Here is a 288,358-nt window from a genome sequence, read left to right as displayed (position 1 = left end):
TATTCAGTGTTTGGGGCCAGACACCCTTTCAGCTCTGGGGTTATGAAGATAAAAAGAGCATGGTCTTACATTCTCAGGGCAGGGGCTGTCAGTAAAATAAATAAGCCAACAAAAAAGCTAACTACAACCAAAAGCAACGAGTGCTATGAAAGAGACAAATATGAGCTGAGGTTTAGAAAAACCAAGGGACACCTCCTCTAGGAAGGCAGCCAGGGAGGAATGCTCCAGAGAGGTGATGCTTCAGCTGAGATCATCCCCGGAACACACGGGGGAGCCAAGCTTGGGATCGTGGGAGGAAGGACAAACCAAGGAGAGAGCGCACACAGCCTCCAAGGGCTCTGAGGACAGATAAGACTTGGTATATCTGAAGAATAGAAAGAAGACAAGCACGGCAGAGCGTGCTGATGTAGGAGGAGAAAAAGATGAGGCTGAAGACTCAGGGGCAGGGGCTCCTACACAAGATCTTGTGAGCCATAAATCGGGATTTTTTTTTCAGGGTGTGATAGTGATAAAGTAATAATGCTTTACTAAAGGTCCTGTACCAGAAGTTAAATAAACTCACAAGTCGGTGAATTGTTTTACTTTAATAATAATGATATGAGAGGGTTTATTTTAATGACAACTCAGGAAGATGACAGTATCATGTAGCCAAATCTAATGAGAAAAAAATGGGTCAGGCTAGGGTGATCGCACGTACCAGTTTGCTCAGAAGAGTCCCAGGTTGCATCTATATTCTCAGCATTACTTTGGTGTAGCATTTGTCTCAAGTACTTCATTTTTCAGTGAAGTGTTTTTATTAGTAGTTGCATTAAAATGAGCCAGAATGGGTTGGGCAGACGGCCACTTTATACATCCAGCTTCTGCCACAGTCTCAGTGAGTAGCATATGAGATGCTTGGGTGATGTTGAATTTTCACTCTAATGTATGGGAAGATCTGAAAACAATCAGCAATGACCCATTTCTCTTTTCCCAGCTCTTCCCAGAAGCAAGGGAGCTGATGTTTCCTTGTCAGGGCCACCGTGCAGGGCTCCCGCTGATAAAATGAAGTGTAGCAGTCATGAGTTGCTAGGGACAAATAATCCCTTCCAGTCTCAGGTGGTGGTGGGAGAAATGTATCAGCTTGTGACATTCTGTGTAGATGTACAAAGTCACCAAGTCATCGACTCACCAGATTAATGGGAAACATGTCAAATTATGGGTTAGGTATGTACAGATTACGTCCAGGAAACAGAACATGAGCAGTCCTGCTTAGAACTCATTGTGTAATGTGAATGCTGTGGTGCCTTGGCCAATTCCTGAATGGTGTAAAGCCACGGCTGCTTATTTTATTGTTTGACAATGCTTTTTTATTTTTCAATAGATGCTTTCAATAGCAATGACCTCAAGGAAATGAGTTGAATGGAAACCTAAGTACAAAATTTCCATTGCACAAGAAAGTTAGTTAAGAAATTAAATCTTGCACAAAATGTAAACATCTACCATCACTTATGGGACCATAGTGATATCGCTAACCACTTGAAAGTACGGAGATATAAATCTCCTGGAGAATCATCAGATTCGACCTCAAATGTTAATAATTTAAGAAGATTGGAATTGACAACAATAGTTGAGCATGTGGAGCTTCAGTAGGTCTATCTACACAACCCCTTTTGAAGCATGTCTTTGGATTTAGAGCAAATGATCACTGTCCTATTTTAATTTTGTTCTTCTTTAGTTCCAAGTTTGCTCATGTACATACACTTGTAAAGTGAGAGCTGAAAATTACTCCATTAGTATACAAGGAATTTGCCAAACTATGAAATGATGCCAATTTTATATCAATGTCATCAGGTGATTGGCTTAAAAATACAGCTAACTCTAATAGTTGAACGTTTTCATTCAATTTTTCCTGTGATCAAAGTGAAACTTTTAGCATTTTATTTTGTTGAAAGTAAAACATCCTTCAGAATGGCTAACATTAACAACTCAGGCAACAACAGATGTTGACAAGGATGCAGAGAAAGAGAATCTCTTTTGCACTGCTGGTGGGAATGCAAGCTGGTGTAGCCACTCTGGAAAACAGTATGGAGGTTCCTCAAAAAATTAAAAATAGAACTACCCTATGACCCAACAATTGCACTACTGGGTATTTATCCGTGGGATACAGGTGTGCTGTTTCGAATGGACACATGCACCCCAATGTTTATAGCAGCACTATCATCAATAGCCAAAGTATGGAAAGAGCCCAAATGTCCATCGATGGATGAATGGATAAAGAAGATGTGGTATATATATATACACATATATATATATATATACACATATATATATACACATATATATATATACACATATATATATATATACACATATATATATACACACACACACACACACACACACACACACACACACACACAATGGAGTATTATGCGGCAGTCAAAAAGAACGAAATCTTGCCCTTTGCAACTACGTGGATGGAACTGGAGGGTACTATGCTAAGTGAAATTAGTCAGACAGAGAAGGACAAATAGCATATGACTTCACTCATATGAGGACTTAAAGACACAAAACAGATGAACATAAGGGAAGGGAAACAAGAATAATATAAAAACAGGGAAGGGGACAAAACATAAGAGACTCTTAAATATGGAGAAGAAACAGGGTTACTGGAGGGGTTGTGGGAGGGGGGCATGGGCTAAGTGGATAAGGGGCATTAAGGAATCTACTCCTGAAATTGTTGTTGCACTATATGCTAACTTAGATGTAAATGAAAAAAAGAAAAGAAAGTAAAACATCCTCAATTATTGTGAATGCTCTTATAAATTCAGTTCCAGAGTTCAACACGAAGGATTATATTATTGCTTTTTGCATCCACAATATGCTTACAAATTTTGGTGGTATATAGACTTGTGGGAAAAAAACAATGCACTTAGTAAATTGAAACTATGAGGCAGAAATGTCCTGAAATTGATTGCCATGCACATGATTCATAAATGCATTCAAACAAGCTGTGATATTCTACCGATTGTATCAGAAACTGTATTATCAACATTTACAAATATTTTTACAAATACACAGATAAAATTACTGAACTACATAATTTTCATGAAGACACGGATGTAGAAGCAAGAAAATACTTTAGTCTGGCAGTCCGTGAATTTACTCTTTGTGTCTGATATTAATTAGATTTTAGAAACAGTGGAGTCTAAAAGTGCCCTATGATAGCATTGAGCATTTTTTGTAAGTGTATCCTTTAAATTTTGGTTGCATTTTGTTCAAAATCAGTTGCAAATCTCTAATGAAAGTGATGAATGGAGCACTCCCAAACTTCAGCTTTTCCTTTCTAGCAAATTGCAATCATTGAAAATAAAGCTTGCAAACAGGAAGATAATGAAAATAAGCCATACAAAAACAAGGGAAGAACTGAACAAAATAAAGAAGGAAACTTTAAATGGTTTACAAGATTTAATTTTAAAATTCCATAGCTATACTTTGGACTATTTGACTTAACATGAAGAAATATTTGATGGACCTTTTATTTTTAATTGCCTGAATTTGTATTCTGTACCACAATAGAATGAAATGGAAAATGTCCATATTTCTGCAGCACCTATATTCGTTAAACCACTTCTGAATAAAACTACCTTATAAGTTCAATATTATAATAAAACTAATTTGCAACTCAAAAAATTTTTAAACTGTATAGCTTTAATTATTTTTAACAATCTCTTTTATTCTTTTTTGCTCTCCTCATTCATTCTTAAAAATGTCCCAGACTGGAGTGCCTAGGTGGCTCAGTAGGTTAAGGGTCTGACTTCAGCTTAGGTCATGATCTCCCTGTTTGTGGGTTCAAGCCCCTTGTCAGATTCTCTGCACTGAAAGCATGGAGCCTGCTTCAGATCCTGTCTCTCTCTCTGCCCCCCTCCCCGCTTGCATTCTCTCTCTCTTTCTCTTTCTCTCTCTCTCCATCTCTCTCAAAAATAAATTTAAAAAAAAATGTCCCAGGGCGCCTGGGTAGCTTAGTTGGTTAAGCATCCAACTTCGGCTCAGGTCATGATCTTGAGGTTAGTGAGTTCGAGCCCCGCATCAGGCTCTGTGCTGACAGCTCAGACCCTGGAGCCTGCTTCAGATTCTGTGTCTCTGTCCCTCTCTGCTTCTCCCCCTCTCATGTTCTGTCTCTCTGTCTCTCTCAAGAATAAATACACATTAAAAAAAACATTTTTTTTTAATGTCCCAGTCTGTATGATAAATAAGATAATCACCCTAGTCAGGGCAGTGTCTCCTGGCAGGAATGAGTCTAAAGTGCAGGGACTGAAATTTCTGGGTTACCAAGCCAGCTGGGAGCCCCTCCATGGAAGTCAGGCCTGAGGAGCACAAATGCTCAGCTCCTACCTGGTCTCAGGCTTTCTTCATTTAAAGCATCCTTCTACTAAAGCTTCCCTTGGTGCATGGCTCTATCACAAAGAGGAGGTCAAGAAATACTGGTCAACCTTTGTCTCTGCAAGGCTGGACTGTAAATCTACAGTAGATACAGGTCACATACCTTTGAGTCTCATTAATTAAAGAGCAGGTGGTAGGCAGAGCTGTGTTCCAGTATCAGATCTCCATGCAAGTAAAGAGAATGAAAGAAAGTATGCCAATGAAAAGCACGTAGGAATCCCATGAAAACCCAATTTTGAAAACATGAGCAAAAAAGGATTTTGAAAAAAGGCCAACTATAAGAAAAAAAATTAATCACGGGAGCGCATTGCTGATCCTTGCTGAGAGCTTCTGACCTGAGTTTGGAAGCAATTAAGGACAGTGAGGAAAACATAATTTCCCTTTTAAGCCATTTCATTTATTCAGAATGTCTCGCCCCACAAATCACACATGAGTCCAACGTTTTCTCCACTCCAAGAAGGCAGAAAGTCTTCCACGGAGTGGAATCGTACGTCCTGCTCTGCCCTGAAATAGTAGAGTTCAAAGGTTCTTTCCGCTTCGCATTTCTCACGGTTTCTGTCTCTCAGATAGATGAGTCATGATTCTTATGAAGGAAAACAGAAATTAGCTAAAGTAAAATATTCAGGGAAGTCAGATAAATCACATCTAAATCCTATTTTTAAAGAAAAGGAAAGATCCAATACACCCTTAATCAAGTCATGTCTACAAAAATTATTCCAACTTCCTTTAAAATATGACTTCAGAGACATTATTTTTCCACACTTTCCATAACATGGTCCAAACAATTTCTGCACCTTTGTGTCCTCCTCTTGTGTGTATGTGTGTGTGTGTGTGTGTGTGTGTGTGTGTGTGTTTATGTTTGAGAGAGAGAGAGAGAGAGAGAGAGAGAGAGAGAGAGAGATTGTGTGTGTGTGTTTATTTATGTTTGAGAGAGAGAGAGAGAGAGAGAGAGAGAGAGAGAGAGAGAGAGAGATTGTGTGTGTGTGTGTTTATTTATGTTTGAGAGAGAGAGAGAGAGCGCACCATGAAGAGGGGCAGAGAGCAAGAGAGGGGGAATGAGAAGATCCCAAGCAGGCTCCATGCTGACAGCAGAGAGATGGACACGGGGCTCAAATTCATGAACTGTGAGATCATGACCTGAGATGAAGTCGCCGAAGTGGGATCTGAACCGACTGAGTCACCCAGGCACCCCGTGTCCTCCTAACTCTTAATCATGAACTTTCACTGTTGCCATCTGGCCTCCTCACGGTTTGTCCTCACTTAGGCCATACTTCTCTCTCCCTGACTGGAAGCCCGGCTCCTGACAATTTCGATTCCACCTCAATACTACCCTTTCTGCAAGTATCAACTCCGATCTTTTCCACCACAAAGTCTTCTCAGCCTACTCCTGCTCAGAGGGATTTTTCATTTTGGGAAATGTATGCCACTTTTTAACTTCACTTCTGGTGAAGTCTGGCAGTCCTATTTCCTTACACCATCTACGTCATTTCTTAGGGTGGTTTGTGAAGACAGAATAAGATGACACAGACACCCATGACAGGCCATGGTAATTATCAGTGTTTGCCTTTGCGCTGGGGAGAGACCGATACCGTGGAGGTACAGAGTAATATTGTGGAGAGAGTTTTTTCAGTCTGTCAGCATTGGATTCTAATATCATTTTACCTCCTGAACTTGTAAAATAGAGATAGTAATTCCTGTCTCCTACAGTTGTGTGAAGACCAATGAAGAGAATGGGGGCAGAACTCCTGCGGGCCCTCATTCATTCAGGTGGTTCTTCCCCCTTACTGCCTCAGTGGTTATTCATTCATCCACTCATTCCCTAAGTATTTGTTGAGGGCTTGGGATGCAACTGTGAATGAGGCATAAACAGTTTCCTCTCCCTTGACCTGACAGTGGCAGCGCTATAAAGAAGATGCTTGTGATGCCCTTAGGAAGGGCATCTGATCCAGACTTGGGAGGTCAGAAAAGCCACGAGCTGAGGGAGGAAAGGAAAGCTGTGTGTCCCAGGTAGAGGCACTTTTATATTATTTAATTTTTATACTTGCATTGTTTATCTTCTGCAAGTTTAACAATCAGCTCTTGTGAGCCTGTACAAGTCAGCTCTCGGATGCTGCTGCTTCTATGGGAAGAGGTCACCTGAGGCTGATAGAACATCCCAGAATATTCCCTATAGAGGTATGTTAAGCATGTTACTGATTTCCAATAAAAGGCTATCAGCATTTAGCTAACAAACAAGCACTTGCTGACTTTGCTCTGAATAAAGAAAAACGGCTAATTCTTGTTGACCACAGTTCAAATCTCAACACCAAAAAGTTTTTAAAATGAGAGAGAGGTGTCCTAATGACCCGGTCAGCTCAAACATTCTAACAATTTATGATGCTGTGCTCCAACTCCTGTGTATGCATCTTGGCCTCTCTGAGTCTCCATTCCATCATCTATAAAATGGGGAGAAAGAATGACTTATGAGATGGTTCTGAGGAAATAAAATTACAGTGGTGGTTTGTCAGAAACAACCCAGTGTCCATCAGCAGATGAAGGGATAGACAAATCCTAGCTTATGATATCATGGCACATACAGTGACAAAAAAATGAACTCTTGGGGCGCCTGGGTGGCTCAGTCGGTTAAGCGTCCAACTTCAGCTCAGGTCATGATCTCGCAGCTAGGGAGTTTGAGCCCCGTGCTGGGCTCTCAGAGCCTGGAGCCGGCCTCAGATCCTATGTCTCTCTCTCTCTCTCTCTCTCTCTCTCTCTCTCTGCCCCTCCCCCACTCACACACTGTCTCTCTCTCTCAAAAATAAACATTAAAAAATTAAAAAAAAAAAGAAATGAACTCTTGATATATGCAACATGGAGAAACCTCAAAATCATTATACTGAGCTAAGGAAGCCAGATTAAAAAGCGCCTATACCATGTGAAACATTTTTACAAAATTCTAGAAAATGCAAACTAATTAACAGAACGCAGATTCCTGGTGAGGGATGTAGGAGAAGGATTACAAAGGAACAAGGAGATCTGTTTGGAAATGGAAATGTTTGTTGTCTCAGTTGTGGTAGTGGTTCCGTGGATGTATACATGTGTCAAGACTTATCAGATTGCCCTTAAAATACAGGTAGCTTATGATATGTGGGTTATATACCAATGTGCTATTAAAAATAGACCAGATCAAGAAGCAGTGTTTGGCTCCATGATTCTGAATCATAGTGAATCCCAACATTTAAGAGGATGCTAACAGTTATGAATCAGTCTTCCTTAGCCATGCTTTCCCACTGTGAAGGGAATGCACAGTTTTCAAACAGCACAGGCCCTTGTCACGTCTCATGAGATCAATTCTCATGATGGGGGATCATAAGCTATTATGTGTCAAATACTCAGATACTGTGAGAAGCTTGTAGTAGGTGTTCATCGTCTTAATTTCATGGCTAAACATCCTGCGAACCCTTCCCTTCTCATGGCTCTCCCCACCTTTTACACAAGTTGAGCAGATACTTGTGCAATCCGCTGGTTTCTAAAGTCACAGACCTAGTTTCCGGGAAAGTAAAACAAAAAACCATACATGACTAAGCTAAGTGACAGAATTGGCAGCGGTCGGTGTTTCTAATGATCCATGCCACTCAATTATCTATATGCATATATTATATATTAATTATGGTTGTCTGAACAGGCAGGCAGCCCCATGGGAGCAGAGCAGAACCTGGGGGCAATTACACACTTGGAAGTCAGTGGGCCTGAGAAGTCCACACATCCATCCTGACTTTATAGGACTCCTGCCAGTTGTGGAGTTCAGGGGCTGGGGCCAAGCTCAGAAAGGCAGAGTTGGAATAGTTAAGTCAGGGACCCAACCAACTGGGCCCGAGGGCTGAGTTTCAGAGTGGTGCTTGCTCCTGAGGAGGACGGCTGTGGTGAGCCTCTCATCAGAGTGAGAGAGAGAGACTCTCTGATGACCACTTCCAATGACACTCAGTGGCACATCGACTATGGATAAGATTAAGCCTAGACCAGCTGTCGGGCTGGAGATGAATTAAGGCCTGAAGTATGATAGTCGTGGCAGGGATGGAGAGAATATCTGTAGGGAATATTGATACGAAATGGGGAAGGAGAGGGAGGAGCGTAAAGAAATTTCCCCTTCTCTGCTGAGAAGCAAATGGGGAGGTTGATAGACATACGAACTTCCCAGCCACACCCCCGGAGATTCTGATGTAGTAAGTCTGGAGTGGGACCCAGGAATCTGTGTATGTCATTCTTACTACAGGAAGATGACTTCTAAGTCTTTGGCTTGGGGTATTGGATAGAAGGAGTGTAATTCAGTTTTAGCTGATAAGGTTGAAATGCCTTTGGAACAATACAGTAACGGTGACTGAATCTTCTGAGCCTTTACACCAGTGCTTTATAGGTACCGTTTAATTTAATCCACACGACATCCTCATGAGGGAATTACTATTATCAGGCCCATTTTGTAAATGAGTAAACTGAGTTATAGAGACATTAAATCATTTGCCATTATTTACACAGATACTAAAGGATAGATCTGGGTTTTAAACCCAGGCACACCTAACTCCAAAGCCTTTGTTCTTTGCTCTAGTGGCTGCTGAGTCCATTTATACCCAAGCAGTAAGTAGCGCCTGAGCTGAATCACAGGTCGGGCTGGAGACAATGATTTGAAATGAAAATTTGTTTTAGATTGCCCAAGGAGGGCCTGCGGAGACAGGAGAGTATTTGGCCAAAGATGGAGCTGTGTTCCTGTTTTCAGAGATGGGCAGTGGATGAAAAGGCCTTGAGAACCAGAGATGTTCACGGAGAACCTGGAGAGATGGGAGTTTTAGACACTAAGCAAGTTGAGTTGCCAGAGAAGTAAATTTAAACACAGCAGAGAGCTCCAGTAGACAAGTTATCCACTGAACACGGCCAAAGAGGGGTAATTTTTGACCCTGCCTAGGACGGTGGGGGAGAGGCTCCGGCCATGTCTCTGCAGATTGAGGACCAAGAAAGAGATGAGGAAGTGGAGACAGCGAAGGAAGGCCAGTTTTCCAAGAGGCTCGGCTATGACGAAAAACCCTGGACAGATCTGCACAAGATGTTACTTGTGTCCATCTCTGAGTAGCAGGATTATAGGTAACTTTCATTTTCTGACTTCATTTTTTTTTTTCTTTCTCAGGCTGCACCGTTTTAACTGAGAGGAGCAGGGCTCCGGGAGGGACAAGTTGCAGGGAACAGGTTTGCCTGGATGCGAGGAGAAAAACGTCGGCCCCGCCCTTACCCAGGAACAGACAAACCACAGGAACTTTCTGAAAAGAACATGCAGCATTTAAAAAAAAAAAAAAAAAATCGGGGCACGCCTGGGTGGCTCAGTCTGTTGAGCTACCGACTTCAGCTCAGGTCATGATCTTATGGTCTGTGATTTCGAGCCCCACGTCGGGCTCTGTGCTAACAGCTCAGTGCAGAGCCTGCTTCAGATTCTGTGTCTCCCTTACTCTCTTCCCCTTGCCCATTCATGCTGTCTCTATCTCTCATAAATAAATAAATAAATAAATAAATAAATAAATAAATAAAACTTAAAACTTAAAACTTAAAAAAAATCTTTTTTAATTTCAACTTTAAAGATTCATCATGTATTGACTACACATCTTCAATAGGAAAATTATTTAAGGAGAAAAATAAGGACGTTTGGGGTTCAAGAGCAGAAAGGACACACAGTCATGGCTAGAGGGGCCTGCAAGAGTCTTTCAAGTGGGGGGTACTGGTGCCTGTTTACAGCCCCAGGGAAAGGAGCCTGGGAATGGAAAGATCCTGGTTGGATCCGGCTATCTTAGATGTGATAAGGCTGAGAAAACTGGGGCCCGGCGAGAGAGGAAGCCAGACTCCAGGGAACAAGAGCATCTCCTTGTCACCCATCACTTGTGGACAGGCCATCACATTTTCAGCTTCTGCTTCCAGTCTGGTTTCCACATGTTTATATAAAGTGTTTTCGGTACAAAACGGATCTTTTTGCAATGCGATATCTTTCACTTAATATTGTAGCATTTTAGTACGTCATTAAATATTGTTTTAAAATAATATGTTAACACCTAATAATCCCTTATGTAGATGGTACGTTTTGGGGCTAATGAAACATGTATTCCGAATGCTTTCTAGAAAAATTATATCAATTCCTTCCCCTTCAGGAATAGATCAGTCCCACTTCACCGTATTTTTAGAACCTGTGGTGTTATCAATTTTTTCATCCTTGCCAATTTGATAGGGAAAATAGGATGCAGAGTTATTGATTTTAATTTGCATTTCTTTGGTTATCTTCAAGGTTAGCCGTTTTTATGGGTTTATTAGTCATGTATATTTCCACTCTGAAATAGTCAGGTCCTTTTTTTCTTTTGTTTGTTTTGATCATCTGTTTTTATTAACTTGAAACACATTTTAAAATATTAAATATGTTAATATTTACCTGCCATCTGGATCCTATGTTTTTAATTTAAAAAATTTTTAAATAAAATACAAAAATAAACACAAAATAAGTAATTTTTTTCTGGAAACGGCCAAACCTCTATAGTTATTATGATATTATATCTGCATGTTGCAGTGATGAATGACAATACCTGTAAGTATTTATATATGTTCTTCTTTGTTGAGGACATGTTTTAAATTTTTTTTTCAATGTTTTTTATTTATTTTTGGGACAGAGAGAGACAGAGCATGAACGGGGGAGGGGCAGAGAGAGAGGGAGACACAGAATCGGAAACAGGCTCCAGGCTCTGAGCCATCAGCCCAGAGCCCGACTCGGGGCTCGAACTCACGGACCGCGAGATCGTGACCTGGCTGAAGTCGGACGCTTAACCGACTGCGCCACCCAGGCGCCCCTGTTGAGGACATGTTTTAAATGCCAGCAGGCAGCAGCAGCAGCATCATTATTTCATGCTTCAGTATTTACCCCAGGTATTCTTTTCCTTATTTCTCACTGGCATTGAAGATTTTCTACCATTATTATTGTATGGCATTTCACTAATGCCACTAGAAAGTCGCTTTCTTCATGGAATGCCAAGGGTTGAGAGGTGAGCAGCAGATGAACTGTGTGGTTTGTCTATGAAACGTCTAATTCTTTCAGTGAATTAAAACGGGAAGAAAAGCAGCATTTCAGAGTGATTAAGAAGGGCTACGAGCTTTGGAGTCAGAAAGCCCACGGTCCCTGGTTACTAGCTGGCAGGGCATCTGCGGACCACGGCAACTCTCTGAATTTCAGTTTCTTTCTCTGTGAAACGGGAATGCTCGGTCTTACAGGTTTTCGTGGGAGTTCAATGAAAGGATGCACGTGCAGTGTTCAGTCCCAGGCCTGATACACAGCAAGCACCCCATAAATGGCTCCGTTCTTGGGATCATCTAATGCGATGTCAGAGCAGAGTGTCTTCCTGTGTTAGGCTACACTGTGATTCTACTTTTCCAGCATCTTTATCAAATCCTTACAACCATGAGCCCTCTTTTTATTTATTTTTTAACGTTCATTTATTTTTGAGACAGAGAGAGACAGAGCACGAGCGGGGGAGGGGCAGAGAGAGAGGGAGACACAGAATCTGAAGCAGGTTCCAAGCTCTGAGCTGTCAGCACAGAACCCGACACGGGACTCGAACCCATGAACCACGAGATCATGACATGAGCTGAAGTCAGAAGCTTAACCAACTGAGCCACCCAGGAGCCCCACAACCATGAGCCCTCTTAAATTCTGCTCTCTGTAGACTTAACTTTGATCTTTTTATGGAACTGTGATAAAATATTACAAAGAGAACCAGAAAGCGATTATTATTGTCTGGTCATAGCCTAGTGACAGTTTTTCTGATAAAGGACCTAGATGAAGTGATTAGCTACCCACTTAACAATGGAAGCAAAAAAAAAAAAAAAAGGTATTACTGTGATCAAATAAATTAGTGTTTGCATGATGAACTTCCAAATATTCAAAGCTACCAAGGAACTTAGCTATAGATGGGTATGGGGAAGTCAATACAAAACGGCACAGATGCTTTTATCTGTCCATGAGGTGGAGAAGAAATGTCTGGGATGGATCCCCATAGCAATGGCTGATGGATGGAGAAGTACTTGTTCCCGCATAAAAATCCAACATTAGATGTCTCACGGCATATTGTGGTTGCTTCAAATACAGGAATGAGCAACCAGATTTTGATCAGTGAGCTTGATTTGAATTCTTTCAATGAATTGAAATGGTACTAAAATTGGAGTTCAAAACAAAATTCATTCTCCCCTTTCTCGACTTCTCAAATTGCTAAAGTATAAGAGAAAACTTCCTGGCCGGCTTGCTTTCAGAATCTAGAAAATGGAAGTAGGAGGCAAACTCGGGATCTTCTTGCAGAAACAAAAGCCATCTCTCAATTGTACTGCAGTCCTGGTCGTTCACAAGCAAATGCTGCTCATTCTCACCCTTTAATCCAACTCGCATCTTGCCTCCATGGTCTTGCCTCGGAGGCCTCCCCCTTTGGTTCTCAGTAGCTCCTTGTCCCCCACTTTCTGCTTGGTTCTCATATTTAAACATTCAAAATTGCTTATTTGTGTCACACCCCTGCATCATCTGTCCCTTTTCTAGGAACGGAAGTCCCATGAGGGCAGGAGCACACGCCTTAGCACCATTTACCCCAGCACCCAGCTCGGGGTCCAGCCCAACGCAGGCTCAGTGTACCTCCTGCAGGCACACTTGTGGACTAAGACACCTTCCAAGGGAAGCTAACAGTTCAAATCAATGATCTCCAGGTTGACTCTCCTCTTCTCATGCTGGCTCCCCTTTGTATTTGATGAGGACACATACTTGAAGTTTCTCCAGACATGCTCAGTTCAGGCCTTTATCAGTTCTCCATCAGTCTACTAACTCTCTCATGGGGTCTCTGGGAGGGTAAATGGAACGCTAGGCAGTAATGTGGTTACCTCTTCTCTCCTTACTCCATACTAGAATTTTCTCCGAAAGTGAGTAAATACATAGCTATACTAGGGTATCTTCATGCCTTCATTTGCTCAATAAAGGTAAAGCTAAAGATAATAGCTCACTGACAAATAAAAATAAAAATTTAAGTGGCATCTTTGTGATATTCACCTGAACTAGAGCCTGAGGATATGTCTGTCTGTCTGTCTGTCTCTCTCTCTCTCTCTCTCTCTCTCTCTCTCTCTATATATATATATATATATATATATATATACTTCCTTATCTCTCCAATTCCACAGGACCTCCAGAGAAAGCCTTTGCTTCAAAGCTTGCCTTTCTTCCCCCCACCCCCATAAATACCAGGGCTTTCCTTTAATCTACACCATTCAGCCTCAGGCCAGCATGCTTGGGCTTTGGGAGCTCACCGGGGGCAAAGCTTTATTGTTTTTTAGGTAACAAAACTAATACAAGTTCATGGCTACACAGAAACATGGTAGCACAGGAAAAACACAGGAAAATGCCAATCAGGTAAATACGAATGCTGAAAGAACTGCCTTTTCATGAGAAAAGCTAACAAGCACCAACATTCTTCCAGGAGCTTTTTTTCCCCTATGGACTTATTTATCTAAGTACAGAAATAGCAATGACTCATTTCAAAGGGAAACATCTTTAATCTGTCACAAACATTTACTTTTTTTAAAAGAGGCAACATTTTTGTTAGAGTAGGAGGAGAAAGAGGATTTCGTGGTTCAGGTCATTAGCTATAACCCAGCAATTAGGACAGGCTTGGTTCAATAATTATTTGTTTGAATGAATGAATGAAAGCAAATAACATCACTCTGAAAAACAAGATAATTGCTCTATATTGAGAATGTCCATTTGGCCACGTATCTTCTGCCTTTGTCTAAGATTTCCCTCTGTGCAACATACGGGCAATTCTTCCGAAGTATTGACTCCCTGTTGGGGGAAGTTTTGAAAAGTGCTTTGGGGTCTTTACGGTGAGTATGTCCAGGGTCTCCAGCCAAAGTTTATGGTGTTTAATGGAAAAAGCTAAGCCAGAGATGAGCCCAGATCTTTGTTTATTCAGAAATAAACAAAATCTTTGAGTTTGTGGCCTGATCAGAATATAAAAGAATAAAAAGCTGTCCATTTGAATTCCCAAAGGCTTAGCCTTCCGGTTATGTGAGTGTTGTCTATTTTTAAAGCGTGTGTGCAGTGGGGTGGGAGACTGAAAGAACACCATGTGTCTCCTGCCATCATCCATATAGAATTTCTACCAAGAGGTATTTCATCTGAGTCTAATCGTGGGAAACAATCAGACAGATTCAGATCGAGGGGCATTCTGGCCTGGACTCTTAAAACATAAGCGAGCACGTATATGCAAACCACCAGGAATTGCAGGAGAATTTAGAGATGCCATTTTTTTCTATTGCCTCCTGATTTCCACTGTCTAGATTATGAAAGTGAGCTAGCCAGGAAGTAGACTCTTTTGCTCTGGAAATTAAATTAATTTAATATAGATCATGGCAAAGTCCTACTCATTACCTAATTAAGAGGAACATCTCTCCTTGAGTAAAATTGGTTGACCTCATTATCTTAGACCAGAAGCCCTAAGAGAATGCAGCTGCCCCTAGAACATATATTCCTGAGCTAATGAAATAAAAGCCAGAGTCACACTGTGCAATTTGAAGTTTTCTCTTTTTTACTCCCAATCATCTCACCTCTCTCAGGCATGTATTACCTGATAAGGTACTGACATTTTGAAGTTTTTCTCTACTCTGTCAAGCACTGCTGTGCAAAGTGGTCCTATGAATGAAGGCGATTTTGGTTTGGGGGACATTTGAGATGTGGTCTTCTCATAAGGCAAAGGAGGCAGCCACCAGTTCTAAGATATATTCACCGTCAGAAGTCTAGAGAAGAGCAGGAGGCACCTTTCTTAAATTAAGCCTCTCATCCTACCATTGCCTTTGGAAAACCTGCCGTTCCATTTTAACACTCAGAAATATAAGCAAGGAGTCAAAGCTAATCACAGAGTTTGGTTGGCTGGATTGGGTTTATATTATACATTTTGTGAGTCAATTGATTCAGTCTGTCCTTATTGAGTCCTTGCTATATTTGGGAATTCTAGAAGACACAGTAAGAGGGTAGAGGTCACTGATGGGGGGCTGGGAGGTCATTAAGCAGCTAGTATCTAATTATCTAATTAGCTACTTAATTTGAATTGAAAGGAGGGCTAAAAAGGAGGAATATATTGTGCTGTGAGAGCACAGGACAGAGGGTCTAACCCCTTCTGCGGAACGCAGCAATGCATCCCCGAAGAAGCAGTATTGACCGGGGTTCTGAACTAGGAGTAGGAGTTGACCTAAAGGAGGGTGATGGGCAGGGGAGGGTATTTCCTGAGAGAAGCTAAGTGGTGGGTCCCAGGGTGCTTTGGGGCACCTGGCAAGTGGAGGTAAGTAGAGATCAGAGGCTCCAAACCTTGCAAGTAGGTTCAAGTTCTGCCAGGTTTTAATCCTGACAGCAATGGGATGCCACGGAATGGTTTACACAGATGAGAGATGCTGCACAATAGGAGCCTGGGAACGTTTAGAAAACATTTAGTTCCCTGCATAAAACTGTACGCCATTCAGATTACTTCCTTGGGATATATTCCTAAATGGAAAATTATTTAGGTCGGAGAGAAGGTGAAGTGGTTTTATTGTTGTTGCTTTTACTTTCATTGTGGAAATTTTTACACACATTAAAAAAATGGAGAAAATAGCAAAACGAATCCCCATGTAACCATTTCCCAGCTTCAACAGTGATGGGTATATAACCAGTCATTTTTCATCCACACTCCTATGCAAACACACCCAATCTCCAACGGGTAATTTTGAAACAAATTCTAGACATTATTTCATCTGTAAATACTTCAAAATGTATTCTAAAATACAAAAAAGACTTTTTTGTTTTTAGCCTTCACTATAACACCATAATTACATCTAATAATAATAATTCTTTAATATGGCCAAATATTCATATAGAGTGGCATCAAGATTTTAAATGCTTTGGATGCACATTATTAATCTGCTTCTTGGAAAGTCTAAAATTCTATTTTCACCAATCATGTTGAGACTGCTCACTGTACTTCCATCAAAATTGTATGTTATTTTTCTTACCTTCACCAATTTAATAAATGAAAAATGGTATCTTGTGAATAGTGAAATTTTCATTTCTTTTATTACCAGTGGGGCTGAACATTTTTTTAAAAGCGTATGAATTATTTATGCCTCGTCTTTTGCACACTGTCCACTCCTGGCCTTTGAGCATTCAGCAACTGGAATCTTAATGTTTTACTGAGACATTTGCATGAACTTTTGTTAGAAATGTGGTGAGTCTTTTTCCCATGTGCTGCTTGGTAGAAACTTAGCGCTGTCAGGAAACTTAGAATGTCATTGAAGGAAAAAAGAAAGAAATCTGAAATTTAAAACCCTCCCAGAGTCATCCAGTCCCACATCCACCCTCTCCTTCAATAGTTTGCCTGAACCACTCCTGCCACTTCTCTGGCAAGATGCTAATCTGGCTTCTGTTTAAGCATTTCTAGTAATGGAAATTGTCGATGTTTCGGGAGCATTAGCCCTGAATAAGGGCTGTAATTATTGGAAAATGCCTTTTATTGACCTAACATCTTTACATTGAACTTCGTAACTTCTACCTAGTTCCATCAGGCGCAACTACCCAAAATGTCTTTCCCAGCAGATGACATCCCTTTAAATCTTTGAAGAAAAGCATCGTTCCCTAAATTCTCCAAGCCCACATTCCAGTTGCTTCAAGCACTCATTTACTATAATTTCTAAGCTCCTCGTTATTTTAACGATTCTCTCCTAAACACACCCAAACCTAATGTTCCTAATGAAATGTCTCTCTCTAGCTCCTTATTTCCCTACCTACAGAATGGCTTGCAGTACACAAGAGACAATACTCTAATTCTTGTGCTGCTGCTCTATAAAACTGATCATAATTTAGTATATTTTTTTAAGTTTATTTATTTTGAAAGAGAGAGAGCACACGCATGCACACACCAGCGAGGAGCAGAGAGAGGGGGATAGAATCCCAGTGCAGGGCTTGAACTCAAGAACTGTGAAATCATGACCTGAGCCGAAATCAGGAGTCAAGCGCTTAACCGACTGAGGCCCCCGGGTGCCCCTATAATTTAGTATTTTTACAAATTCTTAAAATAGTCTCTGATGTAAATCAAACTTACGCGGAATGAAGCTTTTAGAATTAGAAAGAGACCATTATAAGTCATCTTATTTTCTCATATATATTATTCTGATATTTTCTATCAAATTAAAGTAGCACACGTTACAAAGTTGTTCAGGTTCCATACAAACCCAAAATTTATACTGCGTGTGTGTTTTTGTGGTAGGGTACTGTGGTCAGTATATATTTTCCTAACCTTTGAGGATCCTGCAAAAATTAGATTGTGAGATACCTTATATAGGGCCTAATGCTTTTTTGTTTTTTAAGTTTTATTTAAATTCCAGTGTAGTTAACATACTGGAACTACTGTAGTTAACGTTCCCCGTCAAAGATATTACAGGTGGTGGAATCTGCTAAAATAACTCAGATTAGACAACAGGGATAGGGCTCATAAAAAACGTCGCTTTGGGCTGTTACTAACGAATCGAGGCAGGACTTTGTGGCAGACCGTGTTTTCCAAAAGAACCATAACAATAAATCCTCAGGGAATTCTTAACCCAGTAACTCCACAGATCCGTGAGGAACAATAAACTATTGTTTTAAGCCCTGAAAATTTGGGTGGCTGAATACAAAGCAACAGATAACTGGAACTGTCTTTCCAAACCAAATTTTTATTTGTCCTCTTTATAAACGATGGATATGATTCATTAACAGAAATGCTAATGAGAGGCACTGAAAAGTATTCTTGATTCCTTAATCCTCATTTGTAAAGCCACTGGCCTTCGTTCCTAATATTCCAGTTCCTTCAACTGTATATTTGGCTTATATGTTATATTGCCAGAACCCTTGAAGCAAGACTCTATCTATAATTCCCACTTCACAGATGAAGTGCTCTCGACTCAAAGCTAAGAAATGCTCCCAGCGAGTAATAGAGTGAGATTCAGACCCCTGGCTCTCTAACTAATTCTGGAGTTCTTTTCATGTTCAAAGTTGGTGAAAAGGGCGAGATACTTGGTGTGGGGGAAGCCCTGGCTTTCGTTGGGCGTTAAAGAATTCGAGGCAAGTAGTGTCACGTCTGTGACAGGTCTGTTTAGTGCAAACTAAACAAGAGAACGCATGTAAAGCATCAAACCCAGTGCATGCCTTTGGTAGACAGTCTCCAAATAATTCCTCCCATCTCTGTACACACAAGCCGCTCCTTGCCCCAAGCAGCACAGTCTGTTTCTCCTCCCCTTGAATCGTGGGCTGGCTTGCTGTTTTTCTAGTATCTAAAGTTTGCATGAAGGCTTTTTTAAAAACGCTGGCGGGATGAAAGTGGCATGTTTAGTTATTGCTGTGAAAACCCTTAATTTGGCTGACACACGTATTAAGGATACTTCTGAAATATCACCATAATTATTGAACTCAAAGTACTTTCTCCCCTATTAAGAATAACAAGACAAATATTGACCCACGCATCTGTAGATAGTGAATCTACTGAAATCTAAATACAGAGACGGCCTTTAGCAAGCCTGGCAATCAACTGAAACTTTAAGTGTGACTTGCTTATGACGGGCACACTGCCGTGAAAATGACATCCTGGGGCTCCTAAGCCAGTTGCCGTAAGAGGACAGGCAGTTTCTACGCCTTTGCTGTTAAAAGGATTCCCCTTGGGCTGTCACGCCAGGAGGAAGCCCAAGTTAGCCACACAGAGAACTGCAGTCAGCCAGCTGAATGCAACCACATGGGAAATTCTAGGCAGGACCAGCAAAATGAGTGTCCATCCAATAGTCAAATGGTAAGAAATAATAATTCATGTTGTTTTAAGCCACCACATTTGAGGTGGCTCAATCAGCAGAAGATAACTGAAATGCTGTCACATATAAATGTTCAATAAAGATAACCTTTCAGTATTACTATTATTCAGAAGTTGGTATGGTATTTATTCAGACAAAATTGGCAAAAAAAAAAAAAAAAGTTTGCTACATGCGAGATGGGAACAGGGTAGGATGGTAAAGAAAATTCTCTTGAATCCTTCATGGATTTTCATTTCTTTTTTTTAATGTTTATTTATTTTTGAGACAGAGAGCACACACCCATGACCAGGGGAAGGGCAGAGAGGGAGACTCAGGATCCAAAGCGGCCTGGTGCCGATGGCAGAGAGCACACCACAGGGCTCAACCCAGGAACCCTGAAGCCATGACCTGAACCCAAGTCAGAGGCTCAACAAACTGAGCCACCCAGGCACCCCTGGATTTTCATTTTTTATATGTAATTAAGGGGCGCCCGGGTGGCTCAGTCGGCTAAGTGTCCGACTTCAGCTCAGGTCATGATCTCGCGGTTTGTGGGTTCGAGCCCCAGGTCGGGCTCTGTGCTGACAGCTCCAGCCTGGAGCCTGCTTCGGATTCTGTGCCTCCGTCTCTCTTTGCCCCTCCCCTGCTTGTGCTCTGTCTCTCTCTGTCTATCAAAAATAAATAAAAAATGTAAAAAAAAAAAAAAAGATTAAAAAAATTAAAAAATAAAATTAAATGTAAAATAAGAGGGGCGCCTGGGGGGCTCAGTTGGTTGAGCGTTTGACTTCAGCTCAGGTCACGATCTCGTAGTCTGTGAGTTCAAGCCCCGCATCAGGCTCTGAGCTGTCAGCACAGAGCCTGGAGCCTGTTTCAGATTCTGTGTCTCCCTCTCTCTCTCTCTCTCTCTGTACCTCCCCTGCTCGTGCTCTGTCTCTCTCTCTCTCTCTCTCTCAAAAATAAACATTAAAAAAATTTTAACTAAATAAAAAATAAATAAAAATAAAATAAAATGTAAACTAAGAGCTCAGTTCACTCCACCCTGGAGAATCCTTGTTGCTATGATTGCTGAACTCTCCAAGATGGAATCTGAGACCCTCAATCATTAATTTCTTATTTGACCTGGAATCTTGCCTCCATCAAATAGTTTATAAATACATGGCTTGTAACATTCTTGCTTTTCTTCCTGACTCCCATCTTTCTGTAATTGCTGTCTAAACAGACACTGCAGCACTCATTTATCAGATTTACAGGTCTGAACCTCCTTCCTGGGTGATATGGCATCTTCTGTAGGCAAAAATATGAATATTCCACTCTCCCCGCTTCCGGCCACCCACACACATCTGGAGTTTTAACTTCCTTCATCTATTTTAAATAAAGTAAAGATGTTAGTGGAGACATGTCTCCACTAAAAATGATTTGCTTTTCTTCCTCCAACCAGTGCTGAGCCCCATGGGAGAAATTTTAATTTGTTTTCTCAACAAGGGCATCTTGTTGCTTTAAGGAAATACTGAGGGGGAAAAGCAGGGCTTATGCTTGCAAATAGGAATTTTTTGAATCCAAAACTGGCGGGGGGGGGGGCAATTTTTTTTATTTCCCTTCTTTTTCATTTTGCATTTTTTTCAATTTTTTTTTTAATTTTTTTTTTCAACGTTTATTTATTTTTGGGACAGAGAGAGACAGAGCATGAACGGGGGAGGGGCAGAGAGAGAGGGAGACACAGAATCGGAAACAGGCTCCAGGCTCCGAACCATCAGCCCAGAGCCCGACGCGGGGCTCGAACTCACGGACCGCGAGATCGTGACCTGGCTGAAGTCGGACGCTTAACCGACTGCGCCACCCAGGCGCCCCTTTTTCAAATTTTTTATTTAATTTCTAATTAGTTAAAAAGGAATTTTTAAAGTCCAGCCTTTCAGGAAGGGGTGCCTGGGTGGCTAAGTCAGTCAAGTGTCCAACTCTTGATTTTGGCTCAGGTCATGATCTCACGATGCGTGAGTTCAAGTCCCACATTGGGCCCTGCGCTGACAGCATGGAGCCTGCTTGGGATTCTTTCTCTTCCTCTCTCTCTCTCTCTGCCCTTCCCCAGGTCTCTCTCTCTAAATAAATAAACATTAAAGAAATTTAAAAAATAAAATAAAATAAAATCTAGACTTTCAGGCAAAATGGCAAATGGACACAGCTGATCTCACCCCTCCTAAATTCTCACGTACACAGCAGTAAAGGTTTTTGGTTTTTTAAGATATATGCCCACAAAGATGTGGAGAATAGGAAAGGTAACTGCAACAAAAGCAGGAAAGCTCTAAAGCAGGACGAGTGGCAGAGAGAAAACTGAACCTGGAGGGTCTTCACTTTCTAGGGCTGCTGTAACAAAGTGCCAGAAGGTGAATGGCTTAAATAACAGAAATTTATTTCACACAGTTCTGGAGGCCCAAAGTCCGACATCAGAGCTTGGGCAGGGTGGGTTCCTTCTGAGGGCTGTACAGGAGAATCTATTCCATGCCTCTCCCCCAACTTCTGGTGGTTTTCTGGCAATCTTTGAGTTCCTTGGCTTGTGGAAGCATCACCCAGTCTCTGCCTTCATCTTCATATGGCATTTTCCCTGTGTCCACGTCCCTAAGTACAAATACCTCCTTTCTAGAAAGACACCAGCCATACTGGAATAGGGCCCACCCTAATGACCTCATCTTTTTTTTTTTTTAATGTTTATTTATTTATTTTGAGAGAGAGAGAGAGAAGTGGGGGGGGGGGGAGGGGCGGGCAGAGAGAGAGGGAGAAAGAGAGACTCCCAAACAGGCTCTGAGTTGTCTGCACAGAGCCCAGTGTGGGGCTCAATCTCATGAACTGTGAGATCATGACCTGAGCCAAAATCAAGAGTTGGATGCTTAACCAACTGAGCCACCCAGGCATCCCCCCTAATGACCTCATCTTAACTAATTATAGCTACAAAGACCCTATTTCCAAATAAAGTCGCATTCTGAGATACAAGAAGAAGGACTTGAACATAAAAACTTTGGGAGGACACAATTCCACCTGTGATAATGAGCCTGCCATAGGAAATCTGAGAACCAAGGCAATTTACACCATGGAATCTTGCAAATTCCCACAAATACATGTCACGAGTTGTCTCTGGAGGTGGGGTAAAGAGGCAAGACTGAAATAAGTAAGATGGGATCAAAGCTGTGCAAACACCTCAGAAATTGAATTTATCCCACTTCCGCCGGAGGCTAATTCTCTGGAGCTGAGCTGTCCAGTGGGGTAGCCACTAGCCACAAGTGGCTAATTAAGTTTAAAGTTTAACTAAAATGATATCGAATTAAATACAATTAAACATCCTCAGTGCCACCAGCCACACTCAGGTGCTCAAAAGCCTCATGTGGCTAGTGACTCTCTTATTAGACAGTACAGAAACAGAGCGTTCCCATCACTGTAGAACACGAAATTAGACACGCTGCCCTGGAGAAAATACAACAGGTTGTCTGGACTAGAGAAATGGCAGATGGGGTTGAACACAAAGACAGCCATTAAAAAGAAGGGGATAGAGTGAAATCTGTGCTGCTGGATGCTAGGAAATCCGCAATCACACAGCCCTCTTCATACTTTGATGTATTATTTTAAAATTCCAAACTATATCTGACCATTAGGAGCTCCAGCACAAGCCTATGTGCTCTACAAGAGATGCCCCAATAGTGATGAGGATCTGATATTTTCTTTCCATTACAGATGGCTGGGAATTGGGGTGGGCCCCACTGTAGACATGACTGGCCGCTACTGTGGTGCAAATGCCTGGACCACTAATAGTGACAACAGTGCAGAGATATCCCTGTTGGCTCCAAGAGCCCTAAGAGTGGCCCTCAATGACCAGGTTTATCCTTAATGACAAGAGTTAGCTAGCTGTAAAACTTCGCTGTAGCAGACTTTATAGAGCCGAATGTATAAAGAACGTTTCAAGTTCTCTGGCACATTTATTTCTAAGTGGATGTGAATTTGTTTGGCACGGTCGTTGGTATTGTGATTTCTATATCATTAACTCTTGCAGGCATCGGTTTCTATATCAAGAAATTAAATGATCGCTAATGAAACATTCAGAAATGCTATTTAGGGGGAAAGATTGTTTCCTGATTTCTTCCTAGAGCAGGATGTGGCTTCTAGAAAATTTGATTTTCTTTCACTGAAATATATCTTTCTTTATTGAAATTTTCCTTGAGATAAGTGTAGATTCATATACAGTTGTAAGAAATAACAGAGAGATCCTGTGCATCCTTCATTCACTTTGGAATATCTATTTAAGTGGTTTGGGATTGGTGTTCTTTCAAATTATGTAATGAAATTATTTTCTTCTGACATGTACTATTGATTTTCTATGTGTGCATAAATAATGCAGACAACTAAGTCAATTACACTCTCTAACCCTCATTTTCTAATGTTTAAAAGGAAGAACTAGGGTGCCTGGGTGCTTTAGTCAGTTAAATGACTCTTGATTTTGGCTCAGGTCATGATCTCACAGTTGTGAGATTAAGTCCTGAGTCAGGCATTGTGCTGACAGTGTGGAGTCTGCTTGGGATTCATTCTCTCTCTCTCTCTCTCTCTCTCTCTCTCTCTCTGCCCCTCCTGTGCTTATGCACACATGTATGCACTTGTGTAAGTGCTCTCTCTCTCTCACGAAATAAATAAATAAGCTTAAAAAAAGGGAAGAAGTTGTACTCATTCATTCGTAAGGGTTCACCCAGTTCTGATGTTCTAGTAGAATCTTCTGAGATCAAGATCTGTGGCAAACCACAGCCATCATTTCCATAACAGCCCACAAGCTAAGAATGGTTTCTACATTTTTAAATGGTTAAAAAAAATCAAAAGAACATAACTTTTTGTGACATGTGAAAATTACACAAAGTTCAAATGTCAGTGTTCATAATAAAGTTTTATTGGAACACAGCCATGCTCATTTATTTACATATTACCTACGGTTGTTTTCATGTCACGATAGCTATGACAGAGAGTCCTGCAAAGCCTAAAATACTTATTGGTTCTTTGCAGAAGAAGTTTGCTGACTACTTCTTTAAACCATTCATGCCTTTTCTAGAAACTTATCCTGAGGAAAAAGCAGAGATGTCTAACACTAAGGGATTTATTACATAAAATGTTACCTGCGCCTGATGGAGAAGTATGCAGTCATTAAAGACAACATCTCATAAGATAACTTAATGGAATGGAAAGGGGCGCCTGGATGGCTCAGTGGGTTAAGCATCTGACTTTGGCTCAGGTCATGAACTCACGGTTTGTGAGTTCGAGCCCCACGTCGGGCTCTGTGCTGGCAGCCTGGAGCCTGCTTTGGATTCTGTGTCTCCCTCTCTCTCTACCCCTTCCCTGCTCACACTCTGTCTGTCTCTCTCTCACACACACAAATAAACATAAATAAAAAATTTGTTTTAAGATAATGAAATTGGAAATGCTCACAGTACAATCACTGTTCAATTGAAAATACAGATTTAAGGTGGGGGGGGGAATGGGTTTAATGGATGATGGGCCTTAAGAAGGGCACTTTTTGGGATGAGTACTGAGAGTTATATGTAAGAGATGAATCACTGGGTTCTACTCCTGAAGTCAAGACTATACTGTATGGTAATTAACTTGAATTTAAATTTAAAAAAAAAGAAAAGAAAAAAAGGAAATACAGATTTAAAAAGAACATGCTCATGATACAAGTTTTGTGAGAAAAAAAAATAACCTTTCCATGCATTTATATGGCTAGGAAAAACAAAACAAAACAAAACAAAACAGAACCTGATAAATGCTCTCAGTGCTTATCTTGGATGGAGGGTTATAAGCGGTTGCCATTCTCCTCTTCATTGCATTCTGCATCTTCTAATGTTTGGACAAGTAACATATTTTACTTTTTTCCACTTGAAAATTTTTGAGTTCTATCCGGCATTGTTGACTACTACTTCTAGCTGAATAGTCATTTACAGATGTTCTTAGCAGAGAATTAAATGTCTCCTTATAGTTTGTCAAAAATCATCAGAATGCAAAGCATGGGAAAATCTGAGCAAAAGGGAATTGAAATTCTAACTTCTTACCTCATAATACTTTGTAAATATAATAGTGTTAGTTCTGTGGTGGTTTTATATTCACTTGAAAATGTAGTTAGGCTCTGAGATACCATTTTCTATCCATTGGATTGACAAAATCTTGAAAATATGAGTAACGCTGGGTAAACAAGAATTTTCATATACTTATGATGAGAGCATAAATTAGATCAGCCACTTTGGATAACAAGTTGCCAATTAAAAAAAATTCTTTAATGTTTATTTTTGAGAGAGAGACAGAGCACAAGTCGGGGAGCATAGAGAGAGAGGGACACACCGATCTTGAAGCAGGCTCCAGGCTCTGAGCTGTCAGCACAGAGCCTGATGCAGGGCTTGAACTCATGAGCCGCGAGGTCATGACCTGACCCAGAGTCAGATGTTTAACCAACTGAGCCACTCAGCATCCCTGCCAATTTTTAACAAGATCGAAATTGCACATATCTTATTCCCTGGCCTACCCATTTCTAATTATATACTCTAGAAAGTTCCCTCATTTGTGCAAAAGGATAAAGAACTCAGGGCAAAACTGTTTATAAATACAATTTTTAAAAAAGAAATTAGATGCATTCTATATTTCCATGGTTAAGGAAATGCATTAATAAAATGTGTTTTATTCATGTGGCAATCTCATACAGCAATTAAAATGAATGAACTCTATATTATCATAATGATATCTTAAAAAGTAATATTGAATGGGGCACTTGTGTGGCTCCGTTGTTTAAGCATCTGACTCTTGATTTCGTCTCAAGTCATGATCTCATGGTTTGTGAGTTCAAGCCCCACATTGGGCTCTACACTGATGGTGCAGAGCCTGCTTGGGATTTTGTCTCTCCCTCTCTCTCCACCCCTCACTTGCTTGTGCTCTCTCTCTCCCTCTCAAAATAAATTTAAAAAAAAGCAATATTGAATAAAAAAAGGAAGGTGCAAAAATAGATGTATAACATATTTATGTAAAGTGTTAAAAATCAGAAGATTGTATATGTTATTCATTATTACATATAAAAACAGAAAAATAGTTGAAAGCACAGACCTAAAAGATACCTACCATATTTGTGATAGCAGTCACTCTGGAAAACGAAAAAGAGAATTAGGAGTGCAGAAAAAGTTAAAGGGGATGCAACTGCATTCATGAAATTTTATTTCATTCCCAAAACAAGAAAGTTAAATATATATGACATAATGTGAATTTCTGGTTTTGTTGGATACCTGCTTGTATTTTATATGCTTTGTGTTTTCTCGCCTTACTATTGCTTTAACAGCTCAAGGACGTCAAGATGGATAAAATTCACAGACTACTATAGTAGGAAAGTGAAAAGGATTTCTAAAAGTAGAGAGTACTGAGTAATCTCACAATTTATTATGACTATTTTGAATTTCTATCTATAAGGATGGTCTTCTGAGGTCTTATCTCTAAACCTTATTATCCCAGGAAGTCATGTGATGTGCCTACTGTGGTTTTACATTAATGTCAGAGTCATCTCCACCCAGTCCGTAACACTTCCATGTTCTATGACATTTACACTGATAGACATTGCCACCCTTTAACATAACTATAGAAGAGGGTAGGATATTTTGTTTCAAAACACAAAGACTATGTCTCACAAGTAAAACAAGAATCACAAAGGTTATGGGGGGGGAAAAAAAGAGAAAAAAATAGGTAATTGTTGGTTATTCAAAAGATAATTCACAGATTCTTTCCTCACAGCAATTATTAATTAATATCAGCTTTCAGAACAGTCATCTACACTTCATCTACATTTTATCAAATTCTGTTTGTAAAATTTTCAATGGCTTTCTATATGTACTTAAAAAAAAATCATATAGGGGCACCTGGGTGGCTCAGTTGGTTAAGTGTCCATCCTTGGCTCAGGTCATGATCTTGGGGTTTAGGAGTCTGGGCCCCATACCGGGCTCTATGCTGACAGCTCAGAGCCTGAAGCCTGCTTCAGAGTCTCTGTCTCCCCCTCTCTCTCTGTCCCTCCCCAGCTCACGCTCTGTCTCTCTCTCAAAAATAAATAAACATTTAAAAAAATCACATATAGCTGAGTGGTTAAGAGTACAAGTATTAGATTTAGAATACCTGTGTTTGGGTTTTTTTTTTAGTTTTTTTTAATGTTTATTTATTTTTGAAGGAGAGACAGAGTGTGAGTGGGGGAGGGGCAGAGAGAGAGGGAGACACAGAATCGGAAGCAGGCTCCGGGCTCTGAGCTGTCAGCACAGAGCCAGATGCGGGGCTCAAACCCACAAACTGTGAGATCATGACCTGAGCTGAAGTCGGACGCTCAACCAACTGAGCCACCCAGGCGCCCCTAGAATATCTGTGTTTGAATCCAGATTATGCCATTTACTATTCATGTGAGTTTAGGGAAGTAATTTAGTAATTTAGTTATTTAGCCTTTCTAGTTTTTTAATCCATAAAATGGGAATAATGATAGTACCTATTGCACAAGGTAATTGCAATTATTAACTGGGTTAATACATATGAAATAAAAAACATAAAGAAAAATGCTCAGTAAATGTTGGCATTTTATATATTCCTTTAATATATTCATTTAATGGATGGCTAAATGACAGTATGACATTCCCCAAATGCTATGCACTTAGTAGGTATTCAGTAATACTGATGGCAATGAACATGAAACAGCCCAAACTTAGACATGAAATCCATTAAGCCACTGCAAAATCATTATTCAAGCCAGTAGATTGCTTTACATCTATTCTTGCATATTAAGGCCCCCATCATTCTTGGCACTTGATGTCACAATACAACACAGCTGTAATAATCTGCTTCTATAAGGCCCCAGAGCAAGATGGTAGTTTCCTTGAACCATGGCTTTCAGGAGGCACACAGTTGTGCAAAAACAAAGTGACTATCCCAGTACAGACAACAACAAAATGATAGAGCCTTCATAACATTTTACTTCCTATTTAGCCTTCTCATCTTTGAGCCTAACCATCTCAACTCTTTATCTTTTCTTATATATGTTGTCAACTCATTTAATTTTTCCACTGGTTCTTTCCCTAGTCCCTCATGTGTACTTCACATGAGGAGTGGAACAGACTTCCACGCTGGATAGGAGAGCCAGCTACTTTCCGTGCACGAATCACACTTAGTTTTATCATTATAGATCAAATCAAGGCACTTCCAAAATAAGAATGCTGCAGTGTCACAAGGGTTCAGCCTCTGGTACAGAGTTTTAGCTCTAGAAATTATGACTTCATATTGGGTGGCATGCAAGTATATGACTAACTCACAGTAAGTAGCCTTATGCTACATATAATTGAAATCTGCCACATACAATAAATTTCCTGAAGATACTGAAAATATACGGTAGTAATTCTGTATGCTAGTTTTGATGTGTAGAACCATAGTTTCTCTACATTTGTAATGTCCTATGGATGTTTCTTTGGAAGGAACACAGAATATATGTGACAGGAAGATTCTACTATTAAACAATAGAAGCCCCCGCCCCCCCCCCCAAAAAAATCCTTGCATCTTAAAGTTTTAGTATGTCTACTTTGATTCTGTTCAATAGCACAAACTTCTCAACCAGGAGTAATAAGATCAAAGATAATTTAGAATTTTATTAAAAATAGTACCACCTCTCCCAACCCCCCAAAATAAAGACTTTAGCTTTTATAACTACATTCAAATCACTCAAGAATAAGCTAAAGTCTTAGCTTACGCTTTGGGATCTGCAGGCCGCCAATTTTGTGTCTCCGTGTTTTCGACACACTTTTCTCTCAGATCTTAATTAGAAAGATTTTTCCATTCAAACCATCTTGTTTCACGTGGCACATTCTGCCAGCCAAGCCCCGTGACATTTTAAAATCCAACCTTCTGTAGTAAGTGAAGGCTACAAATAAGCAATTAAAGAGAAGGAAGTAATTAGCTTTTCTTAGAAAACATTGAGGTGATTCAACTCCCTGCTTCCTAGTTATCTTGAGGTGTGGCTTGCTCTAGTTATTTTTAGCAGCAGTAAAACATATGTGTCTTCCTACACTGTGACTGACTCTGCGTTCCTAGGTCTAACTGGAATCTAAAGTATCTTCCACCGTGGAGATTTGTATAGGGAAAGAGCAGAAAAGCAGCCTGAGGATTTTTAGGGCTTATGGGGAAAATCGCGGTTTCTTCATTTGTTTGTCCTTCCAGAAGGCAATGTGATGGGAAAGTAAGATTGTAGTCTTTGAGGAAGTTGGCTTCCCCAACTGTCTCCTCTGGTTCTGGGTCCGGTCCTAACTATGCAAATAACAAGCACTGACCTGTGTTGCAGTCTGTCTCTCTCTCCTTGCCTCTTGCTGAGCCCATATAAAATGAGTACTCGTGCTCTGAATTCTGTGACTACAATGATTCTAAACTTCCGCTTAAGGTCACTAATCTCTCACTTCAAACTTCAAGCACAGGTAGAAAACACTGTTCCATTTTAACTTTCTCTTTTGAGTACTTAAAATTTGTTTCCTGGGAGGGATGCCTGGGTGGCTCAGTCAATTAAGCGTCTGACTTCAGCTCAGGTCATGATCTCAGGGTTTGTGAGTTTGAGCCCCATGTCAGGCTCTGTGCTGACAGCGTGGAGCCTGCTTTGGGTTCTCTCTTCCTCTTTCTCTCTGCCCCTCCCCCTCTTGTGCATGCTCGCTCTCTCTCTCTCTCTCTCTAAAATGAAAATAAGTGAACTTAAAAAAATAATTGTTTCCTGTGGATTAAGTTCTTATTTGATGGCATCATCACAAGCTCTTTAAAAAAATAAAAAGTAAAAGGACGCCTGGGTGCCTCAGTCAGTTGGGCGTCCAACTTCAGCTCAGGTCATGATCTCACAGTTCATTAGTTCAAGCCCCACGTCAGGTTCTGTGCTGACAGTTCAGAGCCTGGAGACTGCTTCAGATTCTGTCTATCTCTCTCTCCCTGCCCCTCCCCAACTCACAGTCTCTCTCAAAAATAAATAAACATCAAAAAAATTTTTTAAATAAAAAAATAAAAAAGTAAAAAGTAAAAACTTTGCTTACAGATAGGTCAAACCTATGCCACTAAAGCAAATAAGTACCTCTACAGAAATGCAATGCTTTGCACCATGGGAGCACATTCTAATTGGAGGGGAGCCAGCATGGGAGTGAGAGACTAGCATTCATCCTCATTCATGGCATGAGGCCATATCCTTTGGAGATGAGCAATAGGGATGCAAAGAAATGCTGAGGCACCAGTGGGGCGCTGGAGGGGTGGGGCACAGTAGGGTTTTTTGAAGGACAGAGTGGCATCATTAGAATGAGAGACTTGAAGGAGAGAAGAGCTGTACGTGAGCCTGGGGAAGAGATTTGAGGACAGAAAAACAGGTGGGAGAACAGGTAGATCTTAGGACACCCATCCTTTAAAGACCTTTAAAAGTCCTTAGGGGGGACCTGGGTGTCTTAGTCTGTTGAGCGTCCATCTGACTCTTGATTTTGGCTCAGGTCATGATCTCAGGGTCGTGGGATCAAGCCTTGCTTCTTCTCTCTCTCTCTCTCTCCCTCTGACCCTCACCCCACTCATGCACTCTCTCTCTCTCTAAAAATAAAATAAATATATGTTTAGAAAAGTAAAATAAAAACCCCTAGGAGAGCTTATTTTTTTAATAAGGCACAAAACTCTCTCAGTCTGCAAGCATTTTAATGTTTGTTTTCCTGTTCTGAAATACCCATTTGCTATCTACCCACCCCTTTAATAAATAACTTTGAAACAGTGGGGTAGGGCATGGGGGAAGGACATCATAAAGATGGATGGGGATGACAGATGGGGAGGGGCAGACTGATTTCTAAAGTCATCACGTTAGATGAAAGTTGCATATATTGAAAATTCATCTTGAAAATTACCTACATCTCCCATAACACAAAGAATACGAGGTTTCTTACAACTAAAGCAGTCCAACTCCTTGTCCAAAGTCATTTGCATATTTTCTCCCTGGACTTTTCCCAAGCGCATGGACTGTGTTGGGCTTGATCACATCCTTTGTCTGCTTACCATAATCGAGGTTATCAGCAGTTTAAAGGGCTTCCAATCCACCATGTATAGGAAAATTCCCTTTGATACAAGGCACTGATGCTGAGACTTCACTATGCACGCATTCTAAAGTGTGTGCGTATGTGGGTGTGTCCTGCTGGAGGGCAGCTGGGATAGGACTAGTGTGATCTCCACCGTTAATTTCAGGGCTTGATGAGGAAAGGCTTGAAATAGTCTAGTGTTTATTTGTTCTTTTTGTATGGAATCACCTTTGGTTATCAGCAAGACGAGAGAGGGACAGAGAGATGGAGAGACAGAGAGACAGAGAACAGACCTGGGAGGGGCCAGTGAAGACACTTGGGCACGAGAGATCATAAAACCAGAAGTGTGATCGCCTCCCACTTTGATAGGTGAGGGAAGCTCACTACTCCGAGCTGGAAAAGAGAGTCACCCTGCCACATTGGTTACATTTTGTTCATCTTCTAATACTTCTTAAGAACGTATTACTGTCCGTTTGTGGGACTACATGGGCTCTTAACTTCCTCAAGGACATATTGATTGCCTGACCACGAATAAATATTTCTACTTCGTGATAGTTTTAATTTACTTTCCCTTTAACACTCCACAATTCCTGACATGATCACTTTCCTGGTGGATAAGACAAATTGAAGAAGAAGGAATTTTCCTTGTTGTAGAAAGAAGGCCATTTTTGTTCTAACAATTCTTTTTATAGAGATGGAGATTACTGTTTAAAAGTTACAGCTTTTCTACTCTTTGCTCCCTCTCTCACAGGAGAGACTACTACTTGAGCCCCATGGCCAAAGAAAGTATTTTCAAGGTGACTTTCTTACAAACATGGGACAGAGAGTGGGTCTTTTCTATATGAGCATAGTTTTGTTTAAACCTGACTCTGATTAAATAAATCAACACTCAACTATTGATTCTCAGCTAGGAGTTAGAAAAAAAATGCTTCTATCTCAGCACTTTCAGATGGCTCCATTGAAATAAAACTGCTGTTGACATCTGAACTCTGGGTCTAATTGCTAAGTTGGAAACTGAGCCAGAGATGTGATGTGTGAAATACAAACTCTGTGGAAGACTCACAAATCACGGTGCTTGGAACTGGAACGATCTTTTCAACCAGGAGGACATGTTTTTGTTTCTCCATTCCATTTTTAAAAATAAAATTTAGATGCATAGCTTCTATAATTTTATTTCAAATGAAAGCAAACATTTATAATGCTTTATAGTTTACAAAGGCTACACACTTTTCATATATTACCTTACTTAATCTTCACAACAAACTTCTAAAGTGGGTATAAATTTGGGGCGCCTGGGTGGCTCAGTCGGTTAAGCGTCCGACTTCGGCTCAGGTCATGATCTCGCGGTCCATGGGTTCAAGCCCCGTGTCGGGCTCTGTGCTGACAGCTCAGAGCCTGGAGCCTGTTTCAGATTCTGTGTCTCCCTCTTTCTCTGACCCTCCCCTGTTCATGCTCTCTCTCTGTCTCAAAAATAAATAAATGTTAAAAAAAATTTTTTTTAAATAAAGTGGGTATAAATATTAGTCCTCTTTGACAGATGAGAAAAGTGAGGCTCAACCAGCCTAAATTCCTCATCTCAGGGCTCTAAGCAGCTAAGTTTCATGAGTGCGACATTAAGCCAAATTTCACTCCAAGTTCTAGCTTGGAGTTCTTTCCACTACACTTGGCTCTCCTCACGTCAGTCATTCTCCTGCATGTTTCATTTGCAAATCTTTTCCTGAAATTGTGGCCCAATCACTGAAACATAAAAATATACAATGGTTACAAATGGCCTGCCTTCTTTTCCACAAATTCTCATTTAATTTAATTCCACAGATATTTACATAACTCAGTGTTGATGACATAGGGGCTTGCCCTGTATTGGGAAGGCAGGTTATCAGAGCAGACTAAAGACTGGAATCAGACTGGCTGGGCTTGAATCCCAGACTCCCACCTCCTCAAAGTGTGACCCTGGGCAAGTTTTTGCACATTTTTCCTCTTGTGCATAATGGGTATAATGATATCATCTCCCCCATAGGCCTGTTGTGGTAACTAAATGTGGTAATTCATACTGAGCACTTAGAACAATGACTGAGACTTAACCACTAAGCCCTGGTTAATATTCTTTGGAAGGACAGAGATTTGTGGTGACCATACTAGATACATAACTATTTGAAGTGCACAAATAACTCTGGCAAGCTGGAGGAAGCTGACAAGTACCATAGAATAGGTATTAACCAGGTATTATTAAGATTCCAACTAGGGAGGCAGGAGCCAAAGGAGAAGGCTGTTGGAGAAGGCCCGTGTGTAGGGAGAGGATTATAAAAGATAGGACAGAGACAGGTTTTCAGACAGAAAACATGGTGACTGAAATTATTATTTAACAGTTGTTTAGAGCAGTGCAACCACTGGGGCCAAACTTCAGGCGTGGGACACAGGAAACGGAGGGCTTCCAGACTTCCCCAGCTCCCATCCCTAGGAAGCATCTGACCTGAATGGCCGAACTTCTCAGTCAGCTACTATGTGGTGATGCCACCAGGCTTTGGGAAGACAAGTGCAGTATTCCCGCCAAGGAGACTAAAACTCCCAGGGTACAGCTTGCCTTCCCCTTCAATTCTGACTTACTCGGTGACTCACCTAAGTCACGTAGCTCCCTGGGGACCCCTCCTCACTTCTTGCCCCTTCCCCCTTCTGCCTCCTCCTTCCCTTCCATGTGATTCTATCGAATGATGTTTTCGCGTGTGTGTGAAGGATGACTAAGACGTGAAATCATTCTGTAAAATTAAAAAATACCCCGTGGTGAAACGATGATTAAACAAGACATAAAAATCAAACCAGCAAAGCAGAAATATCTTCTAATCTTCACGCGTACTAGCTTACTCACTCGCAAAATGAATTTAATTGTGCCTCAGACCCTCAGGCTTGACACTGCTGTTTTATAGAGGAGTCGACTGTGACACACAAGCAACGTGCCCAATAGAAGCCCACGAGTCAGGAGTAGAGCCAGCGAGAGGCCTGAAGGACTTGACCCCTGGCTGAACTAGCAGCCCAAAGGGGACCTCCAATTTACTTTCTGCCACATGCTCTGGTGGCTCAGAGGGCTGTCCTCAGGGCTATTAAGGTAAGTTGCAGAAAAAGTCCTATAACCGTATGTTAATCTGAGGAGGTCCATCTCCTCCATCTTAACTTCGTCCTTTAAATTTCCCAGAATGGGGGCGGCTGGGTGGCTCAGTCAGTTAAGCATCTGACTCTTGATTTTGACTCATCATGACCCCCAAGGTGGTGGGATCGAGCTCTGTGTCAGGCCCCAGCTCAGCCTGGGATTCTCTCTCTCTCTGTCTCTCTCTGTCTCTGTCTCTGTCTCTCTCTCTCACTCTGCCCCTCCCTGCCCAAAATAAAATAAATAAAAACTGAAGAAAACATTAATTAAAAAGCAAAGACACCTGAATGGAAAACAGGCAAAAGATGTGAATAGATCTTTCATAAAAGACGATATATACAATTAGCCAATAAACACATAAAAAGATGCTCAACATCATTAATCATCAGGGAAACGCAGGTGAAAAGAACAAAAATATACCACTTATCCATTCCAGTGGCCAAAATCAGAAAGACTCACGGTACGAGGTGTGGTTAAGCTTAGCAGCTGGGACCCTCATACGCTGCTGGTGGGAGTGTAATATGACACAGCCACCAGAGAAAATTATCTGACAATTTCTTACAAGGTGTCCACGTGAGCCTGCGATTCCATTTCTAGGTACTTAACCAAGAGAAAAGAAAACATGTGCACACAAAGACTTGTACATATATGTTCCTAGCAGTCGTATTCTGCGGAAGGCAGCCTCTAACAGGGATCCCGATGATCTTCGCTTCCTAGAATTTAGGAAGGTTCCTTTGTGTGACACCCTCCACTTCAGAGGGGGCTGAAGCTAGTGACTTAGCTCTCAAAAGAGATTATGGCAAAAGTGACCAGAGGTCACTTCTGAGATTGGGTTACAAAAGACTGGTTTTCATATGTTTGCTCTCTCTTATTCTCACCCTCACTCACTCTGACGAAGCCACTGGGGCATATTACAAGCTTCTCTTTGAAGAGGACCGTATGACAAGTATTTGAGGGAGGCCCCTGACTAACAGCCAGGGAGGAACTGAGGCACTCGGTCCAACAGCTCTCAAGAAACTGAATCCTGCCGAACACCATGAAGATGAGAGCAAGGAGCCTGGGCAACATCTGGATTATAGCTTTGGGAGAGACCCTGAGGCAGAAGCACCCAGCTAAGCGAGACCCAAACTCTTGACCTATAGAAACTAGGATATAATAATATTTCCTTTTTAAATCACTACGTTTTGTGGTAATGTATTATGTGGCGATAACTAACACACATTCATAGAAGTCAACAACTGAAAACAACAGGACAATAAACGTTGCAGTATATTCATTCAGTGGAACACCACATGGCAATAAAAAGAAACTTCGGGGACGTCTGGGTAGCTCAGTCAGTTAAGCGTCTGACTCTTGATTTCAGCTCAGGTGAGTTCCAGCCCTGCACCAGGCTCTATGCTGACAGTGCAGAGCCTGCTTGGGATTCTCTCTCTGCCCCTCCCCCACTAACAGGCATGTGCACACACGTTTTCTCTCTCTCTCTGTCTCCCAAAATAAATAAATAAACGTTAAAAAGAAAAAAAAATTTTTTAACGTTTATTTATTTTTGAGACAGAGCATGAACAGGGGAGGGTCAGAGAGAGGGAGACACAGAATCTGAAACAGGCTCCAGGCTCTGAGCTGTCAGCACACAGCCCGATGCAGGGCTTGAACTCACGGACCGCGAGATCATGACCTGAGCCGAAGTCGGCCGCTTAACCGACTGAGCCACCCAGGCACCCCAAAAAATAAACTTAAAAAAAAAACTGATACATGCAAAAACATGGATGGATCTAAAACCATTAAACTCGTTAAAATGAACACACTGCAAACAAAAGAGGACATGTAGTATAATCCCATTTATATGAAAGTCTAGAAAAGACAAAATCTATTCAAAGTGACAGGGCACAGATCAGTGGTTGCCCTGGGCCAGGAGGTGGGGGTTGACTGCAAAGAAGCAAAAGAAATTTCTGGGGTTATGGAAAAGTTCTACGTCTTGAATGTGCCAATATACACACATGGGTGCCTATCTTTGTCATAACTCATTGGATTAAATACTTAAAATAGATATATAGGCATATTTTACCATATGCAAATTATGCTGCAACTAAATTGATTTGCAAAGTTAAAAAAAATCCCAGAGCAAATACAAGGTGTGATTCTATGGCAGCAATTTTTAAATATCTGTAGGAAATGAATAGTTTCCTAGCAAATGTAAATAACCAAAATTGGCCCAAAAAGAAATGGAAAACCAGAATATACAGTGACCACATATAATAGATTGAAAAGACGACTAAAGAACTACCAAAAGCTACTTAGAAATTATTGAACTTCTTGATCCCTAGTTTGTTACTCTGTAAAATGGAAATTAATACTTAACTCACAGAATATTTTAAGAATTGAGCTAACATGCTTAGTATAATACTTGGGATGTAGTAAGTGCTTAGTACTAGTTTCCCTGGTGTGCAGTGGTGTTTTAAGCCCTTTTATTTTTTTTTTTAATTTTTTTTCATGTTTATTTTTGAGAGAGACAGAGACAAAGTGCAAGTGGGGGAGGGCAGAGAGAGGAGATACAGAATCCAAAGCAGGCTCCAGGCTCTGAGCTGTCAGCACAGAGCCCAGTGCAGGGCTTGGACTCAAGAACTGTTAGATCATGACCTGAACCGAAGTTGCAAGCTTAACCGGCTGAGCCACCCAGGTGCCCCAAGCTCTTGAAATGATAACTTCACTTCTCTTTCCAGATGAACAACACATTACTTAATTCAGCCAACAAACATTGGACTCCTCCTTTTGAGGCTCCTCCCAAGGAGAGTCCCAACTCCACAGGAAGGAACAGAGTCTCTCTGTGTTTTTCTTTCCTAAACCTAATTGTGGAGAGAAAAGAGAAAAGACGACTACAAGCAGGAGGAAGGAGGGTAAACCCTCAGAAAAGAAAAAAACTGCGGGCGGAGGAAGGAGACATCTTAAGAATATCTGAAGCATATTCAACGCACATTTGTCAACAAGCCGGGAGCAGGATGCAACACCAGTTGTGTACTGAAGAGTAGTGAGGTTTCAGACGTCTAAGCCACAGGGAGGCCAAGCTAAATCTCAGCATCTGAAGCCAAGGCGAAGATCGCTGGAAGCAGAGCTTTTCACGTGGGTGCCTTCACCTCCCTCCCGGTCTCAGGGAAGCGTCTGGGCCGAGGGTGGAGGCTGCACTATCTGGGAGGTTTAGGAGTGGTGTTGGAGGAATGAGCGTCCTGCCCGGGTGGAGGTCTGAAGGAATGTGGCAGATCATTTTTTTGCTGGCCTCCCCACACCCTCCCACCGCCCCCCCCCCCCCCGGCGCCATACTGCATGACTGTTTCTCTTGGCCCCCTCCACGATCTGGGAATGTTCTAGCTTTCAGATAAGTGCGGGAGCTTTCTGGAGCTCTGACCTGGGTGATACTGAATGCCGGGGAGCACATCTGTGGATAGCAAGGAGGAGACTTGGCTGCTTTCCCAGGGAGCATGGGTGAACTCCAATACAGCCATTACCATATCCCCTCCACCTTCAAATACACCTTTCCCCACACTCACACAAAGGGTAAACATCAGAGAAGCAGGTCAGGCTCCAAGGGACAAAGAATCTGCGACTGCATCATAGGAACTCTTCAGTAACTTCCATAGGTGACTTACAATGAATTCCCTCCAGACTAAAGTGCACATTTTAGGCAAGGGAACTGGCATTGCAATCAAACAGATCCACTGGGCTCTGCCATTCAGCAACTTTGTGGTCTCAGTTTTTTCATCTCTAAAATGGGGATGATTATATCACTTCCTTTGAATGGTTGTTTTGAGAATAATGAGATAACATGTGTTGAGTGCTGCCCCCGGCTCATAACAGAGACTCAGTAAATACTAGTATTGCCTTGACCACTGTCATTTCACACATGTCCCCTAGGACTGTGTGCAAGACAATTCACCCCATTCTGCTAATTTTCCCCAGTGCCACTTACTAAAAGCTGCAAAGAGGGGTGCCTGGGTTGCTCAGTCAGTTAAGAGTCTGGCTCTGGGTTTCTAACCTTGGGGTGTCATGAGTTCGAGCCCCAAGTCGGACTCTGTACTGACAGCGGAGAGCCTGCTTGGGATTCTCTGTCTCCCTCTCTCTCTGCCCCTCCCCACTCACGCTGTCTCTGTCTCTCTCAAAATAAATAAACATTTTTTCAAAGCTGCGGAGAAATTTAGACAGATCTGGTATACTCTACAAAAGACAGTTTAACTCAAATTTGGCTTAACAAGCATTTGTGGAGCACAAGCTCTGCTCCTTGCACGTACTGGTCATTAAAGGTGATTTCTGGGGGCGCCTGGGTGGCGCAGTCAGTTGAGCGTCCGACTTCGGCCGGGTCACGATCTCGCGGTCCGTGAGTTCGAGCCCCATGTCAGGCTCTGGGCTGATGGCTCAGAGCCTGGAGCCTGTTTCCGATTCTGTGCCTCCCTCTCTCTCTGCCCCTCCCCTGTTCATGCTCTCTCTCTGTCCCAAAAGTGGATAAACGTTGAAAAAATAAATTAATTAATTAAAAAAAAAAAAAAAAAAGGTGATTTCTGGTTACCTATTACCAAAACCACCCCAAAACAGAGTGTCGTAAAACAATGTATTATTAACTGTCATGGTTTTGCGGGTTGAGTCAACCTAGCTGGCTTGTTTTTGTACAGTAACAGTAAGCGAGGAGCTGAGTTATCTACAGGCTTGCCTGGTTTGGGCATCCAAGGTGGCTTCTTCACTCCCTTTTCTGGTATCTCAGTGACCCCTCCACATGACAACTTTCTCTCATAGAGCAATCTAGACTTCTTATGTGATGGCTCAAGGTTCCAGGAAAAAGAAAGCAGAAACTGTCAGTGATCTTAAAGCCTACGGGGCGCCTGGGTGGCGCAGTCGGTTGAGCGTCCGACTTCAGCCAGGTCACGATCTCGCGGTCCGTGAGTTCGAGCCCCGCGTCAGGCTCTGGGCTGATGGCTCGGAGCCTGGAGCCTGTTTCCGATTCTGTGTCTCCTTCTCTCTCTCTCTGCCCCTCCCCCGTTCATGCTCTGTCTCTCTCTGTCCCAAAAATAAATAAAAAACATTGAAAAAAAAAATTTAAAGCCTAGACGTCCAGAGCCTCTTCTGCCATTTTCTGATGACAAAGCAACTACAGACCAGCCCAGATTTAAGGAAGAGGAACAGAGTCTACCTTTGAATGGGGGAGTAGCAATGTGTACCCAAAGGCAAGGAAGTGATTGAGGCCAAACATCTTTGGAGATAAACTACCAATGGATACAATACATGAGTTCCATGCGGATAAAAAACACAAGATATATACTCGTACGATTTTACTGTTTTTAGCTGATAGCTCTTCATCCAAATATGTGATAACAATCACTCACCACATGCCTCAGGCTTCTGAGTTCCTACCACTGAAATTGATTCCTCAATGAAGGGAAAATTCAGTGAATGCATCAGATCATGACATTTTTTCTGTTAGCCAAGATGGCTTTGTCACTTTAGAACTCTTTTTACCCACAAATTTCATCCCCAGCTGAGCATGTCACTTGGCGCTCATTGTCTTATCTTCAGAGTAAAAACCAAGGCTTTTGACCAGTCAGACCAACAGTCTGCTCTTGTCCTATTCCATGACGCTGCCTTATCCTTCCATTTCCCCAATAATCCCAGATTCCAAAGAGTTCTACTTACACAGGCAATTCTTCCAACCGGAATAAATCATATGCTTTAATAATTCCTTGTACTCTTCAAAACACTTAGCTTAATTTGTATCTTTATACTTGAGAGATTGTTGGACTAATTTCTCCCTTCCTCACTAGACCCTAAGCTCAGGTGCCATTTATCTCCAGCATGTAGGCCTGTGCCTAGTATATACCAGGTAGTCAATACTGTTCTTTGAATTAATAAATATTTCTTCTTTCCAGAACTATTTAAAGGTGAAAGAAGGTAAACCCATTAATATGGAGAGAAATTTTAAAAATTCATTTTCAAAAACATAATGTTTGATTTTTAACTGTTAGACCTTAGAGATCTTGGTATCCAACTTAAGAAAAGTAAAATTGGGGTGCCTGGGTGGCTCAATCGGTTAAGCGTCCAACTTCAGCTCAGGTCATGATCTCATGGTTCGTCGGTTCGAGCCCCGTGTTGGGCTCTGTGCTGACAGCTCAGAGCCTGGAGCCTGCTTCCGATTCTGTGTCTCCCTCTCTCTCTCTCTCTGACCCTCCCCGACTCATACTCTGTCTCTTTTTCTCTCTCTCAAAAATAAACATTAAAAAAGAAAGAAAAGTGAAATTATTGGAGTCTGGAATCAAGCAGTACAAACAAAGTAAGCTTTCAGAATGCCTTCCACAGCAGTAGATATGACCTGAAGCACTCTAGGTGGTCTCTACTAAAGGGCTATTTCTAGGTTTGAACTCTTACTTACCATTCCAATTGCTGTTTCTCCATCTCACATTCCTTCTCACTTGCCTCATACCCAGCTACCCACCCCTGTCTGATGGATGTTGCAGTGTAGTTGGCTTAAAATCTCCCTAAAAATCCAAACCCCTTTGGACAACATCTTTCAAAAGTCTGTCCTTGCCTCACCTCCACACCCACCTATAACTCCGGAATCCTCTACTAAATTCCAATACCCTGATTCTCAGCATATTCAGACACAGCCTCATTTAGCCTTGGGGCTCCCCAAACTGGAAACGCACATGAGCAAGGAGTCCAGGAATCTTCTTATTCTTACTTTTTATTAAGGAAAATTTTAAAGGCAAAGAAAATACCATAATAAACTGTTATACTCATCACACAGCTTTAATTATTATCAGCTCATGACCAGTCTTTTTCCATTCACACCTCCACCCACTCATTTCCCCTCTCCCCTGGATGGATTTCAGTAACTATCTCCAAACGATAAGTACTTGAAACACATGCACACAAGTAAAACACATTATCACACCTAAAAATACTCCGGGCACTCTTAATTTTCATAACTACTGATTTCAGTCTGAAAAATACTGACACAATAAAGCACCACAAAGTTAGCCCATCTTTACCACTGCCCTTCCCAAATATGCCACAAAAGTGCAAATATGCACTCTTTAAAGAGCCAAAAGACATGCATTTCTGATGGCACTGTTATTGTCTCATATAAGAAATGGTACTAACAGATAATTGGCTTTGCTTTTATCAGTGTTCTCCAGATGAAGATCACCAGGAAAACCTGTAGTTGAACTAGTTGAGCTTTTGCAGGTTGCTGTGAAGGGAACACACACATGGAGGAACCTGGAGCATCTCAGTAAGAGGGTGTCAGAAAGAAGCTAGTAAATAATTTGAGCTTCAGTTGGGTAATTCAGGGCAGAGTCTTAGGAAGCAGGGACTTACTCTGGATTGTCAGAAAGTGGAGGCAGTTTTTTTTTTTTTAAGTTTATTTATTTTTGAGAGAGGGAGACAGAGAGCACAGGGGAGGGAGGGAGGGAGGGAGGGAGGGAGAGAGAGAGAGAGAATATCCCAAGGAGGCTCTGCACTGTCAGCACAAAGCCCAACATGGGGCTCAAATCCACAAACCATGAGATCGTGACCTGAGCCGAAATCAAGAGTTGAATGCTTAACCAACTGAGCCATCCAGGCACCCCTGGAGGGAGTTCTATGATTGGACATCCCAACAGGTCTTCTCGTGGGGAGAAGAGACTAGAGAGTGACACTCAGTCAGTGAGCAAGGGGAATGTTTTGTGTTGCACAGTGACCTCGTTTTTGTCTCAATCATGGTCTGAGAGTGACCTCTTTTGATATAGATATTTGTAAGACTGTTTCTGTTCAGGGGCACCTGACTCAGTCTGTTAAGTGTCTGACTCTTGATTTTGGCTTAGGTCTTGATCTCATAGTTGGTGAGACTGAGCCCTGTGTCGGGTCTGTACTAATAGCAGAGCCTGCCTGGGATATTCTCTCTCTCTCTCTCTCTCTCTCTCTCTCTCTCTCTCTCTCTCTCTCTCAAAATAAATAAACATTTTATAAAAATTGTCTCTGTCCAACAAAATGACATCATGAGTGTCAGGCCAGCTTGTAATAGTATTGACATCTAACTGTGAAAGTCAAATCCATTCTGGATGTTGTGGGCAACTTTTTTTTTCTTATTATCCTACCACTTTCTAGGGTATATGAATTTGTTGATGACTACTATCTTTAGTCCTGATTCTATTTGAGTTTCTGAACCCACTTTTCCTTTTAGATCATTTTGATCCCTCATTATTTATTAGGGTGTGTGTGTGTGTGTGTGTGTGTGTATTATATTATATTATATTCAAGTGTTAATAAACTTCCTTAAATCTTTTTCTGGAGAAGATAAATGAATTCATGCATTCCTCTTGAGATCCAAGGGAATATAATTGTTTAAAAATAGCTTCCAAAATTTTAATGATTATAAAATTATGATATATGAGACAGGAAAGATTAAAGAATACAGTATAACGTGACCCATGTGAAACACTGGCATGGAATTCAAAGGCTTCTGTTAAGTGCTGAGTGTGTGGCCATGATTTAGTCACTATCTCACCAGACCTCCCTTACATCATCTACAATATAACTACTTTGGGCTAAATTATTTTCTACTTCTATCAGTCTCTGATTCTAGAGCATAAAATAGTCTTAGCTATGTTATATGTACATATACCTCCTTCCTTCCTTCTAACTCTTTATCATGGAAAACTTCAAATATGGATAAAAATAGAACAGTAAAGCAAATCCCAAATAACCATCACCAACTTCCCAGCTACCAAATTCCCAGCCCTGGCCAATGTTGTTGTGTTTCTACACCCACCCACGCCGGTGGCTATTTTGAAGTAAATCCCCAGATATCGTCTCGTTTCATTTGGTTTTCATTACTGGAAAAAAAATTTTTTTAAGAAAAAGGACGATTTTAAAATGTGGAGCCCTATAATATCGCATTTGCTCATATATAGAAATTTAAGGAGAGTCTTCATTTAATAGTGTGACTGCAAATGAACAGCAGTTTTATCAGAAGGGGTCTTAAGATGCATCATGGTCAGTTTTACAGGGGGAAAAAAAAAGTAAAGACTTTTTTTTCAGAGTATTCTTTGCATTTAAAAATAGTTTTCTGAGGTGCCTGGGTGGCTCAGTGGGTTAAGCGACCGACTCTTGGTTTCGGCTCAGGTCATGATCTCATGGTTCCTGAAATCGAGCCCCGCTGTCAGTGGGAAGCCTACTTGGGATTCTCTCTCTCCTTCTCTCCCTGCCCCTCCCTTCCTCGTGTGTACACATGACCTCTCTGTCTCTCTCTCTCTCTCCCTCTCTCTCTCCCAATAACAAATAAATAAACTTAAAAATATAGTTTTCTGCAGCCATTTGTCAGGTCTAGTTGAAACAATCATATAAATGGGACCGAGGCTCGGAGCTCGTGAGCCACAGCAGGAAGAAAGCTCAGTTCCAGCTGCAGTCAGCCATAATCTGTTTTTCTGCCTGAGCCTCAGCTTTGGGTAAGCTGAATACCTGGGTCCACAGTTACACTTGGGGCCTCCCCAGTGTTGTAGGAAATCAATGAATATGATAGCGCAGATTCCACAGAGATTCATATTACAGGTAGGATTGCCAGAGAGCAAATAAAAATACAGAATGGCCAGTGAAAGTCAAATTTTGCATAAACAACAAGTAACAACAAGTATAATGCAAGTTATGCAAATTTTGCATAAACAACAAGTATGAGTACATCCCAGAAACTGCATGGGATGTACTAAAAAAAATTCACTGTTTATCTGAAACTTAAATGTAATTGGGGATCCTATATTTTATCTGGCAACCCTAATTACAAGGCATATGCTATGGTTACTCTGGCTGCATAATAAAACTTAGTGGTTTAAAGCAGTAATAATTATATATCATATCTCCTATTTTCTATGGGTCAGGAATTCAGACAGAGCACAGGAGACTAGCTTCTGGTGTTTCTGCCTCACGATGCCTGGGGCTTCAGCAGGAAGACAGGCCCAGAATCATCAAAAGCTGATTCATCCAATGTATCTGGCAGTAGATGCTGGTTGTGAGCACAGCACATAGCTGTTAGCCAGAATGTTCACGTGGGGGCTTCCTTACAACATACTAGATGGGTTCCCAGGGCAAGAGTCCCTAGAGAGAGAACCAGGCAGAAGTTGCATTACCTTTTATGACCTAGCCTCAGTGTCATTTCTACCCAGTTTCTTTGTTGTTGTTATCGTTTTTAAAATTTTTTTAATGTTTATTTTTGAGAGAGAAACAGAGTGTGAGCGGGGGAGGGGCAGAAAGAGAGGGAGAGAATCCTAAACAGGCTCCAGGCTCTGAGCTGTCAGCACAGAGCCTGACGTGGGGCTTAAAACCAGGAGCTGTGAGATCATGACCTGAGCCAAAGCGGACGCTCAACCAACTGAGCCACCCAGGGGTGCCTTGTTTCTGTTTTTAAATGTCTATTTATTTACTTTTGAGAGAAAGAGAGAGAGCACGAGGAGAAGAGGGGCAGAGAGAGAGAGGGAGGGAGAGAATCCCAAACAGGCTGGGATTGTCAGATGGAGTCTGAAGTGGGGCTCGAACCCACGAACCATGAGATCATGACCTGAGCCAAAGTCAAACGTTTAACTAACTGAGCCACCCAGGTGCCCCAACTTCCACCCAGTTTCAAAGGGAAGGAACATAGATCTGGCTTCTCTTTCTCACGTTGTAAGAACAGTATGGAGGGTGGAATATATATATATTGGTACAGTCATCTTTAGAAATACAGGCTGCTACAGCTTGTCACGTCATTTAGATATCTTATATCTGAATATCCACCTGTAAAGATAGGTAACCATCCCAGCTATAACTTAGAATGGAGAGTCTCCCCACATGCTATTTTCATTAACGTTCTGTTGGACAGCTAAAGTGTAAATGTATATACATTTACAATTGTAAGGGTAAAATGCCAAAATAATCATGATTGTGAAAGTTGTTTATTTTATATACAAAAGCAATTGTTAAGAACTACTACTAAATAGATCAATAGGGACATCAATCGACAGTTTATGCAATAATCCTGACCTTTGTTGGGGTGTCTGAGTGGCTCAGTCAGTTAAGCTTCAGACTTCAGCTCATGTCATGATCTCGCAGTTCGTGGTCTGAGCCTCATATCGGGCTCTGTGCTGACAGCTCAGAGCCTGGAGCCTGCTTCACATTCTGTGTCTCCCTCTCTCTCTCTGCCCTTCCCCCACTCACGCTCTGTCTCTCTCTTTCTCAAAAATAAATAAACATTAAAAACATTTTTTTAATAAAAATAAAATAATGCTGACCTTGGTGGAATTGCATTTCATTCATGGTTATTTAAATTCCATTTAAGCCATATCTTTCAAGGAAAAGTCATATTGGAAATTCTTTACATATGAGGAGGATATATTAAAAGCATAAAGATAACTTTACCACTTAAAATGTCACAGGCAGGAGAAACTCCAAAATCACACAATGACATCTGTGATAAATCATCCTTGATCCAGACAAGGTAACGCTATGATTCCATATCTTGTGAATATATATACAATGAAATATTATTCAGCCTTAAAAAAGAAAAAGATCTTGTCATTTACAACAAGGATGAATCTGGAGGACATTGTGCTTTTGAAATAAGCCAGACACAGAATGAAAAAACTGCATGATCTCACCTATACATAGAATCTACATATCAAATACGTAGAAGGAAAGGTAGCATGGTGGTTACCAGGGGCCGGGGAGGTGGAAGAAATGGAGAGATATTGGCCAAGGGTGCAAAGTTGCAGTATGTAGAATGAACGGAAACCTACTGTACAACATGATGACTATAGTTAATAATACTGTATTGAATCCTGGAAATTTTGTGAAGAGAGTGTATGTCAGTGTTCTCATGACAAAAACCAAGGCAATTATGTGAAAAGATATGTTAATTTGCTTGACTATGGTAGTCATTTCACTATGTATATGTACATCAAATCATCATTTGCACACCTTAAATATATATAATTTTTATTTAAAAAAAAACCTGGTATGAAGAAAACAGGAAGTATTAGATAAAAGTGAGGTGTCCCCAAATACCCTGTTTTTCCACCAGCTTCAGTTAAATGAACAGCTATTTAGTATCATAAACATGCAGGATATTGGCTTCAGCAGCAGAAATCCAGAGGTAGACAGTGTTGAGTAATTACTGATCTGAGGCTAGTCAGACTTATAAATTTAGTCTACTAAGGGGTGCCTGGGTGGTTCAGTCAGTTAAGCATGTGACTTCAGCTCAGGTCATGATCTGAGTTCGAGCCCTGTGTCAGGCTCTGTGCTGACAGCTCAGAGCCTGGAGCCTGCTTCACATTCTGTGTCTCCCTCTCTCTCTGCCCCTCCTGTGCATGCTCTGTCTCTCCCTCAAAAAACAAACATTTTTTTACAATTTAATTTTGTCTACTAAAAGTTCAAATAATAAAATTGCAATGATAATTAGGCATGTTGGTAAAGTTTCAGATTAATTCTCATATAGCTCATGTTTATTCTATGAAGCTGATCTTTGGCTTTGGCCTCAATTTTGTATGAATATTGATTTTAACATTTGTTTGTTTAACATTTGGCCAAAATAAGTACAATGTCCACAGTGACCAGGGAAAATGTAGCATATGTAATCAATAGTTCTAAGCTTTCTACACAAGTTCTGTTTCCCTGCACATTGTTTTTGAAAAAGCGCAGGTGAGGGAATTAACTTTCTGACAAGAAAAAACAGAGAAATGAATGAAAATAAAGATAAAATTTGGGTTGAAGAGGGAGTGTTGGCATAAAAATATTGTAAGTCTAAAAGGAAGATGGATGGAGGAAATTGGGCCTCCATAACCACAACATGGGAGGAGAGATTACAGGATGCAAAGGAGAGGGGTTGGGGGAAGAAGGGAAAGCTCGAAGAATGTGAGAGAAGGTTGGAATAACAGTGTCATGGAACGCAGTAGGGAATACATGAGTAAGGCAGGAAGACTGCTGAACAGTAGGGCCCTTCCCACTGGACCTCAGCATGAATTTTTAATGGGCTCACGTTTTGAGAACTACTGCCTTCAAACATGCAGAAAACAGGGCAAGCCAGAGTGATGAGAAGTTGTCTTCCAATCCCAGAATCTTCTGAAATCCCCAAGTTGCCCATGACTGTCTCAAGAACGGAAATTTACTAGAGCAAGTAGCAACTGTCTGAAATACCCCACAAAGGGCAGAGCCAGGGGGAAGTCAAAGGGAGGGTATCTTTCTGGCCCCAAATAAATATACTAATAACTGTGTACAACTTTACTGTGATCCTAGGGCCATATGTATTTCCTAGGACAAAACCACCAGCATCGCCTAGAAACTTGTTAGAGGGGCAATATCTCGGGCCCCATCCCAGACCTTCTAGATCAGCATCTGCATTTTAGCAAGATAGCAGATGATTCACATGCACATTAAAGTTTGAGAAGCCCTGGTCTATAACTTTGCTAGAAGCTTCAGTATACATATGGGTAGTCACAGTAATGCTAATCTCAATAGAAATATATTGGGCCTCTGCAACGTGTCTCATATGATAGCGGGTACTATGAAGACCATCAAAGATCTCTGGGACGTATTTTCTACCCTCTAGGTTTAAAGACCGTAATTAGGTAGGAAGGTTTTTTATTTTATTTTTGTTATTAATTTTTTATTTTTTTTTTTTGCAATTATAGTTCAGTCTTCAAAGTCTATGAAAGGAAAACAGTGTATTTCACTTTGGCTTCCTGTGGTTTGGAGCTGGTCATTCAATTTCAAGTGAGGGAAGTATATCCTCGAACTCAGACTTCTGGACCGCACCACTGACAGAGGAAGGGTCACACCAGCTGCCTACACCTTTAAGAGATCTGCCCAAATATCGATCGGTCCTAGATACCATTCTTGTGCCTGATACATAAGGGCTTAATAAATATGCCAAAAAATAAACGTGTGAAAGTTAAAACTGACCTTTCAAAGTTCAAAGCTCATTGATATGATCAGCACTTTAAGTTCTGTCTTTAGAACTTGGTTTTAATGTTTTCGCTGCCTCAGAATGTGGTCTTAACCATACTTTTTGCTCTCTTTGCTCATCCTTTTATAGTTTGGCATCAGTCCTTAAAGTCAATCAATGTGAGCATCTTCGGGCAGTGGGACAGCATGAGCCCTCCAGCACTACCTTTTCCTTTCATTAAGACAAGCAGTGTGTAGTTTTGGATTCAAGGGCTGATGTGATGCTTTCTAGCTGCTTGGGTTTCAGCAAGCCCCAGACCCCTCTGAGCCTGTTTCCTCTGGTATAAGAAAGAGGCAGTTACTGTAACCACCTCAGAGGGACGTGGTAGAGATAAAATGAGTTAAAGATGAAAAGCATCAAAGTCATACATAGCATGTAACAAGTGTACAAGAAATATTGACTACATAACTTTATTGAAACTTATTCCTAACAACGAACAAACTTTCAAAGAAGCATTTTTACCTTCTCAGAGGAGCCTTTCCTGCCTCACCTGAATCCCCCTGCCACTATATACGCTTCCATGGCTTCTTCTATGCCATGGCACAGGTCACAGCTGGCTATTATATGTTTCTGAGACTATGTGATTAACAAGAAGCAGCATAGCATGGGGGGCTAAGAGCACAGACTTTTGTTTGTTTTAGCACAGGTTGCATGGAATCAAATCCTAGCTCTTGCTACTAATTATAAGGTCTTGGGCAAGTTACTCTCTGTCTCTCAGTTTTCTCATCAGTAAAATGCACATTAATAATAGAACCTACTTTACAGGCACGTGAGTGGCTCCGTCCAGTAAGCGCTGGACTTTTGATTTCAGCTCAGGTCATGATCTCATGGTCATGAAATCGAGCCCTGCATTGAGGCATTCAATGCAAAGCCCCCTTGGGATTCTCTCTCTCTCTGCCCTTCCCCTGCTTGCATATGCTCTTTCTCTCTCTCAAAATAAATAAATAAGCTTTTAAAAAATAAAAAATAATAGAACCTATTTTATACAGTTGCTATGAGAAATATATTGCTTGGCATGTAATAAGTACTAGGCATGTTTTCTATTGTTAACATTATCAGTATTTATCATCCTTTCCTTATCAGCTCTATTTAACATTTCTCCAGTGCCTAGTTCAGTGCCTGATACATAAGGGCTCAATAAATATGCTAAAAGAATAAATGAATGAAAGCTAAAATTGACATGATTTTAGCTCATTGACATGATAAATGCTTTCACCCAGTTGTTTTCAATACTATTTTCCAAATTTCAATTGTCTTCTTTCTGTTTTTGTTTTTCCTTTCTAATCTGTATGTGAATTTTTTAAAGCAAATATGACCAGGGAAAAATAGTATCAAAAATAATTGGGGAAATACCTACCCAAAGGTACAGACCAAGAGAATAATGTATAATCTTACAAAGTCAGAGGTGTAAATATAAAAGAACAAATGTGTTAAAATTTCCCTGCCTTTTAAAAACCTTAACATGGATTTCTAAACTTGGTCCCTCTTGCAGCCCATGAGTAGATTTCATTTTAAAAAGAGGATGAGAACCCTCAGTTAGTGATGTTACACTTTATGGAGAGTGGGTGGAGGCTGAGTTCCTGTTGAAAGTTAATTTTCTACCTATAACCATAGTGACATGAAACAATGCTAAAACCAGTCGATATTTGGGCAGCTCTCTTGGACAGATTTATTAGCCAGGGCTCATGCTTCTCTGAGAGGTCAAGCTGTGCCCTTTTGTACAGAGAGGGCCACACAACACCCATTGGGGTCATAAGGCAGCACATGCGTGCATTTGCTCTTTCTGGTTGTGAAAACAGCTAGAAATACTGACTTTTACTTGTTAATGGCACCTGCAAGATCCCCAAGCCCAAATATTAACTCAGGCTGTGTCTACTCATATGAATAGAAGGAATTACTTAGATTATTCAGCCTATAACTAAGAAAGCCCTTAATCTGATACTAAATCCACACAGGCAGCCTTCCTTGTGATAATGTAAGAGTAGATGCCAGTTTGGGTTACCGAGATTTTACACTGTGGTAGTTAAGAGCACAGTCTCTGGAGCCAGACTTCCTGGGTTCAAATCCTACCTCGACCATTGTGACAATTTAAAGTATCAAAGACTTTGTGGCCATCTTTCCTGGAGAGATGAGGTCTGTGCCCCTTCCACTGAATCTGAGATGACTCTGACAATTCTGACCAAGGGGATATAATAAAAGGAGCCCTGTCCCAGTTTCTGGCCCAGGCCTTAAGAAACTGGCACCTTCCACTTTCTTGTCTCTTGGATCCTTAAGCCACCATGAAAAATCTGACTACACTGCTACAGAGACCACAAGAAGAATCCTAAAACTAAAGGGGGAGGTGAGGGCCCCATTGAGCCCAGTCTTACAGCCCTTCCCATCAAAGCACCTGGCAGGTGAGTGAAGCCTTCATGGGCCCTACAGACCAATGCAATGCAGTCTTCAGCTGAATAAAAGCAAATAACCCCAGTCAACACTACCTGGGACAGAAGAATCACCCAGTTGATTCCTCACCTACAAAATCATGATATGTATAATAAAACGGTTGCTATTCCAAATACAAAGCTCTAACGTGCCTTATGATACCTTGATAGATAACTAGAACAACACTTACTAGTTGTTTTGGTTTCCTCACCTTTAAAGTAGGGACAATAATTACAATACCTACCTTAGCGGGTTGCTCTGAAGATTAAACAAGTAGTAACGCAAAGCCCTTAGACTAGTGCCCAACACATAGCAATTGCTCTGCAAAATTTGTCTCCTGTTAAGCTTGGATGACAACTCTTATTAGCTTTCTGAGACAGAGAAGTCTGAGAGTGGGCCCCATGTCATCTAGTCTCCAGGCCATCTGGACCTTTTATAGTCTCATCTCAACCAGGACACGGGCCCCTTTTAGAGCACACACGTTGAAATGACCCCAAGTATGAAGGACTAGAGTTTACCATTCCACCTAAGATTAGCTACTGCCTTCCTGCAGGCCAGCTATCTCCCATCCCTCAGGACAGTGGAGGCTGAACTGGTTCCCAGTCCTGATCCCAACTCACGCCCCTCTGCATGATCCAGCTCCCCCAAACCACGCTTCATCCCATCTTCAACTTTCACTTGCTACCCTTTCTTTCCCTCAAATGACCCCTCACCTTCTCCCCGCTAACACAGATTCCTTCACAAACACTTGGGAAATGAACAAGCTCCAAGTTTCCCAAGGATGTTCTGGGTAACCTAGTCCTTCAGGATGTGCCAAAACAGAAGAGTGCTGTGCATGGTGAAGTTTTGGAAACACTGGACACTACATTTCTTAACTTTCCTTCGATAATTACAAGTGCATTTGCCAATTACAAGCCCTAAAAAGTTATGCCATTCAGAAGTCTATTTAACTTTGTATTATCTAGATTTTTACAAACATACCTTGACTGTGAAACACTTTTCTGGTACAACAAGACTTCTTGGAAGGAGGGACCACTGAACTAAGTCCTAGAGATGTGGAAGAGGGAAGCAGGTGAAGGGAGCAGAGAAGAAAGCAAGAAGATGATTGACTTGATTTGGCAGGAAGGCAAATTAGAGAGGGATGGGTTTAAGGTATGAGAGTCATGGGAGGCTCCTGAGGGTTTTAGGCAAGAGCATATTAGATCAGATTAGCATTGGCTCTTAAAATGTTTTTGACCCTTATTATTATTTTTAATGTTTATTTATTTTTGAGACAGCACAAGCAGGGGAAGGGCAGAGAGAGGGAGACAGAGGATCTAAAGCAGGCTCTGAGCTGACAGTAGTAAGCACGATGTGGGGCTCAAATTCTCCAACTGTAAGATCATGACCTGACCTGAAGTCAAATGCTCAACCGACTGAGCCACCCAAGCATCCCTTTTGGAGATCTATAAGTAAATTAAACATGTTGCATTATTACCCATTATCTACACGCACATTATAAAATTTTCATAAAATGGCTGTAATTCTTGTTATATGCAATGCCCACTAATATTTTCTGTCATTTCTTTCTCCTTTTGGAAATCACATTTCAGGAGCTGTTTCAATTAATGTAGGCAAGCAAAGATGGGGAGCTAAACTGTTAACACCTGAATATGAGTGTGTCGGCCCCTCATATTCTCCCTGATGTGCTAGATGAATAAATAAATGAGAGTGATCTCCTTTCCGAGAAGCAGAAGAGTCTATTCTAGTTCTTCTGCTAAGGAGCAGTTAATTCTTATACTCTCTGTGCACGATTTCCATTGTCTCTTGTCTCAAGTAAGAGGTTGTAATACCATCGAGGACAGAAAGTAAGTCAGATTTTTATTGTTGTTGTTCATCAGGACAGCACTTGGCATATTGGTGGACACATTGTGGACACTTCAAACACACTGGTTGCATTCCACTGAATTGATGATTCTTCATCCATTGCAAGGCAAAGAAGTTTAGCAGGCTGAGAAACAGTAGTACGCTTCGCCTAAGTATTGTGCACACCCCAGCAGGTGATCAGTCACCTGGAAAATATCTCCTACTCCTGTGCTCATTGTCTCATCACAGAGAGGAACCCCTGGACTTCCTGCTGCTTAATCTCCAGCAGTCAAACCTCCCAGAGGGTGAAGTCCAAGACTGCCACTGAAGGATGTTTGCATCCTTGTATTCTTTCTGCAAAGATCTCTACTGTCTTTATGTCCCTCCCAGAGCTGCCATCTGCTTTCACTTCTGAGGTCTTTTTACAGGACTGGATCCAAAATGGGGTGCAGTCTCAACTCCCCCGCTCTTTATGATCTCTGAAAAAGAGGTCTTGAGCCTTTTTGGCTTAAGGGCTTCACTGCTCAACAGAGAGCAAGCGACAAACCATTAAGCTTGGGTGTCACAAGAACAACTGCCAGAACCTCACAACATTTTTTTTCTAGTGCCTAGAGCAGTCTGTTGGTGACCCCCATCCCTTCCTGGGGGTAAATTTCTGCCTCCCTCCCCCCACTTTTCTCCAGATTAGGTGTTCCACTTCCTGCTTGCAGGTCTGAAGGCACAATTAATAGCTGAACAATAAATGAGTTAGTCATCCTCCAAGTGTTGAAGTGTCAATGGCCAGAGCATTCCAGAGAAGTGACCATCAGCGTTTCCTCTTCTCCACACAGGAAATAAACGACCTCAGCCCTCTCCCTCACAGTTACTCATGTGCCACAACTTCTCAAAAATTGTGGAAGGAGGGGCGCCTGGGTGGTGCAGTCGGTTAAGCGTCCGACTTCAGCCAGGTCACGATCTCCCGGTCCGGGAGTTCGAGCCCCGCGTCAGGCTCTGGGCTGATGGCTCAGAGCCTGGAGCCTGTTTCCGATTCTGTGTCTCCCTCTCTCTCTGCCCCTACCCTGTTCATGCTCTGTCTCTCTCTGTCCCAAAAATAAATAAAAACGTTGAAAAAAAAATAAAAAAAAAATTGTGGAAGGACTGTCTGGGCTCAGACCTAGTTTGTGGCGACATGGCTAAACATACCAAGAAGGTCAGTAATTATGGGATCCGTTATGGTGCCTCCCTCAGGAAATGGTGAAGAAGACTGAAGTAAGCCAGCAGGCCAAGCACGCTTGCCCTTTCTGTGGCAAAACCAAGATGAAAAGACAAGCTGTGGGGACCTGGCATTGCAGTTTGTGCATGAAAACGATAGGCAGTGGTCCCTGGACATACAAAACCACTTCTGCGGTCACAGTCAAGTCAGCCATCAGACAACTGAAGAAGGTGGAAGACCAGTAGAAATTCTACCATTTGACACATTGTTAGCTAGCCTGTAATAAACGGGAAATTCACATAACAAAATTACTTTGGCTTGTTGTTAAATTTATTAACTAGATGTTCCAATTTTTGTTGCATTAATCTTGCTTTCTCCAAAGACTTGGAAATTAAAAATCCTTCTAATTTTTATTGGAAAGAAAACTGTGGAAGGAAGCTGAGGTGTGGTGCACAGCACCCTTTACTAGCATCTATTCTCTCAGCGTAGACCGGCAATTCCGGTTGCTAGTCTGAAAAGTCTAGGATGTCAAGGTTGTGTTGACTAGTGTTATTCAAATGCCATGATGGGAAATTCTAGGGACCAAAGGTCCTGGCAAAAGAAAGAAGGTTTCCAGGACCCAGGGGGTGGGGGGTGAGGGGGCTGCCTAGCTTCAAGGTGGCATCAATGATGATTAATTCAAGGCTTACATTTCTAGAACCTTGTCTTCTTCTGTGGGATTACTCTCAAGACTCCCTGTCAAAAACTGGAGGGTTATAAATAAAGCGCATCTGCACCTGCTTGGAGTGTTGGAAAACAACTTCCAGAAAAGTGGTAACAGTCCTTATCTGTTGGTGGTGGGAGCACAGTTGGTTCTCCTTTTCATCCTTCTGTTTGTCTGTATATCTGACTTTTTAACCTAAATAAATGAATACTTATAGGGTTTGTAATAAGGGGACAAAATCAAAATTATTGTTCAGAAGGAAGTATGTCCCACTGTTTCCATATACTTTGCACATAGTGACATTCTATTGTTTATATTGAAAAGATAATCTTTTTTTTTTTTTTTTAATTTCTGAGAAGGAACATCTATTAGGGAGACCATAGCCCAGGTTTCGGCAACATAGCATCTTGATTTATAATCTTAGCTCCTTGCCTTATTACGCTGGAATGACCTTGCAAAATGTACTTTACTTGTCTGAGCCCGAGTGTCTTCACCTATAGAGGGGCATGATATCCTCTTCACGGAAGATGAGGAGCATTTAAAGTGCTCTTTGCAGGGCGCCTGGGTGGCTCAGTCGGTTAAACGTCTGACTTTGGCTCAGGTCATGATCTCACGGTTTGTGGGTTTAAGCCCTGTATCGGGCTCTGTGCTATGTGCAGCCTGCTTGGGATTGTCTCTCTCCCTCCCTCTCTGCCTCTACCCCCACTTGTGTGCTACAAATAAATAAATAAACAAACTTGAAAAAAATAATAATCATCCTGATTTTATCCTTTAAAAAATTTTTGTAGGTCCGGGCCCAGTGATACCCAATGAGGCCATCAAATTGTTATTTTCGTATTGAGGAAAACAGAAGCTCTTTTGGATAATTCTTTTGCATTCCAGGCTTTCAGTGGAAACAAAAAGACATACACTGTAGACCATTAAGTTCTTGTGAGACATGATTTTAGGATGCAACTCAATTATACAGTGATTACGAAGAGGCTGGGGGAAATATTTCCTTATCTGGGTAGTGACATTGACAGATTAAAGGTGCACAAATTCTAAATGCTGTTTGTTCCAGCCCTGTGTTCGATTGCAACAATGTGAGTGTCTTGCCTGTGTTGGTGGATTATTAACAGAGGTTATTGGTCTCCATGGCAAAATTATTGCTCTGCGCATAATCTCATTTATGGAGTGCAGGAAAAAAAAAAGGACTTCAGGTCAGGGAGAATGTATAAATGTCCATCGTCATCAGGGGTGTGCTACATCTGAGAAGCAGAAGCAACTCCAAGGACACAGCTCACAGGCTGATTTGGCTCTCAGCTCCAAAATACGGATTGAACTGGGGACATTTACAAGGACGCTCTGGCTGATAACTCTGAAGAGACCCCGTGAAGGAGGCGCTGAAGAGCCTTGTATCGCAGACCTGTATTGTGCTTCCCCAATATGTGCACGGGGGGCTGCGCCAAGTGCCTAGGGGGCACCCTCATCCCCCTCGCCTTGTTTGGCTTCCTGGCTAACATCCTGTTATTCTTCCCTGGAGGAAAAGTGATAGACAATAACGACCACCTTTCTGAAGAGGTCTGGTTTTTCGGAGGAATATTAGGAAGCGGGGTCTTGGTGAGTAGGGAAGCCTTAAAATCCCCCCCGAGAGTTCTGTCGAATCCTTTTAAAATTGGGTACTTTTGTACAAGAAGATATTTCATTGCTAACAAAAGCCCAAGCATTGCATGATGAAAAGTCAGTGTCTTAATGATTTCCCTTCTCCATTAGGACCTGATGAGAGCGTGTCCACTAAATTTAATAAGTAATGAATTCCCAAGATTGGGCTGGCAGTTCTCATGGGTCAATCGAATTCCACGAACCAGACTGAGGGCTGCCAAATTTCTGTATTTAAAAAAAATTTTTTTTCAATGTTTATTTAGTTTTGAGAGACAGAAACAGAGCACGAGTGGGGGAGGGGCAGAGAGAGAGGGAGACACAGAATCCGAAGCAGGCTCCAGACTCTGAGCTGTCAGCACAGAGCCAGGCTCAGGGCTCAAACTCACGAACCGAACCGCGAGATCATGACCTGAGCCGCCCAGGCGCCCCCTGATTTCTATATGCTAACAAGATAGTGCTGGGGGTTGTAGACACACACTTTCTGGCAAACTGATTGACTGAAAACCACCAAAAAGAAGCAGGTGTTGGTGGATTCCTCTTCCACTCATTCACTAATGATACATTTACCCCTTGTTTCCAGTAGAGGATGGGAACCTCCAATTTAGAGAGAGAGAGAGAGAGAGAGACTAGACTCACTTTTCAAAACGATTGCAGACAAGTTTCTTATCGCTCTCCTAACCTACCACGTAAATGGAAACTCAGGGTGTCAGGTCCTGAAGTCTTGCCTCACTGAAGCTGCAATTAGGCCTCATGGAAACTAGACGCTCAGTGATACTCAGTTAATCCTCCATCTACTGCACCAGCCATGCTCTGTAAGTTCTCGCCATACCCTTTTAGCCCCTGAGTCCCGCATCACGGACATAGCTCCACTCACAGCCAGGCAGGCACAGGCTGCCATTTCTCATGTCAGACCTGGTCTGAGGTGCTTCTCTTGCTGACAGATGATTTTCCCTGCACTGGTGTTCCTGGGCCTGAAGAACAATGACTGCTGTGGATGCTGCGGCAACGAGAGCTGTGGGAAGCGCTTCGCGGTAAGTTAACCCAGAAGGCAGCTGCCAGAATGAGTCCAGGGTGCACTGTCTTCTTGTGCTTGGCATGGTGGGGATGGGGATGCATCACCAGCCCCAGGCAGGACTCTGGAGGCAGCTGGCACATACCTAAATATGGATTTCTTGCTGGTGCAAAATAACAATAATAATGCAATTTTAAACACTAAAAAGCCCCGACACTTATAGGATATGAGTATCATTTTAGATTTTGTAAAGAGGCAGGGATGTCACAGCTAGATAACTGGAGTGGGGCCATGTAAAGAATGCAGGTGCCTGGGTGGCTCAGTCAGTTAGGTATCTGACTCTTGGTTTCGGCTCAGGTCATGACCTCACAGTTCATGGGATCAAGCCCTGAGACAGGCTCCATGCTGACAACGTGGAGAGTGCTTGGGATTCTTTCTCTCCCTCTCTCTGCACCCCCCCCCAAATAAATGAATAGACTTATATAAAAAAAAAAAAGAATGGCAGGCATGGAAGGCAGGAATGGGGGCCGTAAGTCTCCCCTCTGCCACTGAGAGGCCTGAGACCGTGGGCGAGTCTTTTCCCTTCTCTGGCCTGCATTGTCTCACCTGTAAAGGGAGTTAGGGCAGCATAAGGGCTGATAACAGCCCCTCCCCAACAGCGCTCTAAATTCCCCATCTACACCGCTGCCAGTTTCACTGCCTCCGTGCCCAGTACTTCCCCACTTTCACCCAGACGTTGTTGACTCAGGACTTCTGTTTCCTTTCTTGTTTCGTGCAGTCAAGTAGGTGAGCTAGAGAGATTAGGCATCACCACTCCAGCCTGGGAAGTGGGGTTGGGTCCCATCCCTGCACCTGGACGAGTCACTGTGCTGCCCTCTGCCTCCCTCTGCTCATCTGTACAATGAAGATGTTGAGCTAGATCAGAGTTTCCCAAGTATGGGACAGGCTCTGCTGGCAGTCAGGTGGGCTGTATCTTTCAATAGCATAGAAAGTTATTCCCTTGTCAATTCTCCTTCAGTCCTGTTGATTTTATCAAGAGAATATTCAGTTTTGATTGGAGAGAGGTCTTTGCCATCCCAAACCCTCATAATCCCCCTTTTTAACAAAGGGAGAACAAACGGGCGCCTGGGTGGCTCAGTCAGTTAAGCATCTGACTCTTGACTTCGGCTCAGGTCATGATCTCACAGTTCGTGATATCTTTCCCCACATCAGGCTCTGCACTGACAGTGCAGAGCCTGCTTGAGATCCTCTCTCTCTGCCCCTCCCCCTCCCTCTCTCATGCACACTTCCTCTTTCTCTCAAGATAAACAAATAAACTTTAAAAAACAAAAAACAAAGGGGGAATAAGTTTCAGGCTCCAGGAACACAAGCAACAAGAACTAAAAGTTCAAAACTACTGCACTGTCTTTGCTAATGATTCTAGCTCTTCACTCTGAGTGGTGATATAAATAAACGCAACAGAGAGTTGTCTTAAAGAAAAATATTAAGAGCACGGGTACACTGATATGGCAAAAACAAAGAAGGTCAACTGGAATTACTGGCTGGCTGATGAGTCAGGATGGTTCCTGCCCTCATTGTCCCCCTGAAGTTCAACTGTCTAACAGGCTCATGAACCCCAAATGATGAATTACTCAAGCTTAACTTAACTTCTTAAAGGAAAAGGTATAGCTATCTGTTCCCAAATAGAATCTTTTCTAACATTTCTTCCCCATTATTATTTGCTCTTTTATTTAATCAAAAAATATTCACTGAGCACATATGAAGGGCTGAGGCTGGTATACTGTGCGTACAATATGGTTTTCTGCATGCAAAGATCATTCAAAGAGAATGTTCTTACCTTCTAAACACCATCATGAGTCCCAAGTAAGCACTGATCATTTTTTTTGGCATTGATTATTATAACATTTAGGGGCGCCTGGGTGGCGCAGTCGGTTAAGCGTCCGACTTCAGCCAGGTCACGATCTCGCGGTCTGTGAGTTCGAGCCCCGCGTCGGGCTCTGGGCTGATGGCTCGGAGCCTGGAGCCTGCTTCCGATTCTGTGTCTCCCTCTCTCTCTGCCCCTCCCCCGTTCATGATCTGTCTCTCTCTGTCCCAAAAATAAATAAAAACGTTGAAAAAAAATTTTTAAATCATCATTTACAAAGAGATGTAAACATTAACCATGATTTATTTGATATAGTTGTATAACATGTGTTTTACACATGTATATTTTTATATAATTAATTATAAGGGAAATGAAGAATCATGTAACTCATTTGCCCCTTGAATGTAATCCTGTTATATCTTGTGGATTTTTGGAGAATAAGCTGAAGATGAGAATTTGAAAAAGAACGGGCAATTAAGAAACTGGATGAAAATTAAAAAAGAGTCATTGCTTAGAAACCTAACAGCTCATTCTCTGGTACTGAGTAGAAGGCTGAAGATTACCCAGTAGCAAAACAAGGGTTTTGTTTGTTTACTTTTTGTTTTTAGGTTTATATATAACCACAGTGAAAAGTGAAATAATATTCAAAGTATTGTGCGAACGTTGTTTTTCAACTAGACTTAAACGAAGTCCAAAAGAAAGGGAGAAAAGTCATATTTTTACAAGCACAGTTGCATTAATAAAACCTGAAACATTTGGTCTGCCCAATTCAGGCTGTCTGTCTGAGCTCCCCAACCGACTCCCCCACCCACGAAGGATCTGCCCTTGGTGTGGGTTGAGGATGACTCCTCCAAATGACTGGCCGATAGTCCACAAGGGCAGCGCCCAGCAAAGGACCAGCTCTGCCAGACTGTCAGCCAAGACAACCAGCCACGGCCACCCTGGGCCAGGGATGCAGGGACAGCCACCCTCTAGGTGGCCAGCAAAATTTCTTTCCTTTTCTTTTTTTTTTTTTTTTTCTTTTGTTTTAGTTCTTAATCAGTTGCCAGCTTTTGAAAATAGAGATATTACGGAAGTATTTAGATATCCTACTTCTTTTTCAAAAAATAAAAAGATGAATGAACCTGATACTTGTGGGCCTGCATTTTGACACAATGATGGCCTACAGTGGGCATGGCAGAGTGTTTCCTATAGGGTCCTCCAAGGGTTCTTGAGTTCATGCCTCTGTTTCAGAGCTCTGTTTCCTTCATGTTCTCAGGCTCTGGAGCACCAAGCAATAATCATTTTTAAAGAAAGGAATCTAAAACATTTTGTCAGACAAAAAGGAAAAGACTGCAGCATACTTTGATTAGTACTATAATGCTGAAGATACAAAGTATTTTTCCAAAGGCTCACAGCATTCCCCTCCAGATGTTTCAGGGACACTAGGCTTCTGCAGAACACTGTTTAAGAAATCCAACTAGGTACAAAGTCCTATGAGATGGAAACAAATTAGGCCAAGGGCTATGGGGCTAAATCCTGTCGCTGTTTCCACAGTCTTGCTCTCATTTGTTTCCTGGCCTCTCTGTCCTCTCTTCCTTGCTAAAGTCTTTCTGGAATACTTTTCAGAAGTCACTGCATCATTCTCTTCCCCTTCCCTGGCTGTAAAACCAGGATAATCAATAGATAGTAGAAGCAGGATATGGTGGTTGTACAGATAAAGCAAGACAATGAGCTGGAAAAAATCTTGAGATCACCTAACCACTATTTCATGGTGAAACCAGAAAATGGAGGCCAGCTCTCCTCTGAGGCCAAGCAAACTTGAAGCCCAGACTTGGGGGCTGCACTCTTTTAAATAAATTAAGCTGTGGCTTAATTCAATCGGTGAAGCCTCTGACTTTGGCTCGGGTCATGATCTCACAGTTTGTGAGTTCAAGCTCCTTTTTGGGCTCTGTGCTGACAGCTCAGAGCCTGGAGCCTGCTTCGGATTCTGTGTCTCCCTCTCTCTCTACCCCTCCTCCCCCCACTTGCACTCTGTATCTTTGTCTTTCAAGAATAAATATTAAAAAAAATTTTTTTTTAATAAATTAAGTTGAGAAAAGTGAGCCCTAGGGCAAAAACTATGAGAGGAAGGTGGCTTCTGAGGTGGGCTCTGAAAACCCAGATGGGGGATTTATTTTTGGGTCTCCACCCCCTTCCTCCCCTATAAGAGGTTCTCAGTCGCCTCCCAGCACTTTATCTGTGGCTGGTCAGGGTCTCCGGCACACTAATCCTTTAAAAAAAAAAAAAGATCTCTCAGAGTCCCTAGGATCTCTTTTAATTTCATCCACTCATTCATGTTAAGTCTGTGCTTTAATAACAGCTTTTTGGGGACGCCTGGGTGGCTCAGTCGGTTAAGCGTCCAACTTCGGCTCAGGTCACGATCTCGCGGTCGGTGAGTTCGAGCCCCGCGTCGGGCTCTGTGCTGACAGCTCAGAGCCTGGAGCCTGTTTCAGATTCTGTGTCTCCCTCTCTCTCTGACCCTCCCCCGTTCATGCTATGTCTCTCTCTGTCTCAAAAATAAATAAACGTTAAAAAAAAAATAACAGGTCTTTTGAAGACCTTGGCCTGGGGTGCCTGGGTGGCTCAGTCGGTTAAGCGTCCAACTTCAGCTCAGGTCACGATCTCACGGTCGGTGGGTTCGAGCCCCACGTCGGGCTCTGTGCTGATGGCTCAGAGCCTGGAGCCTGCTTCGGATTCTGTGTCTCCCTCTCTCTCTGCCCCTCCCCTGCTCATGCTCTGTCTCTCTCTGTCTCAAAAATAAACATTAAAAAAACCTGATATTTGAAGACTTTGGCCTTGACTCAAAGGAGTATCTAATAATGGGACTGAAGGGTAGATTGATAAAGGAGATATTAGGGGCAGGCCAACATTTCAGCATCCTCAACTCGTATCAGGTAGATAAAGGCCCACCCCACCCACAGGCAGGGCCAGATGGTTGACTGACGTTTCTCCAGGGAGGATCTTGATCACTTCTGCAATCAGTGGATTCAACGTGGAGTCAGCACTTCTGCAGTGCCTGGCTCACCAGTGCCCCCTAGGGACACCTCCTGTGTGAGCACTTCTGAAGGGAACATTTCCTGAGGCCAAAAGCACTGACTCTTACCTCTGCATTCTTTGGTGTGACAGCCAGTGTGAGGGGAATTTAAGAAAGACAGTTCTTTTGGGGCGCCTGGGTGGCTCAGTCCGTTGAGCGGCCAACTTCGGCTCAGGTCATGATTTCACAGCTCATGGGATCGAACCCCGCGTCGGGCTCTGTGCTGACAGGTCAGAGCCTGGAGCCTGCTTCTGATTCTGTGTCTCCCTCTCTCTCTGCCCCTTCCCCACTCACGCTCTGTCTCTCTCTCTCTCTCTCTCTCTCAAAAATAAATAAACATTTAAAAAATTGTAAAAAAAAGACAGTTCTTTTGAAATAATAGATTATCTTGAAAGAAGAAATAAAATATGAAGAATATCTTGAAAGAAGAAATAAAAAACTAAATGTTTTTTATGCTTCAAAATCCTCTGCTGTGAAATGGATAATGCACACATGCTTTGTAAGGACACTATAAGGATGGGGGAAGATGTTGCAAGCATCCGTGTGCCCAGGAGGGGAGAGGAGCAGCAGGTGGCTGGGTAGTGAGGACACAAATGGTTGCTGAATGAGTGAAGCAAATGAATGCTCAGGAGGGATTTCAGGTGATTTCTATACTTTATCAGGCTCAATTCTCACACTAACTCTTTGAGTTAGGCATTAAACCCCCCGTTTTATAACTAAGGAAACAGAGGTGCGTTCAAGGTAAGTTTCTGCTCACCACACTCCACCCCGCCAGCCCTCCCCCACTTCTCAAGTGTGGCGAAGCAGAAAACACAGAACGTTAACATCCTAAAGGGGAAAAAATGCATCAGGTCATCTCTATATATCTCAGAATAATTGTTAAGGAGGAACCTTCACGCCCATCAGAGATGTTTCCGCAACACAAGTCTCTAAACGCTATGTCCCCAAGCCACCCATTTTCCTCTTCCCTTCCCAGGCCCCAGTGGTTCCTCCATCGGGTTCAGCCAACCTAGGTACACAGCTGGCCAAGAACACACCATGGGCAGCGGCAGAGCTGGGGTCCAATCCCATGTCCTCTGCCTCCAGAGCCTGCCGGAGAGGAAGGTTTTAAAGCTGACAGATGGTGAATTGGAGGGCATTTCATTATAGGGCATGTTTATCTTCTTTTTCAAGGGAAGTGTTTACAGCATATACTTAAACACATTTCTTTAACAATGTGAACAGAACGTGTGTTCTGAGAGTTGGCCTGTTATTTTTCTGCCGAGCGTGATGCTCTCGGTATTTGTGGAAAGTAAAGTGTGCCAGGATATGATAATAAAAACATTACAATATAATAATGACATTTATCAAGTGCTTATTAATGTCATAGGAAATAATCCAAAACTCAGCAGTAGGCAAAAGAGGGGCGCCTGGGTGGCTCAGTCGATTGACCATCCAACTTCGGCTCAGGTCATGATCTCACGGTTCCTGAATTCGAGCCCCGTGTCAGGCTATGTGCTGACAGCTCAGAGCCTGGAGCCTGCTTCGGATTCTGTGTCTCCCTCTCTCTCTGTGCCGCTCCCACACTTATGCTCCCACATGCTCTCTCGCTCTCTCTCTCTCCCCCCACCCCCCGTCAAAAAATAAATAAATAAACTTTAAAAAAAAAGAAGTAGGACAAAAAAGATTTCTAGGTATCCTATCAGTGAAGTACTGGGCATTATCTAATACCCTACCCCACTTGGAGGTTATCTGATCCTGTGGAGATGTGTACTTTTGATTTCCTATTTACTATCAATTAGCCTATCTTTCATAATGATCTCCCTGAGCAGGTACTTATTTTTGAGGCTTATCTTATGGAAGAGGAAATGGAGGTCTTAGAAAGACTAACTTCCCAAGGTCATAAAGGAGAGAACCAAGACTCAGACCCAAATCAATATGTCTGTAACCCACGCCCTTGACCACTGCACATGGTGCCTCTCTTTACTATTTATTCATTTTGACTAGGGAAAGCATTGCCATAGTACAAAACCTACAAAGGGAACCTCACATTCCTGACTGAAAAGCCTGGCAACTCCTCTCTCTAGAGGTTACCTCTGTTCCCAATTTTGTGTCTCCTTACATAGATTTTTCCAGGCCTTTTGCCCATTTTTTTTAATGTTTATTTATTTATTTTGAGTGAAAGAGAGAGACCACACATGCGTGAGCAGGTGGGGGCAAGAGAGGGAGAGAGAGAATCCCAGGCAGGCTCCACACTTAGCACAGAGCCAAACACAGGGCTGGGCTAGATCTTGCGACCATGAGATCATGACCTGAGCTCAGATCAAAGATCAAGAGTCCAACCAACATTTAACCAACTGAGCCACCCAAGTACCCCCACCGTGCCTGTTTACTTTAACAACAATTTAGAATGTCTACCCTCGTGTATTCAACTTGAGCTCAACAACTTTTCTTTTAATATGAAAAATTTTTTTACCATGAAACCCATGATATAGTTATCTTTAACATAACTAAAAGTTAGTGGTTTTAAGACTGATAATATCTCTGAGTAGTGAGTTTGATAATTTTTTAAAGACTTCTGAATGCGAAATTACTTAAAGCAAAGGGACATAAAGTATACCCTGCTTTCGGGCACCTGGGTGGCTAAGTCAGTTAAGCATCCGACTCCCGATTTCAGCTCAGGTCATGATCTCACAGTTCGTGAGTTCAAGCCTCGGATTGGTCCGTGTTGATGGTGCAGGAGCCTGCTTGGAATTCTCTCTCTCCCTCTCTGCTCCTCCCCCACTCATGCTCGCTCTCTGTCTCTCCCTCTCCCTCAAAATAAACAGACTTCAAAATTTTTTTTATTTTTTTTTTTTAAGTTAAAAAAAAAAGTATACCTTGCTTCATATGGTTCATCCATTTTGGAAAAGTGATGAAAAATCAGTTTGGGTCGTTTCTTTATTTTAACGGGAAGTGTTTCAAATTTGGATACAAAATCAGACCATGCCACCAGTAGATTTCTGAGGTTGTAACCTGATGCTGCATTTTCTTCAGATAGTTTTATCAAGAAGTAAAATATTATTGATTCAGTTGGGAGTCACTGTGCTCCTCTCTTCTATCATATTTCCCTCCTCCCTAAGAGTACCCATAATCATAAATTCAGTGCACACTATATCCATACGTCTTTTAAACTTTTGCTACCAAAGATCAATTTTTCAAATATTCTAGACTATACTGTCCAATATAGGGCAGCCATTGTTCACATGGGGTTATTGAGCAGTGGAATGTGGCTGATCTAAATTAAGGTGTAGCATACGTATAAAATATACACCAGATTCCACAGAATTACTACAAAAACTGTAAAGTATCTCATTAGTAATTTTCATATTGATTATATGTTGAAATAATAGTTTTTGAATATGTTGAGTTAAAGAGAACATATTATTAACATTATTCTCACTGGTGGTTTTTTTGTTTCTCTTGGTTTGTTTTTGTTTTTAGTTTTTAAATGGTAGTTACTGGAAAGTGTTAAATTACATACGTGGCTCTCATTACAATTCACTGGACAGTACTGGTACAGAGGTGCTTACAATGAAGACTGCTTGCAAAGAGAAATACCATCTAACTGATATTTTTTACTAACCTGGTTTTTCATTTACGCAGACTTGCCTAACATGAAGAACGTGTGCATTTGTACTCACTTTCTGCATCTTTAAATATTTGCCTGCTAAAATGTTCCAGGAGTGCTAATCTAAAATCCTTTACTCAGCTCACACAGCAGGAATAGCGAGTCAGACTTCTCCTCTCACTACTCATCAGCAGATGTTGAAACCCTGGGTTGTTTTAGTTCAACCCTGGATTAAATGAGATAAGGCATCTAAGGTTCTTACTGAATGGAGCTATTTTTATTAGCTAAAAGGCGAGATGATTGCATTAAATGGTTTTGGGGATCTTTTGTACAAAAATTAAGTATAAGCGTATTTAACCATTGATTTAGTGGGAATCCTGGCTTTTGAAGACTTTTAACCAGTTTTCAGATACCTTTAAGAGACCTTTTCTTCACAGAATCTGCTTTTCACTGAGACAACCCAATCCATCACAAAGAACTGCACTGTCAACAAATGTTTTCAGACCATTCAGAGCCTCACTCTGAAATGAAAAAAGGTAACATGAGAAGAAACTGCCCTGAGCATAAGTTTTTAATTGCTGTACTAGAATGTTCTGGCCATTCCTAGAGTTACATCAGCTGTGTCTAACTGACCAGCAATTTTGTTGGAACATGGAGGTGGCCCAGAGACAGAGAACTAGGCAGATAAACTGTCACTAAGCATTGAAGAAGCATTTTCCAAAAGGTGTTCTTGTAAGAACTCACGGAAAAAAAGTTATAGGTTCCAATGAGACCAGGAAACTCTGCAAATCACCATATACACCCAAATATAAGGCTAAACTGAATATCAAACCATCTTTTATTTTTCCATAAAGAAGTTTCTTAAAAAGCTCTTTGAGGGGCGCCTGGGTGGCTCAGTTGGTTGAGTATCTGACTTCAGCTCAGATCATGATCACACAGTTCGTGGGTTCAAGCCCTGCTGACAGCTCAGAGCCTGGAGCCTGCTTCAGATTCTGTGTCCCCCTCTCTCTCTGTTCCTCTCCTGCTCAGGCTCTCTCTTTCTCTCTCTCTCTAAGTAAATAAACATTAAAAAAAATTGTTTAAGCTCTTCGACTGACATTAATATACAAACTTTGAATGAATGGGCACACATTTTAATCACATTCTATAAAAATTTAATACATTGATTTTGAAAGAAGTCTTTCCCCCACTCATTTATTTTTAAACGTATTATTGCTTTTTTGACACCAGGTCTTTGCTACTACTAAAGATACCTTTTGAGCCAACAATAGTTTCCCACAGCACATCTTCCCTTCCATTTAAGTTTGGATACAACATTTTTGTAGCCATGTATGATGCTGTCAGGGGAAATTTCACTCAGTCACCAATAGCAATTCACGTCAAAGACAGTATTTGAACACCTCTCTTTCAGGTGTATGTTAACCATCCCCACAACTGTCAACACTACGTATGCTCATTTAGAATGCCCTTTAAAAGGTTTGTTAGCTGTAACATTCAGAACTAGAAATTGTGAGGCCAACTTTCCTAGAATAATTAATACATCAGTGTTCAGGAAAAAAAAATTGTTTTTCTCTCCCCCAGAAAAACATTTTTATACAATTCTCTCAGCTAACATTACTTGGGTTGTTTCTGACCGATGTCTTCCCCCATGCGGTACTTGGTTGTTCAAAATAAAGTATTTGAGAAAGTGCCCTATTGTCTGATAGACAAAATAAGGACTCAACTCTGAGGCAATTTCCTCACTTATCAGTGATAACTTGGGAGCTAATAATTTTGCTTATATTCCAGCATACATAGTATATCCCCTTCTTGGAGGTTCACTGACTTCAGCGTATCACAAAGATTTTTAGAAGTAAAACAGGAGTGAAGCCTATTTAACTTCATATAATCCAGAAATCTCCAAAATTGGAGATATCCTTTGGATATCCTTTGGAAAAGAGATGGCCTGTTCTAACTTGATAAATTGAACAAAATTTTCATTTACTTCTTACCTAGATTATGTTCAGTAATGTTACTAATGGTGAGAATGGATTTTGGCTACCCTAGACACAAAACTCAAAGGGAAAATGTCAAATAATGAGTAACATGAAACCATAGTCTTCGAAAACATCCAACAAGTAGTTATTTGGTGCCTTTGAAAAGGTGGGAAGAAGAAAAACCAAATACATGATGGCCAGGGTAAAGCAATGTCCTACCTATCTTCAAATAACTCATTGTCCATGATGGCAAGAAGCTTATGTTCCGGTTGGGGAAGACGGACATAAAAAGCTATGCATAAATGTCTTGTGGGCACTGTGCCATGACAGAAGTTTATATAGTCCAGGGTACTGGGGTAAGAGATGAAAGAGAGGATGGTTAGTTTGACATAGGAAGTCAGATAAGACTTTATAAGGTACATGGGGCAGAGGTCAGTCTTGGAAAGTTGCACCAAAAATACGTTCACATATGATATGAAAACAAATACTCCATTATTTGTTAAAGTGGAACTCCATTATTACATAGCTAAAGTGGAACTCCATTATTACATAGATTCCAATTGTCCAGGCACTATCAGGTCCTCTCCACCCCCAAACCCATCCCTGCCCCGCCCCCTGCCCAAATATATTCTGTGATAAGATTGTTAGTAATACACGGAAGGGAGAAGGGGAGCCCCTGACATTTAACTTAAGTTGTCATGTCTACCTTTCACAACAGACCTTGTAGGCAGGCCTTATCATGCCCATTTCATGCCAACTAGGCACCCCAGACCAGAAGACTTTTAAGATCATTTCCAATTCTAAGATTCTTTGATTCTGTAATAGACAGCCTTTCATATTAGTCCTGAGAAAGAGAGAGATCAGGAGGAGATTCTATTCTTAACGAGGTTAAAAACCATGGTTCAAAGGTATCAACCATAACTAGCACTTCAATCATCAATGAATAGGTAAAGAAAGATATGGGAATGGGGGAGAAGAAGGGGAAAAAATATACCAAAATTCATTCTAGGAGACACCACAGGTCCCACCTACTGTGAAGACTGGCTCTTACCCCGTAATTTCCCTGGAGACACTATGCTCAACGACAGACTGGTTGGTTAGGTGTGCTGAGGGTAACCTCTGGAACACCTTAAGAACCCACCTGTCTCTCTCCTTCTCTTTCAGATGTTCACCTCCACTATATTTGCTGTGATTGGATTCTTGGGTGCTGGATACTCATTTGTCATCTCAGCCATCTCCATCAACAGGGGTCCTAAATGTCTCATGGACAATAGCACGTGGGGCTACCCCTTCCACGATGGGTAAGGTGCACCCTGTGATGTCCACGTGTCCCCACAAGGCAGGTAAATGGCCCAAGGGAGACCCTGCATCGGTCCTGTCACCTTCATTTGACTAGTGTCAGGCATGTTGCTCCTCTGAAGCAGAGCCGGAGAGGGGGTGGAGTGAAGTTGCCCAAGATCTCACTCTAATTGCTCTTTCTTTTTTTTTTTAATGTTTATTTGTTTTTGAGAGAAAGAGAGAGACAGAGAGGGACAGAGTGTGAGAAGGGAAGAGGCAAAGAGAGAGACACAGAATCAGAAGCAGGCTCTAGGCTCTGAGCTGTTAGCACAGAGCCCGATGCAGGGCTCGAACCCACGAACCATGAGATCATGACCTGAGCCAAAGTTGGACGCTTAACCAGTTGAGCCAACCAGGGGCCCTTTTAATTGCTCTTTTGACAGACACCAGGAGAAATAACCAAGATGGGGTGCTTCAGCTGGCCCGAGTGTCATTACTGACACCCCGACATTTATGAGCAGCGACATGAGGCAACTAATAATATTAATTAACAGAAAGTGGTGGCTTCCATTGAAAATCTTGTAACAGAAAACGAGAATGATTACTCACTAACAGGGCTCAAAGGCTCCCTAGATCGTCTATGAGTAGACTATCTTTTAAGGTGCAAATTTATGGAAAATGACATTGAGAATATTGTAGATTCTTCACGAGACTTAGTATTAATAGAACTGGTTAAAACAACACTGCGTGTTGTCATGGAACTCTGTAGCTGATAAAGAACTCCCCCCCCCCCCAACAAATTTATAATTTAATCCCCACAACAACCGCAAACAGTAGTTATACCCTGCCAAGGCAGGCTTAATAATTTTGGCTTGCTCAAAGTCGCACAGCTGGTTAAGGGCAGAGGCAGGGCTCAAACTCCTATCTTCCAACTTTTGAGTTCTAGTATCTTTAAAAAAAAAAAAATTTCTTTAAAGTTTGTTTATTTTTGAGGAAGACAGAACGTGATCTGGAGAGGGGCAAACACAGAATCTAAAGCTGGTTCCAGGCTCCACAGAGCCCAATGTGGGCTCGAACTCACGAATCGTGAGATCATGACCTGAGCTGAAGTCAGACACTTAACCGGCTAAGCCACCCAGGCACCCTTGAGTTCTAGTGTCTTTAGACCACACACCCTTCTGCCCATAGACTATACCGTGCACCACAGTAGACAGTAGCCATATGTAGCTGTTCAAACTTAAATTCATTCAAACGAAATAAAGTTAAAATTCCTCAATCACACTATCAGTATTTCAAGTATCAGCAGCCACATGTGTCTAGTTGCAACTGCATTGACCCTTACCGATAAAGGACATTACCACTGTCACAGACAGTCTATGAGACAGTGCTGCACCAGCCTCTGACCTCCAGGAGGGCTTGGACCATTTCTGCTTTGTTCATTACCACCTGGCCAGGTGGTCAGGAAATGTGGTTGTGAGGTGCCCCTACACTGGACGATGGGACCGTGCCTAAAGAAATCCGTAGGACACCAATTTATTAACTCTACATGTTCATTTACAACGAGAGTCTAAAGAACTTCAAAAGCAGGCTTTAGATGAGGAGACAGAGGGTACTGATTCTGTTATGATACAGCTCACAAGAGTTTCGTGTAAAGTATCATCCCTCCTTCTAAAGTTAAACAGGAGGGGGCGCCTGGGTGGCTCAGTCGGTTAAGCGTCCGACTTCGGCTCAGGTCGTGATCTGACTTCGGCTCAGGTCGTGATCTCACGGTCCGTGGGTTTGAGCCCCGCGTCGGGCTCTGTGCTGACAGCTCAGAGCCTGGAGCCTGCTTCAGATTCTGTGTCTCCCTCTCTCCCTGACCCTCTCCCATTCATGCTCTGTCTCTCTCTGTCTCAAAAATAAATAAACATTAAAAAAAAAATTTTTTTTTTAAAGTTAAACAGGAGTACAGGCCCCTAGTATCCCCATCACATGCAATGATTCCCAAAGGCAATGGTTGTACTGTGTCCCCTTACCTTGCAGAGGACTGCTGGGGCCCCGCTGCCGTGGGGTTAGCCTACATGAGCATAGAAATCAGACACCAGATCCATTTCCTGAGGTTCTTCCCCTGAGAGTTTATGAAACTACAGATTATGTCTCCTTCTAAGGACCCTTCTCCTATTATTTCCATCAACAACAGAAGCGCAGTATTAAACATGCTTTTGTATTTACTGTTATGTGAATGATACTACCCTTGATGAACTCAAAATCAATTAGAACGAATCTATGTCCAAAACAAAGGACGGAGAAAGGAAACACAACACTTGCCCAGTAACGCCCGAAGGCAGTACAATAGCGTTAGACCCTAACACCCTCCCTGGCACACCCGCTCCCGGCTTGGGATGGAATGGGATCCATGCCCAAGGTCAGGAGAGTGACAGCTGGTCTGTGGGCCACTACAGGAAATGCCAGCGTGGGGGAAGGACAGGAAACAACTTTTCAAAGTCCTCTGTCCTTCTGGTGAAGCAAGTTTTCATGCACATCATAGCCCTTTACTGCACATTACTCCATGATAGATGCTTTCACACGTGGCATCGGGTCTTCTCACAACAACTAACCCATTCATTAACTCGTATCAGATCAGAGAGCTTTAATAGTACAAACAGAACAGAATAAACTTTGCAGGCAAGCAGGCACATTTCAGAATTCTCCACCCTCCTCTGTTCATGGTAAGGCTTTGGTAATTCTTTGACAGGAGAGAGGTTTGAGTGCCGCCATGCCTGCATAGTGGCTTCAAACTATCATGGGATCAAATATCGCTGTGTAGGGGTTTATTACAAAACCATGTAGCCTACGCTTTCCAGGTGACCGATAGGCTATTTAAGAGTGATTTTGACTATTTCTGGTTTTGTTTTGTTTTTTTTCTCCTCACGCCCTGACTTTGGAATTTAATCCCACAGAAGGTGCAAGTCCTCTCTCTGTACAAGGCGCAAAATATGCCAAGATTGGCACAGGATAAGGCTCTCAGGAGGGGGGGATCTAGGTGGAATGTGTCACATGGCATCCTCTCTGCCACCTGGCAGGCTCCTGTCAGCATTCCATTGTCTCCTACATCCTGTGTCCTATCTTCTCAGGCAAGAACTCACATTCCTTTATGACCTTATCTCCCACAGCAGCTCCAACCCTTCCCTCGGACTGCAGGGGCTCAGCTTGAATTTTTATAACAGTAATCGAACCTCGGTTGCTTGGTGTTTTTCCGTTAACAAAGTGCTTTCACCCACATGTTTCATTTGATCCTGACGGAAAACTTGTGGGATTATTAACTCTCCTTCAGAGGGAAGATAGCTGAGGCCCAGAGAGGACAAGTGACTTGCCCAAAGAAATGGTCTTTCGTATTCTTTCTTTTTCTTTCTTTCTTTCTTTCTTTCTTTCTTTCTTTCTTTCTTTCTTTCTTTCTTTCTTTCTTTCTTTCTTTCTTTCTTTCTTTCTTTCTTTCTTTCTCTTTTCTTTCTTTTCTTTCTTTCTTTCTTTCTTTCTTTCTTTCTCTTTTCTTTCTTTTCTTTCTTTCTTTCTTTCTTTGCTTTTCTTTCTTTCTCTTTCTTTCTTTCTTTCTTTTTCTTTCTTTCTTTCTTTCTTTGCTTTTCTTTCTTTCTCTTTCTTTCTCTTTCTTTTCTTTTTCTTTCTTTTCTTTCTTTTCCTTCCTTCCTTCCTTCCTTCCTTCCTTCCTTCCTTCCTTCCTTCCTTCCGTTTATTTATTTTGAGAGAGAGAGAACCAGCAGGGGAGGGGCAGAGAGAGAGGGGGGACAGAGGATCCAAAGTGGGCTCTGTGCTGACAGCCGAGAACCCACTGTGGGGCTCAAACTCACAAACTGAGAGATCATGACCTGGGCCAAAGATGGACACTCAACCGACTGAGCCACGCAGGCACCCCATAAATGCTGTTTCCTAATGACTGAAGCTCAGATCCAATTTTTCAGAGTCTAAGTCACAGTGGCTTTTCTAGAACATAAGTGATACTGATTTGCACTCTCTACTTTTTGTGTCGATTATAGACTCCGTGTAGCCTAGCTCAGGGTCTCTGCTTCCATGGACTCTTCTTATCCATGGGATCCCAGTGCATAAACACTGACGTGGTTGTCATAGCTACAAATCTAACACATGCACAGTTACTAGTGAGGCGCAAGTATTAATCACTTGTATGAGCCTGAAGACAAGGACCTAGGACAGTTGTCACTCTTTCCTTATTACCAAATGGCAGTGGCAGCCACTACCACTGCTTCTTTTCTCTTTTTCTCTTTTCTTTTCTTTTCTTTTCTTTTCTTTTCTTTTCTTTTCTTTCTCCCTTCCTTTCTCTCTTTCTTTCTTTCTTTCTTTCTTTCTTTCTTTCTTTCTTTCTTTCTTTCTTTCTCATTCCTTCTTTTTTATTTCTTTCCTTTCTTTCCCCCCTCCCCCCGCCTCTCTCTTTCTCTTTCTTTTCCCTTTCTTCCTCCTACTATTCCTCCTCCTCCTTCTCCTTCTCAGTGTTTAGGAGCTAAATGTTTTTGCACACATTATCTCACTTAATCTTCTTAATAAAACTGAGAATTCTTATCCCTGCAGTAGAAAAATGAAATTCAGAAAGATTAATTTGCCCAGGGCTCCACAGCTAGTAATTAGCAGAAGGAGCATTTGAAAAAGCAAACACACACTTGGCCAGTACCCTACTTTGTGCTGAAGCCTGTCCCAAACGTGGAGCAGACAAGGATGGATGTGGCCCCTGCCCCAGCGAGCGCGGGGCTAGTTAGAGTGACAACACAGGTCACACCCTCATAATGCAGAAAGGGACGAAATGGAGGAGTGCAAGGGAAACTTCTCTGAGGAGGTGACATGGGCTGGTTTGGGGACATGGGCAAAGGTGTGCCTTCCAGATAGGGAAGAGAAGCATATTTCAGGCAGAGAGAAGAGGAGGACTTGAGACAACCATGAAAAGGCCCAACACGCTCAGAGAATGTCTGTTCACTGCAAGCCTGAAGCTCGGGGTGAATGTGGGGGAGAGGAACAGAAGGGGACACCACCTGGGGATGTGGTTGACAGGTAGGCCAGAACTTTGGGACCTCAGGGACCAGCAGAGGACTTCAAGTAGGACATGCCACCACCACCTGGGATTTCTAGGACGATTGTGATGTCAGTGATGTGGAGGATGAAGACATGCTCAGTAAGAAGAGACAAAAGTCGGAGATTGGAGTAATAATCCTGATAAGGTTATCACCAGCGAGGCAGTGGAACTGGGCTCCAAAGGACACAGATTTCAGAGATCTGAGATGGAATCATCAGGATTAGGTGTGAGGAAATAGGGGGCAGGTTATTGAGTTGGACTCCAAGATTTCCAGCTTGGGGCACAAAATTCAGGGCTCCTCAATGCCATAGGACATAGCCTGGGTTGGGTTTGTTTGTTTGTTTGTTTGTTTTTCCCTCAGAAATGTTTGTTGGCAATCTTGTTAAAAGAGCAAAGACAGTTAACTTTCTCTGTCATGAGAACCATACTAAAGAGGCCTCCTAGGGGCGCCTGGGTGCCGCAGTCGGTTAAGCGTCTGACTTCAGCCAGGTCACGATCTCACGGTCTGTGAGTTCGAGCCCCGCGTCAGGCTCTGGGCTGATGGCTCAGAGCCTGGAGCCTGCTTCCAATTCTGTGTCTCCTTCTCTCTCTGCCCCTCCCCCATTCATGCTCTGTCTCTGTCTCAAAAATAAATAAATGTTAAAAAAAAAAAAAAAGAGGCCTCCTAGAAGGAAAAAGAAACCTAGGACATTTTGAGATACACCCTCTTGCCTTCCTTTGAAGTAGGACCTCCTCCCATCCAAGGTCTTCCTTTCTAAGACAATTGGCTACCTCTACCTTGACCCTGAGCTGCTGAAAGGGAAGCAGCTGGCACAAGGCATAGGGACAGCCACAGAAGGGAGAACCAGAGGAAAGGCCAAGGACGATAGCAGTGGGGGAGGGACAAGGGACACGGCCAAGCACAGCACTCCCCCATCTGGCTGTAACCCTGCCTGCTCCCTGGGGAAGGTGAGGTGTGGCGAGCTCTTTCACACCAAAACACAGAAGTGAGTACAATAAATGTTCTGCCTGGACTTTTGGTTTAGACCATCTGCATTTGTACTTCAGAGATTGCTCATCAGCAAGGAACCCCGTAAGCTGCTCTTGAACACATTCCCTAGAGCTGAAAGCCACACTGACCGGGGGATGCGGGCTTACCCCCCGGGGTTTCCAGCTTTCAGGAAGCACGAAACACTCATGGATGTCAAGCAGCTTCGCTCTTCGCCTGACTGGACTTAGGGACCAGTCACACCCCTGCCACATACCAGTGGGGTCATCGTGGGCAGTGCATTGACCTCTCAGCTCTTCCTCTGTCAGATGGGGTAACAGCATGCTCTGCGTCACAGATTCAGGCAAGAATGAAAGAACGCGATGCACAGAAAGCCTTTGGCACAATTACTGCCACATGCTGTTTGCTAAACATTCAGCCTTATTATTCATTTTTGTGAATATAACTCATTACTGTGAACAGATGACGCATTAGAGCTTCCTGAAACGTTATGCGTCCATAATGATTTTTGTGATTTAATTCCTGTCTTTTCATCCAGTCACATGAAGGCTCAAAGAGACTATTCCCTTTATCATGGTACAGGTAAACCTTAATTGACAAGCTATTATAAATATGTTGTATACATCAAATGTAATAAATAAGTCATATTTCAAATATACCGAAGGGATAGAATCACTCAACATAGGGAGTTCGTGTAATGATTAAGAACATTAGGGGCGCCTGGGTGGCGCAGTCGGTTAAGCGTCCGACTTCAGCCAGGTCACGATCTCGCGGTCCGTGAGTTCAAGCCCCGCGTCGGGCTCTGGGCTGATGGTTCGGAGCCTGGAGCCTGTTTCCGATTCTGTGTCTCCCTCTCTCTCTGCCCCTCCCCCGTTCATGCTCTGTCTCTCTCTGTCCCAAAAATAAATAAACGTTGAAAAAAAAATTTTTTTAAATAAAAAAAATTAAAAAAAAAGAACATTAGCTGCGGAGTCAGACAGACCGAAGACCAAATCCAGGCACTTTCGTTCACTCGCCTCAACCTCTTAATCTGTGTATATGTTCGTTCGTTCCGTGAGCGTTTTGTGGAGGCTATACTCTGTGCAAGGCCTCGTTCAAGTGAAAGAACACCTCCTTGTGGGATTCAGAAAGATGTTGTAAAGCACGTGGGCAGGACCGGTACGTGACAGTTGCCGTTATTTATCGGTCACTCCCTGTGCTGGAACTGGGGACCGTGCCAGGAGACACGGTCTCTGTCCACATGGGCATACAGCCCTGAAAAGAAAAACAGGAAAATGGACAGACGGTGATAGCACAGGGTCCTAGGTGCTCTTCCAGAGGAAACACAGAAAGCTGGGAGGCACAGAAGGGCTACCCACGTCAGCTGAGGGCAGGAGGAGGATCGGGGAGTTTGTCCCAGGGGATGTGACCCCAGAACAAGCCAGGCAGAGTGGGCCAGGCAAAGCATTCGGGAGCCCCTCTTCTTTCCGTCAGCTGTCTCTGTTGCTTTCAAGAGGTGAGCCTCATGAAACCCATGGCTTTCTATGTGGATGTGGCGGGATTACTACAGCTCAGATGGAAATACCCTTCACAATAATGGGATGCTTTAAAACTCCAGTCAAGTGGATTTAAACTGCCTCAGCTCTCCTTGCTTCGCAGAATGTGGAAACATGATTTTCTCCACAAAAAATTAGGGCCCACTGTCTCGTGGGGTTGGGGAGTTGGCCACAACAATCATTGCCAACATCTTGGGGAGCCTCAGGGCCTGAGAATCTGGGAGGAGAGAAGAAGGGTCTGGAATGCGTATTTATGGTGGTTTGTGGGGGATGAGGTGGGTGGAACTGAGAGGATTTCTTTCTCCAGGTGCCCAAACTCCACCCTTACTTCCAAGGCTCCCCCGTGAGCATTGCACCAATTTTGCCACCAGGAGGTGCTGTCGTCCCATCTCTGCACAAACTCTTGCAGAGGGAAAAAAACTCAGGATTGCCAATTGCTTCATCTTAGAATCCTTTCTTTATAAAATGTGCCCGGAAAATATTGTGTCTTCACGACTTTCTATAGTCAAGTTTGAAAACTGTAAAGATAGACAGGACTACATCGAAAAATGCGGAACAGAAAGTTGAGTGTTTACAAGTAATTACAATAAAAGGAAGTTTTCCACAACGGTGCATAACATACAGTACATGATCTTTGTGAATCTTCACAATTGTGAGGTTGTTCTCAGCCCATTTTATAGATGAAGAACTGATGCTATGGGGGTGGGGGGAAGTAACTTGTATGAGGACTACACAGAGAGTAAGATGAATGCTTGGATTCAAACCCAGGTTCAACTCAATCCAAAATACCAGGCTCTTTCCTTTAGACCACATTGCTCAGGTTAAGTAAAATAATAAAAATACTAGCGTTTACTGAGCACTTACTATATGTTAGGCACCGTCCTAAGCACGTCGCTAGTGTTAGTTCAGGTAATTGTCACAACAACCCTACAAATTAATGATATTATTCCCACTTTACAGATAAGTACACAAGTCACACAGTTAATGAGCAGCTATGGAAAAGTGAATCAATGCTCCAAACAATGCAGTGTTTTACTTTTAAATCAAGAGCAAAATGATCCTTCTTTCTTTTATTCCTTGTGCTCTATTAAACTCCAGGGTATCTGCCGTCATTCCAAAGATTTTTGAAAATCTTAATATGGAATGTATTTAAAATGAGCACTGATGCACTGGAGAATTTGTCAGAAACAGGAGGTAGATGTTAATTTAGTAGCCAGAAGGAGTTTCCCATGGAGTCCTTGAAAGGATAGAGGATACATAAAGGCAGAGGTAGAGACCAATTTGTGGCTCTAAGAATGTGAGAAAAAATTATAGTAATCCACAGCATTTATCCACTTTTACTCTTGTTTTTGTCTGAAAGACAATAGGTTTCCCATTTCTCCTTCAAGACACAATGCCCTTTATATTGTAGTAAACTCCTAATATATATATATATTTTTTATAAAATATTGCAGTTTCTCCTGTTTCAAAATTTTATAAACTATGTATTAAGGCAGCAGAGTATTTCTTCCTTTTAATTAATTAAATCTTTTTGCATGCGGAATCCCTACATGTTACCAAAAATACAGTTGAGCAAAATTCGCAATTTGGCTAGAATTAGGCCTTCAAACATTAAGCTCTTCCCTTTAAGTGTCCCTTTGACATGACTGTACTTTACAAGGCCACTAGACTTGACAGATAATTTTGTCAAAAGCCCAAATGGTCCCTAACAACAACTGGCAGGATAATGGCCATGAACATTTGGAAGAGTCTGCTCCCAGGGTATCTTCATTTTCCCAGTCCCCTCATAGATACTGGATTTACCCATCCTTTTGGTCCCCTCACAAAAACCACTCTGTCACTTAGTACCTATGCAACCTAGGGGTAAGCCACTTAACCTCTCTGTGCCTCAATGCCCTTATTTGTGAAATGGAAGGTTCCTCATTAGGTTTCTATGAGAAGGGTCTCATAAGGCTTCTATGCGGAAAAAAAGTGAGTTGATATGTGTACAACATTTAGAGCAGAGTCTGGCACATAGTATATATTTAATAAAAATGTTAGGTGTTGTTTTTAAAATTATTATGGGATAGGTTTCCTTTTTTTAATTTTTTCTCTTTTTAAATTTAATAGAGATAGAGTGTGTGTGTGAATGGGGGAGAAGGGCAGAGGGAGAGAGAGAATCATAAGCAGGCTCCACGCTCAGCTCAGAGCCCAAGTGGGGCTTGATCCAATGACCCCGGGATCATGACTTGAGCCAAATCAAGAATCAGATGCTCAACCAACTGAGCCACCCAGGTGCTCCCTTATGGGACATTTTTCTTACAGACCTTATGTTTGGGATGGAAAGTATTGCAAAAGAAAAATCATTATGGTGTCTTTGTAGCCCAGCATATTGCATATGTTTTACAAATGTCTCCTTTCTCCTCTATATTTTGGACAGGGATTACCTCAATGATGAGGCGTTATGGAGCAAGTGCCGGCAGCCTGCCGATGTGGTTCCCTGGCATCTGACCCTCTTCTCCATCCTGCTGGTCATAGGCGGAGTCCAGATGCTTCTCTGTGCCATCCAGGTGGTCAACGGCCTCCTGGGGACCCTGTGCGGAGACTGCCAGTGTTGCAGCTGTTGTGGGGTGAGTTGAGGTCCTGGTCCTTTCTCTTTGGCATGCTCAGGAGGCCAGGGTAGGCCACCAGCACTAACAGGGAGAGGGTGGAGACAGCAGTAGCTGCAAAAAACCAGGCTGGAAAGGCCAGGCAGCCCTCTCTACCAGCTCAGGGGAATGGTAACACTGTGTGGCTGACCCAGGCTGACGTGGACTAAAATTCTCAGTCTCAGACCCAGTTGACCACAATCCTGGAGGCAGAGGACTCTAAATACATGTAGAAGTTTACAATAATGTTTATTATTATTTATACGAAGACCCCCAGGAATTGGGCATTTGTCATACACATGTATTGTCAATAACAAGTCATGGTCTGGCCCAAAACGTTCTCACTATTCCCTAAATAGATCTAGACAGTGGATGGAAGTTGCCAAGAAATACATGGAACACATGTCAGGGCATTTTCTTTTCCCCGGAAAAGAACAGAACATACCAATGCAAAACCTAACACTGGATGAGATTTCTGATATAGAAGAGAGAAGTGGTTCTCATGCAGGGCGGGGAAAAAAAGGAAATCACTGAGGATTTAGTCTCCAAGTATGATTATAAATTATCAACGATATAAAAAGTAAAAATAAACGTATGGCCTGCAAGACTGTGATTATTTCAACTAGTGACCAAACCAGATCAGGCAATTGTTCAGACACACACAGATTTAAAAACACAAACTGACATATGAGGAAAAATTAAACAGAACTTGAGAGTCCCATAATTGAGGAACTATGTAAATAAATATATACTGTGACCTATCTATTTAATACAATATTATGTCCAAATTTTATTTTATCCTTTTTTTTTTTTAGTTTATTTATTTATTTCAAGAGAGAGACAGAACATGCATGTGGGGGAGGGGCAAAGAGAGAGGGAGAAGGAGAATCCCAAGCCAGCTCCACACTGTCAGCACAGAGCCCCGTGCGGGGCTCAAACTCACAGACTGAGATCACGACCTGAACCGAAAACAAGAGTCAGACGCTTAACTGACTAAGCCAGCCAGGCGCCCCAGTTATGCCCAAATTTTAAATGTTTCCAATAATTTTCTTTAAATTTCTAACAAGCATTATATGTACACAGGTCAAAAATTAAGTCTGTGTGTCAGAAACATACAGCGGTATTCAATTGGAAAGCCTGCCCTGTCTTCTACCTACCCAGTTCCTCTAGGTCTCTACCTGATTTCTTCTATATCCTCTCAGAGTTTCTTCGTCATTGTTTTTATTCACCCTCCCTGAAAAAGATTTTTAAAACTGTAATAATACTGAAAATGCTTATGAGATAGTGTTATTTAAAAAGAGCAAGATACAGAGGTGCCTGGCTGGTTTGGAAGGGCATGTGACTCTTGATCTTAAAGAATTGTGGGTTAGGGGCGCCTGGGTGGCGCAGTGGGTTAAGCGTCCAACTTCAGCCAGGTCACGATCTCGCGGTCTGTGAGTTCGAGCCCCGCGTCAGGCTCTGGGCTGATGGCTCAGAGCCTGGACCCTGTTTCCGATTCTGTGTCTCCCTCTCTCTCTGCCCCTCCCCCGTTCATGCTCTATCTCTCTCTGTCCCAAAAATAAATAAACGTTGAAAAAAAAATTTTTTTTAAAGAAAAAAAAAAAGAATTGTGGGTTCAAGCCCCACACTGGGTATAGAGATTACCTAAAACTAAAATCTTTAAAAAAAATAAAAATAAAAAAAGCTAGATAAAAAAAGTATACAAATAAACAACCATGTAAATAAGAAAAAAACACTATGAATTGAAAAGAAACCGAGAGGAAATCCAACCCAAATATTAAATGATGGGTAAGAAGGAAATGACTTATTTCCTTCCTTGTAGCTTATATTATTCAAAAAAAGGTTTAACAATCATAAATTTTAAAATATACAAAATATAAATAAAAAGGTCCCCAAAATTAACTGTAAAATGCATGCATTACAAATAAATTTCACTGAGTATTGGGTCTTTTGTTCTGTAAATTTTCAGTTCTATCATGTTGTATTTAAATTTTTTGGTCTTTAAACACAAATGAGAAGAAAAGAAAACTACCAGTGAGGAATCCATCAAAATGATTTTTATGATAGAAGTTAAGACTATTGAACATCTAAATCTTATGGGTCATCCAAAATGAATTCATGCTTGCTAAATCATCTCATTTCAAACACTTTCATTATTTCCTTTTCTGACACAGAAGAGAATCATATATTTAATTAGGAAGCAAATTTTCATTGCAAGATTTATTAGAAATATAGCTGCCCTTTACACAGAAAATAGTTTATTAAATTTGAGGATTATCTATAAATTTAAAAAATATGTCCATAGGTGCCAGTACATTGACTTTTTTCAGTGAGTGTCATCTGTACAAACACTATATTTTAACAATTTTAACAAGTAAATCACTTGATAGTCAAAAGACAGTAGATGGACTCCATAGCTGTCAGTGCATGTGAATCGGAGAATCAGAAGGTGAATATACACCTCCTGAATACCCCCTCCCTCCCTTCCTTCCTTCTCCCTTCCTTCCTTCCTTCCTTCCTTCCTTCCTTCCTTCCTTCTCTCTTCCTTCCTTCTTTCCTTCCTTCTTTCCTTCCTTCCTTCCTCCCTCCCTCCCTCCTTCCCTCTATTCCTTCTTCCTTCCTTCCTTCTTTCCTTCCTTCCTTCCTTGCTTCATCCCTCCCTCCCTTCCTCTATTCCTTCTTCCTTCCTTCCTTCTTTCTTTCTCTCTTCCTTCCTTCTTTCCTTCCTTCCTTCCTTCTTCCTTCCTTCCTGCTTTCCTTCCTTCCTTCCTTCCTTCCTTCCTTCCTTCCTTCCTTCCTTCCTTCCCTTCCTTTCCCTTCCTTCTTCTCCAACTTTTTATTTGAAAAACTTCAACTGTACATAAAATTTAAAGGAACAGTAAAATGAACACCTGTATAATTTCACCTAGATCCACAAACTGTTCATATTTGCTTGCTCGCTCTTTCTGGACCACTGAAAGCCATTTGCAGGCACGAAGAACCTTCACTACCAGATACTTCAGTGCACACGAGAGCTGCATTTTTTAACGATCAGTCTGCTGAGGATTCCTTTCTTGCTGGCAGCTTGCCTCTCGTACAGCTGGTCAGCATCCCCTGCAGCGTCCCGCTGTGGGGGGACTTGGGCTCACGGCCTAGTTCCACAACCTCCTAGCTGAGTGACCCCAGCAAGCTTCCTAACTTCTCAAGTCTTAGTTACCCCAACTGCCTCTTGCTGAGCTTTTACGGAAAGCGTGCAGATCCATCCGTTCAAGCAGAAAGTATTTATTGAGAGATTTCTGAGCCTGGCACAGTCCTTAAATGAGGTAATAGATGGAAACGTGCCTTAAATACAAGCTATGAGATCGGGGTTGAGTGCCAGCTGCGCAGTCTTGGCAAAGTCAGCTGCACGCAACTCTTTCTTTGTCTGCAAAATGCGGTTTTTAAACCTATTTCCTAAGGTTGCTGAGTCTAACACAGGGTGATAAATATGCATCGACATCACCGGCCAGAAGGCTCAGGCCATTGTACTGATTGTTCTTTACTAAGGTATAAAAATTGGTGAGGCAGTGCAGCTTCAAGGAAAGGGGCACAGTCTCTGGGATCAACCCGCCTGGGTTCAAATCCAGGCTCCTCTACTTCTTTGTTGTGGCTTTGGATACTCACTGAAGCTCTCTGCACCTCTTATCAAAAAAATTTTGGGGGGTGCCTGGGTGGCTCAGTTGGTTGAGCGGCCGACTTCGGCTCAGGTCACGATCTCGCAGTCCGTGAGTTCGAGCCCCGCGTCGGGCTCTGTGCTGACAGCTCGGAGCCTGGAGCCTGTTTCGGATTCTGTGTCTCCCTCTCTCTGACCCTCCCCCGTTCATGCTCTGTCTCTCTCTGTCTCAAAAATAAATAAACATTTAAAAAAAAATTAAAAAAAAAATTTTTTAATAATAAACAATGCAGGGGAGCCTGGGTGGTTCAGTCAGTTGAGCGTCCAACTTTGGCTCAGGTCATGATCTCACGGTTCATGGGTTCGAGCCCCGCGTCGGGCTCTGTGCTGACAGCTCGGAGCCTGGAGCCTGCTTCAGATTCTGTGTCTCCCTCTCTCTCTGCCCCTCCCCCGCTCATGCTCTCTCTCTCTCTCTCTCTCTCTCTCCCTCTCTCTCTGTCTCAAAAATAAACATTTTCAAAAATAATAATAAATGGTACAAAATAAATTGAAGCCTCACCTCTTATAACCTAAAAACAGGTAAGTGACAGATTAAAGCTCTGAAACAGAAAAGTATTGAAAATATTCAATAGGTAACTAATACCGGGTAGGAATAATCAGGACGAAGGTGGGGGGGGGTGGGGAGGGGAGGAGAGAAGAAAGCAAAAACAAAACAAAAAAAGAATGATGTCATAATTAACTTTTCTACCTTCTAGGGAGATGGACCAGTTTAAATCTCCTTGGTGAGCTGTTCTAACTCGACGGCAGTTGGGACGTTACACTAAACTCATTCTTCTTTCTGGGGATGGCACTCCCCATCTGCTTCCCTGACAAAGTTTAGGGACAGCGGAACTATCCTTTCCACTTTCCAAGACAGCTTAGCTCACGGCTTAGCTCAACTTAGATGTTTATGCTATTTTCAAATAAAAAATTGTTTGGCCACTTCAGTGAGGTTTCCAAATCTTTCAAATTAGCTTCCTTTTAGAATTGAAGAACAGGTTCAAAGCAAATGTTTCATGATTTTTCTTTTCTAGTGAAAGATATGTAAAGTCACATGTACTGCCACACTGCTTCTTTGTATATAGAGCTGTTTATATCTCTGGAAGTTTTACATAATTCATAGGAGAGGAGCCCATTAAAAATGAGAAACTAAGACCAGTTTTTGTTTTCAAGATTTATGAGGAAAACAGAATGACTGATGTATTCTAAATAATTTTATTTAGTGTCTTTTTGGCTAACATATTTGAATCACCTGTGTCTAGTCTTTGATGTTTCTTATGTATATTAAATTAAATCATAATTCAGAGGTAATATAATAAAGATTGTGTGTGTTTGGGAAGGAGGGGGAAAGACTGAATGAATACTATACCTTCTTCATCTTTTCTGCAAATGGCTTCTTATGATCCAACAAAAAACAATGTTTTAGAAAAGTTGACTTGGGTAATAATTTTGTCAGCATATGACCAGGATGAAGGTAATAGGTATTATTAATTCTATGTGTTATATTACGAGATTAACTTTGGTTTTATGAATCAGGCACCATCAGTCAAACCCATTCTGTTGATTTGATCTCCACCACACCAGCTTGGGAATCCTGGAAAGTTATTTCTTAAGTCTCAGTTTCCCCAGCTGCAAAAGCACTGCTGAAAGGCAACCAACCATCCAAGAAATTTGGAAGCTCCCCCAGGGTGAAACAAGGAGGCCTGTGGGATTGTCAACATGACTGATGTACAGTAAAAAGCGTCTCAGAAGAAGTACAAGCCAGAGTCTCACTTCTGTACCTGCCAGGCTCTTAGGCTACACTATGTAGGGTAGGCACACTGAACCTAGGTTTGCCACAGTCATCAGTAAAGCAATTAACAATTTCCCACTCAGCGTTGCCCATAGGGCACTGGAGACATGGAGTTTACACACTCTGATTTTGCCCTCGCTACAGTGAGAACTCTGAGATCAGAGACCACATCTTGTACTATTTATAGGCAGAAGGAAGAAAGGCGAGCAGATAGGCACTTAAGATCCTATACCGAGGGTGCCTGGGTGGCTCAGCTGGGTAAGCGTCTGACTCTTGATTTCAGCTCAGGTCATGATCTCACGGTTTGTGAGTTCGAGTCCCACATCAGGCTCTGCGCTGACAGTGTGGAGTCTGCTTGGGTTTCTCTCTCTCTCCCTCTCTCTTTGCCCCCGACGTATGCATTCTCTCTAAGTAAATAAGCTTTAAGATCACACACACACACAGTTTCAAGTCGGCGTAGAACACTGGTTCTCAAATTTGATTGTCAGAATCACTTAAAAAATGTCCTGAAATTACAATTCCTAAGCCCCAGCCTATACCTACTGCATCTGAAAATCTAGGCATACAGCATAAAAGCCTATATTTTGTCTATTACTGAGTGTTAAAAGCCTTTCAGGTGATGCTAAAAACCAGCCAGTTTGAGCAACCGTTGACTTAGACAGACTACAGACTGACAGACACCAAGGATGAAAATGAGTCAGACCCTATTACCACCCACCGGGAACTCACCCTCTAATGATTAATGTTAATACAGTGTAGTACGTACTAAATCCTATAAAGGGTGACATAGGTAATTATGGTCCAGAGGTTCAGAGACATCAGGCCATTAGGACTGATTCCCCTACCCAAGCTATTTGATGAGGGAATAAGAATGTAAAGGGGCACCTTAGGGGGTTCAGTTGCTTAAGCATCTGACTCCTGATTTTGGCTCATATCATGATTATCATGGTCCTGGGATCCAGCCTCTCTTGTGTTGTTGGGCTCTGTGCTGAGTGGGGGGCCTGCCTGAGATTTTCTCTCCCTCTTCCTCTGCCCCTCCCCTGCTCAAGCTTGCTTGTGGGGGAGCATGCATGTGCACACTTTCTCTCAAAAAAAAATGTAGGGGCGCCTGGGTGACTCAGTCGGTTAAGCATCCAACTTCAGCTCAGGTCATGATCTCATGGTTTGTGAGTGTGAGCCCTGAATCAGGCTCTGCACTGAGAGTGCAGAGCCTGCCTGGGATTCTCTCTCCCTCTCTCTCTCTGCCTCTCCCTCACTCGTGCTCACTCTCTCTCAAAATGAATAGACTTAAAAAAAATGTAGGGGCACCTGGGTGGCTCAGTGGGTTAAGCGTCCGACTTCAGCTGAGGTCATGATCTCACAGGTCTTGAGTTCAAGCCCCGCATCAGGTTCTGTGCTGATAGCTCAGAGCTTGGAGCCTGCTTTGGATTCTCTTTCTCTCTCTTTCTCTCTCAAAAATAAAACATTAAAACAAATTTTTAAATATAGATAAGAGCAATCGATCCCTTATTTAGTGGTTTTCACTGATTCACAACTTTAAAAATGAAGAAATTGTAGTCATCATCAAATCTGATCTCATTACTATATAGGTGAAGAGCTAAAACAATTCTTTGACAAATTTTCACACAAAAGGCCATTCTTTGACTCCAATTACCATAAAATTTAAAAAAATAGCTTACCATGGATTAGAGGGCTTATAGGAAGAGACAGGAAACAAAGGGTAAAGATGTATGGGCCCCTCCTTGGTGGATCCTCCTACACACACACACACACACACACACACACACACACACACACACACACACACATTTGGTCATAAGACTGTCTAAAAGCTTCTCTTCAGCGAGTTGCCAACTTTGTGTTGATTTCACAAATATATGACTTAATTCTTTATTCTTTGGACTACAGATTCTTTGAGGCAAGGACAGTGTCTGATTCAAGTCTGCACCTCCAGTGCCTAGTACGCAATCAATAAATTTGTTGTGTCAGTGGAGCGATATACATATATGCAGCCATACACACACACACACACACACACACACACAAGAACTTGCTCTTGGTAATTGTGGGAGCTAGCTAGCAGTCTCTGAAAACATGTTGCCTTCACGTCTGAGGCTGGAGCTGAGGTCCACAGGGCAGGCCGGCAGGAAGAAGAGATGAATGCAGAACGTGAGACAGTGAGAATGAGCTGAAACCCACATGAGCTAAAGCCAAGAAGGACAGACAAAACCCATGTCAGTTCTCGTTGCCTCTGGCTTTGGTGGTAAGGGCGTCCTGCGGAAGCCAGGGCCCTTTGTCACAGAGCTAAATACCCCCCCCCCCACCTGGCCCAGGGGTCTGTGAAGCTGCAAGGGATCCTGGGGGAGCCTGTAGGGCTGCCGTAGGGCCCAGTTGCTGCTCTGTGTCAGTGAGAGGGGGCAGTGGACTGGCAATGGTGTGGATGAGCTACAAAACGGTGCTGCCTCCCCTCTGCCCTCCAAAGCTTGCCCGAGTTGTTCTCGGGGTGTCCTCTAACAGGAAGCATAGACAAAGGCAGTTTGGGGAATGGAGTTTGGCTTAGCCAAGTTGACATGTTACAAAGCCACCGTCACCAGTTTAGAGAGAGGAATGGTTCTTTCGTTTTCTTGTGTGTGTACATATACTATCTCTTAGCGTGGATCAAAGTTTCTCAGGCTCTACCCAATTGACATTTGGCACCAGATGATTATCAAGGTGGGGAGAGCAGTCCTGAGCACCATACGATGTTAACAGCTTCCTTGACCCCTCCCTAGGGGATCTAATAGCAACCTCTTCTCCTCAGTTTGACAAGCAACAATACCTCCAGATATCACCAGATACCCCTTTGGGGCACACACTATCCACAGTTGAGAATCACTGGTCTAGATCGTGTGCTGCTTGAGGAGAAGAACCATTAGTTCTTTTTCCTGGAAACCAACGCGGTGTTTTACCCGCGGAAAGTGCTCAGTAATTAGTAGTTGAAGGCACCCGTATGTGCATAAAGAAATATTTGCCTATCACCAAGTGACACACATACATTTAAAAGAAGGTGCTCAGGGGCGCCTGGGTGGCGCAGTCAGTTAAGCGTCCGACTTCAGCCAGGTCACGATCTCGCGGTCTGGGAGTTCGAGCCCCGCGTGAGGCTCTGGGCTGATGGCTCAGAGCCTGGAGCCTGTTTCCGATTCTTTGTCTCCCTTTCTCTCTGCCCCTTCCCCGTTCATGCTCTGTCTCTCTCTGTCCCAAAAATAAATAAACGTTGAAAAAAATTAAAAAAAAAATAAAAGAAGGTGCTCAGCTCCTTAAATGTTTGAGTTCTGACTTCAGAGCACTGCTTTTCTTGGTCTAAATACTCTCCCAGATGATCTTCGCTGCTGTGGTGTTTTTTTTTTTTTTTAATGTTTATTTATTTTTGAGAGACAGAGTGCAAGCAGGGGAGGGGTAGAGAGAGAGGGAGACACAGAATCCGAAGCAGGCTCCACGCTCCGAGCTGTCAGCACAGAGCCTGATGCAGGGCTTGGTCTCATGAACCACGAGACCATGACCTCAGCCAAAGTCAGACACTTAACCAACTGAGCCACCCAGGCGCCCTTCACTGCTGTGGTTTTAATGACTACGTTCATGACTCCTGTATCTTTATCTCCAGCCCAGACCCCTGCCCTGCCTGCTAAATATCTGTCCTTGAGCATTTCATTCGCATCTCAAAGCAACAATTCTGGGCTGAACTCTTCCAGTCCTCCATGCATGGCTCTCTTGAAACCCTGGTGTCAGAGAGTGCCACCATCTGCATCAAGCAGACACAGAACTACAGAAAGGACGCTCGAGGACTGTCCTAACTGCAGCCCCTACTACGCCCCTGCCCTTTCAGTGGCTTTCATCACACAGCTCCCACTGGCCTCACCAGACCCAGTATCGCTGTGCCCAGGATCTGGGAATCCTTGTCCTTGGCCCCACACACTCTTTCAAACCCTGTTCTTGAGTATGCTGTCCCATGTGCGTGGGAATGTTCTTTCCCTCCTGTTCATCAGGGTAAAAGCTTCTTCTCCTTCCAGACACCATTCAGGGCTCATGTTGTCCAGGTTCTTCATTCCTGATAGTCCCCCCAGTTCATCGACAGCCCCCTCACACTCTCCCATAGCATCCTGTATGCGTCAGAATGGCTGCCCTTCCCCACATAACATTTCCTTCTTTCCCTCTGGACTGAGAACCCCTTGAGCTCAGAAACTTCATCTCATCCATGTTTGGACCTCTCCCCAGCCCTGGGCCCGGAACCTAGGAAATGTGCACTGGATGGATGCTATCATTGTCGTGACGGTGTGGCTGAATTATTCTGCTCAGGGCAAAGAAAAAGCTCCCCCCAACCATTTGAGAATCAAGCATCTGGAATAATAATAATAATAATAATAATAATAATAATAAAATAACCCCAGCATTTCTTGGTAACACCCAGAGTAATATACATGCATAATTTCACTGAGTCCACAAAACAACTGACCAAGTACTCACAACTGTGCATGCCTCACATGAATGCTGCTTTGTCTTCCCCCGGCTTTAGAGAGGCTCCTCTCCTCCCTGAAGGCCCCTGAACTCTGCTTGCCCCCACGCCTGAGCAAGCACGAAAGTGTCCCTTTATTAGTTTATCCAGGGAACCGGCTGACCACAGGGAGACACATTTCCTGTCAGACCCCAGTGAGCATGCCATGAGCTTGCCCAACTTCCCATCGCTGCCAAGGTCTGCTTACCCCGACCTGTGTGTAAAAAAAAAAAAAAAAAAAAGCCTTTTCTGTTTGTTTTTGAGACGCCCGCAGATTCCCGAGATTGGAGATTTTCGTGTTGCAATAGTCCTTTGGAATAAAGTTTTTCCTTATCTAAGTCTGTTTTTTTTTTTCCATCTGACACAACCCTGTGATATAGAAACTATGATTAGCTCATTGCGCATAAGAGGAAAATAAGGCTTAGAAAAAATAAACTTTTCCAGGGCCCTGTAAACAGCAAATGAAAAGTCCAGGATCTAAACCCAGAGAGTCTAACTATTGGAAGGTAAGAGTCCCACTCTCAGGCACTGTGCTGCAAACCTCACTGACTCTCCTCACAGCATCCAGGGAGAGATGGTTCCTTCTGCTAAATTAAATTCCTATATAGAACTGAAAGCACTAGCCTTTTGTCATTTTTATGTCATCACTTATACTGTTCATGCTAGCCTGTAGAGTGCAATCAATTAAATAGCATGAAATACAATTCATGCTAACCTGAATTAGTGCAATCAATGAAAATATCAGAATCCAAATCAGCATTTTTATATAAACTTTCAGAGCACCTATATAAAAGGCAACCACACACGGTCATCCCCTGCCCCTGTCCCTTGCTCACTCCTATGCTTTTTATGTCCCAATTATTTCTACTCCACGGTGTTATCCCCTCTGTATAGAAGAATCATGCGGAGGCGGGTTTGTTTCAAAATGGAGAGGAAAGAAGAGGCAGGCTCCTAAGCTCTCTCGGCCTCCCATGCAGCAGCAAGGAGGCTTAGCCGGTCACTTTGCTGCCGCCCATGGCGAGCTTACACTTGCAGAGCATGCCGCCTGATGTGGAAATCAGTCCCGACATGCGTCAAACCCCTTCAGCAGTCACAACCCATGGGGGTAGTTGTGCTATTATTATCGCCCTTACTGAGAAGTGAAGAAACTGAAGCATGAAGAGCCTGAGCAAGAAGCCCAGGGTCATAGAGTGAGTCAGTAACAGAGCTGGCATTAAACCCAGGACTCCTGGCTCCAGGGCCTGGGCTTCCTCCTCCCCCAAGCAGGCTCTCCTACCCCATCTCCCACCTCTCTTCTCATAGGTCCCAGTCTCATCGGAAAGGCTGTCCCACGGCCCCACTTGAGCTCTGCTTCTTTCCACCGGCCAGACCAAGGTTAAGCTTCTTCTGATGAAAGCTTACTGAACTGAGTTCAATGAACAGCAGAGTTAAGCCAAAGAGGAAAAACCACTGGAAGCTGATGTCAATGATCTGTAGCTGAAAATGCCCCGGTCTAGGCTACTTTTAAATACGTGTGTCTTTGCTGGCCAGGCTTCTTCAGAAGTGTTTGGGGTTCACTATGGCAGTGTGTGGCACTTCCTGGAACAGGGGAAGAGGGAGAACTGGCTGCCTAGACGTTCAGTAACCGTGCAGCCTTGGAAAAGCTTCTCAGTGTGTAAGTGAAAGTGATGAGTCAGGCTGTGGCGAAGTTCTTCTCTAGTGCTTTTAGGCTCTAGTTGGGGGATCGTCAGAAGTAGCCTGGGTTATTAATACCTTGGTCCACAGAGCTTAGCTCCTTTGGAGAGCTTTTAAAAATCCCTATGTTCAGGATCCACCTCCAGAGATGCTGATTTAATTAAAGGAGATTGGAGCCCAGGCATCAGTCCTTTAAAAAAAAAAAAAAAGCACCAGGTGATTCTAACAAGGAGGCCAGTTTGAGAACTTCGGCTCTGGAGTGTTCTCAAACTTGAGTATTCATCAAAAATACCTGCAGGGCTTATTCCCACCCCAAAGTTTCTGATTCAGTAGGTTTGGGCGTGGGGCAGCTCAAGTAAGTTCCCAGGAAATGTTGATGTTGCTGGCTCAGACTCCACACGTCAAGAACTCCCAAAGTGTTCACGCCCTCTGAAATGGTACATGTAGTGGGATGAGTATTTTTTTCCCCTGACCTGGAGAGAAAGCTCATAGATGTCATCAGATTCTCAAAGAGACCCATGACCCCAGAGAGCTTAAGAGCCAGATTTAGAGTCAAATCATTAACTTTAAAACTTTTTGTAGGCAGGGTTTCCTAGGAGACAATTTTGCAGCCTTTCCAGTCTGAAAGCAGCCTCAGGAGTGTGTGTATGTGTGTTTATGTATTACCTGGGCATTGCCGGGCTGTATACCAACACACTGACCAGTCTACACTTGGTTTCCCACCTAGAATTTGCACTCGGGACATCAGGTTGGGGAGGAGGCTAACTATGACAACTTTCTTGAGCACCAAGTGTGAATTTTGTGGGGAAGCAGAGCGAGAATGCCCAGTGGTACTACTGAAACAGAAATAAAACCTCTACAGAAAATCATGCTGTCTCATGCCCATTGACGTTGGAGTCATAAACTTGAGAGAATGAGTGTTATGCCATAACAATCACCCTGAGGATCAGTTAAATAACATTTCACCTGCATGAATTACCCTCACCGTCTCATCCAAAACGTGGCGTGGGAAGCTCATACATAAACTTTAATGTGCATGATTTCTCATCCTTTCAAATTTTCTACTTTTGTGAACGCTTTATAATATACACAACACATTAGAACCATCATCTATGCATTACTAACTTATAAGTAAAGAAATGAACACGTAAAATGCATATACTGGTGCTTCATGATAAAAAGTCTGGAGACTACTCACCAGGTGTGGTGGTCATCAAACGTGAGAGTGAGCCAGAATCACCTGGAAGCTTGTTAAATAAGTGCAGATTCCCAGCCCTCACCCTCCTTCAGATTCAGGAAGTCAGAGAAATTCACATTTAACACTAACATCTGAGGATATTCTGAGGCAGGTGATCCACTGAGTCCACTATAAATCTTGTTCTGAGACTGCCTTAATTTTTTTCCCTTTTTTTTTTTTAGCTCTGTTCTTAAAAAAACAAAACAAAACAAAACAAAAAACCCACACAACTTTTCTCACCCAAAAGCCACAGACCTTGGCAAAGGGATATATAGGTGAGTGCAAAGAGGGTAACAAAAACATCAGCCTCCGCCGCCCGCCGGAACTTTCTACTTCCCCCTCCCTGAGACCCCACCCCTTACCCAGTCTGCAAGGTGAGGGGCCCAGGGGGCTGGTCGCCACACCCTGGCAGAGCCAGCTGCTGCCCTCTAGTGGCGGCTCAGCATACTGGCTCACTCAGCAGGTAGTTTCTCAGCAGACAGGTTTGGCCATCTTTCTAAATATCTCCCCGTAAAGAATTCTTTTCCCAAAGCCTTATCAGTTGAAGACCTGGACGTGTGAACAGAAAAGCCAATCAAAGATGGCACTGTGCAAAGGAAGGGTTGCAATGTGAAAGACAATATTCTCACAAATTCATCCATTCAACAAATATTTTGAAAATAGTTTTGAACCGTCTACCAGGCATTGTTCAAGGTGCCAGACATAAAACAAACAAAAATCCCTGTTCTCATGGCACATGGGGAAGTGAATTATCTCTTACTGTTATATGGTGATAAGTGCTCTGGAGAAAAATATGGCCTGGGAAGAAGAGAGGGAAAAGCTCACAAAAAAGAAGGAAATGAACACCCGTGAATGGGTGTTCTATGTAAGTCACTTTTCTTAATCTTCACCTCTCTCTCACCGTACCCCCCTCTTTTTATTACAATAGCCAATTTTACATGTAAAGAAACTGAAGTTTCAAAACTGTAAGAGACTTGGCTAAGGCTATGGTGTTAATTAATAGCTGCATGGCATTGAACTTAACTGGTTGGAGGAATGAAGCCCATGGCAAATTTGTAAAGGGGACTGCTCACACATGCCCTTTCTTAATGCTCACACACCCACCTTCTCCAGGACTTGCAATGCTGCATGGAATGTGCTAGACCTCAATTTTCCCTATTAGTGTTTCCCTCTTCTCATTCTCTGAGACTCTTATTTTACTCCATGCTAATTCCATAAATGGATTCTCTTCCTAGAGTGTAAGAGATTACTGACTGTTGATCATTTGCTAATCCTGTAAACTCGTTTTCTCCACTTACAGCCCAATTAGTCACATCATCAATACCCAAGCGAGAGAGTTGAGTTGGGACCTTTTTCTGAAACAGTCCTAAATCTCAGTGATAGAAATGTCAGGGCCTCAGTTGGACAGTGATGAACATGCTTGCTGAAATTATGTCACTTTTGCGTATTAGAGTCATAGTTAAAATATCAGTTTCTCAACCTCCAGTCTAACAACTGGAGTCTCAAGAAAAAAAAATGCTGTAAGAAAAGAGTGTGTGTTTGTGTATGTGACAAATCCATCTACCTCTCAATGTGGAATATCTGTTCATACACTAAGGAAGATTCTAGAATGGGAGGGTTTAGTGCCATGAGGAAGCAAGCATTTTATGGATAAGGAGACTAAGAAATGATACGCAGAAAGGTTAAGTGGATTTCCAGAGATTATAATTACAGTTGATCCTAGAACAGTACAAGTTCAAACTACATGGGTCCACTTATATGTGGGTTTTCTTAGATAAATACAGTACAGTATTGCAAATGTATTTTCTCCTCCTTATGGTTTTCTTAATAATGTTTTCTTTTCTCTAGCTTACTTTATTGTAAGAATGCAGCACATAATACATATAACATACAAAATATGTGTTACTTGACTGTTTTTGCTATCAGTAAGGCTTCTGGTCAACAGTAGGCAAGTTTTGAGGAGTCAAAAGTTTTATGCAGATTTTTAACTGCACTGTGGGTCACCCCTAATCCCATGTGTTGTTCAAGGGTCAACTGCATATATCTGTCATTTCTGATAGAGCAGACAGGCCCTAATGCCTGATTTCCAAGACTGAGGTTTTAGGGGAGTCTATTTCTTTGGATTTGTCTACCCATCTTCAACTCTCATTCTTTGAGGATGTGAAGAAAACAGATTGAATTGAATAGAAAGACTTAATATTAAAAAGATGTCAATTCAGCCTAAATGACTCTAAAAGTATAATGGTACTACTGTAAACACATACATACACACACAGAGGAACTAATGATGTCTAGTTCCTGGCACACAGTAGGTTGTCAAAATATACATTGTTTTCCTTCCATTTGTGCTTCCATGCCTCTGTTTACCAGCTCCATATCCCCAGGATGCTCTGCCTCATCCTACCAGCAAGCCCCAAGTGATCTCTCTCTCTCTCTCTCTCTCTCTCTCTCTCTCTCTCTCCTGAACTATGTTGGCATGCACTTGGTGCTAAATACATGGCAGTATATTATCTTCTTGGAGGCAGAGACCATGATCTCAATTTCTTTCTATCCTCACAGTGCCAAATAGGCCCTTGTCCTTGGAGAGGGCCACCAACTTCTCTCTATTCCAGTTCATCTTCACTTTTCTGCATGTTTTCCTTAAATCACTCTACTATTGGAAACCTGCCCATGGCTTCCATTGTTCAGGCTAAACTGTAACTCTGGAACAAAGCTTTGGAGCCCCTTCAAGGATTATCTCCATCTATTTTGTTTCTTTACTTACCTCCTGCCTCACTGCCTTCCTATACTGTCCCTCGAGGGCCATGGGCCTTCTCACCATCGTGCTTTCAAAATTCTGGGCTTTCATATATGCTGTTTCCTCTTCCTGAAATGCCTGAGAATCTCCTAGAAGCTAAGGTTCACACTCCGTGTCCTATTTGAGGTTGTTCACTCCTTTTCTTCCTTCCCTATTCGGAGCTCCCATTACTCTTTGTCCTGTAATATGTGGCCCTGACTAAATATATGGCTCATCTAGAGAGAGAGTTAAGTTTTCTTCATCTTTGTATGTTTCTGATGCTTATTTAGTGCCTTCAGGATGGCAGGGGCTTAGCAAGTACAGAGTGGGTTCAATATATAGTTGCTGGTCATCTGATATTAGTGGCCCTGAGAATACTGGGAGATATCAAAGAAGATCCTGAGAGTCTTACATTCTTTGGCATCCTTAGGAGAAACCAAATCTGGCTTAGGACCAAGGGCCTCAGACCCACCTTAACTCTCTCCTACTGCTGGAAACACAACTGACTATGTGGAAGATTTGGTGAAAGGTTATTTCAGAAGAAAATGTTGAGAATTCCCCGCCTTAATTCTTGTAATTATGTCTTTCTTTCTGTTCTTTTCTTTTCTTTTTTACGCCAGCCTCTTCTTTCTTTTTCTTACACAGAGATATACTAGCACAGGAAATCCTTTGATCGGCAGGATTACAGTGAACAGGGCTGGCTTCAGGATGTTTACTCTTCAATTACAGAGGGCCCCACCCTCATAGGAGCTCTACAGTTTAATGCTCTAATGTCAATTCTTAATACATTTGAGCAAGGGCCCCATATTTTCATTCTGCACTGAGTCCCACAAATTATGTAGCCAGTCCTGCCAGTGAGTACAAGATGCATCTTTCCCAACTCTCTCAATTTGCTGGGATTTTCCCAATTTTAATACTGAGAGTCCTGAGTCTTGGGAAACCCTTTCTTCCCAGGCCAACCAGGACACTTGGTCACCCTACTTCTGGTCCTCAAACTGCAAACATATGAGGCATGTGTCACTTTGTTCAATTATTAATATGACCTAATGACTTACAAGCAGGAGAGTCCATTTAGGACCCACAAAACTTTATGGTAAACTCTGTGACCCCTGCAAAGTATTACTTCCAAACACAACTTATATATCTCTGTGAACCACAGTTAAGGCTTTATCATCTCACTTTTAAGTTACTACAAGGGACCTATTTCAACAGACAGCCTGCAGGAAAGAACTGCAAAATCTAAGGTCAGTGGAAGGGTTTCAGTGAGTCTATGAGCCATCTGGAACTAAGTGCAAAATGTGTGTGTGAGCATCTTACTGTGAACACCTAAAGCTTTGATCAGTTTCTCAAAGCCTTCAGAGACAGGGAAAAAATAAAATGCATTGGCTAATTGTTTTTGTGAATCTTGAAATTTGGGAGCATTCCAGAGAAAGTTCTAAGGAGTTCTGCTGTGAGGACCTGAATGTACCTTCTGAGGCATGCCTGGAATGAATCTATTCTGTTTTAGGGCCAGAATTCACAGACCCATCTCACTCCAGTGACTAGATATTCATCCAAAAAAGTCTAACATGACATAATATGTCTGATCTTAATTCTAAATTCATTTTAATCCATTATATATATATTTAACTATTCTGGGCAGCAAGACAGATATCATAAATTTTCTAGATTTTAACCTTACATGTACAATACCTTCATATGTGCTCTCAATGGAAGATAAGTAAATTATATACCTAGGAGCTTTGATATCCACACAATATTAATCATAATTTTTAAAAATCAGTGTCCAAAGGGAAAAAAAATCTTAAGTTTGGCAGCTACAATTTTTTTAATTGGAAATACAAATACATGAATTTTTAACATTGCAATCCTAAAAGAAAAAAAAATGGAAACTTGGATATACTATAAACATATGAGTCCCAGTTCTGAGCTAGTGTGGCTGCAATGCCTGTCACCCCATCAATTGGTGACAGATTTGTTTACTCAACTAAATCATCTAGAAAGTCCCTTCCCTCCTATTTTGCAACCCATCTTCCCCACGTGTCACCTCTGAAACTATTCACTTACTTGGGGAATACAATGTGCCAAAAAATTAACTCACTCAACAAATTTACTGGGCATCCACTATGATGTGGGCATCGCCCTAGGGACTGGAGATATAGTGGTTGTTCAGTAAAACAGACCAAGTGACCAGCCTCATGCCTTTATCAATTTACATTGCCACCAACAGTGCACTAAGTGTCCCCATTTCCCCAAATCCTAGCTGATGCTTCATGTTACCAGTCTTCAATTTTGCAATTTGCTAGAAATGAAATGGTACAACATTACTATCTAATTTCCATTTTCCTGATTAGTAATGAAGTTGGCAAGTTATTTAGCACCCAGTTTCCCATCCTATACACTTTCAATTCATATCTTTGGCCCATGTTTCTATTAGACTATTTTTCTCATTTGACATGCAAGAACTTGTTGTATATTCTAGATAGTATCTTAGGTCGCATTCTCTGAAGCAAACCCTGATACAAGGCCTCATGGACAAGTGACTTGCTAAAGAAGCATTACTCAAGACAGAATTTTTCAAGGGAGTGGGTATTTACAGGGGAAACTGGTAAGAGAGTGGGGAAACAGGACAGGAAAGGGAAGGAGACAAACAAGAGTGTGCTCTCAGGCCAAGTCCTAGAGAAGGCAGTCTCTGCCTGATCCCACAGGGCACTTTGAAATAGAAGTTACATAGCCTCCTATCATTGGCTAAAGGTCTTGTTGTAAAATATAAATTCGTATGCATCTAGCTCGCTGCATGTGTGGGGGCAAAGTGACTGCAATCCTTTTAAAAAGAGCCACAGATGTTAGCTGTTGGAAGCAAAAACGCACCAGGGTGGGGATAGGAGGCATAAAACAGTAAAAGGAGTCTACGGTGATCTGGGTGAAGAGCTGACATCACATGATATGAAAATATCATGCAATTACACTATTAATTCAAGAAATACAAACTCCGGGTGTGGGGGGGGGGGGGGAGAGATACAAATTGTAACAGTAAGATGTTTTCTACCTACGGTATTTGCAGATTTAAGAGTTAGTAAAAAGTTCTCACCACAAAAAAAGAAATTGTAAGTATGCGAAATGACACATGTATTAACTAACCTTACTGTGGTAATCATTTTCCAACATATACATACATAAAATCACTACATTGTCCACCTTAAACTTACATAATATGTCAAATATATCTCAGTAAAGTTGGAAGAAAACCAGAAAAAAGACTACTTTGTATTATACTTACTGATAAAAATAGAAAATACATTTTTCATTCAATGTTTGAACTCTATATATTCTACATATCTTCCCAAATATTTTATGGAATGTATAGTGGGAAAGAAACCAGAAAATGTTAATATTTTAATCAAATTTGATTATTTTTTATTTTTTAAATTTTATTTATTTAAAATTTATTCTTTATTTTGAGAGAGAGAGAGACAGCGTGAGTGAGAGGGGCAGGGAAAGAGGGAGAGAGAGAATCCCAAGCAGGTCTGTGCTGTCAGCACAGAGCCCAATGTGGGGCTCGATCCTACGAACTTTGAGATCATGACATGAGCCAAAATCAAGAGCTGGATGCTTAACCAACTGAGCCACCCAGGCACCCCTGATAATTTTTATTTTTGAAACTGCATGTTTGTAAGAAGACTTCTCAATCTTGAAAACAAACAAACAAACAAACAAGGCAACATTCAGCTCCAGATTGGCAAGGGTGAGACAGGCCTTTGTGTCTGTTGTTACTGGAAGTATAAATTGGTACAGTCCTTTTTTTCAAAAGTATTTGACAGAACCTATAAAGTTTAAGATCACATGATGTAATCATTCCTTTCCTATTAATTTATCCTTCAGCCATACTCACACGAGAACAGGCTGTTTACTGCAGCACTATCTTGTAAACGCAAAAACTAAAAAGAATCAACTGGCTAGCAGTAGGGGACACCCATACAAAATATTAGTTGTTGTTAAAAATAATCCAGTATATTGAGGCGCCTGGGTGGTTCAGTTGGTTACGCGTCTACTGATTTCTGCTTAGGCCATGATCTCATGGTTCGTCAGTTGGAGCCCTGCATCTAGCCCTGTATTGGGCTCTGTGCTGACAGTATGGAGCCTGCTTGGGATTCTCTCTCTCTCTCTCTCCCTCTCTCTTGCCACCCCCCCCCCAAAATAAATAAATAAACTTAAAAAAACAGTCCAGTATACAACTATGTGTACTGGTATGGAAAAATACCCTTGAAGCATTGGGTGTATTTATTCTTACTGTATAGCCCTATGCAAATGACTTAACCTCTCTAAACCTCAACTTCTTCATCCATAAAATGAGGATAATATTAACGAAATGATAGGGTCACCATGCAGATTACATTAGGTAATATACATCACGTGTTTTCCATAGCGCTTGGTGCATAGTAAATGCTCAATAACTATTAGTCATATCATTATTATTGTTAAGAGAAAAAAAATGAAAGATTGAAAACAGCATGTATAATTGTTTCTCTTTTGGGAAAAAAATACAACCTACATTATAGGAAAATATCTTACATAATTTTTAAAGTGTGGGACTTGGGGGATAGAGAAATTTCACTTTTTTACTTTATACGTGTTGGTACTTGTAACATTTTCAAATTGAGCACGTTACCTTAGAAGTGATGAAATACCGGTTTTTAAAAAAAAATTTTTTTTTAACGTTTATTTATTTTTGAGACAGAGAGAGACAGAGCATGAATGGGGGAGGGTCACAGAGAGGGAGACACAGAATCCGAAACAGGCTCCAGGCTCTGAGCTGTCAGCACAGAGCCCGACGCGGGGCTCGAACTCACGGGCTGTGAGATCATGACCTGAGCCAAAGTCGGCCGCTTAACCGACTGAGCCACCCAGGTGCCCCTGAAATAACATTTTTGAAAAGAATACATGAGGGGCACCTGGGTGGCTCGGTTGGTTAAGCATCCAACTTCAGCTCAGGTCATGATATCACAGTTCATGGGTTCAAGCCCCACATTGGGCTCTGTGCTGACAGCTCAGAGCCTGGAGCCTGCCTCGGATTCTGTGTCTCCCTCTCTCTGCCGTTCCCCCACTCATTCTCTCTCTCTCTCTCTCTCTCTCAAAAATAAACTTTACAAAATTTTAAAAAGAATACATGAAACTACATCAAAATAAAAAAGACCTGCACAGTAAAGAAAACAACCAGCAAAAGTCAAGACAACCTTCTGATGGGAGAAGATACTGGCAGATGATACATCTGACAAAGGCTTAGTATCCAAAATAAAGAACTTATACAACTCACACCAAAAAAATGAACAATCCAACTAAAATGAGCAGAAGATGGGGCGCCTGGGTGGCTCAGTCAGCTAAGCATCAAACTCTTTGTTTCAGCTTGGTAGTGATCTTGCAGTTTTGTGAGATCAAGCCCCATTTACAGCTCTGTGCTGATAGTGTGGAGCCTGCTTGGGATTCTCTCCTTCTCTCTCTCTGCCCCTCCTCTGGTTGTGCTTGCTCTCTCTCTCTCTCTCTCTCTCTCTCTCTCTCTCAAAATAAATAAATAAACTTTAAAAAAAAGTTTATAAAAAAATTTTTTTAAATGAGCATAACACATGAACAGACATTTCTCCAAAGAAGACATCCAGATGGCCAAAAACACATGAAAAAATGTTCAACATCAATAGTTGTCAATGAAATGCAAATCAGAACCACATGAAGTATCATCTCACACCTGTTAGAATGGCTAAAATAACACAGAAGTGTTGGTGACGATGTGGAGAAAAGGAACCTTCGTGTATTGCTGGTGGGAATGCAAACTGGTGCAGCCACTGTGGAAAACACTATGGAGGTTCCTCAAAAAATTAAAAATAGAACTACCTTATGATCCAGTAGTTCCACTACTGGGTATTTACCCAAAGAATATGAAAACACTAATGTGAAAAGATACTTGCACCCCTATGTTTATTGCAGCATTATTTACAATAGCCAAGATATGGAAGCCCAAGTGTCCATCCATAGATGAATGGATGAAGAAAAGGTGATACACACACACACACATACACACACACACACACACACACACACACACACACACACACACACACACAAATTGGAATATTACTCAGCCATAAAAAAGAATGAAATCTTGCCATTTTAAGTGACATAAGTCAGAAAAAGACAAACACAGTATGATTTCACTTATATGTGGAAATTAATACACCAAAAAAGAGACAAACCAAAAAACAGACTCTTAACTATTAGAGAACAAACTGATGGTCACCAGAGGGGAGGTGGGTGGGGGGATGGGTGAAATGGGTGAAGGGGATTAACAGTATACTTACCGTGGGGCGCCTGGGTGGCTCAGTAGGTTGAGTGTCAGACTTCAGCTCAGGTCATGATCTCACAGTTCAGGGGTTCAAGCCTCGTGTCAGGGTCTGTGCTGACAGCTCAGAGCCTGGATCCTGCTTTGGATTCTGTGTCTCCTTCTCTCTCTCTCTGCCCCTCCCCTATCATGCTCTGTCTCTCTCTTTCAAAAATAAATAAACATAAAAAAATTTTAGAAAACTAAAAGTATACTTACTGTGATGAACACTGAGTAATGTATAAAACTATTGAATCACTACATTGTACACCTGAAACTAATACAGCACCATATATTAATTGTCCTGGAATTAAAAAAAAATTTTTTTTTAATTTTTAAAAAAAGAATGTATGAGACTTAAGACTCTGGAGTGTTGGTAAGCTGTTTCCACCACCATCTCTCCTTTCTGCTGGTTAGTTTCTGCTTGAAAATATTTTTCTGCTGAGAGTGCTGTCCCCTAATGTTTCTGTGGAGTGGACAAAGTTATTACAATAGTGAGAATCAAGGGACTCAATGGAGAGAGAAAATACACTGTCACAAGCCCACACTCAGATAAGCTGTTTTTAGTTTTGAAACAAGAAGCCACACTATATTGTTAACAACACAGGAAAGACTGAGAATCTTATAGTTCTTTTTTTTTTTCTCCCTCTTCCTGAAATATCCACCCCTACTCGCTCCACGAGGACAACTTTTTGTTTTATGTTTATTTATTCGTTTTGAGAGAGAGAGAGAGAGAGAGAGAGAGAGAGAGAGAGAGAACACCCACGTGTGCAAGCAGGGGAGGGGCAGAGAGAGAAAGGGAGAGAGAAAGAATCCCAAGAAAACTCTGTGCTGCCAGGGCAGAGCCCGAGGTGGGGCTCAGTCTCCCAAACTGTGAGATCGAGACCTGAGCCGAAACCGAGGGTCAGACACCTAACTGACTGAGCCACCCAGGCTACCTGAGCATCTTATAGTTCTGACATCTCAATCAAATCGGTGAGGGTGTTAGAAGGGCAGTGTACTTTTTTAAAAATTATGTATTTATGTATATATAAATTGTACATATAACATATAAATTACATACACACTAAAAAATCTCAGTGGATTGCTTCACATAAAGTGGGAACCAGAATTCCGTGGATATTTAGAATATCGAAGACCAGACATCTGAGCCAAAACAATGTTGGCCCACAAAATTTTCTTTTCTTTCATTGTCTGCCAGGAGGGTTACATAAGCTTTTCTTCAGTACCACTCAAAGCCTTGAGTAAAAGGAACGCACACAAATAATGAAAAGACAAAGGCTCCAAGTGGAAATTGAGTTGTATTTATTTTTCTTATACAGAATCAGAGAAGTAAAAACCAGTACCAAACTCCAGGTAAAATGGTTTGATATGATTGATTTGGCTGCATACCTTCTGTACGCACCACATTCTAAATTAAAAATAAACACACATATGTCGTATTACAAAATGTAGAAGTAAATTTTCTTAAAAAAAAAGAAATTAAAAGTACTAGCACATAAATGATGTAGTGTTTTAGGGAAACGGTCTCTGTCAATCGCCTATTTTCCCAGTGAAATTAATCCACAATTTCCTTTTTTAACAGCTTATTTTTTTTTCTTCAGAAAAGTTGTACTTTCAGAAGTTACTGTCTAACGATGTCATGAGAACACAACTTATAATCAGCAACACTTCTCTCACCTTCTACAGAGAGCTTTTCTACCACGCTGGGGTCAACAGCACACACCCCACACACTGAATGTCCCACTCCGTTTAACCTGCCTCCCTGATGTGGCAATCAGTGAAAGAAATGGCCTTTCACATCCTGAATACTATGGGGAAACGCTAGCAATTAGTTAGATTTAGCAGAATTGCAAATAGGTTTTGACAATGTATTTACCTCAAGAAAACGTGTTTTATCAGGAAAAAAAAAAAATACCTGGGAAGAAAGATCTCTGAAATTATTTTTCCATTTCAATTGTTAATATGCCTTTTCTGTGGCACAGGTATTGGATGAAATGTTGAAATTTGCTGATTTAGGACTAAAAAGACTAGACATCCTGGCATTCTTTTATAATAAGAAATATAAATAGCACCTTGTCATGAATTCTGCAGGGATTTTAACACTTACAATAATAGGAAATACCCTTTAAAAAGTTGTTCTTACGTTTAGATTTCTAGCTTTAGTGTTCTTTAACAAAGGCCATATTTTATGGCCTTAAAAACAAAACAAAAAATTACATCTGGCTTTGTCTATTAAGTAAACACGTAGTCACGGTTCATATTTAATTCTGGAAAAATATTTGTTATGTTCATTAATAAATGTTCCAACTAATTTCACTAAAGAAAAATTCTTCTAGTAGTTTCTAATGCCACAAGCTTACTAGGAAATTACTTCTAAAAATTGATAATACAAATCATCGATGTTTTAACTACTTTAAAAAAGAGGGTATCTGTTTCTTTTATACTTAATAACCTGAAAATGAGTCTATAAAAATATTTTTAAAAAATACAGTAACACTGCTCAGTTTCGTTAGGTCCCTTGTTTTTTGTTTTTCTTAGAAAGAATGTACAACTCTTACTGCTCACAAAAGAGAAATAGAAATAGTGCTCCCTTCAGTTTAGTAGCAACATAAACATCTACCCCCGTCTCTCTCAGAGCGCTTAGAGAGAGAAGGAATCGGAAGAACATAAACCATGGGTCCTTCGGGAAAAAGAAATCACTTCATTGTGTCAGGAGCAACAGCGGGCGTTATGCTCTTGTCCACAGACACGCTCAGCATCGTGGACAGGGCAACACCAGCCCTTCCCCACCTTCTTCCACATAAAGTGCACCAAAGCCTTTTCTCCTACAACAGAGTCTACTGGTATGAAAGTTGTAGTAGAAAATTGTTGCTTTGTTCGTTCGGGGCACCTCTCTGACCTCCTGCTTGTCTTGCTTCTGGGGTATCATCACTTGTCAATGTCCATTTCACATCTAGTCCTTTCCACTATATACCGTGACTTTACTACTTCATCTCTGACCTTTTCACTTGCCTTCTTTCCAACAAGATAAAATGTATTCTGCCTGTCTGTATTCTGGTAGATTGGAAAGGATCTTATGGAAGATCCCCAATAGATAAGCCCCCGTGGGAATTGAAGGTTCCTCTCAGAGACCTGAATTATTAATGTCTTTCAAAAAAGATATTAAATTCATAGATTATAAATAATGTCAGTTCAAAATATTAAACAATCGAGGACTTCATCAGCAATGCAGGCAGAGGTACGTGCCGGCTGAACCTGATGCTCTCTCTCAGTCCTTAAAAGCTAATAAAAAATGTTTTTGGTTACATAAGAGGTATTGAGTACATATTTCATGCCTTTTTATACCAACTGTAGCAAACAGGGTTAGGATAACATACTTAGGAATCAATTTTACTGAATTCAGAAACGTAAGTCTCCACCATACACCCTCAGAGGGCATTTTTTTTTACACGTCAGTCAGAGATCTGCTTCATCCTTCAAACAGTTTCATAGATAAGATTATTTAAACACTTGAAATCTTGAAAGCAAAACTGATAAGCCTTCAGAATTTAAAAAGCAACAGTTTCCTGTGTGTGCCATCAGCTTGAAAGCTATGTATGTTGTCCTGATGTCTTCAGAACAGCTTTTCAAAAGACAAAAATACAGTTGCCACCGATTTATCAAAAACGTTTGGCTGCCCTTTGTCGTCGGCTACAAAATGATTGTGCTGTATAAAAGAAACATCAAGTTCTAAGCTGCAATTAAAAAAACTCCAACCTGTAATTTAAAAAAAGTTTTGTTTAATAAATGCTCATCATTAGTACCAAACTGGTCTCACGTTCCTGCTCCTCTCCTGCTAGAAGGACAAGTTGTCTAGACGCTACGCAGTAGAGTAATGATAAAGGACAAAGTACAAAAGACCATGTGTGCCTTTGCAAATACAGAGTAAAAGAACCATCAGGACCAGCATGGATTCAAAACTACATTGTATTCCATACAGCAGAGATCTACTATCAATACAATGATTTTTAAAGCTCAAGTTAAATAATTTTTTAAAGCATTTGGTACTACTGTCATCAGTACAGTTTTTGAAACTGTAAATCGGGTTTTAATTTCATGTACATTTCCTGGACCGAGCCGCCTGTCACAAGTCACTGCCTGTGGTCAGCTTTCTGTGGCTTATAATCAATTGACATATAAATTTCAACTAACACCCCTAAAGCTTAGTCATGGGGCAGCAGATAGAAAAACAGAGAAGCAATTCTGTGTAATCAATTCTGCAGAAACAATTCTGCACAGCCCCGGATTCACAGGAATTCGGGCCTGCAGAAAATGAAAATAGAGTATTTATTTATTTATGTTTCACTTGAGTTACTGTCAAATCCAGGCGATGATTAAACTGGCCACATGGAAAGGAGGGAGGGAGCATTGAGTCATGGAGGCAGAAAGTGGTATACCTGCAGACTTACTCTGCTCCATTGCTTTTTCCAAGAGGCCCAGGAAATGTCGGGTCACGGCTGCATCCAAGTTACAATGGTACTGATTACAGCCAGGTTAGAAAGGGCTCGCTTTTGTTGAGAGCAGACTCTACATCATTGAAGAGGGGGATCAGATCTTCAGATTCCAAAGTTCCTAGGTCAACGTTTGTTCCCGGAAGACAATCAAGAAAATCGGGGAAACGGGTCTGCTGAGGATTGATGTTCATGGGTGTCTGTCCTGCATTTTCTCCTATAACAGAATAAAAGGTGACCATTTTAATTCCTTTAAGTTCTTGAAGAGCTGACAGCTCTCATATCATTAACACAGTCCTTACATTGAAACAGAAGATTATACTGCTACCGGTCTAAAACAGTTCATCTCTGAAAATTGTCAGCTGCCACGTTACTGAAACTGAGTTTGTGGGTGCTCGCTCAGAAGATATGCAGATGGAGAGTGCCTGGGTGGCTCAGCCGGCTGAGTGTCCGACTTGGGCTCAGGTCGTGATCTCGCGGTTTGTAGGCTCAAGCCCCACGTCGGGCTCTGTGCTGACAGTTCAGAACCTGGAGCCTACTTCAGATTCTGTGTCTCCCTCTGTCTCTCTGTCCCTTCTCTGCTCATGCTCTCTCTCTCTCTCTCTCTCTCAACAAACAAACAAACAAAAACATTAAAAAAGGGGCGGGGGAGAGGGAAGCAGGTGCTGGGTGAATCCTTCCCTCCTGGGTAGACGTGTGCAGGATGGATAAGCCCAGCAGATAGCAAGGCACTGTGGATCCGACCTGTGATCTGCACCTTCCCATGACAGCTACATGAAGAGCTGTTTTGTGAAAGGCTAGATAGGCCCTCCCTGTAATAAATACCTTATTACAGAGCTATATTCTAAGGGTTTAATTGTAAGCGTATATTTATCCACGTCATCCCTCTTTATGCTCAAAGACAGTACTGAGGAGTTTCCTTTCACCATGTTATTGAAAAGCTGTCTTCATTGATGGCTCTAGGGATCATTTTAAAAGTATTTTATAAGGTGAGTTCTGCAAGAGAGAAGGAGAGGGAAGATCCCAAGCAGGCTCTGTGCTGCCAGGGCAGAGCCCAACAGGGCACTCAAGCTCACAAACTGTGAGATGACACTTGATCCAAAACCAAGAATCGGACACTTCACGCGCTGAGCCACCCAGGCACCCCTGTTTTTTTCTAAAACAGGAAAAACAAGTTTATCCTCAATAATAATATCTTTTTTTTTAATGTTTTATTTATTTGTGAGAGAGAGAAAGCGACAGAGCATAGGTGGTACTGGGTAGGGGCAGAGAGAAAGGGAGACACAGAGTCCAAAGCAGGCTCCGGGCTCTGAGCTGTCAACATGGAGCCTGACGTGGGGCTCGAACTCATGACCCACCAGGTCATGACCTGAGCTGAACTCAGATGCTTGACCAGCTGAGCCACCCAGGTGCCCCAATAATAATATCTTTCATCACTGTCTAATATCCATTTAGATTTTGTCTTGTATTATTATATGTCCTGAGTTTTCTTGTCTTCATAAATTCTCTCTTACCCTTTTTCTCTGTCTCCTGCTGGTTACGTAGCAGCTTACAATTCTCTTCGCTTGCATATTTAAAAAACGTTTGTCAAGAAGATCTACGTTCCATGATATAAGCAAGCACAAGGTTGATAACAATATTTTGAGGAATTTGTTTGGTTGACATGATCTGCATGTATTACTTGTATTTTTTTCAGTCTATTGCATACCTTACCATTGTCTCTAAAAATATGTTGTATAAAAAAATAATAAAGTAAGTCCTGAGGATCACCCATCCTCCACATACACACACACCTGGCACCCCACAACTATTACTTTTCTCGCAATGCGTATGAGTCACACTGCACGTGAGCATATTAAGGTTCTGAGAAGTCTTGTTGTAAAGAAACTGGTTTTATTTTGTTTAGGCCACTATCACCTAATAAACCCATTTAATCATCCAATCCTATTGTGGCAGAATTTATATCCTAATGGAATTGGAGTCCACAGAACACAATTGAGAAAATGCTGTTCTAGAAAAATGAGATGCCTGGGATATGACACGAACGACACATGTTCTTTATGAATAATACTGTAGGAGAAAATGTACTGACCTTGGTGGCAGTGGACTGAGCTTTTTAGCTGTGTGACCTTAGACACACTTAATTTGTCTGAATCTCAGTGTATCCATCTGAAATTGGGGCTGTAGGTATCTTCTTCCCATAATGGAATAAAGCACCATACAATGTCCGGTTCCAGGAATCACTCATATATACAAACTTATACAAATACCCACATACAATAACTATTGATTATGCTGAGAAAGAAAAACCTGGGAACTCTGTCACTGTTGCCAACACAATATCAGAACAACTGATTAATTCAAATAGCCCTGATCAATTCTGAAGGGATAAAATAGACCTCAGAGACTGAGGGGCATCGCTAACTAAGGCCAGCTTCCACCCCAGAAGCATTTGTAAGAAACTTGTTAGATTAGCTTTTGTGTCTTGTAAGTACATTAGCCTTTCTGGAAAGGGTTCACAGAAATTTCACTATTCTGAGCAAAACCGGAGAAAATTCATTCTAACCATATGCATTTACCACGGAGAAAAATCATATCTTTCTGAGTGATGAGGGAAACATAATCAAACTTGCATTTTGGTGATAGTAAAGCTTAATGGCTCTTCTATAACTCAAACGGTATCAGTGACCCTTGGCAATATTTTAGAGGATTTTCTTTGCAAAAGGCAGTAATTTGAAAAATTAAATCACGTTTGACATGCCCTCAATATAGTGTTACTGATATTGAAAAACAGTATCAAAATAGAACAGAAAACCCAAAATAACTTTTACTACCCACTGGAATGTAACAGATGGAAACGAGGCTTACAAAAATGATCTACCCTGAAAAACGATCTGATCTAAAATGCTGGGTGTCATTTTTCCTCATGTCCAGTTAAAACCATTCATCTCTATTGATTTCCCATGAAAATGTTGTCATCATAATACATTTTACTTTTAGCCAAACACAATCTATTTTAAAGAATGTCTGTTATCCTTTCTTCTCAGACATGGAAAGCATGAGGAGACTAGTTATAAGAACCTTCACTAAGGTTAACAATTTTAAAATCACTCTCTTTGGACCAACTTTGCAATCTCGGAGGGATATTTTTGGCCTTTGCCGTTTTATACATTTAAAAAGTGGGAGAGACAAAAAAAACAGGCAATTCTTAAAAAGATGTGTTCTTCCGATTCCTTCTCTCTCTAAGCGCTCTGAGAGAGACGGGGGTAGATGTTTATGTTGCTACTAAACTGAAGGGAGCACTATTTCTATTTCTCTTTTGTGAGCAATGAGTTGTACATTCTTTCTAAGAAAAACAAAAAACAAGGGACCTAACGAAACTGAGCAGTGTTACTGTATTTTTTAAAAATATTTTCATAGACTCATTTTCAGGTTATTAAGTATAAAAGAAACAGATACCCTCTTTTTTAAAGTAGTTAAAACATCGATGATTTGTATTATCAATTTTTAGAAGTAATTTCTTAGTAAGCTTGTGGCATTAGAAACTACTAGAAGAATTTTTCTTTAGTGAAATTAGTTGGAACATTTATTAATGAACATAACAAATATTTTTCCAGAATTAAATATGAACCGTGACTATGTGTTTAAAAAAACACGTATGAATATTCTGGAAGAGTGGATGACTTCCCAGCTTTGGCTCTCGTTGTTCCCTTTACTCTATTGCCCACCGCATCCAGTTACGGGTTGCATGTGTGATTTGCAAAGGGAGTGCTCAGCTGGCTTGTTTCCATTCATCATGGGGTCAGTGAATCTAACAGACATTTTCTAGCCACACTTGAGCTGTGCCCACCGCCAGTTGGTCTTCCAGGTTTATGCCTACTTCCTTGAAAGCCTTCACAGACATGACCCTAAATTCCCCAGGCTGACGCTCACTTAACCAGGATAACTTGGAAGCCTAGCTTTATCAAGTTCAATCTGTCCTTACTTCAGCCTCTCAGAAGGGGAGAAGAGAACTTTGGGCCAAGCTCTGTGATCTCACGACTCCCCACAATTCCATGAAGTAAGCACATTACTCCCACTTATAGGCGAGAAATCCAAAGCCCTGGCAGGTTCTATCACTTTCCCAAAGTCACTACCGAGAAGTGGAGAAACAAAGATTCACCTTGGGTTGCCTATCTACAAAGACTATATTCTTTTCATTATATCACGTAATTCCATATTTTGGCTTCAAAACATTCCCTACTTACCTACTTGAGGTCATTTTTAGAAGCCATAGAATGAACCCATCTTTCTTTCTTTTCTTTTTTTTTTTTTTTAATGTCAGGTTTAGATTTAGAGCTCCTGAGTCTTTTCTTATTTAACTTTTGGTTTTTATCTTTACTGGCTTCCCAGTGTTTAAAAGATGAAAGCAAACAATTATTAAATGTAGGAAGGAGCTACTTCATAAGGCTGTTCCAAAGAGGACACAATAAATCTCACACTAAAAAATAGAGAGATGAAGAAAGTAAGGGAGGGAAGCAGGAGGGAGGGAGAAAACCTAAGTAATAAATCGAAGAACAACAAAACAAACACTTCAAACTATTCTTGTATGACTCCTCACAAGAAGGTCTGTGCAATCGTCCAAACACATCAATGATGAGGTGCAGGGAGACCCCAAAGCAGCTGGTCCATCCAACCCACTTCACTCGTAAGGTGCCCAGCTGAGTCTGACTCTTGTCTGACCAGTAGTGTAGCTTCAGAGCACAGAGAGCAGTCATCTAAGAGCACAGTGTAACAGATACAGGCACTGTGGATGATGGCACTGGGGAGAGGACTTCTTTTCATCACGGACAATTCATTTACTATCCTCAGTGATGATGGAGGGGAAGTTTGAATGAATAATTGCCAACAGTGGACCCCTCAGCCGTCATTTATTTTTGGTTCTAGACTATCTTCTGGGAGTTGAGCACTTTATGATTTAATCTAGATTTGGCTAATAAGACCAAATTTGGCTTTTGCAAGTGAAGGCCTCACTCCTGGAGAAGAAGAGGAGACATGACCAGAAGCCAGCTGGGGCCTGGCCTAAAGGTGGGGCAGGTTGGGGACTAGGTCACTAGGTCAAAGTTACCCTCTTCTTTTATATATATATAATTTTTTTTTTTAATTTTAGAGAAAGAGAGAGAGGATGCAAGCAGGGAAGAGGGATGGGGTGGGGGAAAAGAGAGAGAGAGAGAGAGAGGGAGAGAGAGGGAGAGAGAGAGAATCCTAAGCAGGCCCTTCACTTAGCATAGAGTCCAACACGGGGTTCAATCTCACGACCTTGGGATCATGACCTGCATTGAAATCAAGAGTAGGAGGCGCCCCCCCTCAAAAAAAGAGTCGAACATCAAATCATCAAATGCTCAACCAAGTCACCCAAGCGCTCCCTTTATTTTTTTCTTAAAATTTTAGAGAGAGACTGACTTCTTTTTTTATTGTTTTTTTTTTTTTTAATGTGTATTTATTTTTGAGAGAGAGAGAAAGAGAAAGAGCATGAGTGGAGTAGGAGCAGAAAGAGACAGAATCCGAAGCAGGCTCCAGGCTCTGAGCTGTCAGCACAGAGCCTGATGCGGGGCTTGAACTCACTAGATGGGAGATCATGACCTGAGCCGAAGTCGGACACTTAACCGACTGAACCACCTATGAGCCCCTGACTCTTCTTTTTAATTGCTGAGGGATGTTACCATGTTGGGACTCGGAGCTGACAGTTTAGAATCTTCTGAGTTGCTTAACTTTCCAAATGCCCACTACCAATTGCTCTCCAAATGCAGCAAATGACATGAAAAGATATGAAGTCCGACTTCACAAGAGAAAAAGTGGCCCATATATTACAACTGCAAGCTAGAAGGGCATAAATATTCCACTGTGGAAGAATGGCAGAGTAGAGAGTGTGGCATTAATGCAATTGTGAGGGGAGGCTATATGAAGGAAGCAAGGAAGGAAGTGGGGGGGGGGGAGGAGGAAGGGAAGAAAGAAAGAGGGGAGGAGAGGAAGAATGAGAGGGAGGGAGGGAAGGGAGGGGAGGGAGGGAAGGAAGGAAGGAAGGAAGGAAGGAAGGAAGGAAGGAAGGAAGGAAGGAAGGAAGGAGGGAGGGAAGAAAAGAGGGTCTTGGGTGGCTCAGTTGGTTGAGCATCCAACTTCAGATCAAGTCATGATCTCATGGTTCACGAGTTTGAGAGCCCCTCATCCGGCTCGCTGCTGTTAGCTTGTGTTCTCTCTCTCAAAACTAAATAAACATTTTTAAAAAAAGAAAGGAAAGAAAGGAGGGAAGGGAGAGAAGGAAGAAGGGCGGGAAGGGAAGGAAGAAAGAGGAATTTAAAATTCCGTGCCATATATAAAACTGCATTTGTATAAACTGTGGAAGAAAGGACTAGAATTTATTAATAGTGCCTGAGGTTCGGGTGGCTTTTCAGTTGTCACTTTATGTTATTGTTGAGATGACGTGTTTCTGGTGGGATGCAGAACAGAGAGGACCAAGGGGGCGATGCAAGCGTGCAAACACACTGCAAGTACCCGCAGGCTTTGCTCTCACCTGTGTCCATCTCGTCCACGTTGCTGAGGAAGTCCTCTGGGGTCGTCGGGACACTGTAGCACCCTAACCCAAGGCCACTGTCGGTGCTCTGCTCCCTCGAATGATAGGGCCCCCTGGGGAGCAAAATATGGGAGAAACTTCAATGCAAGCCCACGCCAAGAAATTCCAAAATAAAACCGCAGGTCACAAAAACCCTAAACTGGTGCAGTTCTGCCATTCTGTCCCGCTTTCCAGGTAATGAAGGGAGGCAGACTTTGCACCTCCCATTAATTTTAAAGCATGCACACCAATGTCAGTGAAATTAAAAGACTGTAGGCAAATAAAAGCGGCCTTTCATGGTAAATTGACACTGATTTCCTTTCTATCTCAAAATAATAAGTTGAACCATGTTCTGCAAATAGAGTATGATGGCATTTATGTAAATTTCTTAAAAAAGAAAACAATGTTCAATATTACTTATGAATGCATACATTAACAACCAAAAGGAAGTATAAAAATATGTGTGATGGATACACCAATTTCTGAATAGTGGCTACCACTAGGGAGGGAAGAAGAGAAAGAGACAGATTTCAGTGGCGGTGGGGATGGGTTTAAATATTAACTATAATACTTAAAAAAAAAAAGATCTATGGCAGTATGGCAAATGTGAGTGTTGTATACATGGGTAAATCCTGTTACTTATATTATTCTGCACATTTGCAATATTTCAAGTCAACAATTTAAACAATTTAAAAATTTAAACAATTTAAAAATTCCTTTTCTTCATTATCATGAATTTAAAAATTCCTTTTCTTCATTAGTTCACTTACTGTTTGTTTTCACCTCTCTGTTTTTAAAAACTTTCAGAATTGTATTTGTTTGTTTGCTACAAGCCTCTGCAAGAGCAGAAAAGACGCAGGAAATAGAGAACTGCCCTTTACTTGGGTTGAAAAAGCTACAATTAAGGTTTGACTACTTCTACTCATGAACATGTTTCTGGCCAAATTATCTTTTCTTTCTGCTCACATGCTTCATATTTTAAAAACATCATCTCTTTGTTTTATTTAAATTTTTTTACTGTAAAATAGTTTTAGACCCACGTAGAAGATGTAAAAAGAGTACAGAGTTCCTGTGCACCATTCACCCAGCTTCCCCAAGGACATCTTACATAACCATAGTACAATTACCAACATCAGGAAATGGAGAGCTTCCCTCTATCCCCAGCCCACACTTCAAGCTCCCCACCTTTCCCCAACATAAACAAAGACCCATTATACTCTAAGACCACATAATAAAGAAAGCAAAAAGAAGTTACTCCAAAATGCTAACTTACCCATTGAGGAAAGGATCTGAGCTATTATTAGTGATGGATCTCATGTCTGGGGTCATGGCTGGCTGGTTGACAGCAGGCTGAACAGTGACTAGAGTCTCGGCTTCCATGGGGAGCTGTCTACAGAGGGCGGCTTCCTACAGAAATAGGACAGTCAGAGGGAGAGGCAAGTTATTCACTCATTTTCACAAGAATTGGAGCAAAGTATGTTTCACATGAAAACCTTCCGCCAAACACAAAGCACTTAACGTTTGTTCCCAATCAGTCAAAATCATCAGGAAATCATTACTGTTCTTTCTCTGGAGAAAGTCTTACTGGCATAAGTCACTTTCTGACATCTACAAAGTTAATGAGAAGGTCCGCGACTATCTACCTCAGGACACTTCTGTAACAACTGTCCCACCCATCCAATTATTTAAATACTCAAATCATATAAAGGCGTCGAGACACTTTCTCAGAGACAAGGCTATTTTTATGCCAGATGCTCAGACCAAATCTAAGTCCATCAAAGCAACTGAACTCCTTTGATCTAGCAGGTACATTCTGGTCTTTGCCACAGAGTCAGGCTCTACATCAAATCGTATCTGCATCAACCAGGAGAGCAAAACAACCCAGTTAAAAAGTTTGTTAGTCGGTCAGTTTTTCTATTTGACTAATCATTCTGTTGACCTGATTAAAATGACTGAAGGTTGCGGAACCATGCAGAGCCAAACCCAATCTCACTAACGACAAACTGATAGCATACGGATTTCATTACCAAAAATTAGAATGCTAGAATTATTTTTTTCTTAAGCTGGCATTACTTTGCCAAAAGAAGTCAATCCAAAAGGTTATGAATTTGACTGCAATTACTTTCTCCGGGTAAAACCTCCAGGGAGTCTCTCTCACTTTGACAACCATGAGCAGACATCACATTCCTTTCAAATTTGCTGCTCTTTCCAGAGAAGAATACTTTTATATGTTTATACTCGCATCCAAAACCAAAGTTCGGCCCTTCCTATATTTATGCCTATCAGTTTCCCACTTTCCAGCCTGAAGTCATTGGTCTTACCATCCCTCAAACCCCAAAACCATGGCTACAATGGCAAACAGAATATTCAGGCCATCTAAATTACGGTATCTTTGTTAGATCTCTTCCAGCCCTAACATGCTATGATTTTAGAGAGTAACTGCTGTCTAGACAAGTCTAGTGAAGTCATCGGCAATAAAAACTTTCGGTTACTAGAGTTCATTGTACTGTTATGGGGAGTTACGGTAGCGTGACTCTTATAAAACATGAGACACCTGATTGATAAGAAACTGCATTGTTAATTTGTATTGAAATAAACACCCTGGCTAGAAAGGGCCTCTGGCTCACTTCTGTTCTGGTTGCAAATAACCAGAATACTTAACAAATTTTCTCCAGTAATCCAAAAAAAAGCAAGCCAAAAAAAAAAAAAAAAAAAAAAGGAAGTTAAAAAAAGTTTTTTTTAATGTTTATATATTTTTGAGAGAAACACAAGAGCGCAAATGGGGGAGAGGCAGGTAGAGGGAGACACAGAATCCAAAGCAGGCTCCGGGCTCTGAGCTGTTAGCACTGAGCCCAACGTGGGGATTGAACCCACAAACTGCAAGATCATCACCTGAGCTGAAGTTGGACGCTTAACCAACTGAGCCACCCAGGTGCCCCAAATGGACTTTTTTTTTTTTAAGGTTGATTTTAGTTCATAATTCCAATCTTGGAAGTACTTTCTGAATAAATCTAGAAAAATTAAGTTGTTTTCTGATAGTTGTTTTTACATTGTAGGAAATGTGCATTAGAAAACTTATTCTCCAACCAAAGCTTACCGAGGACCTCATAGAGAACCTGAACCTGAACCCGGTGTGAGAAGACCAGAGTTCACCATGCACACTCATACACACAAACCAGTCTGAAAACATCTAGTCAATGATAAAATTTCTACTTCTTTGATTTTTTAATTTTTTTAATTTTTCTTTTTAACGTGTGTTTATTTTTGAGAGGGGGAGAGAGAGAATGGGGGAGGTGCAGAGAGAGAGGGAGACAGAAGATCTGAAGCTGGCTTTGCACTGACGGCAGAGAGCCCAACTCAGCGCTTGAACTCACAAACTGTGAGATCATGACCTGAGCCGAAGTCAGACGTTTAACTGACTAAGTTACCCAGGCACCCCTCTAGTGTTTTATAAATTGTGAATGCAGAGATCCTGTGGTCAATAAACTTCACGACATAAAAAATCAACTTTAACTAGCACATTCTATTTTCTAACCATTCTAAATAAATGTGGGGTTTACCCTTAAATGGTATGCTTTTGAACATACAAGTTGAAGAGACTGCTGCATTGCCTTATATCTGACAAAATTTTTTCACCATACATCTTTTGTTTAATTTTATCTATTTATTTTGGGAGAAGAGATAGTTCATGGGAGGGGCAGAGAGAGAGAGAGAAAGAGAGAATCCTAAGCAGGCTGGGCACGCTCAGTGCGGAGCCCAATGCAGGGCTCGAACTCACAAACCATGAGATCACGACCTGAGGCAAAATCAAGAGTCGGAAGCTTAACCGACTGAGCCACCCAGGCGCCCCTCTCACCATGTGTCTTAAGAATACTGGTTGAATTTCCAATACCAATGTGGTCTGAATTTAAATACAATAAGAATTATTTGTGGAACTTTACTGGATAAAAAATATACACGTACGTAATACATATGAACTATTTGTCTTCTATAATGACATGAAAGTAAAATGTTTAAATTAAAAGAAAAACTATCAAAAACTAGCTATAAAATATATAAATTAAACTTTCCTCTTCATTTAAATTATTGCTGGCATATTTCAAATAGATACAATATAAATTTTTACAAGACCGCTTGTGTGTGATTAAATACATAAATAAAATTCAAAAAGACTATAATAACCAAAGTTGAAATAACCTATATTATATTGGGGGAAACGTTTCACTGTGCCATCTGCCAATTCACATCTGTTCCCCCTATTTTAAATTAAAGATAATTGAAGTTCCATTCCTCAGCATCGTCATTTCCCCAACTATTTTGAAGGCTTGACCCCACGTCATCAAAAGAGGCAATGCTATGTTCTGTCTGTAGGGGGCTCACATTATCATTTTCCACCTTCAAATGACTGACAAATGAGAAAGAATACAGAAAGCGTGTTGAATGTACCTGAATAATAACTTTGAGACATCAATCATACTTGACTGAGTTAGAAAGTTATTATAGGGGGCAATACTCTTTCCAAGATTATTCTTGGATTACAAGTCATTCCACACAGCAGTCAAATAAGATCAGGTTGGGCCCCTGCTCTACACCCTTCTGGATGGTGCCCCACAAAGGCCAATGTGCCAGCCCTGTCTGCTTCTCCTCCTGTGTCTCTGACATGCTCCCCTCACTCACTCCCTTCCCAGTGCTCCTCCCACTGCCATCATCTGTACCAAGTGTTCCCTCTACTTGGAACGTGCTCCTCGGATCTTCCCAAAGTTCCTATGTCACCTACTATCTGCCTCCTACAAATGCTACCTCTTCAGAGACTGCATGAAATTTTCTTCATAGCAACTTAAGTATTTCTTTTTTTTTTAATGTTTTTTCTACGTTTATTTATTTTTGAGAGACAGAGCATGAGCAGGGGAGGGGCAGAGAGAAAGGGAGACACAGAATCTGAAGCAGGCTCCACGCTCTGAGCTGTCAGCACAGAGCCCAACTCGAGGCTCGAACTCAAGAAACGTGAGATTATGACCTGAGCCAAAGTCGGATGCTCAACTGACTAAGACACACAGGTGCCCCACAAGTTAACTATTTCTCTGTCTTTCCCATTAGAATGTTAGAAAACTCCATGAGGGAAGGTATCTAATTTGTCATGTTCACGACTATATCCTCACTGCCTGGAACAGTCTAGGCCTATAGTAGGTACTCAATAAGTATTTAATGAATACTCAATAAGTTCAATAAGGTACTCAATAAGTTCAATGAATAAATGAAAAATATTACTAGACTTCAAATGGGAATATTTTAAATTGTGATTAGTAATAAAAGAAAAAATACACTAAGAACATTCAATTCTCATCTTCTATCACAAATATGAGTGAAATAACGCCCTATGTATACATCTCTCAACTAGCCAGGCACAAACTCCATCCTTGTGTGATGATCCCACTGCTCTCTTTCCTGCTCCTAAGACAGAAGATAAGCTGGAGGGCAGAGTGGTCAGAAGCAGGAATTCTGAGGCCAGGTGCTTGGATGTGAACCTTGGCTCTGCCGTCTCCCAGCCAGTTAACCTCTCTGTTCCTCATTTGGAAAGAGAGGATAATGACAGCTTCTACCCACACAAGATCATTTAATAACTGTTAAATAAGTAATATTATTATTACCTCATGTTCTGTATCCAATCCCAGAAAACAAAAGCAAAAATAAAAACAATCTCAGAAACCACAGTATTGTGTGGAACTGATCCACACTGAGTGGTTTGACATTTCTTCCTGGTCAACTTTCACCTTGGAAGGATTAAACCCGAGTGAAATTCATCATGATGAGTCAGCAAAGCTAAGAAAACAATTTTCTTTCTTTCCTTCCTTCCTTCCTTCCTTCCTTCCTTCCTTCCTCCCTCCCTCCCTCCCTCCCTCCCTCTTTTAAATAAGGAGAGGTCTGTAAACTTCTTTATATAACATAAATAGTTTTTAATATACACGGAGAATAGCGAGAAGTTTCACTTCACTTAATTATGTAAGTTCCATATTTAGAATTTTTAAAAGTCTACCTTTTTTTTGAATGAAAATATTTTCCTATTTCTGCTCATGAATTAAAGGAGGAAAAAAGAGCAGTACAAACCCCAAAGTTTGGAAATAAAAGGACTAACATCACTAAGAGGTCCACATCCAAACAAGGGAGGATTTATTTAAAAAAAAAAAATTAGGTATAAAATTAAATCCCAGACTCAGTATGATTTTGGCTGCCACATGACATCTGCTGTCCTACATGCCTGACTTTGGTTTGACCAAGAAGCAGCAGTCAAGACTGACGAAGGTAAAATAGCTAAACCACAGACAGAAGTGGTGGCAGCGGAGTAAGCAAACGGATGTGGAAACAGAGGCTCAGTCAGCCAAGGTTGGTCTAGGCCTAGACTCAGGCCACCAACTCAGAGAGTGGGTGTGGCAGCTGCTTTAGCCTGAGCTGAGGCCCCAGCTCCCCCTAGTCCAGGCAGGAGAACAAAGGCTAGGCTGGAGGCACATCTGAGCTTCTTGGTCTCACTCTCACCTCCCATTTCCACTCCAGTCCAGTAGGTATATGCACAGATGCCTTCCCAGGTACCCCCACCCTGTCCTCTCGGACAAGTCTTCCGTTTCCTAGACTCCTCGTACTTCGGGTCCCTCCTCACTTAGTTCTATCTCCCCCACCCTTTGAGGTTCTGTTGTTCCATCTTTTCCAGAATGCCTTCCCTGACCACCAGAAGCACAACAAGCCACCAGCTTCCCCTCTCCTGGCCCTGGACTTCTGAATACACGTATCCAGCTGGGATCTGAAACCCCACATCTCACAATGCACTCCGCATCTGGCCCCAAAGCAGTACTTCCTGGCTGACTTTAAGCCTTCACCTAAAGCTAACACCACCTATCCCAGCTCAGAATCCAAGTCCACCAACTCCCTCAGCCCCCATAGAAATTCATTCATTTGTACCTGTATTTATTTTTTTAAAAAAATACGACAGAAGCTACCAGGTGCCCAGGTACTGTTCTTGGCAGCAGGGATACAACAATGAGCACAGGCCAGTGCCCTACCTCACAAAGGATTCTAGAGAGGGAGAAAGAGGTGGACAAGGGCCAAGCCTTGTGGGTTCTATCTCCTTGATATCTCCATACTCCAAACCTCCTTTCCATTTCAAGTAGCAGATCAGCACTGCTTCTCTAGATATTCCAAAAGACCTTCCTACCTCCAGTCAACCTCCACATGCAAGGCTACATCCAGGTCTCTGTTCTACGCTTTGCAAAGAGTGACCGGAGGAGAAAACTCAGGCTGGAAGGGGTCTGGGTCTCATGACTTACGAAGAAGCAAGGCTCTCAAACTATCATGGACTATCACGTGGAAGAAGGAAGATTCCTTCCACCACAGATTTGATGCAGATCTGATGAAGGGCTTTCCAGCTGATAGTCTTGTTGAGTGGTGGGATTGGCTCTTCTCAATTCTCTGGGCTACTAGCCACTGGAATTCTCAAGCAGTTGATGAGGGTTAAATGCTATCAGACATGTCCAGAGCTTGGCACAAGAGAGAAAGTGTCCTTGGAATTGGAAAGACTGCAGTTCAAATCCCAGCTTGGCTACTCCCTACCTATAACATCTTGGGCTAAATTCTTAATCTTTCTTGATAGTTTATTCATCTGGGGTAAAAAAAAAAAAAAAAAGACTGCTTATAAAAGAGTCATCTTGCAGGGCTGTTAAAAAGATTTAAAAGCACATTTATAAAGAACCTGGCCCACTGAGGCAGTCAACAGAATAAGTTACTGATAGTGTTACAGGTTTGAAGAGGCAGAGATGTTGGCTAACTCTTGCATATCACTTACTATGTGCGGAGCTCTGTTCTGGGCACTTTAGCATTTCATCCTCATGACAACCCAACTGTCTCCATTTTACAGATGAGAAAACTGAGGCTTGGAGAAGTTAAGCAACCTTCCCAAGATGTATCTCCAGAGTCTGTTTTTGTATCCACCACACTGACAGTGTGTGGCAGAGAAAGAAAAACCAAGGGTTGAGGTCAGGAGACCTCCGCGTTTTAGCTCTTTCACCTACTGGCTGTGGGACGTAGGCAAGTTATTTCATTTCTCTGAGCCTATTTTCCCAGCTAAAAAATGGAAATACCAACCCCCTTCCTTTAGGCAGTTTAGAGGAGGACTGGATGAAATAGCTTGTTTATCTGTCCTGAACACAGTTTCCCTCCCTGAACTGGACATATTTTATGCTCCTTTTCAACGTATACGGGTGGAGCTAGTGTCCTGGGAATTCACAACACATCAAGTTGTAAGTTCAGATTTTAAAGGCCAGTTTCAGAAAGATCTGGAAAGCTGCCCTTAGTAACCCCACCCCTACCCTTCTCTACCACAACTTTATTTTTCTCTATCCAAGCTGAGGGTGGAAAGACTGTTGGAAAATAAGGGCCTGAGAATCTCTTTCAGAGTTTGTGGTTGTTCATCCAGGTCCCTGAGACGAATAATTATATGTGGGCTAAAAAAAAAAAAAAAACGCACACACACAACAACAACAACAACAACAACAACAACAACAACAAACTCCTTTCCTAGCAGCTGGGGAAGGGGGTGGGTGTAAAACAGAGTGAGGGATGTGAAAGACAAATGCTGATTTGTAAGTTGAAGATGTCCCGGGAAGCAAACCTCAAAGCTCCTTCCCTTGCAGCTCCCCACTGGCCTACAGCTTGCCTGTGGAATAAATCAACAGAGGAGGTGAGAAAGTAAACAGCAGTTGAAAGCATCCTGCAGCCCTGTCCATCCTTGGATGAGGGCATGCCTGCAGCCAGCCAGCTCCTGCCCTCACTGGAATGTACTTCAAAGAGAAACAAATGACAATAACCCCTTCTGAGGGCGCTCTGTTTGATTCTAGCGTGTGTGGCCAGGGATTCTACAAAACTGGAAGATTGGCTTGTTTTAATTATAAAGGGTGGGGTGAGTAGGAACAAATGAAAAAATAAAATAAAATAAAGACAATATTTTGAAATCCTAACATTAAAATAGTTACTCTGGTACAGAAGAGTTGCTGTGTCTGCCAAAACCCTAAGGGACTTGAGGGAGAATGCTGAATTATTTACCTTCTTTAGAGGAAAAAAAATTTTCCCAATGTAAATTTCTTTTTAACTCTATGCCAAGAGATTCTAGAAATTCATTGTCACATTTCCTGGAGCCTCCCTTTCTCAAATACCTCATCATACATTCTCAGCTGCCAGACTGCCGCTATGAAAGAACAGTCGAAACTCTCACACTTTGGGGAAAACATTTGTTGAGTCCATAATGATTACCATGGCCTGTTTGCTGATCTTTCCAGTCAGTATGTATACAACTATCTTGTGTTATTCTATAATCTCTGTTGCTCCTTAGAATCATATTAAGGAAAGCATTACAATTTAGATATTCTCTCTTCACTAAGAAAAAAAAAAAACAAAAAAACAACAACTGCTGAATGGATTTTGAAATGGTCTATTTCTTCATACCCTGGTGATCTTATTAAGATCAGAAGTATGAAGCTGTGTTTTTCCTTTGTGCAAGCTTGGTGACCCTCTATTTTATTTTTTTTTTAATTTTTTTTTTCAACGTTTATTTATTTTTTGGGACAGAGAGACACAGAGCATGAACGGGGGAGGGGCAGAGAGAGAGGGAGACTCAGAATCGGAAACAGGCTCCAGGCTCCGAGCCATCAGCCCAGAGCCCGACGTGGGGCTCGAACTCACGGACCGCGAGATCGTGACCTGGCTGAAGTCGGACGCTTAACCGACTGCGCCACCCAGGCGCCCCTGTGACCCTCTATTTTAAACTTGTGTTCAGTTTATACCGTTTTTTAAAAAGGGTCCTTGTAAAAAGAATTGATATTATTTCTCAACAACATAGGAGCACCGAGACATTTTAGAAAACGGGGTGTTTGCTGGGACTTGTAGACAAACGAAAACACTGACAGAAGTTAGAATTGAAGCTCTCTAGAAAGGAGGGACCACGTCTGTGTGCTCACTGCCGTGCACAGTACCTGGAGCGTTGGTTGAACAAACGAATGAATGAACTTAAGTAGCTCGGCTATCATGGGTAGATTTACATATTGGTTGGACAACAGTCGACCCTGAAACCTAATTCTATGAAATGCTTTTCGAAAAGTGAAATTATACCTTCTGAAGGAAGACTCTTTGTGAAACAGCCACCATTTATGCTTCACGACCTGCCATCATATGACACTTTTTAACCTCTCTACATAGCTATTCTTCACATGACAAAAACCAGACTTCAGATCCTTCCCTCAGAGCCACGCTGCTCAGGGCCGGGTGTGTCCCTCCTGGGCCCACAGTCAGGAATGGCTGCTCGAGGCCGGCCAGCTGGCCAGCCAGACCCCGTAGTGGCTGTCAGGCCTAACAGAAATCTGCGAGACCTGCCGAAGAATTCCAAAAGAGGCCTCCCGCCCAAACCCTCTGTCCCCATCCCCGTTGCCCTGGCAACGAGAGGCCAGGCTTAGTCAGCAGTTTGGTTTGACAAGCTACATTCTCCCGTCCACGGAGCTCCAATTATGAGAGAGACAAGGGTAAAAGCACAGCTGAATTCGTCTAGGAATAATAATGGTTTCTCAACAAGACAGGCCCTGAGAAGGGGCAAGGGGGAGCGAAGGCTTCTCCACTTGAGAATCTTCCGGGGGGCTGACAGGAAGCCCTTGAGGTTAAAATCTTCAAGGCAGAAGGCCCCCCCAGCTTCATATTTAAAAGAATAATACACATGAAAAGAAATACTCTGCTTAGATAAAGTCATGACTCTGTTTTCATGTCAAGGGATTGTTCTTCTCGATGAGTAAATAGTGACTGAGAGGCCTGTTTCTCAATTTCTTACCAGTTACCAAAATTTTCCATTTCATCGGGTAAAGTTGCAAACATGCCCTTTATGATACTGAGCAACTACTGTGATTTTTAAGCTGTAACAGAATATTCTACAGTTATTGAGGGCATGTGTGGTTCACGGTATTTTGAAAATTATGTCCAGCCCCGTTGTGGAAAGGATCCCAGGCAGCTTACAATACATACAACCAAAGTCACGGCACAACTTCCATGGCTGATACACAATAAATAAATGACTTCCCGATATATTAAGAAGAAGAGATAACAAAATGGGAGTATGACACGCTACCAATTTTGTTTTAAAAAAACACAGCATACACACAGATACATACAAAGACTGGAGAGAAATCACCAGCATCTTCACAGCCACCCTCTCAAAGTAAGAGTATGAGTGATTCTTATGTTCTTGTTGTTGAGTATTTTAAACATTGTTTTACAATGAATGTGTTTTGTCTTTCTTGTATGATGATTTTACTTTATTATTATTTTAATTTATATATAGTCAAATTCACTCCGTGGTAGGCACTTCTTTTTTTATTTTTTATTTATTTTATTTATTTATTTTTGAGAGAGAGAGGAGGGTGCAAGTAAGCAAGGGACAGAGAAAGAGAGAGAGAGAGAGAGAGAGAGAGAGAGAGAGAGAGAGAGAAGCGGGGCTCACCAGAAGTGGGGTTCGTGTTTTACCCGAAGCGGGGCTCGTGCTCACTTGAAGCGGGGCACAAACTCACCCAAAGCTGGGCTCGAGATCACCGGATGTGGGACTCAAACTCACAAACTGAGATCATGACCTGAGCTGCAGTCAGATGCTTAACAATTGATCCACCCAGGGGCCCTGCGGTGTACATTTCTGAGTTTTGACAAATCCATGGGGTTGTAAAATAGCTACCCCAATCAAGCTACAGAAATGTGCCACCAGCTCCAAAATTCCCTGGTGTTGCCTCTTTACAGGCAGCCCCCCAACCCCCAACCCTGGCAACCACTTCCATTCTCTGTTCCTATAGTTTTGCCTTTGTCCAGAACGTCATATAAATGGAGTCATACAGTGTATGTTCCTTTTTTGGACCCGCCTCTCTCAGTGCATGCTTTCTTTCATCTCAATCAGAAAAAAAAAACCTAGTCAATTATACCTTTAATAAATTAAAAACATTATATTTTTCTCATTAAAAAGAAAAAAAATGTCACAAACTGAATTCAAATTTATTTTTTAACAATAGGAAGATACTGGGAAGCACAGCTTCAACTGAGATGGCTTTCTTTTCTAGAGTTGCCATTTTGCTCATCAACTTGAAGCTGCCTCTTCGTGTTTGGGAAACTTCGCAAAATAAAACTCTCATGATCATGGACAAGAGAGAATGTCTGTCACAAAAATTCACTCTCCACAATGTGTGTGATACATGCCCGTTGAAAGCAGGGTAACATTCACTTTCCTACTATGACTGTGTGCCACAGACCTGGCTGGGATTCCCCTGTGCTTGTTTGGGGCACCCCTTAGCTTGGAGCACCTGCCAACATTCCAAGATAACTCATCAGTTATCGGATACAAGAAGTTCAACTGTTGCTATAGCAGCCAAGGCAAACTGTAGGGGCCATTTTTAATGAAACTCTCCTACTTTAGAAGATTCCTGGGGCGCTGGGGTGGTTCCGTCGGTTGAACATATGACTTCGGCTCAAGTCATGAACTCACAGTTCATGGGTTCAAGTCCCATGTTAGGCTCTGTGCTGACAGCTCAGAGCCTGGAGCCTGCTTCAGATTCTGTGTCTCTGTCTCTGTGCCTGCCCCTCCCCCACTCATGCACACTCACACTTCGTCGCTCAAAATTAAATAAATGTTAAAAAAAATGTAAAAGAAAGAAAGAAAAAGGAAAGAAGAAAGAGGAAAGGGGCCTCTCTCTTGGAAATTCTCTCATGATGAATGCAGGTAGGTCAAGGCTGCCTGCAACGCAAGGCCCCTAAGAAGTCAGCCTGTACAGCTTGTGCCCTTGGGGAAGCAAGAGGAGAGCCACGCTCATTACAAACTGCCCAGGGAGCAAAGACTATTCAGACAGTTGTTGACTACCAAGGGCACGGCAGCGGGACAGGATGAACAACTGGAAGTCTACAGATAATCTTCAGCCGTCATCAGGACCACCATTTCCTCTATCGTTATTCCTGTTTTCCACCAAATTCTAAGAGGCAGCTAAACAGGTGAGCCAAGTATCACCTCTATTGACAGTCCATTTCCCTGTCCTTGCCCTGGCCTAAGTGCAAATAGTGAGGCAGAAAAATCACCAAAAAAAAAAAAAAAGAAGGAAGAGGAGGAGAAGGAGTAAAGAAAACCCAAGATGATAGACATAATCCACACCTGAACAATGAGGCATCTTGGCAAGTGCCCCAGAAAACTATCAGAGAACACTCCAGCACTTTATTGTATGGCCTTATATAGAATCTTTGACACTGAGTAGCAGGCTGCCTCTGGATGGGAGTGGGGAGACCTTCCACAATTAAAAAGTTTCTTTAGGCCTTTTTTCCTGTATTCCATAATAAAAATAAAAAGACATCAGAACCATCCATTCCATCTCCTTTCCTCCTCCTCACTACAACACACACACACACACACACACACACACACACACACACACAGTGTGAACTATGTGAGCCTCCATGAGCAAATCTGGACGTTTCTCCCCACTGTGCTGTACAGGAGAATTGCACAATATGATGCAGCAAAATGCTCCTAGTCCCACAGCCTCAAGGGATCAGTATTTAATGAACTTGGTTGGCATTTCTGTAATACGAACCATCAATACTACGTTCTGGTTCAAAGGCACCTATGGTTGGAATAAAGGAAACAATTTGGGGCACTCTTCCCCACCCCTTTGCAGAAATACTTTCTGTGGGAAAGAAAGAGGTGGGGCAAGAGAAAGAGAAACACAGAAAGCGGCAGAAACTGAGAAACAAGCAGTTCTTTGCAGAATGGTGATAGCTTTGTGGAAGAAGAAAAAACTCACTAAAGCTTATTTAAATGTAAAACTAAGAGAAAGCTTATAAATGCTACTATAATACTGTTTAATTTGGTCTATATTATAAAATAGAAAAAATATCCCAAATGGGATTATTATCCTAAGACAAAAAAATAATACAATTACTTCCTGCTAAGAAACATGATACTGTATATCTAAAAACAGTATAAACAACTGTTACCCTGAAATAACCATGAAAATTCAGATGTAAATCCTCAGGGAAAGAGGCACAACTGTAGTTATATTATGAAGTTGTATTCCTCAAATTCAGAGGATAGTTCTACCGAAGAACAAAACATAATTTATATTCATTGCCCTCATTTTCAAAGGTCATGTCTAAAGAATTATTTTAATTCACCATGTTTTTAAAACTTCACACAGTATACATACTTTCATCCTCGAATTTATTTCATGAGAAATACATTATTCATTTATAGATGTCAATGTATATTTTTTAAAGTCTGAGATGTAACTAAAAGAAAAAGTTGTGTTTACCATGATATCCCCACAACATTTGCAAGAAAGCTCTCTGGAACAGTTAAAACTACTCATTTCCTTAAACGAGTGAAAGGAAGCCACCCATGTATCTTGCTTCATGTGAGTCAAAAAGGAAAGTCTGAAGAATTAGAACAATAAACGGAAGCTTTCTTCCCTAAAATGTAGCCAGCAAGATTTGTGAGACCTAAAAACATAGGCTATATTAGTTTACAACACAGAAGAAATAATTCTGTTCTTGCACAGACCAAGCAACCAAGGAGGCAGAAAACTGTGGGTGCCTTCAGAGATTGTCTTTTATTCATTTTCTGAAATGCTGCATTGACCCTGACCCGTAGAGAACACACAGCAACATTCTATCCGCTGATTGAGTGACTGACTGACTAACTGAATGAAGAATGAATGAATGGAGTATGGCACAAAGGTGCCTGATCAATACCCACTCTATCAGAGCCCATATGCAAACATTTTCCTTCTCATTCTCCCTCAATTTTCCCTAATTCTTTTTTGTGCTCCATGGTAAACCAAAGACGGTTGCAAATTCTTTGTCATTTTGTCCATGGAACATCCCCTTCTACTATCTGCTTTAATCTAGGACAAATCTGTGATTTCTCTGACCAAGAGCATATGGCAGAAGTGACTTGGTGACAGTTTTCAGAACCAGACCGTAAGACGTTGGCAGCTTTACTTCTTGTTTCTTGGAACATTCTCTTTGGGAGACCCACACTGCTATGCAATATGTCCTACTAGTCAGACTGCCTTGCTAGCTAGAGATGCCATATTTAGATGCTCCAGGTTTTAGTCCCAACCAAGCCCAGTCTTCCAGCTATCTTCATCATGATGCCATGCACTTGAGTAAAGCCATCTTGGACCCTCCAGACCAACCCCCCCACCAGTTGAATAGCACTAGGCGGCCTTTGTCAACACTATGTACAGCAGAATTCTACATGCTGAGATCTGCTCAGATTCCTGACCTACAAAATTGTGGATATAACAACATGGCTATTGTTAAGCCACTGTGTTTTGGGATAATATGTTACACAGCAATAGATAATTGGAACACAGTCTTCCTTTCCTTGTAACGATTAGCAGTACAACTCAAAGGCAGCATGCTAACACCTCTAGTCCTTGTACTCATATGTTTGGCTACAAAGACAATGCAGGTAGATGCTGGGAGAAAAAACTGGGTTCTACTCATACGGTTTGGAGTAGGCTTTGGGCCTTTAATGCTTCTAGAGAAAGATTTACCCTGAAGGCTAGCAGCCACCTACCCTCCAGCCTTGGCACCAAAGATCACGGAGCCTCCAGCAGGCACCACAGAAGGCCATACCTGCCTCATGAGCTCCTCTTGGCGCATTCTAATCCTCTCTCTCTCCATCTGGATCCTCTGAAGCCGAAGCTTCTGCTGCTGCTGCTGTTGAGTGGTCAATGCATTGGGCATGCTCATGAGCCCTGCTGGCGGATTCTGAGTAGGGTGGTTCTGCTGGCTCAGGGTAGTGGATGCCATTTGCTGTTGGTGCTGGTGATTCATCACTATAAGAGAGAACGTGCAAGAGATTAATGAACAGGGCCTATAATACCTTATCAAAAAGAGCCCATCAGAATGCTCTGTGCTTTGAAGTGTAGATTCCTGAGATTCCTTCCAAAGTACTTTCTTGTTAATCATTAATGTTTAAGTAATTACTACCTTAATTCAATTCATGGAGGCTCAGATACTGGCCCTACTCCTGACTCAATTAACTCAGCATTTGTGCCCTGTTAAAAATTATTTCACACCTTCCCCGTGTCTAGAGCATATTTTAAGCCTTTAAGAACATAGTGGTCAAAAGTAAATTCCACAAAAGGTTACCACAACATATGATTTAATTTTCAGTAGGACATCTGGGTGTGTGTGCACTTTCTCAGACAACCTCCATGCTTACAGCAGAGCTAGGAAGGACATGAGATTACAGATACACAATGGTGGACAATAATATCTAGGATGGATGAGTTATTCACAAGCAAAGACGTAAAACAAAGCGCCTAGACTAGGGACCTACACAGAAGCAGGAGACTGCTGATGCTTTGTTCGCAAAGGGTACCCCCGGGGGCACCTGGGTGGCTCAGTTGGTTGAGCATCCAACTTTGGCTCAGATTATGATCTCATGATTTGTGAGTTTGAGCCCTGCATCAGGCTCTGTCCAGACAGCTCAGAGCCTGGAGCCCACTTTGGATTCTGTGTCCCCCTCTCCTACCCTGTGTCTCACTCTCTCTCCCAAAAATAAAGAAACATTAAAAAAATTTTAAAAATAATTTTAAAATCCTTCAATAAATTCTATAATTGGCATTCCCACATACAAAAAAATTATTTTTAAAAAGTGCTAGTTTTCCTTAAAACAATTTACCAGTTAAATGTGCTTAACTTCTGCCTAGGCAATATCCTATAATAAAGAAAACCATGCTTTTGGTTTCTATTTGCTGTTAGATTAGAAACCAAAACAACATAGAGTTTTATATACTTCATTTCTGAGGAAAAACTCCTGATTTTTGCTACATTTGGGATCATTATCTTTAAAAAAGAAAATTATTGGTATCTTTAAGTTTATTCATTTATTTTGAGAGAGAGAGTGTGAGTGAGCAGGGGAGGGGCAGAGAGGGGGGGGAGAGAGAGAGAGAGAGAGAGAGAGAGAGAGAGAGAGAGAGAAATTCCAAGCAAGCTCCATGTTGTCAGTGCAGAGCCTGATGCAGGGCTCAAACTCATGAGCCAATGAGATCATGACCTGATCTGAGATCAAGAGTCGGATGCTTAACCAGCTGAGCCACCCAGGTGCCTAGACATATTTTGTTTAAACTCTAAAGGTTAAATATTTTAGGTCTTTGGTTTGCTATATGGACATCACATAGAAACATATTTTATAACTAACTTTTCTTAAATGAATTTTAAAGTAGCCTAATCAACCATATATTAAATGTATATGCAGATCACACACACACACACACACACACACACACACACACACACACTTGAAAGATACCAACACAGATTTTCTGGAGACAAATTGGTTTCCTCGTGCAACAATTAATTCCACGGCAGGAACTTCCTCCGGATGGGGTAGAGGTAGGGTAAAAACATTCTTTTTTTAAAATTTTATTTATAACCCACTCAAATCTTTATTGCATTTCCTGTGTGCCAGGCACTGGGCTTGTCGTTGGATAAATAGCTCCTGCCCTCACAGGAATTAACAGGCTGTTGGAAGGAATGTGTGAAGAAATGAGGTGAATTTATATGTGGAGCTGTGGAATGCTAGTGTTCGACTTTGTCAGGATTTTTAGAAATTATCTAGTCCATCGCTTTAGTTTGTGGAAGAGATTGAAACCTAGGAGAGGTAAAGGGCTGTGCTCTGGTTAGCAGCAGGTAGAACCAGAGTCAACGTGGAGGCCTCCTGATGTCCTGTCTTACCTGATCTTCCAACCATCCTTGGCCACCCTCTGCCACACCTTACAGTGAAGAACGGTAACAGCTGCTTGAAACTGAGGACAGCCTGCTAACCACGGTTTGCCTTCAATGGCAAGCAAGTTCGCACTGAAACAGCAGGGTCATCAACACAGGGCCCTGGGCCCAGAGCTGTCTGCGTTACAAACGGGAAGGGTTCGAGGAAGGTCCGGAAAGATGGACAACTGTCTGCTGATGAGGACAGGGGCTAACGAGCTCCTGAAGGGGAGGTAAGGATGCTTGTGGAGTACTCTGCCTAATCAGGTGCAGGCTTCCCTTTCTAAACTGAGCTCACCATAAAGAAATCTCACCTTCTGGCACCATTCCTGGCACACAGGGAAACGCAGTAAAACCGTGGGATGAATGAATGGAACCAGCTGGCAATTTCTTATGTTCTCGGTTGGAGAAGAGAAAAGAAGCACAGCCACAATGGATGCAAAATAATGGGGACGAGTGTTTCATTTCTCGAATGAAATTCTAGAAACTGTTAGAGCATTTTACAAACTCTACTAGAAGGCCTGGGTAAGGGGTCAGGGATTGTGCACACACTGTATCACAGGGGGAAAGTGCTCTTAAAATACAGATTAAAGTGAGACAAAGTCCAGATATCCGGAAAGGCTTAATCCATAAGACTTCTTTCAGGCCAGAAGGAAGCTTAGATGGAAGAACAGTGATTATTTCCAGGGACAGTCATTTCTGAACTTCTGAGAAAGTATGCTCCTATTTTTTTCTGCCATAACTGCTATAGACAAAAAAGAGAAATCTGTGAATTGAGTATTTCCAATCAGAAATCCCCAGACTAGGAGAAAGAAGGTTAAAAAAGCTAGGTTGTTGGTTGGCAGTACAGAGGTTATTAATTTTTAAAAGTGACTGGGGTCCGGTAAGTTAATGATAGGACATTGGAACGAGACCATCTTCAGTGATTCGGGAAAACTGCCCTGTCAGTGTTCAAAGACTGCCCCGAGTTCATTCACAATGGACTGTTTCTCAACTGCACACAGAACCAAAGGCTGCTCGGCAGATTTTATTAGCGTCTGCCTCCTTATCTGGGGGAGGTGAAGACTTGGGAGAGCTCTTCGAGGACCACACCCTGGCTCGTCTTCCAAACACCAGACCTCACAGAGACATCAATAGGGAGGAACGGGGGAGATGTTGCTTTCTTCCACTTAATTTAGATTTGATTATGCAGACTACACATCTCCAGTTATTAACTATAGTGACGGGACAAGAGGGGAACTTAGACAAGAGTTTGTATTCAAGGTCAAGCACACACACCAACAGGATTGTGTATGAGAAGATTCACCACAGTACTGTCTATCATAGCAAAAGACTACAAATTCTATCCACCAAAGGGAGATGATGATCCATCTATTCAGAGGAATTCTACAGAACTATTCCAGAGAATGAGGGAGTTCTGTGGGTACTTAAATGAACAACATAGAGGAAACACTGTTCCGAGGGGGGAAAAAATTGAAGGGATAGAACTATATGCATGAGCATGCTATTGCTTGCAGTTAGAAAGGGAGAGCCTGTTTTTTAAAATGTTTATTTATTTTTGAGAGAGAGAGAGAGAGAGAGAGAGAGAGAGAGAGAGAGAGAGAGAGAGACAGGGTGCACATGGGGGAGAGGCAGAGAGAGAGGGAACAAAGAATCCCAAGCAGGCTGCAGGCTCTGAGCTGTCAGCACAGAGTCCGGCACGGGGCTCAAACCTGTGAACCGCAATATCATGACCTGAGCCAAAGTCGGACACTTAACCGACTGAGCCACCCCTAGAGAGCATATTATACATACACAGCAAATCTCTCTAGGAGGATACACAAGAGACTGGTGGGTGCCTCTGGAGAGGAAAACAAGGGTCAGAGATGGGAGGAGATCTTCCTTTTCTTCCTCTGTACCATTTTGTAATTTTCCTATGTGCATTTATTACTTATATAAAACAAAAAAATATAAAAGTAAAACCATAAAATAAAAACGTGGTCACGTATGCATCAAACTCAGTATTTTCTTGATGGAGCTCAAGGAGATAACCCCCAAATTATCTGATAAGCAACAAATAAGGCTTAAGAATATTATCAAGATCATCAAAGCTGAGAGATCACCTGGTACAGCTCCTCCTTGTACAGAAGACAGAAACCAGCACCCAAAGGAAGAGTGGACTTGGTCAAGGTCATAAAATGGTCAGGGGCCTAGAAGCCAGGTATCCTGGGTCCACCGAGGTGCCCATGATTCAGCCTGCCACTCTGCTCCATCTAGTCAATTGATTTCGAACTATTAACCTTCTCTGAGCTTGCAGCTCATGAATGTTACTGATGGTTGAGGTTCTTTAACACCACTGCTTTTGCTAGCTATTCTGAGAAAATGGGGGCAAAAGAAGACAAAGATAAGCAGAGGGGAGGACCTCAGGAGAGCACGAGAAGGCAAAACATGTAAATCTGCAATGAATAGAACACATCTTGGGATAATATTCCAGAACATTTTAGGGAGAGAACAATAGTTCAGTTAAAAAAAAAAGGAGGGGGGCAGAGTATCCAAAATACAGTTTCTGAGGCCAAACCAGTTAAGGGCAGACTGCCACTAAATGCCTCAAAAAAGCTCAAGACCTCATCAGCTCTAGACTTTTGCCAGTCCCCACAGAAAGGAATAACCCAAACAGAAGATTTCTCCATTGAAGTAGGAATGCATGAAAACTAAAGCAGAGACGTCTATTTTTTTTCCTTCCAAGCGTCAGAATTTAATTTTAAATCCACATTTATCTTTTTCATTGTTTTCATCTCTTCTTTTTTCCTCCCTCCTTCAATAATTGGCTTTCTCTTCTGTTTTTGGAAATCAATATAACCATGCTCTGTAGCTATGTGGCCAGAAACATTTCACTGCTATCATTTAGTATAAAAGAAAACACAGAGTAAAACAAACTCCACAGCATCTGAGCTCCAAACACCCTTTTAATTCAATGACTGTGTCCTTGGTGAAATAAACAGTCAACATGGGAATGGGGTGTGGCAGGGGTTGAGTATCCACGTTGGATATAACCCTTTGGTTAATGCTGCTGAGGGCATTGTACGCTGGTGAGCCCTCTGGACTGTTCCAGCAAAAACATTTGGTCACTTCTACAAAGATCCAAGAGTAGGCTCAAGGAGGAAGGTTCCTGAACTCAGTTCTAAGCCCACGTATCATTTGCTACCTAAGAAACAAATATGTAAAAAAAAAAAAAAAAAAAAAAAAGAAGGGAAAGGCTTCACCCCTGAACTTTTGCCTTTTACAGCACAAGGGAATAGAAAGCAATAGCCCATAAAGTGCTTTGGCGGCGTCTCCAAGCCAGGAGCTGCAGACTACGAGGGAGGCCAGTGAATCAGAGGCTGCCCAGTGCGCCTCCTGGAATGTTTGACAAACGTCTTTTTGGCCTCGAAGAGGTTCAGTGACTTGCCATTCTGTGTCCTGGGCTTGCTTCCCTCATTTTAAAAATAGGCTTTGGTCACACACACACACACACACACACACATACACACACAATGCCAAGTGAAGAAAACAAAACGTTAAGGGGTTAGGTTCAACTACAAAATTCATCACAGGCCTGGATGGAGCTGGCTCTGAGTAGATTATGGAAAGGACAACAGTGTGCTGAAAGCCAAAGACCTAGAAAGACACAGAAATTACTTTATTCCCTTCAAGTCTTCCTCCCCAATTCACTTGTGCGTCTGGGGAGGGAAAAGAGGAAAGTCTGTAGCTACGTATACATTTCTCACCTCATTCTCAGCCTTCTTTTTCCTTCTGACAAACTTCGCAGCTGAGGGGTCACCATACCTGGCACTTGGAAACCTTTATTATATTTTTTAATGTTTATTTATTTTTTATTTTTATTTATTTTATGTTTTATGTTTATTTTTAACGTGTATTTATTTTTGAGAGTGAGAGAAACAGAGTGTGAGCAAAGAAGAGGCAGAGAGAGAGGGAGACACAAAATCTGAAGCTGGCTCCAGGCTCCAAGTTGTCAGCACAGAGCCTGATGCAGGGCTCAAACTCACAAACCGCGAGATCATGACCTGAGCCGAAGTAGGATGCTCAACAGACTGAACCACCCAGGCACCCCTTAAGTTGAACCTTTAAAACACATGGTTCTGTCAACATGTCAGAGGCACAATTCCATTTAAGTGAGGGAGAAGGCCTCCCCAAGCACCCTAGGATTTGGGGAGCACCCCAGCACCTACTCCACAACTGTGTTTGATCTGTGATAGAACTGTGTTCTATCAACAATGGAGAAAGTGTCACATGTTGATGACTGTGGTTCATTAGTTCCATAAAAATGTAATACCCATGAGTTCACACTCATATAAACACAAGGCTGAATACATAAATATATGGAGGGAGAAAAGACAAATCTCCTGATTTAATGTAAATACACTGTCCTCAAGGAGGGGAAGCAAAACTCCTGCTCCCTAGCGGCGGTTTGTGTATAGTGACCCCCTCCCAAAGAGTACAGTATTGAATGGGCAGAGGGGGATAGTAACTTTACAGTGGAGAACTCTTATCTATCAGCCAGATGATCAAGGTCACCTCAATAATGATAAGACATAGTGATAGCAGGAGCCCCAATAAGATGTGACAAAAACAGCACTTCCTCCCCAAAGCCCATCATCTCAAGTCTAATCAGAGAAAAGTATCAAATTCCAACAGAGGGGAATCCTCAAAATTCCTAAGCAGTACTCCTCAAAGCTATCAAGGTAATCAAAAAAAGGAGAGTCTAAGAAACTATCATGGCCAAGAACAATGTAAGGAGACAGGACAAGTAAAGGTAATGTGGTATTCTGTACAGGACCCTGGAACAGAAAAAGATATTATGTAAAAACTAAGGAAATCTGAGTAAGTATGGATTTTAGTTAATGATAATGTATCAACACCAGTTCATCAATTACAACAAATGTAGCATACTAATATAAGATGTTAATAATATGGGAAACTGAATGAGAGTATATATGGGAACTCCATCTTTTCAATTTTTCTGTAAACCTGAAATTATTCTAAAAAAAAACCTGTGTGTGTGTGTGTGTGTGTGTATGTGTGTGTGTGTGTGTGTGTGTGTGTAGTAAGCACATCTTTAGTAAATACCAGGGACTGTGCAGGACATTGTCTCTTCAATACTATTAATTCATTTTTATAGAGTATATAAAAATGGACAATTTTTATAGGGTATATTAAAAAATGGATAAATACTCCAAAAAAAAAAAAAAAACATGGTCTATAGTGTGTTCTATGGGAGCAAATAGATATTAGGCTAGAATTAAAATAATAATAATAATAATAATAATAATAATAATAATAGTTGCTTCCAGAGGTGTTCCATGGTCAAATAAGATTGGGAAATGTTGGGCTACATAAAGTTAAAAGAGTTCATTTTATTGCAGGATTCCTCAGAGCCTTTAAGGTTCTAACAGACAGTGAGACTTTCCAAGAAGAAGATATAAAATGCAGCACTTCTCAAACTTGGAAGTCTAGCGTTCTCCAGAGCAGGAATACTGGGAAATGCTGGTCCACTGCAACTTAGCAGATGTCTTGGCAGTGTGTTGAATTTGAACTGAAGATGAATTAATATTTATTAAGTTCTTACTATGTGCTAAGCCCTTTACAGTCAACTAAGCAGATGTGTAGGACGTGGAGCCAGAGACAGGAACACAGCAGCCTGGTGAGTGTTGAACAAAGTGGTGTTACTTGCCTAGGGTCACCTACTACTGTTCATGATACAAAGTAATGTAAAAAACAAAGAAAAGCAAAACACAGGGAAAACAAGGGTTAGAAAAGACTGCCAGAATATCTGCTTAAGTTCTCCATAAGCAAAGGCTGATTTAACAGGAAAATTGCAAAGATGGTTTAACTTGTGTATCAGTTTTCACAGGTGGTGAGCAAAACCTTACTGCATTAACTTTACTTCCATATATTCAAAAATAACCTATTTTTTTAGAGGTTTTTTTTTTTACTTGCTTCTGTGATAAAATAACATTAAATGTTCCAAAGAATCCTTCAAACATCTTTCCTTGAGAGAGGGGAGAGCTTCAAAGAGGCTGACTTAGAGCTTTGAATACCTGGGGGCAGTTTCCTCAAAGCAGGTGAATAGGAAATACTCAAATACACACTTGATCTGGGATCCAGGAAACCTCCTCAGTTTGATGTCTGGGCTAGTAAGTTTATATAAATTGCATGAGAAGTACCTTCCAAACACGTAACTACCCTACAAGAGGGTATCACAAGGGCTCCTGAATCGTGACCCTTCGAATGGAAAGCTCTATCATCACTTCATTTTCTGTCCCTACTCTGCAAATGCTGGAACTGAGGTCTGTCACAAAGGGCAACCAACTGTCCTGATCTTACAAGAGACTGAGGGGTTTCCTGCAACACAGGATATCAGGGCTACATCTGGGAGAGCCCAGGCAGATGGGGTCGTTGGTCACCCTAGGCTGTGACTGTCATGGCCCCAGAGCTAACTCATGGTAGTAGAACCTCCAAAGTTTCCAGTTTCCACTCTAATGTGTTTCCTTACAAAGGAACTAATGCCAGTATGAAGTAACCATTTGATATTTAGAACCACAGCCAGGCAGTCCGTCCAGACTAGCTCTCACTGTGTCCTCCATGGATTACAACTAGCTGACTGTCCTTTTGCATCCACATTATCTATCTGATAATCAGAGAGGAAATATCACTCCTCCACTTGGTCTGTAACTTTTTAAGGAAATCAAGCACTATTTATGACACTGCATTGCATCACTCATAAGCATGCACTTGATTAAGTCTGAAAGTCAGGAAATCTTTCCTGTTGGATTCTTGGTTGGGCCATACATGCTGAAGAAAAGCTCCTTTAAGAAACACTGAGCTATTCTCTTCTGTGATTTGAACCAATTCTCATCTTCCTGAGAGCTGGATTTGTGCTCTTTATAAGTAAGACCTGAAGAAGGAGACAAGTCTCCACTTACCCCTTGGAACCAACACCAATGATATGGACTTTCTTTATAGAAACAGAACAAAAATAATTTAGTGTACTTCAGATATGCCTTACTGATGCACAGACATTAAATACTATACTAAGTTTCAGGGTTTATGGGTCAGAAATTGGTAGTAACCATTACTCCCATAATTTTACAAGTGAATATTTAATAACGAGTGCTTGATTTTTGTCACTGTTTTCTCTTTACTTCCAGAGCATAGTTCTCTGCTCAGCGTCCATTTCATTTTGCTCTGTTTTATCATTAGTGGTTTACAAACTCACTTTTTCCACAATGCTCATTACTGGTGGGGCCATGTATTCACCCTATTTTGTACCATCACCATAGAAGTTCAAGATGAAGGGGGGTGCCTGGGTGGCTCAGTCGGTTAAGCAACTGACTTTGGCTCAGGTCATGAGCTCGTGGTTTGTGGGTTTGAGCCCCGCATCAGGCTCTGTGCTGACAGCTCAGAGCCTGGAGCCTGTTTCAGATTCTGTGTCTCCCTCTCTCTCTGCTCCTCTCCCGCTTGCACTCTGTCTCTCTCTGTCTCTCAAAAATGAATAAGCATTAAAAAAAAAATTTTTTTTTAAAGAAGTTCAAGCTGAAGGGACCTGAGTTCATGTAGACCAGGTTCTCAAACGTTTCTTTAGCAATAAGATCCTTCCTCAGAGCCAATGTAGGACATGAAGCAGAGGCAACCCTCATGTGCAGGGGTTCAATTCAAAGCAAGCCTAGATCCTGACCTGGTGCCAGTGGGTAAAGGAGCACTTAAATGGCAGCGCTTTTGACTATCTTCTCTAAATCATCTTGATCCTGCTTTCACTCTGCTTTTCCCACAGGCACTTCTCAGCTCTCGTATGACAATATCAAACCAATTTTAAAAATCTGTTGAACAGACACAGCTTTTGGAGTCCAGATACTAACAAAGCTTAGCTTCTGCTCACTCACATCCCCCTAAAATCCTGGCATGGAACCTTGGGACACAATTTAAAACCACTGGCGTAGGCCAATTCACTCATTTTAGAGATGATCCTTGGAAGGATAAATGACTCCGCACAAATCATAGGCACAGACTGGGACACACCTAGGCAGCCCACAGAATATGCTAGAATGCCATGGCTGGCATCAGTTGCACTGATCACCACTCGCTGGCCTGTGCTGCTCACCTTCAATAACCAAAAAGTACGTACCGATTTAAATTCAGTGACAAGGAGGGGCGCCTGGGGGGCTCTGTCGGTTAAGCTTCCAACTTCGGCTCAGGTCATGATCTCAAGGTTTGTGAGTTGGAGCCCAACGTCGGGCTCTGTGCTGACAGCTCAGAGCCTGGAGCCTGCCTCGGATTCTGAGTCTCCCTCTCTCTCTCTGCCCCTCCCCTACTCACACTCTCTCTCTCTCTCTCTCTCAAAAATAAATAGAACATTAAATCAAAAATAAATTCAGTGACAAGGATGTGTTTCCTTTTCCCTATCTTTTCCTGATTTCATGAAAAAGCCTAATGTAGACTAATGTAATTTATTTACTACAAAATGATGAAATCAACATGAATCACATGTTTGCATGATCTGGTTTTACAGAAAGTGATATAAGGCTTTCTTCCTCAGTCTTTTTTTTTTTTTTAATATTTATTTATCTTTGAGAAAAAGAAAAAGAGCATGAGAAGGGGAGGAGCAGAGAGAGAGGGAGACACATAATCCGAGGCAGGCTCCAGGCTCCGAACTGTCAGCACAGAGCCCAACACGGGACTCCAACCCACAGACCACGAGATAATGACCCGAGCTGAAGTCAGACGCTTAACCGACTGAGCCACCCAGGAGCCCCGCTTCTTCAGTATTTAAAAAAAAAAAAAAAAAAAAAAAATTACAAATCAGATAACTTTGAAAAGTTACATTTCATAATTCAGGAAGGTTTAAACAAGAAAAGGTGCTGCCATCAGGTAACACTAGACCTTCTGGCCACAGCAGATTTTGGAAAGTAATGATATGCAACAGGAAGAAGCCAAAACATACAGGTGTAAATCGTTTCTGACATATGTGCAGCCCCAGCCACATCAAGCTTCAAAAATATTTCAGCGTCAAGGGTGTCTGAGTGCAGCTGTGGGTCTTTTCCTCTCTGTTTATGGGCCGTACATGGCTTAACTCATGTGAACTGGCCAATGTCAGGTGTCACGCAGCCCTGTCTGATGGAAAACACATGTCTATAGAGGTAGAAAGACAAATCCAGCCACAGTCCAGCCTTGACTCAGTCACGATACAATGAAGAGGAAAAAAGGGCTGCAGACACGTCTCGCGCCCTTCTTGTGTCTCTCTCAGCTCCTGCCAACAATGAGCCGCTTGTTTCTCTTATTTCCCAGAAACAGTATTAGCCGTCCAACAAGGTCAGCAAAAAAAAAAAAAAAAAAAAAAAAGGCAACTTTTCACTTCAGGGTCCATTTGGTTCCAAAAATCTGTAAAGTATTAAACCAAGAAGCTGTACTATCCCAACTTCACACTGAGCCCTTTATTCTGATTCTGGGTGAGAATAACCACAAGGCAATTTCTCAGCCGGCTTGGTTGATAAGGCACAGAGCTCCGGATGCCTACATTCCTGGCCTCACTGTTTCAACACTTAAAACCACTTCCAGGTGCCCCAAACTGGACAGGTGGACCTTAGGTCTTCCAGATACCCCCAGCTCTTCTAGTTTCAGACTTGTGAGTGGCCGGTGCTTCACAGGAGACTCTGAATTATTAGTACCAGAAGATGACTCTCCCACTTGCTATCCTGTCTACCTGTCTACACAGCAGTATAGTTGACAGACCAGTGTGCAAGTATCCAGGTAACTGTGCTCTCGGAGGTGTACATGATCGAAATGCCTGTAACACTGGTTTTTATGTGCTCCTAGCAAGTGCATGACCTAAAATGCATATTTTTTGGCATTTAAAAGATTCAGCCATCAGTTTTCATCATTGTAACATATCCAGAACAAGCTAGATGTAATGTATCCAGAACAAGTTGGCGTGCTGGTTTCTTCTGGATCCTTTTGCTGTAAAGAAATCCTATTTCTTCCACCTAAAGCAGTACCAGCATGTGCTACTCAGATTCCATCTGATTTATGGGACCTCACAAGATTTATCAAAAGTGGCCCGTGACAGGAAGCACATCTACGAAGCTGGCGAACTTAGGCAAATAATGACCTAAGTTGGAAAAAGAGGAAATTGGGCGCTTTGCCGTGCTGCTCCACAAAGTTATCTTTGTGTCTTTGAATTTAATTCGATGGCCTGGCAATAGTAAAACCAACACTATTTTATTATCTTCAGACAATAGGTACACTTTTATCCCAGCAGGAAATGGAAACTCTGATTCATGCATTTATTTTCATTAGTCAGGAGAGAGTTTATTGCAGCTTTTTATTGGTTCGCTTTCCTGAATGATTCTAAAACTACTCCAGGTGCAAAGCGTGGCAACCCAAGCAAAGTAACAGAAAATGAATCTATAGCTGTGTCCCACGAGACGGGAGGAGAAAACGTTGTCAGCGTGGAATGCTAATGTTTAATCTGTTTTCTTTCCACAAGGTATCATTTTAGTAAACATCTTGATTATTTAAAGAGCTCGTACAACAGACATCCAAGAAATAGTCAAAGAACTTGAACAACTTATGAAATAGAACAAGCTATTAGTATTCAAACACAGAAAAATTATCAGCCTCACCAAGAATCACAAAAATGTAAAGTAAGAGCGAGCCACTGTTTGGCAATCAGATTAGCAAAGATAATGACATGATGCAGGTGGGTGCTTTGCATCAGGATAGCACTGCTCAGGGGACAAAAAAAAAAAAAAAAGAATTTTACTAGGGGTAGCAGGATTAGGAAATCCGGTAAAGCTATATTCAAGTTTTGGGAACGTGTGCATGTATCCTTAGTTCTTATAGGATTTCTAGTGATCCCAAAAAGTCATTTACCTCTGAAATGAAAAAATATCCAAGTATTAATAATGGTGGTGTTTGGATGCTAGGACTATAGTTGACTTTTTCTTTCCAGCGTTCTACAGTTCATTTAATTATCCATTCACCAATTATCTGCTGAACCCCAGCCAAGTACAAGGCACTGCTTTCAGGTGCCAGAGAGACCAATGAACAGGAGTCCTGGCCCTTCAAGAGATTATAGTCTAGTAGGGAGACAGACAACAGCAAATATATAATGTCGTTCTTGAGCAAAGGGCTTTGTACAAATAAATGTGGAAGTATATTAGGCACAGAAGTTAAGGAAGGCCTCTCTGAGGAGGTGATGTGTGATCTAAGAAATGTGAATAAAGTGCACAAAATCAGGGTAGGGGCCATACTAGGCTGAGGCACTGTAAGTGCGAGGTCCTAGGGTTGGAAGGTGCGAACCTGTCAGTTTGGAGTACTTGTGCAAAACAGGGAGGCCCACGTGGCCGAAGAGCAGAGTGGGAGGGGCAAGGAGTAGGGCCCCTGGGGCCTCACGGCTGTGGCCAGCACTGCAGTTGACCTCTACTCCAGAGTGGTAGAAATCTCCTTTCCGCTCACTGCTCAGACCACATGGGAAACCACCAGAGTGTTTCATACATTATGTAAGTTAAAAATTCTGAAGAAATCCAGAGATGGAAAAGTTCTGGGAGTACACACCTCGGGATTAGCATCTCTGGGCTATTGTCTCTCAGCCCTGTGAAGTGTTCCGGGCCATCTTTGAGAAGAAAGGAATAAGTAAGCTTTGGAGTGGAGGGAAGGGGAGCTAGAAACCAGAGCAGCTCCACTTTTAAAAACTTACCAGAGGAGATTCTGGTCCCAAGGAAAACAAAACAAAAACCTATACCTCTAAGTTTTATTTGGGAGGCTGTGCCAAGGGGGTTTTGTTCTTAAAACCAAAAGTAAGTAAAATACACACAACAAATAAAGCTCCAACTCTGGATTTTCCAAAGTTTATCCTTGAATCAAACAGAGTATGTGGTCTTGTTTTGGTCCTCAGACATTCCTGGCTGGTGCTCTGAGATCCGGCCATAGCCCAGTGTTTAGGAAGGTCACAGAAAACTTCCTTCTAAAACTCTTGGTGTTCTCACTGTTGTGAGATTTTTTTGAGGATTGTCACCTAGAGCAATGTCTAGATCATTTATGAGAAATTGAAGGGAGAACTCCCTCTTTGGCATCCATATATATATATATATATAAAAAACTGCATCTCTCCTCAACACCAGGCGAGCCTTTACCTCCTAAACTCTTTGACTCCTGTAACTGAACATATCTTCCTCTTTGCAAGAGCCCCCAAGTCTCAAAGCTAAATGCGCATACACCTCTAGCATAGGGCCTGTGGTATACATTTTTCTCCCTGGCTTTACTATTTCCTCAGCCTTAGTCTCCCTTTACCACAACTTGACTCAATTATTTATATATGCCCTCTCTGGTTGTGTATTTTGTAAGAAGCAAGAATAGGGAATAAATGAATGGAAGCATCAGTTTCCGTTTAAAACTCTATCTCTGTGTGTATATGTACACAGATATGTTAATGGTTAATTACATAATGTTCTGAGAAGTTTAACCTAGCATGCTGGAAATGGTGTTTGCTCATCATCCCAAGGAAACGAGTTCACAGACCTAAGGCCATACCTTTGGTGGACCAAAAAGCATCCCATCATATTGCACTGTCTTTATGGAATATACTCATTAGAGGAGCCAGCTGACCCAAGCAAACGAAGCTCCTCCCCCCCATCTTCCACAGACACTCCCTTAGCCAAGGGATCAAAGCCAACATCACACATACTATGATGAACTGACATCACGTGCCTCTTGATAGGACATGATGAGAAGAACACATCATCACTCGTGATGATATGGCATTCCTGCCAAAAATGTGTAACCGAAATCTAAACCTTGAGGAAACACCAGACAAATCCAAATTAAAAAACAATCTACAAAATAACTGGCCTATACTCTTTAAAGATATCATGATCCAAAAACACAAGGGCCCAGGAATCATTCCAGGTAAAAAGAGATTACATAGACAGGACAACTAAACGCAGTACATGAACCTTAACAGATCCTGGACCAGAAACGAAAATAGCCAGAAAGGACATTGTTGTGGCAAATGAAGAAATTTTCATACACGGATATGGATTAGAAAGCAATATTCTATACCAATGTTAAATTTCCTGATTTGGATCCCTATACTGTGCTTATGTAAGAACATATTCTTTTAGAAAATACAACCTGAAGTATTTAGGGGTAAACGAGCATGAGGTCTCCAACTTAATCTCAAAAGGTTCAGGAAAAAAAGGAAAAAAAAAAATATATATGTATATATATATATACATACAGAGAAAGTAAGATAAGCAAATGTGGCAAAACATAAACAACAAAGGCAAATCTGGGAGTTCCTTGTACTAGAAACTCTTCTGTAAGTTTAAGCTTGTTTCAAAATAAAAGGTGACATATTAAAAAAAAATAATACCAAGAAAGAAAAACTTCTCAATACACACCCAAAACTCCCTGGAGCCTGAAAATTCTCAGTCTGGCAGGGCCCAGAGAAACTGCGTCACATACGCGCCATTGTATTGTAACATTTTTATCTTTGAGGAAACCCCCACTAAACAATGGTTTTGAGAACTGACCAGGGTTTGAAGGGGAAAGAACCCCGGTTGCAATATGTGCTAAGGATTCTGATACCTCATACTCACTGTTCCTCCCACCCTCCCCACCTCCACACCCAACCCCAACTGTTATTTGGAAATAATTCTGGGTGAAGTTTGTCAGAAGGTACTGACTTCCGGTTATAAAATAAATTAGTCATGGGATGTAATATAAAGCACAGTGAAGTGACTATAGTTAGCAATACTGTATTGTATAATTGAATGTTGCTAAGAGTAGATCTTGAACATTCCCATCACAAGAAAGAGAACTTTGTAACTATGTGTGGTGATAGATGTTAACTAGATTTACTGTGGTGATCATTTCCGCAACATATGTACATATGTTACAATATGTACACACTGCAATATGTACATATATCAAATCATTATGTTGTACAACAAACTATTACAATGTTATGTCAAATATATCTCCATTTTTTTAAAAAGGAAGACAATCTCATATTCAAAAAAATAGAGAGCCAGGAAGACAGGAAGGAATTGCCCTATGGGACTGGTTGGAGACAAAGAGACAGAGAATGAATGGGGGAGGGGCAGAGAGAGAGGGAGACACAGATTCCGGAGCAGGCTCCAGGCTCTGAGCCATCAGCCCAGAGCCCGACGCGGGCTCGAACCAATGGACCGTGAGATCATGACCTGAGTTGAAGTCGGACGCTTAACCAACTGAGCCACCCAGGCGCCCCCTGGAGCAGTCTTTTAGAAGAAACAGTTCCGAATAACTGCCTGACAACAAGACACTGGACTAAAGAATTACAAGTTTTCTTAGGCAGAATCTGAGCTCCAAGAGTTAATTGACTGTAAAGCTCAAGGTCCTTCAGTGAAAGGCCCCCTCCTTCCCAAAGTCAGAGCTGAAGAAACTGTTCCACGTTGGCCTTCTTGACAGAAGAAAGAATGGACAAGCTGGAAGGCCAGAGTTGGGTCTGGGGAAAGGCACCAGAGAATGTAAACACATGGAAGTATGTTTCAGGCAGAAACCTGTCAGGCCAAAGCCTTCAATTGTAATATGGTTTGGGCGCTGGGACTCCCTCAAATTACAGGGGAAAAAGTTCTGTATTTAAAACCAGGGCAGAGACAGAGAAGATGATACACAAACAAATGACTGAGATGTGTTGTAGACTGGAGAAGTGGGGTCTCCAACAGAATATCCCTCAATTGCAGGGTCTCAGGCAGTAGCAGTAGAAAAACATCAGTGATGGAGGCCAGGAGGCCAGGAGGCCAGGAGCCTTCCCATTTGCAGCTGCGCGGAGTGCTCATTTTATTAAGATGGGATGATCCAGTTCCACTTGGGGAGAGATTAGAGTTCCATTCTAATTCATTCAGGCATTATAGCAGTTGATAGGGGTGGAAATGGAATATTTTTCTTGATATTTAAAGTGGACGCTTTGAAGTAGCTAAATCAAAGTCTTGTGAGCCAGGACTAAATCACCCACATTAAAAAATATTTTTTACTTTATTTTCTTCCAGCTCTGCAAATATGTAACTCTTGGCAAAATGGAAAACTCACAACTCACTCTTCACTGGTGTCTGAGAAGTAGAATACTGGAAAGGAAAAGAACTAAAATAATATGGAATGAAATGTATGACATGTACTGGGAAGCAAAATAACTTCAAATATAGCTTCCATTTATGGCTTAGTCAAAAACATATGGATATGCAAACTGAAAATCAGAGCTTGTGGGAGGATAAGTGCCTGGTGAAAAATACGCTTTTTGGGTACTGACAACCTTAAATCATTTATTGCACAAGAAAGTAGCGCCCCAATCAAACCCCTCACCGTCTCCTCAACGCACAAGGTGAATCTGCAGCCATTTACTTATTTAGTTTGATAAAAGCAAACCACTTCAACATTGTATTTTTTAAGGAATTCCTATACTTTACTAACAAACATCCCAAAGAAACTGGAAAAAATGAGGAAATTAAAGGGAGGCACAAAAATTTATATACAGGAGTATTTACTGCAACATCATTTATAATGGTAAAAAAAAAAAAAATAGAATCAACCTGTATGTCTCTCAGCAGAAGAACTGGTTAAATATAGCATAGTCATCTTATAGAATATTGTATAGACATTAACATGATGTAATGGTTTATAAACAGAAATATGCCCAGGTCCATTCATATATATATGGTAAAACCTTGGCTTGTGAGTACTTGTTCTGTCAGTGTTCCATAAGATGAGCAAACATTTCTAATGATTTTTAACTTGATAAATGAGCGATGTCTTGCAATACAAGTAGTAATGTGATACCGAATGTCACAGGATCACAACTGAGTCAATGGTTCTTGAAATTCACCTTGATATACCAGTGTTTTGGATTACAAGCATGTTTCTGGAATAAATTATACTCACAAACCAAGGTTTTACTATATATATGAATTAAACAATGAGAATCCAGTTTGTACCTATCAGAATTATAAAGACTAAAAAGTCTGATAATGGACATTATTGGCCAGAATAGAGGGAAAGGAGCATTTTGATACTCTGTTGGTAGGGTGTAAACGGGTGTAACCTTTTTGGAGGGAAGTAGAACATCTATTAAAACTTCAGATGCACATAATTTTTGATTTAGGAAGCCCACCTCTGCAAAATTATCTTATTCATAAACAGCATAATTATAAAGGAATTATGTTAATTATGTTAAGCACTGAAGCACTGTTTAGTAACAGTGAACAATTAGAAAAGAATCTAAATATCCAGCATAGGGGACTGTTTAAATAAATTAGGTACATCAATAGTAGAATATTATATATTCCTGGCAAAGAAGGACTACATCTATACATATGAATTTAGAAAGCTCTCTAGGATACGTTAAGTTTAAAAAAGACATATACACCCAAGCATACATATGTATGTAGAGTATTTGTAGAACACACAGGAGGCTGGTAGCAATGTTTTCGATGAAGAGAGAAGGACTGGGGGTCCTGGTGTGAAGGAGACTTACTTCTCATGAATACTCTTTGGAACTGTTTGAATTTTTCGTGTTACTTTTCTAATTAAAACAGCTAATCAAAAAATACTGTAGAAAAATATTAATTGAAATGGAAAGATGTTCATGATATGTTCAATGAAAACTGGGCTACAAAAAAAGAGTATAAAAGACTTTCCAACCTTTTTTGTGCACACTTATATTGAAAAAAAAAAAAAAAGAATACTACATGAGAAAACATTGTGTGATTTTGAATGGTCAGATTACAATGTTTTTTTATTCTTTCAGTTTTTGCTGATCAGCTGTTCTACAATGGCCAAAGAGTAATTATATAATATGGGGGAAAGAACACTGTTGAATCTTGTTGCCTCAAATATGTTTAGGATCTCATCTTTTCCTGATTTGTTTTTTTTAAACCAGGGAGAGGAGGGTGATCTTCCTCTCTTCAGCACTTAATGAGAAAAGACCATGAAGGACTTTTGTTTTGTTGGCTTCTTACAGTATTTTGCTGACTTCATCACAGAGAATTATTTGGAGTCAAGCATGGTGGAACAGCTGTCCTGACCACCAGCAACTGCAAAACACCCAAGGAATAAATTTAGACTTCCAGAAAGGAAGAAGAAATCAATCTTCCAGTTGATGTGGGGTGGGGGAGGTGATTATCACACACAGGCAGGGACATCACCAGGCACCCCAAAGAGGAGATCAAAGAATGCCCAAATGTCACTCAGCACTTATTAATTTGGAACAAGTGGCCAAAGGACAAACCATCCCGGAATCCCTTCGCCTCAAACTTTAACTGGGTGAAATTCCCCACAACAAGGAAGTTCCTGAGGGCAAAAGACTGGAAGCCAGCCAGCAGATACTACAAAAACTGTCAAAATTATTTTTTAAACTCTCAACAGAGACCCACAGCTTGGTGAAAAAATTAGACTCCATTAAAAATAAGTAAATAATGGAGGTAGTACACACAAAGAAGAGACTTCAAAAAAGTTTTCCCTGGCCTTTACCCCCTTCCTAAGAGGTTCTATGTTCCTTTGGGGTAGGAAGTGCCTGCCTCTCTGGAATTTTTCAGGAGTTTAGCCCTACAGGGGTCTGATTTTCTGGTCAACTCTCAGCAAGCAAAGTTTGAGGGGAGCTTACACACATACTGAGTGAATTTAGACAATACAGTTCAATAAACTGGATCCCAAAGTACAATGTATTCCCTTGTTTTTAAAGTTTACTCGGTGTGATTGGGCTCAAAACTCTCTGGAAGGTGGCTTCAGCATTCCCGTACCGAATGCTCATGTATATACTAACACCAACAAGTGCCAAAATGACAGATGCCAATGCCATAATAAATGTCTATTTTGGACAAAGAACCCAGTCAAAAAGTTGGTGAGCATATTCAGCATTTGTTTCAGATAACTCAAGGTAAAGAATGGATCATTGGAGCGGGTTTCTGCCATTTATTATTATGGCATTCTCCGATCACTATGCTAAAACACACAATTCTCTTGTAGCTCCCCATACCCATACCTGGCTGATGACCAGGGTCATCTGGGCACCTGAAAACAGCACCCATTCCCAGACTCCAATCTACATCATCTGAAACAAGATTTCCCAGAGGTGGGGGTGGGGGGGCAGGCATTATTCCAGCAGCAGCCCATGGCTGCTTTTTAAGGAGCAATCAGATGACTGGATTCTGAAGACTCCTGTTTAACAAATGCCCCCAAGGGATCTTCCTAGTGCTAGATCTGGATCCCCACTGGGAGAAACACTGATCTTAGAGACTAGGGAATTACTCGTTTGTTAATGGCAGACTCCGTCAATTGTAGAACCTTAAGGATTCATGGTTTTGTCTGGATTGCACATGGGTCCTAGAGCCTTCTTCCCAAAACCCCATCCTCCTCTCCCTCTATAAAAAAAGCTCAAGGCATCAAATGGTTCTCTCTTTTTTTGTTGTTTCCTTTAGGCTATTATAAAGGTAATATAAACACATTACAGAGAAAATAAAGGGAATCACCCCCAATCAAAAAGGCTTACTATAATCACTACTAACATTCAAAAATACATAATTGATTTACCTAATACATTAACTCTACAAAGTGGTGCACCTGTGAAGCATAATGCACTTGGCTAGGGGCTAGAAATACACAGATGGAGAGCAAAGTCTGTGGGAAAGGAGAAACTAAACAGTCTTTTTTTAAAAAAACAAAATTATAGTTCACAATAAACAATTTTTTCTGCTTTATAAAATTAGAGTAAGATAATAAAGTTCTCCATGTGCCACAGAATCCTTACAACTATTATTTTAATGGTTACAAATACGTCTATTTTTGTATTGCAGGCAATTACTTGGGGGTGGCGCTATTATAAATAACCTTTCTTTGTGTACACAATTTTCCAAAGTGTTCATCTAAGCATACTACATAGGAATTTTATCTTAGAGAATATTTTCTTGGGAAAAGTGTAGCATCAAACATTTTTCATGGCTCTTGACACTTCTTACCAAAGAGGAGATTTTCTATCTAAATTTCTAAATTTCACATAATAAAATCTACAAGTGTTTATCACCTAATATTTATTCATCCATGAACAGTACGGGTTTGAACTACATAGGTCCACTTACATGCTGATTTTTTACAATAAAGTACTATAAATGTATTTTCTCTCGTGATTTTCCTAACATTTCCTTTTCTCTAGCTTACTTTACTGTAAGAATACAGTATATAATACATATAACATACAAAATATGTGTTAGTTGACTGTTTACATTAGCAGTTAAGGCTTTGGGTCAATAGTAAGCTATTAGTAGTTAAGTTTTGGGGGAACCAAAGTTACATGTGGAATTTGGGTCTCCCACCCCACGTTGTTCAAGGGTCAACTGTACTGATCTAAAAAAGAGATTCATCCATATTAAGATAAATGGAATATACATATGGAAACACATTTACATAAGGAAACACATTTCCTTATACACTATTACATCTCACTTTATTGCATAAAAGGAACTGAATTAGTCAATTTAATAATGTTTTTAAGGGTGCCTGGGTGGCTCAGCTGGTTAAGCATCCAACTTCGGCTCAGGTCATGATCTCGCAGTTTGTGACTTCGAGCCCGCATTGGGCTCTTGCTGACAGCTCAGAGCCTGGAGCCTGCTTTGGATTCTGTGTCCCCTCTCTCTCCCTGCCCCTCCCCCACTCACTCTCTGTCTCCCTCTCTCTCTCTCTGTCTCAAAAATAAACATTTTTTAAAAATTTAAAAAAAAATAGTAATGTTTTAGCCCTCATTTCACATATCTTTAAAAAGCCTAAAAGAAAAAAAAAAAACTGTAATGAATCTCTTTTTGGAAACTCCAAAGAAGAGAAGTCTTCAATAAGGCTGATTAGATAGAGTGAATTTTGACAATTGATGGCTTCCTCCAAATCTAAGACAAAAATAATGATTTCTACGGTATTTAGATATTTAGAAAACCGCTCCTTCTTTTTTCTAATCAAGAAAAAAAGCCTTTTTAACCAGAACCCCTTCCCTTTTTCCCCGTGCCCACCAATCTTCCTTCCCCGCCATACGTGCCCACTTTCTATCACCACATTCCTACCAATGCCTTATCACTCTACCCCCTCCCATAAAGTGTGAAGGTTTTTCAGTTTGTCTTTGGGTTTGTGTGTATGTGCTTGTGCACACTGGGCTAATTTATGCTGCAGAGACCACAAAGTTTAAAAAGTAGAGGGAATATCAGAGCTGGAAAAATCACAGTAGCCAGATGTGTCTGCCACGAACTTACCACATAAATTAGACTAGAAAAAAAGAAAAACAAATTGGAAAAAGAACAAAAGAAAAAAGATAGCCTACATATAAATCTCACTTTGAGCAAACCTTAGGATACCTTTCTATGTGGTTTAAACAACACTAGACTTCAGTGTCCCTTAGCTATTTTATTTGCTGATAAAATGTTTTTAAGTGCTTTTATACACTTCCTAGAGGGAAGAATAAGCCAATTTACCAAACTGAGCACAGACAAGATTTTCCATCTTGTCTTGAAAAGCATGCCCTGCAAAAAAGAAAAACACACACATGTGTTTATAATTTGAAGTACAAATCAAGACAGACCGGGAGGACTTAGACTCTAGCCTGGTGAACAGCACATCTTCAAAGAGAGAGTGAGTGAGTGAGTGAGTGAGTGAGAGAGTGAGTGAGAGAGTGAGTGAGAGAGTGAGTGAGTGTGTGTGTGTGTGTGTGTGTGTGTGTGTGATTTTAAAAATTCCTATAGCATTAAAAATACCCTCTGGCTGCACTTTACCAAAAGTTTCTGAACCGGCTAGGGCTGGCAGTCTGGGGAAGTTGTTATACAGTCTTTATTTTTCCTGTTCTGTCTGGGAGGATACTGGCACCCCAGGTCGGGGCCTCACTCCAACAAAGAGGTCTGTTAATGTGTGACAGGAGCCCAGCGCACCATGGTTTATGATCGCTAGGATTATCACCAAAAGGGCAAAATTCACTTTCTCTTGGCAGTAATATTTTAAAATACGGGGATATTTTAAGTTGCCTCATGATTCAACTATTTGTGTGCTGAGAAACGGGAAAACCTTGATGCTGGCACACTTGTCGAGGGGGAAATGTCCTTCCCACGGAACTTGAGTGTGCCTGCTCTTCACAAACTCCCTGTTAACAATATGATGGAGAAAGAGACAGGTCACGAGCACATACGCCTCCTCATGTTCCCCCAACTGCTGTCTGGGGTCAACAAAATTATATTTGCAACATGTGAGCAAAAGTGCCCAAACGATCCAAGTTGTGGGAATCGTGGTTGGGTTTTCCTGAGGGAGGAACAGGATGGCTTTGTAACAATGCACACCACAGCCTCTTCCTCAGAGTGCACACGGGCCAGAAAAGTGAGGGAAAATCAGGCTACCGGCTACCAATAACAGTTACAACAACATACTTCTTTGGGGCCTTTCTGTACGTTGAGTACTGAGGTACTCAAGATGACTTGGATGAGGTAGGGATCACAGTAGCTAGGGATGTCTGCTCTCATTATCACCACTTCACAGATAAGGAAAACTCAGACTCAGAGAGGCTGATAAACGAAACTAGTAAATGTCCAACCCAAGAGAGACTCAGTTGGGACTCCACGTTCCTCCCACCAACCACTATACAGAAAGGTCTCCTGCCTCCACTCTACCCCTATCACCGCCCTAACACCCTAACCAGATTTCCTTAGCAGGCCCCATTTTCCCCCAAGCCCATTGTCCTATATGTTAGAATAGAAAGGGAGAGTCCTTTTTTTTCCTGTTTCATTTTTCCCCCCCTTCCGAAAAATTTAGTAGGTTTTAATAGTGATTAATGAGAAGAACAACCCATTTAAAAGATGCAAGGTCCTGCCTGGTTTGTGTTATGAAAAAAAAATATAATCAACTTTCATATGTATAATCATTTTCTGCCTTCACTGTTACATAAAAGCTGTGATTCTAAGCAAGTTGTGGGCCCCCAAACGATATGGCTTCCACCCAGAGGTAATCTCTCCTCTTTACTCTTTGAAGTTCTTCAAGGTCTTCCTTTCTTCTTCCATTCAGTAGGCATCTCTGGGGACCGAGATGCAAAGGTCACCAAGGTGCTCAGACAGAATCAAATAGGACAAAACCTGACAGGAAACCTGATTTGGCAGATACAAAAACAAAAATCTGAGTTAAAAACTAGACCAAGCCAGAGATGGTTATTTGAGATAAAATGCAAAAGGAGAAAAAGAAAAAGAAAAAGAAAAAGAAAAAGAAAAAGAAAAAGAAAAAGAAAAAGAAAAAGAAAAAGAAAAAGAAAAAGAAAAAGAAAAAGAAAAAGAAAAAGAAAAAAAAATTGTCTTTTTCATTTCTCTCCTGCAGAGTCAATTTCATTTTACTCAGGCATTTGAAAAGTCAGTGAGTTTAGATACGTAACAAATCTGCCATCCTACATAGATGCTTTTTCACTGGATACTGATGCAGCCTGACAAAAGTTTGCTCCATTTTTACAAAGTCACTCAATGCCTTTAAGTGACAGGTTTCTTCTCTACCAATTAAAATATGATTGGACTTGCAAATTACATTTCAGGAATAGATGTACTAAAAAAATAAGATATCCATGGATAAGCTTGGGGGGGGGGGGGTGCTAAAATATTTCCACCAGAGGGTGCTATCCTCACTGAAAGTAATGAACAGTGTTCCTAATTTAAAGCACTTTATACTCTAACTCGCCCAAAATAAATCTTTTGTTTCTTGTGAGCTTTTATGATGAACAATGAAATGATCTTCAAATTAACATCCTAAAATTGAATAAAGTAGAAAATAAAAGTTCTCCTTCCACAAAGAATAATGTTAGTAATAAGAATAAAATAATTAGAGCTTGTTATGTCCCAGGCACCACATCTAAGCACTTTACACATATAAACTCATATAATCTCTTCATACTGTGATAATAATCCTCATTTTACATATAAGGAAACTGAGGCAAAATTAAGTAATTTCATAGGGTCATGAAGCTAGTAATGGGCAGAGCCATGTATCAAATTCTAACAGTCTGATTCCCCAATCCATATACCTAAACTACAGTAAAACAGAATCCCAATAAAAGGAGATTTATTGGGGCGCCTGGGTGGCTCGGTCGGTTAAGCGTCCGACTTCGGCTCAGGTCATGATCTCACAGTCCGAGGGTTCGAGCCCCGCGTCGGGCTCTGTGCTGACAGCTCGGAGCCTGGAGCCTGTTTCCGATTCTGTGTCTCCCTCTCTCTCTGCCCCTCCCCTGTTCATGCTCTGTCTCTCTCTGTCTCAAAAATAAATAAACGTTTAAAAAAAAAAATTTAAAAAAAAAGGAGATTTATTTCTGAATGTATTAAGCAATATCAAAGATTATATCACAGTTCTAGAAATGCATAAAATTATCTTATAAAAGGTACTAATTTTATCATCTCATAATAATAACTATATTTTGACATTTTCATACATACATAAATACCTCCCTATAAAGAAGACACACCAATTAAGTTCACTTAGCTGTTAGTTACATTATATTGAAAAGACCAAAATTCTAGATTCAAAAAGTAGAAGGATTTACTCTTTATATTTTTTAAACACTGATAATAAAGAGTATGAACTACGGATAGAGCTAGAGCTTGAAATAACATATTCTGAGTAAATCACTTATTATTAAGACCACAGTATGACTCTGTAAATTATCCCCAGTCTTTGGTGCTCACTTGGCATTCCCTGTTATATTTCTTTTTTTTTTTTTACATTTATTTATTTTTGAGAGACAGAGAATGAGCAAGGGAGGGGCAGAGAGAGAGAGAGAGACACAGAATCCGAAGCAGGCTCCAGGCTCCGAGCTGTCAGCACAGAGCCCGACAAGGGGCTCGAACCCACAAGCTGTGAGATCATGACCTGAGCCGAAGTCAGACTCTCAACTGACTGAACCACCCAGGCGCCCCCCTGTTATATTTCTATCCTTAGGACGTGTCTGTGATTCGGTGTGGGCTAGCAACACACTGTGTAATGGACAAATATTTCAATATTATTAGGAAAAAAAACCAGAATGTGTGTCTTGAGAAATTTACTGCTTCGATTTATTAGAAATCTGGAAACTAAGGTATTTTAACTCAGGAATAGGTAAACACATTTCCCACATTCAGATTACAATTTGTTTAGATATACGTTACTAACCAATTGTGCTTCTGTGAGGAAAGGGGTGGCTCAGGTGCACAGGTTGACCCACATGTGCCTTCGTTGTTAAACAGTTTCAAGCATTCAAGTTCCTTTTAATGAGTCCACTTTCTACGTGTTGCACAATTTTTTAAAATGAAGACAAGTACCACATAAACAGGGATATTCATTCCAGTATTGTGCAACACACAATAGTGACAACCACCTAAATATCCATCAGATGGGGGTGCCAGGTGTATCAATATGTGGGACTACTAGGAAATCTTTTATTTTTAAAAAAAAATTTTTTTTTTCAACGTTTATTTACTTTTGGGACAGAGACAGACAGAGCATGAACGGGGGAGGGGCAGAGAGAGAGGGAGACACAGAATCGGAAACAGGCTCCAGGCTCCAGGCTCTGAGCCATCAGCCCAGAGCCTGACGCGGGGCTCGAACTCACGGACCGCGAGATCGTGACCTGAGCTGAAGTCGGCCGCTTAACCGACTGCGCCACCCAGGCGCCCCTAGGAAATCTTTTAAAAGAAGGCAACTCTGTATGTACAGATATAGAAGCAGAAAAGGCAAAGTGAAGAACAGTAGGTATAATACACTAGCATTCGTGTGAAGAAACACATACCCATGACTGGAAGCACTAGAAGACTCCAGGACTAAGGAATGGGGATTCAGGGGGCATCGGAGTGACTCAGTCAGTTAAACATCTGGCTCTGGATTTCGGCTCAGGTCATGATCTCATGGTTCATGAGTTCAAGCCCCGCATCGGGCTTTGTGGTGACAGTGCAGGGTCTGCTTTGGATTCTCTCTCTCCCACCGTCTCTCTGCCCCTCCCCTGCTCACACACATGCACGCTCTCTCAAAATAAATAAACTTAAAAAAAAAAAAAAAAAAAAAGGAATGGGGACCTGAGAAAAGTTTACTTTGTGAACAGTGCTTTGAAAAAGTGTTTGAATTTTTTTTAACCAAGTCCATGAAAGATTTTTTCCAATTATAATACATTACAAAATTAAAGTTAATACTTTAATAATCAGTCTTTAGAATTTTTCGTGAAAGCTAGATGGCTAAAAGAAAGACTGAAACTAGTCTAATGCTACCTAATTTGTGGTTTCTTTACTATACTTGCAACTGCTTTCTATTTGAGCTCTTATATATTGGGGACAAATGACTCACGGGAAGTTTTGGTTTACCACTGTTGGTAGAAGCATTTGTACCATTTTCCTTGATCTGCCCTTTAGATATGGGACACAACAGAAGTTATTCCAAGTCATTTGCTTTTTGGATATATTTTACATCTGCAAGCTTTAAAATGGTAGATCCAGACTTCCTGGCAGAACAGACAATATATTTACTTGAAGCTAACTCGGGTTTACTTGAGTTCATACTCACTTTGGCTAAGTCACAGTATGAAGGAAGGTGTCGGGGAATAATGCTCCCTTTTTTATCCTGTTCATTCCTAAAAAATCCAACAAGAGACTCTTTTCACGCTAAAATTAACTATTCTGTGTACAAAGCAGTATCTGGATATCTGATCTTAAATGGAAAAGTTATCTGAAAATGGCATCATCTTTTATAAGACTTTAAAAGTATCCTCTTATTTTTAGCTTTTGGAAGCAGGGAAAACGCCTACCACAGAAGCTAATTAGTTATGTTGCTGCTGTGTATTCATTCACATCTGATTATCTCTAGTGGGAAGAATTTTAGTTCTAAGGTAAAGGCAATTAGCAGAAAATAATCTTTTCTCAATTCTAAAATCATACTTAAGCATTTTTTTTAAAAGAGAGAGAGACAGAGCTCTCACAGAAGCAGGGAAGGGACAGACAGCGAGAGAAAGAGAGACTTTTTTTTAATGTTTATTTATTTTGAGAGAGAGAGGGAATCTTTTTTTTTTTAATTTTTTTTAAAGTTTATTTTTGAGAGAGAGAGAGAGAGAGAGCAGGGGCAGGGAAAAGAGAGAGGGAGACACAGAATCTGAAGCAGGCTCCAGGCTCCAAGCTATCAGCACAGAGCCTGACGTGGGGCTCGAACCCACAAACCGCGAGATCATGACCTGAGCCAAAGTGGGACGTTCAACTGATCTGAGCCACCCAGGTGCCCGGAGAGAGAAGCTTTTCTAATGCATTATTATTTTGTTTAATGTTTATTTTATTTTTGAGAGGGAGGGGAGGGGCAGGGAAGGGGGACAGTGGATCCAAAGCAGGCTCTGTGCTAGCAGCAGAGAGCCCAATGCAGGGCTCAAACCCACGAACTGTGAGATCATGACTTGGGCTGAAGTCAGATGCTTAACTGAGCCACCCAGGTGCCAAGAGAGACAGACAGAGAGAGAGAAAGAGAGAAAGGGAATGAATCTTAAGCAGGCTCCACGCTCAGCACAGGGCCCAATGCACGACCCTGGGATCAAGACTTGAGCTGAAATCAAAGAGTCAGACACTCAAGTGAGCCACCCAGGCGCCACTACATTTAAGCATTCTAAATGAAGTCAAGGGTGAGCTGCATTGTCCTGGGGCAGGTGTCTTGAGAAGCCACCTGCAAATCACATAAAGGCTAAATGCACTCTAAAGTCAGAGCAGCCTCAGTTGAAACTCCAGACCCTGCCATCCACGAGCTGTATGACCTTGGGAAAGTTTCCTTATCCATAAAATGAGAATGTCACCACTCCTTGTAGGGTTGTTGTGAGTTTAATGTGATAAGGCATGAAAGCACCAAGCCTGGTGTCAACCACACGTTATGCAAAATAATTATAATAAAAGAAGGAAGGAAAGGGATTGGTGGCCAGAATTGTACCTTTGGCAGTCTTCAGGGACCAAATTCACAGAATGGGGGTATGTACCCGACTTGGATGAATGAGAGGAAGCCTAAGTAATTTTTCAAAAAACTCCAGTAAAGACAATTGAAAGAGATGCCGTAACCTTAGCATAAACCTAGGTAGCAAGAGTGCGAGGTGGTAGAAAAGGGGCCAGGAAGGAAAGCAAAGGTGGTGGCAGTGTAATGCATCCAAGAGCTATCTGGGGTGCATGAAGAGGCACTGAGACAACCATAGCTGCTTCTGAGCTCCAGAGCCCCTTGGTTAAACACTTGTTCATTCACCTCCAGGTGAAAGCTTTAGGCTTACCGAGATTTGGCTGAGACACGGCCATGGACCTCTGGGGTGCTGGGGTGGGAGTGGCAGCAGGGTGGAGGTTCATCGGATTCAGGGACTGATTCATCGCCTTCCTAGGGTCTTGCCACGTGGTGATTTTTTCTATGTGACTAAAAGAAGGAAAACAATGATCTTTTTAATTGTCAGCACGATCATCATTATCACCATCACCAACAACAGCACAAGAGTTAAATGACGCCGGCTCTTCTTCCCTTGGGATCTGCTTACAGATGGCTGACACATTATGTTTGTTTTCATCCAAGGTCACGCGTGCCCACATACCCCTCCATCCAAGGGCCCCATTGGGGATCTTGCAGGGAACTCTCTGAATACGAGCCCATGACTTAGCTGTCCTAGCTGCCCCTACATGCAAAAACCCTCATAAAGGCTTTCTGCCTCACCAGTGTATCCTGTCCCAGCCAAGGATCCTTCAGTCCTCAGCTCCTCAGGTGCTTCCCCGCCATTCAATCACGGGGATGCCATGGTGTGAACTCCTCTCCCAAAGCAAGACCGGGCCCTCCCGCCCCGCCAAGCCTCCCACGTTCCCCGGCTCATGTAATTGACATAATGAGGACACCTCTGTCAGTACCAGCCAAAGACAGAACTCTTGAAACCAACCTCGTAAATATGACACTACTGAGCTCTTATTAAGAGCAAGGAAGGCACTGTGAGGTCTAAGCAGGTGATACATAAAACCCCCAAGAAGCTTATATTCTACTAAGCAAGGTTAACAACTGTTTAGCTGGAGGACAGGGTAGCAGGAATTAAGTGTAGGAAGACCAGCAAGTGCCAGATTATGGAGAAGCCCAAATGTCAAAGCATGAAGGTTTCTGAGGGAAAAGACATGATTAGACTTTTGGTCATACACAACTTCCAGTATTTATATTGTGATTTAATCTCAGAGAAACTGGTACAACATAAGCTGCTGCCTAGAGTTTCCATGTTCTTAGAAAGAGGGACAAGACCTCCAGCTTTGTCTGCCTCCTCCCAAACCACAACGTAAGTCATTCTTGGTAACTTATGTGCCCTACCACACACCATCACCATCATCTCTTTTTTTTTTCCCTGAAGTTTATTTATTTTGAGAGAGAGAGAGAGAGAGAGAGAGAGAGAGAGAGAGAGGGCATGCACACATAAGCAGGGGAGGAGGGGAGGGAGAGAGAGAATCCCAAGCAGGCTCCACATTGTCAGTGCAGAGCCTGATGCGGGACTCGAACTCACGGAATTGTAAGAATATAACCTAAGCCAAAATCAAGAGTCAGATGCTGAACCAACTAAGCCACCCTGGTGCCCCCAAAAACTTTTCTGAGATTTCATTATATTTTTCTTTTAAAGATGAGCATATTCATCTCGCGCTGTAACTTTGTTTTACGAATTGTATCAGAGTGCTTTTTATATATTGATCAAAGACCACAAAAGCTGACCGCAAAAACCAAACGTCAGCCTTTTGTTCTATGCCTTGCAACTAGGTTTACCTCTCCCAAACTATTTGTCTAGGCCAACCCCCACACACTAGGGACCTTCCCAGATCCACCTGAAAAGAAGCATGATTGTCCTTTCATTAAACACACCTTAATTTTGAATGACAATGGCCTCCTTTGAATCTTTAGCAACGCAAACCACTATTACTATCATTCAATTTAATCCCAAATCACTGTAATTCTTGGCCCTGGAGTTTTATTTGTCTCTTCTCTGGCGTGTTTCCTCACATCTGAATGCTGCTAAATGAATGCTGCTAAAATTCCTCTTCAGACTTCTTTACCCTAGACAGCAAGTTATTGCCATGGGGAACTCATCCACTGCCTGAGTGAAAGCTTGGATGTTTTCCCAAGAAGGCCTTTAAATGAGTGTGATTTTAAAAAAAATAAATAAAAGTCAGGCTTGATATAAAGGAAGCAAAATTAAATTTAACTGTTGAGTTTCCATACTGTAAAAGCCATCGACAGTTTTCAAAAATATAATAAAAAATGTGGGGCGCCTGGGTGGCTCAGTCGGTTGAGCGTCCGACTTCAGCCCAGGTCATGATCTCGTGGTCCGTGAGTTCGAGCCCTGCGACAGGCTCTGTGCTGACGGCTCAGAGCCTGGAGTCTGTTTCAGATTCTGTGTCTCCCTCTCTCCGACCCTCCCCTGTTCATGCTCTGTCTCTCTCTGTCTCAAAAATAAATAAACATTAAAAAAAATTTTTTTTTTAATGAGCTAGGAGGAATAAAAATTTTAAAACCAAGACTGTCTTGTTAAGAAGAACACAAGTGGGGGGGGGGGGGGGTAGGACCTAAATAAAGAAATGAGAATCACTTACTCCAGCGCAAAGAGACGATAAAGGAAAGAAACAATGGTCTCATTTATACCTTCAGTTTAAGAATTGTAATTCTGTGAAAGCTTTCATAAAATCCTTTTGTCAACTTTTGGTCAAGTGGAAACTCATAACCAGCCTCAGGGGATTTGTCATAGTCGTTTCAGAGTGAGGAACCAATTGATGAGGATGTCAGAGTTGAGTAAACTCCCTTTAGCCAAGTAATTAGAGCGAAGAAACCCTTTGACTAACCATCCCTTCAGGACGCACACTATTAAAACATGTTTTCCAAGGTAGGTATGCCCTGCATACTTTCCACAATGGCACCAGAAGGAAAGGAATTCTTCTCTCTCTCCTGAGCCCTTCTCAGACCCCCTGAGACCATGGGTCCTGGTGCTGTGCCAGAAGCAGCATGAGCACGGCCACGGTGAGACAGAGTGACGCAGTGGAAGACACTTAAGGACGCTGCTGGGGATAGTGGCAGGAATGACACAGGAGCCGGAACGATGCATTCCCAAAGGCTGGTCCCCACTCTCCTTCCCCATCCTGAACCAGTGGGCCGTGGCCCCCAAAACTGGGGAGAGCAGAAAGGCCCACAGCTAAGTGGTAAGAACGAGCCCAGCTTGCCGAAGGACTGCCACCACAACAGGCTGGCCTCCACCGCCTGGGACAGAGTGCTGGGGCTTTCTGGGAGGGCACTCTGGCCCCATCCCAGAGAGGTCTGACGCCAACGAGGCACAACTCAAACGTGGCTTCATGTCCGAGAACTCCCCCAGGGCCGTGGGAGCCTCCTCAGCCCACCCTTCCAACCCCATACCCAGCCAACGCTTTTAAAGGAGTTTTGTTCCCAGCAGATTTGTTAATTAAAAGTGTCACTCACAGTATTCCCCAAAGACTAGAGTACAAGAGGGAGTCTTTCTTAAGTGAGCAGTTCTCATTGCTCAGAAACCACTCTGAGAAGAAAGCCACTCGAATTCCCAGCCTCTGCAGACCCACCAGTCGACCCGACGTCAGCTTTGCTTTAAGGCTCGGCTTCTATGAAGTCCAGGGTGGCTCCCAGTCTGAATGCCAAAAGCAAGAGCATTGCTCACAAGAACTTAATACATTGCTGACGATTTGATTTGAAAGCTAAGTTCTGCTATTGTTCGAAACGTTTAGCTCCTGTCACCCCGTTCCCGAACGCAGGCTAAGCCACTGGCTCTTTCACACTGCTGTCTCATCTCCGCTCCCTCTGAGTTACTGACTCATTTCCTTTCTCGAATTTCTCAGTGTAACCTTACTGTCTGCCAGGACCCACAGTTTAGGATTAATCCCGACTTCCCTGCTACTCCCACCTCTTTCCTGATTTCATTCCTCCCTTGCTGCCCAGTCCTATTCAACCAAATGTCTCTGCGGTTTTTAAAAGCCCAATTTCTCCTGAAAATTTACATATGTATTCAATCTGCTTATATATGTGTGCCCAATGAATACATATTCTGTACAGTTCTCATATTTTAAAAAATGGAACAAAAAAGGAAAAAAGGTATCAAACTATTTACGGGTATACATACAAGTTATAGGCCCACGGGTGCTTTTTTTCCTTACCAAACTCTCCTGTACTTTCCAGGTTTTTAACAGTGGCCATGCATTGTTTTCGTAAGCAGCAAAAACAAAAATAATCATGAAGGCACAACATGACAAAAAGGAAAATGACGCATGGGCATGCAGGTCACAGGGTACTAAAATGTTATTAAAGATAAACTGTAGATTTGGCTCGTAATTGTTGGGTGGCCAAAGGAAGAATGAGGGAAATGGAATTAATCACCTGGCCCCATGTTGTTTATCAAGAAAAAAAATGCCAGTTCCTAAGGATAAGGAAAACTTTTCCGGACACCATAAGGTCTTTTTCCTGGGCAAAAAAAAAAAAAAAAAAAACAAAACAAAAACCCTGTAATTCACAAAAGACCCTGGCCCCCAGGGGCGGGGCTATAACAAAGATAAGAGGAGTGGCCTTCACTTCCCAGACAGTCTTTCACAGTCGCGGGAAGAACAAACCAACTTCTCACCTCTAACCACATCAGGAGTCTCTCCTTAGAGAAGCATCCAGATCTAAAAAGAGCTTCGGCGTTGGGGACTGCAGCTTGTGTTCAGGGGCAAGAAGGTCAGCGCTTCTCTGAGAAGACGTTTGGCTGGAAACAGTAGTTTATGGAAAGCTATGTTTTGTGAAATAATTTTTCCTTCTTGAATTAATATGTTGCTCAACAGAGATGCAAGTTCAGAAAGCCGTTTTATTTATTACGGAAATTCTGTGTTTGAGGTTGAAATGTCACTGAAATGACCAGAAGAGGCAGCTTCACCTCCCAATGTCCCTCCACTCACCGCCTGGTCCCTCCCATCGGCCTGCAGGGGATCTTTTAACTTAACTCCTATTTCCTCCTTCCAGGCTCCTGCATGACCTTTCACCTTGATGAGCACAAGGGCCTCCAGGCTTCCCTTCCTCCGTCTTTCTGGTTTTCCTCTGCCCTTCATCCCTTCCCCCACCCTCTCAATCAGATAATCCACTCTCCATCCCACCTCTAGACTCCTATCCCCAGGACAGCTGGGATCCAAGTCACTTCTTGGTCTCACTGCCTGTGAAATAAAAGTACTACTCCTGTAGGCATCTTCCAGAAAGAAGACCTACTGGTGCGACACTGTTCTGGAAAGATCAAAGTCTTGGCATCACACATATCTGAGTTTGTTGTTTTTTTTTTTAATATTTATTTTGGGGGGAGACTTGGGGCAGAGGGGGGTGGAGGGGAGGAGGGACAGAGGATCCGAAGGCGGTCTGCCCTGATAGAGGAGAGCCAGATGCGGGACTCGAATCCATAAACCGCAAGATCATGACCTGAGGCGAAGTCGGATGCTCAACCGAATGAACCCCCCAGGCGCCCTTCACATATCTGAGTTTTAAGGCTACTCTGATCTGTGTGACCTAGTTGGACAAGCCACTTCACTCATCCTGGTCTCAGCACCCAGATCCAGGAGACGGGAGTAAAAGAAGTTAACAAACACACCGGTTCCTTGTTGCAGGGTGAAATAGGTCTGTTCAGGGAAACTAATGACAGCCAAAGTCACCTGCAGATTCCACGGCCAGTTCACTGGGCTTTCCAAGCTCACCTCCTTAGCAGTGAATGCACGGAAGGTAGTAGCTCTGGCCTCAAGCCCAAATCTCACAACATAGGTTCAAGTTTACTCAACAAGCTTAGATTGTACACCTATTGTGCACTAACTATGCACTAGGAAGGTATAAAAATAAAAGGCATTTTGTAAATATAAAACCCTGACTAGCAGCAGAACCATTAAAGGCAATGATAAAATCTTATCTGTAAAAATAGAACCCACCGGCTTCTTACAGCCCAGGACAAGGCCTGGTGCTTTTAGATGAATTTATCCTCCAGTCCATGACCTATTACATTAACTTTATGGAAGGAAGCCACACAACAAAGACTTTCTGAAATAGAGAAGGTCTATGTAATACATTTTGTATTGCTGGAAGCATACAAAGATATAAAAATAGAAAGGATCCTGAGTGCTTGATTTTGAAAGAATTTAGAGTTCTTCACAACATAAGCCGCTTGCCTATTTCTACGGGCAAAGTTTTCATCTTTAAATCTAAGTGCTTTGCCGTTTTACTCCCCCTCCTCTCCACCGTCAAGGCTTTAATATGTTAGAGTTTCACATTAGTGTCACACATTACTCAGGGCTCCCTGCAATCAACAGACCTGTTAGGACAGGACTTAGAAGTAGCCTCCAACCTGCCTCTTCTTTTCCACCACAAACTAGCTAGGCAGTTGAAGAGAACCACACCAATGAAATGTGAATTTAAAGGCAGCCTGGGGTCATAAAACCAAGGCTGACTGGTTCAAAACTCAGTTCACACTCGGTGCCACTTGGATCCAGTCCCCTGACAATCCCAGGCTCTCTTCAGCTTCTCTCTTGACTCTCTCTTCTTGGGGGGTGCCAATATTTCTTTTCCAATGGAACATAAGCTCTTTTGATGACAGAAATGACCCTATGGGGCATAGCAAAGTACTCTCTCTGCACATAGTAAGCATCTGCAAGACAATTCCCTTGCTACTCCCATAATATTCACAAGCCCAATTTAGGGCATAAGTAAATTGTCTTATATTTTTAAATCAGACATTATATATATTTTTTTAATTTAAAAGATCAGTTTACCACCCTGTTAACGTTATAGCAAATGTACATACATTGAAGATTAAGTGCTTAAAAAGTGCTAAATGAACTTTGCAACTTGCTTGTTGTGAACCAGTTCAATTAAACCCACCCTTGTTAAAAATGGAAATTGAAACAGATTTGCGTGAGGTTGATAATTTCCCAGACAGAGCCTGCCAAGTAAGTTTGACCCATTGTCAGCAGACAACAAATGCTATGCCAATGCTTAATCCTGTACCAGATGGCAAGACTTGTCCGAGACTCACATTAAAGTTCTGAAATGTTCCCCAGTTAGAATTAAAATACAAATATGCAAAAGCGGTTTACTTTTTTTTGTTGTATTTCAGGGATAAATGCTGCCTGCGTTTCAATTACATTAAACATGCTGGCAGTGTGTTCTTATTTAAATTTCCAGACCTAGGAAATGACACATCATATCTTACTCATATCTTGCATTTCTTTGAGTGGCGCCTTTTGTTTTGTTTTGTTTTTTGCCAGTGGTACTTAGTTCTTCCAACTGACATCAGAGGTGGGTCTTAACCACAAGAACAAAGACAGCTGGCATACACACACCCTAATTCTCCCAGGCCCAGACGTACACTCTCCCCAGTACTTCCTCTGCTGTCCCCTAAAACCAGAACATAGAGGAAACTGATCACAGTATGAACCCCAAAGCTGGGGGGAGCCTCATAGCAGGGGTAGCCCCACAGCAAGGGGAGCTCCCATAGTTGTGCTCACAGCCCACGTCTAAACCGGCAACCCAACCTGATTAATAGCCATTCAGTAAACTGTTCCCATCTGCTTAACCCTATCAGTCCAGCTGGATAATGGAGAGTAGGCTTTTGAACTACAATACATGGACAATCAGAAATAAAGTGTTGGCTCTTTACCTGATTGAATAGATGTTTTACTTTATTTCCAAAGCCATCAACCTCCTTCCCACATTTTCATCCTTCCTATTGTCACCCTAACCGATGATTCTTTGTCCCAAAGCAGCTTTGACAACACTATACTTGGCTACAATTCTTTTTCTGTTCTGCCCGAATCCTAAGCGGTACCCTCTCGCTAGTCTGATGCATTACATTAGAATAAAAGATACAAAGAGGTGAAAGTCAGGCTGCAAAGGTACATGGCTGACACATCCATTGGCAAAGCATTCGTACCATTCACAGATTAAATCCCAAAGCCATGAAAACTGCCTCATGTCATACAATAAAAGTGACTGTTCACATAATAGAAGTGTGCTTAATGAGAAAGCTCATCCTTCTTTGAAACCACAAGGAATTTATACTTGAAAGGTTCTGGTCAGATTTTCACTTAGGCAGCTCATCAAACATAGCTGTATAGTCTATGACATAGGAATGATAATTCATACATAAATGGGGGATTTTTTTAGGATCCTCTAATAAAAGATGATACAAGACCAGCAGCATTATTTTGGTGCCTGTTTCCGGTCTCTACCATTCACTTGCCAAACATTTCGGAGTCCCCTGGAATTCTGAATGAATGGCAGCGATTGTATTTTTAACTACCAGGCTCTAATCCTCGACTTCCATCACAGCCATGCCAAGAAGCCTCCCCTTGTTTAAATTAGCAGCAGTAGTAGCCGCAGCAGCGTGGAAGGTCTCCTGGCACTTCCGCCACAGCCAGCTGTGGTGATCTATCTACTCAAATCCTTTTCCCCGAGCACCACAGACTTTTCCGCAGACTCATTCCCGAACCTGCTCCGTCAGGGCAGAGGCTGAGTCAAGGCCAGCTGCTGCCAGCCCCGAGGCACAGTGTGAGCCCACCCGAGGCTGTAATACCCGTGGTTCCTACAGGGCTCTACTTACCCAGTGTGTTGTTGCTGGGGTGGGAAAGGAGGGGACACTGTGAATGTGGAGAAAACCACTTCGGGAAGCCAGTGACTCACCAACACAACCCCACGGTGTGATTCACTGACCACCTCACTTCAGACGGTGAGCCATTGTGTTACAGGCACCCGACCTCGCCACTGAGGTCCCCAACATCACCCAACATGGGCAGACCTAACTCCTCCCCCTGCAAACTGAGCCAAACTCTTGCTTAGCCTTATTTTCCCTATTCCCTAAAAAAGCAGAAGGAACAGAAGGACTGGGTTTTTGTTTGTTTGTTTTCTGTAGGCCAAGAGCGCTACTAAAGAACTTTTGGCTGTAATGCAATTTTATTATTAACACTTAGCATTTTTTCCTCTTCTCATGCAGGATCAATAGTGCTATTAAGAGATTTATAAATCACATTAAATTTCTTCCGTTGAAACCAAACAACAACGTAAGAGTTTATTTCACTGTTTTATAATTTCCAGATATCAAGTATAAAATATGTACTTGTACATATTTTCCCACTTTCTCCTTCTTCACAAACAAAAACACGGGATGGGAATGAGGAGAAGTGGAGAAAAGATGAGGTTCTTTATGAATGGCGAATTCTAGAATTATCAACAGGCCGCGAGGAATGCATTCACCCATTTATCCGTTTGACGATCATTTACAAAGGGGCTGTATCTTCCATGAGGACTCAGTCCCAAAATCAGTTTTGGGAAATGTGGGGTGTAGTGAAAATTACAACTGCAAATGCTTTAAGGGCCTATAACGTACAGTCTACTAGGCGTTCTGTACGTTAGACTGTCGATCAGTAAGTCCAAGGCAGCCAGTCCCTTCTAGTGTTAAGACAGATTAGTTACTGTTTCTACCGCCAAGCTCCAGATGAAGTGATGCTGTCCCCAAATACTTATGCTGGGATGTGCTAGGTGTGTAGTGTTGAATTCATGCCACCTGAACAGGCATACAGTCCTAAGTACCTGTGTTGTCTTTTGCTCCAAGAAGGACGTATCAGAAGATGACCCAGAGTGAGCCTTCGGAGCTGGCAATCAAAATGGCGGGGAGGTAGCGGCAAAGAAATAATGAATGGCGTGGAGGCTAACAGAGCACAAGTCTTATTTTTGTTGTAATTCTAAATGGTCCAGAGCCCGACACTCTAGCTTGGTAGCTATGTGTTAGGTCTGCTCCCCTTATCAACTGTGTCTGACATCTGGGAAGCAGCTTTTACCCTCACCATCATTTTTTAAAAGAAGTTTGTTTTTAAGCCACGGAACTACTTTAAATTCTAAAATACTTTTGAAAATTGTTTTTCCAGGCTCTCCGTGCCCAACACGTTTCAACGTGTTGTTTTTCCAGTTGTTCTTCCGGTGTGTCTTCTTCATTGACACACAGCTTACCCGCTCTGAACCCTCTCCGAACATAAACCAGCCCAACTAAACTCAGGATATGCCCTCCTTTCTCTGCCTTCCAATGGGGCCAACTGAATTAAATGTCACTTGCCCCAAAGAAGAGGGCAAAGCCTCCCTAAAAACCAAAAATTCTTCTGGATTCTTCTGGCTTCACTTCCATTCATGTGAAGAGATTCCATTCCTTTTCATTGGCTTTGTTTTCCCCAATTATGAGAAGAGGACGAGCCACATGGGGCTCTGGTCACCGGAGCCACTTTCTGCACATGGTTGAAAGACATGACCCAGCTGGCACTAGCAATGAGACTGACAAGAACCCCAATGCTCGTCTGGAGAATGACTGCAGGTGTTTTGCAGAGCCAGCGTCCCATTTTGCAAGAAATGATCTGGACGATCGAAGACAAAAACGGAGGCATTAGGGAGCCTGGGTGGCTCCGTCGGTTGAGCGTCCGACTTCAGCTCAGGTCATGATCTCATGGTTTGTGAGTTCGAGCCCTGTGCCGGGCTCTGTGGTGACAGCTTGGAGCCTGGAACCTGCTTCGGATTCTGTGTCTCCCACTCTCTCTACCCCTCCCCCACTCATGCTCTGTCTCTCTCTGTAAAAAATAAATAAACGTTAAAAAAAAAAACTAAAAAAAAAAAAAAACTGAGGCATTAACAGGGATTGAGTGAAACACTGGAGGCGGGGAGGGGAGAGGACTACTGGGGACCTAGATAATCACCAGGCAACACTGCTTATGTTTCGTGTTTTAAACCCAGCCCACATATCTTTTTACATGTATTTTTTGGCATCTTTGGTTGAAAATATCACCCAAGTGAACAAGGGTGTTCCCCCGGTATGTTTTTGAACTTTGCCTCTGCTATGGACCAGTTAAGAGAACACTGTAACTTCACCTAGCATGTCCAGGCCTCAGTGTCCTCCACTGTAAAATGGGCATAAAAACATCCTTTTCATGAAGTTGTTTTGAGTGTGTCACCAAATAACAAAAGCAAAGCACCTGCACAGTGCCAGACATACATGTGACATTGTGAATATTAATTCCTCCTTTATCCCTGTGTAAATCTATCCCAATGGTTTAAAGGGATCTGAGGAATTCAAATTCAAACCCAGCAAACACATGATGGTACAATGAACCCAAGGAAATGACGGCAGTAATGGTGGGTATCAATCCATTGCAAAAACTGCAGATATACTTGATTTCCCACAGAGTCGGCTTAGTAACAACTAATTTAGAGAAGAAACATTCTCAAACCACAGATGAACTAGGTGACTACCATCAGCCCCTCGGGTGGTTCCTCCACCTCCTTTTGTTTTGCCTTGGGTTTTTTCGTTTGTCTGTCTGTTTTGCATGTAATAATATCAACTCTCAGATCCAGGGTAAGAAAAGGCCGAAGCTGCTTTGTGTTCTTGTCAGGGAGGGGCTTCTGGTGGTGAGGAACACCCCCTGTCAGCATGAGACCTTCTGCCCACGGGGAAAGCAGAAAGGGATTTTAGTTTGAAGACAAGATTGAACACTACAAAAAGAGTATCTAATGGCTTTCCATTTTTCCTAACAGATTTCTGTTAGGAATGCTCAGCAAATTTTAGAATAATTTAGTTTTGCAATCATTTACAAGGTGACAATTGTTCACCCCCACAGTGCAGCCTAAAATGTAGGTACAGACCAGTTACAGAAATGCAGGAAGACCTGAAGCTTCTGAAAGTCCACAAATAGAAAAACAAATTTAGGCTAAAAAGTACTAAAGTTTTATACAAAAAAACATATTTGTACAAACTCCAAATAGAGTTAACTTGGTGCCTACAGATGCAGGTTTAATAATAATTAAAAAAAAAAACACTATTGCTTTAATCTTTACTTAACAAAGGACAGAAATATGTATCTGTTCCCATTTTTTATGATTTATTTCCCCATCCAAACCCCATTCTTTGCTAAAGTAGCCGGCATTAATTCTCACATAAAATAAATATCTATTTATGTGTGTGCAGTCTTTAATTTGGATACGATCTTAAACTTACAGGAAACATGCAAGAATGTGTAAGGTATTTCCACCTACTGATTCACCAACTGTCATTTTTTGTTGAAAGTTCTGACTGGAAAGTAGCACTAGAATAATCAACTGTTTTTATACGATCCCGTAGTGACAGTAATACTTTGGCAGATCATTTTTCAAACTCTGAAGTGAATTTTATTCTGTAACGTATGCAAGATAAATAAAGACAGAAAAAAGGCTAAGATAGCCAATCTGAATAACCAAGTCAAGAAACAAAGTAACACCAGACTTAATAACATCTGAACAAAAGCATTACAAATTTGGCAATGATGGTGACCCTTAATATCCTTTCATTGGAGGAGAAAATAGACCCCATGTGAGAGGAGAAAACCACAGGCAGAGGATTCCTTTATTTTTGGAGCTGCTGATGGCCACACCACAGTATAGTATAGTAGAGATCAAACATTTATGTTTAAACACTGACTTGGGAAGAGCAGCTAGCTTTTCCACTGTGCTTTTTACTTAAATTGGCCAGAAGAGTTTTCAAACCAGGAGAAAGCCAGTTTATTAAGTCAACCGACAAGGAAGTTTTCTTAGAAGTTGAGAAAATACATGTGAAAAACATTTAAATTCTCAGGCAAATGTCCTTCCAATATTTGGAATAGATGTTCTACTTATACAGATAGACGTTTTGAGGAAAAAATCGTAAATGTATCAAAAATCCGCATATCACCCTCTGCAGAATGTGTGATTTAAACAAAAGAAAAAATACAGCTTCAGGAAAATATCTTTTTTTTTTTTTTTTTAGCGTTTATTTTTGAGAGAGAGACAGAGAGAGAGTGAGTGGGGGAGGGGCAGAGAGAGAGGGTATGCAGAATCTGAAGCAGGCTCCAGGCTGTCAGCACAGAGCCCCATGCGGGGCTCGAACTCATGGACTGCGAGATCATGACCTGAGCCAAAGCTGGCTCCTCAATTGATGGAGCCACCCAGGTGCCCCAGGAAAATATCTTTTAAAATACCCATAAAATGTTCACAAAAGAACCACAACCTGACTAAAGGTCACCCGTGCACATCACTGGACTTAAACTGGTACCATCTTTCTGGAAGGCAGTTTGTCAGCACTTAACAAAATCCTGGGAAGAGCTTTGATCCAGCAACTCCACTTCCACAAGGCGCACGCCAAGGAAACAATGTGATAGATGTGGCAGAGATGGCTGGCTGCTTCTGAATACCTGCTTCCCCTTCTTCTTGGTGCTAGGTATGGCCATGAGACTAAGTTCTAGACAATAAACAGAAGTACTATGTGGGATTCTGGGGAAGTTTTTTAAATGGAAGAGATACAGACTTTTCTGCTTTACACCTCGTTCTTTGCTTCAGCCTGGAATGTGAACATGATGGCTAGAGCTGTAGCAGCCCTCTTGAATCATGTGAATGAAAAAGCCACTGAGTAAGAACAAAAAAGTAGAGAAATGATAAATGCATGTGCACCATCAAATCAGCCTGACTTCCTTCAGGTTTCTTTAATGTTAGGGATAAATAAGCAATCTCATTTTGTGTCCCTGTTAATCACAAACATAACTCCAAATCAATACAAAAAGTATGCAAAATGTATGAGTAGAGATGTCCAATTGTAGTTCTGTTTATATCTTAAATGTGTTGAGTGGCTGAATAAATTATGGTTCAGTAAGATAATAGAAGACTGAACAGACATTACAAAATGACATAGATCTATCTGTATTTGTTTAAATGGAAAGATGTTCACATATCTTAGCAATATATTGCTTGAACATAATCCCATTTCAGTTAAAATATATACATATGAACGAGGGGAAAGTAGGCTTTATTCATATCTTTAGATTTCTCGGTATTTTCAAAACGTTTTATACAATAAGCATCCTTTTTTTCAATCAGAAGAAAAGAAAAGAGATTGAGAAAAGCTATCCTCCTCCCCCACCCTGCCCAAATGAACTCACCTCCTACTTAAAAGAGTAATGTTGCATTCCACATTTGAACCTATAACTGCTAATTACAGCTTCAGAGAATAATTCCACAGCTAGAGCACAGGGTAGCAACTCTTGTCAGTCCCTTAACTGTGAGTTGGAAAAGGCGCCATCATAATGCTCCCGTGAGTGCTTAGCCTAAGGGAGCTCTGAACCAGGGACGGGCACAAAAGGCGGGGAAAGCGGTTGAAGAAAAGGATAAAGAGGATCAACGGACATTCTATAATTAAGCAATATTTTAGGGCTGCCTCTGGCAGGTGTTCGAGTGAGGGGGAGAAGTTAAACGAGGTGACAACAGACAGGAGCAGCTCTCTCCATGGGCAGATCAAGCGGGGCCTATCATCCTGAACGCTGTCTACACTTCACAGGACCATCTGAGGCATCTTATATCCAGCACCTGTCAGTTTTGGAGACTCCCGGCTGCGGTGCTGTTATTGCTGTCATCTACCTAATCCAGAGGAGAGAGGCATTTATTGTACCTAGAAAGGTTAGGATGAAACGATCTTTGATTGTTCTTACGAAAGAGAATGCATAACCCATGAAACTGTTTTCTTGTTGCTCCTGAATTTTTTTCTTTTAAAGGAAGAAACCTACCCTTGCAGCTGTATTTTTCATCTTCAAGCCCCATGTTAATTACACACTCGCTCCAAATAATGGTTTAAATTTAGTTTGATGACCAACCACAAGCCTCTTTCTCATCCCATTGCAAGGTACTTCCTGCCTTCAGACCGTTTACGCAATTGCCATTGACTTGGAGAGGAACTCCACAAGGAATGAAGCAGGATACAGATCACAGTATTGTCAGAGGAAATGGAATTTTCTTTACAGGATGCATTTAGATTTTTCCTTTCCATGAGCCTTTTTAAAGTGGTGTTGAAGTTGATGGACACTTTAAATATGCTTTCAACTTCTCAGTAGTTCCCCTTATGGACGAGTGTAGAAGGTCTGACAACACAGCAGGTAGTTCAAAAGCTACTTATGGAATAAATGACTTAAAAAAAGAAAGTAATGAAGGAATATATTTAATGGGTTTCCTTTAGCAAATCGTTTTACTTCTCAGTGTCTGTATCAAATAAATCTTAGGCATATCTTACATATCTTTACCTACAAAATACTCAAAAAGCTCATCCAGGGGGTGCCTGGTTGGCACAGTCAGTTGAGCGTCCTGTCTCTTGATTTCAGCTCAGGTCAGGATCCCAGGGTTGTGGGATCGAGCCCCGTGTCAGGCTCCAAGCTAAGAGAGATTCTCTCTCTTTCTCTCTCTCCCTCTGCCCCTCTTGCCTGCTCACATTCTCTCTCTCTCTCTCTCTCTCTCTCTCTCTCTCTCTCTCTCTCTCTCAAATTAAAAAAAAAAAAAAGCTCACCCAGGATAATTTATTCTTTACTTGCTCCCAGAAGGACAGAGAATGCTGCAACATCTTCTAGAAAAGATGGTCCTAAAGGACCCCACCTCTGGCATACAGAAAACACTCAAAAAATGTGTGTGGAATGAATGAATGAACAAACTGGTATTAATATCCATTAATAATGATAGTCATGATAATAATTCATATTAGTCATACATCCTAATGTTCACAACAATGATGGTAATAATAATGTCTGAGAGTAACAACTGACATTTATATAGCATTTACTATCTTGAAAAATTGTCTTAATTTCATCCTCCCATAACAGATCTATTAATCTCCATTTTTTTTTAATTTTAAGTTTATTTATTTTTGAGACAGAGAGAGACAGAGCATGAACAGGGGAGGGGCAGAGAGAGGGAGACACAGAATCTGAAACAGGCTCCACGCTCTGAGCGGTCAGCACAGAGCCCGACACGGGGCTCGAACTCACGGACCATAAGATCATGACCTGAGCCGAAGTCGGATGCTTAACCGACCGAGCCACCCAGGCGCCCCTTAATCTCCATTTTTAAGATCTAGAAACTGAGTTGGGAGAAGTTAAATGATTTAACAGATTCCTCAAGGTTCTATAAGGCACATCAGAGAGTCCAATCTTATTCTCATAGTTGGGTCTGGGGCTTCTTCCACAACATGCCCTGTGAACCCCAAAAGGCTGACGTGAATAACTCAGACCATTAAGAAACAAGGAAAAGAGAGTAAGGACAGTCAGTGCTGCTGCGAGCCTGACTCTGTCCTGGAACAACATCTCTTGTAGACTCGGTCCTTCAGAGGAAAAGGCCCCACGGATAGATTCATCCCCCTCTTGCTTCAAGAATGCACCACCATCCTCCTCATCCCTCCTGCAGCCCTTAAGTCACGTACTGTCATGTGCAAACTTGCCTGCAAAGTTGACCTTTTAACTGTCTGCTTTTAATCAGGCCCATCCTGTCAAGAAAAGGGACTCTCGTAACAGTAAAACAAATTAGCTTTATGTGATCCTGTAGTTGATGCTAGGGAGAAAGGCGAGGAAGAAGTACAAATACTACTTCATAAATAAGAACCAAACACAAAGCAGAAGCCAAACTCTCTGCTAGGACTTACAAGGAAAAGGTAAATGGACTCTGAAGATGAACTTGGAGATGCAAAGGTAACAACTGAATGCACCTGCCATGAGCAATGTTGGAAAGCTGAGCCAGAGCTGGGGGTCTGATTTTAAAGGTCCTGCCTCCTGGAAAGTCTGTCCCTTCAGAAACCAGCCTCTGACAATAACAGCTTCAGCCTGACTTGGCCTTAATTTTTATTAACGTTGATTACTATGAAAAATATTTGAGTAGGGCTGATGTTCCATAAAATAACTGTGTTCATTCTCTAATGTTATGTCACTAGCCTTTACAATTGACTATAACTAGAATTCAACACGTACAGTAATCTTATAGGAATTTTTCAGACTAAAGCTCAATTGCCTGGCTTATCTTAGCCTCCTTTTGTAGAAAAGTTGGGGAAAAAAAAAAACTAATGTTGAAAAAAAAGTAACGTTCAAAGAACATTCTGGAGCAAACTAAGAAAATACAGTTAGTTCATTTAAAAAGTCATTTCAAATGAATGTAAATCCTAACTCCAAATGAAATGTTTCTTTTAATATGAATTCTGATAATACGAACATAATATAACAATTACTTTGACTAAAAGATGAAAGTGTGTGCTAAATTGGGGACATGGCAGGGGGTAGTTGATACTAAGTCACTATGAGGTAATTAGGGGGAGACCCTCCTTAATCTGCCAGTATCATCACTACATGGAAGGACCTCATCTGGAATTTCTACCTAAAATCTACTTCTCAGGGAGCAAAAGCTTTCAGGCTCAGTAACACTGGCTGCGAGGAAATAGGGTTATGGGCAGGGTACCCTCAAGTGTGTTCTACAGGAGTTTAGTCCTAGAAGATCTTCGTTCCTCATACCCACACTCAAAAGAGTTTTGTTATCAAATCAGTTTGGGAAACATTGAATGTTATATTTCCCTCTTAAAATTCATAAAATATATACGTAGCATTACAAAAGTCCCTGGATTTAAATCAGCTTAACCCAATATTTCTCTAATTTATTTCTAGCTGCAATCTTTTTTTTTTTTTTTTCACTTTATTAATATGCTGTAGAATCCGTTTTAGGATTTGGAATATACCATCTGTGGTATCTATGGCAGGCATAGCTTCAGATTTAGTTCAGCAGCACAGTCTGAACATACAATATGCTTCAGACATTACAGCAATATTTTTATACCCAACTGGACAAAAGTGAGAAACTACAGGCAGTTCCTAAAGAGAGTCACTGGGCAAATGTTAGTACGTTGGTTGCTATGAAGCCCTGATTCCAAAGCATCCTAATGACAGAGTTTATCCATATCTGAGTTACAGAGATTAGAGATAGAGGCATTTATTGGCATGTATACAGACTGTGTGTGTGTGTGTGTGTGTGTGTGTGTGTGTGTGTGCGCGCTGAACACAAGTTTGATTCCAAGCTTTTCATATATGGAAATATATACATATATACACGTATATATGCATTCCCATACGTGAAAGCTTAAAACTAAATTTGTTTTTAAAAAGTGAACTCAGCTGTTTGCACCCAGAAGCTTTTAACCTTCCTCCTTACTTTAAAATCGGGAGCCTGTGGGTGTCTATTCTTAGTGTGCTTTCAAAATGCAGCTTCCCTTGGTTCAGGGTCACAGCTGCAGCAAAGCCCTCAGGGTGGCTCCACCAATCCCCTTGAAACAACTGGTGGGAACCCAGCGCTGGGCCATCAACCCAGCTGTTCAATTTCACTTTCTAACTTTAGCAAGTCACTTCCCCACTCATGTCACTAGGGCATGCCACACTGAAAATCACACCAGTGAAGGTACATTCCCACCCCCCCCCCTAAAAAACTCCAGGCACACAGAGCAAAGTCACACTCAGATGCTTACAGCAGTATCTCGCCCAGATGCAGAATGCAGGACCCACACGACCTGATTTACATGGGGCAGGCCAGTGATCTAAGAAAACATCACTAGACACCACAAACCAGCAGACCTCCGTCTCCCCCCAGTTCCAACCCACTGGAAAGTTACCTATTAGCGGCTGCAGGGCCCAACAGCCTAGAGTCTGGAAGACCATGAAAACCAACCTCCGGTCAGGAGACTGGCACACACACTGTACCATCTGTTGGCTTTCTTACTAGAATGCAGGATGCATACTTTTCCACCCTGTTAATGTAGCATAAAATTGTCATGAAGCCCTCATAATGTAATTACTTGCATTTAATTGATTATACATGCCCTCATTCTAGTTTTCTTTCTTTTTTTTTTTAACTGCGTGCTCATTGTAATTACTTATCCCAAAGCCAGATTTCAGAATTATCTGACTGTTTATTATCCTTTGAGAGTTACTAATTAAAATAATTTCCTTCAGTGAAGAGAGTTGCTCTTTTCCTGAATTTGCCTTGACGCTGCTCACCACGGAGGAGAACTCTAAGAATGCCTTGCTAAGCTCCCCTGTAATTGACTGCCTCCATTGTTAACATATGCGTGGACTTAAAAAACATTAAACCACTTATACAAATGGAAACAAAATGCCCTTTGAGTTCTATTGATAACTTAACCTTTAGGGTTTTGGATGAAATCCCATTTCTCGGGGAGCAGAGGGAGCCACTGAATGAAACCATTATGTAAAACATTGTTGTGGGAATTATTTTGTGTGAAAATATATACAGTATTATCATTTAAAATGTCTTTGATGGCAGGTGGGCTTTCACAATTCCTAACTAAAATATACTATCTTTTATGGCTTCTCTAACTCATGCTCCATTTTTCAGGGAAATAGCGGTGATTTTCAACAGGCAAACAAAGACAAACCATGACACTGGGCATCAGGACAGTGGCACCTTTGGAGGTGGCACAAGGGTCTGCAAGAGAACAAGGGTCTGGAAATGTCCTGCTTCTTGAAAGCAGCTGGTGCGTGTTCAATTTGTGAAAATTCATCAAGCAGTACATTTACGATTTGTATACTTTTCTACAAAAATTACACTTCATTTTTAGAAGTAACTAAGAGAAATTACTTGTTTTTAAAAGTAACTTCTATTTAAAAAAAAGGGGGGGGATATAGTTGCCACCTAGCAGAAGCATTAAGAGTTAACTGAAGGTGTTTATAAGGCATAGAATTAAGAGCGTAGCTCCATTTTTTACTTTGTTTTTTAAGTAGTACACCGAGGGCACCTGAGTGGCTCAGTTGGTTAAGCGTCTGACTCTGGATTTCAGCTCAGGTCACGATCTCACGGTTGGTGAGCTTGAGCCTTGCACGGAGCCTGCTTGGGATTCTCTCTCTTTCTGCCCCTCCCATGTTCTCTGTCTCCCTCGAAATAAATTTTAAAAACTTAAAAAAATAAAAATAGTGCACAATATTTGGTTTGAACAAACCAATGTTTAAAAAAAAAACACACCTGGGAAAATTGAAAAAGTTTGAGTATGCACTGGGTATTAGATGATATGAAGAAATTACTATATGTATCTTGATGTGATCCAATAAGAAATTCACAAAATTGTTTATGTTATAGTACTGTCAAAATTTTTAACCTAATTTAATCATAAGGAACCCATGTGGGTTATTGGTCTAGTCTTTTCTGTGTGTGTGTGTGCGCGCGCGCGTTACTGGTCTAAAGTCTTAAAATAAAAAGTTAATGCTGTTCAAAAAAGAAACAAAATGGTAAGGGGGAGAGGGGCAGTGTTCTAAATCAAAAGAGGGATATAACAGGGCACCTGGGTGGCTCAGTTGGTTGAGCATCCGACTTCGGCTCAGGTCATGATCTTGCAATTTGTGGGTTCAAGCCCCACACTGGGTCCTCTGTTTTTGGTGCAAAGCCCACTTCAGATCCTCTGTCTCCCTCTCTCTCTCTGCCCCTCCTGGCTTGCACACTCTCTCTCAAAAATAAAGAAACATTAAAAAAAGAGGATGGGGCACCTGGGTGGCTCAGTCAGTTAAGCATCCGACTTTGGCTCAGGTCATAATCTCACAGTTCATGAGTTCAAACCCCATGTCAGGCTCTGTGCTAAGAGCTAAGAGCCTGGAGCCTGCTTCAGATTCTGTGTCTCCCTTTCTGCCTTTCCCCCACTCACACTCTGTCTCTCTGCATCTCTCAAAAATAAACATTAAAAAAAAATTTTTTAAAAAGAGGGATATAACAACGAAAAGCAGTATGTGAACCCTGAATGGATCCTGGACTGGGCCCCAGCATGTGCACATGCAAGTAGAATTTGAATAAGGGCTGCATATTAGGCTATAATATTTAACTAAGGTTAATTTTCTTGAGTGTAAACATGCTATTTGTTATTGTCTAAAAGGATGTCCTTATTCTTAGGAGATGAATGCTGAATCACTTAGGGTGAAATCTCATGTTACCTATAACCTGCTTTTAAATGGATCCAAAGGAAGGAAGGAAGGAAGGAAGGAAGGAAGGAAGGAAGGAAGGAAGGAAGGAAGGAAGGAAGGAAGAATTACTGAATCTAGATGAAGGAAGAATTACCTTTTAAACATTAGTTCAGGTTTAAAAATGATCAAAATGAAAAGAAAGGAAAAAAGCATGGTTAACTTTGTTAGGTATAAAATGGTAATTCTGTTATGTAGGAAAATGTCTTTATATTTTAGAGATACTTATTGAAGTATCCAAGATTAAAACATATCTGTTATTTGCTTGAAAATACTTTCACTAAAAATATATGAAACAAATATGGCAAATGTTAATCATTCTTAATTCTAGATAAGGGGTATATATATATATATATATATATATATATATATATGAGTCTTTAATACTGTTTTTTCTGCTTGCATGTTTGAAATTTTGTATACTCAAACATCAAAAATAGCAAGTTTTGTGATATTTCTTCTCTCTTTAAAAATAATTAAATCCTTTTGGTCTCAAGTTATCATAATAAATTTCAATAGACTTCTTCCCCAATTAATTTTCAAAGGTTTCCATAAATTGGTAGAGACTGGGGAAACACCATTAGTTCAGTGGACCTAGAATTCTCATTCTTTGTAAACAAAGTCAAATAGCACACTTCCCTCTCAACTCCAGTTATGGCAGTTAATTAGGGGAAGTGATGGTTAGTGTCCTAAAGGAAATAGTCACGTCTGTTCTGAACCTGAAAGTTCTTTGGACGTTTTCCAAAGACAAGCCATCACATTCCCTGCTGTCTCAGATGCCGCCATTCATAACACAGCAGTCTTCAGGAATTCATTTTTTCCTTCCGGATCATTCTCCATTGGGGAATTCTCTCCAGTACTTCTAATGCCCTTGCTGAAACCCCCAGAAACTAGCACCACAGAACTCCCAGGAAAATCACTCTGTCACCTGCTGTCAGGACAGCGCACAGATTACCTTCGAAAGGAGAGCCTACATCTCTGTGACTCTCCAACCCCAGAACCAAGCAATTACAGATTTTCATACGCAAGGCAGGGGCATCCGGGTGGCTCAGTTGGTTAAGCTTCTGACTTCGGCTAGGGTCATGATCTCACGGTTTGTGGATTCGAGCCCCACATGGGGCTCTGTTCTGACAGCTCAGAGCCTGGAGCCCGCTTCGGATTCTGTGTCTCCCTCTTCTCTCTACCCCTCCCCCACTCTCTCTCCCTCTCCCTCTCTCTCTCAAAACTACATAAACATTAAAAAAAAAAACTTAATACATAAGGCAACAACTAGTGCAAATAGGCTGTCTAGGGGACTTGTCCCTCTTATGCATTGTCTCTGCAGTTAGGACAACAGAGGGCAAAAAGCCCTCAGGGCAGTACTTACTCCCATAGCCTTAGACTCTGGGCTCTACTGCGTAGCAGGCAACAGCGTGGGCAACGGGCCAGACAGAACCTGGTTTCAAGGCCAGCTCTGCCACTTACTAGCTGGCCATGGTCAAGTTACTCAGCCTCTATTTCTTGGTCTCTTTATCTTAAAATGGAGATACCCAATACTGGCTAATAGGTTTGGAAGGGGATTGGGGAAATGGGTGAAGGTGGTCAAAAAATATAAATTTTTTGGTTGTAAATTAAATAAGTCACGGGGATGTAATATGCAGCATGGTGACTATAGTTAACACTACTGTATTGTGTATTTGAAAGCTGCTAAGAGAGTAGACGTTAGAAGTTCTCAGAACAAGAAATGTGTAACTAAGTGAGGTGACAGATGTTAACCAAGCTTAGTGTGGGAATCATTTTGCTATACATATATCAAATCATTATGCTGCACTCCTTAAACTTCTACAGTGGTATATGTCAATTATAGCTTGATAAAACTGGAAACATTTTTTCCCCCTAAGAGAGTGCGAGCAGGGGAGAGGGGCAGAGTGAGAGGGAAGGAGGGAAAAGGGAGAGAGGGAAAGAGGGAGAGGGATAGAGGGAGATGGAGAGAGACAGAGAGGGAGGCAGGGAGGGAGAGAGAGAGAGAGAGAAGAGAGAATGAATCCTAAGTGTGGAGCCTGACACAGGGTTCCATCCCAAAAACCTGGGATCACAAACTGAGCCGGAATCAAAAGTCAGACACTCAACCGAGCCACCCAGGTGCCCCGGAAACAATTTTTAATCAAAAAATTTTAATGTTAGAAATAAAAAGAGGTCTGGAGCCAGACTGCACTCTAGTCCTAGCTCCTATACTTAATACTTGTGGCTCAGTTTCCCACCTATACCCATGACATACAAAGACCTTAAAGCCTGGCAGGGAGAAAGCATCAGTAAGCATTAGCTACCATCATCATTATGAGGACAAGAGCATCTGCCCCACAGTTATCTTGAAATTAAAGTTATTAAGGCAGGTAAGGCTCTTAGCATAGTGCCTGCACATCGTAATGGTTTATAAATATTTGCTATTATAATTAGGTTTCCCAATAACTCCATTAGGTCAGCAATGCCAATGTTCGTATTTTACTGATGGGGAAATAGGATCGAAAAAAGACTCAATGACTTTCCTTCTGTTGCATGCTGACAGCAATGACTACTACTCCATTCTGCATCCTAAAATTCCCCATGCCCCAAGGGTCCACCATGAAGGACAGAGAAAAACTAAAATAGCATTTGCAGATGTACTCATGAACGACAGCCTAACTATCCTGAAGCTAAGCTGAAATTATAAAATAGTAAGTGCTGGGAGTAACTGTAGCCCTGCCCTGAGAAAGATGCTTGGAAGACGTGGACACAGGTGCACTTTACTCTGTGTATATGCACTTTATGCTGAGGGGTGCCTGCGTGGCTCAGTCCGTTGAGCGTCCGACTTTGGCTCAAGTCATGATCTCACCGTTCGTGGATTCAAGCCCCAGGTTGGGCTCTGTGCTGACAGCTCAGAGCCTGGAGCCTGTTTCTGTGTCTCCCTCTCTATCTCTGCCCCTCCCCTGCTGGTGCTCTGTCCCTCTGTCTCTCAGAAAATAAAATGTGAAAAAATGTTTAAAAAAATTAGAAAGTTTATGCTGAAATCGTTTTTCACTTGATTTGTTTTCATCCCATTTTAAATGCACCAGAGAGCACTCTCTGAAAAACAAGCTTGTCGCAAATCTTTTTGGAGAGTGATTATTTTCCCTAAAGAAATAAGCACCCCCCCCCCTTATCAATATTATTGTAGATACAGATTTTTCTGTACCTGTGTAACTGAAAAGAATCAGCATTTGTATTCAAGAGAGCAGAGGTCTTCGGGTGAGTGCTGTTGGTCCATCTCGGGTAGAACGATGGTCCCAGAACACGTGACAGTGCCTAACACAGGTGGTGCTGGTACCTGATCTACAGGGGACCAGAAAAGCCATTACAGCAAATTCTCCCCACAGATGCTTCCTATCATCCCTGTTTCTCAGTAGCATGTCAGATGAGGAGCTAACAGTGCAAAAATCACAGCACAATGCCAAAGTCAAAAATACAACCCAAGAGCACCTTCTTGAAGTTAGTACCAGCTACCACCCAGCTGTTGGTCTCCTATAGAATCTCAAGAATTTTACTGGCACCATTATCTCATTTAATACAATAATCCTGCAAAGAGAAATTATTATCCCCACTTTATGAATGAGGACACTGAGGTTCAAAGAGTTGACGAGAGACTTGCCTGAAGCCCCAGAGCTCATAAATAGGGTAGGAATTTAGACCCAGGTCTGCCTGGCACCAAAGCCAAGCACTCCTGAAATTTTCTTTAATCTTCTTGTTAGTGTCCCTTGGAAGAAAAAAGAAGATACTCAGAATCTTAAGAATCTGAATCCAAAATTAAAAGAAAATAAATATTTTAAAGAATTAAGCCCAGGAGAGCCCAAGAATTCCCCCATGGGCTCTGTACAGGGCAAGACATCACTTTCTAAACAAATGCAGGCGGCTGGGTTCCGGCCCTTGTGCTCGGCTGACTGTGCATGTGGCCTCCTGGTCGGTTTGCAGCAGTCATCCACAGTGGTGACCACGGGCTCTGGTCTCCTACGGGCTGTCCTGGGCCGACTCATTACTCGGAGATTAACACTCCTGAAGCCACTAGTACCTGGGAGGTTGACGAGGTGTTAAAAGAAAGGCAGAGAAAGACACAGAGGGAGAGAGGGAGGGAGGCGAAACAGAAAGGCGGGAAGCACTCGCTCTCACTAAGGAATGTGATTCTAATGCTGAGCAGGGACGGGGAGAAAAGCAGTCGACAGCCATCACAGCATCTCAGGTTGGGCTTCAGTTCAAGAAGGGTAACCCAAACTTTTAGCTACTGCCTTTGCCACAAAGCTGAATTTCTAAAGCTTGCATTTAGATAAATGTATGTTTTCCACACCTTTGTTCTCTTTTACCTCCCAATTGGCAGGCTTTCTTCCCAGACCTCTCCAAGATGAAAACTCAACTGAATGAGGAAAGCTGCTGGGAGCAAAATGATTCAGAATTTTTTTTTCTAGCAAAATAAAATATAGATGGTGTTTTTAATCATTGAGACCTGCAGTGGTGGGTCCGCCCTCTCAGTGAGGGGGTGAGAGGGGTAAGGCTTCAAGACACTTTTGCCTGTACTGTCCCCATAGTTTCATATATACAAGAATTTGGCTTTTTTAACTAAAGTACACAAAAATGAAGAAAACGTTGATAAATTCTCCACATTTTAGTGACACTTATGAGTATCAAAGCCAGGCAGGACTCTTAGCACTTTTACATTTAACTTTTGAGCCCTTGGGGAAAAAAATACATTTAAATAGACTTTCCTATACGTAAGGACAGTTATACTTTCAAATGCAGACCACAGTATTATCATTTTCAAAAAGTCTTGCAGAGATGTTCCAAACACAGATCAGGCTGCCCCATTCCCATCCAGCTTTGTGTAACTTGAATAAATATATTGATAATTAAAATACTGGGATTCTTTAACATTCACTCAAAATACATCCCAGGTATCTCCAGCAACTGTCTTGTCACTGACTAGAACAACCACCATAAATCATGGAGTGCCTACTACAATCTATAAGTAACTTTTTCCCAATAGAACTCCCTTGTTCCTCGAGCAGCCTGTGTTACCCAAAGCCCTCTGGGAGCCTACAGAGCAGACCAGATTTGCAGGTATCTTTGGGGCAGGCTCACTCCATACATAAATGGTTTTATCATTAGTATCCAGCAATATGCATCCAGCAATTCATCACTTATCAGAAAGGCTGTGCTTCTCAAAAGCTACTTTCAAATACAACTTTTAATTAATTAACTAATTAATTAATTAATTAATTAATTTTTTTTTGAGAGAGACAGAGAGAAAGAATCTTAACCAGGCTCCATGCCCAGCGCAGTGCCTGACACGGAGCAGAGCCTGACTCAGGGCTCAATCTCACAACAGTAAGATCATGCCCTGAACTGAACTAAGAGTCGGATACTTAACTAACTGAGCCATCCAGGTGCCCCTCAAATACCACTTTTAAAATCAAAGTACCTTGTTTCCTTTCATTTGCATTATGATCAAAGAACTTAATCCTAGGAGATAAAGATGTATGCATCATTCCATGCACATCTAGGATGTTAAGAAATGGAAAAACCTGGGGCGCCTGGGTGGCACAGTTGGTTAAGCGGCTGACTCTTGATTTCGGCTCAGATCGTGATCTCGCGGTTTATGAGTTCAAGCCCTGCATTGGGCTCTGTGCTCACAATGCAGAGCCTGCTTGGGATTCTCTCTTCTCCTCTCTCTCTGCCCCTCCCCTGCTCTCTCTCTCTCTCTCTCTCTCTCTCTCAAAAATAAATGAAATTTTTTTAAAAAAAAATTTTAAATAAAACTTTAGAAAAAGAAATGGAAAAACCTGGGGCACCTGGGTGGCAGTCAGTTAAACGTCAGACTCAATCTCAGCTCAGGTCATGATCTCACAGTTCGTGAGTTAGAGCCCTTCATCAGGCTCTGCTCTGATGGTGTGGGGCCTACTTAGGATTCTGTCTCTCCTCTGTGCTCCTCCCCTGCTTGTGCTTTCTCTCTCTCAAGATGAATAAATAAACATAAAAAAAAAATTAAAGAGAAAAAAGAAATGGGAAAACCTTAGAAACCATCTAATCTAACCTCCTTGTTAATCTGCCATCTGCTTTATTGTGCCACATTCCCAAGAGACAGCAAGAAGCACCAGAATCACATTCATCTAACAGACCATCTCAAACCACCCCACCGAAGAAAGAGAATGTGACTTAGGCATGAGTAGCTTTGCTTTCTGGGTGCCAGACCAGTGGATCTCTCCAGTTTTCCACTGTCAGAGGGCTCTGCTCCCCTTTTTTGAGGACTGGCAGTATTAACAGTCGACCAGTGGCAGAAAACGAGTTTTATTTTTTGCTTATTTTCATAGGGTGAAAAAAATGATCACCCTATTATTGAGGATAACTCATTACATATAGACTTTTGAATTATTATTTGTGTATAAGAGCATTTTAATGATATTTGCACTATAAAATTATCTTTAGCTGACCAAACAATTTTCAATCATACTCCACTCATGTTCTGTTCCTGTCATGTTTGCTTTATGTCGTTCTATAAGGTAACGATTCCAAAACTGTAATGACTGAGGTCTACCATAGGAATCTTGTTCAGAAATTAACATCACTCTGCACAGCATGGACTTGTAGATTAAAAGCTGGATATTGGAAGGAAGATTTCATTCAACAAAGTTCATAGGGTGGGAAAAACAATGGTCCTAATTAGCAAATGGATTTTTCTTAGACCTTTTGCTAGTTTCAAAAGGATAAGCTTATTGGTTCCCATGGCAGAAAATACAGAACAAATAACCAGGTTAATCACTGAAGTTGGAAAAAAAGTTGGCCGGTAATGGTCGTCAAGGCTCTGTGTCCAGGAAATCCCGCCAGACAGGCACTGTTTGCAAATGGCTGGGAAATATGGTCCATTGCCATCAAAAACAGATGAAAAGCAGGATTTGGTTAAAAGAGTGAGTCTTTGCCTGAGCAAAACCTTTCCAAAATAAAGAACAGTGTATGCTGGCTGCCAGCTGACCTTGGCTGAAAAGAGGGGACAGTCCCGTACTGGTGCTCATTATACTCAATCTCAATACTATTAAATGGTGTTGAGTGGAAATAAGACTTAATCAAGGGAAGACCCTGTCAACTCTGACATGTTGGTAATGTCCCAAACTAAAATACTCGGATTCTCATCAAATCAGATTTTTTTAACTTAAAAAGTAAAATACACCAAGATAATATCTATTCTGGGGTTAAGAGAAACTATAATAACACAAGCAAGGATTTAGGTATGTGCTCCAAAACATCAAAATTCCAAGAATTTCCCAAGTATCTTTAGAATATCTTTAAATAGCAATAAGGTATATATTATACAGAGTAATAAAAAAGGAAAGGGGATTATTCATAATTGTATCTTCCAGAAGCCATGTCATTCTTAAGAATCAGCAGCAGTACTCCAATTAAGATTCAACCTGCCACATAGTCTCCTATGGGAATATAATTGAGTTAATATATATAAAATGTCTGGTACATGGGAAGCACTGTGTATTAGCTAAGCTAATAAGGTCATAGGGCTAAAAGGGAAAAGAGAAGCCAGCCTGCCAACTTCCTTACCTCAATCCAAATACAAGTGTGCCCTCTTCCTCGTCTAAGAAGCTCAAGCTGGAACCCAATCCTCTGTCCCTGGCCCTCTACTCACCTATAAGAAGCATTAACTATACCTCATGGACTTGACTCCTTCCTTTATTCCTTGGTAGGAATCAGGCCACCTTCCTCAAGGCAGGAGCCACCCTGGAGGACTCATTCAATATACATTAAATGAAGTTCAAATAAAGAATTTCCGTAAGTCATGAAACTGCCCATTTAAAATTTACATTATAAACTGTGTGACCAATAGAATATGGTGCCAGCTGCCAGCCTTACGTGCTAAGAAACTCACAGCTTTCACCTTCTGTCTTTTATAATGCTCATTCTCAGAACCCTGCCGCCATGCCATAAGGAAGCTCAGGCAGTCAACACAGAACCAAAAGGAAAGAAACTGACATACCCAGCTGATAGCCAACACTAGCCATGAGTGAGTTGCCTTGCAAATGACTCCCCTAGTCCCCAGTCAGCTCACTGAGCAGAGATGAGCTGTTTCTGCTAAGCTGCGTCCAAACTGCTGAGAGCAAAATAAATAATTAATGTTTTAAGCAAAAAAAAAAAAAAAAAAAAAAAATCACATTATCTCAGTAAAATACAGAGCCATGCTCTGGTTCTCCTTTTCTTGAAACTGCAAAGTCAATCCTTCCTTGAGAACTTTCCCATAATTAATACCTAATACTTCTCTAGTTAACCAGCTCAAATACCCCCAAACCAATACAGCCCCTGATTCTTCATTCTATAATGTCACCGTAAACAAAGCAGCGTGACCTAGGATATGCAAAAAAAAAAAAAATTCTGTAAGCTTATTTCTTACAAGATCTTGCTCCTTGTGTACCTTTTAAAGGATCCTCTAGACTACTTGAGAAATAAGATGTGCATGTTTACAATACCCAGCAAACAGTCCTAAAGTTAGGATGGCAAGTAAGCAGCCATGTAAACATACGGAACGGCGTGGATGCCTCAGTACAGGGGTCACTCAGTGTCTGCAAAATGTGAGAGATGGGGTGCATTACACTTACACTTACATTATCCACAGAGATTTACACCAGTGGTTGTGGCAGGTTTTATTTCTGTCAGATTTTAAACGCCTTTTGAGCCTGGACCACATCTCATCTTCACATTCACTGCTAACAACCATAAACCAGGCTCCACTAGAAACACGATCAATATGCATTTCGTAGGCACTGAAATAGTTCTGGGGGGAGAAAGGAGGGGATGAGGGAAAAAATTTACAGTTTTCCCACGGGAGAAAAATCTATGTAAGGTTCAGAAGGAATGTTAGGAAAACTCAGGGCAGAGTCCAGTTAGAATTTTTCATTTCCAAAGTCACAGCATAAAAGGATATATCTTTTATATTCTTTTCTTAAATGTTTTATTTATTTTTGAGAGAGAGAGAGAGAGTAAGAGAGAGGGGGAGGGAGGGGCTGAGAGATGGGGACAGAGGATCTGAAGCGAGCTCTGCACTGAGAGCAATGAGCCCTATGTGGGGCTCGAACTCACAAACTGTGAGATCATGACCTGAGCCTAAGTCAGATGCTCAACCATCTGAGCCACCCAGGCCCCCGTCTTTTATATCCTTGAAAGAGCATTTGTTCTTACGCTTTTGCTAACAGCTATTTTGGAATGAGCTGAGGATTTGGTTTAAAGAATAAGCAAAGGATATGAATTGAGGCAACCGGAGGTGGGAAGATGCTTTCGGTAGCAACAACCTTCCTTCCCTCATTTCACTCTGAGCCCCGAGCAACTTTGAAAGCCCCGAAGTCACAGTGTCCTGAATGCATGGAGACATCCGGACTCAATCTCACAGACTTCAAAGGTAGAAAGCCCAAGATCTCAGCAGGAACTTAAACCCCAGCAGTTGATCTTTATTTACCACGACACAACTTTTCAATGATAACTAAACTCTTTAAATAGGAGTTTCAGGGGTGCCTGGGTGGCTCAGTTGGTTGAGCATCCGACTTCAGCTCAGGTCACAATCTCACAGCTCGTGAGTTCAAGCCCCACGTCAGGCTCTGTGCTGACAGCTCAGAGCCTGGAGCCTGCTTCAAATTCTGTGCCTCCCTCTCCCTCTGCCCCAGCCCACTCACATTCTGTCTCTGTCTCTCTCACAAAATAAACATTAAAAAAAATTTAAATAGGAGTTTCATATTTTTATTATTGCTTAAATTGACCATGCTGATCAATTAGAAAATTAGAAAAGCCTAATTTTAAATAATAATAACAGCCAAGCTTCATCCAACTCCAGACTTCAGCTGTTGAGATCTATTCTCAAACTGCAAAAAACTATTAACTTTGGGCAAGCATTTTTAAAATCCGACAAGCGACTCTGAGTTAATAATTTGGTTTTTCTTACTTTGAGGAGCCAGTGTCCCAGTAGGTCCCCACCCACCCTGGGCTCACACACTGTCCTCATCACTACCACTGGCTGGCTTCCCACCAAGTCCTCAAGAATGATTTACTAAGTTCAGTCAAGTAACTAGATTCTATGAAATAATAAAAGGAAAATGGAGTTCATGACTGAAATCAAGCTGGGTGGAGACATAGAGGGTCTTTTGTTAACAACTGTACAAGGGAATGCAAATGAAGACAGGCTTCACAAGGAATTCTGACATCTTAATGAAGATTTATGAAGAATTTTTGGCATGGAAACCACTAACGCAATGAAAAACGGTCACATAAAAATACTGTTTTATGATTTCCTTAGCTTAAAAACAATTCAAAAGACAGCTCCTTCATAATAATCCTAATAATTGAGTGGTGAAGGGTTTTTCTTTCTAGAAGTTCTCTCCTCTAATTACACTCCCCGCCCCCCATTATGCTCCGCGCCCGCCTTTTCGTCTTTCTTTGGTTAACTCTGAAGTGGTATAGCTCATCAGCTTGCCCTAAAGCTGTGAACTGCCCCACTGATGAAATCATGAGAGTGATTCGATTTCTCTATTCCACATAGAAAGTTTTGTGTTACACAGTTTTCTTTGTTCATGCTCTTAGCAATGCAGAAAATCAACTGACATTTTCCCCTAATAATGATTGGATTATGAGATAATGTCAATGAAAAAAAAAAATGCCGTCACGGTGAAATGCTTCACTGGTGCTACGTAAATGTCATACAAAAAAACAGCATGTGAAGCAGTGCAGATCTCAGTAAGGAACACATTTCCCACATCCAAGGTCAGTGATAGTATTTTGCCACAGTCATGGGTTTTATGTTGCATCCATAACATACTGGGGTAATTAGAGAGGCTGTAGTTCATGTAATATATTCAGGGGCAGATTTTTTTCAAGCTTTATAAGCAGTAATAATAACATTACTAGTAGTAACAATACTATAAATAACACATACAAGGTGTTTTCACATTTCATAACATGCAAAGCATTTTTGCTTTTGATTCTCCTAATATTTATTTCATGCTCTAACCCGGAAGAAGTATTATCATCCCCATCTTAGAGGTGAAGAAACTGGATTGGACGTTACATAATTTTCCTAAAATCATGCTGCTGCTAGTCATCGGCTGCTCCCTGGGACAGGCCCCTCGACTCGGTTCCCAGTGTGCAAATTTCAGGGCAGTCCTGGAAGGGGTTTGCCACAGGGCTTTGCAAAGGCCCCAGAGTGGACGAGGCTCTCTGCTCATCATCCAGGGAGCTCCTGCACTAAAAAGAGAAGCTGACCTCAGGAAATCAACGCTAGAGGCCTAGTTTACTCCTAGGGATCCAACTCCTCATCTCTTCACTGGAATTCAGAAAATGTAGGAAGTGAAGGAAGGAGGTCAAAGCAAGGGCCCTGGGACTTCCAGGAGGGCCAGGTGCTCCCCCTGTCACAGTTGCTGCTACAAGGACTGCCTTAATCCCCAGTCCCTAGCCCAGCCCCATTCCTTCCAGCCCACATGCTGACCAGCTGCTCAGTGCTTCTGTGTAGGGAGTGTTGGGGGGCAGATGTCAGGCAAGCCGAAGGCCCTGGGTCTCCACGTGCTGCCCTTCCTGCTGAAGGGTTGCTGACCCACCCTCACACCCATCCCCCACCCACCACCACCACCACCACGCCCCCCCCCCCCCCCCCGCCCCGGTTTCCTAGATCAGACACACTGGCAGGCCAGAAGGCAGGTGTGAGGACAGGTGCCAGGAGAAACCAGGCACAGGGAAAGGCCCACACAGAAGCTGAGGTCATAAATTCTGCATTCTCACCCACCAAGCACAGATGAGGAAATGTCAAAGAAGGCTTGAGATGCTGAGGCTCACGGTCACCTTATTCACTAGATTTCAGGGTATTCAGGTTCACAGAAAGGCTTTCAGACCTATGCAATGGAGGAGGAAAGGATCACTGACTAAAGACATGAACAGCACTGCAAAGATCCAGAGACTGGACAGAATATAGTAAGAAGAATTGTAAGAAGTTCAATATGGCTAGGAGGTCGGAGCTAGGTCACGAGGGCCTTGTCAGCTTACTTACGGCATTTGACTTCATCCTAAAGCCAAATGAGGACCTTAAAAAAATTTTTTTAATGTTTATTTGTGAGAGAGAGACAGAGCACAAGTGGTGGTTTGCCGGGGGGGGGGGGGGGGAGCAAAGAGAGACGGAGACACAGAATTCGAAGCAGGCTTCAGGCTCCATGCTGTCAGCACAGGGCCCGACGCGGGGCTCAAACCCACAAATCGTGAGATCATGACCTAAGCCAAAGTCAGACACGTAACCGACTCAGCCACCCAGGTGCCCCTAAAGCCAAATGAGGACTTTAAAACAGATGGCATGATACTGACATTTATCTTTTAAGAAAATGACTCTGACCATCACATGGCAATAAATCAGAGACTAAGTCCATCCACAAGGAGGGAGATCAGTTAGAAAAGTATCGCAGAAGCCTGAGCAAGAGACATTGGTGCCCTGGACAAGGGAATATGAGCAGGAAAGTTCATGCAGTGGGAATAAGAGGCTTAGAGAAGGGCTGCATGTGATGGGGGAGGAAGAAATGCTGGGTGAGGTTTCAGCTTGAGCAACATTTATGAGCTCCAAAACAATGGGAGAGAAGCATGTTTGGGAGTATTCACTCTGGACATGCTGCCTTTGAGGTCACTGTGGCACACACACCAGTGGATATGTCTAATGGACAAATGGATAGAAGGGCCTGAGGCTCAAAAGAGAGACATAAGCTGGGGTTTAGACTGGGGACTTGTCTGCATACAGCTACTAAACCTTCTCTCAACTGACATGTGGCCATGCCTTAATTAGAGACCCTATTAAGCCTCAGCCACTCCATAAAGCTGCTTTCTTATTACCAGTTCCTATTGTGGACTCCTTTCTTGAACTCAATAGACTGTACTCCCTGAGGTACCGGTGGGGGAAAGATCAGACAAGTGTATAGACAGAAGGACACTGTCATTGGTCATATACTAATTATTTCATGCATACGTATTTTCCTGTGTCACCAAACCTTTGTTTAAAAGCAAAGAGGGGGGCGCCTGGGTGGCTCAGTCAGTTAAGCGGCCGACTTCAGCTCAGGTCATGATCTCGAGGTCCGTGAGTTCGAGCCCCGCGTCGGGCTCTGTGTTGACAGCTCAGAGCCTGGAGCCTGTTTCAGATTCTGTGTCTCCCTCTCTCTGACCCTCCCCCACTCATGCTCTGTCTCTCTCGGTCTCAAAAATAAATAAATGTTAAAAAAAAAAAAATTAAAAGCAAAGAGGTATCCGATATATATCCTGGTTTTTCCAAGGCATCTCCTCAAACGGTAATTGAATAAATCTACTCAGCAAACACTGTAATTTAACATATATCATAAAAGATTGAGACCCACAAAAAAACATAGAGAACCACAGGATGAGAAAATACCAAGATTTCTCACTAAATCACATGACTAGTAGCTAAAACTGATAATTCTCTAACTGAAGTACCCAGGAAAGATGGGAGGGCGGGGAGGGGTAGTGGTTTCATACAAACCTGGGTTGGCATTCCAGCTCCAACATGGATAGAGATGAACCTTGGGCAAGTTACTTAACCTTTCTGTGTCTCAAAAGCCCCCTATGAGAGGGGACGATGGATATACATAACTAAGTCCATTTATAACAAGTACTGGGTACTGAGCGACAGGCAGTAAGACTCCACCTTCATACACCTTACTGTCAGATAATAGCAAATGATTGATTTCAGTTGCTCTGAAGAAGTGAAGGATAAAGGGCATAAAAACAAGAGAAGTCTTCTATCTCCAAGAAGGTCAGGGAATGTTTCAGTAGAAAGGATCTTTTAGGATGAGACTAACTAAATGGAATTAAGTAAATGGTAGGGTTAGAGTGAGAATCCTGACGAGTGGCCAATAAATGTGTGAAAGGTCTGAGGCCAGATTTAACTTTATTTTATTAGAAAAATTAAGGGGCTCTTGGATGGCTCAGTCGGTTGAGTGTCTGACTTCGGCTCAGGTCATGATCTCACAAGGTTTGTGGGTTCAAGCCCCACGTCGGGCTCTGTGCTGACAGCTCAGAGCCTTGAACCTGCTTCAGATTCTGTGTCCCCTCTCTCTCTGTCCCTCCCCCGCTCGCACTCTGTCTCTCTCAAAAATAAAAATAGGTAGGGAAATTGTAAGAATTATCATCAGAAAAAATAACTGAAGTACAAATGTTATCATTTGGATCTAAAATGTTAAGATTTACGTGAAGGCTTTTAAGTCATCTGGTCCAACCTTATCATATACCAGATGGGCATCAGGCCCAGAATGCCCCATGACTTTATATTAGTAGAACAAGGACAAGAACAGACTCCTAAAAAGTCATCCATATTCCAATAGGGATTTTCTTCACAAGTTTGTGTTAACTAAACATAATCAGATTATCTCCTGAGAGGTATGACTATGCAATGGATTCTCTACTATACCCTCCTAGCCCCTTCCAGAAATTATTATGCAAATTCACCAGCAAAAGGGTCAGCAAATCGTGACCTGTAGCCCAATCCCACCCACATCTGTTTCTGTACAGTCAGCAAGCTAAGAATGGTTTTTACATTGTTAAATAATTTAAAGAAACTAAAGTATAATACTATTTAGTGACACATAAAAACGCCAATAGCTGTGTCCACAAATAAAGTCTTATTAGCACACAGCCACACTCATTTGTGTATCGTCTATGACTGCTCTGGTGCTACAACAGCAGAACTGGTTAGTTGTGATAGAGACTATATGGCTCGCAGAGAATAATACATTTATTATCTGGCCCTGTACAGAAAATGTCTGCAGACCCTTCCATTAGAAGATAGTTCATGTGACTTTGGTCAATTTCACCTTCCAAATGAGCCCGCCAACCAGCTGCAGTCACTCACATGCTATTTCCTCTTCTTTGATTACTGAAACTCCACAGCAAACTATTGTTTTTACCAGTTACTCAGAAAACAAAGATAAAAGTTTCCACAGAGGAAATAATAACCTTCCTTTTCCAAGGTCCTCATCTGCCTCACTTCCACTGAAGTTAAAAGCAATACTTCAGTCATAAGTGTGTCTGCATCATTTTTCTCAACTGAATTTGACTCCAGTGGTTCACTTTTTATAAGGAAGGGCTCGGGCAGAAAAAAACAAAAACAAACAAACAAACAAACAAAACAACAACTAGCTAGGTTAGCAAAAATCAATTTATACTAAGGGAAAAAAAAAATGTTTACCACTTGGAACTGAAAACGTTTTTCTCTTCCTTTGAGATGCTATTCTTCTAATATTAAAATGTGAAAACTGCCCTCATATACTACACATCTCCTAAAAAGTCAAAATTACAATATGCACACTAAAATTTTCAACTTACCAGTTTTCTGGATGAAAACAAAGTACCAAATTCATACCTGTTCAGTGTTGCGAATTGTATTTAAGATGTAATGAATTTTTTGTTCAATTTTGTTTCACATTACTTTCCTCCACCAATATACAAAACACGGCCTTGTAATGCATAAACTAGGAAAATCCCATCCCAGGGCCTTTGGAAATAACTTTAAGGGTGTCTATGTTCTCTTACATCATGACCCCAGCTGTTATGCTCCTAAAGTTACAAACGGCTACTCTTCGTTTTAACAGTACATTTAAAGAAACCTAATGTTAGTTCAACACGGGTAAACAGTCTCCAACACTGTATAAATAAAGAATTCTTTGAGTTGTAAATAGAAGTTGCTCAAAGTAATGGAAGGCTGGCTGAGAAAGACAGAGACAAGGGATGGACACAACTCTTGAAGGGCCTCTCTTCGCCCTTTCCGGCAGGGCAGGGAGAGGACGCCAGAAGTCTGGAAGAGCTCAGCCATCCAGAAGGAAACTAAAGTGGCAACGCCGGAAATCAGCAGCCATTCGGTCACTGTTCACTCATTTGCCAAAACAACTGAACACTATCCTACCTATACAACATCCAGGGGGTTACAAAAAGTAAAAAGGCCTGAACTTTGCCCGTAAGAAGACTACTAACGCAGGTTAAGGTAAAATACGTGTAGGACCAATAAAGGCTATGAAATGGACAATGACATGTGCCAGGGGTGGCTAACTACAGCCTACAGGCCAAATCCAGCTGGCAGCTTGTTTTTGTAAATTAACTTTTAGCGGAATATGGCCACATCCACTCACTTACGTTTTGTCCGGAAATGCTTCCGAGCTACAATGGTAGAGTCGAGTAGATGCAAAGAGACCACGTAATGTGCAAAGCTGAAACCTGTTATCACCTGCTAGTATATACTATCTGAAATATTGGAGGGCTGGCCATATAATCTACATTCGAGACTAGAAATTCAATAACCAAACACCAAATAATCAAAGAGAAATGCTTTTCTGGGATCCATCCTTGCCAAAGCTGAACTGGGACCTGATTAGAAGCTTGGTGCTACTCAAAATCTAGATCAAAGACCAAGAGTTTGAAGTAAACTCATTCTGTGTTTCAATGAGCTCTGGTCAATACCCATTATTTTGTTACAACAGTCACTAGGCAAATGTTCACATGGATTAACTTGAATCCATTACAGACAAAGATAAAACACCTACCAATATATACCTTGGCAGTGGGATCACTGAATCTTGCACTGGAAACCTTAGTTAAGAGAAAAGCAGTGTTAATAATTATTTCCCCCGTCACTCTGTACAGGCAAGTACACAATAAACAGGGTTTGAATAAGTCCCTTAGAAACCCTAGTTGCCTGCCAATTGAGCAATATCTTCTTTTCAGGGAAGTGTCATAAAAGAGATTCTAATACCTCAGGTCGCTAAGTATTTCCTATGGAAGAGGATATGGGGCTGTAGCACTGAATTTCTCCACCAGCAGGATATTCAGTGTGATGAGTAAATTAGCATGAAAAACAGGAGTTGCTCTCATTTGTCATTCCAGAGGTCATAGTTCCACAATCACAGAGTTTGTATACATAAATGGCTCCTCTTGACCCTTTCCTCATGTCTCTCCACTCACATCCCACCTCTGCTGACCTCTAGGACATTTCTTCCTGGGCAATTTTTAATGTTTTATTTATTTATTTATTTATTTATTTATTTATTTATTTATTAATGTTTTATTTTTTATTTTTGAGAGAGAGAGACAGAGTGCAATGCAAGCAGGGCAGGGGCAGAGAAAGCGGGAGACACAGAATCTGAAGCAGGCTCCAGGCTCTGAGCTGTCAGCACAGAGCCCGATGTGGGGCTTGAACTCACGAACTGTGAGATCATGACCTGAGCCGAAGTCAGATGCTTAACTGACTGAAACCACCCAGGCACCTCCATAATGTTTTATTTTTTTAACTGCTTGTCTTACATAAGCCTGTTCTAGGGTCCTCTATAATTTAATTATTTTTCTCTTCTGGTTAACTTCAGAATAGATAAGCATAAAGAAAATCATTTTGGGGGCACCTGCTGGCTCAGTTGGTTAAGCATCTGACTCTTGACTTTGGCTCAGGTCATGATCTCATGGTTCATTAGTTTAAGCCGCACATCGGGCTCTGCACTGACAGTGCAGAGCCTGCTTGGGATTCTCTCTCTCCCTCTCTCTCTGCCCCTCCCTGCCCCCCCCAAAATAAATAAGCTTTAAAAAAGATATCATTCTGAAAATTTTAATAATTCTGTCACAGTCGAGGTGGGTAGGCTGGCGGCAGAGCAGAGATGCATTTTTATGCTTTCAGAATAAGATAAAGAACATACCTGATGAGATCCCTATCCCAGTCATTCTGCTAAATGTCCTGTCTCCCAGCATCCACTGTCTCCTAGCCTTTCCCAATGCCCTCTGAGGCCAGCCTCAGAAGGCAAATCAGGAAACATAAGGCCAGAGGACAGAACAGAATCAAGTAGGAAACCTAAACACAGTTTAGGGGACTGGCCTGGGAAGCATGGTTAACTGTCCTCCCACCTGGCCTAATCAGATGATGTCATGAAGGCCCGCATCCCTCCCCACCATCAGTAACAAGGAAACAGGCAAGAGCCAGGAACCAAGTACAGGCAGTAAGGCTAAGGGTAAAAACTTAGTAGTTAAGAAAAGTATCTGGCTTCGCCCAACATATTCACCTCAATACAGCTAATCTCTATTCTTTGTACGCCTCCTTTCATTTTGGTTAACTTACACGCTTGTCTTACCTTTTTAGCAATCAAGTAATCTAGGCTCATGGTGAAAAAAATTGTACAATACAGATAAACAGAAATGAGAAAGATGAATGGGTGGAAAGAAGAAAAAAAGAATAAGAAAATCCACCAAAAGAACCTACTGCTAACGTTTCAGTATTGTCTTCCAAACTTGTTCTTGCTTACATGTCTTTTGAGGGAGGTCTTTCTTGAACTGCTTTCAAACATCAGATTTTACTTTCATTCCATCTGGAAAAAATCAATTCTTCTGAGAGCTATCACTGACATATTTCTCAAAGGCAACGCACTGATGACTAAGAATTTCTTTCCAACTGGTATAACTGTTTGATTCTATACCTTTTTTCAAATTAATAAGGTCATTTTGACCTAGAAGTCTTTTACAAACAACATGAATATCTTTCAAAAAGAGACATCGGAGTGACAGCTTAGGTGATGGACACGGAGGGGTTCATTATACTACTCTAATAGTAGTGCATTATGTTTGAAATCTTCCATTATAAAAAATGCTTTGCACATGCACTTAAATGCTGTTTTATGTGTACACCAAAATGTGAAATATACTAAATGAAATACATATAACTTTTCACTTTCAAAATGCAACTCTTGAGTAAAATATCTGCCAGCAACCGAAGTATCTATTAATACATGAATGGATAAAGATGCGGTATGTATATACAGTGGAATATTACTCAGCCACAAAAAAGAGTGAGATCTTGCCATTCATGGCAACATGGATGGACCTAGAAGGTATTGTGTTAAATGAAATAAGTCAGACAGAGAAAGACAAATACCATATGATTTCACTTACACAAAGGATCTAAAAACAACAACAAAAAAGAAGCACACTCATAAAAAAAGAGAACAAACTGGTGGTTGTCAAAGGGGAGGAGGCGTGACGGGGGCAGGGGGCAGTGGCAAAATGGGTAAAAGTGAATCAAGAAAAACAACTGTTGCCATTTCTATTTATATACTCTAGGAATCCTACCATTACCAGCACACCCTACAGAACCATTCAACATATAAACAACAAACAAACAAACAACAAACAAACTCACCAAGATTCACCTGCCCCCAAGATATGAAATTTATGACCATTCAGGTTTTCTGCTATGACTGATTTCCTCTGTCTATGCTTGTTTTCTTCTCAGAATAATTAGCCACCTAAACCCTCAGTAACAAAGACGTCATAAAGTCTTGGCTTGTTTCTAGACTTCTAGGTTAATCATTTCTTTTGCTATTAGAATACATTAAAAAATGAATGGAAGGCAAGAATATATTTTCTTTTTATTTAATGTTTATTTTTGAGAGAGAGAGAGAGAGAACGTGGCAGAGAAGGGGCAGAGGGAGAGGGAGACACAGAATCCAAAGCAGGCTCCAGGCTCTGAGCTGTTAGCACAGAGCCCGACATGGGGCTCGAACTCACAAACCATGAGATGATGACCTGAGCCGAAGTCGGACACTTAACTGACTGAGCCACCCAGGCACCTGAAAAATATATTTCCTAAAAAAATTGCAAACATCTTTTGATTTAATGCAGAAACACTTAAAACTCAGCTGTGCACATTGGGCTCAAAATACTGGTGTCTGCCATTTTTAAAAAGAGTTTCTTCTTCGGCCCACTGATTTCTCAGACTCCTAAAAATTATGCACAAAATTATAACCTATTTGGAAATCGCTTTAAAATAATTTAGCTGGCAATTAATCATTAAAAACCTTAAGACATTTATAAGAGAGAAAGCAGGGGCACCTGGGCGGCTCAGTCCATCAAGCATCTGACTCGATTCTGGCTCAGGTCATGATCTCACGGTCGTGGGACTGAGCCCCGCTGACAGTGTGGGGCCTGCTTGGAATATTCTCTCTCTCTCTCTCTCTCTCAAAATAAGTAAATAAATAAACATTTTAAAAAGAGAGAGAGAAAGCAGATCTACGAACAAGAATAGCAGAGTGCCGATTACTGCTCAAGCAGGGTGATGACAGTATGCGGGAAGTGATGTACATCTGAACATTTCCAGAACACGAAGTTTGTGTTAGATCACTGTAAAAATATTGCTCCTATCATGAATACATCTTTTATACCTGGTATAAAAATTATTAAGCTTTACTGGAGTGGCCCCTATGTACCCAACACTGTTCCTAGCACTGTACACTCCTGGTTTTGTGTCTTAAGAAACGGAGACCCAGTGAAACAAGCAACTTGGCCAAGGACTCAAGGCAACTGAGATGGAGGAGGGAGATGAGCCACACCGTGGAGGTATCTGCCACACATATTGTTTGCTCCCTTTATAAATATTATTGTACGTGAGCATGTCTGTTTCATTGTCACTTGCAGTATTTTAGTGCATCCTGTTTTTCTAGAAAAATGAATCAGCCTCTCTCTGTTTATCCAAGATAACAAAACAAAACAAAAAAGGCCCGAGAACAATATTGGTCTGATGGAGGCCATCCTGACTGTAAAAGGAAACGTCCCTGAGTCAATATCCTCAGTGAGAGACATCCCTTCATAAAACAAACCAGGAATATTCCAACGGGGTTCAAATAAGCATAAACATCCACACCGTTCAGTGGAAGCTACTCTGCCCTCACCAGCTGGAAGTTTGACTGCTTTTTCCATCTCATCTCAGATTCATTCCATGAACTCTAGTCCTTCAAATGGCTCTTTAAAGCTGCTACACAATGTCTCTTACTTTTCCTTCAATGGAAATGCCCTCCCCCCACCTCTCTCTTCTGCTTATCAAAACTATCCTATCCTTAAAAACCAAGCTGGGGAGGGGGATACTGGGTGGCTCAGTCGGTTGAGCGTCTGACTTCGGCTCAGGTCATGATCTGGCAGTTTGTGGGTCTGAGCCCCACGTGGAGCTGCTTGCCGACAGTGTGGTGCCTGCTTGGGATTCTCTCTCTCAAAAATAAATTAATAAACTTAAAAAAAAAAAGAAACAGCTCAAGAAGCACCCTCCACTGTGGCCCCATGTAACTTCATGGCTGGAACTAAGTGTTTCCTCCTCTGTACTTTCCTAGTAAAATGGCTGTTGTCTCCTTTAATAAATTTCCTTCAATTGCCAAGTATCATGATAAGCCATTTTCATATTTCTCTCCAAAATTCAATGTCAGTTATTTAGGGCAAAAGCCATGTATTGATTTGTTATTACATTCCATAGTCCCAGCATATAGCAGCAGCTCAGTGTGCAAAGAGAAGAAAAAGGAGGGAGGAAATGTTGCTTTATATACACAGGCCAGAAATGAGTCAAAGAAGGGGGTTAAGCTCTCAAGTCGCCAAGCAAAACTGATGTAGAAAAACTACTTTTGAAAATCTAACTCAAGATTTAGGTTTGCTGTGCCATTTTTAAACATTCTATCTCTGAATAAAACCAGCATACCCAGTTTTCCCTCCAGCTTTAGGACAGACATCGGGGAAGATAGCTGGCTTGCACTTAGGTACCATATGCGGTCACACTCTGAGGGTCTCCTTGGAACCAAGACGAGAAGGAAAAGCAGACTCACATCTCCTTTCACACTCACTCCAGGGCACACACTCCTAGAGCCGGAGTGGAGCTCCACGCAAGCCATCTTCACTGTCTCCTGGTGCCCGTCTCTCCCTGGCTCACGTGGTTGCACACGGGTACATCCAATGCACACGCGATACAACTCCGCTGTGCTTCCTCCAGTTCGCAACTCTTAGAGGCGAATGGGTTTCCATGGGTTAGGTGCTTCGTATTTCCAGCTGGCCTCCATCTAACAAAGGATTTTTCTGAAGCCCATTAAAATTCCATAAATCATATCAATATCATTCACGAACTCTAAAAACCTCTCCTATGGATATGAAAATATATGTAGAATATTCCACCATTGGATAAAAGAAAATAACTAGTATGACAATACATGTACATAGAAACACCTGTAAGGAGTGTGGGGCCCCTGGGTAGCTCAGTTGGTTAAGCATCTGACACTTGATTTCAGCTCAGGTCATGATCCCAGGGTCGTGAGATCGAACCCCTTGTGACTCTCTCTCTCCCTTTCCCTCTGCCCCTCCCCTGCTCACGTGCACATGTGTGCACTCTCTTTTTTTCGCTCTCTCAAAATAAATAAATTTAAAAACAGAAAGAAAGAAAGAAAGAAAGAAAGAAAGAAAGAAAGAAAGAAAGAAAGAAAGAAAGAAAGAAAGGAAGGAAGGAAGGAAGGAAGGAAGGAAGGAAGGAAGGAAGGAAGGAAGGAAGGAAGGAAGAAAGAAAGAAAGGAAAACCTATAAGGATATATGCCACAGTGGGCAATGGATATTCAAATGGTGGACTATGGGAGATTTTTGCCTCTTATTTAATAAGGAACTATAAAATTATTTTTTTAATGTTTATTTATTTTGGGGGGGGGAGAGAGAGAGAGACACAGAATGAGTGGGGGAGGGGCAGAGAGAGAGGGAGACACAGAATCCAAAGCAGGCTCCCGGCTCTGATCTGTCAGCACAGAGCCCAATGCCAGGCTTGAACTCATGAACTGTGAAATCATGACCTGAGCCAAAGTCAGATGCTTAACTGACTGAGCCACCCTGGTGCCCCTTAAAAAACGATAAAATTATTTTTTTAATAATTTTTAAGAGTTACTTTTTAAAGGCTACTGTCAAGTTCTTAGGGATGGACTGAAACAAGAGATTTGAAAGATGAAGTCTGTGTCCTTTGTAGACACGTTCTTTCAGGCACTGAAGAATGGCATGAGGGGCTCCTCGAGCCAGGAGGCTGCGTGCCCAAGTTGGCCACGAGCCTGGGGCTACAATGTCATGCAGCCGACAGATACGTCCGGGCGTGCCGGTGGGTCAGCAGACACTCAGGCGCTAGAACCAAGCTGAGAGTGGGTGGGCCAACATCTCTGAGCATCCATCTGTGCCAGTGTTGGTGCCAGAGGCCCCATACATGTTTATCTCTAATCCTCACCCAAGGCAGGCAAGAAGCTAGATAACTTACCCAAGGTCACATAGCCAGAAAATGGCAGAGTCAGGGCTCGAAGCCAGGTAACTCAGGCTCCAGAAAGTGCTCGGAGCCAATGGAATACAAAGATGTGGTCCCCACACATCTGAAGCTCACAGACCAATGGCCAAAAAAAAAAAAAAAGCGAAGGGTATTTCATGTCAGATGTGAGGAATATCAGTGAAGGGTAAGGACAGGAGGATTCAGGAATGTAGAGCAGAGAAACCTTATAAAGGGCAGAGGTGAGACGTGAAACCAGTTCTGTCTGGACCTAAAGTCTTTGCGCTTTGCACTGCATTAGGCTGTCTCTCCAAGCAGCAGGAGCCTACAAAGGCAGAGGAAGTGCCAAGTGAGAAGACAGTGACCTGAGGAGTACAAACCTTTCCCCTTTCCACCTCCCCCTCCCCTGAGTACCCACCGGGCTCCAGAAAGGGGCAATGGAGGAGCCAACATGGCCCCCAAGCCACTGATATCGGTGTGATACCCACTGATATTAAACCCAGGGGTGTTTAGGCTGCTGGCCAAACAAGGAAATCCAAGATAAACCTGCCATTCTGTCATGACCTCATCCTGCTGAGAGACAGACAGAAACAATGACAAAAGGAATAGCCCTGCTATGTTTTCACGGCACCTTTCAGGAAGAGATGAAATTCACTGTCAGTCACACCTCTCTGAGGTTGTGCTCTGTGGTATAGAGCAGGGACTCTCCTGTAGGCAATCCTATGGGCCCCCTGCAATTTCTCAAAGAATGAAAAATAAAAGCACTGCTTCCCCTCAAACTCTTCACACCAATTGACAGGAATTCCTATAAGGCAGTGTTTTCAGCAGTATTATTAAAATAGAAATTAGGTATAGAGCGCTGGTAGATATTCCCTCAATTCCCACTCTATTGCAGCACTCAAAGGTACTTTCGTTCAAGCTTATTACTTTAGGCTTGAACTGACTGCCAAAGGGAATCCCACATTTTCCTTTATTGCCCGAAGATGAGATGGCCTAGCAATAAGGCCTGCTTGGGTTGCTGGTTAACCCTAAAAATAGGCTAAACCCAGGGATCATGTTACACCAATAGTCTGGTTCAATATCTCAGGGATTCAATTTCTAATTTTTGTTTTCCCAATTGGTGGTCCTTTGGAAGCATCTAGGATTGTATCACTGCAACTCCCTTTAGGCGTCCATTTAGGGTCTTGGCTCCATTTAACATCTACACTTTGACTTTTTTTTTTTAAATTATTTTTAATATTTATTTATTTTTGAGAGAGAGAGAGAGAGTGTGTGAGCAGGGGAGGGGCAGAGAGAGGCAGAGACACAGAATCCGAAGTAGGCTCCAGGCTCTGAGCTGTCAGCACAGAGCCCGTCTCGGGGCTCAAACTCACGAGCCGTGAGATCATAACCTGAGCTGAAGTCAGACGCTTAACCAACTGAGCCTCCCAGGCACCCCTACACTTTGATTTTTTTTTTTTTTTAATTTATTTTGGTCTCGGGCTCCATCATATGGCACTCTTGAGCACTGACCTAGTACTTTACATAGACTGTTTTTCTCAGTCCTGGAATCAGCCTTGTTGGGTACGTGCTTTTGTTACCATCTCTGTTTGGAGATGAAGAAACTGAGACACAGAGAAATTAAGCGATGTGCTCAGGGTCACACTGTTCCTAACACAGAGTCAAGAACTGAACCCAAACATTCTGACTCTAGAACGTGTATTGTCAACCACTACACTAGACCAACTCCTCTAAAGGCAGTTGAGGGTGACTCGGTTTCTCTATGTTTTAAGTAAGGTACTCACAAGTGGCAGCACAACATGTGGCATATAAATAAAGGCACAAGGTCATGTGTGGACATCCTAACCTCAGGGGTATGAAACCCAAGGATGTAAGTGGATTTTCTTTGAACCTGTTTGGTCAGCCCTCACATTGAAGCAACAGAATTCACCTTCCGAGATGACAGTCTAATGCAGAGCTTAGCTAGATTGACAAGTCTGGATGAAAGAGAGTATTCAGGGATCAAGTGCCTTCAAATTCAGTTCCAAGTGCCTTATGGAAGACCCTCTGGGGGAGCTGAGTCTCACGAAACTGCTTATCATGGTCTCCTGCACCACACCGACACCTCCAACACAGAATAGCTTATGTACTCAACACAACAGAGGTGGTTTCTATAGGAGCTGAAATGAATGTCTAGATCATGTTTATCTACAGCCTATCTATCCACACCTCACGATCCAGTCCAAATCCCATCTAATTCCACTAGCAGCACTTCCCTTGCAAAAAGTTATTATCCAGGAATAAACCAAAGTTCCAGGTTGCAGAGGCCACACACATCACCCCTTACATAAAGATCTCAAGCTTTTGACTGCGGTGCCTTCGGTCTACTCTATTCGCTTGGAATGACAAAGTAGAGAGGGTCCAAAGTACCAGAAATTTGGAGCCTCATAAAAGAATCCAAGTCACCCCCGGAACTGGGATGAATTTTTGCTGAATGAACCACAGATCCCTGAAAACAAATGTGCTGCCATTCTAACTTTATGATCCTGAAAATGTCAGAGAATGACATGCTTTTCTACCTTGTCTTTCGCCTTGCTTGAACTATTTTCAGGTATACTAAATATGGCATTTTTAATAAGGACAAAAAACACTAACAGCTCCTAGGCCTCTCCTACGAAGAAGCGGTCCTTGTTTTTTAAACTTCTCAAGCTTAAGTTTGCTTCTTCACTGTCTACTCTTTAAAATTCCAGACAGTAGTTCTAATCACAGAAGTCTTTGTGAAACTATATTTCTGTGATTTTTTTTTTTAACTCAAGTAATGTTATTGGAAGGAAGCAGAAAACCGCAGTACCCAAACAGAAGTGACTAATGCTGGTAGCAAGTGCTGTAAGACATAAGGCCCCACAGAGAAAGAGGCAGCCGGACCACAGTAGCCTGTTGTATGCTACCATGGCCAGGACTATTTGGAGATCACGTTTCCCAGCTCTCTGGATGTGGTGACCAAAGTAACCAGGTGCAACTCCTTTCACTGGCAATCTTTTGCCAAAGATGATAGAAAGAGAAAACACAAGAAGAAGAAAAAAAACTAAAGAGAGGAAGACATTCCAATAAAACCCTCAATTCAATAGAAGGCAGAGGTCACACTGTATGACCTATGCTCAATTATATTGCAGACCTATTTTTAAAGGATGACTTTTGTCCTCTTGTCTGATGGTACGCATTGCAGGTGTTCTCTAAAAGTTTTACACGGAAGACAGACCAGTGACCTAACGTTCAACTCTTTGAATGCCTCTACTATCATTTCGACACGTTGTTGGCACCGTTTCCAAATTGGTATGTGATTCTTCTTTGGAGCTTTAAGGATGTTTGTTCTGGATCCCAAAGAGTCAGAATACCATCATCATTTAACTTTCTTTATTTTTATTCTGTCAACTCTCACTCACTCACCTTTATCTAAAAAAAACATTTTGGGAGAAATCATGAACCCATATCCCACACCCTCTGCCTGTAAAAATAATTGCTCTATCTGCCACTACTCAGTGCCCCCTCCATCTTAGGACATGATTAGAAACAACTACTTGTTCATGAATATAAACTTGTTCATCTTAAAAACAGCAAGGGGCTTATTTTAGCCCAGTCTTATGTTTCCCTGACAATGAACTATTATTAGTTACAGTTGGGTTGATGAAAGCAAATTTGGGATGATGTTATTGTTAATGTTTCCCCCAAGTTGCTAGTATCTTTTCTATCAAGGTGGATATTTTTCAAAAACCATGAAAATACAACCAATTGTCAAAGTTATTAGGGATATTAAATAATGAGTGTATACCAATAATGTAATATAAAATATGAATAATAAGGGAAGTAATGATAACAATCTTTCGGTATTTACTTCCATATTCCATTTTCCCACAAAACAAAAGCAAATAAAGAATTAATGCACTTGAGGGGCTCCTGGGTTGCTCAGTGGGTTGATTTAGGCTCAAGTCATGATCTCGAGATCATGGGGTTAAGATTCTCTCCCTCTCTCTCTGCCCCTTTCCCTGCTCATGCACGTGCACTCTCTCTCTCAAATTAAAAAAAAAGAATTAATGCACTGGATTCAATAACCAACTAAAATGATTCTTAGTTGATCATCATTCTTTCCCCAATATCCCCTTAAAATCCATAGCAATAGCAGCTTTGGACCCAATAATTGCATTTCTAAGAATTAATTCTAACGGTGAAATCATAGATGCATCTTAAAAATCTATAAGTTTTCACATGGCTATTGAAAGTATGAAAACAGGAAACAATCTGAATAATCAGCAATGGAAGCTGGGTGAATAAATTAGGGTAAAACCATAAAATGGAATGTTGGACAGCCACTAAAAGTCATGCTGTGACAACATTAGTTGTGAAATGCATCTCAAATGCATTTATGTTTGCAAAATGTTGTCTTCCTTTTTCATGAATTAAAGCTTATACCCACTGAATAACATCACTTTCATGAACTTGCATTCTGACACCCTACTTGAACAGGAGAGAATGATTCCTACAGGTAGACGTAGTTCTGTATAAACAGAAATGATATCATTGCTTTCTGGACTAATCATCTTCTAAGAGTCCACAGAGAAGACGTAAAAACCCTGATGGCCTGGAGGGCTACTACTTAAGGCAGACAGAAGTGGGATACAATGCTAAAATTTCAGCCTTCTCTGAATCACCTCAGTTCATGCAGATCACACTTAACTCTGCATCTCTTCATTACCTTTATGTAATTTGGGCAACACCATGCTCTCGTCCACGTATGCTTGTTATCTCCCCAGTTAGCCTACATGCTTAAAGCTAGGGTCCTTATCTCAGGAGCACTGTAGTGAATGTAAATAGTTACTGTCTGCCTGGTGTCTTCCCCTCTTCTGGACTTAGAACCTCCCACCCCACCACCACAACCACCATGACCACCTCCACTGAGAAGATGCTCTTCTTCCATTCCAACTATGTGTTTCTCAGTGACCAGTCCAGTGCCCCAATTCACTGGGTTTGGGGGATGGCAAATTAGCAGATACTGGCATACTGAAGTGAGGGTAGAAGTCAGCCTTCTCTTCCCTTTGAGTTGCCCAGCTGGGATATGAGAAGCTTAGATCTCCCTGAGACCACACTCCTGACCTCGGGAGAAGAGGTGTGGTCAGGGGGAAGAGAGATGCTAAGGAAACAGCTGGGAGTCCAAATGATACTCCCTGGATCTGGAGTCAACCGTGGTCTCACTTGATAAGCACACAAGCTAGTATGAGATGCCTACTTGTCACTTTCAGCGGGGACAATCCTGACTGGTCCACACGCACTCCTACTAGCCACAGACAGGGCTCTACATTCTGTGCTGTGTTCATGGCCACAAGGTCCAGTCAGTGCCTGCCAAGCCCTCCAGGTAACTGGGTTATCACCTTGGAAATGTGGGTCACACAAGATCCAGTTTGCTGCATCCTTCTAAAATACCAGCACCAGTGCCAGGAGAAGGCACTGGCTCATTCTGTTTCTTAAGAAAATTAGTAAAATAAACCATAATAGCTCAAATTTTCATAGGAAGTCTCTTCTCAGGAAAAATTGTTGTTGGTGAAACAGACAACCCTGCTCTTTTTTATCCCTGCCTTCTGTGACAGAGTTATGGTGACTTGGTTTGTTTATTTATTTATTTTTAATGTTTATTTTTGAGAGAGAGAGACAGAGAGACAGAGTGTGAGTGGGGGAGGAGCAGAGAAAGGGAAACACTGAATTCAAAGTGGGCTCCAGGCTCTGAGCTGTCAGCACAGAGCCCGACGCAGGGCTGGAACCCACACCACGAGATCATGACTGGAGCTGAAGTCAGACGCTTAACTGACTGAGCCATCCAGGTGCCCCTGTTTATGTTTTTAATGAAGCAGAAATTAGGACCACATGCAAATGAGTGTTTTCTCATAAGGAAGACACACATTGTTCTAAGCACGGCACTAAAAGCCCTGACTCAAACCAAATGTCACCTCCTTAATCACTAATACACCTCCATATATACAGCACCCTAGTTTCCCATTGAAATACCTACCAAGTCCCTCCCTAGATGTCTGACACCCAGTTGAGCTCATGGATTAAGGTGACACTCATAAACCATTCTTAGCAATAAATGTGCTGCAACCACATAATGATGACTGTAAAGTAATTGTTACTCATGACAAATGAGTTTTCCTGTAGGGCCCAAGAAATAAAAACATCACAGATGGCTTTGAGTCAAACCAAGGTATAAAGGACAGGACTTAAATTGGAGAAATTATTGTATGTGAGGTTTTCAAGGCAAACAATTGTAAATAAATTAATCCCATCCTGTCAATCCTCCACATACATTACTAGAACCTGCTAACTAATAACAGAGCTTCCAAAAAGGGTGCCAAAAAACCCCACAGACAGTCAGCAGTGCAACATCCAGGGGCAGACCATCTCAGATGAGCATTCTTTATGAGTCATGATCATACTTTGTATGGGTTTTTTTCTCCCCTAAAATCCCTCCAGTTGAAATCAGTCACTATTCAAGAAACAAAGCTAATAACTTTTCTTGGTTGAGCCAGAGTTTAAAGAGAATGTTTGTATACAATAATATACATTTTTGCATGGTGTGTAAAGACAAAAAAACAATGACTAGAACCAGTGTGATGTTTAGCATACAAATAAAAATAATTTTTATTTTACTTAAATAACTCACATTAAAAACCCCAAAGCAGGGGTTCCTGGGTGGCTCAGTCAGTTGAGCATGTGACTCTTGATTTTTGGCTCAGGTCAGAATCCCAGGGTTGTGGGATCGAGCCCATGAAGCTCAGCGTAGAGCCTGCTTAAGATTTTCTCTTTCTCCCTCTGACCCTCTCCCCAGCTTGTGCTTTCTCTCTAAAGAAAAATAAAAAATAGGGGCACCTGGGTGGCTCAGTCGGTTGAGCGTCCGACTTCGGCTCAGGTCATGATCTCACAGCTCATGAGTTCAAGCCCTGCGTCAGGCTCTGTGCTGACAGCTCAGAGCCTGGAGCCTGCCTCAGATTCTGTGTCTCCCTCTCTCTCTGCCCCTAACCCACTCGCATTCTGTCTCTGTCTCTCTCAAAAATAAATAAACATTTAAAACATATTTTTTTTAAAAAATCAATTAAAATACAATAAAATTTAAAAAATAAAAAAATAATAACCCAAAAGTAGACTCAGTATTATTGGTTAGAGATAAAATTCTACTACTTTTTTTCCAAATTCCAAGAAAAGATACTGAAGGTATTTGCCCATTAAGAGCATCAGTTGGAAAATTGCCCAAACTAAATGGGTGTTCCGATGCGGTGATGAAATACATAGAACACATGGGTGCATCCAAGAATAGTATCAAAAACAAGGTGTTGCCCAACCTTGTCCTATAGTGAACAGGTAGTTGAACACCTACTCTGTCCTGAGGCCACCAAGCAGCTGCTTGGCCAATACTTTATTTATGCCCTACCCTGACCTCTCTTAGTTCACACTAGTGTAATATCCTGCCTGCTTGCCACTCCCCGTACCTCTTCAAAGCAAATCTAGGCCAGATAAGCTAAAGGCTATCAAAAAACATGACATGACACAAGAGACTTAGGATCTCTTAGGGTTGCCAGATTTGGCAAATAAAAATGCAAAATGCCCAATTAAATCTGAAATTCAGACAAACAACAAATAATTTGTTTAGTATAATATGTTTCATGCAATATTTAGGACATACTTATACTAAAAACTTATCCATTGTTTATCTGAAATTCAACTTTAACTGCACATCCGTATTTCATCTGACAATCCTACTTAGGGGAGACATCTGTTGTTGACTACCCATTATCTATTCCCATTTCATTTCCAAATATAATCCAAATTTCCTGGAAAACACCTTCCTTCATTTTCAGCCTTGTAGGGTGTCAGGTGGGGTAGTCAGCCCTGAATTTATGCTGAGCAATGAAATGCAATGAGCAAAGAAATGCCAAGTTTTGGAGGGAAAAACTATTCTTTATTCTCCTAGGGATGAGGAAGCTTGAAACAAAGGAAAGCATGACAGCTGCCTTAAACCAAGTCCTTCCCTACCCCCACTTTGAAATGCCAGAGAAGCGAGGAAGGAGGGAGAGGTGGTGACAGGGGTAGCGGAAGAGAGTACGCTATGGTTACAGCAGGGACCCCAAAATCAAACCGGTCAAAATTTGCACAAAATGAACCAGAGACATCCATGCTATGTGGCCCATACACAGAGTTTGTTATCCATTTATAAGATTTACAAAGCTCTTGGGGCACTTGGGTGGCCCAGTTGGTTGAGTGTCCAACTTCAGTTCAGGTCATGATCTCACAGTTCATGGGTTCGAGCCCCAGGAGCCCCAGGTCAGGCTTTGCACTGACAGCGCAGAGCCTGGGTAGGATTCTGTCTCCCTCTGTCCCTGCCCCTCCCCCACTCACACTCACTCTCTCTCTCTCTTTCTCTCTCGGTACTTTTGAGAGAGAGAGAGAGTGAGTGTGAGTGGGGGAGGGGCAGGGACAGAGGGAGACACAGAATCTGAAGAAGGCTCCAGACTCTGAGCTGTCAGCACAGAGCCCAGCGTGGGGCTCAAACCCATGAACCAGGATATCGGATCCGAGCCAAAGTCAGACACTTAACTGACTGAGCCACCCAGGCACCCCTAAATAAATATTTTTTTTAAAAAAAGATTTACAAAACTCTCTGAGATGGGTCTTTCCCCTTTCTTCCTACAGTGCAAGCCATGAGGATTTTTTTTTATTTTTTAAAGAACGTATTACTTTGAAAAAAAATCCTAAAGGCACAAAAACTTCCCACTATTAAGCTAATTTGGACACTCTGCTTTGTAACAGGGAAGCTAAAATGAAGAAACACTATTTTAACAAATAGCACCCACTTTATTCAAATTTTGATTACTGGTATTGCCCATTGCTTTGTATGATAGGCTAATTCTCCCCGCACCGTGCCCCCCACCAGGGAGTCTCTTTTCCATATGATGCAGTGTATGTGTCCCTACCAACAGGAAATACACATGAGCTTTTGGAAGATGGGGAAAATGATTACCGAGACCAATTAGCACAAGGAAAACTGTTAATCTGATGATACAGATCATTCTTATAGCAGTAATATCCACCAAATATTTTAAGGAAAGATTAAAAGAAAAACATTCTCCCTTAATTGTGCAGAAGGTTTTTAAAAAAAAAAAAAAAAAAGCCTTCCAATTACCATAGCATTTTCAAGTCTGAAATCTTAGGAAGGCCTTTGCCTCTCTATTTAAATAACTCATGCTGTTTATAAGAAACAATTTCACTCCTCTCAACCAAACTAAAATATTTGTCCTTGATCGTACAGCAGAGTTCCTCCGGCTCACAAAAGTACTTATTTGTACTTCACACCTATGTATTTAGGACATTTACATCCTTACAGACAGAGAAGGACCTCAAAGATCATCTAAAATCAAGTTTAATATTTCTTAGATTAGGAACCTGCTAAAACCAAGCTAACCCCCACCAAGACTCGACTATGGCCTCGAAAGCCTCTTCCCAATGCACCCTGAGGTTTCCCCAACATCACTTCTGTGCTTGGTCATTGCTGAATCTGAAGAAAATAGGGTCTCTCTACTGTTTTCCAAATCAGTAACTTGTTGTCCAGCCTGTTGGTGAGGTCTGAAACAAAGCTAGAAGATATCTTTCCCTGCACAAAAATCTTGGAGAGGTACCTTTTGTTTTAGACAAAAGACTGATCTTAAATAATACATTAAAAGTCCCTATAAGTTTTAAATAGGGCAACAACACATATCAGAATAATTTAAAAAATAAACTTTTCAAGTCAGCTAACTCATCTACCCTGCAATACTTGGTTATGAGAATATATAAAAACACAAAAAGTATATACACAAGCACATAGGAAAATACAAGAAGTTAGAGTGATGAGATTATCCACAAGTTTTTCTTTCTTGTTTAAAAAAATTACCAGGGCACCTGGGTGGCTTAGTCAGTTGAGCATCCAACTCTTTATTTTGGCTAAGGTCATGATCTCACAGTTCATGAGATCGAGCCCCGAGTTAGGCTCTGCACTGAGTGTAGAACCTGTTTTGAGATTCTCTTTCTCTCTCCCCCTCTGCCCCTCTCCCCAACTCGTGCACCCTCTCTCTCTCAAAAATAAGAAAATTAAAAAATTAAAATGTCCAGTTATCATTATCTTTTGGCAAAAGTAATTATTCTAACACTTAAGTGAGCCATACTCATAAGAGGTAGTCCCAAAATACCTTGTGTAAAATGCAAGTCTTTAATTTTGCTTCTGCCTCAGTTCTAGCAATGAACAGAAAGAGAGAACAGGTTTTCTATACAGGGCAAAAGAAAATCAGCAACTTTTCTCAGACCCATAGCCTAATCACAACCTAACACAAATATCTAAAATTTTCAGAGGTCATTTACTGTCTCCACACTCACTTCTGGCCATCTCACAGACAGGATTAGGGACAGGTGATGAGAATTTCTTCGTGCACCTCCTCCTCTAGAGCAGCTCAAGCCAGCTCAACTCACTGTATTGTCCAGGCAGCCATGAGCCAGAAATGCAGGGCCAAGACTTGTGGCTTCCTGTGAGGTCCCAGTCATGTGCCCAAGCTCCTCACCCTGGTAAACAGCAGGAATCTGCATGTAAGTCAGGGCATCGCAGCCCTAAGATGGACAGGGAACAGTCATGATGCTTCAGGTAATGAAAAGAGCTAGTAACCCGGATGTTTCCTTTTCCAAGGTCCACAGGCCCTGAAGTCACCCAGGAATAATGTCCCTTTTTCTCTCTCTCTCTTTTTTTTTTTTATAACACAGTTTGTATCTTTTTGCTCTAAATTTTCTTTACTCATTCCTTCCTTGTTTCTAAGCTCTACTCAACTCCGAAAAACAGTCACAATCTAATGATGGAAAGGTCAGACTTAATGGAAAAAAGGGGCGTCAGTCCCCCAGCAACAAGTATTCTTTTGTCAAAATCTCCCACACAAAACGGGGTCATCGTGTCAGCCTGGAAATGCCAACCTGTTCACAGTTGCTGCGCACAGTTCAGACTAGTGCAGAGGATGCCAGGCAAGACCTGTCCCCACGCACCTGGGGACAGAACAGAAGTGGGGAGTGAAGATTCAGATATCCCTACAGTCAGTTTTCTCTACATCCCACCAAACTCACAGGGGCAGAAGCTGAGTTTGCACGAGGAAAACGACTTACTTTCCAAATTCCCTCAAGAGACGTGCTGTTGTAAATGTAAGAATTGTATATTTCTAGGGGCGCCTGGGTGGCTCAGTCGGTTAAGTGTCTGACTTCAGCTCAGGTTATGATCTCAGTTTGTGAGTTCGAGCCCCGCATAAGGCTCTGTGCTGACAGCTCAGATTCTGGAGCGTGCTTCAGGTTCTTTGTCTCCCTCTCTTTCTGCCCCTCCCCCACTCGTGCGCGCGCGCGCTCGCTCTCTCTCTCTCTTAAAAATAAAAACATTTTAAAAAAATTTTTAAGAACTGTGTATTTCTAAAACCTATTTATTTATTTTTTTTTCAACTTTTTCTTTTTTTTTTTTGGGACAGAGAGAGACAGAGCATGAATGGGGGAGGGGCAGAGAGAGAGGGAGACACAGAATCGGAAACAGGCTCCAGGCTCCGAGCCATCAGCCCAGAGCCCGACGCGGGGCTCGAACTCACGGACCACGAGATCGTGACCTGGCTGAAGTCAGACGCTTAACCGACTGCGCCACCCAGGCGCCCCAAAGATAGGGATTTTTTTTTATGTGAAGAAATCAGGAAGATGGATAAGTAGAAAATACAAAAGTGTCAAGATGCTGAGAAGAACAGGATCAAGAAACATAAGGGATGCCTCTTCTACTGGAATAGGAGAGAAGGAGGAGTATCAGTGCAGAAAACAGTGAGGGTTTTAAAAGTTTGTTGGTCAGAAGTGGAACCTATTTATTTAAAACAATAAAAAATATATTTGTGATTCTGGGTGTGGTGGCAGGCCTTGCCTAATATCCAGAATTATAGGACTCCCTGATTCTTAATAACCACAACTAGCCCAATCGGTGATATTATTATGAACACCACCCTCCAAGTAAAGTCTGGATCATACCAACATTTTATCCCTTCTTCACCCAGTTACCAAAAAAGGCGTTTTCAGTCTTCACGTACAAACTCCAAATATATGAGCCAATAGATGTTTAAAAACCATAAACACAGCTACATCCTGAGACAACAACCTTCAGGTAAAGCCTATGAAGGAAGCACTCCATCTTCTTTACCTAACCCCACAAGAGTGAAATTCACTCCCTCTGTTTCTTCTTCTCAAAGAAGGTCTCACCCCCTAGTTACTCTTCTCAAATGACCTGATGAAATAGTGAGCAGAGCACACATCTAGACCCAGGAGCAAAAAAGCTCATTAACACATGCAAGGGGAGACCCTTAATTGCTCCAACCAGATTAAGCAGGTCCATCCTGGCCACTGCAACTGGGGTGATGGCCCTGGGCTCTGTGCTTGGCAGGGAGGCCGCGAGGCACTGCACCTTACTGAAACTGGCAACTTTAAGCACTTACTTTTTATAGCTTTTATTTTTACCTATTTACTTATTTATTTTTATAGTCATAATGATGTCTCTCTGTACTGGTTGAGTTGCCCTAGGCTCCACACCCTTTCTAGCGTGACCTTGACTCTAAGGAAGCAGGCAAGATAGTTTCCATTTTACACACGAGGAAACTGGAGCTGGCTGAAATTATGCAAGCTCATTAAGTGGCAGAGCAGTGATTCAAGCCAGAACGTCTGACTACAAAGCTCACGAGTACTCCCTATGACAGCTCCCTGCCACTGATGACCAAGTATCTACCCACCTGTCCGTCCATACTGCGCAAACACAGCCATCAGACCCAGATTTCTACTTTTAAAGCAGAAGGGGAAGGCTGCAGTTGGCAGCTGTAGAAACCACTACAGGGAAGGCCATTTTCCCCCTGAAAAATAAGTGTAACCAGCCAAAGAGTGGAAACAACCGAAATGTTCATTAACTGATGAACAGATAAACAAAATGCAGTATACACATACAATGAACTATTAGCCTTAAAAAGGAATGGAGTACAGATAGATGCTACAACATGGATAAACCTTGAAAACACTATGTCAGGTAAAAGAAATTAGTCACAAATGACCACATAATATATGATCCCATTTATATGAAATATCAAGGAGACAAACCTATAAAGACATAAACTAGATCAACGGCTGCTTAAGGCTGGGGAGGATAAGGGCACACATGTGTACATGCGTGTGTGTGTGTGTATGTGTGTGGGGGGGTGTTAGCTAATAGCTATCTCGCTAATAAAGGGATTCTCTTTGTGGTGATGAGCATGTTCTAAAACTGACTGTGGTTATGATTGCACAAACCCATGGATATTCTAAAAACCACTGACTTGTATATTCTAAACGGATGAAATGTATAGTATGTAACATATCTCAACAAAGCTATGAAAAGTGAGAGTAACTGGTTAAGCAAATTAAGAGAGTCTTTAGCTATTATCTCCTTCAAGTTCCTCTTTTACAAGGAAACCTAGCAGTGAGCACAATATTAGGGTCTAAATCAGTGTCCCAATGTGCTCTGCTTCCCAGTCCCATTATTCACTGTTCCCCAGGTGCTGGGTTCAGTACTAGGCCAGGGATGTTGGGAGACCTTCATCCCCGCCCCCTAAGAGCTCTAATGTGGTTGGGCCTTTTCAAGCCTGAAACAACGAAGTTATAGCCAACAGCTTATCGGCAGCACTGCGTTCAGAAGAGATGAAGACCACAGACGCTGAGTAGTCAGGCAGGAGGTGAGGCCTGAGATGAGCCTTCAGGGTGGAATGAACTGGATGGAGGGCTGGAGAAGAGATGTGAAGGCACTCCAAGAAAGTGAGACGGGAGCGGCCAAGCAAGCATTCAGCTTATACCAAGTCTCTTAGACGAGGTTTGAGTAACATTACAGTCTCACTAGTAAGAAAATGGATACATAAGCAGGAGATCAGCCTCGCCAGGACAGGACGGCAGGGAGCGTTCTGAAGTGATAGGATGAACACCGTCTTTACAGAAGACAAGCCCGGCCACGGTGTGCAAGGGACTGAGGTCAGAGGGCCAGTGTGTTGTAATCTGCAAATGAGGCATCAAGACACACACTAGGGTAAGGGTAATAGCAACGGAGAGGAAGGAAGGGAGACAAAAAGGTGAAAAACAACAAACCCCAACCATGTCAAGACCTGTGGAAGAGAAAAGAGGGTCAGCCAGGATGCTGACTCTCGGCCCAGACTGCCTGCATTTATCCTCTCTAGCTGTGCCCGGTCAAGTTACTTAAGTGCTCTGTGCCTCAGTTTCCTGCGTAAAGTGGGAATAAAATAGTTTACTTCTGTCAAACAATTGTTAGGAGAATTAAATGTGGACAGGTACTTAGAGCAATGCCTGGGACCGAGTAAGTGCTATGTCTGGGTTTATTAAAGACATGTAAATGCATGTGAATAAAGACCTGTAAATGCATTCTATAACCCAGCTTCTGAAGACAACAGCAACGAGGAAAAACCTCATTCATTATCTCCCATTAAACTTCCATTTTCACTCACTTTCCCCCATTTATTCATCGCTAGGTTCTAAGATCTAGGAAGAATAAAACATGCTCCTTGCCCCTGAGGGTGGGCCTCCAGGGAGAAACAGGCCAGAAAACAGAACAATGACTATCCTCTGCCAAAATGCATGCCTAATAAATGGTTGAACAAACATACTTGGTGGGCAGCCAAAAAAGCAAGCGAAAGACCCCGGACCAGGCAGGCTAGTGTTCAGCAAGCAGGCCAGCGATTCTGCTGTTAAAAAGCAGCCGGTGCCCTGAGGTAATGTTCGGCTGCCATTCACCCTTCACCCGAGGCTGCCTCAGACTGGTGAACCACCCAGGAGGCTCTTCCCCGCCCTGTGGACCACGGTGAGCGCCTGGCCCCAGTATCTCCTCACCATGTTTGTCTCCTCACAATTTCAATGAAAGACTCTAAGGCCATAGCTGGAATTGACAATGCTGGCCAGAAAGCTCTGGGCAGAGTGTAAAGACTGTAGTTCGTGCCTTCTCTACATGGGAGGGAGAAACACATTTTGTGATCTTGACTAAAGAGGTGCTCAGATTCAGAACAGGGCTCCGCAACACCCTCAACGGCAGGTGGTTGTGATAATGTGGGCGTGTCTCCCCAATCCAACCCCCTCTCGTGCACACTCACAAGCTGGGGATATGTTGCCTATATCTGAAAGATGTTTAAACTATCATACAAATGCGATGTGTTTTTAGTAACTGGACCTGAGTCTCCTATCTTTAGAGAATTACTAAAAAAAAAATTTCCCTTCACAAATGATAAAAAATTCAAATGAAGTAAGAATTCAGTTTATACTAGATCTTTTAGATTGGGTGTAAACAACATCAGAGTCCCCTTATCAGAATGGGTAAATAAACTAAAGTATACACATATGATGGGATAGATCTGTGGCCACTGTTATAGAAAAACATTTTAAGTAGGAAAAAAAAATGAATGTTAAAGTGCAACATGTAAAAAAAATATGTGCACTGCAGGTTCATATATGCACAGGTATGTATGTCTGAAGGACAGACCATGAACTGAGAAAGGGACTCACACTTGGGGGGGGCGGGGATCAAGCAGGACAGCAAGTAGAGAGTAAGACACACTGTCACTTTGGCTGAATTTCTCAAAACAAGAATGTGTTTATGTATAATTTGGATGATTTTTTAAAAGAAGAAATGGGAAAAAAAACCCACAGACACTCTTGCAGGTAAATATACAATCATCTGTGAATACAGTAAACCTGGTTTATAATTTTATATTCTTCTTCCCTTTATTATGGTCAGAAGGGGGCTCTTTTTCCACTCTTCAGAGATCTGAAAAGACAATACTATTAAATCCTGGTTCTGTGTAACCTTAAGGAGCATGTAAAGAATAAGAGATCCTAAGCTGAAACTTAAAGATATTTATAATGGATCTATGAGTTAGAATGTGACGTTCCCAAGAGAATCATTTCTTCTGCGTTTATCTGGCTAAACTTCCTTTCAAGTTTGTTTGTGGATGATGGCGATACCACTGGGAATGAACTTGAGGCTGTGTTTAAATAATTGCAACTAACTAGCTCCTCTGACATGTCTGCATTCACTATTGACACAGTTAATCTGCTTAATTACAGTTTTGTTGATATCTCAGATTCCCCTATTTACTTTGCATCCTGAAAAGTCCTTTGAAACCTAAACAATCTACTACCTCTCCAGCTCAGTTTGGAAAGGTTACAATCTTACCATTATTTAAGGGGGCGGGGTGTACTTCCAGCATTGAGTGGAATGTGGAAATAATCTGGGAATAGATAAATATACTGAATTATTCTCAGCAACTTTTGCTCTCTTGGATCATCATTGTTCAGTCTGAGGAAGTGATTTCTTAGAACTTAGAGTAAGAATGACAATTAAATACAGAGAATAAAATACATCCCAAAGTGTAATATACTTTATGTGTACTCACTATGGTGAGCACAGTATGTTCTCGATAAATATTAACTGGTTTATTGCATTGGAAAGAAGTGCTAGATGATTTAAATAATAGAGAAATAAAAAGCATTCTTTTCTTTCAACAAATATTATCTGAACTCATATTATGTGTGCCATGCATTGGCCTGGGTATTGGAGAGTTACAGGCCAGGTAAGATTTGGTTTTTGTCCTTAAGAGTTTATAGTATAAAGAACGAAAATAAAGCGTAAGCACTTTCCATTGGGGCATAAGATCAAGAGTTGTCTATTACTGCTAACACTCAAATTCAAATCAAACTTGTCCTATTAAATCTAATCCAAAAGTATCCATTTCTGTTTCTGACCACCCAGTAACATTCTGATTATTTCAAGAGCACGTTCAACATCAGCACTGATCTCAACAAACATTCCCTGGTACCAACATGTGCTGGGCATGAAGGAGAATACAACACCAGGTCCATGTTGTAAGAGCTGACATGTTAGGGAAATCAAATAAATCCATGTATTCAACAACAAGCCTTACCCAACATGTTAATGGACAGTAGAAAAGATCAATTGCCAAATTACCCATACAGATCAAATTACTCTGGGGGTCTGGAGTAGGAGGTGATCCCTTCTAGCTCCTTGGTCCAATGGGTGTTGGAGAGGAGATGGGGTTGGCTGACTGTTAACAGAGCAAGAGAGGGAAGGCATTCTAGGACGGTGAGAAAAATGACACACTACTCTTCATCAGCAGGTCCAAAGACAAGCCACTCTGTATGAAATGTGCAGAGGCCATGAACATAAAATAGAAAACTGGAGAGAGAAGCTCCCTTCAGGCCCGTCTATTAACATATTCCAAAAAAATCACTGCACAATGACAGACACATATGCCTGAGATGAAGGTGACCACCTGGAAAGGGATACAAGCCACAAGTAGAGTGCAGTCTAATTCCTTGACATTTGTATTTTTAAAGAGTTCAGATGAAGGGCAATGGCATTAGCATAATACTGGCTGTGGACTTTGGCTTTTTAACAAACGTCAAAAATGAGTTGCTCTTTTCTCTGTGTGTGTTTCCCTCACTCTCTTGGCTCATTTCTCTTTTCTCTTCCTTTATTTTTCTCTCTCCACCCTTTTCTGTGTAAATTAAAAAAAAAAGAAAAGAAAAAAGAAAAAATCAATGCCACAAGTCTGTACGTTTAAATTCAGCCCACATGACATTTCCTTCGAGTTTAATTGCTTCCATACAATTTATATCCACTAGTCACGCTAGACCCCAGAGTATTAAACATGCTCTTGTACAAAGAAGCTCTTGTCCTATAATAACCCCATAATCAAAGTGCGGGAATTATGGGTAAGGCCCAGCCGGATGATGGGCGAAACAAACAGGTTTTTAAATTCACCCAAAGCAGGCTTCGGGCAGGAAACCAATCAAAGCTAGCCACTCCAGCATCAGGCTTGAGAGCAGAAACCCCAGAGCACTGGCTCAAACAAAGATCTGGGCATCTCTTGCACGTTCACAGTATCTAAATGAAGTCAGATACTTTATCTTTGGGCCGCTATCAAGAGCCACCACACAATGCCACCCAAGGACACCTGGTTACATTCTCTCTGCTTTCAAGTCAGCCCATCCCAAAAAGTTCCATTGGCAGTCTCCAAAGGCTGCTCTTTCAAATATCTTTAAAATGAACAAATCATTATTCTTTGTTATTCCGAGTAGACTAAAATGACCTCTTCCATCTCCCTATAAACGAGTCAGGCAGTATAGCAAAGGACACCTACAAACATCTCATAGTCTCTTATAAACCCTTATCTTTCCGGACACTTGTTCAACCTACCCCATTATCTTCCCCTCCTTAAACAAAACATTTCCCCAAAGTTCACCTTTGAAAGTTTACCACTGTACAGAGGCACTAACAGGACTCCTTGGATCTTACTCACCTAACCCACTTTGCACAGGAATTGTGCCTACTTTTCTTACAAAATCCCTTTAAGCAACATTGTTGGTCCTCCTACTTGTATTCAGATAAGTGCCTCTCCACCAGGATCAGAAGTTTTTAAAAAACAACAATTTTTAATTCCATGCAATCTCTCCTCATGTTCAAAATCCATTCAGAGCAAGAGCAAAACAATCTGAATTACTTATGAGATCCACACACTCACATATCAAAGGATTTATTAAACGTTTCTATAGTTTACCCCTTCGCCTATGTTTCCTTGTTGATTTTCTTTATTTTTAAATTGTTTTTAACGTTTATTTTTGAGAAAGAAACAAGAGCAAGTGAGGGAGGGGCAGAGAGAGAGGGAGACAGAATCTAAAGCAGGCTCCAGGCTCCGAGCTATCAGCACAGAGCCCGACGCGGGACTCGAACTCACAGACCGTGAGATCATGACCTGAGCCAAAAATCACTCAACTGAGCCACCCAGGTGCTCCCTCCTTGTTGATTTTCACAGACCAATGATTTTATCTATGAATAAAGGTTAGAACCAATACAGTTTGGGTGGGATATGTTATTCTAGCCTTAGAAACCGACAGATGAAAACATTTTGCTTATTGCCAATGAACTAGTTTTGACCTATTATAATAAAAAAAAAATCGATTCTATCACTAAAACACAATGCCATTCGACGTTTATCTTTTGCACGCTACACATGTGTATTATTTATTGTAGTAGTCTGGTTCTGGACATATTCAGACCCATAATCTCTTTATGTATCAAGTCACTATACAAATCACAGAAAAATCAGATTTTTAAAACATTCATTTAGAAGCGCATACTTACATTTTGGAAAGGAAACCTTATATTTTAATGGTATGAGATATTTATTATGCAATGTCCTTTTATCTTGTTCCACAATATGACTTTTTTGTTCTACACTTGGCAGACTTCACTCTCACTGTACAAAACAGACATTGTCTTAAAAACCCATTTGTAATACGTGTCAGTACGTATGATCTTTCACTTCAGCTGAAGCAACCCCGTGGCATCAGTTTACACCTCCATGCTCACTTGGAAGTTTATAATACTCTTTTTCAACAGCTCTGGAAACTAGACTCCAAAGAGATACATACCAATCAACCAGGATGTTTACCAGGGCCCGGAAGGACCTTGCAGAACGCTTATTAAAAACTTGTTACTGATGCTTTGCTTTAAGGGCAGTATATAAGGACAAAACACTTTCGTTAGCCACACCAGGGGCCCCCTTATCCACACACAAGGTGAGCTGGACATTCCAAGGCATGTGCAACTGGGAAATGCGTGTCCTGTAATGGTTTTCAAATAATTAACTAGGGCTGGCCAACTATTAGGTTAAATGAAAAAAGCACTGTGGCAAAACATGACTCACTTCACCACGGCTAATAATTTAAAAAGGCTGTGCTGGACCATCCCCTGAGCTGCTCACCTGACAAAGTTTCAGGCAAACGTTTCAGCAATTCTGGATCTAACCTTTAAAATCGTTTCTTGAATGTTGACACTCCAAATTATCCATAATTATTGACCCTACCATCTAATCTGATCCTACTGTTAAATATCTGTTAATGATCACTGACTGCTCAATAGTTATTAAAATGTAAGCAACAGACAAATACAGAGAACAATGGATCCACTGTCTACCATATGGGTTAGGGCCTGTGGACCTTCACCGAGAACTCCGCTTTCCAAAGCCCAAAGCACAGCCCTTGCTATCTTAACACTTACAGAAATGCTGCATCAATAAACTCAAGTTTAACTTTTTCATACTACAGATACCTAAACTTTTTTAAAAGCCAAAGTAAAAAAGCAATTATATGTGTAAAACACACTAGGGTGCAGCTTAACCTTTAAGTAGCTCATCCTTTCTCCGTTCCTGCGTTTCCTTCCTTCAAGTTTTTCCACAATATCTATTTATAGTTGGATTTTATGTTGAAATGCACAAAAAGACAAGTACATGTTGAATGACATAATTACTTAAGAATTCGTATTTGCCAAGAGTTCTATTTGCATAGGCTAATATTTCACACAGTACATAAAGACCCATAAAAGTAGAAACAGTTGCACTAGAGAATGTGTCCTCAGAAAACAGAAGTACTTTTATAAGCAACACTGAAGTTCACTGCTTCTTTTATGATTCTTAATCCCACCTACTAACTTTACGTGTTTATACAAATCCCAAACCAGTAACAAGGCTACCAGGTGCTCCCAAATTAGCAAAATGCAGCAGAATATAACCAAACCCAAACTGCAACTCAAACCCGTCTGATATAATCAAACATGTTCCATTTACCTTATATTGTGACAGGCCTCGGACATTTACCTGCATCAGATTTGGAATCCCCTTTGCCACGTATCAGATTCAATTCCCGCAAGTGGAGAAATAAAGATAGGAAAGATAAACGTTTATCTGAAACAACAGTTACATAATATTCTGAACCATAAATTTTTAACTGATACTCACCAAACATAATCTGCTATTTTTATGGCTGCAATTAAGTATGACACATCCCAGCAATAACAGTCCTATGCACTACAAACTGTGACAAAGGCTTTACCACAGTCAGGATCGAAGACTAATTTTCCTTGTGGCAAGTGATTATCATATCAATTAGAGTCATATTTTTACCCAAGTCTTTGAACTTATCTCGGTTAGTTATGTAACACTGATTTCTAACCTTGTTTTAACAGGCTGTTTGAATAAGCAAACGTGTGGTCTTCCCATATAGCACGGGATCTGTACAGTGAGAGAAACATGCTCCTTAGCAGGGACACTGTTAAGAGTCCTGTAGAGTTTATGGGAATTTGTGGGATGCCCCTTACCTAATTGAGATGCTTGTTTTCTTCATTTTTCCCTCTTCAAAAACTAGACTATAGAGTTAGTACCCCAGGCCCCATCCCTTGCCCTACCCTGGGGAAAAAAAGAAGCCTCGGTGGAAAAACCATTCACTGAACATCTTTCAGTTCTCGTCTTCCTAGATGTCTAAGAAACATGACACAGAATTAACCGTTCCTTTTTCTTGAAAGATAATTTCTTCCCTGGATTTTCTGCACTATTTTCTGCATTTCTGCCAACCTCTCTGGCTGGCTGTCTTTGTACCGAGTCAACCTGGACTTTTCTTCTCACCTGTTCAATCTGTAACCTCTCTCGGAGGGATCTCATCCACACCTAGATTAGAATAATTATATAAAAACTGTAAGTATATAATACATAATATAATTAGAGAGAGAGAGAGAGAGAGAGGTCTGAAAATACACATGTATCTCCCTTGGATATCTTAAATTCACCTCAAACTCAAGATTTTAACATTTTCCTCAGCCTCTTCCGAACTTACGGACTGCTTGTTACAATAAGGGCACCTCCGTTCATGCCATGGACAGCCAGCAACCTGCAAATCTTCCTTCTTGCCTCTTTTCCTCACTACCCTTATTTAATCCAACACCAAAGCCTGTCAAATTACCTCCTTAATATCCCTTACACGATTTCACTATCGCTCAAATGAGGCCACTTCTTCCCTTTGCTAGAACCACCAGAGCAACTTCCCAGTGACTAAATCACTTGTATGAGTACCTTCATTCTAGAGTGGAAGACTATTCAAGTCACTGCTCCTGAACTCTCAAACTGCAGTCAGAATGTCTACCCCCATTTCATCCCAGTAGGGCCCACAATAGAAAGCGTTTGAAAACCTGATCGGTTTTGGAGCACCAAGGACACCGACTTCCAGAACCACACAAAGCTAAATCCCAGGTTCTGAACCACAGCAACCCCAAGCCTTTCACCCTGAGGCCTCTCCATCAGGCATTACATCTAGTTCTCCATAATTTAATCCATATCTACACTCAATCCCAAGGTTACGTAAGGGTCGACAAGGAACAAGAAGCACCTAAGCTGTGCTTCCCCAAAACAACCAAGCGCTGCCATTGTAAATGAAGTTGTGTCATGCATAATAAAATCCCCGGAAGACGCACACGCAATTGTGAATAGTGGTCACAGGTGAAGAGTAAAACCAGTGGGTGTACTTTTACTTTTCACTTTATAGCCTTCGGTTCTGCTTAATACTATTGCTTTGGGAAAAAGCCAGCTTTTAAAAATAAACCTAAAAGAAAAATCAAGTCAGTAAGAATTATGTCTGTTCATTTTAATTACGTTTATCGTTTGCTCGCATTTTCTTTTTGATGGGTTATATCAATTGCTTCTTCAAACCCTGAACTCTAGGCCACAAAATGCTTTTCATGGACAAACTGTTGAGAAAGACAAATATTCAGTATCTTACTGTTTGCAGAAAAGCCACCACAAAGCAATACATATTCTTACTAAATAATCCAGCACATGTATTCCTCTCATCACCACGTTTTGTACTGGGTCCGTAGCTGACAACGCTTGCAGGTAGAGTAGTCACAAGAAAGAGCAGGATTTGGGTTTACCTACAGTGTTCAGAACTGAAGTATATACCAAAGCGTATTTTTAAAACAATGAGCATAGGGGCCACAAAGACATAAAATATATTATGTACTAGAAAATAGATGGTATACATCCTTTCTGCCACAGAATTTGTCTTCATATTAAGACTCAATATTCAGGGGCACCTGGGTGGCTCAGTCCATTGAGTGTCTGACTTTGGATCGGGTCATAATGTCATGGTTCACAGGTTCGAGCCCCATGTCGGGCTCTGTGCTGACAGCTCAGAGCCTGGAGCCTGCTTCAGATTCTGTGTCTCCGTCTCTCTCTGCTCTCGTTCGTGCTGTCTCTCTCTCTCAAAAATAAACATTAAAAAAAAAAATGTTTTTTTTAAAAAGGCTCGATATTCAATCTTAGATTGATTATTTTTGTTAAATTAACGAGAGGTATAATGAATTGACTATTTGGTTGATACATAAAAGGTAGTTCGTTTTAAGGATGGATGGAAAAATAAAATGATAAGTACATAAATGGATGGATGGATGAAGACAAAAAGGAAAAAATTAAAAGATGCGGATCAGCACCTTTCAAACGATCTGTGGAAAAAGATCAGTGTTTTTCTATTTTTAATCTGTCAAGACTAACTAGTATGTGGTCCTATTGTGAGCGCCTTGTGTATAGCTTGGGCCACATGTGACTCATCACACAAACTTGGCACACCCAAACTACTGCTGTTCCATTAGACAATCCCACTGATCACGTGCTCAGATATCACAGCAGTATCATTTTGTTATACAAGTTTCTAAACACTCTGGACTTCTGTATCTAGCCTGTCCTGGGCCAGTTACATACATCTGCACACAAGTGTCAGTTCCCCAACCACCCTTTGAGGAACACAGATACTTGATCAGCCACTTCAGGCTGCCACGCCATTCATTCTGATTGGTTGGGCATCCATCTAACTGGCCAATGCATCTGCCAGACCATGTATGCTCCTTGTATAAGAAGGGTGGGTGTAATGATTAATAGTTAGGATAGTGGATGATAGATCAATTAGATAACAGACAAGCTAAGTAGGTCATAAATTAGACAGGAGCCAGACTGCCGCTCTTTGCATAAAGAGTATCTCTGGATGAAGTGTAAATAAACAATGGTTCTCTCTAAACCAGGGATCCGGGGAAGATCGGAAGAATTTATTTTTCCATTTTCATTCCTCCAGTAGTGTTTGGGCCTATATTATTTTTAAAATTAAAAAGAGAGGGGCGCCTGGGTGGCTCAGTGGGTTGAGCATCCCATTTCAGCTCAGCTCATGATCTCACAGCTTGTGGGTTCAAGCCCCACGTCGGGCTCTGTGCTGACAGCTCGGAGCCTGGAGCCTGCTTCAGATTCTGTGTCTCCCTCTCTCTCTGCCTCTACCCCTCTCACGCTCTGTCTCTGTCTCTCTCTCTCTCTCTCAAAGATAAATAAATGTCAAAAAAATTAAAAATAAAATTAAATTAAATTAAATTAAATTAAAAAGAGAAAATCAGAAACAATCTAAATGTCCATCAATAAGGTATCAGTTAAAACAAATTGTACTACATCCGTACAATGGAATACTATGTGGTCCTTAAAGAAATAAAATAGAGTAACCATTTATGTACCGAAGAATAAATACCAAGATCTACCAAGTGAAAAAAGGTGCAGGTGAGCATGTACAGTACATTACTATTTGCACCATACTGAAAATAGTCTAAGTGGACATATATATATACACACATGCTTATACCCACATAGAGTTTCTCTGGAAAGACAAAAGAAACCGGTGCTCTGGAGAAGGGACCAGAGGACTGGGGGAGGGTGAGACTTCTCACAGTATATGTTTTGGTACTGAATGCCTTTTTTTTTTTTTTTTTTTTTTTGGTACTGAATTCTTTATCATTTACATGTATCTATTACCTATTTCAAAACTTTTGTTTTAAAGAAGTCATCTGAAAACATTTACACATGATTCAGTGTAGTGACTCAGCATGAAAAGGCTCTCAGTAGGCTTTACTAAGAGTTTTTAGGAAGGATGTGCCTGAGAGGAAGGCCCCCAGCTGCTCCATCCGGGCATCCTCAGGGGACCAGGGCCTAGCTGGGCTTCGGTGGGATAACTGTGCTACAAGAATCTCAATTTTCCTGTGCCCACTTGATCAGCCTCAGAGAAAGTGAGAAACTATCCAAAACCACAAGAGAGTATTCCAGGAGCAGCCAGACCCACAAGCTATTCAATTATAAGCAGAAATGGCAGATTCAGTGGGGGTGGGCCTGAGTCAAGGGTAGCCTCATAGCCTACTAACTTGGAAAGCAAAGATCACACACCACTGTGGCACAGCACAAACTAAATTGAGTAGATGGCTGATGGATACGTCTATGGATGGTCAGATGAATGGATGAACTGTAATGAAAGGCTCTACTGACTCTTTTAAATCAGTATAAAATCCTTAGTTCCTCAAACAACTGGGAAGATCTCAACATAGGAGATAATGGTGGGGTCTTATGCTACATTTAGATAAAGCTAGGATTTGAGTATCTCAAAATTAGGGGATGAGAAAATTGACATTTACTAGCAAAAAGTCAATGTGCTCAATCTAGCTGAGTGAGGTTCCAAAGTCTCAATGGGATGTACAGTCATCCACCAACCATCACTTACCTTTTAATCCAAGTCAGGCCAGACTTTTCTTGGTCTAAAAACACACACTTGGCATTTCTGCCCCTGAACTTCTCTTCCTACCTCCTCTTTCCTAGAAGTCCTCTTGGCTCACTTACCCACTTTCTTCCCATTTTTCAAGGCCCACTTATGTCCAACCACCTTTACAGCCTTCTCTGAACACGCTCTCTTCATTCATCTTCCTCTCCGCTGCATCATAGTATGAGGAACTATGATTCTAAACTTTCGGTCCAAGGGGCACGGACAAGATGAAATTACACTCCTGAGCATGGTAGATTCCCATGAGGAATGCTAGTGTACAAGCTTGCAATGCAAATGGTCAGAAGAAAGCATTAAAGGATCCCCTCCTTATCAAGCACCCACCTATTTGATGGGCACTGTGCTCAAGTTATACAATGACAGGCAAGACAAATATCAATCCTGCCCTCACAGAGGTTATAGTGTAGTGAGAAAGAGAAACAATTAAATAGAAACATGGCAGTAGGCTATGGGAGACACGGCTAGGGAGACACAGGGCTATGGGAGAACAATAGCCAGAGCATCTAAACTAGTGTGTTGGGGAGGGCAGGCAGGGACACCTGGGTGGCTCAGTCAGTTAAGCCTTGGACTTCGGCTCAGGTCATGATCTCACGGTTCATGAGTTCAAGCCCTGCAGTGGGCTCTCTGCTGTCAGCACAGAGCCCACTTTGGAACCTCTATCTCCCTCTCTCTGCCCCACCCCCATACACGTGTGTGTGTGTGTGTGTGTGTGTGTGTGTGTGTGTGTGTGTGTTCTCTCTCTCTCTCTCTCTCTCTCTCTCTCTCTCAAAAAGAAATAAACATTTAAACAAACAAACTAGCGTGAAAGGCTGTGAGTCCGGGAAAAACCTCCTGCAGGAGTAGCATCGCAATTGATGCCTGAAGGTAGCATAGGAGTCAACCAGGCAAAAAGCAGGAAAATAATGTTCCAGGCACAGGTAAGAGATGATGCCAAGTTCCTACGGCCAAAGGGAGGACAGCCAATGGGAGAACTAGGAGACGTTGAGCACGGCTGCAAGTTTCAGACCTGTAACCATAATAGAAACGATTGCCCTATTATGACACACCTCCCAAGAGCTTCCACCACACGGAGAGCAGCTGCTCAAGGCTCTATCCCCACATAGGTCAGGAGGCAGCTCTTTAGCCTGGTTTCGTCTGTGTTCTCCTTGTCTCCCCAGCTAGACTGTCAGCTGCCTGAGGTCGGAAAACGTGCCACATATTTCTCCCCTTACAGCATACCGCAAGGAGCTAACACACAACAGAAGTTCAGTGATTTTTCATCGTCGATGCTGAAAAACAGCCAAAGATCCTTTCAGTGGCATGAAGGAAATGTCTTTGGAGATGGCACCCCCACCGCCCTCTCTACTGGGAACAATAACAGTCATAAACTTTCAGCCGTGCTTACTATGCCAGCCACAGCATGAAGCACTTTACATATATTTCCCAACTGCACTTCATCCAATACTGCCAAGAAGTGAATATCATTTCTTCCTTTCGTATTTATCATCTGCTGTGCCAGGATGGAACATTAAATAAAAGCTAGAAGTTCAGGAAGGAGTGCATGCAAATAAAGAATAAGCTGAAGGAAATTTCGTGTGACCTAAGGATCTGCCATAATCCTACTTCTTATCCTGAGGCGATATGGAGAATTCTCAGTGAAGATTTTAGGAATTACTGTGTCAGTTCATCTCTAAAGAAAATAACCCAGGGGCGCCTGGCCAGCTCAGTGGGTGAAGCGGCCAACTTCAGCTCAGGTCATTATCTCACAGTCTGTGGGTTCGAGCCCCGCATTGGGTTCTGTGCTGATAGCTCAGAGCCTGGAGCCTGCTTTGGATTCTGTGTCTCCCTGTCTCTCTGCCCCTCCCTCGGCTCACGCTCTGTCTCCCCCCCCCCCCTCTCTCTCTCTCTCTCTCTCTCTCTCAAAAATGAATAAACATTAAAAAAAAATTTTTTTTAACAAAAAGAAAGAATATAACCCAAAACAAGAAAAACAAGCAGTTCTGAAGGACTTCAGTTACTGAGCCATGGCTAAGAGATTTCCCCACACCCTACCACACCTACCCAAATCTACGACTCCATCTTTTTTTTTTTTTCTTTAAAGATTTTATTTTTGGGGTGCCTGGCTCAGTCGGTTAAGCGGCCGACTTCAGCTCAGGTCATGATCTCACGGTCTGTGAGTTCGAGCCCCGCGTCAGGCTCTGTGCTGACAGCTCAGAGCCTGGAGCCCATTTCAGATTCTGTGTCTCCCTCTCTCTCTGACCCTCCCCTGCTCATGCTCTGTCTCTCTCGGTCTCAAAAATAAATAAACGTTAAAAAAAAAAATTTAAAGATTTTATTTTTAAGTAATCTCTACATCCAACTTGAGGCTCAAACTCACAACCCTGAGATCAAGAGCTGCATGCTCCACTAAGCTAGCCAGGCACCTGGCTTCACACACTTCTCTGCTTTCATTCTCCTCCACCATTTTTATAACTCCCCCTCCCCAATTTAAAAAGAAATATGTAGGCCCTTTAGAACATACAGAAAGGTAGAAAGTAAACAAGAAAAATCATCCATCATTCCAGAAAGGACCACTGGAAAATAAACATTTTGGTATCTATTCTCCTAGCGGACACACACACACACATACCTTTGAAAGTAAAATCAGGATTATATTATCACAATGTACTGTACTTGTTGGTTTTCTTGTGTTATATCCCACTTGTCTGATATTTAGGACTTATTTCCAAGCATTAATAATTAACCATTAAATCAAGACATAAAAATGAAAATATAAGACATGTCCACAAAGCACACTGGAAAACAAAACACTGTAACTTGATTCAAATATGAAACTCTCAACTATGAAAATAATGAAAGTCACAAAAAAGGTTTCCCAGAGTATAGTCTGTAAAACATTCCTGAGCGGATGGCAGTAGATGATACTTGGAATAAAAATGTTCAAATCACATGACTTTGTGAAATACTGGCTTAAACAAAAACAAACTGGTTTTTCTGATAAGTGACTTTGGAGTCCTTAATGTACACTGTCAAATTCCAAGAGAGGGATAGAGCATGCGACATATCCCAAACTTATTGGTCCAGGAAATCCCATGTTCACAAAGCATCTGAATGGACTAGGGTTCCAAAGAACACACTTTGGAAAACACTCCTCTACTGATATTTCAATGCACTAAAACATGCACAGTCCCCCTCAGACCAGTGGAAGGGCCATCCTCTCAGAATCTGCCCTTCTTTAGTAAGCCAATTACTTCAGTCCTCAGCCTTCCAAACCACCTTTCAAAAAAAAAAAAAAAATACATCCCTTGGCTTGGTTGATTCTTTTACTTCTATCACCCTTTCCTGTGGTTAGATACATCATTGAAGGAGGAAATGATATATAAGGCTGTAATTCCTACAAGTCTTTTTTTTTTTAATGTTTACTTATTTTTGAGAGAGAGAGAGTGTGGGAGGGAGGTTGTGGCGGGGGGGGGGGGGGGGGGTGGGGGGATGAAGAGAGGAATCTGAAGCAGGCTCCAGGCTCTGAGCTGTCAGCACAGAGCCTGACAGGGGGCTTGAACTCAGCAACCATGAGATCACGACCTGAACAGATGTTGGCCGCTTAACCGACTGAGCCACCCAGGTGCCCCTATAATTCCTACAAGTCTTAAGTCAACAGGTCAACAAACAAAAACTAAGACTCAGTACTGCCTCAAACCTCTACAGCAATTTCTCTCTCATCAATCTCTGCAATTATAAAGGCAATGAGAAGCAACCTGGGTTTTTTTTTTCCTTGCAACTACTGTACTAACATTATTTAATGAACCCTTTTAACAAGCCCTTCAAGTGTACCTGGATCCAGACATCAATTAGGTCACCTGCCCTCCCTGTCACATCTCTGTTCCCTGTAAAGTGATATGCATTTAATAATGGCGGAAAACTTGTTAAGAATAAAATATAAGTAGGCACTATAGTTATATTATCCGTTGCTGGTTTGTTTTTCTCAACACCTCTCTCTCCAGCACCAAGAACTCCAAATTTGACCACCCAGACTGAGTTCAGAAACAAACTCTAATGCTCCATCCACCACTCTAGTTATCTGGTCACCAAGGACACCTAATTAGAGGGTCTAATTACGGGCACCTAATTGGCATGAGGCATCATGGTGCAGGGGCATACAGGTTTTAGAATCACACAATTCTAATCCCATCCCTGCCACTCACCTGATATGTGACCCTGGGCCATTTACTCAACTTCACTGAGCCTCAGTTTCCTCAAAAACAAAATGAGGTAGTAATATGTACCTATTCACAGGGTCACTGTGAGGGTTAACAAAAAGTATATATGTGAAAGCACCTAGGATTATGAGAAAAAAGTTTCTACACACACGTTGTGAGTGTGCTCCACAGGGGATTCTGATGTTGTGTCTCTGGAAAGCACGGACTCAGCTCCCTGCCTTGTCTGGCACAGAGCAGGCCATCAAATGTCACTTACCTCCCCTCCTCTTCCCTCTCCACTTCTTGATCCCTCCCCTACTCACATCTCCCACCTTACACACAAAATGGCCCAAATGGTAGCCATGAGCCAGATTCCAAAAAAAATGAAAAGTAGACCCTCCTCAGAAGGGACTGGGTATCCTCCACCCAAGATGCTAAAGTAAAAGGGTACCCACGGTGGACATTCCCATTTAGGTTTCTTAACAGGAAAACTGACTCCGTCTGATTTTAAATTTACAAACTTGACTTGCAATTCCAGATCTAGGTTGTCGTCCACAGCCGTAACTCTAACCAAGAGTCACAACCAGCTTAACCTATTGCCAAAGTTTCTGCATCTGATTTTGACCAGGTAGAGAGTGCATGTGTGTGGAGAGAGAGGAAATGGGAGGCAGGAACAAACTTGTCCTGAAAGCCTGCTAGATGCCAGACACTTCAAATATGTAATCTTATCTAGTCTTTCAAAATACCCCGAAATAGGTATTACTATTACTAATAGGTATTTAACGCACAAGGTAACTGAGGCAGCTGGCAATATTTTTTTAAGGACAAAAGGCCCTTCATGAAAACTACATTATATTGCCATCCAAAGGTAAACAGAAAAAAAACAAGCCAGAGTCAGTTCTTTTTTTTTTTCTATAATGTTTTTTTTAACATTTATTCAATTTTTGAGAGACAGAGAGAGACAGCACGAGGGGCAGAGAGAGAGGGAGACAAACTGTGAGATCATGACCTGAGCCAAAGTCGGACACTTAACCGACTGAGACACCCAGGTGCCCCAGAGTCAGTTCTTCTTTAAAAAAATAAATTTAGGGGCACACACACAGTTGGTGAGTTTGAGTCCCACATCAGGCTCTGTGGTGACAGCTCAGAGCCTGGAGCCTGCTTTAGACTCTGTGTCTCCCGCTCTTTCTGTCCCTCCCTGCTCATGCTCTGTCTCTTTCAAAAATAAAATTAAATTAAATTTTAAAAGAAAGAAAGAAAGAAAGAAAGAAAGAAAGAAAGAAAGAAAGAAAGAAAAATTTAAAACAAGTTTTTTTTTTAAGTTTGCTTATTCATGTTGGGGGACAGGGTGAGACAGAGAATAACAAACACGGATCACAGTGTAAGCGCAGAGCCTGACACGGGACTGGATCTCACGAAATGTGAGATGGTCACCTGAGCCAAAATCAAGAGTCGGGTGCTTAACTGACTAAGCAACCCGGGCACCCCTAAAACAAATTTTTAAATAAATATTTTTGATTAAAAAGGATTTGAGGGGCGCCTGGGTCTCAGTCGATTGACCCTCTGACTTCAGCTCAGGTCATGATCTCACAGCTCGTGAGTTCGAGCCCCGCATCACACTCTGTGCTGATGGCTCAGAGCCTGGAGCCTGCTTCAGATTCTGTGTCTCCCTCTCTCTCTGCCCCTAACCCGCTCACAGTCTGTCTCTGTCTCTCTCAAAAATAAATAAACATTTAAAAAAAAAAAAAGGATTTGAAAATGTTACCTCCCACAAATATATATTTTTTTAATGTTTACTTAATTTTTTGAGAGAGAGACACACAGAGTGTGAGCAGAAGAGGGTCAGAAAGAGAGCGAGACACAGAATCCGAAGCAGGCTCCAAGCTCTGAGCTGTTAGCGCAGTGCCTGATGCGGGGCTCGAATTCAGGAATGGTGAGATCAGACCTGAGCCCAAGTTGGACGCTTAACCGACTGAGCCACCCAGGCACCCCTAGTAAGTTACTCAAGCATGTACTCCAGCAAAATGAGGGCATAAACCAACAAAGAGGAGGACATGAGAAAAGGAAATACTACTTTCAGCCACAGAGAGAAGAAAAGAGAAGTCCCAAGATGACAGCTCTGTTGTAAGTCTAGAGAACAATCAGAATCCAGAATGGCACCGAAAGGTAAAAGAATCTGGGCATAAAAGCTTAGGGAAACAAGACTTGATAGAACTGATGGGATTTAGAACCTAAAAAATTTTGAGAGGCAAATAATATATAAGTATATAAAAAGGCAATTAGAACTACTTGAAAAAATGTTTAAGAAAGTCAAGGTCCAATTATGAACAAACTAAAAGGTGATACAAATTTAAACAAGTGATGAAGAGTTTGATGAAAAGAAAGAATCCATTTGACCTTGGTGCTTCACATGTTCTCCTGTTCCTGGCCAGGAATCCTGACACCAGACCCAATGTAACAAGTCTAACATTTAAGCTTAATATAAAAGGCATTTTAATTATATTTACAGAAATGTACTAATGTAAATGTCTCTAGATTTTCAACTTTAATAATAATTTATGAATAAAAAGGTCAATTTAAGAGCAAAGCACAAAACTTTTATTGATTATGGGTTCAGGGTTTTGGGCTATTGAGGTGTGATCACAAAAAGAGAATGGTAGAACAGGTATCCTTCTTGACTTACATAATGGGGAGTCAAGAAACACTGTCAAGGGGCGCCTGGGTGGCGCAGTCGGTTAAGCGTCCGACTTCAGCCAGGTCACGATCTTGTGGTCTTGTGGTCCGTGAGTTCGAGCCCCGTGTCAGGCTCTGGGCTGATGGCTTAGAGCCTGTAGCCTGTTTCCGATTCTGCATCTCCCTCTCTCTCTGCCCTTCCCTGTTCATGCTCTGTCTCTCTCTGTCCCAAAAATAAACGTTGAAAAAAAAATTAAAAAAAAAAAAAGAAACACTGTCAAAAATTGACAAAAAATAACAAAGGTGATCTAACAAACTAAAAACAATATAAATATCAAATTTAGGAGAGGAAAAATATAGTTTAAGAAGCTAAATTCTCATTTTCAATCCGAAGTTAAAAGCTGATGATAAATCAAAAAAATTGTGGTAAAAGCACATCAGGGTTAAAGAGGTAACAATCTAAGAATTAAGTACAGAAACAGTTAAAAAAAAAAAAACTAAAAGGCTCCTTCTGTGAGCCTTGAGGTGAAGGAAACCATTGTTTTTCAACAAAAGTCCTTCTGTACTATTGGATTTGTTACCAAGTGCATAGATCACTTTGACAAAAATAATTTTCTATGACACGTTTCAGAAAAGGCAAAACACTAAAATTATTACTAAAAATTGGGAGTGGCAGGCAAATGTTATAATTGAAATTGTATTTAAGAGTAAGGGTAAAATATTTTTTCCTATAGAATGTTATTCAAATAAAATTTTTCTGTAAAAAGGTAAGGTTCAACTGAAGCCAAATTTTTTTCTTCTTTGTAATCCTCTACTTTCCGGTTTACGTGTAATAAACATGTATCCCATTTATAACCAGAACTTTTTTTAATTTTTAATGTGATCAGTGGTCAAAGTCATTGTGCCTGGTGGCTAAGAGCCCAACACCTACACCCCCCAGGCCTGACTTATGAGCTTTAGAGGACAGTGGGAACAGTGCAGCAATTTTCAGAGGCTGTGTGTTTTAACATCAACATCTCAACTTTTACATGTGGCCCTAAAGAAACAACACAGGAAAGGTGTGACGGCTCAGGGAAGGTCCCCTTTAAGAGATAACAGAAAGTCATTACATCATATACCTAGGAACAATCTTACCTAAGTAAATGACAAAAAGCTTTTTAAAGCTTCTTAAAGTCCAGGCTTTGTTTCCCATAAAGCTCATTGTTCAGCAGGGGAAGTGACATGGGGGATAAAGGGGGGAGTGAGGAAAATGGAAAACTGCTCTGTAAGTAGAGGTCAACAGATCCAGTCCAGAGTCTGCCATTAAATAACCACGTGACTTTTCCAAAGTCATATGGTCACTTTCTAGCCAAAAAACAAAACAAAACAAAACAAAAAAACGTGGCCCTTATTATATCTAAATACTTTAATTTCTCATTTATAAAGGCGCTCTCTCTCTCAACTGATGTAATCAATAATAGGATGTTATTGGTAGCCCCATCTCATAGATGATGGAGCAAAACAGACTTTATGAAAATTCAGGGTCAGTTGTCACCATTTTTCAAGCTTCTATTTAATCCGTCAAAATACGTTGCCTTTGGAGGCTACATAACAAAGTATGACATACAACATTTTAATGCACTCCATTGTTAAACACAGCCCCCCCCCCCAAATTCAGAGAACTCCTGGCAGATTTCTTATCTTGAAAGACAATAGTCATGATGACTTAATTTCTTAAATTCCCTTAGCTACCTGGCCAAATAGTTTCCAGGGGCCATATCAAATCAAGCTAACCTATTCCCTCCACATTTTTTCAGCTGTGGTCTTCACTGACTATCCAAAGTGAAATGGAGATATGTTCTGCTTTGGGCTGTGAAGTGGCTGTAGTTGTGGGGGATGGACAAATGAATCAGAGGCAACTTTCTCTAAACCCAAAAAGCTAACTTCCATTTTTGCCCTAGTTTCAATCATTCAAAACATGTGCATAAATTTTTTTGCTCTTTGGGGGGCTCTTTTTTACCTGGCTTTCCTCAGATATTAGGCAAGCCTAGCTCTTACTTCATATATTTAATAACCACAGTTATACTGATCATGTATTATATATTTGTGGTGTGCATATTTATAAACACAGCTTAAAAGTCATTTGAGACCAAAAAAGATCCCCCTAAATTACTGTAAATTATCGCACCTTTTTCTATTTGTATTTATTACTAAATCCATGTCTATAAAAGTCACAATAAATATGCAAAACTGCATTTACCTAAGTAAACTTAATATAATATTATTTTAGAGCTTTATGTACCATAGAAATTAAGGTCATCCTTTAGAACAATACCATCACATTTAGAAAAATGTCACGTTATTACATCACATACTTGAATTCCACCAGCCATTCAGAAGCCAAAGCATTGAGTACATGTCCACACTAACACTCAAAGACTGGGAGGAGGCCGGATGTGGAATAAAATGCCCATCAAGTCTGTTTCAGGACAAGTGCTTCTCAGTATCACACCAACCCCAGAAACAAAATTAAGAACTCCTCCTTGCACAAGATGTCAACAGGTTTGGGATGGGGAAGAATTGGTCACCAGGATGAGTCAAAGACTCGGCTATACTAAACCGCATCCACTACTGTATATTTGTTATCAGTGCCAACTGACAGCAATCAAAGTATCAAATGTGAACACCAAAGAAAGGCTTGATTATATATTTTTTAAATAGCACATAATGTCTTAGCATAACTTTTAAACTGAGGCTTCTCCATCAAATATGGGCTTTAAAATAAACTCTAAGGGGGTGCCTAGGTGCCTCAGTTGGTTAAGCGTCTAACTTTGGCTCAGGTCATGATCTCACGGTTTGTGGGTTCGAGACCCCGCGTCGAGCTCTGTGCCAACAGCTCAGAGCCTGGAGCCTGCTTTGGAGTCTGTGTCTCCCTCGCGGTCTCTGTCCCTCCTCTGCCTGAGCTCTCTCTCTCTCTCAAAAATGAATAAACGTTAAAAAAATTAATAATAAAATAATAAAATAAAATAAAATAAAATAAAATAAAATAAAATAAAATAAAATAAAATAAATAAAAGCTAAGGCAAGTTCTAAGACGAGGAGTTTCCCTCCACAGCAGAGAACTGCCAACCAGTGCAAGGCAATCATGAATCAAGTGGACCAGCTGGCACAACCTCCATCTAGACCATCAATAGCCTGACCCGCCCCCCACCCTTGACCTCACTGGTTACATTTCAAGTTCCAACTTGATTTCTCTTCTGTAATAGAATTATCTTAGGGTACCACAATTGAAACAATCTTCTTCATGTCTGTGAATGTATTTTCCTGTACAGTCTAATTTGAATCTAATGTAAAAGTCATTACATCAAAAAGCCCTAACAATGTGGAAGGAAAGAAGAATGACAAAACAGGCTCCTGATTCGATGGTATTTTAGGTTACTAAGTGCGACACAATAAAACTCCTGACCCAATTTCCACACAATTGATTTTCCAGCCCACAGCTACTTCACCACCGAGTTGCTCATTACATCACTGTGCTGTGTGGTCATTACATCACTCAGCTGGGAGCAATAAGGCCTATCAGGCAGTGTTCGCTTCTCTAGCTTGCTTTTCCCAAGATGGGAGAGACTGCAGACCACCTACACTCCCAAGAGTCCCCCTCTTTCCCAAGCCTCAGAAATTTTCTCGAATTTATTTCCGTGTCACATCCCAATGGACCAGGCTTGGGAGCATCTGACTTGGAGTGGACAGGTAAGGGTGTAAGGGTTTGTGCCCAGAAGTCTATATCAATATTCCAGATTCAGGGAAACCTATGTGTTTCAGGAGAATCACTCCAAAACTTTTTTTTCTCCTCTTACCTCTATGAGTTTCCAGGTCGGCAATCTCTTGGGACTTCCAGGACCCTGGAAGAACCTTTCCAGACTCTCTACTTCTGATCCTTTACCATTCCAACACCCAGAGACTCACTCCCTATTTCCAGTTTCCCTTATCTTTCGGAAAGAAACGTGTAAGGGCACACAGAACACAAACACACACACACACACACACACACACACACGCAACGCACACCAACAAGCATGCGCACCCTGGGCACCGAGACTCTGTGCCCCCCTGGCTTCAAGCTGACTTACTTGAGGAAGTACCTCTGGCCAGTGGCCGTGAAGGTCATCTCCCAGCCCGGGGGCAGCGGCAGCTCGTCGGTCACATCGTAGGACTGCTGGCGGAGGTGCGCATGTTGCTGCGCTGGACTGCCTGCAGCCCCCGCGCCGGTGCCCAGCTGCAGGGACGCGGGCGACGAGTGCGAGCGGACGTGCTGGGCGCCGCTGGCTAGCCGGGGCCCAGGGTGGCCGCCGGACGAGTCGGTGCTCGATTGGCGCGAATGCGAGCCAGAGTCAGGCTCCTTGAAGAACGACTCGGGCAGGATCTTCTTCCGCCACGAGCTGGGCTTGGGGTTCATGACCGAGTTGAAGAGAGCTTCGAGGTCCGTGTCTAGGTCCTGCGTGACGTGGATCACTTGCTGCCCGGGTGGCGGGAGCGGAGGGGGCACCGAGGCCGGATTCATCTTCTGCAAGGAGAAAGGAGGGCAGATCAGCCTTTCATTTAAAGTCGGAGGAAGGGGTTTGGGGGCAGAATAGAAACAAAAGAAAAAATGGAAACAGATAGGTGTCCGCCTCAAAATCCCAGACACTCAGCGGTAAGGCCAGCCGGATGGGGGAGGGGTCCCTCCAAGGCTGGAGAATTATGCAACTTTCTTGAAGCAAATAAGTTGCCGGGAGGAGAAGAAGGAAAGGCGGGGGAGGGGGAGTTACTGCACTCAGGAGGTTGCTGCACTGCTGGTGGCAAAGGACAGGTCGCAACTTTCCCCGGCAGGCAGCCCCCCCAAAGTTTAAACCCAAACCAGCTCCACGATGTCTCGACGCCAGAAGCCCAAGGAGCCCAGGCACCCCGGGGTGGAGCGGGGTGAGCGGGCGCGCTCCAGCGGGCTCTACCTGGGCGCGCAGCGAAGCCGAGTCTGGGCGTGCGGCAGCCGCCGTCCCGCCCGAACTCGCCGTCGGGCCTCAGTCGCTCGGGTGCGTCCCGAGCTCGCAGGGATGTAGCTGGGGCCCGGCTGGCAAATCCCGACTCGGAGCCTGTTAGCCGAGGAGCTTCGGCTCTCACATCCCCCGAACTGGCCTCAGGCGTTCGCGCCCCGCGAGAAGGAGGCGGAGGAGAAGCAGACAGCGCGGCCGCCGCGGCTCCCGGACTGTCCCATAAACAAAGTTTGGAGCGAACTCCCACTCCCAGAAAAGAGGCGGGCCCGAAAGTTGAGCTGTTGAATTATGCATGACCTTCAAGTCCTGAGCCTGCCTGCCTCCTCTCGTCCCTCCCCTTCCTTCTCCTCCACCGTCTCCTCCCCCACCCGGCTCCAGAAACCCCTGGGCGTGTTAGGTACTTTGCTGGGTAAGAGGAGACCGGTGCCCCCCACCCACTCCTCCCGGGCGCGCGGACCTCTCCCGCGGAGCCCTGGACCTGCATTCCTTTGAGTTTACTACGGACTTAGGGCGGGATCAAAGGGAAAGTGGCCTGCGCCTGTTTAATCAAGGACTTGTGGACCGAAACTAAGGCTGGGGGCGGCGGAGGGCACGCAAGTGAGCGGCCCAGGCCGAGGAAGGGCCGGTCCTGGGTGCCGCGCCCTCCCTTCCTGCGCCGCGGAGAGGCCTGGAGCGCGCAGAGCGCCGCACAGATCTGAGATTCTGCCTGAGGGCGGGCTCGGGTGCGCCCTGGCGCGGGGAGACAAGGCCAGCCTTTCCACGGGAGTCTGCTTAGCGCTTGTGACCATATTTGGTCTGGCGAGGAGGCATCTTGGCTGTTTGGCTTGCAGTTGTCTGCTAAAGCGCAGACGGTGCCCAGAAAGTGCCTCTGTCACTAGAGATGCGGATTCGTCAATGGGTGCGTTGTAAACAAACAACGTTCAATCCATTCATCCATCCTAAGTCTCCTCTACGGGTTACTCAGGTCACTAGAAATTGAAGAAGAAACCTGGTCAAAGCTGGGTGCTGGAAAGGGAGAGCAATCGCGCCCCCCTCCCCCGCGACATCCGCGCGGTTGTGGGAGGATTGGAATGTCCCTGACGCCCTCCAGAGAGCCTGGAGCCGGGATGGAACCCGAGCAGGTGGCTGGGAGTAGAGAGGGTGCGCCAGTGACCCGGAAAAAACCACCCACCCTCCTACCGACTGGATCTAGGAGAGGGGTGGAGACCCCCAACCCCTAGATCTAGCCTGGCGAGACAACTGCGGGAAGTAGGAGGCGGCCTTGGCCTTCGTAGCAGCTCAATTCCTTCGTTCCCTAGTCCCCTCTCCGGGGTGGGGAAAGGGGGAGGGGGAAGCGGCTGCGAGGTAAGTCACGTTTGACAAAGCCCCTACCCCACCCCATTTGATTCAAACAGAAGTTTATGAAATAAATCAAATGAGGCAATATACATACAACCGGGACTTCGCAGTGGTTGGACTTAAGATTTCTTGCCTTTAGGATGGTGCAAAAAGGATATACCTTCAAACTTTACCTCGAATATTGAATTTTGATCTTTCCCCACCCAGGCTAGCGATACGCAGTACCAACCTTTCCTGATGCTGGGCAGCAACAGCCACAGCACCCGCTCCGCTCTGCCCTCAGAAGGGTAAACAGCTTACATCTGCAGCTATTCCGTAACCCTGTGACAATTGTCATTCGCTTTCACACAGTAGTCAATAAGTTACTGGAGACATTCCACACTTTATTATACAATGGGCTTTGCGTCAGATGATTTTGCCCCGCTGCAGGCTAAGGTTAAGTGTTCTGAGCACATTTAAGATAGGTGAGGCTAAGTTATGATGTTTCCCTATTAAATGCATTTTCAATTTACAATGGATTTATCAGGACCTCAGCCTACCTTAATCAAAGAAGATATGTAAAACACTTTAAAGAGCACCTAGCCATCTGTAGACCTGCTTGTTAAATAAAATAGAATTGTATTAAGTGCAAGTATTGTACCTCGACATTTTTATAAGGGTGAAATAAACTCAAAATCTGGAGTTGCCTTGAAGGAGAAAGTTTACAGGAAAGACAAGACCACCCCATAGTTTTGCCTTGGAGACAGGGGAATACTATTTTGGGGGGGGGGGGCATTCCCTGAATGGCTACTCCCTGTCACTGCCCACAGTAGAGCAGAGCCACCAAAATGAGGCACCCCTTACCCCATCATCTGCACTTGAAGGTATGTTCCGATTCCAGACTCCCCACAGAGTGGGAAAAATCAGGGCTGCCTTAGAGAAAGATAGCCATGTGAGTCACCTTCAAAGATAAGCAGACAGAACATAGCTCCTTTCAAGAGACTCGGGAACCCCAGATTTCCTGTGTGGCTAAGTTCTCTGCCCATAGGACCAGCAGAAGGAAGGGGGAAGCTACCACAGGTCACTCTATGGGAAACAGTATCTTTGCAAGCCATCATCAGAAGCCACCACAGTTATAACAATCGGGGCAATGAATTATGGAACTAGAGGAAGTGACTAGGACCAAATGGTTACTAATCAGAAGCCACAAGGCTGACTTAATGATTTAAGGATGGAAACTGAGTCCAGCCTTACTCCAGGAAGGTTCTCACCCAAGAAGGAAGGGCCTGCTTTGTAAAGGGTACCTGGCAGCTACCGGAGAAGAAGAAAATGCTAAGGGAGCCATGAGAATCAGCCAGTGAGAATCAGAGTTGAGATTGGATGGGTCTCCATTCCTTGCCAAGCTTTAAGAAATAGTGGAAGACAGAGAAGTAGATGCCTGAAATGGAAATTGCCCAGGCCAGAGGATAAGTCAAAGAGAAAACCCCCAGTTTTCAAACACCCTATATCATGTATAGTGGACAGTTGAAGACATTTGCTTCAGTCCTTCAAACCACAGCTTCAGATGACATAACATTTACAAGTGCCTCGTATGTGTCAGGTACTACCATATGAGGGGGCATGGTATAGTGGCTACGTGTATAATCTCTGGAGCAAAATACCTGAGTTGCCTTGAACAAAATACTTGAGCTTTCTATTCCTGGGTTTCCTCCTTTGTAAATTAAGTAGAACCCACTTCACAGGGTTCTAGGTTAAAACACTACCAATTTTATCCATTGACCCATGATGGAACACAAGTTTTGAAGTGCCTGGCTCTACTGTCAATATTGGGCAAGTAATTTAGCTTTCCTAGGTCATAGATTATTCATATACAAGTTGGAGATAATAATATGGCAGTCCATGACATTGCTGCTTTTCAGTGGACCACCTTCCTGTTAGTCACACCCTTATGGAGTCCCTTCCAGCTTAAATCTGGACTAGGCCAGTGACTTGCCTTAACCAAAAGAATACAGCACTAAATCTGTGCTAGTTCCCCCACTGCACCCCACTCCATCCCCTGCCTTAACCCCTAAGAAGGTATCGAAGTTTCCATTTTTGTACTTTTGGGACACCTAAGTCATTAGGTAAGAAATCCAACTATCCCACTGGAGGGACCACATGGAGAGGCAAAGACCGTGAGATACGTGGAAAGAGGAAGAAGTCTGAGCTAAGCCCAGCCCCTCACAGGCCCACCGGCTGACTACAAACACCTTAGTGACCACCATCAGAATGAGTAAAAGAACCACAGAGCCCAGACAGGCCCAGACTGCAGATCTGTGAGTCAATAAAATGGATATTTGGTTTAAGCCATTAAATTTTGTATTTTTTTTTAATGCAGAATGAACATTCAAAGGATTAAATAAGAAAATGCAAAATGAAATTTTTAACACAAACTCTGTTACACACTAAAGCACTCAACAAATACTGGCTGTGATTTAAGTCTCATGGAGATCTGGAGAATAGATAACATGTTTTATATCCCTATTTTACAGATAGGGAATCTGGCCCAGTGAATTTTAAAGTACGTTGTCCAAGTACATGCAGTGAACTCATGAAAAATCGCTCATATTCAGCCCAGTACTTATTCCAGATCAGAATCCTTTTTCTACTCTCCCATTCTGTGTGAGCCAGGAGTTGCTCCCTGGTATTGTCATTTTAAATCAGTGTACTTCTTCCCACCTACTTATCTCATAGAGAAACTCCACAGTTTTATAAGATAATCAATCAATTGAGAGTAGGGGAATTTTTCTCTCCACTTGTAAAGACTCTCCCCTAGAAGTTGATTCCTGCTTCCTAATTTTCCCCTCAACACTTTTACTACAGAAAGCTTCCCCATCAATCCCTGCTCCCTGTCTACATTCAACCAATAGCAAGTGATTCTTTATCCTGGTGTCCCTCAAAACCGTCCTTCCTTTCCTACTCCCACAACAGGACCTTATCTCAAAATGCTTGGTAGCCTCCTACCTATTTCTCTGCCTCCAGTTTCTCCTTTTTGGCCTCCTGTTGTCATGATGTCATTCCCTGGCCTACCAGCTTTTAACAACTGCCCACAAGAATAAAGGTCAGAGCTGTCAATCTAGCACCCAAGGACTCACAACAAACTGCCATCTTCATTTCTTTCTGACCTTGATTCTTACACAAATGTATCTTCATCCAGTCCAGCCAGGCTCTCACCCAAGTATATTTAGCCTGTTCCTTCACTACACATATCACTCTGAACCCTGCTCAAAACCACCCTCCATGCTCCACTGTCAAGCCTCCATTAGTCTCTCTCCCCTAAGTTCGCATTATTGTTTTTTTGTTTCCTTGTCTGTTTCTTTCACACATAATCATATATAACACTGCCTCATATTCTAATTTTTACCCCAGTTATCTCTTGCCTCCTCAACTATAGCTGCTGGGGCTAGAAGAATCTTACATTTCTTTGCGGAATTGCTCCTCTGAAGCCCATAATTCTTTAATGAGGGCCTAAGAATCCTAATATGATTTTGCCCATTCCTCTTTTAGCACCCGCTGGTGAACTCTAAACAGTTCATAAGGTAGACTCTTACCATTCATTACAGTTTGGGCACTTAATATGAACTCAGCTCCTGCAGAGAACTGTTTGAAAACTTGTTTGAAAACAAGTTTAAGAGGGCTTCATTTTCTTTTTGTTTTGTTTTTGTTTTTGTTTTTGTTTTTTTTCAACGTTTATTTATTTTTGGGACAGAGAGAGACAGAGCATGAACGGGGGAGGGGCAGAGAGAAAGGGAGACACAGAATCGGAAACAGGCTCCAGGCTCTGAGCCATCAGCCCAGAGCCCGACGCGGGGCTCGAACCCACGGACCGTGAGATCGTGACCTGGCTGAAGTCGGACGCTTAACCGACTGCGCCACCCAGGCGCCCCCTTTTTGTTTTAACCCATGCCTGACAAGGTATTCTCCACACAGCAGTGTTCTGTACAGGTGGTCACCTAGCCCAGTGGTTGTCCTGACTTTGTCATCTGCCATATTTGCCTCAGGAAAGCCACAAACTGCTTTTTGCAGCCCTACCCCTCTCAATTGCTGACTTGGTGTGAGTGACTGACTCCAGTTAAGGTGAATGGTCAGAAACTTGGTGGGGTGGGTAAGTTGTTAGAGGACTCCAGCCCAGAAGCCCTTGAGGCAGAACCTGCCTGGGCTTGCTGAACCAGTACATAGAAAATTCCCAGAGCAGGATCACCATTAGCAACTGAAAAGGAACAAACAGACAAGGACCTTGAATAGATAAGGACTTGAATAATCAAGAGTCCAGAAAACTGTTGCTTAAGATTAATCTTTATTTCAATAGGAGAATAAGTAAGAGTTGACCAATTCCTTGACAAATCAGATATGACACTTGTGTATTCATAATTCATTGCATCCCAATGTCAAGCACAGTGTCCAGCATACAGCAAGTTTACAAGTACTTAGATCAAAATGAGTTAGCCCTGCTACACATTTTTGCACTTACCCTTTATAGGTACAGGTCTCATTGTCAGGCTTCACTTTGGTGTTCCTAATAAATGCATCACTGGCATGATCGTAAGGAAGATAATTTTGATAATGATGATGATGGATGGGACTCTGTTCTGCCTAATGTTATCTATTGCTTCAGCAATGCAGTTAGACCAGAGGAAGGGAATTTCTGAGATTTAGTCTTTACTTGGGTACTGTGTGCAGGTGGTTTATCATCCAGTATTTTCACTATTCTATTTTTACAGGGGAAGATATTTTTAAGTGGAAAAAATAAATTAATAAATGTTTTCTTCGAGGGGCGCCTGGGTGGCTCAGTCGGTTAAGCATCCCACTTCAGCTCAGGTCATGATCTCATGGTTCATGGGTTCAAGCCCTGCATTGGGCTCTCTGCTGTCAGCACAGAACCTGCTTTGGATCCTCTGACCCCATCTTCTCTGCCCCTCCCCCACTCTCTCTGTCTCTCTCTCTCTAAATAAATAAATAAATAAAAAACATTGACCAATCAATCAATATTCTAAGAGAAGAAAAATAGAGATCAACTATCAAGATATATTGCAAAGCAGGGTGCCTGGGTGGCTTAATCAATTAAATGTCTGACTTTGGCTCAGGTCATGATTTCACAGTTCATGGGTTCAAGCCCTGTGGGGCATGCTGACACTCAGAGCCTGGAGCCTGCTTCAGATTCTGTGTCTCCCTCTCTCTCAGCCTCTCCCTCACTTGCACTCTGTCTCTCTCTCTCAAAAATAAGTAAACATTTAAAACAAATATATTGCAAAGCTATATTACCAATTGCAGCATCATCTAAATTAGAAGTTTCCTAAATATTTAACAAGAGATTGGCTAAGTATATGTGAAAGCTTAATATCTAATGAAATTTTTGGTAGCTATCTGAAATAGTACTTCTGAAGACAACATACCAATGTGAAAAAGATGGGTTTTTTTATTATTTTCAAAGAAATAAATCAGAACCCAGTATCTATGTTAAAAAATACCTAAATGCTAAAAAATAAGATGTTAAAATAAAAAAGATAAATGTTTCTGTCTATATACTTAGATCATCACTCTCAGAAACCCAAACCATATTATTAATACCATTGTGGGTATGATGAAAGAACTAATTAGCAGTGTTTGGGGATAAATTTCAATGCTCTTAGCATTATCCATACATTCAAGAAATATATATATTGTTTGAGTGCCTACTGCGTGCAACACCAGAAGTGGTCTTTCAAGCTAAACTTGGAAGAGACTGCCACCTGATAGGAAAGTCATTGGTTGACCATGTCATTGAACTCCTCCCTCTACCCAAAGAAGTCCCAGATCTGGTTACACCAGCTGTTCAAGCCACTGCTCCTCTCCTGTCTTATTTGTCATGTTGACAGGAGCCCAGGATATACAAGCTCTACTCTTATCCCTCTGTCTCAGTATGGTCCAGACTCAAGTGAGGCCACCTTTCATGCCTGGTCATAAAAGATCCATCCGTTTTGGAGCCAAGAAGAGGAGAGAAGCAGTCAAACCAACATGGAATGGAGAGAGGGCCCAGGACTCAAATTCTGCTCCATGAGAGAGCTGACCCGATGAACATGAGTTCAAATCATACTTAAAAATGACAGAAGTTTTCTTTAAAAATATATATTTGCAGATAATCTTAAAGAGTGAATTTATCCTCATGTAGTGTCTGCCCTAATTTGACTATTTGATCATAGACGCTTCTACCTGGCCATAATAATTAAAAGTCGCTAGTATTTCAATTGTCACAGTAACAGTAAATAATATTTATATATTTTACAGGCTACAAAACAATTTCACTTGTGCAATCACACATGAACTTCACAGTAACTCTGAGAATTGGCAGAGAAGCCTCACTAGACCTCCTATTATACAGAAGAAAACAAAGGTTCAGAAAATGTTGTGCCTTCCCAGAGGTCATCAACTTATCACGAGAGCCAAAACTCAAACCCTGTAGTGCCTCTAGGCTTTCATATTATATTTCTCTCACAACTTCTTACCTAAGTCAGAGTCTTAATTGCTTCCTCCTTTGTGAGAATACAGAATCCTATCTATTCCTCAAAGCGAGAGAGAGAGGGGATATTTTTAGTTACTTTTCCTCCACTGACCTACAGTATCACTTCACAAATGCTTTGTCATCTAATGGCCATTCAGTGTATAGAGGCTCCTAAAATTTAAATTGAAGTTTAATTGTCTCCTCCCTCTCATTAAATACATGAGAACTCAAATGTGTTAGAGGATACTTAAAATGCAATCAAACCTTGATTAATGGAGTGCTTGCGTGTATTAGAAAACCTTGTGTCATGTGAATCCTCACTACTAATTAATATGAACAGGCAGTCCCTACTTGTTTTAAAGGGTTTTATTTCTAGAGTTATTTTATAAATTGGTCATTTGAAATTCAGAATGTGTTTTGTTATAGAAAAAAAATACATCGCAAATGATGGCTAGGCACCACAGCCATCCTTGGGAGTCCTAAACCTCACTGTGTCCTGAAAGTGTGTGTGAAAGGCTGAGTCTTTCTAGACACTTAGAGGACTGATATGGGAGACGGAGAGCACAGAAAGAAGGGCAGATTCCTTATAAAGTAGCAGCAAGAGAAGGTTCTTGCAGGCTCAAAGTGTTTCCTGTGACTTCAGGACTACCTGGTTGGGCAAATTCACATTTTCTATATCATACATTCTCAAGAAGTGAGAAGAAAAGTAGCTAAGACTCCTCTTGGCTGCAGGTGAAAAGTTACGTTCATTTAAGCAAAAGGAAGCAGTTATAAGGATACTGCATGGAACCCAGGGAAGTCCATACCTCTCTCACTCTCCCTTCTTTCCCCTCTCCCTCTCTGTATCTTTCCTCTGCTTCTCTTTATATATCTACTTCATTGTTTCTGGACAGACTAGCTTTTTCTGCTCTTCAATCTACATGGCACATGGTTGTCTATGCCTCACGATTTCACATATTACAAGCAGTTCCTCTTAAAAGAGAAATGGATTTTTGCCTCGGTTCCAAATTCCCAGGGAAAGTTCTCTGATTGGTTTATTTTGAATCAGGTGTCCATCTCTGGGCCACTTTTAAAGGGGGGGTGGGGGGGAAGAGCAAGATCAAGAATAAGTGCAATGAGTATAACTCTCCTCCCTCATGGGAAGACAGGAAGCTCCCAGAGAAAGAGGTGTAGGCAGAGACCCCCAGAGATGGGATAACTGCCTGAGTTCATATTCTTGGTATTTCGTAGCATGAACACAAGTCTTTTAGCTGTTTGCCTTTTAGAAATAAATCACGACAAAATGCTTGGAGGAACTGCATGATGCTCTTGACAGCTAAACAATTTCAAGGTTACCTGGCTACTAACGTAGAGGCTGCACATTGTAATTCTACTAAATCATCATCTCCCATTTTTTAAGCAAAGATTTCAGGCAAGAGACACTCATTCTACTTATTTCCTCCCACCTGTCACCATTTTGGGTCTCACAGAAGAGAAAATAATCTGAAGATAATTTGAGAAGAGACTTAAAACACCTTGATAAAATGACAAAGAAAAGCTGAATGAGAAGACCCCTGAGATTTAGCCACCATTTTACTAAAAAAAATCCGTAACTACTGTCTATGAAAATGTCAATCAAGGCTCTTCCCTCATACAGACTGCACAGCCAGGAGTACAACATTAGAGACCATAATAATTTAGAGTCTGACTAGTTGGCACTGCATCTGTAAAGATAAAGCTGGTTGGGGCGCCTGGGTGGCTCAGTTATGTAAGCATCCGACTCTCGATTTCAGCTTGGGTCATAATCTCATGGCTCATGAGATCGAGCCCCACTTCAGGCTGTGTGCTGACAGCACAGAGTCTGCTTGGGATTCTCTCTCTCCCTCTCCCCGGCTCATGCTCGCTCGCTCTCTCCCTCTCTCTCTCTAAATAAACATTAAAAAAAAATAATAAAGCTGGTTAATAGCTTTCAAGGAAAAAAGCCTCTAGAATTTTAGTCTTCTGCTTCTCTTGTAATTGTTAAAAGACTGCCTTACCTACTTAAATGTGGTAACTCATACTTTTCGATGAGGAAGGACAAAGTTCTGATGTTGATTTAAACATATTCTCAAGGGAGAAATCTCTCTCTTCTCTCTGTCCCTGACAGGTATATTAAGGTCTCTCTATACCTGACAGGTATATTAAGGTGTCCAAGAACTGGTGCTTCATTATGTCACATCACAGGACAAGGTCTTAGGTTAGAAGTGGTGGGTTCCATTCTTGGAACAAAACTAGTCTCCAAAACTGAGGAACCCTTTTGATAAATTCTCTGACAGCTCAGGAGCAACAGCTCTATTCATTCCTCCACATAAACTCCCTTAGACACTCTACTCACCAAAAACATCACATGGCTTTCAAAACTTTTTGTGTTAGCATTTCAACATCCCCCAGACAGACTACCAAGAAACAAGTTTCAGTCCATTTGGCTGAAAAGACAGACACGATCTGGTAGTAAATTTCATTCTTACTAATGAATCCTGCCTTTGACTTTCTGGACGGCTTGGCCAAATAGATTTGGAGGCCAAACTTTACAGCCTCCAAAGCAAGCTGTCGGTATGAAAGAGACCATCCTATTTTACCTAAAATCACCACAAAGGCCTCTGTGCCAAGTCCAGATTTTTACCCTTAGTCAATCTTTTCTATTTCACCACTGCCAAGGGGTTTGGTTTTCTGGGAGAGGAAAGAAAAAAACCCACATACAGGCATTTTCCCACTCAGACTTATTTGCTCACAAAGGAAACTTATTGGTGGCCACAAAATCATACCAAAGAAAATCCCATCCAAGTTTATTCCTGTGCCAGTTCCATTAATCCACAGCTTAGAGTGGCAGTGACTAACTGGCCTGGGAACAAGACTGCTCTTTCTTTCGTTTATCACAAATCCATCTGAAGTCAAAAGGACCTCACTTAAATCAGGAATTTCTATTCTTCTCAAAATGTCATGTCATTTGAATTTGTAGTTCTATGGAATTACAAATATCTTCTAAAGGAGACAAACAAGGTCCCTATCACTGGAGTCGAATGGGTGAGGAGAAAGGAGGGAGCCATGAAAGTAATCCAGGAAAACACTAACAGTGAACCTGCCCTTCAGCAAACAGACAAAAATGGACTTCTAAGTTCTAGAAGACACTAACACGTTCTGTAACTCCCCTGCAGAGTAAAATTAGAGCAAATTGGCCAAAAGAAATACCTGTATTTATAAGATAAGTGTCTGTTTAATCTTCAGTACTCAAACTGTTCATCAAGAAAAAAACTGAGGGGCACCTGGGTGGCTCAGTTGATTAAGCATCCAACTTCGGCTCAGGTCACAGTCTCACAGCTTGTGGATTTAAGCCCTGCATTGGGCTCTGTGCTGACAGCTCAGAACCTGGAGCCTGCTTCGGATTCTGTGTCTCTCTCTCACTCTCTGCTCCTCCCCTGCTATCTCTCTCTCTCTCTCTCTCTCTCTCTCTCTCTCTCAAAAATAAACATTAAATTTAAAAATTTTCTTTTTAATGTTTATTTATTTTGAGACAGAGACAGAGCATGAACAGGGGAGGGGCAGAGAGAGAGGGAGACACAGAATCTGAAGCAGGATCCAGGCTCTGAGCTTTCAGCACAGAGCCCAACGCGGGGCTCGAACCCACGAACCGAACCGTGAGATCATGACCTGAGCTGAAGTCAGACGCTTAACCGACTGAGCCACCCAGGCGCCCCAACATTACATTTTTTTAAAATTGAGATGGTTACTTGGAAAAAAACTAGTGAACATGATTTGTGGGTCAATTCAGATCCACCAAGAAGCAGACACCAAGATGGAATTAGATGAGTAAGAGATGTATTGGGGGATATACCGTGAAGCATAAAGGAGAGAAAGAAGGGTAGGCCAGGAAAGGCTTTGGATTGCAGTGCAGGTCTGACAGCTGTGAAAGGGGGAAAGAAGGAAGGCGGATTGGGTACAAGTGCCTCAGAGTGCAGTGCAACTTGAAGAAAGTCCTAGCCAGGCTGAGGGGAAACTCTAAGTCAATGATTGACCTTTAGTGGTGTCCCAGAATGCACGGGAATGACTCAGCTTTAGCACACTGCTGGGCTCAATCACTGACAGACTGAGGACAGCACAGCCTTCCCTATGTGAAGTGCGCAGTAATTCCACAGGTGTGACCCTTGGTGCTGTCAGCTGACTGCTCTCCTCACAGATTCCCTGCTGAAGGGAGCCCTAAGCAGTGAACCCACATGACTTTCACTACAGATGTATCAAAAAGACTGACTCCCCCATCCATTTCAGGAAGCAGTTCTCCTGCAATTCTCGTGGACCTCTCTCCTGAGGGGAAACTTAGGTGATTAACGAGACAAATCACAGCCCCTGTTGTGGTAGCTGGTCTTGAGGCCAGAACTGGTATTTATCTTCTCTCTCTCCTCCATTACCCACTCGAAAGTCTCCACAGCCTATGCTGTCTCCTCTACAGGTGCTGATGGCTTGCTTACCTGGTGGTGCAACTCAAACTTTCATCTTTAGGGGACCCAAGCCCTTGGAATCATACCCTTCTCACACTGGGGCTGCTGAGTATGCCCATGCATGGTTATAATTGGGAAAAATATCGTCCAGATGTACCAAGTGGATCACCTAGTTGTGCACATTTCCTCCCTATCTAACGCTTTGTGTAACACCAGCCTTTATTCCTCCCGCTGCTCATGGTCATTGATCCCAGACAGAACGATGGTGACTCTTCTTGCTGTTGTCTCCTGGATACAGGAGTCTAAAGTGTATACATGGTACTCACAGATTATAGTTAAATGGTACTATTGTCATGCCCCCTACAAGAGTGTGCTCCCTTTGGGGACCTGGACTTCTAGCCCTATAGATTCCATAGTTGTGAAGATGGGAAGCACCAAGTTCCCCAATGGACCACTGGGAGTGTTGTTAAAATGGGCCCACTTTTTTCTTCCACCACTTTGTTTTTAGACACATGCATTCTTCCTCTAAGTGATATAATATATAAGGGACTTTGATATGGTGTAAACACTGCATTCTGAAGGATGGCACCTCACCCCTGCAGAGTATTGCCTACAAGCTGGCACTTCAGCTGTGCCTTGGCTATCAGTGCAGCTCATTCTAAATATTGCAATAATACACTCAGTGGATCCTATAGCCAAGGGGTAATTTCTGCCCCTTTGAATTCCCTGATCAAATGCTATGTTGTGTGGAATTTTATGTCTATGGATCAGGCATTCTGTAAGTTTCCAGATAGTAGTGCTAATTGAGGCACTGTGAGCAGGAAGGGTAAATCCATGCCCAGAATAGGTCTCTATTCCTGTGCAGACAAACTGAATGGAGTGAGCCTACTATAGTCAGCTTGCCAATTGGCTGATTGGACTCTTCCAGGAATAGTACCATATTGGGGGCTCAGTCTTTGTTGTTGGTACATTGAACATTTAGAAGCAGCAGGAGCTAGATTAACTTTGGTAAGTGGGAGCTCATGCTGTTGGACACATGCATAGCTTCTGTCTCTGTTACTTTGCATTTGTCTATCGTGTCAATTCTGGGGTGGTTGATGGCAAAGACTGGCTAACATCAACTGGCCAAATCCATTTTTTCCATCTGGTTTTTTAGTGCCTCTTCAGTGATGAATACTTTTGATGAGCATTAATCTATAACACAAAATCTTCATACTTCATGCCCACTCCCATATATCCATCTACATGCCTCTGCTTCTGACCTCTTGGTCTTCAGTGTTCCAGTCCTTTCCCTTTCAGGGTCACTGCACAGGAAAGTGTTTATATTTGCATCTCAAGCAATTACCTCTCCTTTAACACGAAGTAAATAACCTTGAAATCCTTGAAGCTCTACCCACTGGAAAGTTCCTGAGCCACTGTCCATTTTTGTCTTGCACCCACATACTGAACCAAATGACCCATAAATCAAGCTTGGACTTTTTCCTCCCCCTGGTTGGGACCCTACAGGGAATGAGGGCAGCTGGTACATCAATGGTGAATGACATGAGATCTGGGATACCTGCTCATTCAGTTTACTTATGCCCTCTAATCCTGTTCAGGCTCAATCCCAGATGTACCAATACTCTTAGACCTGTTCAATTGTATGACTTGATGGATCCAATAGAGCCCAGCTTAGTATAGGCAATTGGATATGCCTTCTCACTTAGTGCCCCATGTCCAAGTCCTCTGTCATCAGGTCCTGGTAACATACCAGGAGCTGTTTCTCAAAAGATGTATAATGCTCTGCTACAGATGACGTGGCCTTGCTCTAGAAGTTCCAGGACCTATGTTGTTACTCTCCCACTGGGGCTTACTATAAATCCCACACTGTATCTTTTCCTACCTCCAACACTGTCGGCTCTGCCAGGTAATATGGTAAAGTAACAGAGTTGTTTGCACCACAACCTGTACTGCTGTAGAGTCTTGTTCTGGGTCTCTTCCAAAGACAGAGCCTTCCATGAATCCTAGCATTTGGGCCACAATAACATTCCTAGGTATGGAATATGTTGCCTCTAGTACATCAGGAGACCCACCAGGCATTTTGCTTCCTTTTTTATAGTAGGAGATGCAAGATAGAGTGCTCTGTATTTTACTTTAGAGAGGGTGTCCCAAATTACCCCTGACTACTGTACTGAATCCTTATAAACTTTACTGAAGTGGCAGATTTGTGAATCTTTATCAGGTTTATCTCCCATCCTCTGGTGTGAATGTCTCCTACCAAGGCTTCTAGCATACTAGCCACGTCTTGCTCATTCTACCTGATCAGCACAGTGTCACTGATGCAATGCATCAGACTGATATTCTTTGGGATGTTCAGATGGTCCAGATCTATATATGAACTATATATAACAGAGGGTAGGAGAGTTAGCCTATCCCTGGGGCAAAATTATAAAAATAAATGTTGTCCCTTCCACATGAATGCTATTTCTGACCCTCTTTTCTAATTGGAATAGAAAGCAACTCATTTGCCAAATCAACCACCTCATAGTAAGTACCTGAGACTTTACCAGTTTGCTCTAGCAAGGAGAACGTGGCTACTTGGTTGAGCTTGCAGTAGTCTAGTCATTTCCTGTCATTCAGATTGGTAAATTAAACAGATAAGATAGCGATCACCCATTCCCCTGCACACTTTAGTGGCGGCACTAATCTCTACCACTTTCCTCCCCCGCCCCCAGAATGCAGTATTGGTTTTGATTTGCTATCTTGCTGGGAGTGAGCAGTTTGGCAGGGTGCCATTTCAGAGGCTTCTACTTGGTCTTGCCCCCCCCCCCCACAATAGTTCTCACTCCACAGGCCAAGGGTCCAATATGGGGATTAGTCCAAATGCCAAGTTTGTCAATCCCAATTATATACTCAGAGAGATGGATCTGCGTACCCAGGGAATCTGCTCTGAGTCAGACTTCAGCCAGAATTCCATTTACTTATCTGGTCCCCATATCTCCACATCTAACTATAGGCAAAGGGACATGACAATGCTTCAGAGCTCCAAATGTCAGTATCAACTGAGAACCTCTATCCAGTAATCCTTGAAATGTGAGTATCTCCTTGTCTCCAGTATACAGTCAATATAGCCATAGAGTCCTTCAGAAATGACTGAGAATCCTTAAAGCATTACTTGCAATGGTGTTCCAGGGTCCCTACTCCTGAGGACCTGGCCCACCTCTTTGGTCAGTTGGACTCCTGACTGACAATTGGCTCCAATCCAGGAACTGAGCAATGTTTTGTGATGTTTTATTGGGGTGACCAGTCTTAACTTTCTGCTCCTTTATTCTTGCCTTATTCTGAGTATAGATGTAAAACAGTGCCCTTCAGGTTATGGACAATATCTAGAATGTGAAGAAAGGTAAGTAATATTTTAAATGCTATCATTAAATGTCAAAGATGGCTCATTTAAAAAAGCAATCTTAATAGTCCAAAATATTTCAAGCCATGAACTTTCACCTCTAGGTACAAACCAAACAGAAAATTTTACATATGTTCACCCAAAGGTATGTATTAGAATATTTATAGTTCATAGCACTGAAAACTCCAAATTTGAAATATCCAAATACTCTTCAAGAATATGTTGAATACATAAATAATGAGGCACCATGTAGCAGTAGAATGTAGCATGAACAAACCACAACTACAAACATCATATGATCTAGGCTCTGAAATCACCCAGAGTCACTTCACTACATTCTGTTGGCAGAAGGATCACAAAAGTCCACCCGGGTTTTAATGGGCGGGCTATAGATGCCACCTCTTGATCAGAAAGGAACAAGGTCACATGATAAGATGAGCAGGTAGGATGAGAAATATTGGTACAGCCATCTTTGGAAAATGTTACCTGACACAGTAAGTGTCTTTCAGTAATGTTGAACAGATGCTGAGTGAATACAAGGTTCTTTGTTATCTGACTATTAATTATCAGGAGCTCCACTGAAACACTGTGGTATAGGATAGCAAATGTCACCATAATAAAAATATTCATTAATATACACTCAAGCATCTCATTTCTCTCCATTTAACACTGAGAGAGTCTCTGGTTATTGGAAGTGGTATATATCCACCCACACAATGCAAAATGAAAAGGTAAATCTTGCAAAAAATAAAAGATTTCATTAAATCAATTATTTTTAGATTATACAGTAGTCCCCCGCTTGTTCCAAGACCCCCTTTGATGCCTGAAACCACAGATATTACTAAATCCTATATATACTATGCCTTTCCTATACATACCTACCTAGGATAAAATTTAATTTATAAATTAGGTACAGTAGGAGATTACCAACAACACTAATAATAGAAGAACGGTTGTAACAATATACTTTAATAAAAGTTAAATGAATATGGTCTCCTTCTCTCTCAAAATACATTATTATACTATACTTACCCTTCTTTTATGACAAAAAAGTACCTAGTGATGGGATCAAGTGAGATGAATGATGTAGGTATAGTATGTAGCAATAGACTACTATTGACCTTCTGATGATACATCAGAAGAAGGATCATTTCCTTCTGGTCTGCAGTTGACCATGGGTAAGGGAAACCTCAGAAAGCACTACAGCAAATAAGGAGGGACTACTGGATTTGTAATCTTGTGTAATGGGTAGATCAGTTAACAACTGGGGGAAAAAATCAACAATGATGATTATATGTTAGCAGAATTATCTGAAAATCCAAAGGTTAAGAAAGACATCAGGGAAAATTAATGAAACCTTTTGATGATTTCTACATGTTAAAGTGAAGGGTATTATGTGTGTTCTTAATTTTTTGTGAAAAACGTTTATTTTTGAGAGAGAGAGAGAGAGAGAGAGAGAGAGAGAGAGAGAGAGAGAGAGCATGCGCGTGCGCGCAAGTGGGGGAGGGGCAGCAAGAGAGGAGGACAAAGGATCTGAAGCTGTGCTGACAGCAGCCAGCCCAATGCGGGGCTTGAACTCACAAACCACAAAATCATGACCTGAGCCAAAGTCGGATGCTCAACCAACTGAGCTACCTAGGTACTCCAGTGTATTATTAACTTTAGTTAGAAAAATTATGTGCCCTCATAAAAAAAAAAAAAAAAAATGCAATACTTGGTCTAGTTTTTCAAGGGCTAGCCCATAGTTTCTACAATAATGTAAATTTGGTTATAAGATAAATTATTTTTACAATTTTTAGTTCTAATAACCAGATACAGTCCAAGTCAGACTTCTTTCTGTGAAATTTTTATCCCTCCTGAGTAGATTTACTTCAGTGGCCTGTTTTCTATTATTAAGAAATAGCGCTCCTATAATCTGCACAAGGTTTCATCCTTCTCTGGAGAGTTAGTACAAGCAACATCAATTAAAAGCACTCCAGCGATAGTATTTTCATAGCTTTCTTAGAAAGCCTATTATATTCAGTGATATTAAACCTGAGATCTTTACAAGAGTATTCGTTTTTGCCTCAGATATTGGGGCAAGATGAATCTGTAGTTATCTGACAGACACTCTTTCATCAAATTTTTATTGAGTACCTGCTTTGTGCAGACAGTGTGCTGAAGTGCTACAGGAATTATAAAGATGAACTGACTCCATGATGAAGGCATTAATATATGTATTTTCATGCAAGGTCACTATGAAGTTTACACCACTGTCTCTACCACTAGCCCCCTTCACCCCCACTACCACCACCACCACGACCCCCACCTCATCACCTCCACTGCCACCCTCACCACCACCACCATCACCAGGATCACCTCCACCACTACCACGACCACCCTCACCACCACCACCATCACCAGGATCACCTCCACCACTACCACGACCACCCTCACCACCACCACCACCACCACCACCACCACCACCACCATCACCACCACCACGACCACCCTTGTCACTTTCACCACCACCACCATCACCTCTCCCATCATCATCACCTCTACCCCCACCACTACCATTACCACCCTCATCATCACCTCTACCACCACCAGCAACAGCCACACAGATCGAACAGCACAAAACGCATTTATTATGAAAACTGGAATTAAATAAAGAACTTTATCCTAAAGTTATTTGGACAATAATATCTCTCATTCGTATTAATTCAGTTGTACTTCTCTTGGTATATATTGCATGTTGCCAATTGATACATACCAATATGCTGAAACTTTCAGTGTTTTTCAGCATGTTGACATGCTAAGAGGAAATTGTAAGTGTGAAGGACTCATAGATAAGGAAAGAGGAAGTGACTTATCCAGGGTCACGTGAGTGGACAAGAACAGATCAAAAGAAGAACTGACTTCTTGAGTTACTCCCTGTCCAGGGTCTTCCTCTCTTACACATTCCTGGAGTAGGAGGACCAAGTAAAGACTATCAGTTCCGCCTGAGGACAAAGTTATCACACACCTCTTAGATGGACAAACTCTCTGAAGAAAAGGAGAAAGTGCAAATCCTCTCCCAGGAGACCTTTGTTAGCTCAATCTGTGGCCAGTTATGTAAATGAAGAGGCCTTGCAAGACGATGGGGTCAAGAATTTCTTGGGGGATCAGCATGGTAATGCTGTATGGCCTGGAAAGAAAATGGTACTTTGCACTTGCATAATACTTTTTATCCCTCCAACAATAACAAATGCGACTTTGTAGTTTCAGCCAAATACTGCAAAGTACTCTACAAATGTTTAACTCAGGAATCCTCAGAACAACCAAGAAAGGAAGACTTTTGAAAGGAAGGAAGCAAACAGCTCTCATCCTCATGATTCAGTGAGGAATCTAAGGTCAGAAGACATGAGTCTACACCTAGCTGAACGGCACCACTGGCAGGGCTCCTGACATGCAGAGACATTTCTCTGAACACTTTCTAAGGTGACCTGGACAAAGGTTTTCAAAAAGGGCAGAGGTGGACCAAAAAAGCCCCTGCCCATTCTTCCAGCCCGTGAATCTATGAAGCTTTCAAAAGAGGTTTGGTTCTGAGTCTTTAAAGTTAGTGCTTGAAATTCTCTTCAAAGATTTTTGGCATGTCTCCTAAAAGAATTTTTTAAAACCATGAATCCCTTCACAAAATTTTTAGTTGACATCTAAAATATTTCATATGTTTAAATAATTGCAAAGTCTGTAATTTCCAGCATATTATTAATAGAGGTATTTTAAAAGAAACCATAGTAATACTCTTTTTAAAATCTCCAATTGAATCTAAAATCCAAGCAATTTTATGCCCATCATCATCCATTTAAAAAAAAAATATATATATATATAAACAGGTTCTTTAACAGTCAGAAATTTTACATCATTCCCTTTTGTCCTTAAGCTTATATTCTTTTTTATTTTTATTTTTTTTAATGTTTATTTATTTTTTAAGGAGAGAGAGACAGAGCGTGGGGGGAGGGGGGAGGGGCAGAAAGAGAGGGAGACACAGAATCCGAAACAGGCTCCAGGCTCTGAGCTGTCAGCACAGAGCCAGCTTATATTCTTATACCACTTCTCCTATGTACTTTTATCTATATTATTGTGTCCAAAGGTCTTCCTATTCATTATTACACTTTAAAGCAATAAAAACGTTTGTAAATTAAGTTTTTAAATTTTCTGTATTTTTGTTAGCCTAGGCTATAGCAACAAGTAGACTGAAGCATGTAATGGCTCAACACAAAGTTTATTTCTTTCTTACATACTAGTCCTGGTGAGATGCCCAAATAAACAAGGTGCTCTCCTCCACACAGTGATTAAGGGACCCAATCTCCTTCTATCACATGGTTCTGCCATTCCCCTGAACAAGGATCTAGCTTGCTGGCCTATTTTTTGTGCTTGGTGAGCTAAGAATAGATTTACATTTTTAAAGGGCTGTTTAATGAAAAAAAAAAAAAAAAAGAATATGAGACAGAGGCCTTATATGGCCTTGCAAAGCCTAAAATAGCTATTGTCTGGCCTTTTATCAAAGTTTGCCAATCCCTTTCCTAGAGCCTCATTCTTGGCTGTATCTAGCTGGTAGAAGGAGCAAAGAGTGCAAGAAAGAGATTTTACGGGGACGGTCCTGCAAGTGACCCACACCACCTCCACTCGTATTCTGTTGCCAGACAATTACATGGCCACACTCTCCAGCAAGGAAGATGGGGAAATGTAGGCTAGCTGTGCCCCCAAAGAAGGGGAAAACAAATTTTAGGAAGCAGCTAATAGAATCTACCATTGTCAGGCTCTAAAATATCAAAAAGAATGTTAGCATTACACTTACCAGTAGTGTACAACTTATCAAAACAACCCACATATATAACAAGAGAAACATTAAACACAAAAAGTAAAATTTTATTAAAGGTGCAGTTCTTAATTAGATGGATGGGACTGTTTTCAATTCGTTCATGTGTCCCAAGCTAGAGCATCAATTTTATTTCTATTTTTCATTTTTATAAATGTTACTGCCAAGAAAATTGCACTGAAATAAGAAAATAGGAATGGAAGCTTTTTTTAAAGGCAGTTTTAACTAAATTACTTGAACTTATTTGAATCATCAGCAAACAACTCAACTAAGGACTCCTTTTAATTTTATGGGAACTTTTTTGTTAGAAACAACTTGACTTGCAGTCAAGTGATTTGGTCAGACCAAAATGATTTACTACCCAGTTACAAAAGCCTGCAATTTCCAGGGGGGCTGCTAAAAATTTCTACTAAGATTTATCGAACAACTACCTCTTTTCTCTTTCAATTAAAGGTGTCTTGCTTACTCTGAAAATAAAAATATTCATTTTAATATACTTTCAACAATACATTATTTATTTAGTGCTTTTGTATAAATCAGCTAAATCAGATTTATATTCTGCTGGAAAAAAAAATCTGCATTCATTTATCAATTCAAATAAGTAAGTTAAAACGCAATTTGAGGAATAGTATGAAACCCCTGAGAACTGATGGAACACAGCTTCTAAGATAAATTACTATAAGCCATACATCAGGATATAGAGCTAATGTAATTAATGTAGCCATTTAAAAATGTATAAAACAATTTAGGGGCACCTGGTCGGCTCAGTAGAGTAGACTCTTTATGTCAGGGTCATGAGTTCAAGCCCCACCTTGGGCATGGAGCCTACTTAATTTAAAAAAATTAAAACAAAAATTAAAAATGTATAAAACAGTTTAAAATATTATTTTTCATTACTTAATTGTAATAATTACAATAAAATGTAGCTCAAATCTTAAGGAAGCAAGAATGTTAAAATTCTGGGGCACCTGGGTGGCTCAGTTAGTTGAGCGTCCGATTTCAGCTCAGGTCATGATCTCACGGTCTGTGAGTTCAAGCCCTGCGTCAGGCTCTGTGCTGACAGCTCAGAGCCTGGAGCCTGCTTCGGATTCTGTGTCTCCCTCTCTCTCTCTGCCCCTCCCCCGCTCATGCTCGCGCGTGCGCGCCCTCTCTCTCTCTCTCTCTCTCTCAAAAATAAATAAACATTAAAAAAAAAAAAAGAATGTTAAACATCTTGGTATAGTCCTTTGGCAAATGTGCATGGTCTGCAGGTAATGGACCTGGGCATGGAGGGGGGCACAGAAGCGGGGTGGATTAAATACCAATCACACACAAAAAATCAGAAAATAATCCACTAAGGTTTTAAAACTTATTACTTTCCTATTTGTTTAATGAAAGGGAAAAAGTATGAACTGCTAAGAAGTAGTCTGGCAGTCAGCATACTATGTTATTTTGTGTTAATAAGAGTGAGAAAATACACTGGCTTTTTAAAGTTTTTTTTAAAATGTTTATTTTTTGAGACAGAGACAGAGACAGAGAGACAGAGCGCAAACAGGGGAGGGGCAGGGAGAGAGGGAGAAACAGAATTCAAAGCAGGCTCCAGGCCCTGAGCTGTCAGCACAGAACCTGACACAGGGCTCGAACTCAGGAACCGCGAGATCATGACCTGAGCCAAAGGCACATGCAAAACCAACTGAGCCACCCAGACACCCCAAAAATACACTGTTTTAAAAGAATAAATGAGAGGGGCACCTAGGTGGCTGAGTCAGTTAAGGGTCCGACTTCAGTTCGGGTCATGATCTTGCAGTCTGCGAGTTCGAGCCCCGCGTCCCTGCTTTGGTCTCTGTGCTGACAGCTCATAGTCTGGCGCCTGCACATAGGCGCGCGCTCTCTCTCTCTCTCTCTCTCTCTCTCTCTCTCTCTCAAAATAAATAATTAAAAATAAATAAATAAAAGAATAAATGATAATTGACTATCACTGGAAAGACATTCCACGATGTCATTTTATATATGTAAGTTTTAATTACTCTATTCAAGTGATGTCCATATAATATAAAGAAAGCACAAGAAATTTTTATCTAGGGTAGTAGAGAATGTAGTCGTCTCAGAAAACATTTCAATTAAATTTTTAAAAATTGCATATCACCCCCCAAGTTGCACCGGTTTAGAGAGCACACACACTGTATTCTGGTAAAAGCGAGGGACACTTAGGAACACTATGAAAATCCGATGTGTGCCCCATTTAGCTGTGTCACTCAGCCCTGCATAAGCATCAGAAACCTGCACAGCTTCTCCTATGCATAGACAGATTTTTTCCAACTAATGGTCCCGTCTAGGGCTGAATTTTGAGAATAACTGAGAATAGACACCATTTTCAGCGCTTGAAGTGGTCTTTGCCATCATGTGTCTCTTTGAAGAGCTATACGTTCTCTAACAATAATCAGGGAACAAGAGATATGGAGTCACTCCACCTCTACACTCTTACAACATATCTGAATCCAGAGCCTCCCAACACAGGCCCAAATGCTCCACGTCTAAAGCCACAACTCATCCTTAACGGAAAGATCTACCTGGTGATTTCCCTAATCATCAAAGAAGGCTTTCCCAAAATCAATACTTCAAATCACCCCTTTGTTTTCCTTTTCCCCCATTTCCCAGAGATTCTCAAGACCCTAGAGGTAGTATTCCAAGGTAAGATCCAGGATGAATAAGGAGAAGGGAGGTTTTTTGAAATGCAAACTGAAAATGAAGAATTACCTGTTTTCAGAAAGAACAAGTTGAAAATCTGGAAACTAATTCTCATAAAAAAAAATAATAAATCCACGTGCATACACCTTGGAAAGTTGCTTAACTCAGTTTGAAAATTGCTCTTTTAGGGAGATTTCTGTAGATCGAGCCTTTGGTTAGACAAAAATAAATGTATAGGTGAGACCACACACATCTGTTTTTCTAGTCCAGTTTAAGCCAATATTCCTGGGGTGCCTGGGTGGCTCAGTCAGTTAAACATCTGACTCCTGATTTCTGCTCAGGTCATGGTCTCACAGTTCATGAGATCAAGCCCCCATTCCAGCTATGCGCTGACAGCACGGAGACTGCTTGGGATTCTCTCTCTCTCTGCTCTTCCCCTGCGTGCTCTCCATCTCTCTCAAAATCAATAAACATTAAAAAACAATAATAAAGCCAATATTCCTGGTGCCAGCCTTTGACATTCCAATCTCCCTGGGTCTTCCAACTCTTATGTTCTATGTCTTCAAAACTCTACGGTAAGATTGAATGTTTCTCTAAAGGTCAGAGAAAACTGATGACATTTTTTTCAACAAAAGGGCTTTGTGGCAAAGCAGTGTTTTTGGAAGATTAATTTGACAGTATTGTGTAAGGTGGGCTGTGAGGGAAAGAATGTTGGGAGACTAGTTAGGAAGCTATGACACTTGTCCCTGAGGGAGCTCACAAGGGCTTGAACTAAGATGGTAGGAGGAAACCAGAATGACGTTATCTTCCTCTTTTTATTCTTTCCTCCTTTCTTTTTAGTAGAACTTTCATTTGTGTATCCACACCTCAGGGAAGATGATCCTATCCCTGGCTCAGAGGTACATTCTCATTAGCCTAAGCCAACCATTAGAACCCTACACTCCTTGCCAGTGATTTAGAAATGAGCATGTGGCCCAGTTTTGGTCAATGAGATGTGAGAGGTCTGCTAATGATTTCTAGGACAGATTTCTTCATTCTTACTAGGCATACAGGAGATGATGCTCTCTCTTCATCTGCACATTGCGTGTCTGGTGGTGATGCCTACATCTCTAGCTTCTGTCTTGTAACCAGAAGGCCTGAAAATGAGTGAACCAAAAGACAGGAACATTTGAGGTCCCTGGTCATGTTGTTCAGCCACCCAGTCTCCCAATTTCTGAGCTTGTATTATCAGGAAAATAAAGGCACTGACAAGAGAAATGAGGAAGGTCAGAGCTAAGGAAGGATTTGGAGGAAGACGATGATACTCTGTGTTGTAAATGTTGGGGGCACCTGGGTGGCTCAGTCAGGTAAGCATGTGGCTCTTGATTTCAGCTCAGGTCATGATCTCGAGCCCCGTGTTGGGCTCTGCACTGATAGCATGAAGCCTGCTTGTGATTCTCTCTCTCTCTCTCTCTCTCTCTCTGCCCCTCACTGCTTGTTCTTTCTCTCTAAAAATAAATAAATACATTTTTTAAAAAATTGGACATGAGGAGAGGTGGTGTTTCTAGATGGAAATGACCAGCATCTAACCAGAGGCATGAAAATAGAGCTCAGGGGTGAATCAGAGCCCCAAATGTCAATGTGGAGTTATTTGCAGAAACTGGTATCTGTAAAGGGAAGAGAGGCAAGGAGGAGCATTGGCCCTAATATCCCACACCTAATTCTTCTGAGGGGAATCTAACAACAGAGGAAAAATAATAAATTACCATCTGCTTAAAGAAAAAGGAGAGAGATACCCCTACCAACCTATACTTTTTTTTTAATGTTTTATTTTTTTAAGAGAGACAAAGCATGAGCGGGGGAGGGGCAGAGAAAGAGGGAGACACAATCCAAAGCAGACTCCAGGATCTGAGCTGTCAGCACAGAACCTGAAATGGGGCTTGAACTCATGAACTGTGAAATCATGACCTGAGCCAAAGTCAGACACTTAACCAACTGAGCCATCCCTGTGTCTCCCTTCCCAACCTATCCTTCATATTCTAGAACAGGAATCCTCTTTCTCCATAGAGAAAAGAAAGAAAGAAAAAACATTTCCAGCATTGCTTGTTCATCAGCAAAATTTAATGGGACTGTTTCTAGATAGTTTAAGGACTTTAGCAACTCTGGTTGTTCTTTTAAAAATTTTTTTTAATATTTATTTTTGAGAAAGAGAGGCAGACTGCAAGTGGGGGATGGCAGACATAGAGGGAGAGACGGAATCGGAAGCAGGTTCCAGGCTCTGAACTGTCAGCACAGAGCCCAATGTGGGGCTTGAACCCACAAACTGTGAGATCATGACCTGAGCTGAAGTCGGACACTTAACTGATGAGCCACCCAGGCACCCCATAGCACCTCTGGCTTTAAAGCGGAGTCCCAATCATCTATCATCACTTTAGCAATATGAAAATTCGGTCTCATTCATATCGAATCAGAGCATATTCTTTAATTAGACTCTTTGTGATTTTCACAGAAAAGAGAAACAAGAAAAACAAAAGTCCATTAGAGTAGATGCCCTATTTGATGATAACTGCCCCAACTTTAGTATGTCAGGTTTTGTGTAGGATGCCTTTACATATTGTTTCCAGTCCAGCTCTGCCAGGGATATATCGTTAGTCAGATTGACAGATGAGGAAAACACAAAAGCAGACAGATTAACTTGTCCGAGCCACAGTCAGCTAGAATTCTAAACCAAGTCTGCCTGCTGCCAAGGACATGCCCATTTTGCCACACACCACTGACTTTTTTAAGGCAGAGCATATAGAGCATGAGGGCAATGGGCCTTGGAGTATGCACATTTTTTAATGGAAGAAGTCTATGAAAAAGTCAGAAAAGGAGCAGCCCAAAAGAGCGTCAAACCCTGACGTATCTCACCACCATCCAGTCTCCAAATACCTGGATGATTCTGAGACTCTAAAATGTAGAGGGCGCAGTCTCAAGGCAATGGGATACTCCACTTCAGGAGCCACTTTATATTTGCTAAAAAAGTCTTTCCCCCCAAATACCATTGACGAAAGAGACCACTGTAATGCAAACAGCCCTAGGACTGGAGAGATTAGTGGTCCAAGTTCTGGCCCTGCCCTCTTGTCTTCTCACTACATGGTGTCTTCTCAAACTCATCCATGTTCATGGCTTTTACTACCTTTCCTATGCTGACAAGTCCTATAGTACACTTTCCAGCTCTAGACACCACATCTCCTCATGGTGCTCCCACAGGCACCTCAGGCTCTATGTGGCTAAAGTAGAGCTAACCATCTCACTCTCACCCCTCAGTCTGTTTTTCACCCCACATTCCTTCACTTGGGAAGTGCCATCACAGCCAACTGGTGGTTGAAAACTGAAATCTGTGCATCCTCCTCCCAGTTACCGTCCCTCTGTTCCAGTGCAATGCCGCTGTCTAAACATCTCTCTAGTCTTAAGCTTCCAAACCTTCTTTTGTGTCATGGCACACAAGTTAAATTTGTGAAATTTGGGCCTGCTCTGACTGAAATAATTTATTTTTAGTTTAGTTTTTTAAAACCAGGGAATGAACACATAGGTTCATGGTTAATTCATAAAAGCAAGAGCAATGACGCATTTAGGCCTCGGTAACTCTCTGGATCTGGGGTCTGAAGTGCTGGAGGGAACCCTAAAGCCCCTTTCTTTCTCATCTTTCTTCCTTTGTGTTTTATTATCCTCTTGAAGGCCAGCTCTGTCAGTTTTCCTATTCACTTGGCAGAAGGTGATCCCATCCCTTGAATGAACTAGAAGTTTCTTAAGATCAATTCCAAGGTCATAGATGAAAGGTCTCATTGGTACAGCTTGGATCAAGAACTAATTCCTTGTCCAAGCGACTGAACATTTTTTTCAGCTTTACTGAGGTATAATTAACAAATAAAATTATAATATATTTAAAGTGTACAATGTGAGGATTTGTTATCTGTATATATTACAAAAGGATTCTACCATCAAGTTCATATCCATCACCTCCCATGTGTACTTTGTGGTGGTAGTTATTGAGAACATTTCAGTTCTACTCTCTTAGCAAATTTTAATTATACAAAATAGTATTATTAACTATAGTCATCATGATATACTTTAGACCCTCAGATCTCGTTCATCTTAGGAATGAAATTTTGTACCATTTTACTACCCTGTCCCTATTTCCCTCACCCTCTAGCTCTTGGCAGCCACCATTCTACTCTCTAGGAATTAAAACTTTTCATTTTGTTTTTCAGATTCCACATATAAGTGATACCATGCAGTATTTACCTTTCTCTGGCTTATTATCATAATGCCCTCCAGCTTCATCCGGGTTGTTGCAAATGACAGGACAAACTGACTGTTGCTAAAAAGTCTTAACTATATAAACAAGGTTGCTTTGACTGTCACTACATGGATGCAGGGAGAGGTGGACTTATCAGACAAGGCAGAATTACAATCAACCATGGAAATAATCCATTAAAAATTAAGCCAGGACTAGAACACAGGACTCCAAGTCTTTGCAATTTCTCTACTAGGCAGGGGTAACTCTAGACAAAATGGCAGCTCCGGCAAGTGGCACCCTCAGCTGACCCTTTTGTGTCCTGTGTTTATCATCTGTGTACCTGTATTGGAAGGTGATTTGCTAGGCTGATGATCTCTGTCATGTAATTGTGTATACTTGGATTATAAAATGGACAAATTTATCTTTGATTTTGTTATATATCAGCAATAATAAACACATTTCCTCTTGGCACATCTGAAAAGTGCCCTACCTTCAAAAATGAGCATTGCACAAACAATATAAAACTCCTACATGCATCGTCTGTCTGAGCCTGGCGGCTTGCTCAATACAAAGAACCTGGGCTTTTGAGAAAAATTCTAAAAGTCTTCCTTTTATATGCTCTTCAATTTTCAATAACGTTGTGATCTTAGGTAAGTTACTCAACTTTTCAGAGACTCATATTTTTTCATATGCAAAATAGATGTAATAATAACACTGCAAAATTGTTTGGGAAGATTAAATGAGACCACGTATATAAAGTACCCACCAAATAGCAGGTACGAAGTAATAACAATTACTATGATTCCTTGATTTTCAAAGGCAGCTTTTTCTTGACTTTGCTCTTATAAACCGAAAAAACAAAACAAAACAAAACTACTAGACACATTCTGATTGACTAATGAAATAATAAGCAAGATCAGTCTTCCTTTGACTGTGGAGGCCAAAAACCAGTTTAAAGGGCTTCAGTTTTGACTCTTACTCACCAGGCTGGCCATCGCCTCTCTGAGACTGCAGGGGCTGTTCACTCTGTTTTACTGCCTGACTTGCCCCTTACCCCTGAAATCAGCTGTGGCAGGACAGTATCAATTGTAGGAACTCTTACTTCAGCAAATAAAATCAAGGTTTAAAACGTGGAAGGTGTTCACGTTTACCAGGGACCTAAATCCTCGCTCATCTTGCTACTCATGTGGTGACTCCCCACCCTTCAGGCCTTAAGTCCAAATCTACCCACACCTCACTCTGTCGAAAGAAGGTGGAATATAAAGTTTCCCACCAAAGCGGATATTGAAATGTAGGCGTTTTCTCATTATAGAGATTTTAGTCATCCCAGATTTCTCCCTTGAGAGTTGCCAGGACACAAGCTGAAATGAGTAGATTTAGGGACTTGTGTTTGGAAGCCTCGGGTGTTGTTAAGGAGTGTGTCACAAAGTGGGAGCCTGGATTTCAGAGCCCATCTGGGGCACACATGTTGTTTACATCTATAACCACATAAAAGGTGATGAACAACCCAAGAAGGTTTTGCCAACAAAGAGAAACATTTACCACACAGCCCTTATAATGGCCAAAATACTAAAAACTGGTTAGAAATTAATAAATACATTTACAAAACTATTCACATAGATTGGTTGAGCTCATCAAAATTCTTTGATTTGGGATTCTGGCAAAGAAAATCTAATTTTTCAAATAAATCATTAGACTAAGAATATCTTCTATGAAAAATAGTGATTAAATATGGATGATTGAACAAATGTCTTTACTCTCTCCTCCCAAATACCCCTTAAAATAGAAATAAAGGGATTTGGGGGTTGCCTGGGTGGCTCAGTCCTGATTTTGAAATTTTTTTTTTTTTAACATTTACTTATTTTTGAGACAGAGAGAGACAGAGCATGAACCGGGGAGGGTCAGAGAGGGGGAGACACAGAATCTGAAACAGGCTCCAGGCTCTGACCTGTCAGCACAGAGCCCGACGCGGGGCTCGAACTCACAGACCGCGAGATCATGACCTGAGCCGAAGTCGGACGCTTAACCGACTGAGCCACCCAGGCGCCCCCAACTCCTGATTTTGGCTCAGGTCGTGATCCCGCAGTTGGTGACATCGAGCCCTGTGTCAGGCTCGGTGCTGACAGCTAGGAGCCTGCTTGGGATTCTCTCTCTTCCCCTCTCTCTACCCCTCCCCCACTCATGTACTTGCTCTCTCTCTCAAAATAAATAAATAAACATTGTTTAAAAAAGGGACTTTTCTTTTTAAATTAAAAGGAGGAAGAAATAATGATAGCAACATGATTTTAGAAACTGAAAAGTAGGGCAGTTGTTATCTGATTCAGCGAATTGAGAAAGCTAAGTCCTAAACCAGCAGAGAAGAAAACCAGGAAGCAACCCAATTCCCAGGATAGGCCACGCCAAAAATCCCCCTCTCAAATGTAGCTTAGTTGACTGCCTCTCCCCAGTCCCACGAGAAGATGAGGTTTTCTTCTGTGGAGGGTATAATAAAGATCTCAAAGCCAGAATTAGGGGCACTAGGCATGATTAAGACTGGGAATACTATACTGAAAGCAGAGAGATGTGAATAAAAGTTTATATAATGAAATGTTGTAATCCTCAGTCCACTTCCAGAACACTGGCAGCTTGGTATAACTGCCCCCTGCAGACAGAAAATAAACATTTCTTCCCTGGAAAACTTAAACAGACCAAGAAAAAAGACCTAAAGATAATGACATTCTCCCGCCACCCCACCGCATATAAATTGCCCAAGCAGATCACCCTAAACTTAACAAGTTTTGTCCATGGCACAGAACTTCTCACCAGATTTAAAATATTGATAAAAGGTAAGGATTACTAGACATGTGAAGAAAGCCTCCACCAGGAAATATAGAGACAAAAAAAACAAAGAAGACAAAACTAGAGAAGAAACAGAGGCTATGCAGCAAAATAAAATCTTCAAAAAAAAAAAAAGTTAACATTAATATCTTCAGAGAAGTAGAATAGAGATTATAAGAATAAAATACTACAGGAGTGCCTGGGTGGCTCAATTGGTTAAGCTTCTGATTTCGACTCAGGTCATGATCTCACGGTTCGTGGGTTCAAGCCCTGCGTTGGGCTCTGTGCTGACAGCTCAGAGCCTGGAGCCTGCTTTGAATTCTGTGTCTCCCTATCTCTTTGCCCCTCCCCTGCTTGTGCTCTCTTTCTCTCAAAAATAAATAAATAAACTTAAAAAAAAAAAAGAGAGAGAGAGATACTAGAATACTATAGAAAGAGAAAAAAGAACTCTTGGAAATTTAAAATATTGTAAAAGAATTTAAAACTTAACAGAAGGTTTAAGGTGATAAAGTTGAGGACCTCTCAGAAAAAAAACCAAAAGACAAAAAAAAAAGGGGGGGTGGGGGATAATAGGAAAGAATTAGTCTACAAGGCCCAATATTCTAATAAATAGGAGTTCCAGAAAGACAGAATAAGAATAATACTGCGGAGGAACTCATAATAAATAACAATTCAAGAAATTTTTCAAAACCAAGAGACACAAACTGCCAGATTGACAGGGCCCAACGAGTACCTGCGACAATGGATTAAAACAGACAACAACAAAGCACGTCACTGTAAAATTTCAGAACCCAGGAGATAGAAGAAAATCCACACGCTTTCAAAGGGAAAAAGCAGTTGTCATACAAAGAATAAGGAGTCTGAATATTGGAAGGCAATATGGGATGGTAATCACTAATTCGTATGAGAAATAGAATACCACTTTAGCTTCTGCAGAATAAAGTAAAACAGTAGGTATAACTCTAGGGACATTTGGGGGAGAAATTAGGATTTGTTTTCAAATTAGGATTTGAAAATGTACGTTTGTAAGCCAGAAAACTGAAAGCAAATGCTCAATGTTTGGAGTTGGATTGAGAAATAGATTATAGCTAGGATTTCTTCTTAATCCTTGGATATCAGCAAAATCACAATTTTAATAGCTAACCTGGGCCAGGTATCTCACTAAGCACTTTTTTTTTTAATTATTTTTTTGAAAAATATTATTTATTGTCAAGTTAGCTAATATACAGTGTGTGTATACAGTGCGCTCTTGGCTTTGGGAATAGATTCCCATGATTCATCGTCACTAAGCACTTATAACACACATTAGCCTACATACTCCTTATGACAATCTAAATAGGCAGAATAATTACAACGATTTTACAGATTAAGCTATGCTAATTAAGTAACTTACCCTAGGTCACACATAGTTGGTTAAGAGGAGGAGCTAGAATCCAAACTCTAAAACTCAATCTTTCAATCGCTATGCCATGTAGCCTTGGGGAATAATGTTCATATTTAAATATTTCAGGGGTGTCTGGGTGGCTCAGTTGGTTTCAGCGTCGGATTTTGTCTCAGGCTATGATCTCATGGTTTGTGAGTTCGAGCCTCGAGTTGGGCTCTGTGCTGACAGCTAAGAGTCTGGAGCCTGCTTCAGATTCTGTTTCCTTCTCTCTCTGCCCCACCCCTGCTCTCACTCACACTCTCTCTCTCTCTCTCAAAAATAAACATTAAAAAAAAATTTTTTTAATAAATATTTCAATCACAATTTTTATAAATTTATTTCTGCCAACATTGACTTCTTAGAGATAGTGAAAATATGTGTACCAGAACTGTATTTTAAATCTTTATATTTTGAGAGAGAACAAAGAGGAAAGAGGGAGATTAGCTTAAAATTATTATGAAATAAAACGCTAGTTTATGATTCTTCACAAAGGAGTATCTTGGTTAGCTGGCAGGACTTCTAGGAAACCTTTTTTTTTTTTTACGTTTATTTATTTTTGAGAGACAGAGGGAGAAGGAGCACAAGTCAGGGAGGGGCAGAGAGAGAAGGAGACACAGAAGCTGAAGCAGGCCCCAGGCTCTGAGCCATCAGCAAAGAGCCTGAAGCGGGGCTTGAACTCACAAACCTTGAGATCATGACCTGAGCTGAAGTCGGACACTTAACTGACTGAGCCACCCAGGTGCCCCTCTAGGAAACCTTTTAAGAAAAGGCAAGTGTTGGGGCTCCTAGGTGGCTCAGTTGGTTAAGCATCGAACTCTTGATTTCAGCTCAGGTCATGCTCTCATGTGAGATCGAGCCCCTGCACAGACAGCACAGATCTGTTTGGGATTCTGTCTTTCCCTCTCTCTCTACCCCTCCCCCACTCATGTTTTTTCTCTCTTTCTCTTTCAAATTAAATAAATAAACATTAAAAAAAAAAAAAAAGAAAAGAAAAAGGACAGGAAAGCCTCAAAGATAAGGGTTCAAAAGAGAGTAGCAATATTTCAGTTTTAGTTGGCCTACCACTCAATTGCTTAGTGGTATTAATGCCCAAACTACAAAAGCATTTTGCATAAGGCTTTTATAAGTTGGCCTGGCAGCCATTTTTATGTACACAAGCCCCCCCATACTGAATTTTCCACATTAATGTGCTTCCATTGTTCTCTGTTGGGCCTGCAGTAACTTTAGCCCTCTTCCAGATGTTTCCTGACATCAGCATCCAAGATGTGCTGGCCAGCTGTCTTTAAAATTGCAGGAACTCTGTGTTGTGTGCATTAGTTATGCAAATGGAAAAGCAAGGACAAGAAGCCAATGTAGAGGATAAAAAAGAACCATGGGAGGTTTGGACCAGGGCTTTACTGGCACATGTAATGTAGGTAGAAAGCCAAGACAGCAAGCTGCCTTTGATCAAAACCCCCAGCAGCTTTCACCCACTACTGCCCACGCACAAAGGTCAATGTCCTCAGTTCCCAGGTCAGGCCTGGATTTTCTGGAAGTTTCCTCACTCTGCTTTGGTGACTTAATAGAGATACACTAAATACCCACAGATCTATCAACCCTCTAACCAGTTTCTCCTTTGCTCTACTTTGTCAAGAGAAAAATATCTGCATAGATCAGAGAACAATTCCCCAATGTGTAGTCCTCAGTAAATTAATAGATGTCTCATGAAAAAAAAAAGGGGGAGGGCAAACAAGTTTAGAAAAAAAGGGGGAGTCAAATGAGTTTAGAAAAGACTAGATTAAACAAAGTTAAGCAATTCTCTTTCCTAAAGCACTGTCGGGGTCTCCAATATGCTCATGGGCACCGGGAATATGAGAGGGAACCATTTTTTCAGAGAACTGAGTCCACCTGAGAAAATGGTGGACAAGAAGCAATATGGCTTCTCAGCCCCAATTACCTTCTCAGATGCCAAACTAACTGCCAACTGAATAGCTTTGCATATCCTGATCTTAACATACCCGTTACTGAGCTCACAATCGCCTCTTCCAGCTGCTCAGGTTCCAGCTTCCCCTTCCTGGGTTGTGCCAGTACCATCGCCATCCTCCTAAACTAGAATTATGGCAATCATCCTCCATGTCTCCTTTGTCCTCATCTTCACCCTCCCCCCGTCTAATCCACCCTGCAGTAAAGAGCTACTGCTTTATCTCCCTAGCACCTCCATTAGTACAGATCACCAACCTCAGACCTGCATCCTTACCTGATGATGGATGACATTTCTATTTGGTTCACTCGGGAACACTGTACCCGAGCTTGTCAATGATAGAGTTCATATCTTCCTTATCCAACAGGCGGGCAGCCTTTTAAATTCTCTGTCACTCTGAATGACAGAGAATCATTGTGTTCTCAGCCCTCCTATGGTGGGTTTTTTTCCCCCTAATCTGTTTTCATTTTTTTGTTTTATTGGTTGGTTCATTTTTATTTGTTTGTTTTGGTTTTAATTGTGGTAAAATGCACGTAACAAAATTTACCATCTTAGCCATTGTTAAGTGTATAATTCAGTGGTATTAAGTATATTTCATATTGTTGTACAACCAATCTCCAAAACTCTTTTCACGTTGCAAAACTGAAACTCTGTACTCATTAAACTCCCCGTTTTGCTCTCCCTCCAGCCCCTACTATTTCCTCCAATCACCATTCTGCTTTCTCTATGAATTTGACTGCTCAGAATACCTCATATAGTATTATGTACCTCATTCAGTATTTGTCTTTTTGTGACTAGCTTATTTTACATAGCATAATGTCTTCAAGGTTCATCTATGTCATAGCATGTGTCAGATTTCCTTCCTTTTTAAGGTGAAATAATACTCTATTATATATATATACACCTCCTTACGTTTATACATCTATCTTCGATGGACACTTGGGTTGCTTCTACCTTTGGCTACTATGAATAATGCTACTATGAATATGGGTGTACAAGTATCTCTTTGAGATCCCGCTTTCAATTCTTATGGATATATACCCAGAAGTGGAATTGCCGGATTACATGGCAAATCTATTTTTAATAGATTGGAACCTAGGATTGGTTATGTAACATCTGTTTTGTTTTCCTCATCTGTAAAATAGATTTAATTATAGCACCTAATTTGTAGGGTTTTTGTTAAGATTAGATGCACTAATACCTGAATTGTATTAATACCTGCATTGTAATTATCCCGTTTTAACAAAGGAAGAATTTGAGGCATAAAGAAGTTAAGAAACTCGCCCAAGTTCTCATATCTTGTAAGGAGCAGAGCCAGGATATTAACCCAGGTCCCAGCCCAAGTCTGTTCTCTTAACCACTGTGCCAAAGTCATTTCACTCCCCAGTTCTAGGATACTTTTACTGATGAACTCCACCCAAGTTGCTTATGTATTAATTCACCCATATGGGTACAGTTTGGGAGGAAAATAAGGGAGCATAGAGGAGGGAGCCCTACACACAAGAAAAAAAAAAAAAAAGAACAACCAAAATGTTGAAATACTGCCAAAAGTGTATGAGATCAGTAGTAAAATCATAACATAATTCTATTATCATTAGCATGACTTGTTAGAAGTGATATGAACCAAGTAGATTCCCTCCTGCTTATTTTTGAGATGCCAAGTATCAGCAACTTCTAGACTGTGTGCTGGTGAGTACGTAGGAGTGAGGGTATGAGTGTGTATGTGTGCTGGGAAGTGGGGGGACACTATTGTGTCCAAACTCCACTCATCTCACTAGCTATTTGACATTCACTATGAAGTTATTTCTCTTTCCCGTCTCTTCTTAGGGGTTTATATGAAGACCATTTTCATAAGAAATAAAATACCTAAAATGAAGGGACAATGATGTGTAATAATAATATTTTACAACTAAATCACAGCTTTAAGCTCTGTACTTATGTTTCTTTGTAGCAATGCTTCTAAAAGCCATAGACGTAGCTAATAAGTTTTCTGGAAACCCAGCTTATTGCATGGAGAAATTACACAAAATGATTAAGTGACTTGTTCAGAGAGACTTAGCAATAAACTCTAGGCTTTCATGAAGATGAGCTCATGGATAAATTTGGTGGTGTGGTCATTCTGAATGGAAGTGGTTCAGCTCAGCCAGATGTTTCACTGAGTGCCACAAAAGGCTGTGCAGTTACACCCAAAAGAGCTACAAGATGCATTTTTTTTTTTTTTTTTTTTTTTTTTCGTGAGAGAGGGCACTGGAACTTGTTATTTTATCTTATACAGAAAATCTACCTCAGATCCTGGGCAGACACAACCTGACCACTAGTTCTGTCCTTCGTAGACGTTCCCCCTCAACCTTCACCAGCTGGCCTTGCATCCAGATCATTCCACTGACTCTGTTTTTGCCCAGGTCACCAAAACCATCTCTAACAGTCACTTCTGGCTTTCATCTCACCTATCATCTCTGCAGCACTGGCTGACCTGTCTCTTTCTCTTGAAACATTTTCGTCTCTTGGCTTCTAGGGTACCACATTTTCCTGGTTTTATAACTACTGCTTAGGCTGCTGTTTCTCAGTTTTCTTTGACTGTTTCCCTTTCATCCATCTGACCTCTTAAAGAGGATGGGCCCCGGGGCCCACAAGGATTTCATCCAGGACTTAGCTCACAGCCCTCCGGGCCCTCTTACCATTTACATACCAAGTATGTGTTCATCCTAGGGAGTTTGTACTGGCTCTGCCTGGGTGTCCAGGCAGGTGTCCTCACTAATAACTCCTCACCTTGTCAATGAGGCCTCCTGTCTTCCCTATTTAAAATCATAAACCAGCTCTACTCTCACAATCCTAATCCTCCACAACTTTTTCTTTTTTATAACCCTTGTCATCTTCTAAGGTAATTATATAACTTACTGCTCTAGTGATTATATAATATGTCCACTAATACATAATAGGTACTCAGTATATATGTTTTTTTAAATAAATGACTCAGTCTTCACCCTAACAACTGTCACATTATATCTCCAAGTCTACTCTCTCTCATGAGTGTCAGAAGTATATGTGTTTTTTGTTTTTAGAGAGGAGAGGGCACAGGTGAGTGAGGTGCAGAGAGAGAAGGAGAGAATCCTAGGAAGGAGACAGAGAAGTGTAGAGAGAGAGGTGAGGGGAGAGAGAAGTGGGGCTCACCCAAAGCAGGGCTTGTGCTCATCTGCATTTGGGTATTAGAAGGAATCTCAAAATTAACATGGCTAAAAACAAACTCTTGGGATACATCCTTAACCCAAATTTACTCTTCAACAGCTCAGTAATGGCACTGCCATGCTCCAAGTTGCTCTGGTCCCAAACTTAGGAGTCATGGTTGAGTGCTTAACCTAACTGGTGTCCTTGCTTCTAATCATTACCACCAGCAGTACAGAGCAATTCTTTAAGACATTAAGCAGATCATTTAGACAGATTCCTTGTTTAAAAAGCTCCAGAATAAAATCTAACATCTAACCACCACGGTCTATACAGTCTTTCACAAAATGTCCCTCCCCTCGGCCTACCTCTCGGACCTCCTCTCCTACCATTCTTCCCATCACTCCTCCAGTTCTGTTCCTTAAAACAAACTAAGTTCATTCCCACCACAAAGCCTCAACCTTTGCTATCTTTGAAACCTGTAAAGCTCTTCTCTCAGATTTTCAAATGGCTCAGGATGCATTAGCCAGGTCTCAGTTCAAGGTCATTCCACAGAGAGGCCTTCTCTGACCACCCAATCTAAAGAGGCTCCCCAGTTACTCTGTTATATTTGTTTGTTTTATTTTCCACATAACATTTAGCACTCTTTCAAATCATCATATTATTTATGTTTGCTTATTTATTTATTTATTTATTTATTTATTTATTGTTGTTGTTTACTTATTGTCTGCCTTTCTAACCAATATGAGTTTCATAAGATCAGAGACTATGGCTGTTTTGTTCCTCATTACATTCTCAGTGCTTGGCACAGTGTCTGTTATTAGGTGCTCAGTTTATATGTCTCAGTATGAATAAATGCTCAGTGAGGCTGAAGTAATGGAAAGAAAGGAAAGGGAAGGCAAGGCAAAGCAAGAAAAGGGAAGGGGAGGAAGGCAGAATTTTATTTTATACTTTTAAATTTTAAATTATTGAGAACCTTGATAGGGGAAAGAGAAGAAGCGAGCAAAACCACAAACAATTATCAATTCTCCAAGTCAGAGTTTTTTCCTAGCCATGGCTTTCTTCATGTTCAATCCTCAAACTGCCATTTAATCAACATTCCCTTGTTCCTGAATTCACAACAATTCCTGTTATGATATGATATGACCCCACTTCTTGACTATTCAGGGTGTTTTAGTTGCTGATAAAAGCTTGTATCAGGAGGAAAAGCAAGGGCGCCTGGCTGGCTCATTTGGTAGAGTATGTGACCCTTGATCTCAGGGTTGTGAGTTTGAGCCCCACATTGAGTGTAGAGATTACTTAAATTTTTTTAAATCTTTAAAAATAAAAAAAAAGGAAAGTAACTGTCCCTTACACAATTAGGATTGTGTACCCCACCTTTATATTCTTGAAACATGACAAATAAATTTTTAAAAATTAAACATTAATGTGAGGTCAATCCAAAGCTAATTCCTATGACATAATAACAGCCCAGCCGTAGGTTTCCTGAGTGTACTCACTACTCTAAACCATAACTAAAATGGCAAAATAATTTTCTGATAGTAACAACTAGCAATAACTAGAATTTACTAGTAAAGAGGATGGGAAGTATTTTAGAACCAATTACACTCCAGGACGACACAAATGATGTTTCATTAACTAAGAGGTATGTATTATCACCGTGTCATTGCTGAGGTGGAAACTGAGGCTAATCAAACCACAACATTTGCTCAAGGTCACGCTATAAATAAGTAGGGAGGGGAGGTGCCTGATGCCCAGGGCTACATTTTTCCCTCCACCCACACTGCCTCCCAAGTAAACATCCAGATTTGACATATCCTGTGAATGTGAATGACTACCCGGTGAGCAGGTTATGTGGGTGGAGAGGAAAGGTAATACAATAGTCCCCCCTTTATTCGCAGGGGATCTGTTCCAATAACCGTAATGGATGCCTGAAACCACAGACTTTGTTGGACCCTACCTATACTATGCCTTTTCCTCCACACACATACCTATGATAAAGTGTAACTTCTAACGTAGGCACAGTAAGAGATTAAGGACAACAACTAGTAATAAAACGGAACACTTATGACAATATGCTGTAATAAGAGTTATATGAACATGGTATCTCTTCTCTCTCAAAACATCTTATTGTGTTGTAGTACTCACCCTTCTTGTGATGGTGTGAGATGACCAAATGCCTAGGATAAGCTGAGGAGAGGTGAATGAGTTAGGTTGCTACTGACATTCTGACGATTCCTCTGAAGGAGGATCCTCTGGTTCTGGATGGTGGCTGACTGCAGGTAACTGAAACCACAGAAAACAAAACTGGTGGGGGTAAGGGGTGGCACCGCTATTGTCCTGCAGCATGAGAAGGGGTCTGAAGCTCACAATCTGGGGTCAGGTTAGGGTTGAGAGAATTGAAGTTCAGCATATATTTTCCCAGGTACTCAGTATTTCAAGTTCAAATATTTGACTTAAAAAAAAAGCTTATCACACTTAACCCATTAGAAATACAGGATTATGGTCTATTCTAAAAAAATAGAAAACAAAAAACCAATTTTCCTGTAACGATGTTATATCTTGAATTTTTAAATTTTTTTTTTTTTTAAGTAGTCTTCCCACCCAACATGGGAGAACTCCAAGATCAAGAGTTACATTCGCTACTGACTGAAACAGCCAGGCGCCTCTGTATCTTGAACATTTTTTAAATGTTTATTCGTATATTTTGAGAGAGAGCAAGAGAGAGCACTGTGTGTGTGTGTGGGGGGGGGGTGGGGGGCAAGGCAGAGAAAGAGGGAGACAGAGAATCCCAAGCAGGCTCCACGTATCAGCACAGAGCCCGACAGGGGGGCTCCAACTCATGAACTATGTATGAAATCATGACCTGAGCTAAAATCAAGAGCCAGAGGCTTAACCAACTGAGCCGCCCAAGCGCCCCTGTACTTTAAATTTTTAGGGGCGCCTGGGTGGCTCGGTCGGTTAAGCGTCCGACTTCGGCCAGGTCACGATCTCGCAGTCTGTGAGTTCAAGCCCCGCGTCGGGCTCTGGGCTGATGGCTCAGAGCCTGGAGCCTGTTTCTGATTCTGTGTCTCCCTCTCTCTCTGCCCCTCCCCCGTTCATGCTCTGTCTCTCTCTGTTCCAAAAATAAATAAACGTTGAAAACCAAAAATTTTAAAAATAAAATAAAATAAAATAAGTGGCCGACTTCGGCTCAGGTCATGATCTCGCAGTCCGTGAGTTCGAGCCCCGCGTCGGGCTCTGTGCTGACAGCTCAGAGCCTGGAGCCTGTTTCAGATTCTTTGTCTCCCTCTCTCTGACCCTTCCTCGTTCATGCTCTGTCTCTCTCTGTCTCAAAAATAAATAAACGTTAAAAAAAAATAAAATAAATAAATGCTTTAAATTTTTAAATCTATCAACCTATTTAAGTTCTCTAAGGCAGTTGTTCACTCCATAAGGTGGAGATGTCTTTCACATGAGAGTTGGGAGCCGGGTAAACGCGAATATGTATGACTAAAGGGCTGTACAAATACAAATTTCTCTTCCCAGTAATCACAAAAACAGTTAAAGTAACAATAACAAAGAGTGGCGATCCCAGAGGGGACTGCAACATATTTAACCAGAAATGTTCTATTTTGTTTTGGGTGGAGGTGAGGCAGGGAGCTTCACCAACATTTATAACATTGTCTTCCTACGAATAATGGTCCCAAGTTTGCTTACAAAGAAAATGGCTGAAAAAACTTTGAGCAAAAAATCTTGTTATCCAGCCAGGGTTATTTGTGTTGAATTCAGATACTGCTATTGTGGTGCTCTGAAGTCTTTGATCCCTTCAGATAAATCTGATCATAGTTGTTAGAGGAACAAAAAGACAGATTAAAAACAACCCTAAGAAATTTGAAACTACTCTCCGGGCGCCTGGATGGCTCAGTAGGTTAAGCGTCCAGCTTCGGCTCAGTTCCTGAACTCACGGTTCTCGGGTTTGAGCCCCACGTCGGGCTCTGTGCTTACAGCTCAGAGCCTGGAGCCTGCTTTAGATTCTGTCTTCATCTCTCTCTCTGTCCCTCCCCTGCTTGTGCACTCTGTCTCTCTCCCAAATATAAGTAAACATTAAAAAAATTAAATGTGATTGAGGGAAGGCCCAAAGGAAAATAAAAATATTCTTATTTGGCATTAGGGGAAAAAAAAGATATTTTACATATTTGTACTTTTACATTTTCTCTTGGAACTATTTGCTTATTGATGGCTGAGACCTGGTTTCTCACAGTAAACAAACAGAAAGTCCTACTTTATTTTTTAAATTCAATTTCTAGATTTCTTAATATCCACAATATTCTGTAGGTGAGCAAATGGCTATTTGCGTGGTTCTGAATGTGAAGTTTAGGATACGTCCACAAGAGTTAACAGGTTTGGAAAATGAAAATTTTTAAAAAAGGAAGCACAACAACACAATCATAAGAAAAAACAAACTATAAGATCTGTACTTACGAGGACCAAAAGTTAACTTTACTGTTTTGAAAATGTATCCCTGGCAATCATTGTTGCCCATTTATTGATTACTTATTAGGCAAGTGTCCTCGTCTAGTTAACATATCTCCTAAAGGTAACTGCACTTTGCAATTTTATGGTGCCTCTTTCCCCTTCGAAAGCGGTTTCACTTCCATTATCTTACTTCATAATCTTTGAAGCCTAGAGTAATGAATAGAATTTTAGATTGTCTTTAGCCTAGAAACAATTAAAAGTTAACAGGAATAACAACAACGAAAAAGATTATGAACTGATTGTTCACAAGGACTATTTACAAGGACAATTCTTTTGATTGCGCAGATTGACAAAGGGTGGTGGGGCTGCCTCCTGAGTAATCAATCCTTACTTTCGGTCTCTGCTGGGTGTGTTGAACCAAGGAGCCATGGGAAAGACGTTAATTATCCGGAAGAGCTTGAAACTGAATGGTTCCTTTAAGCTTCTTCAAGGCGCTGGAGCAAATCCAGAGAAAACTTTGCTGTGGAGCGAAAAAGGATGTGTCCCAGGTAAGTGAAATTTAAGATGTCTGCCCCCTGGTGCCCAAGAGGTGAAGGACAGAGTGACAGTTTTCACATAACCAATATGTAAAGGGGAAACTAGTTGAAAGACTTTATTTAATTCCCTGATTAGGTGTGGGGAAGAGGTAGTGGAAGAAAATATTCACAATTGAAAATAAAGACATAAAAATTCATACATTTGGAGGGTCTGATTTAAGTAGAGGTTTAGAAAAAGACTACAGTAACTTATGAGTATTCAGATATCTTCTAAGCATTTATGTTCCTGTCAAAAATTTTATATCACTGTTAATAAAACAAGTAACATTTTTACCCTCATTGTGGAAAGAACAGAAATTGTCATATTATGAAGGCTGGATTTATACTAAAAAGTAAGTGAACAACAGGGAGAATTACACAAAATTCTATCCCTAAAATGCTTATTCAGAAAAAATATCATAAAATTGTTTACTCTTTTACTCAATACCCCTGTATCAATGTGACTAAGTTACCAGACCCCAGAGCTTTTTTTTTTAAGTCTATGTGATTATCAGAAAATTAAAGGGCTTTCCCTTTAGGGAAAGAGGGTGACATGGGCCACTAACCTCTGCTCTCACGACAAGTTCAATGGCTCTCAAGGACTTTTTCTCAGGGTCTTCTTGCTATCTCATCTGGGACTCTTTATTTAAATTTTTCTTCTGATTTATTTTATTGTGATAAAATAAATATAACAAAATGTATTATCTTAACCATTTCTTTAAATATTTTTTAACATTTTTACTTATTTTTGAGAGACAGAGACAGAGTGCAAACTACGGAGGAGCAGAGAGAGGGAGACACAGAATATGAAGCAGGCTCCAGGCTCTGAGCTGTCAGCACAGAGCCCAATGTGGGGCTTGAACCCATCAACTGTGAGTTCATGACCTGAGCGGAATCAGACACTTAACCGACTGACCCACCCAGGAGCCCCTATCTTAACCATTTTTGATTGGTATTAAGTGCATTCATATTGTTGTGCAACCATCATCACCGCCCATTCTCCTGAACTCTTTTTTTTTATTTATTTATTTTGAGAGGGTGACGGGCAGAGAAAGAGGGAGAATCTCAAGCAGGCTCTATATTATCAGCACAGAGACCATGTGGGGCTCAAACTCCCGAAACCATGAGATCATGACCTGAGCCGAAATCAAGAGTTGGAAGCTTAACTGACTGAGTCACCCAGGCGCCCCCTCCTGAACTCTTTTCATGTTGTAAAACCAAAATTCTGTACCCCTTAAAAATCAGCTCCCCATTCTTCCCTGCCCCTATCCCATGGCAACCACCATTCTACTTTCCATTGTTTTTTTATTCTGTTTTATTTCTGCTCTAATCTTTATTATTTCCTTCCTTCTCCCAGCTTTGGGTTTAGTTTGTTCTTCTTTTTCTAGTTCCTTAAGTTGTAAAGTTAGGTTGTTGACTTGAGACATTTCCTGTGTGTGTATGTCTTTTTTTTTTTGAAGGAGAGAGAGACAGAGTGTGAGCAGGGGAGTGCAGAGGAGAGAGGGAGATACAGGCTCTGAAGCAGGCTCCAGGCTCTGAGCTGTTAGCACAGAGCCCAACGCGGGGCTCAAATTCGTGAACCCACAAGACCCTGACCTGAGCCGAAGTCGGATGCTTAGCTGACTGTGCCACCCAGGCGCCCTGAGATATTTCTTGTTTTTTAATGTAAGCACTTACAGCTCTAAAATTTCCCCCTCAGCACTGTTTTCACTGTGTCCCATACGTTTTGGTATGTTGTGCTTTTGTTTTCATTCATCCCCTGGTGTTTTCTAATTTCTTGTGTGACTTCTTCTTTAGTTTCCACAAATGTGTGAATTTTCCAAAATTCTTACAGAGTTTCAGCCGTTATTTCTTCAAATACTCTCTCTGCCCCCTTTTCTCTTCTGTTTCTGGGACTTCTACAACATGTACTTTGCTCCATTGATGGTGTCCCACAGGTTTTGTTTCTATATTTTTTCTTTTTGTTCTTCAGAAGCTATAATTTCAATTGTCTTCACTTCAAGTTCACTGACTCTTCTACCTGTGCAAATCTGCCTTTGAATCCATCTAGTGAATTTTCAATTTCAGGTACTGTACTTTTCAGCTACACATTTTTTTTTCTTTTAAAGTGTCTATCTCTTTATTTGTATTTCCATTTTGTTCGTGTATCATTTTCTTGATTTTCTCCACATCTTCTTTTAGTTTGAGCATCTTTAAATTTTTTTTTCAACGTTTTTACTTATTTTTGGGACAGAGAGAGACAGAGCATGAACGGGGGAGGGGCAGAGAGAGAGGGAGACACAGAATCAGAAACAGGCTCCAGGCTCCGAGCCATCAGCCCAGAGCCTGACGCGGGGCTCGAACTCACAGACCGTGAGATCATGACCTGGCTGAAGTCGGACGCTTAACCGACTGTGCCACCCAGGCGCCCCGTAGTTTGAGCATCTTTAGACAGTTGTTTCAAAGTCTTTGTCTAGTAAATTCACCATCGGGGACAGTTACTGCTTTCTTTTCTTTTCTTTTCTTTTCTTTTCTTTTCTTTTCTTTTTTTTCTTTTCCTTTGAATGGGCCATACTTTCTTGCTTCTTTATATGCCTTGTGGTTGTGGTTGTTGAAAACTGGACATTTGAATCTGATAATATGCTACCTCTGAAAATCAGATTCTCCTCTATCTCCAAGATTTGCTATTTTGTGTTTTGTTTGTTTGTTTTTTATTTTGTTGTTGTTGTTGTTGTGTAGGCTGTCTCTGCCAAGGGTCACCTGAGGTATAAGCTTAAGGACTTCTCAGGTCTTTTATGAGCCTGTGCCTTCCCCTGAGCATGTGCCATGACTTTCTAATTTCCCTTATGTGCAGTTGCTTTTGAATGTCCTAGCTTTCCATGTCTGGCTCCCAAAAGGAAGAAAAGAAAAAACTGAAGGGTAGGGGAAAGGTGCTAGCCCTCTATATCCCCTGAAAGTCCCTTCAGCCAGAGAGGTAGGGGCTTGTGACAACGGGGGTCGGTACAACAATAGCTGCCTGCCTCTTTGTCTACACCTCTGTGATCAGAAACAGCACTCTACAGTCAGAGCACAGATCCTGATAGTGGGAGGACAGGGTCCTTTATTCTCACCCCAGCTTCTAGAGACTGTGTGCAGATGCTCCAGAAACACAAGCTGGGCAGCCTGCCAAAGGCCTGAGGGGTAGAAGGTGAGTAGCTGCTACTCTCCTTAGAGCTGAAATTGACCAAAATTAACCTCAATGTACCATCCAACCCTTCTCCTGGAATTTGCAAGCCTTCCATAGACTTGAGAGTTCTAAAGTACTTACCTCAGACAGATTCTGTTAGTGCAGTTGTTGTCTAGATAGGAAGATAGATTTCTGGTGCTTCCTACTCTGGCATCTTCCCAGAATACTCTCTGGGGAGCTTTTTTTTTTTTTTTTTTAATGTTTTATTGTGGAAAATGTCAAACCTAATCTAAAGAGAATGATACATGAATCCCTATGTACGTACCCTCATGCAGTTTTAACCATTGCTATCTACCTGTTCTCTGACCTTGAATTTCCATCTATGGTTTCCTATCCACGTCTCTGTCTTTCTCCCCATGACAGGCTTCAAACAATGTGATTACCAGCATTCTGCTCCAGCTTCATGAACCAATGGGACCCCTCCAGATAGCTGACTAAATCAATAAGTCCTCTTTTCTATCCTAACTTGAATAGCATTTATACCATCCGTCCCTGCGCCCCAGATTCTTTTTAAAATAAACAAACAAATCAATAAATTGGAAAAAGAAAGCAGTATTTAATCCTTTCCAATGGTTTGAGAATCTGATAAAAGTCATGGGCCATTACTTCAGAAACAAAGGGCACATACATAATTTTGTATGTAATTTCAGGAGGTTCATGGATACCTTGAAGCTCTCCGAAGATGGCAGGTTAAGAATCCCAGCTTAGTTTACTCTCTAAGGTATATCCTCCTTCCTAGGCCTTACCTGCCCCTTCTTTCACGCTTCTCTTTCACAGACACACAGAACTATAAGGCTGGGAAACATTCAGTTCCACCTCTTTTTGAATGTGCTATTGAGGCAACTAGATATACGGAACTAATATATTGGCTCCAAATCCTGGAGAGTGAGCAACCAAACTAGAGGCTCCACCAACATTTTTCACACTAACCTTATGCTACCTCTGTTTGAATATTTTTCTGCCCCCTTTGAAGTGAATAACAACTCCAAAATAGTCCTAAAGTCCACTCTAAAACTATCTTCTTTAGCACAGTGTTATTCTCTCTTCTCCTTTCTCTTTATTCACCTATATTGCGTTTTCATGAAATACAAGGAAAAAAACTACTAACAGATTCAAAAGCCAGAACAGATTAATTGAAAAATTAATTCAAAATAACTTTTTAACAAATATATTTTAATTACAAGGGTGTCCATGCTTCTTTGTTAAGGTTCAATTTATGTTTGGCTCTGCTATTTTCTCATCTGTGGGGAATCTTCAGGATGGACCAGTCAACTACTGCCTAGTCACATTGCCTAGAAGTTTGGGTTGAGTCCCCTGGGTGTATTCCCTGTAACATTCTCCCCAGTTCTAATGCAGGACTTCAACCGTAGCCGTACATCAGAATCACCTGTAGAATTTTGAAAATTAAGAAAAGAGGTGGGCTCACATGAGCTTACTCCAGGTTTACTCAACTTGGGGCCAGGCTGTATGTGTGTATTCAGAGATGAGAACCCTGATCTAAGGCTATGGCAAGGGATTAACATCATTTCTAATGTAAGCCTGAAGGGATGCTATAATTGTTCCACAGCTTGTAGTTCAATAAGAGATATATTTTGCTTCTTCCTTAAAAAAAAAGGGACAAAATCTCAGAAGGAAAATTTAGAAGGAACCTGGCAAATGTAAACTATTCTGGGGTAATATTTAAAATATGCTATTTTCCTCCATTATTTAATTCCTAATGTAGCATACATTTCTTGGCTCAGCTGGGGAATGTTTTTAGGTTACATAGATGTGTATTTAAAAAACATTTTTTTTAATGTTTATTTATTTTGAGAGAGAGAGAGAGAGAGAGAGAGAGAGAGAGAGAGAGAAACAGAGTGAGAGCAGGGGAGGGGCAGAGAGAGGGGGAGACACAGAATCCGAAGCAGGCTCCAGGCTCTGAGCTGTCAGCACAGAGCCCCACAAAGCCTGATGCGGGGCTCAAACCCATGAACCAAACCGTGAGATCCTGACCTGAGCCGAAGTCGGACACCCAACTCACTGAGCCGCCCAGGCGTCCCTATATATGTATATTTTTAAAGTTTATTTATTTTGAGAGAAAGCAAGAGCAGGGGAGGGGCAGAAAGAGGAGAGAATCTTAAGCAGGCCCTGCACTGTCAGAGCAGAGCCTGATGTGGGGCTCGAACCCATGATCTGTGAGATCATGACTATAGCCAAAGCCAAGAGTTGGACACTTAACTGATGAGCCACCCAGACGCCCCTAGGTAATATATATTTTTAAACATACCTTTCTATCTTATTTTAGTTAATTTATATTATAAAAGTAATAAATATATTTTGTAAACTTTTTTTTTAGTGTATAGAAGAATACAAAGTGAAATCCCAAAGGAAATCCTGTTAACACTTTCTTAATGTAACCTACAAATTTACATATTTGATATCCACATCAATCATGTATGACATATGTTAATATTTCTTTATCTCTGGTAGGCTCAGGACTCACAGGTCATGTTTTCTGTACCTCCATCCTACCCATGGGGTAATAGGAAGCCCAGTCTTCACCAGGTTCCCCTTCCAAATAACCCTAAGAATCCTTAGGAATATTCTGCTGTCCCATAGGACCATCATGGTCATTGCATTTGGCTTTCAGGGGTAGAGGGGGGTAGACCTCTGTGCAAATGCCCTCCTGCAAAGTCAGGACTGGTCTCTCATGGCAGCTTGCTTCTACTGTTGTCTCTTGTACTGATTTGTCTTGTGTGTACCCAACCTCTTTACTTAAGTTCACACCAGATTGGTGAAGCCAGAAGACAACTTTTAATATGACTCTGTTGAAGGTTCAGAGATAATAGAAGGAAAATACAACACAGGAAGACAACCTATACTTTTTACCAGATGTGGCCTCAATCAGAATGTTTAGCGCCAGGTCCTAGACTTTCTCTACCTAAAAAGGCAAAAGCCAAGTCTGCGGCCCCTTATAGGTGGCCCTCTAGCCTGTTTCTCTAACTGGAATCCAAGCCCTCAAGTTCCCTCAGCCCATGAGAGAAAGCCATGTGCATTAACTTCAAAGCCCACTGTGGCTGTCCACCTCCAAGTGACCATGGGAATGTATACTCCTTCAGAGAATGCCTTTACTTTTCACTCAGGAAAGTGTGATTTAGACCCAAAAGGTAGTCAGAACTCAAGACATTTTCCCCAGAGTCTGGAATCTTCAGTGTTAGAACAATACCATGTGTGGCAGCAGGAATCTCCCGTGGCCCACTATGGTCATGCTGAGCCAAACCCAGACCAGTTCTCTAAGACTCAGGGTGAGGATCTGGCCTCCACACCTTTCCTACAGTCCTCAGACTTGCTCCCGATTTCCTGTGGACGACCCCTTAAATTACAGCACATCTGGTACAAGTGAAATCTCACTGGGATAATGCAGCCTAATCTCATACTTAGCAAGGATATGTTACCAATAAGGGAATCATAATCTGAAGAAATGAAAGTCTTCCAGCTGTGGTGACCATGTTCACACTGTCATCCAAAACAAGTTAGCTCTTCAACTAAAAACCTCAATCTCAGTCTGAGATTTGATTCAAAATCACATGGGAGTGGGGGTGGGTGACACAGAGCAAAGTGGGTGGGGTTTTGATGAAACAAAATTGGCCAGGAGTTCATTGCCACTAAGTGATAGGTATATGCAGGTTCATTATACTATTCCATCTACTTTTGTGTATGTATGAAATCTTCTATAGTTAAAAACAATAACTGCATCTCTGCAGAGGGTTTGCCCATGATGCTTCATCACGGGCAAACCCTCGTTGGGTTTTAAAGAATAGCACAACTTGAAGCCGTGCAGATGAATTTGGTCTCTATCTCTTGCAAATAAGCTTCTTCGCTCCCTGCAAAGGTGATGATTCCAAAGATTTTATGGCCAATATTTACTCAATGCTCACATTCTAGCTACCGACTTCTTCCCCATAAGCTCTCTTCAAGGGAATTTCTAGACTCATGATGATTCTGAGGGTCTTGTTCTTTCACTGTATCTAGGAATGTGCATTATCTTGCTAGGTATATGGACAGAATGCAGGCACTGAATTTCTAAATGGTAAAAGAAACTCTACTTGTGCTGTTTTATGCCTCTCTTTTAAAAGGATTTTACTGGTACAATTCGGATAGAAAGGTGTCTGGTGAGGGTGGCTTGAACAATGACTGTCTGGCTACCAGGACAGGATAACATCTCTGCTCCTGGTAACGTTTTTGGCACAGGCTTCGTTCTGGAATTGTGGTCCTCAGTTTTATAAACTCAGAAACTGAAATGTTAGCACACGTAGACACAGTGGGACTCTAAGGCTTGCTGAGCACCAGTGAATTAACTTGCAATGGGAAACATAACTATAAGCAGACCCCAAATCCATGTTTGCTGGTTAGCACATTTTCTGTCTATGGGAAACGTTTTATGCAAAGCCACATTATAATTAGAAGGATATTTGGTGAGAGTACTTTAGAACAGTGAGTTTCCAACTAGGGAGAGTTAGCATACCCTGGGGGATAGGCAGAGGGAGGGGGGCTTTTAGGGGAGTTTGTGTGTGTGTGGTGTTATTTTCCTTTTTCACATATGTCATTAGGAATGGCA

The 288,358-nt window shown here is 41.7% G+C and overlaps 2 protein-coding genes and 1 pseudogene across 2 annotated transcripts; 2 read left to right on the top strand and 1 right to left on the bottom strand.

Moving 5' to 3' along the window:
• The first annotated feature begins 53,924 nt into the window (after positions 1-53,924).
• Positions 53,925-54,193, top strand: LOC101100909 (annotated as a pseudogene).
• Positions 54,194-55,731: 1,538 nt separating this feature from the next.
• On the top strand, positions 55,732-83,907 carry TM4SF4 (transmembrane 4 L six family member 4). Its single transcript, XM_003992019.6, has 5 exons — positions 55,732-56,250; positions 57,234-57,323; positions 68,953-69,089; positions 79,083-79,272; positions 83,677-83,907. Exons 1-5 carry the CDS (start codon positions 56,077-56,079, stop codon positions 83,692-83,694), a joined length of 609 nt encoding a protein of 202 aa, XP_003992068.1. The 5' UTR covers positions 55,732-56,076; the 3' UTR covers positions 83,695-83,907.
• An 18,712-nt stretch (positions 83,908-102,619) lies between these two features.
• Positions 102,620-238,959, bottom strand: WWTR1 (WW domain containing transcription regulator 1). The gene is made up of 7 exons (XM_011286170.4): positions 238,682-238,959; positions 237,824-238,257; positions 157,547-157,683; positions 128,104-128,306; positions 113,693-113,826; positions 112,381-112,493; positions 102,620-106,047 (listed from the first exon to the last, which is right to left on the bottom strand). The coding sequence occupies exons 2-7, from the start codon at positions 238,252-238,254 to the stop codon at positions 105,863-105,865; spliced, it is 1,203 nt and encodes a 400-aa protein (XP_011284472.1). The 5' UTR covers positions 238,255-238,257; positions 238,682-238,959; the 3' UTR covers positions 102,620-105,862.
• Between the last annotated feature and the right edge of the window lie 49,399 nt (positions 238,960-288,358).

This window comes from Felis catus, chromosome C2 (genome assembly GCF_018350175.1).
Source record: "Felis catus isolate Fca126 chromosome C2, F.catus_Fca126_mat1.0, whole genome shotgun sequence".
NCBI classification, from domain to species: Eukaryota; Metazoa; Chordata; class Mammalia; order Carnivora; family Felidae; genus Felis; species Felis catus.
This window is presented reverse-complemented; position numbering and strand designations above follow the sequence as displayed.

What these genes read in the sequence shown, in the direction of transcription:
- TM4SF4 (XM_003992019.6), top strand. Translation starts at nt 56,077, where the DNA reads ATGTGCACGGGGGGCTGCGCCAAGTGCCTAGGGGGCACCCTCATCCCC. An exon ending in GCTGTGGGAAGCGCTTCGCG is followed by an intron (nt 57,324 to 68,952) that starts GTAAGTTAACCC and finishes CTTCTCTTTCAG; the next exon opens with ATGTTCACCTCCACTATATT. An exon ending in GGCTACCCCTTCCACGATGG is followed by an intron (nt 69,090 to 79,082) that starts GTAAGGTGCACC and finishes TATTTTGGACAG; the next exon opens with GGATTACCTCAATGATGAGG.
- WWTR1 (XM_011286170.4), bottom strand. Translation starts at nt 238,254, where the DNA reads ATGAATCCGGCCTCGGTGCCCCCTCCGCTCCCGCCACCCGGGCAGCAA. An exon ending in AAGAGGAGCTCATGAGGCAG is followed by an intron (nt 113,827 to 128,103) that starts GTATGGCCTTCT and finishes CTATTTCTGTAG; the next exon opens with GAAGCCGCCCTCTGTAGACA. An exon ending in TCAGATCCTTTCCTCAATGG is followed by an intron (nt 112,494 to 113,692) that starts GTAAGTTAGCAT and finishes TTTGCTCCCCAG; the next exon opens with GGGGCCCTATCATTCGAGGG.